This window comes from Meriones unguiculatus, chromosome 2, assembly GCF_030254825.1.
Source record: "Meriones unguiculatus strain TT.TT164.6M chromosome 2, Bangor_MerUng_6.1, whole genome shotgun sequence".
NCBI lineage: Eukaryota > Metazoa > Chordata > Mammalia > Rodentia > Muridae > Meriones > Meriones unguiculatus.
This window is the reverse complement of record NC_083350.1, coordinates 108169382-108457739: the sequence shown is the minus strand read 5'-3', so window position 1 is coordinate 108457739 and position 288358 is coordinate 108169382. Positions and strand designations below refer to the sequence as shown.

General features: G+C 36.8%; 4 protein-coding genes across 7 annotated transcripts; 2 read left to right on the top strand and 2 right to left on the bottom strand.

Moving 5' to 3' along the window:
* Positions 1-82022: 82022 nt before the first annotated feature.
* On the bottom strand, positions 82023-113668 carry C2H12orf50 (chromosome 2 C12orf50 homolog). 2 transcript variants are annotated; one of them, XM_021628746.2, is made up of 13 exons: positions 113631-113668; positions 111481-111600; positions 111023-111143; positions 102797-102955; positions 101638-101715; positions 101447-101557; positions 99302-99412; positions 93628-93732; positions 92156-92275; positions 90303-90407; positions 89837-90043; positions 87924-88016; positions 82023-82337 (listed from the first exon to the last, which is right to left on the bottom strand). In XM_021628746.2, the coding sequence occupies exons 2-13, from the start codon at positions 111490-111492 to the stop codon at positions 82312-82314; spliced, it is 1248 nt and encodes a 415-aa protein (XP_021484421.1). In that variant the 5' UTR covers positions 111493-111600; positions 113631-113668; the 3' UTR covers positions 82023-82311. The 2 variants fall into 2 exon arrangements, with proteins under 2 accessions (XP_021484421.1, XP_021484422.1); XM_021628747.2 differs by lacking the exon at positions 113631-113668 and having other exon boundaries at positions 82312-82337; positions 92156-92272; positions 111481-111492.
* Positions 113669-116770: 3102 nt separating this feature from the next.
* On the top strand, positions 116771-133130 carry Rlig1 (RNA 5'-phosphate and 3'-OH ligase 1). The gene is made up of 7 exons (XM_060377965.1): positions 116771-116995; positions 124138-124255; positions 126549-126644; positions 127263-127379; positions 128256-128453; positions 129715-129884; positions 131572-133130. Exons 1-7 carry the CDS (start codon positions 116906-116908, stop codon positions 131758-131760), a joined length of 978 nt encoding a protein of 325 aa, XP_060233948.1. The 5' UTR covers positions 116771-116905; the 3' UTR covers positions 131761-133130.
* On the bottom strand, positions 127451-232360 carry Cep290 (centrosomal protein 290). Of its 3 annotated transcripts, XM_060377963.1 has the most exons (55): positions 232102-232360; positions 231504-231633; positions 231281-231358; positions 230294-230363; positions 229477-229523; positions 227651-227794; positions 215576-215629; positions 214587-214739; positions 213450-213632; positions 212463-212552; positions 210110-210232; positions 208330-208453; positions 206086-206258; positions 203214-203376; positions 200876-200976; positions 200718-200805; positions 198954-199063; positions 198021-198779; positions 197723-197815; positions 197409-197493; positions 196810-196952; positions 196064-196228; positions 186395-186544; positions 184805-184920; positions 182437-182539; positions 182126-182356; positions 178840-179013; positions 174301-174412; positions 171365-171570; positions 170107-170258; positions 168534-168645; positions 167411-167866; positions 166238-166402; positions 165201-165308; positions 164833-164967; positions 163453-163719; positions 162743-162850; positions 161993-162192; positions 160684-160897; positions 159447-159584; positions 156228-156449; positions 155810-155932; positions 153923-154068; positions 153466-153621; positions 150111-150234; positions 146784-146918; positions 145299-145385; positions 143682-143846; positions 142843-142965; positions 141645-141817; positions 138032-138173; positions 136941-137014; positions 136124-136218; positions 133357-133436; positions 127451-132461 (listed from the first exon to the last, which is right to left on the bottom strand). In XM_060377963.1, the coding sequence occupies exons 2-55, from the start codon at positions 231603-231605 to the stop codon at positions 132237-132239; spliced, it is 8265 nt and encodes a 2754-aa protein (XP_060233946.1). In that variant the 5' UTR covers positions 231606-231633; positions 232102-232360; the 3' UTR covers positions 127451-132236. The 3 variants fall into 3 exon arrangements, with proteins under 3 accessions (XP_060233946.1, XP_060233944.1, XP_060233945.1); XM_060377961.1 differs by lacking the exons at positions 197723-197815; positions 198021-198779 and having other exon boundaries at positions 232102-232356; XM_060377962.1 differs by lacking the exons at positions 197723-197815; positions 198021-198779 and having other exon boundaries at positions 232170-232356.
* A 138-nt stretch (positions 232361-232498) lies between these two features.
* On the top strand, positions 232499-276963 carry Tmtc3 (transmembrane O-mannosyltransferase targeting cadherins 3). The gene is made up of 14 exons (XM_060377964.1): positions 232499-232677; positions 241828-242043; positions 243301-243519; positions 244997-245096; positions 247266-247381; positions 247841-248013; positions 252780-253032; positions 256505-256653; positions 260927-261047; positions 262936-263047; positions 267956-268059; positions 269086-269255; positions 270558-270784; positions 273136-276963. The coding sequence occupies exons 2-14, from the start codon at positions 241840-241842 to the stop codon at positions 273948-273950; spliced, it is 2763 nt and encodes a 920-aa protein (XP_060233947.1). The 5' UTR covers positions 232499-232677; positions 241828-241839; the 3' UTR covers positions 273951-276963.
* Positions 276964-288358: the final 11395 nt, after the last annotated feature.

Here is a 288358-nt window from a genome sequence, read left to right as displayed (position 1 = left end):
TTAGAAGCTGATGGAAAAAGGTTTTTATAGAATGCTGAGGCAGGAGATCCTTCATTAAAAATGACAATGCCAACACCTGTACGGTAACCAGATCTCTGGTTCCTATGCACAGTGCACAAAAACATCCTCCAAAGTTTAGCCGTCAGGGAAATGCAAGTCAAAACTACTTTGAAATTCTATCTTACACCTGTCAGAATGGCTATAACCAAGTGACAGGTCATGCTGATGAGGATGTAGAATAGGGGAAACACTCATCCACTGCCAGTGGGAGTGCAAACTCTTATACCCACTATAGAAGTTAACATACCAGATCCTCAGAAAGTTGGGAACTAACCTACCTCTATATCCAGCTATATCACTCTTGGTCATATACCCAAAGGACACTCTATCCTATCAAAAGGGCACTACCTAAGTCATTTTCATTGATTAAAGACTTCCTAGAATTCAATGAAAATGAAGGCACAACATACCCAAATTTATGGGACACAATGAAAGCAGTGCTCAGGGGAAAATGTATAGCACTAAGTGCCTGAAAGAAGAAATTCGTAACATCACATAAAAACAACTTAATGGCCCAACTGAAAACCCTAGAAAAAAAGAAGCACATACACCCAAGAGGAGCAGACGGCTGGAAATAATCAAACTCAGGGCTGAAATAAAACTATTCAAAGAATCAATGAAACAAAAAGCTGGTTCTTTGAGAAAATAAAAAAGATAGACAAACCCTTAGCCAAACTAACTAAAAAGCAGAGAGAATCTATCCAAATCAACAAAATCAGAGATGAAAAGGGTGACATAACTACAGACACTGAGGAAATTCAAACAATCATTAGGTCATACTACAAAAGCCTTTATGCCACAAAATTTGAAAACCTAAATGAAATGGACAATTTTCTTGATAGATTCCATCTTCCAACATTAAGTCAAGATCAGGTAGAAAAACTGAATAGCCCTATATCCCCTAAGGAAATTGAAGCAGTCATTCACAGTCTTCCCTCCAAAAAAAGCCCAGGGCCAGATGGTTTCAGCATGGAATTCTACCAGACCTTCAAAGAAGTGCTAACACCAATTCTCCTCAAATTATTCCACAAAATAGAAACAGAAGGTACATTACCAAACTCATTCTACGAAGCAACAGTCACCCTGATACCTAAACCACACAAAGACCCAACAAAAAAAGAGAACTTCAGACCTATCTCTCTTATGAACATTGATGCAAAAACACTCAATAAAATACTTGCAAACCGAATCCAAGAACACATCAAAGATATCATCCACCACGACCAAGTACGCTTCATCCCAGGCATGCAAGGGTGGTTCAACATACAGAAATCCATCAATGTAATCCACCACATAAACAAACTGAAAGAGAAAAACCACATGATCATCTCCTTAGATGCTGACAAAGCATTTGACAAAGTCCAACACCCATTCATGTTTAAAGTCTTGGAGAGATCAGGGATACAAGGCACACATCTAAACATAGTAAAGGCAATATACAGCAAGCCTATAGCCAACATCAAACTCAATGGAGAGAAACTTAAATCAATCCCAGTGAAATCAGGGACAAGACAAGGCTGCCCACTCTCTCCATACCTTTTCAATATAGTACTTGAAGTCCTAGCCAGAGCAATAAGACAACTAAAGGAGATCAAGGGGATACAAATCAGAAAGGAAGAGGTCAAGGTGTCACTATTCGCAGATGATATGATAGTATATATGAGCAACCCCAAAAATTCAACCAGAGAACTCCTCCAGCAGAAAAACACCTTCAGCAAAGTGGCAGGATACAAAATCAACTCAAAAAAATCAGAAGCCCTCCTGTATATCAAAGACAAAAGGTCCAAGAAAGAAATTAGAGAAACAACACACTTCACAATAGCCACTAATAACATAAAGTACCTTGGGATGACACTAACCAAGCAAGTGAATGACCTGTTTGAGAAAAACTTCAAATCTCTGAAGAAAGAAATTGAAGAAGATATCAGAAGATGGAAAGCTCTCCCATGCTCATGCATTGGTAGGATTAACATTGTGAAAATGGCCATCCTGCCAAAAGCAATCTACAGATTCAATGCAATTCCCATCAAAATACCAACTCAATTCTTTACAGACCTTGAAAAAAAGATTCTCAGTTTCATATGGAGAAACAAAAAACCCAGAATCTCCAAAACAATCCTTTACAACAACAGATCATCTGGAGGTATCTCCATCCCCAATCTCAAGTTGTACTACAGAGCAATAGTAATAAAAACTGCATGGTATTGGCATAAAAACAGAAAAGAGGATCAATGGAACCGCATAAAAGACCCAGAAATAAACCCACACACCTATGAATACTCGATTTTTGACAAAGAAGCCAAAACCATTCAATGGAAAAAAGATAGGATCTTCAACAAATGGTGCTGGTCCAACTGGATGTCCACATGCAGAAAACTGAAAATAGATCTATATTTATCACCCTGCACAAAACTAAAGTCCAAGTGGATCAAAGACCTCAGCATAAAACCAGATACTCTAAATCTCTTAGAAGAAAAAGTGGGGAACAGCCTAGAACTCATTGGCACAGGAGACAACTTCCTGAACAGAACACCAACAGCACAGGCTCTAAGAGCAACAATCAATAAATGGGACCTCATGAAACTGAAAAGCTTCTGTAAAGCAAAAGACACCGTCATCAAAACAAAACGACGGCCTACAGATTAGGAAAGAATCTTCACTAACCCTTTATCTGAGAGAGGACTAATATCCAGTATATACAAAGAACTAAAGAAGCTGAAAAACAGCAAACCAAGTAACCCAATTAAAAAATATAACAGAGCTAAACAGAGAATTCTCGACAGAGGAATATCGAATGGCAGAGAAACACTTAAAGAAATGTTCATCCTCATTAGCCATCAGGGAAATGCAAATCAAAACGACCCTGAGATGTCACCTTACACCCATCAGAATGGCCAAGATGAAAAACTCAAGTGACAACACATGCTGGAGAGGTTGTGGAGAAAGGGGAACCCTCCTCCACTGCTGGTGGGAATGTAAACTGGTACAACCACTCTGGAAAGCTATCTGGCGCTTTCTAAGACAATTAGGAATAGTGCTTCCTCAAGACCCAGCTATACCACTGCTAGGTATATACCCAAAGTTTGCTCAAGTACACAAAAGGGATACTTGCTCAACCATGTTTTTAGCAGCTTTATTTGTAATAGCCAGAACCTGCAAACAACCCAGATGTCCAACAAGGGAGGAATGGGTACAGAAATTGTGGTATTTTTACACAATGGGATACTACTCAGCAATCAAAAAGGAGGAAATCATGAAATTTGCAGGCAAATGGTGGGATCTAGAAAAGATCATTCTGAGTGAAATATCCCAGAAGGAAAAAGAAAAACACTGTATATACTCACTTATATAGACCTATAAGATATGATAAACATAATGAAATCTATACACCTAAAAAAGATAATCAAGACAGCGGACATGGGATAAGATGACCAATCCTCGTTTAGAAAGACAGATGGGATGTGCATTGAACATATGACAGGAGTCTACTGAGTGCATCTGAAAGACTCTAACTAGCAGTGTTTTCAAAGCAAAGACTCATGACCAAACCTTTGGCAGAGTACAGGGAATCCTAAGAAAGAAGGGGCATTAGTCTGATGGGGAAAGGATAGAAGCTCCACAAGGACTAAATATATCTGGGCACAGGGTCTTTTCTGAGACTGACATTCAACCAAGGACCATGTATGGATATAACCTGGAACCTCCACTCAGATGTAGCCTGTGGTAGCTCAGTAACCAATTGGTTTCCCAAAGTGAGGGGAACAAGGATTATTTCTAACAGGAACTCAATGACTGGCTTTTGGCCTCCCCACCCCCAAGGGAGGAGCAGTCCTGTTAGGCCACAGAGGAGGGCTTTGCAGCCAGTCCTGAAGATACCTGATAAAACAGGATCACATGAATGGGGAGGAGGTCCCCCCCTATCAGTGGACTTGAAAAGGGGCACGGTGGAGATGAGGGAGGAAGGGAGGGACTGGGAGGGAATGAGGGATCGGGACACGGCTGGGATACAGAGTGAATAAAATGTAAGTGATAAGAAAAAAATGAAATTAAATTAAAAAAATTTATTTAAAAAACAAAGTTGCTTCTATGGAAATGACCATTTAATTTTCCAATTTGAGAAACTATATGGTACCAACAGAATGTTTAGTTGAGAAGCCTAAATAGGAGTGGGAAGCATAAATTAATAACTAAAAAATTAGAATGAATAAACAACAAAATTAGAGGGAAATAAATAACAAATATTAAGGAATTATTCTGTCACATATATATGAAAGCTATCTTGAAGTACATATTTTAAAAGATTTTAGATTTATTAAAACAAAATAAAAATTCAAATCAGTATCTACATTTGTGGCATTTCTCTTTCTAGTATAGTATAGTATTTTGTAAAGAAGAATATTATTTTTTATTTTTTTTACACTTTATTCACTTTGTATCTCCCCATAAGCCCCTCCATCCTCCCGATCCCACCCTCCCTCCCCTCTTCTTTATGCATGCCCCTCACCAAGTCCACTGATAGGGGAGGTCCTCCTTTCCTTTCTTCTGATCTTAGTCTATCAGATCACATCCGGAGTGGCCGCATTGTCATCTTCTGTTGTCTGGTAAGACTGCTCTCTTCTCAGGGGGAGGTGATCAAAAAGCAGGCCTATCAGATTGTGTCGGAGATCATCCCTCTTCCCATTACTATGTAACCCACTTGGACACTGAACTGCCATGGGCTACATCTGTGCAGGGGTTCTAGGTTATCTCCATGCCTGGTACTTGGTTGGAGTATGGGTCTCTGGGAAGAGCCCTGTGTTCAAATCTTCTGGTTCTGTTGCTCTCCTTGTGGGGTTCCTGTCCTCTCCATAACCTACTATTTCCTACTTCTTACATAAGATTCTATGTACTCTGCCCAACAGTTGGCCTAAAAGTCTCAGTGTCTGCTTTGATAGTCTGCAGGGCAGAGCCTTTCAGAGGCCCTCTGTGGCAGGTTCCTAGGTTGTTTCCTGGTTTTCTTCTTCTTCTGATGTCCATCCTCTTTGCCTTTCAGGATAGGGATTGAGCGTTTTAGTCAGAGTCTTCTCTCTTGATTAGTTTCTTTAGATGTACAGATTTTAAGTTTATCCTATAAGTCTATATGAGTGAGTACATACAGTGTGTGTCTTTCTGCTTCTGGGACAGCTCACTCAGGATAATCCTTTCCAGGTCCCACCATTTACCTGAAAATTTCATAATTTCCTTATTTTTCATTGCAGAGTAATACTCCATTGTGCAGATGTACCACAATTTCTGCATCCATTCTTCCGTTGAGGGGCATTTGGGCTTTTTCCAGCTTCTGGCTATTACAAATAAGGCTGCTACAAACATGGTTGAGGAAATGTCCTTATTGTGTACTTGAGCCTCTTTTGGATATATGCCTAGGAGTGGTATGGCTGGATCTTGAGGAAGCACTATATGAAAAACTCAAGTGACAATACATGTTGGAGAGGTTGTGGAGAAAGGGGAACCCTCCTCCACTGCTGGTGGGAATATAAACTTGTACAGCCACTCTGGAAATCAATTTGGTGCTTTCTCAGACAACTAGGATGAATATTTTTTTATTAACATTAAAACCATTAATTGGACTAGCCTCTGGTAAATGACCCTAATGGCCCTCCCAAGAAGAGGGCCTGACCTCCTAGACCAGGATCATCCAGGAGAGCTCCTGGGGCCCAGTATCATCCAGCTTCTGGCCTGTAGCTTTGCCTGTCTTCCCAAGGAGGGATTCCAGGTCCCAGTGATACAGTGTTCTAATCTCTGGCCCATGTGATACCTGCCTTCCCTAGTAGGACTCCTGGACCTCAGCATCATCCAGAATCCAGCCTCCAGCCAACGGCTCTACCTGCCCTCCCATTGAGACCTGTCAGACCAGACCTCATTTTCATCCAGGTTAGACACACCCCACACACACACACCTATCTCCTGCCTGAGGGTCCAACTGGGACTCATCCAACGGAGGAGAGCTGTGGGCTATTCCTTGAGTTCCAGCCTCTGTCCCACGACAATATCTATCTTTCCAAAGAGAGCCCCATGCCCCAGGAACACCCTGCCTCCAGCCCAGGGCTCAACCTGCCTTCCTAAGAAGCCCAGCTGACACCAGAAACAACCAGCCAATACCACAGACAACCATATGGTTAAAGGCCATTGGTAAGACACAACCAAGAAGAGCCAGGGCAATATAGCACCACAAGAACCCACCTATCTTGTTACAAGTTCTGGATATCCTAACACAGCTGAAATATGAGAAAATTAACTTAAATCTATTCTTGGGAAGATGTTAGAGGCCTTTAAAGAGGAAACAAATAAATTCCTTAAAGGAATACAGGAAAATAGAATCAAACAGGAAAATAAAATAAATAAAGCAGTTCAAGACCTAAAAATGGAAATAGAAACAATAAATAAAACACAAGCTGAAGGAATCCTGGGGACAGAAACTTAAGGAAGAGAAAAAGAGTTACAAAGGGAAGCATCACCAACAGAATACAAGACATGGAGGAGAAAATCTCAGGCATAGAAGATACAATTAAAGAAATCAACACAATGGCCAAAGAAAATATTAAACCTAAAAAGATTCTCCAACCAAACATCCAAGAAATCATGGACACTATAAAAATATGAAACCTAAGAATGATATAAATAGAAGAAAGAAAAGATCTCATGAAATGGAAAAGCTTTTTTAAGGCAAAGGACACCTCAAGAGGACAAAACAACAGCCTACAAAATGGGAAAATATCTTAACCAACCTTACATCTGACAGGGGCCTAATATCCAAAATATATAAAGAACTCAAGGGATTAGTTACCAACAAACAAAATAACCCAATTTAAAAATTGGATACAGAGCTAACCAGAGAATTCTCAACAGAAGAATCTAGATTGGCAAAGAAGCACTTAAAGACATCTTCAATGTCCTTAGTCATCAAGGAAACAAAAGTCAAAATGACTCTGAGATTCCATCTTACATGTATCAGGGTGGCTAAGATAAAAAAAAAAATATTGACAGCACATGATAGCAAGGTTGTAGAGAAAGGGGAATACTCCCCAGTTGCTGGTGGGGTGCAAACTTGCACAACGACTTAGGAAATCAATCTGTCAGTTTCTCAGAAAATTGGGAATAATTCTACCTCAAAACTCAGCTATAACACTCCTGGGTATATACCCCCAAAATGCTCTGCCATACTTCAAGGACAGGTCCTCAACTATGTTCATAGTAGCTTTATTTGTTATAGCCAGAAACTAAAAACATCAAAGAATGGATAAAGAAAATGTGGTACATTTGCACAATAGAAAAAAAAATGGAACATCACTCAGCTATTAAAAACAAGAATATATTGACACTTTGTTGGACAATGTATGGAACTAAAAAATATCATCCTGAGTGACATAACTCAAATGCAAAAAGACACACATGGTATGTACTCACTTATAAGTGAATATTAGCCATAAAGCACAGAATAACCATGCTACAATTCACAGACCCAAAGAAACTAAGTAACAAGGAATCTAAGGAGGTCCCAAGAGAGCATTCTTGAACGTTACTCAGAAGAAGAAATAAAATAGGCATTGAAAGTGGATGGAGGTGTTCACCCCACAGGCAGTGAGAGGGAGTGCCCAAGGTCTGAGCCACCAGAAGCTAGTCCCAAGAATGTATCCACAGAAAGTGGGCTTGGGAGGCTGGCCGAGGCCTGAGGGGTTAGGAGAAGAAGGGAACCGGACAGGAGCCTTCCACAGGGGACCTCTGAAAGACTCTACCCATCAGGGTCTAGAAGCAAATGTTGAGATTCATAGTCAAACTTTGGGCAGAGTGCAGAGGATCTTTTTGAAGAAAGGGGAGATAGAAAGTCCTGGAGGGAGCAGGACCTCCACCAGAAGACCAACAAAGCCATAAATTCTGGGCCCAGGGGTCCCTGCAGAGACACATACTCTAACCAAGGACCATGCATGGAGAGGATCTAGATCTCCTGTTCAGATAAAGCCCATAGACTGTCTCTGACATGAACTCAGTGGCTGGGTCTTTGATCACCGCCCCCTGAGGGGGGATCAGCCTTACTAGGCCACAGAGGAAGACAATGCAGAGAGAGTCATGACGAGTTCTGACAGGTGAAGGTCAGATGGAAAGGGGGGAGGACCTCCCCTATCAGTGGACTGGGAGAGGGACATAGGGGAAAAGAGGGAGAGTAGATGGGACTGGGAGGAGATGGGAGAGGGAGCTACAGCAGGACTACAAAGTGAATAAATTGTAATTAAAAAAAGTGGATGGATGGAGGTACTTGGGTAGGAGATGGGATGGGGAGAGGAGCAGGGGTGGGGATCAGGAGTAAGGAGAATGAGGAACAGAGGGTCTGATGAGAGAGTGGAAAACAGTGGTAGGGGGCATCTCAGTAATTTACCAGAGAGCTGGCATAGGAGAGGACTTAGAAAACCTATGGGGGTCACCCTAGCTGAGACTGATAGGAGTGGAGGATATAAAACCTAAAGTAGCCACCTTCTGTAACCAGGCAGGACTTCCAGTGTAGGATTAAGAACACCAACCCACCCACAAAGCCTTCGACCTAAAATTTGTCCTGCCTACAAGATGTATAGGAACAAAGATGGTGCAAAGATTCAGAGAATGTCCAAGTAAAGACTGGCTCTACTTGAGACCCATCCCTTGGAAGAGAACCAATCTCTGACACTGTTATTCTGCTATGCTTGTAGACCGGAGCCTAGCATAACTCCTCTGAGAGGTTTCACCCAGCAGCTGATGGAAACAGATGCAGAGACCCACAGCCAAACATTAGACAGAGTTTGAGGAGTCACATGGAAGAGTTAGGGGAATAACTGAGGAAGCCTGAGTGGTCAAGGACTCCACAAGTAGATCTACAGTCAACTAATCTGGACCCGTGAGAGCTTACAGAGACTGAACCACCAAAGAGCATGCTTGAGCCCCCTGCACAGCTTGGTCTTCATGTGGCTCCCCCAACAACTGGAGCAGAGGCTCTCTCTGATTCTGATACTTCCCTTTGGATCCTGTTCCTTTAGATTATCTGGCCTCCAAAGGAAAGGATGCACCTAGTTCTGCAGTGATTTCATGTGCCAGAGTGGGTTGGTATCCATGGGGAACCTCCCCCTTCTCTGAACAGAAGGAGAGGGGAGAATGGGAGACAGAGGTGTGCAAGAGGAAGGAGTGGGAGGAGAGAGAAAGGGCTGCAATCAGGATATGTAAAGTAAATAAGTACATAAATTTACAAAGAAAACTATTAACTGCAAAAACTCTAAGAAAATTGCTATGCAAGTATAGGTGAGAAACAAAATGGCATAAATTACCCAAAAACAGATTTTAATGGTGTTAGAACACCATAAGCATAGCAACCTAAATCTGTCAGAGGAAGGAAAGACAGAAGAAATGTGCAATGAGCAGAATGTGAAAATTTATTTATCTCTTTGGTAGCTAAAATGTATGTTCAGGCAATATCACAAAAAATTAATTCCAAATCAATGAAAGTAATAACTAAAAATAAAATGTCTGAAATGAAACTTTAGGTAGTCTTTTTTAAAGTTTAAAGTTTATAGTTACCTATTTCTTTACTTTAGAAATTAATAAATATGTAAAGAGCTGTGACAAATAGCATTACGAATTCCTGTGTGCCCTTATCCAGTTTCAACTCATCCACCTTCTGCAACCTTTTGTGACATTGATAAGGCCAAGTTATGCAGGAGAAATTCAGCATATTTGATATGGAAATTTAGTGAAAGAAAGAAACTAAAATTCACATGCCATATTTTTTTCAGCTTTTGAAAAATTGATGGAGAAGACATGTTGTAAGAATTAGCTGCAGGAAAGTAATCATCTTGCTCTTCACATCCCACCTGAAACTCTACCAAAACACAGAATAAAAAATTATAGGCTCATCCATTAAATAAAAGCTGCAAATGTAAAATGCAAATGGAGAAAATATCTGTCAAATACAGTGCACCTGGGAGCAAATAGAGGGAAGATGTAACGTTCTGCACTTCAGAGGTGATTTATCAAGAACTAAAGGGCATCACTCTGAAAAGTCTGCCATGATTTCTTTTAGACTGGTAAGTGCCATGAGCAAAAGTCAGAGATCGGAAAAATAGACAGGACCCCTATGGGAACCAATTTCATATTATGGAATAGAAAAAGAACCCTTTTGCAAGTCATGCCATTTTAAAAGAAAATCAAGAAATAAGACTTATGAAGTAAAAGAGACAAAATAGATCGTAGAGGAGGACCTACTATTATCTCTTTACTAAAACAGTGCAATTCCTTACTGCATTTTAAATTCTTAACCTTATACTCAGATATAAGGGTAGCTATTACTTCTCATCAAAGAAGCTTTTCCTTGAGCTGGGTGTGGTGGTACACGCCTTTAGTCCCAGCATTTGGAAGACAGATACAGGCAAATTTACATGAGTTTGAGGCCAGGCTGGTCTACAAAGCAAGTTTCAGGACAGCCAAGGCTACACACAGAATCTCTGTCTCAAAAAACAAAAAGAATCAAACAAAAGAGAGAAAGTCACAACTGTAAAAATTGCAAAGAACAAACAGATTTTAGGGTACTAAGCTTCAACTGTTATGTCTGCAACATAAACCCTGAACCAAGGACTGAAGGAACATGGCACAAGAGCGGGGAGAAGGATTTTGACATTTAAAGGAAGAGGAAGTTTTCTGTGTTTGTGTCTCCAGCAACTGGCAGGGAAGCTACATCCATGATATCTCAATAATATGACAAGGACAATGCCGGCATACATGCAGGCATGAAAGCTGAAAAATCTCACAAGGCCCCATCCCTAGACAAAGCGCTACTGTCAATTAACCCTTGCTGAGAGAGGGAGAAGTATTCACTAGGTATGAACCCTATTATTAGAGAACCTAACCAAGGGGTCAGCCCTGTAAACATGAAGGCAAAGCAGGCAACAGTAAATGGACACAGCAGCCGATTTACAAAAGAATTTGAAAGAGGATAAGAGAAAGGATACAGACAGGGTCTTGGGGAGAAGTGGGCAAATAATATAATCTTATTTAATTATACAACTGAAAATTTAAAAAAGACAAAATAAGCATAATTTGCCTATTTTACATTTATTTTTATATTAATTACAGTTTATTTTCTTTGCATCCCAACTGTATCTTCCTCCCTCATTCTCTCCCTATCCCATCCTCCCTCCCTCATCTCCTCCCATGCCCCTCTCCAAGTCCACTGATAGGGGAGGTCATCCTCCCCTTCCATATGACCCTAGCTTATCTGGTCTTATCAGGACTGGCTGCATTGTCCTCCTCTGTGGCCTGGCAAGGCTGCGCCCCCCTCGGGGGGTGGGGGGAGAACGTGGTCAAAGAGCCAGCCACTGAGTTCATGTCACAGACAGTCCCTGTTTCTATTACTAGGGCACCCACTTGGATATTGCGGTGCCATGGGCTACATCTGAAGAGGGGTTCTAGGTTATATCCATGAATGGTATTTGGTTGGAGTATCAGTCTCAGAAAAGACCCCCGGGCCCAGATATTTTGATTCTGTTGCTCTCCTTGTAGAGCTCCTGTCCCCTCTAGGTCTTTCTCTCTCCCCCTTCTTTCATATGATTCCCTGCACTCTGCCCAAAGTTTAGCTATGAATCTCAGCATCTGCTTTGATACCCTGCAGGGTAGAGTCTTTCATGGGTCCTCTGTGGTAGGCTCCTGCCCTTTTACATGACTCAATATTTGGTAAGACAGAAAATTACCTTTAAAAAAACTATTAGAAACAAGATTTTAAAAATCAGTCAGGGAATATTAGCAAATCAAAATATAAAAGCCACAAATCTCTATCAGGCCTAACATGAACTAGAAAAGTTGATGGCTCAGTGGAATCGACAGAAGATTAAAACATGTGGACAGAAGCTTATTAATAATAGCTGGAGAGAAAAACTTTTAAATATTACTAAAGCCCATTAGAACAGTGATTCTCAACCTTTGAGTCTTGACCCCTTTGGGAGATGTATATAAGATAGACTGCGTATCACGTACTTACATTAGGATTCATGACAGTAGCAAAACTACAGGTATGAATTTCATATATGTACATAGTGTGCTTTGATCGAATCCATCCTCCAAACCTTCCCCTCTAATTACTCCTTTATCCCCTGCCCTTCTCTCCCCTTCCAGCTTCATGTGCTCTTTTCAAATTTTATTTTTTAAATAAACACTGAGTTCACTTAATGCTGCCTGTAGGTGCATGGCTATTAGACACCTGCTAGAAAAAAGCGGCCTTTCAGGGTTTGAGTCCCTCCAGAAAACGGACTCTTTCCTCCAGAAGCTATCAAGTCCAACTAGTGCTGGGACTTGAAGAGGCCCTTGCTCGTCCTTACTGAGGTTTTAGCTGCCTTGATCTTGTACAGATCCTGTGTGTGCAGTCACAGCCACTGTGGGTCCATGAGCACAATGGCCCAGACAACCTTTGTCACAAATACTTCTCTGTTTCTGATGCCTACTACCTTTGGCTCTTAAAAGCCTTCTGACCCCTATTCCACATTGATACTTGAATTTCAGAAGTGAGTAATCATAGTAGAAGATTAAGTATAGGGAGGAAAAATTTATGCTACAGGCTTCTGAAAACATCTTATGGAAACCTAGTACTGTAGGAAGCTTCAACATAGTATATCTGCGGCCATTAAAGTAACATGTTCTCTCTACTTTCACCTAAACAATCAACACAACCCCCAAACAAAAAGATAACAAAATTTTCACTTTGACCTAGTAAAATAAATGTTTTACAGTATATTAAAACAATACAGAGATATATAAAACAAACCCATACAATGCAAATCAATTAGAGTTCTTAACCCTAGTTCTCAAACAGCATGTAATAGTTACTTCAAATGTAGATTTACATGTAGATTAACATGATTTTTTTTTAATTTTGTAGGTCCTGGTCTAAAGCAAAAAGTTCATTTTTACAATAGGATCCACAGACTATGGTAACACAAGTAAAATATGGCTATTGTTGCCTTAACAAATCCTGAAAATGAAGTGGGAATTATATTTGCACTGTGAAATGTACTGTATGAAATCCTCTGTTTGCTGAAAATCCACAGCGGATGGGCCACACACTGAGTCACAGGGACCTGTTCCCACAGAAGAGCCCATTGTATCCTTTCTCAGAACTAAAACCAAAAGCTCAGAACTGCTCATCCACATCCACAGAAAACAATCACCCAATCTAATTAAACACTCTAGAAACCCACAAAATGTGACTTCAAAACGTTTTCTACTGAAGCGAAATTCAATGCTTTAGAAAAAAATAAGAGTAGACTACTGAAAATGTATTTTGAATTGATACAGATTAGCATATGAATAAATTTCCTGATTTGGATAAAATCAATAAATCTGGTAAGAGTCTCATTGAGATGACTTTAAAATATCTGAAGATGGTAAATAATTGCACACTTATGTTTTAAATTCAATCATTAGGCATCATGGATTTCTTTGTGTGTGATTCTCTAGTTTAATTAGGATTTTTCTCTGTTTTGTTTTTGAATAATAGACCAAATTTTTCCTCAAATCTGTTGACTATAGAAATATCCAGTGCCCAATTACACGTTAGTATTTGGGAAAATGCATACTGTTTAGAATTTACAGGGAAGTTTTTTTCCTGTTTCCTGTCCTGAACACAAAAGGAGCTTTTAGAAACAACATAGCAATCTAGTCTGTTCTTTCCTCTATGCAAAAGACAGTGGGGTTCCCTGGAAGAAAGAAGTGAAATGCGGCTTTAAAGCCTGGGAACACACAACTCCAAAGAGCTGCCAGAGCTCAGGAAGCAAAGCCGGCGTTGCCGCTCAGCAACCTGAAAACATAGGTCTCCCACCAGTCCAACTAGGAGAAAACACCCCATAAACCAATGACGTGACATCCAGAGCGGTGATCCTACATTGAAAAGTAAAGTTGTAAGTTTGGAGAGGCTTGCAGAACCCATATGTACACAAGATGGCCACAGAGATTGAGCAATTGGAATTATATTCAGTTGTAGCATTCTTTGCAACATTTTCTGCATTTTCAAACTTTTCCATGATCCCAGATTTATGCTTTATCGAACTCAGTGTTTGATTACATAGAACTGTAATATGTTAAACAAGGTTTATTTGCATTCTTATTGTGTCAAAAGGATAGTAAAAAGGAAATGGTAGATGGTCAGTATCCTTTAAAACGCAATTCAAAAGCAGCTTTAGAAATTCCGAAAGTATATGAAAGTTTAATTAGCAGTTTAATGTACAAAGTTCATTGTTAATCCCAGTAACAGACAGCAAAGTAAGACCAATGATCCATAAAATATTTTATTAAGTGCATATTTACCTGCTAATTGAACTTAATACTTCTGAAAAATAATGAATATTCTTTCAAGATATTATTGTAAAAGGCCCATTTTTAATCATGCTACATAAATTTTATAAATAACTATTTTGGTAGCTGAGCTTTATCTTTTATTTACCATCCAGATGCAGGGAAGAGAAAATTTAAAAAAAATCTAGGCTATATAAAAATATTGCTAACATAACATTTATTCTCCATGAAATAGCAATGCATGCACACTGCTGAAGAAATATTTCCATATAGCATGCATAAAAACTGTAGTTATTGATCCCTGAAGAGTTTCTATGCTGTAACACTTGCAGACTGGAAAAGCATTTCTATAACACTTCCTACATTATTACATTTTTCCTATTTTTTATATATTTTTCAGTTTACATCAGAATTACCACTTTTTCTATTACATATTATTAGCAACCACAATCAAAATTGTCAAATAATGTAGGTTAGTGGATATTATTTGCTTTTTTATGACAGGTAACACTTAAGAAAAACAAAAGAAGTTGAAAGTACATATGTGCATGCCCCTTTAATCATATGTGCATGTGTCTATGCAGGCATACATGTACACATATACATACATGTCTTTATTTCTAGATACACATATAAAGATTACACATTCAAGAAGTCACAAAGTTTCTGCTTGTAAAAGTGGCAAAAGAGTGAATGCTAGGTAGAGATAGGAGCAACTTCCAGTCAAGAGTTTACAAGGTAGAAAGCTTCAGGCAACAAAACCAAACCAAACAGTGGGTCTAAAATTTTATTTCTCTCTTTTTTTTCCAGTTCTTGATACATGTCTCTTAATATGTCCCCTTTGTCAGTAGTGTCATCTCTGTAGACATGAGTAAGGGGAAAAAAAAAAGTTCATGATCAATAAACTTAGGAAAAAACACATGATATATTGCTTTCTGTTAGAGTCACAATGTTTATTAGATATTGAGGGCCTCTGCGAAGACGTGTTCAATTTTTTAGAATCCTACACTACAGTGAAAACTTCTTAAAGGTTATACACAACAACATCTAGACAAATACACTGTGTAAACTCCAGATTTTGTCCTCACACCTTTTAAACAATTCATATCTGCCCTATAATACTGAATTATTGTCCAGTGCTTTTCTCTAACTCTTTTTTTTACCTTTTAGTTTTAGTTTGACATTTTATATGTATGAGTGTTTTGCCTGCATGCCGGATGCATACGGAGATCAGAGGAGGTCATCAAATTAACTGAAACTAGAGTTCAGGTGGTAGTGAGCCACCATGTGGATGCCAGGAATCAAACCCAGGTCTTCTGCAAGAACAGCAACTGCTCCCTCCTCTGAGCCTTCACTTCAGCGCTCTATGATTACTGTTCCTTGCAGCTGTATTTCCTATTCACCTACTTGGCATCACGCTTTCATTATTTCTCTTAGTTATTTACCAATCAGTAAATAAGATAAATAAGTTAATAATCAAGAGAAATAGCTTTAATATTTATCATTCATCTCCTCTTTGTTAGTGTTCACCTTTTCCAAACTCCAACATTTAGCAACCCTTGCTTTCATTTCAGTTATTCTATTCCTGGCTTTTTCACTTTGCAGACTCCTGTTGCACCTTCTACACACAGACACTTGGAGTCAGATGTATTCACTGCTTGTCATTTTTAGGTCCAGTTGTTTTCAGTGTCACAGGCTTTATATAATTGACTTCATACTTACTGTTCCCTAATTAAGCTCTAGGAAACAGGAAACATGGTTGTCCTTCAGTGTGTGTGTGTGTGTGTGTGTGTAGGTGTTGACACTTTTCACTTTCAGCAAATTTGATTCCTTTACCTTATAGAAGTTTCTCCTGGCACCTCTTCCATGTGTCAACTCATGAATGGCTCAATACTCAAATTCCCCCAACATTTAAAAACATGCCCATTTGTCTTCTTTTTTAAAAACACTTTGAGAATGCTGTACATGAAAAAAATAAAATTCTGTGTGTTTGTTTTATCTGTAATATTGTACTCATGAAGATGTAAAACAGCTATCAAGAGCCATTATCTTCAAAATTATGGTCATTATCATTGGGAGGTTGAAAAAATTGAGAATAGCATTAATACAAACAGCTGTGGTGAACATGTTTTGATCAAATTTATCCCATCCTCTCTTTTCTAGTTTCCAATTAATCCTACAACTTTTCTCTCCCAACCTCAAATGCTCTTTTTCTTTTTAAATTGGTGTCCTTTTTACTGTAAAATTCTCGGAATCCATCATGCATACACAAAGTGCAGACTCCTCCATTGTCAAAAGAATATTGAGTAAATGTATAGTACTGGTTAACAAAACTGTTCTTAAAAACTTTTTTAAACAGTTTATCAGATACAACTACCGATGTTTATATAACAGATTTTACTGTCAAATAAAGTAGTTTTCGTCTCTGACTGAATAGCAATTTGCTCATAGACATCTACTGATTCCAAAGAGGCCAATGTACGCAGAATGGGTAACTTAACAAACAAGCAAACACAGGCAAAACTATCCTAAGTCTTTTCGTGGACACAGAAACCTTATATCTGTTCATGCAAAGCATCAGATACACATCTAAATATGAATATAAATATAAACCATCAGCATTTAAATTATAATTATAAAACCATTGACCGTTTTATATTCTTTATTTCAAATAACAAATGAAATGTGATACAAGAACCAAGAAATTTTATCTACTAGAAAGTGTGAAACCATAATGTGGCATTTTAAATACTGAAGAACAATATAAGTTCAAAATTCTTCAAGAAATGCATCACTTCACTCAAAATATATTAAATATTTATTACAGACTGATAGGTTGATTCATTTGGGTAATCAATAATTAATCACTCTGAAAGCTTCAGATCCTTTATAAATATCAAAGACTTTTAATAATTACCTTACAAATCCTAAGCAGCTCAATGTCTACAAGCTTCATATTTCATGGGAAATGAATTCAAGTTAAAAGAATGAGTGTTTTAAGATGAATAAGCTAAGTCTCAAATTTCATATTTTGAAATGTTTTCTCTTACAAAATAGAGGTGTGTGGTGACAGGAAGGTAAAAATAACGCTCTCTCTAGGCATAGGAGGAGCATATCTATGGGCTAAAATGCCAACAGAGCGACCACTGCCAATTCTTCTGATCAAATGCTAACTATGCATCCAACACACAATTAGCCCTGGCTAAAGAGGAAGTAATGCACAGTTTGCAAATTATCACCTCAGCTGTTTGTATTAATGTTACTCCCAATTGTTTCAACCCTCCCATTGCAATAAATGTAATTTTGAAGATAATCATTATTGATGGCTATCTTATATCATCATTCTAGATGATAAACATATGCACAACTTGATTTTTATAGTAACTTTTTGATGGACTTCATTATTATAAATTCATACTATGTTGTAATAAATGGTATATCAAAATTCTATGATATTAAATACAAAATCTTATTATTGAAGATACAATTGAATAATTAAGTTGATCCTGAAAAAGTTTTAAGGAAGTAAGATGGATCATGATGCTCACGGTATCCATCATGGTCCCAAGTGTAGTTTAGCATCACCTGGTGACAGATGTCAACTTGGCATATCTTACTATGTCGGAAACTGTAGTTGGACTGGACTTCCAGCAGTAATCATCGGTTCTGGTGTCATTTTAATCAATCAATATGGAGTGATTAGGCTAGAATAGTCTAGGGACAAAGCAATTCATCTTCATTTGTTCCTCTTTCCAAAACACGTCATTCTTAATCCCACTTGCCTAGCCTTTTGTTCCTACCCAAATCTCCATCATGGCTACCCTACACATTTTGTGTGATGAATCAGATATAGTCAGAAGATAATAAAACACTAGTTGCATTATTTGTATTGTATTTTCAAAAGGAGAATGAAAGTAGGACTTACAGAGGTTAAATAGCAAGGTTAGAGAGAAGGCTTAGCAACTAAACAGTGTTTGCTGCATAATCACTAGGAACAGAAATAAGATGACGTCACCCACACAACAAGCCAGGTGTCCCACTAACGCCTGTAACCCAAGCTCTGAGGGATAAAATGCCTTCTTCTGGCCTCTGGAAGAAGTAACGAAAAGTTACATGCACCCTTACAAATGTGCATATATAGCCACACAGACACACACAATGTAATACATAAAACAATTTTAATAACATATTTAATTCTTTTTCAGGTTAAGGAAATTTATTATTAGTACTAGTATTATTTATTACAATTTATTCTTTGTATCTCGGCTGTAGCCCCCTCCCTCATCTCCCTGTCCCACCATCTCCCCTCTTCCCTACTTATGCCCCTTCCCTAGTCCACTGATAGGGGAGGTCCTCCTCCCTTACTATCTGACCCTAGCCTATCAGGATTGGCTTTATCCTCTTCCTCTGTGACCTACTAAGGCTACCTCCTGAGGAGGACGTGATCAAAGAGCAGGCAAACAAATCCATGCCACAGACTGCCCCGGCTCTCTTACTAGAGAACCGATATGGAGACTGAGCTTCCTATGGGCTACATCTGAGCAGGGCGTCTAGGTCCTCTCCATGCATGGTCCTCAGTTGATTTATTAGTATCTGCAGTCCCCCCACACACACACACACATCTGGGCCCAGAATTTTTTGGTTCTGTTGGTCTCCATGCAGAGCTCCTGTCCCCTCCAGGTCTTTCTATCTCCCCCTTCTTCTGTAAGATTCCCTGCATTCTGCCGAAGTTTTATTACAAGTCTCAGCATCTACTTTAATATTTTTGAGGGTAGAGTCTTTAAGAGGCTCTCTGTGGTAGGCTCCAGTCCTGTTCCCTGTCTTCTCCCACTTCTGGTGTCTATCCAGTTTGCTCTTCTGAATGAGGATTAAGCATCTCTCCTAGGATCCTCCTTGTTTAGCGTCTTTAGGACTATAGAGTTTAGTATGTTTATCTTGTGTTTCTTTATGCTTCTGGGTTACCTTACTCAGGATGCTCTTTTCTAGTTCCCACCATTTACCTGCAAATTTCATGATTTCCTTGTTTTTAATTGCTGAGTAGTATTCCATTGTGTAAATGTGCCACAATTTCTGTATCCATTCCTCCGCTGAGGGACATCTATGTCACTTCCAGATTTTGGCTATTATGAATAAAGCTGCTATGAACATAGTTGAGCAAATGACCTTGTAGTACAGTTGAGCATCTTTCAGATACATGCCCAGGAGTGGTATAGCTGGATCTTTATTTTTTTCTTTTTTGATTCTTCTTTGATGCATTTGTTATTTCCTCTGTTCAGCCTTCCAAAGACTTTGAAATTAATATACTGACTGACATATTACCTCTTAGTTTTTCATTCTTCAGCAAAATTGATTTTATTTTATTTTTTAATTTGATTTTATTTATATATTTATTTATTACAATTTATTCACTTTGTATCCCTGCTGTATCCCCTATCATCATCTCCTTCCAGCCCCACCCAGCCTCCTTCTTCTCTCCCCATTCCCTTTCCCTAGTCCCCATAGCTGGATCCTGAGGTATCACTATTTCTAATTGTCTGAAAAAGCACCAGATTTATTACCAAAATGGTTGTACAAGTTTACATTACCACCAGCAGTGGAGGAGGGTTCCCCTTTCTCCACATCCTCTCCAGCGTGTGTTGTCACTTGAGTTTTTGGTCTTAGCCATTCTGATGTGTATAAGGTGAAATCTCAGGGTCGTTTTGATCTGCATCTCCCTGATGACTAATGATGTTGAGCATTCTATATTCCTCTATTGAGGACTCTCTGTTTAACTTTGAACCCCAATTTTTAATTAGATTATTTGCTCTGTTGGTGTTTAAATTCTTAACTTTTTAATACATTTTGTATATTAGCCCTCTTTCAGATATAGGGCTGGTGAAGATCTTTTCCCAATCTGTAAACTGTTATTTTGTTCTGATGACAGTGTCCTTTGCTTTACAGAAGATTTTCAGTTTCATGAGGTCCCAGTAATTGATTGTTGCTCTTAGAGGCTGTGATGTTGGTGTTCTGCTCAGGAAGTTGTCTCCTGTGCCAACAAGTTCAAGGATCTTCCCCAATTTTTCTTCTATCAGATTTAGTGTGTCTGGTTTTATGTTGATGTCTTTGATCCACTTGTACTTTAGTTTTGTGCAGAGTGATAAATACAGATCTATTTGCATTTTTTACACAAAGACATCCAGTTAGACTACCATCATTTGTTGAAGATGCTTTCTTTTTTCCATTGCATGGTTTAGGCTTCTTTGTCAAATATCAAGTATCCTTAAGTGTGTGGGTTTATTTCTGAATCTTCAGTTCCATTCCACTGATCCACCATTCTATTTCTGTGCCAGTACTATGCCATTTCTTTTACAAGTTTTCCAGCTCTTCTTCCTTGATGTTCTTTGAGCCTTGGTGGTTGTGTAGATCTCTGTATTTTGAACAGTTGTGGCTTTCTGTAATGAACTCCATCTGCTGTAAAAATATATTTCCTTAATTAGGGGGTAATAGCTACATATTTTAAGGAGATAAAGATGACATTCTGAATGCAGTTAAGGATCATGATAGTTCGGGAAGCTGGCAGTGGTAGGTTCCACGAGGTTGCATGATTTCGTCAGTCATGAGTAGAGATGGCTGAGTATGCAGTGCCAGGCAGGAACTCCCTCAGACTGAGAGGGGCTTGAATCCAACTAGGAGGCTGTTGGTTTCTCACAGGATATGAGCGCCACTATTGTGCTTTTCAGATTACTTTGCTGTGCCGGCCATTGTTGGGGTTCCTGCATGTTGCAACTAGATAGAACTATTGATTACCAAGGAACTGTTAGAACTAGGTAGAGCTATCGGGTACAAGTAACTGCTCTTCCTTGGTAACTTGCCCAGTCCCTTCACAGAACATGAGGACTGATGCTCAGGGAAAAGACTTCTGGGTCAGATCCATAGCCGTTCCTCCAAGTCCTGAGGAAGAAGTACATGGTGTCTGCAGCAGCAGAATTTTACCTTTGGTCTCTACAGGGCACTAAGAGCAATGACAACAGTCTGTATTGTTTCTGTGATTTGTTCAGACTCGCCTGACAAACAATGCAGAAGTTGGTTTCTGATGCCTGACAATGGGATTTTTGTTAGGTAGTCGGCGGGGGGGGGGGGCAACAGTGACATGCCGAATGGCACAATTTTAATAAAAGTGCATATGAGTGCATGTAAATTTATGTATAAATATAGATTTTATGTAATTTAAATAATCATAAAATAATATAATTCCTTGTGGCTTTTTCAAATATCCTAAAATATTTTTGGAAATATTTAAAAAAACTGAAAAATAGAAGTTAAATGATTTTCCTCAAATTACTCAGGAAGTAAGTAGACATTAAGAATTAATTCCATAGAATAGAAATAGAGCTCTGGGTGTAACAGAAGTAAGTGAGCCAACCTAAAGAAACACAAAAATAGGCTAGGGTCAGAGGGAAGGGGAGGAGGACCTCCTTTTGCAGTGGACTGGGAGAGGGACACGGGTGGGGAAGAGGGAGAGTGGGATTGGGAGGGGAGGAGGCAGGGAGGTACAGGGGGAATACAAAGTGAATACATCAAAGCAAAGACTCGTGACCAAACCTTCGGCAGAGTACAGGGAATCATAAGAAAGAAGGGGAGTTAGTCTGATGGGGAAAGGATAGGAGCTCCACAAGGACCAAATATATCTGGGCACAGGGTCTTCTGAGACTGACATTCAACCAAGGACCATGTATGGATATAACCTAGAACCTCCACTCAGATGTAGCCTGTGGTAGCTCAGTAACCAATTGGTTTCCCAAAGTGAGGGGAACAAGGACTATTTCTAACAGGAACTCAATGACTGGCTCTTTGGTCTCCCCACCCCCCAAGGGAGGAGCAGTGCTGTTAGGCCACAGAGGAGGGCTTTGCAGCCAGTCCTGAAGATACCTGATAAAACAGGATCAGATGAATGGGGAGGAGGTCCCCCCTATCAGTGGACTTGGAAAGGGGCACGGTGGAGATGAGGGAGGGAGGGAGGGACTGGGAGGGAATGAGGGATAGGGACACGGCTGGGATACAGAATTAATAAAATGTAACTGATAAAAAAAATAAAAATATAAACCTGCATATATTTTTTATGAAAAAAATATATAAAAATAATTTAAAAAAATAATGAGTCTATGATAAGAGTTCAGCTGTTGTCTCCACATCCCATATCCTCACAAAGCATAAACCGGAGCTGAGAATATAGTAGCGTCACTCGCAAACAACACCTACCTCTGAAGCACACACCTGGCCTGGCCTTACATGTCTATTTCACCTGTTATTACAAACCACATTTCTTGGTAGCTCAGTATCCAAGTCGGTTTCCCTAATAATGGGAACAGGAACTATTTCTGACATGAACTCAATGACTGGCTCCTTTACCCCCCCTCCCAAGGGAGGAACAGCCTTGCTAGGCCACAGAGGAGGACATTGCAGCCAGTCCTAAAGATACCTGATAAGCTAGGGTCAGATGGAAGGGGAGGAGGTCCTCCCCTAGCAGTGGATTTGGAAAGGGACAGGGAGGAGATGAGGGAGGGATGGTGGAATTGGAAGGGAATGAGGGCGGCTATGGCTAGAATACAAAGTAAATAACCTGTGATTAATATTAAAAAATAAAAATTAATATATAAATAAAAAAGAAAAAAGGATGAAATTGTGAACTTCACACACACACACACACACAAATGCATTTCTTTGCTTCCAATCCCAATGAAAAAAGACAAATGCCTTCATCTCCCAAGTGCTAGTTATTCTATATCAGAAAGCAACAAGTATGAAAGTATAATCTTCCAGGAAGAATTTGTGTTACATCTCTTAGTTTTAATGTTTTGGGGTGATAATAGAGGCATAAAATAAGTGAGATAGTGATTATTCTAAGGAAGCTATAGAATAGAGACAAATAAATATGAATAAGCAAATAAAAGCAATATAGTGTGTAAAACTAAAGTTATTTCAGTTTGCTTATGTCATTCCATAATCAATGTGCCCCACAATCATCCTTATAACTTACAAATCTGATCTCAGAACTGTCCTGTCTAAACTTTCCCATGAATGCTGAATAAAACCCAAAGAAACCCAAAGTCAGTGATACCACCAAAGTGTCCTCTTAAAAGAAGCAACTTTGCTTGATATCTAATTACATCTTTACATTCTATACATTGTTTTTGTCCATCAGCCCAGCATACTTTATGTAGTAGAACATTGTTTTTATTATCCTGCTACAAGGATGGCAATAAACATCCTGGCTGGTTCCTTCTGTAACTTATTCCTTTTTTTTATATTTTTATTTTATTTTTTTCTTATCAGTTACATTTTATTAACTCTGTTTTCCAGCTGTATCCCGTTCCCTCATTCCCTCACAATCCCACCCTGCCTCCCTCATCTCCACCCTGCCCCTTTCCAAGTCCACTGATAAGGGGGGACCATTTCCCCATAGGTCCTTCTACTGCCATGATTTGAAAAAGCTTCCTTTGGCTACTCCATTTCTATGTACAGCTTTGCTCTCTCATGGTTCTTGTCATGATCTGAACATTTTGTTTATCTGTAACTCTCAGAGTCATTTCTATGAGGGCTGAAATCTTGTCTTTTCTCTTTTCTCTTCACTATTCTGGGACCCAGGAGGCAGGACAGATCCTAGCACATCACAGGTATGTTGATTAATTCTTACTGGAATGAATTAATCCAGCCCACAAAACAGACACAAAAGAAAAGTCTGGAATGCCCCCAAAGAATGCTGGAAATATTTCTGGAAAAGAACATCCCTTGCCTCTTAGGACACTTAGTCAAATTTCAGATGCTTCAGAAGGAAGTATGCTTACATGACTTCAGTGACCTCAAAATCTACATGCCTATATGACAAATTGCAATTTTTATTTAAATGTAATTTGACACTGAGGACAATAAGTCAAAAACAGTTTGGCAATTAGAAGTTTTAGTATATGTTCTCCTTAGCATATGTTCTTTGAACTCTTCTAAAACAGATTGACATTGAACTATTTTATTGTTTGTGTGCATTTGGTCTGTGTGTGTGTGTGTTACTGATGGTGAGGACTAAGCCCAGGGTGTCCTGGTTAGTTTCATGTCAACTTGACACAAACTAAAGCCGTCTGGGAGAAGAGACTCTCAATTTAAAAAACCGCCTCCATAAGTGGGTTCCCAAGTTAGGAGAGGAGGGGATGCCTCGGACAGGAACTCAGTTGCCTGCTCTTTGATCATGTGCCCCTGGAGATGTGGCCTTACCAGGCCACAGAGGAAGAGGAGGCAGGCAGGCCTGGAAAGACTTGATAAACTATGGACAGATGGCAGAAGAGAACTCCCCCTTTCAGTGGCCTAGGGGAAGGGGATGGTGAAGAGAGGGAGGACAGGTAGGACTGAGAGAAGTTGACTTAGTGGGCTTCAATCGGAATACATAATGAATAAATTGTGATTAAAATTAAAATAAAATAAAAAAGATGTGCCTCTAAGAAAGGCTTTTTTAAATCTGTGAATGATGGGAAAGGACCCAGTCCACTGTGGGGTGGACACTTCTGGCCTGGTGGTGCTGGGTTCTTGACCTCTACTCTTGCCTGACGCGTCTAAAACAAAAAGGGGGAACTGTAGAGAGCTGCGGAATGCTATGCCTTAAAGATGGAGCTGGTTTCCGCCTTCCACCTTCCCGATGGTGAGTGCTCTCTGTCACGAACAACTCCACATTTGGCTAAGGCCAAGGATCTGGCTTGCTTCCTTGTATGTGGACCTATCTGCATTGCCCACGTGGCACGCTGGGGTTGGCTACCCAGAGGCTATTTAAGCTGTGGGCTGGCTTTCCCCAGGGTCCGAGGATTGTTCAAGGTTCCTGAATAAACTGCATTGAGAAAAAAAATAAAAATAAAAAATATCTTAAAAATGCAAAAAAAAAAAAAAAAAGAAAAGAAAAAGAAATACCCATACATCCTGGCTAATAGAATGCAGTAATGTGGTAATTTTTGAAATGCACCCTAATTTTTTAAAATGACTTCTTTGCATGTAGGATGGGGAGAGAGGAACAGAGTAAAGAATTAAGAGTAAAAAGGCTGAAATTAATATTTTTCAATATTAATACTAATATAATAGTAATCATAGATGAGGGAGGGGTAAAGTTGAGAGGGGTAGGGGGAGGGGACTACAGTTGGGATACAAAGTGAATAAACTGTAATTAATATAAAAATAAAAATTTAATTAAAAAAAAAAGAAAGAAAGAAAGCAGGCCAAGCAAGCCGTGAGGAGGGAGCCAGTAAGAATCACCCCTCCGTGGCCTCTGCATCAGCTCCTGCCTCCAAATTCCCTTTTGGTTCAAATGTCTTCCTTGGTTACCTTCAGTGGACCGTGGTTGAGGATATATTAGGCAATTTCTCATCCTCAAGGAGCTTTGGTCACGGTGTTTCATCACAGCAATAGTAACACTAACTGAAACATAGGGTTTGGTATGTGCTAAGTATGTGACCTTTGGACATAACCCCGGGTTTCCAGTTATCACCCTGAAAGACATAAACCATAAGACTATTGTCTCAGTTTGCTGTGATCATGAACAAAAGCTATACGCCTCATCTTACCCTGTTGTAATTTCATTTCTATATCAGAACACCATTGTTCCCCGGTAAGTTGCATCTTGTCTCAGATCTCTAAACTATCACTATCATTTTGAGTTTTCATTTTATCATACATTCTGTCAGATATCTTGCCCAACTTTATGTTGGCCACAAACTTTAGTAGCAGAGTTTTTATCATGCTTCAAGCTATCGATTAAACTGGAGACGATTAATCAATGTTTCTTTATTACTTATCCCACTGGTCCAGCCCTATACTGGTCTCTGATATAACCACTGTATCTATTTTTCCACAGTGATAATAAAGGGACAGTTAACATAGTTTCACATACTATCAGTTTAAATCTTTCTAATGAGATTTTCTATTTTTTTTTCCTGGTAGAGGTTTTGTACTTGGATGAAAAGACAAAAGCAGACAATGTTCCCTTAAGACATGTTGCCTTAACATAGATGATGACCTATTTTAGCACTTGGAAAATGTATTACATATGTGTGATGATTAAAAATAAAACAACTGCATTTATACTCAAATATTTCTTTGTAAAAGTTGATCTTTTTCATTTAGATGGTAATTTTGAATCATTCACACATTTTCTCTGCAGACACATAAATACCAATTTTAGTAGTTTAAGGAAAGACAGGAAATGAATTCATTAAGTAATGTGTAGCTAATTAGCATTACTTTTATGAAAATTTGAAATGAATAACTGACTAAGAAAATATAGTTCACCAAAATTATTGATAAATAATGTAATGTCTAAAAAGGAAATTTTCTCACAGAACAATTTTTTTATTTTTATTTATTTAGTTTTAATTTTTAATTTTTAAATAATTTTATACATTCACTTGTATCCCAGCTGTAGCCCACTCCCTCTTTCCCTCTCATTTCTCCCCTCCCTCCCTCCTTCATCTCCTCCCTGCTGCCTTCCGAGTCCACTGAGAGGGGGTGTCCTCCTCTCCTTCCATCTGGTCCTAGTTTATCAGGTATCTTCAGGATGGTTGCAGTGTCCTTATCTGTGGGCTAGCAAGGCTGCAACTCCCTCAGGGGAGAGGGGAAGCTCATGAGTTCATGTCAGAAACAATTCCTATTCCCCTAAAATTATTAGGGAGAGGCTGGCAAGATCGTTCAGCAGGTAGAAGCATTTGAGTGCTTGATCAAACTTGTGTTTGATCCCAGATCCTACAAAATAGCAAGAGAGAGACACACATACCTGGAAACAAACACACATGAGCACGAGCATGTACACGGACACACACACATGACTAAATAAGTAATTAAGATAATGAAATTTTAATTTAAAAATGTTAAAACACAAGTTCCAGATGGACCAACTAAGCAAATTAAGATGTGACCTAATCTAGTCTAGGCCACAATAAAAAGAACATATTCTAACATTTTCTGATATGTAAGATAAATCAATTGGTTTATTTGTAGAAAGGATCATTAACAATAATTGGCAAGCTGGATGTGATTAAAATGTTAACAGAAATTATATGTGCCTATAGAGATAATCCTATAAAAGGGATAGTATAGTGCCAAGCACATCTTTTAAATTTTAAGAGCATTTGTCCCTTGTTTATAGTGTGTCCTAAGAGATGTGTCTGCTTATATGGTCCATGTTTCATGTTTTTATGCTGTTGTACTTAGGGAGAGGCAGGCTGAAGGAGCATGCCATATCAAATACATCTTCCTTGTTATGGCCTGGAATGTTGGATTGTCCTTACATTTTCTGTCAATATAGAGCACATCTCATAACTGCCCATAAAGTCAAAATAAGTGACAGATTGACTATTGCTATGAAGAGAATGACCAATTATAACCATCCTCCGATGGAGATGGAAGAATTGATACTACAACAACAACAACAAAAATAACAAAATAACAAAATCTACCACTTAAAAACCTGACACTTAAAAATGCATACAATTACATCACATGTGTGAACATGAAGACACTGTAGCCAGAGGCTTCTGAGAGTTACTGCCAAGTGGCATTTGTTCTAGGCTTCAAAGACATGCAGCAGCAGAAAAACCATCAATAACATTCATCTTAAAAAACGATCAAGTTTTTTTGCCTCTGAAAAATCATTTGACAGAAACTCAACACTTGCTTTTTACCTTTACAAGCATAAACCTCAATAAAACAAGAACTGATCGATAGTTCCTCACAGCGATGCAGCAAATGATGAAACTCTCTGGGAACTAAAAGTGATGCCATTCAAAGGCAGTTCTCCAATAATATGGCAATGTAACCTTCTACCCAAGATTAGTCAGTGCATGAATATAAATGAAAGCTAGATACATTTTTAAGTAAAAGGAAAGATAGACTGTCATTACCTGTAGCTATAATTATTAAGCCCCTGAAAACTTAAGAAAAGAAGTTATAAGCCAGGCACAGTGGCTCATAGCTAACCCTAGCACTCAGGCTGAGACAAGAGAATTTCCTACTAATACAAAGCTATATCAGACCACAGAGTGGGAGTCTGTTTCAAAATTCTACACAGAAATATATTTGTATATACTTATATATGTCTTATGTTTGTAAATGATATGTATACATGTATCCTCTATAAAAACAGAGAATTTATTTGGTAATGGTGTATTTAATTTCAATGGTGTATTTAATTCAATCTCAATAACAGAGAGCATTCATATCCAATTAATACAAATAACAAAATAAGAAAATCTGTCAATAAAGCAAATGCTAAAATTATAATAGAAAAATAATGCAATAATTGCTATGAAAGAACATAATAAGAAATGCATAAAATCTCCACATGGAAAACTGGAAGTTCACAAGCAGATTTAAGCAAATGATAAAGTTTTTCATGTTTCTTTTTAGGAAAATTTAAGCTCACAATAGCCATAGTTTTTCTTGAGTTTATAAATTTTATATAATCGCAATAAAAAGCACTCTCATGTTCTAGTGAAAATGTGTAATTTGAATTTACATAAAAAAGAATGAAAAAGCAAATGTGGTAAGAAAAATCTTAATAAAGGGGAGCAATCATGCAGGAGCCTTATTAGATACCAAAACTTGCCAGAAAGGCTCAACATTCAAAACAGTATGAAGGTTGACACCAGAAGTATGAACAGACTTTTAAAAAGCTAAAAATTTAGACAAGGTAAATTTTACTCCAAGTTATACTCATGTTTGTATACTCATGTTTGAGATGTAATTGAGCATTGCTGAAATTTTTTATATCATTTGGGGGAAAAAAAGGATAAACCTCAAATAGATCAAAGATAAAATAATATTAAAAAACATAAAATAGGTAAAGAACAGATAAACAAATTAACATTAAAACTTAAAAAAAAAAAGAAGAGGCAGGCAGTGCATTGTGCATTCCAGGGATTTTATGAACTGGAAAGAGCCTTTAGGTAAACAGGCACACAGACGAAAAAGGTCAGGTACAAGTACAAAAAAAAAAAAAAAAAAAAAAAAAAAAAAAAAAAAAAAAACAGAAGTAGAGAGAGATCAACAGGAGAAATTTTAATAATGACAGTCTGCCACTTCTATCTTCATATTCTCTCACAGAGAAAAAAAAAATCAGTAGTTTAAATTAGGCCAAAATTAGGTTCTAAAGAAAGTGAAACCTGCCTAGCGAAGGTTCTCTGTCTAACAGGACCTCATTGGTATTTCCACACTAGAATATATTCTTCTTAATGCTATATTCATGGGCAACACACCTTTGAAAAGTGGCACTACTTCTTGCATTATTTTCTGGCTTCTGCCATTTAGAAGCACAGTCTTCCTTGAATCCAGAAGAGAATCGTGGCATACATTGACCAATACAATTAACATAAAACTATAATTGTTTAAGTTCTTAAATTCCTGCTTTCATGTTTCATGGAATGCTTCTGTCATCGGGTCAGAAAGACCAGGCTTCAGAATATTTGAGGCTCCAAAAGTTGAGACTATGCATCTCAGCCAAGCAGTCAAGTGAACTCATATACTGGAGGGAACCCAGATGAGATCACGAGACTAAGACAGAGGTGAGTAATCGCTGTTAGCTGTCGCTGAATTTGAGGATGTTTATATCAAAAAGTGAATTTTACTACCACTCAGTAAGTCAGTTTCCTGAACTCCCAATAAAGTTTAAATTTGCCAACACAAAGCTTGCCCACAAATTCACCAGTTACTGTAATTGTGCGTACAATTATGAATACAGAGCAATATTTTCTAACTTCCTGTTTTAAATTATAATTATACTCTTCCACAGCCTCCTATACCCACTCCTGCTTTCATGGAGATAAGGATTTCCATGTTTTTTATTCATGGCTGTAAATTGAGCACCTTAAGTACCTGTAATAAAATGGGTATTCAATAAACATTTAAGCCAATTTGTGGATAAAATTGTGAAATGCAAGTACTAAACTATCAAAAACAGGAAATTCAGCTTTCTGAAAAATATAGACCATTTCAGTTCTATAAGGATGAATTATAATCATTGCATCTTTACAGGATTCAACAGGAAATAAAAGTAAATATGTAAATACTATATGCTGGTTTTATACGTTACTTAAACTCTGAATAAATTATGAAAAGTAATTATAAATGATATTAGCTTCAACAACATATTAGCCAGGTCCTTATTCATAAATATTTGGAGAAGGAAGTCGGGGAGAACTGGTGCTGTGATAACCTTACTGTGCCCAGGTGGGGGAAACATGTCCAAATCCAAAGAACAGGGAGTGCGCTATTTAAGAAGGTCCTGAATATAAAAAGCAGCAGGCAGGCTGGAAAATAAAAACATTAATTATCTCAATCAGGGAGGTCAATGGAGACTACATGGGAACACCAGAATTAGATGTAAGGCTACTGAGTAAGTTTCTAGACTTGCCAAAGACAGCTTGATAAGTGGCTAGTAAAGAATTACACACATATATACCACAGGCAAACCAAGGAGACCAACACCAGAAGGCCTGCTAACGCTCTCATGCCCGCCCATTCCTTCAGATGATTCATGGCTGCAGCAATCCATGATGATAATCCTGTGGCTAGTCCTACAGTGTGATGCAACCATGATCATTCAGGCCTTTACAGCCATTGAAGCAGGACATTCGCCCCAAGCATGGTTGGATACCATAAAAAGCTAAAATGTTACGCTCAGGATGGGAGGCTAAGCACTGCACTCAGGGTCAGCCGCTTTGGACCCAGAGAAGAGCATGTCTGATTGCATGCGGGTTGATGCCCCAGGTCCCGCCTCTGAGAAAAAGGTATCAGACGGGTCTGATGCTCTTTGGGTGGATGACACCTAAATGAACATTGGTACAAAGTCCCAATTTATTTCTAATATCAGAGATCAGACCTCTACTCTTGCCTGATGCATCTAAAACAAAAAGGGGGAACTGTAGAGAGCTGCGGAATGCTGTGCCTTAAAGATGGAGCTGGTTTCCGCCTTCCACCTTCCCGATGGTGAGTGCTCTCTGTCACGAACAATTCCACATTTGGCTAAGGCTGAGGATCTGGCTTGCTTCCATGTATGTGGACCTATCTGCATTGCCCACGTGGCACGCCTGGGTTGGCTACCCAGAGGCTATTTAAGCTGTGGGCTGGCTTTCCCCAGGGTCAGATGATTGTTCAAGGTTCCTGAATAAACTGCATTGAAAAAAAAAAAAGAATTAAAAAATAAACTAAACTTTTATACTGTAAAAAAAAAAAAAAAAGAAAAAGAAATAAATAAGTGCTTGTTAAAAAAACAAAAAGAATTACATACATAATAAGAAAGAGTGCAACATGCTGTTACTACCGTCACAGACAGCTATCAGAAGAACCAAACAGAAATGATTCTGAGAGTTTGTCAGAATGGACCTAGAGAGACAGAAAAGGACCAACTCCATTATGTATTTACGTTAATGTACGCACCACTTTCTTATTTTTATAAAGAATGTTAACAAAATTAATAAATGGAAACCAGTTGTGTGAAAAAATAAAAACAATATAATATTTATATTCGGAAAAGTGCAAAATTGTGGGACCATTGACTTTTGTAATAATTCATTGTGAATAATAAATCAGAATAAAGTAAAACTGAGTAAGTGATTTGCAAGCTAATAAAATTAAGTGGTGTTCAGTAATTAAGAAAATTAGAGAGTGTCACTCCACATCTGGCTAAAATTTATGGTGTTTGCTTGTGATAAGTCTGAGAAAATGCAGCAAGTCTCACACACAAAAAAATTCTAGCATCTTCTTAATTTTTTTTTCACTGTGGTCTTTCTCCAGTTCTGAGCATGTGCTTCTTAAAATATTTCACTTCAACTTTCTACAAACAGAAATTCAATCTCTTTGGAGACTATGAATTGGAGGTCAGGCAACAATCAGATCAATTTACTCCCAACTTTGAAGTACAAAAGATTTTTCTGGAAATTTAGAGGTAAAGTAATTTCTTCTACTGGATCTTATGATGTTCAATTGTCTTATGAACTTTAGAAGAGTCTGTGATCTTATTGTCCCTTCCTAAAGATTTCTCACTGACTTTACATTTAAGAGAAAGGACTTATATCCTGAAATTCTGCCAAGCTATGAATCTATTCAGCTTTTCCACAGGAAAAAAAATTTCAGTCTTTGAAAAAAAAATCACAGTAATTTTATTGAAATGAGAAAGGAATGGGAAATGAATATGAAGAGAGAAAAGAGAAAAATTGTTTTATCGCTAGTAAATCCAAAGACATTATCTAACATTAAAGAAATGATAAAACCGATGTTCTACTAAATGCAAACTGGTACCCAGGATTGGATCCTGGAACATGGACGTGAGTTGGGTGCTGGGGGAGATGATGTACTGGTGAAGTCATAATTTTAGTTAATAAACAAGCAAACTTGTTAAACTTGTTATTAAAGTGAAGTCAACTTCTCAATTTTGAAATTTAAGCTATGCTTATACAAAATGTTAGCAGCAGAGTAAATCAGGTAACGAGTATGTGGAAACTGAAGTGTCCTTTCCAATACCTGAGATGGAAGGAGTGAGGCTGGAATCACTCCTTGGATAAGGACTCCAAAAGGAGAATGTTTAGTGACTTGCCTACTGAAAGAAGCAGACGACACAAAGCCTCTCAGTTTAGCCAAGGTGTGCATCTATCTTCTTTACATGTACAGTAAGAACTAGAAAAAGCAATTAGATATAGTATATGCTTATAAATATATATTATCTATAGTATAAAGTGTATATAATATAAAATATTATATAATATGAGATATTATATAACATAAAATATTATATATAATATATTCATATATTCCTAAAGATGACAAAGATCATGAATCTATTTATTTTTCTATACTATAACCTTGATATTGAGAAAATGACAGGCATCCAAAAATTTTTACTTGGCAAGTATTGGGTTAATGGGAGTCAGCTAGCAAACCTAGCTAAATTAAATACTTTCTTGTTGATTTTTGCCTTTGTGTTCACGGTATGTGAAAAAAAAAAAGTTGCATATTTAAGTTACTAGGAGTGGCCTCTCTAAATGGAATTGGCAGTTTCTGATTCATGTGGTCATGTTATGAGGACAAATATATTTCTTTTTTAATTAATTAATTAATTAATTAGATTTAGTTATTCTCTTCACATCTCAATCTTAGCCCCATCCCTCATCCTCTTATCACCCTCTAGTGCCCCTCAAGAAAGAGGAGTCCTCCTCTCCACAATCACATCCCAGCACATCTGGTCACATCAGGACTGTGTACTTTCTCTTTCACAGTGTTCTGGCAAGGCAGCACCTCCGGGAGTAAGTGATGAAACAGCAGGCAACAGAGACCATGCCAGAAACAGACACATCCCCTTTGTAGGGAATCCACATGGAGGCTAAGCTGCCCACTGGGTTTCTTTTGTTTATTTATTACAATTTATTTGCTTTGTATACCAGCTGTAGCCCCTCCCTATTCCTCTCCCAATCCTACACTACCTCCCTCTTCTCCTCCCATGCCCTTCTCTCAGTCCACTGATAGAGGAGGTCCTCCTTCCCTTCCCTCTGACCCTTGCCTATCAGGTCTCATCAGGACTGGCATGTTCCCCCCTCAGGCAGAGATGATCAAAGAGCCAGCCACTGAGTTCATGTCAGAGACAGCCCCTGTGCCCCTTGGGAACCCACTTGGAGACTGAGCTGCCATGGGCTACATATGTGCAGGGGTTCTAGGTTATCTCCATGCATGGTTCTTGGTTGGAGTATCAGTCTCAGAAAAGACCCTGTGCCCAATTTTGTTGTTGTTGTTGTTGTTGTTCTGTTGTTCTCCTTGTAGAGCTCCTGTCCCTTCCACGTCTTTCATCGCCCCAACCCCCTTCTTTCATGAGTTTCCTGGCACCCTGCCCAAATTTTGGCTCTGAGTCTCAGCATCACAAAATTTGCAGGCAAATGGGAACTAGAAAAGATCATCCTGAATGAGGTATCCCAGAAACAGAAAGACACACATAGTATATACTCATTTACAAGTGGATATTAGACACACAATATAGGATAAATATACTAAGATCTGTACACCTAAAGAAACTAACCAAAAAGGAGGACCCTGGGTAAGATGATCATCCTCATTCAGAAAGGCAAATGAGATAGACATCAGAAGAGGGAGAAAAGGGGGAAGAGGAAAGGCCACCAAGAAGGCTTCTGAAAGACTCTATCCAGCAGTGTATCTAAGCCCATTGGGCTTCTATGTGTAGAGAGTCTAGTCTAGTCCATGCACGGTCCTTGGCTGGTGCTTCAGTATCTGCAAGCCCCTCTGGGCCCAGGTTAGTTGGAACTGTTGGTCTTCTTGTGGAGCAACTGTCCCCTCCAAGTCCTTCTATCCTTGTCCTTCCTCCTCCCCATTGTTTGGCTGTGACTCTCAGTTTCTTAGTCCATCAATTGCTTGGCAGAGCCTCTCAGAGGACAGCCATACTGGGCTTCCATCTGCAAACACTGTAGAGCATCACGAATAGTATCAGGTATTGGCTATCTCTCATAGAGTGGGTCTCAGGTTGGGCTAGACATGGGTTGCGCATTTCCTCAATCTCTGCTTTATCTTTATTCCTGTAAATCCTGTAAGTAGGGTAGATTCTGGGTAGAAGTTTTTGTGGGTGAGTTCTCCTAACTCCACCCGGAGTCCTGTTTGGTTAGAGGGTGGTCTTTCCAGTCTCCATGACCCCCAGCACAGGGGTCTCAGCTAGAGTCACTCCAATATCTCCCTAGAGGTCCAAACCTGTTGCAGGTTTCCAGCTTATCTAAGAGCTGACCTACCCCATGGTTTCTCCACAATTATTAATTAATCTCTATCAATACTAGGTGACTTTATCAAAGCTGTTAGTGATAGCAATAAACTTTGTTGCAGGTAAAAATTTCTCTGCAGTTCTTTAGTTTCTTTTTTCTCCCTGGACAGTAAGTATCCAGAACAGTCTATTTGGTTGTGATGTTGACTGTCCCCCAAAACATACCCTACAAAGGAAGGATGTGGAAGCTTTAAGAAGTAGAACTCAGTGGACAGTCTACAGGGCACTTGTGAATGTTCTCTTGAAGGAAGTCACTGGATCTCAGCCCTTTCTTACACGTGCTTCTGTGATCCATTTTTTCCAACATCTGTTCTTTACCATTGCCACCAGTCACCTCACCAGAAACTTGAAAGCATTGTTACTACCCAATCATGGACAGGAAGGAACCTGTTCAAATGTACAACAGAACAAGATGATTTTGCTATAGTGACAGGAAACTAATGAAGAGTCTGTGTGTCTTTAAAATAAAATCTCCCCCAGGAAATAAAGAAATAAAAGGTTTTTAATTATTAAAGTATTTGGCTTTGTAGTATACTAATATTTTATTACTTTAGGTTGAGTATTAACACATCTCTAAAAAATATGTATTCTTGTCATTACCAAAATTAAAATATCTGTCACTTGATTACTTTTGCTAGAAAACCAACTTTGGATTCTAGAGAATAATTTCTCTCTTATTATTAGACATATGAATACTTAAACATGCAACATTTAATTTAATATATACCTTTAGAAAAATAACAAAAAATATGTAGTTTTGCAACCATTGTAATGGTTTAATTATTCAGGTTTTTTAACAGTAGAATATATTTCAGCGAGATATTATTAAATAGTTTAAAGGAGTCTCATTTGGAAGGGAGACTTTCATCTTATAATTAAGTTTCCAGTTACCCAAATGTTAAATTAATAAAATGTTCATATCTTTGTCATATAATTAATCATGTAACTGATATTATAAAGTTCAGCATCTAATGCATTTATTTTTAAGTGATTTATTTTCTAATTGTACCATGAATTTATGATTACATACAATAAATTAAAACCATACATTTCTCACTGTAGAATGAGTATTCTCTTCAATTATTGGGTTTCTTTGTAGCAAATCCTTCATTATAACATTTATCTCCACTCTTTGTTTTACCTTATTGTTGTCTTTCAAAGTGATGCTTCAAGTGATATGAATGAATGTGCTGCTGTTGTTGGGTACTTCCAACCTTTGAAGCAAAAATATAACCAACACAGAGTTGTTGTTGTTGTTTTTTTTAACTCATTTTATAAGCATCTCTTTCCTTTTATCTGAGTAAAATGATATACTTTTCACATACAGTCTGCATCTCATAAAATACTTTCAGGCCATCATTTATATGCCACCTTTTTTTTTTTTTCCTATCTGTTTGGTTTTTTTATCAAGTAACAGAGTTGTTTTTATTTTTGGCCGCATCTTTGTCCACCAAAAACAATGCCTAAATACAATCAACTCCTAGTCTTTTGTAAATACAGTACAATAGTATAGCTCTACTCTCCCTCCCTAGGTAGCACATTTATATGCTTCACAGTTCAAAATGCAGAAACCACAGCAGAGTACATCCCATTTTCAGAAATCTGAAATTGTGTAATGTGGAGCCTAGGGACATGTACTGATCGCCATGGAGAAAAATGAGCGTGTCTAGATTGCCTAAGGAGTTAAGTGACTTCAGCATTGATAAAAGCCAAACGGCATAATCAAATGCAGGCTGCTTCCTTAAATAAGAATATGCTTCCCCTTTCAAATAAGAAGCCAAGGCTTAATACCAAATGCAGAATGTTTGTAAAGTACCTTGAAGAGCACAGTGGAGAAGGAGACTTCTGTGTGGATGACACTGTATTGGTTTGCTACGGCTGCCATAAAAATTATAACAAGTTGTAAGCCATACAATGCAGATATTTATTGTCATACTTCTAGAAGATAGAATTCTAAAATTAATATGTCTTCAGGCAAAATTTCCTCAAAGACCATTGAAAAGTCTGGTTCTCTCCCTATGTCAGTTTCTGGGTGTTGCCTGCAACCTGAGCTTTGTCCCTCCAACTTTTTCCACCAGTTGTATGATCATCTTCATTATAACTGTTTCTATTTCTCTGTATCTCTGTGTCAACTCCTAAGAGGACATTAATCATAAGACTTAGAGTTCATGTTAACCCAGTAAGACTCCGTCCCAATTTATATTTTCAATTTTACCCGTGAACATGTTATTTCCAAAGGACAGCATTGCTGACAGAGTTAAGACTTAAACATACCTACTTAGATGCTTTGAAGGACAGCAATATTACAAAGCTGTTACCAGAGAAATTGCAGCAAAGAAGACGGAAATGTAGCTAGCTATAAGACTTGTTCTCTTAAGAACATTCTCTACATGTTCGGTTTAATATGGCCATTTAAAGAAGAACTGCAAAGACCTGTTGAGCCACACATCTCTACACTGCACTGCGGCCAGGAGCCACCATTTAGAAGAGTTATACCACAAACAAGCCCTGAATGGCAGCAAATAAAGCTTTTGCCTCCATTTCTTTAATAGGTGTTCACGAACTAATATGAGAGAATTAGACTGAAAAATACTGCAGTGACGTTTCTAACAGGACAGTATTAATTCCATCCTGCTGCTGTCTTAGAAGAGCACAGACTTTGTGTTACTAAGCAACCCAGGCAACTATTCTATTTTTCTTTTTATTTATTTATTTCTTTTCTTTTTTCTTCTTTTTGAGAAGCACATGCTTTGATTTTGATGAAGGATGCCCAATTATTTCAATAATAAAAATGTAAATGTTTAAACTACGGGACTGCTCCAGGTGTTCAGTCATTAGTCATCTCTCATTTGGGCCCAAATAATTCAAGCGCATCTTCCCCACCTTATGTGCAACAACTTGTAATGCTAAGAGCTCCAACCTTCAGAGGGGAGAACTGGGAAAGCTTTAACTCAAATGATAGCACAAACTATACACCTTCTGTGGAAGTATACACTAGTGACTTTCTTTTTATTTCACTGTGAAAATGGAAGTACTCAGAAGAGAATTCCTCTAGTGTTTACCGTGAGACCACCATCTGTCCCTGTTTCCCTGTTTCTTCAGCATTCCAGACTATTGCAGGGGATGAATGATTCACGCTCCTCTCTAAAGCCAACTTTTCCACCTGTGTTGTGAATCACACCATGCTTTTATTACTTTGTAGTGGACAATTCTCTCTGTCTGTCTGTCTTTCTCTGTCTCTTTGTCTTCCTCCTTCTCTCCCCCCTCTCTCTGCAAAATTCATTAGAAGTAGACTCTCTGGTAGAATTTACTGTGACAATGGCCACTCTCAGCTGCTCCATCGTAGTATCAAATTCTCCAGTCCAATTACCTAAAATATAGCTCGACAATTGTTTAGACAGATTTGCAGCACAGGAAAAATTCTCATGTTGTATGCTAGTGACACAAAGTCCAGCATACTTTCATTGACAGCCAGGTTGAGCGATTTGCCATAGGGTATCAATTTGCTCCTGCAAGAGGTCAATCCTCTGATTGAACACCATCAAGCTTCCTTTTAGTTGAGCATTAATTCCTTTATGTACAACTAAGGCATGAGCTACATTGGCTAAATGATTATTCAGGGTCTGAGCAGTCTGCCCAGTATGACTCATGGCTAATGCCCTGGTGGTAGCTCCAACAGCCGTCAATGAGATGGTAGTAACAATGGTGGCTGTAGTTCCAAGATCCCTTTTCTGTCTGAAGAGAGTCATAGCGTGAGGGGCATCAATGGGCACAGGCACCCAGTGAGGCATGCGAGTAACCAGGGCATACCTAAATTTACTAGCATTCCAGCATTGGGCAAAAAAGCAAGTATCATTACCACAATTACTTGGCTCTATCTGGCTAATAATGAATAAAAATGGGGGATATAGACAAACAGGTGTGGGCTTATAGGAAATATTATGAGAAGCCTTAACCCCTCGTTGGAACATCCTGCGTCAGTTCTAGAACTAGCAGTGGTGGTGTCCGAGGTCTGAGTAGGTTCAGGAGACCATTGCCCCCAGGGGCGAGACGTGCTCCATGCCAATTGACTAACTCCATGTTTTCCTCCAATTTTGAAGGTCATTTAAGGTTCTTAAATTATTTTTTCCCTTTTTTCTTAAATTTTTCATCAATTACACTTTATTCATTCTGCATCCCCCCATAAGCTCCTCCCTCCTCCCCTCCCAATCCCACAGGATTATCAACATGGATTGCTGCAGCCATGAATCATCTGAAAGAATGGGCGGGCATGGGAGTGTTAGCAGGCCTTCTGGTGTTGGTCTCCTTGGTTTGCCTGTGGTATATATGCAAGATTAGAGTCTCACAACAGTGTGATGCAGCCATGATCATTCAGGCCTTTACAGCCATTGAAGCAGGACATTCGCCCCAAGCATGGTTGGATACCATAAAAAGCTAAAATGTTACGCTCAGGATGGGAGGCTAAGCACTGCACTCAGGGTCAGCCGCTTTGGACCCAGAGAAGAGCATGTCTAATTGCATGCGGGTTGATGCCCCAGGTCCCGCCTCTGAGAAAAAGGTATCAGACGGGTCTGATGCTCTTTGGGTGGATGACACCTAAATGAACATCTGTACAAAGTCCCAATTTATTTCTAATATCAGAGATCAGACCTCTACTCTTGCCTGATGCGTCTAAAACAAAAAGGGGGAACTGTAGAGAGCTGCGGAATGCTATGCCTTAAAGATGGAGCTGGTTTCCGCCTTCCACCTTCTGGATGGTGAGTGCTCTGTCACGAACAACTCCACATTTGGCTAAGGCCGAGGATCTGGCTTGCTTCCATGTATGTGGACCTATCTGCATTGCCCCCGTGGCACGCCTGGGTTGGCTACCCAGAGGCTATTTAAGCTGTGGGCTGGCTTTCCCCGGGGTCTGAGGATTGTTCAATGTTCCTGAATAAACTGCATTGAAAAAAAAAAAAAAAAAAAAAAAGAAGTAGACTCTCATTAAGGAGTCTCCTTCTCCTCTCTTCCTATTTCACTTGAAAGAGGATTTTATTTCCAAAACTCACTGGAAATGCATATTTTCAAAGCCAGAAAAGACTTCTACTATTCCAAGATTACTAACTGATGTTTGTTATCTTTTCTTGCACAGGTAACTGGACTGCTAAAGAGCAGCATCTAGGCTATGGTTCTATCTCAGTATAGTGAAATGAAGAAGTCTGGTAAAATGGCAGAGAATTTACAGCATGGGATGGAATGCAGAATGAAAAGCATGATTCAGCTGACCACTGCACTCCTACAACAGTGCCTGACCACCCAGTTTCTAAAAGGAAGCTCAAGTATAAAGGTGTGAGATGCGCTTAGAGGACTAAATATTCTGCACTTTGGGAACCCCTCTACATAAACTGAGACAACCCAAGAGACAAAAGTTCAAAACACCTTAAGGTTAGGCATTATAAAAGGGTGGTCAGAACAAGAAAAGACAAAAACAAAAACAAACAAAACAATACAGGCACCACCACAGGAGAGAAGAGCTAGATATGGAGACATGAGTAGAAGAAATAGCAGTATAGAATGCACAGTTCTGATTCCTCTGTAGAACTTGATGTCTGGAGAAAACTCTATTGGTAATTGTCAGGCCACAGAGAAAAACAATGCAGCCAATCTTGATGAGATCTTATAGGCTAGGGTCAGATGGAAGGGGAGGAGGACCTCCCCTATCAGTGGATTAGGGGAGGGGCATAGGGGGAGGATAGGGAGGGAGGGTGGGATTGAAAGGAGAAAAGGGAGGGGGCCACAGCTGGGATACAAAGTAAATAAATTGTAATAAACAATTTAAAAAATAATAAAAAAATAATAAATAATTTAAAAATAAATAAAAACTAATTTGGTGGTATTTCAAAATTAAAGAAAAAGAAAATACACAATAGAACCCCTATACAATAGCTAATATTAAAATGCAACAGAAACCATTGGCAAAATCAGTTCAAACAATTCCAGGTTGATATGAATACTTGACTGTTTTTTTTCCAGAAACTTTCAGTGTATGAATTATAAAGCTGGGGAGAGTGGAGAGTAGAGGAGTGGGGCAGAAGGAGAAAGGGCCTGTAAAGAGAAGAGAAACCATGGGCTGGGGCATCTCTGTGATGAACTGGAGACCTAAGACAGGGTAGGCTTCTGGGAAGATATGGGGTGACTCTAGCTGAGACTTCTAGGAGCAAGGGGTCATTGAGAGTGAAGAGGACACCCTCTAACTAGACAGGGCTCCTAGTGGAGACAGGGGAGCAACAATCCACCAACACTATCTTCAACACAAAATTTACCCTGCCTACAAGATGTACAGGGAAGAAGATAGAGCAGAGATTGAGGGAATGTCCAACCAATGCCTGGCCCAATCTGAGAGCCACCGCATGGGAGAGAGACAATTCCTGACACTATTAGCAATACTCTGCTATGCTCACAGACAGGAGCCTACTGTAGTTGTCCTCTGCAAGGCTCCACTCATAAATGGATTGAAACATATGTTGAGATTCACAGCCAAACATTGGGCAAAGTACAGGGAGTCTTGTAGAAAAGTGGGAGGAAGGATAGAAGGTTCTGAAGGGGACAGGGGCTTCACAAAAAAAAAAAAAAAGAGACCAACAGAGCCAACTAACCAGGGCTCAGAGGGCATTGCAAAAACCGAAGCACCCAACCAAGGACCATGCATGTACTAGACCTAGGCTCCCAACACAGATGTAGCCGAAGGATATCATGTGGGTTCCCTAGTAAGGGTGATGGTGGCTGTCTCTGACATGGACTCTATTGCCTGCTGTCTGATCATTTCCCCCTGGTGATTCTGCCATGCCAGACCACAGGGGTAAAGCGTGCACTCAGTCCTGATGTGACTTGATGAGCTGAGGAGGATTGGCCGGGGTGGGGAGGGAGAGGGGTGCGGAGGGAGGCTCTCCTTTCTTAGGAATAAGGGAAGGAGGGTGGGAAGTAAGGATGGGACTGGACGGAGAGGCAGAAGAGGCTATGATTTGAATGTAAAGTGACTACATTAATTAATTAATTAATTAATTAATTAATTAATTAAACAAACCATAAAAATAAGAAAGAAAAAAGAAAAGGAAGGAAGGAAGGAAGGAAGGAAGGAAGGAAGGAAGGAAGGAAGGAAGGAAGGAAGGAAGGAAGGAGGAAAGAAAGAAAGAAAGAAAGAAAGAAAGAAAGAAAGAAAGAAAGAAAGAAAGAAAGAAAGAAAACTTGTTACAGGCAACAGGACAGAAGCCTACCACAGAGGGCCCCTGAAAGACTCTATCCTGCAGGGTATCAAAGCAGATGCTGAGATTTATAGCCAAACTTTCGGCAGAGTGCAGGGAAACATATGAAAGAAGGGGGAGAGAGAGAGACCTACAGGGGACAGGAGCTACACAAGGAGAGCAACAGAGCCAAAGTATCTGGGCTCAGGGGTCTTTTCTGAGACTGATACTCCAACCAAGGACCATTCATGCATGGAGACAACCTAGAACCCCTGCATATATGTAGCCCATGGCAGCTCAATGTCAAAATGGGTTCCCTAGTAATGGGAACAGGGACTGTCTCTGACATGAACTCAGTGGCTGGCTCTTTGACCACCTCCCTGTAACAGGGAGCAGCCTTGCCAGGCCACAGAGGAAGACAATGCAGCCAGTCCTGATGACAACTGATAGACTAGGGACAGATGGAAGGGGAGGAGGACCTCCCTTATCATTTGTTTGGAGGAAGGGCATGGGAGGAGAAGAGGGATGGAGGATGGGAGTGGGAGGGGATGAGGGAAGGGCTACAGCTGGGATACAAAGTGAATAAACTCTAATTATTAAATAAATGAATAAATTTTAAAAACTTGTAAGTATGAGGTGTTCTCAGACTTTACATCAAAGTACACTGTAGTGGGAGTATGCCTACCATAAGCAAACATAAAACAGCAATACCATGATAGTATCCACCCAAAAATGATGTATTTACAACTAATTACCAGAAGAAAATGAGAAAAATGCATAGTGTGTAGCAGAAGACAGAGCATAGGAGTTCAATGCTCGACCCTGTCTTTCATCTCTAAAGAATGTCGTGTGAAGTTGTACCTCATTTAATAATATGAAGCTATAAATAAATTCTCCAGCGAGCCCTTTAAAGATTAAAATGCCCTTCATGATTTTACAGGATATCTTCATCTGGGCGCCACCAAAGCTCATGAGACTTTGGAAGGGAATAACCTACACTGCCGTGAGCACCTGGCAACGTTGGTGCAACGCCTTGAAAAGCCTCTGCCTTCCATCTCCAGCAGGAACTCCTCTCATAGGCGGGATTCAACATGAAGGATTCTTACTTCTGAGACTGTTTGCAGACACTCTGTGCATATCCACTGTCAATACTTGCCATATGACAATTGCTACAGAGAACTTGCTGTCTCAATGGTGAAAAGAATAAGAAGGAAAAACAAGCAAATCCGATTAAAGATTCTGCCTTGGGGAGGAGAAAAATCCTTGGGGAACATTGATTTGCAAGTAAAAAGAAGAGGAAAATAAAGAAAAAGAAATATTAAACCTGAAAACAGATGTGGGTCATTGTTTGCACATAAAAAGAACAACAAAAACAAAACAAAACAAAACAAAAACCCCTTTTTATAATAAAAAAAACCAACATCTTGAAGTTAAATGTCACCAGCAATGTAAATTCTTAGTTTCTTACATACAAGCCAAGTGTCCAGACCTCTCCTTACCATGAATTACATACTGAACTTTATGGCTTTTGCATGGTTCTAATATGCTTTTGATACCCAGTTGCATTTATATTTTAAAATATGTCTGAAGAGAAAGCAGGTAAATTACATTCTTCCATCTCTGAAACTGAATACAGATTTGGTGAAATATCTATTCTACATCAAAACAACTTTAAAATCAGTAACAACTGCCCATTGATAAAGGTACCTTTAGGGCTATGGCAGTACGGTACACACTGTATGGTTGAGAGAAGGGGAGTAAATGAAACAATGGCCTTTCCCACCCCCAATTTTCATTCTGTATTTCATATTCTAGTAGAGGTCCAGAGCCACTGGACCCTGTAAGGTGTCAGTCATTTTGTTGATTCAAAAACACTAAAATATTTTACTTCAAGAACAGCAGTCCCTTAATTAGAACAGCTCTTAGAAATGTGTGTATCTCTCCCATAATGTCTTCATTGAATAGGAAATCACTCCTTTCTAAGTGTTCTCAAGGGATTCCCAAAAGCTAATGTTTTACCAGTGATAAAAAAGTGCCTATACTAATATTTTGAAAATAGGTACTTAATAACACAGATTGTATAAGAGGAGGCTGACACATGATGACGCTGACAGTGAATTATATAAGAGTTACTCCTTCCAGGAAGCCCTGACAAGGCTCCTATGCCATGTGTCATGACAATGAATGTGGCTCTTGGAATATCCTCTAGAAAGTTCTCTGGATTTGTTTTTTGTCATTTGAAGAGAGCAATACAAAAGCTTCAGAGGAACCATGGAAAGGACTTTTCAGCTGCCTTTTTCTTTACCATGTTTAACATGACACTTCATAATTGTGTCAGTAAGCTAAATGGCAGTTGTGGGAATTAAGGAAAAATACCTATAGACTTTTAATAAATGACTAAGACTAAAATAATTCTTCAACATGTTTAAATAAATTGTGATGTGATGAGAGTTTGTATTTTTCCATCGTTTTCATCAATCAATGATGATAATGAATAAATGGGCATCTTATCAGCCATGACCTATTATCCCAGAATTAAAGTCTTCTTGACTACAGAAGCTTATTTCTAGGTTTTTTCCCCCAGTAACCGCAGTAGCAAGATTAAACAGTTTTTTGGGAAATTCTAAAATAGCAGAATAGCAAACTAAGCAAAACTGATAATCTAGAGCACACAATTGTTTCATAATACCCCCAAAATCTCTATTAGATGTTGCAAAACATAGTTCAACCTTTTAATAGTGTCAATTTCTTAAAGTAATATTTCTCTGTGATCTCCTCTGAAATTAAAAACAAAGTCAACCAAACAAACCTTACATGGTGCTGGAAAGATGGGTCAGTGGCTAAGGGCACCACTCTCACAGAGGACTTGAGTTCAGTCCACTGCATCCTCTTTGGGAAGATTACAATCATTTATGAATCCAGTTCCAACGATATCTGAAGCTTTTGGCTGCCATGGGGACCTGCACATACTCACACACAGAGTCATCACATGCATACACATAATTTAAAATGAGATCCCATACATAATGTTTTTAAGACTATAATGTGAACTCCTTAAAGGAAAGATTCATACCATCTCCATCATAAACTGACTTAAGCGTTATTCCTCCATTACTCTTAAATTCAATATTTTTTCTAGTTTTGAGGACACAGGCAGAATGCAAACTCTCTGACAAAATGTAGCATGAATGACCCCTAGTCCTGTTTCTGATAGAGTCTTGTTACCCACTGAAACCCACTGAAAGACAGACCTCTACTGTCTAATTTCTTGGTGTTCTTATCTTCCAAGTTCCCACTAGAATGACACGTTCAGCTCTGTTTCTAACATTCATGGGATTTTTCTTGACCAGTGTTCCAAATTCTCCTACAGAAGAGTTCAAAGGCATAAAAGTACTCATTAAAATGGCTTGATTTAAAAGCCTCTAAACTTGTCGGTAAAATGGAGCATGTAGTAGGAAGTCATTTGTCGTTACATTTGTACTGTTGAAAGGTAAGTGGATAATAAATATAGCAGGAAAAAAGACAGAAGTTATACTATGAAGTATTTTCAACTGTCAAGTAGAAACAAAGTGGCCAGCAAAAGGCAGGAGAGAAACACATGGGAAACTGATAATGAATGTTGTTCTGGAAGTGTATAGACTCACTAAGAAAGATTTACAAAAGTAACTGACATAATCAAATTGGTATTAGAGAAGGAGATGTAACTAAAAGGAAGGGAATGAATTTGAGCAGGGTCAAACTTATTACAGAGAGGTGAGTTAGAGTATGCAGCAATTATTCAACCTTCCTGATGGACACCTGTTACATTAGCCTTCTTTCACTGCACAGAAATATTGTCACAATTCTAATCGAATTAAATACCATTAAATACTACCATAAAGCAATAAATACCATTCATTCCATTTTTTGTTGGTTTAGAGTCTAAGATGACTTAGTCACTTCCAAGCCATTCTTGGCTCCCCAAAACTATCAAATTCCTTTGCAAGTTCAGGAATTTTAGGTCACTGTGTAAATTATCATGCAATAAATATGACTATCTAGTCCCTCAATGTACAGACATAGATGACAGAAGAAAATTCTATACTTTATATAGCGAGTAAGAAGATATTTTTAATTACGAGAGAGAGAGAGAGAGAGAGAGAGAGAAAGAAAGAAAGAAAGAAAGAAAGAAAGAAAGAAAGAAAGAAAGAAAGAAAGAAAAAGATAAAACCAAAATGACCTCATTTCCCAGAAGCACTAACAGGATACATTAGTCACAGTCTTGGCACTTGAGCCACACTAGAGCCCTGGAGGTTCACTTGCAAGTGGTTAAATCCAAGCATATTATTTCAACATGTCACAGTTATTTGGTATTTTAGGAAACAGATCACCAATTAGACTTAAGCAACCTAGCCAAAACCTGAAGAAGTTCTTCCAAATTATTTCCACCTTGACACATTGTTGTATGTCCTCACTTTCTCCTTTCCTATATATTTCCCAAGTGTGTTATTATTCAGTGAGATCAAACATTCCCTTCTATTCATTCACAGACACCTCAGAAGCTACTGCGATGTCCTAGGAAGTTAATAGGAATAAAGTGCAAATCGTTCATTATTTTCTCAGTTCTCAAAGTTCAAATTATCAAGTGTTGATCCCACATTAGATTGTAACATATCCCTCAAAAGTCATTCAGGTCAAGTGACATTTTAAATTAAATTTTGCAGGTTATTGTTAATGTATAAGAATGCAAATTGTTTTTTTTTCCATTGACATACACACTTCTTGAGGATGGAAATTTGAATTTTAAATGCATGCTTGATCACAAATGTGTTGCATCAAACATGCAAAACAAATTGGCCCACAAGAACACCACCCAGCAGGTGAGTTCAAAGTAGAGGCAGAGTGCTGCCTACCAGCATGTTGGCTCTACACAGAGCAGCTGCCACACAGCTTCCTGCTCACTTTCCTTATTAGAGCTGTTATTTTCTCCAACTCGCTGCTCCTTCAGGCAAGACACATGGACCAGAAAAAACAAGCACTGCTTTTAGTCAAAAGTATACACTTGGCTACAGAAAAACAATGGACATAGCTAACAAAATTATAACAATGGCTTCTATTGCTAACTATAACATCAATAATCATAGAATTATAATGACATATAAAAATAACTATTTCCCTGGAAAAGGGGAGGCAGTAAGTAATGGTATATTGAACAATTATATATTACCCTTGCTTTTTTTCATCCTCATTCTACAAAAAAATTAGAGCTCAGAAATATTCAAATATTTTTTAAAGTTTCTCACTCATAAGGGTCAGAAACAGAAGGTATTTTCTTTAAAGTTCTTAAAAGTACACAGGTGACCAGTTTTGTCCTTATAATATGAAAAAAATCAAAACAATAATCTGAATGAACTGTTTGAAATAAAGGGAAATTATTTGAAGGAAGCTGCATTTCAGACTTGGCTGCTAATGTCTGACTAATATTGTCCTAGGGAGATGGCAATGGAAATTACTCTCATCATATAGCTGCAGCATCTCATCCGAGAGCACTGGAAGGTGGGGTGTGTGCTCTGTAGCTATCTAGACTTTTCATATTCCTATAGTGATTTTTCTCTGCTAAATATCAGAGGTGATTATATTTCTCAGACTTTCAGATAATTTTGCTCTATTTATTTCATAACACCTTGCTTCCCTTTATTTTCACCCCTTGTACAGAGCATGATTTGCCTCCTCGTTGTCTCTGGAACAAAGAACATTGGCCAATGAAACTGGTGACCTCTGATGCAACATTAAAAGCTATAACACTAAGCTTCCCTCTGACCCGCCCCTTGCTTATCTTGAATTCTGGACACATAATCATGCCATTGCAAATATTGCCTGTGGGAAAGGAGAAAGCAGAGCCATTTGTGTGCTACACCAACTGACACACCAGATGACAGCTAACTGCATAACATTTAGGCCGATACAATAAACAGAAACCACATTGAGGCTTCCAGGCCCAGAGAATTACAAGCATATGGTTCACTATGCCTTTCTTAATCAAAGGAGCTTAGATTATTTTAGGTATTTTTATGTATCACATTCTACCCAGAGGATTACAGTGGTATAGAGCACAGATAAACACAAGACTCTCTACAATGCTTGGGAAACGGGCACATTGCTATGTAAAACTACTGCAACTTTAATTTTTCTTTCCACTCACTAATTAGTACCAGCATGCTTAAATAACTTGCAATAATACAGATTGTTTATGAAGGCAGTACCTTCCACATATCTACAGAACTCTGCTAATTTATCTCTCTCTATGTCACTCCTGGTTAGACAAAAGACTCACAGAACACTTGGCAAGTATTTTACTTATTATCATTTCTTTGGACTTGTCATTTCAGTGCCATCCACGAAACTTAGCAGAACTTCATTACAGGGATCTGCAAACCAATATTCTCAAATATAAACTGTGGCCTGGCCAAAATGTAGACAATATGGAAGACCGGACACTAGAGGTTAAACGGGTGGAACCAAGAAAGATTATCTAGTTCTCTCCTGTCCTTCCCTGGTTTTTGGTGAGTTTCCCAGCTTCTGGGGCCATCATGTCGACAAGATTCTTCACTCTAGCAGAGGCAGTCCGATTTTACAAGAGGAGGCTGAGAAGCTGGAGACACCGAAGGAGGCATGCTCCTTTCCCAGTCTCCCTATGCATCGCTTCTGAGATGATCATCTGCTTTATTCTCTTGGTCAGCCAATCACCCTCTCAATTCTCAAAGAAGATAGTAAATGTGTCCCATTCTCGTCTTTTTTAGCACCCTTAGAATTTTCTTCATTAGTTTCTTTCTTTTTTTATAATTAAGACACTAATTTATATATTTTTGTTTTCCAGATGGGTTAACTTTACACACTTTAAGCTAAATAAATCAGTAACGAAGCAGAATATATTACGTTTTATTTGGTTTTGTTTTGTTTATCAAAAGTGCCACAAAAGTTTATTTTTATGTTTATATTTTTCTTTTTTAATAATTTTTGTTTTTTTATATTAATCACAGGTTATTTACTTTGCATCACAGCCGTAGCGCCCTCCCTCACTCCCTCCCAATCTCACCCTTCCTCTCTCTCTCCCCACTGCCCCTTTCCAAGTCCACTGCTAGGTGAGATCCTCCTCTCCTTCCAGCTACCTTAGCCTATCAGGTATCTTCAGGACTGGCTGCAGTGTCCTCCTCTGTGGCCTAGCAAGGCTGCTCCTCCCTGAGGGGGGTTGAGGGGAGGTGAGAGAGCCAGACATTAAGTTCATGTCAGAAATAGTTTTAACACTATCTGTCCCCCACTAAAGATTTCTTTGTGTTAAGGAATTGCTCTCCTCATCTCTCCAGGCTCTGCTGCTACTTTGGAAGATGGTGGTGCCTCTAAAAGGAGAGGTATCTTACAATTTGTCACCATATATATATATATATATATATATATATATATATATATATATATGATATATATAATGACAAATATATATTATATATGTGTATGTATTATTAAACTGTTTAGTGTGTGGATCTTATATAATGGTTCAAAGCTTATAAATCCTAAATGTTTGAGGCTTTTATACAATTATTTGTTTCTTTAGAACATCATCCTGGGGGCAAATCAATATTCTATTAAAATCATGTATACATATACATACACACATATAAATGTATATTTATATATGTATATAGACATTTGAATGGAATGTCTGTACTCCAGCATCTTCCTCTTTCACTCTCCTTCCTGACCACCACAAGGTGAGCAACTTTATCAACTATGTATTCTTATCATACTGCTCATAGTTGCCAAAGCCAAGGTGCAGTGACCAGAAAGCAGACTGCACATTGAACTTTCCAGAGCCATGAGTCCAAACAAACCTTTTCTAAGTCTATTACCTCACGTGTTTGTCATAAGGATGCACTAACAATCTTCTTCAAAATTATGTCTGCACTCCTGCTCTGAGTTCAGACATGCCCGTCCTGAAGAACACACCGTCTTCAGAGAGCTTGAGGAATTTTATGAGAAACATGTATGAATAAAATCTACCAGGCTCCAAACATTACAAAGAATTTCAAGTTTCAACGAACTAGCCTAGAGCAGATGTGAGGTGTAAGCTATGGCTGAAGAGCTGCAGAACTAATTTCTCAGAGAGCCTTAATTGTGAACATTCAGGCCTTGTCATTAGATGGTGTTATAGTCCCGCCTTCACTAACTAAAGGGTTTTAAGGAAGGACTGTGATTTTTCTGTAGAGCTAACATATTTTCAAAGATGAATATCATAAGCTTGCCTAGGATGGGTTGCTTCTGGTTTGGACAGTGCTCAAAATGTTTGAATTGAGGAAAAAGGAATTGGTAGGGTTTGGGTGTAGTTCTTGATTTGTGTGTTACAGGCAACAGATTGAAAAAATTTAAAAAGGCTCCTCCTATAAAGTACAAAGAGAAGATTGTTCAAATAGTGACTAAATAACAGCTCTAATTCAAGGTGTCAGCAGGGAAGAAAATGTAAGTGTCAGCGAGAATGGTAAATTAAACTTCTGCAAAGGGAAAAGAAAAAAAACGTGGCCCAATAAACAACAACAACAAAAAAAAAAAACCCAAGAAACTCGTGAGAATTATATGAAGATCGCTGCAGTGTGGCCTTCTTAAAACGCCATTCTCCTGCGTGTGCCTGCTGCCATCATTAATATTGCAGGCTAAGAACAGATGCTGGGCCACCCTGAGAAGCCAGCAAAAGGTTGAAGGAAACTGAAGGGGTGGGGAATACAATAAAAGTTCAGAAGTGCTGGACTCATGAGGCTGTTTATTCTGTAGCAGTTTCATCCCAGAGCAAGCTGATCGCTTTTCTAATGCCTTAAATCAAGCAGCAGGTATCCGCAGCCTCAGAATAAGAAATCTTAGGCATTCGCCAACTTCTAGACTTGAAACATTGCAGACATGGAAGTGGAAGATTTCTCAGGGTGATTTCTCTCCCAGCATTTTCTTTTCTCTACCTTTATAACAGAAAAAAAATCTTGTCAGAAATCAAAATTCTGGTTCTGTTATATCCTATTGTGAATTTCACTGCCATCCTTCTGATGAAAAAAAAAATCAAGCCAGCTTTTATATTCTTGGTGTGCATTTCAGTGCAAACACATGTAAGAATTTCAGTTGTATTTACACTCTCTAAACCCTTCTTTATTGTTTTATTTTTATGAATAGAAGTATAAAATAGAGATTCAAGGTAAAAACTTAAAAGGATTATGGTCCTTTTATTTCTCTTGATAAATAGTAAATTTTAAGTGTTGTTGGCATTTCTTCAGGAGAAGTTTCCAGAAGAAAGTGCCCTGAACTCCAGATTTACACAGTCATAAAATTTCAGTATGAGAAGGAAGTATAAGGGTCACCTCGAGAAAAGAACAGAAAATATCCTTCCATAAAGAGTCAGGTAGTGAATACCATTGGCTTTAAGGGCCATACTCTTATTCTCACTACTAACTCCACCAGGGCAGTTTGAAAGAGCTGTATATAATATTGAAGTATGGCTGTTTTCCAATAAATTTTTACTTATAACTATAGGTAGTCTGGCAAGATTTGACCCAGTCTCTCCAGCCATGTTGGAAAGAAATAAAATGTAAAGAATTGTTAATGTAAGCACTAAAGGAAGAATCTGTTATTATTAATAATAATAAGGAATTATTCCTTATAATAATTAGGAATTATTAGGGTAATAAGGAATATAGATAAGGATAAGGAATTTAGAGGCTCCTCAAAAATTAAAAAAAAATTACTAAAAAGTCCCACCTTTCTACAACTGATTAAGTACTCAAGGTAAATGATATCAATATGCCTATGAGACATGTGTCCCATGTGGCTGACAGTGTTATTCAGAATAACCAAGATATGGAATTAAGTTTCCAGTAATGGATATATGGATAAAGAAATATGACTTTATGGAGAAAAGGAGTACTATTCACCCATTAAACCTCAAGCATATTTATTATGGCATTAAAGATCAAGAAAATAAATTTCCAATGATAGGGCAAAGATTTCCCTAGTATGTCAGATTTTTTTTGTATCCCACTGTATTTATTTATAGCTCTGCTGATATTAGAATTGATTCAAGATTTCCCCTAACATAGCATTAAAAGGTAGATTACCAAACAACATGACAAAACAGAATAAAAAGGGAATCCACAGGAGAAATTAGATAGGGAAGGGGGGTTGAGAGAAGTAAAGGGAAGGGAAACTGTGATCAAGATGTATGAGAGAAGAATCTATTTTCAATAAAAAAGAAAAGAAAAAGACAAAACAAAGTAGGTTACCACCCACTTGAGGTACTTCTGCCTCACCTCACCACATGCCTACCCTCTCTCCAAAGATCCAGGAGGACTTTCTAAAACTGGGGAGTGTTGAATCACACTTTCCTCCCTAGTCTGGGCGATGACACAGTATCTCTTTGTCTGCGGCCACCTTCATTGAGATCTGGCCTCCCCATCACACTCTTTACAGTATTTGGTTCCAGTCTGACTGGCTCATGCTTTCCCCGGGTCTGTCAGTATCTTTCTGAGCAATCTGAACAAAACTCTCTCTCTCTCTCTCTCTCTCTCTCTCTCTCTCTCTCTCTCTCTCTCTCTCTCAGCTGGCAAATATCCTAGATATCTGAGACTTCTATGCAATTGTTTGTTTCGTTGGAGCCTCATCCTGGGGCAAATCAGAATTCTAACAGGTGATTGTGCCTACTGGTTATAATGGACTGTAGATTCAGGAAGTTGAGATCTGGTGTCTAGCCCTCTTACACGGTATGTGCCTATTTTGTTGCATGTGCTAAAGGATTGCTGAAACAGTGTCTGCCGTATTGAACATTATGTTAGGATTCAATGAATTAATGCACTTGAAAAGCTTAAAATAATGCCTGGTAAATACAAGCTGAGCTGCACATTGATAGTGGTTAACACTGAAATGTGAGCCTTCTTGCCTGTCGGTGTCCTAGGAAAACCTCAGAATCATTGTTCTAAGACCCAAAATGATGAAACCCAATTAGCCAGAGCCAGTTAAAGATTTCAACACCAGGATTACCACTCCAAAATATATTAATGTGCATGAGAAACATACTGGAAGGAAAGATAGAATTATGTGAGGAGCCATCTCTGAACTGTAAGATTGTGAGTCATTTTAATTTTATTCTTCACATATTTTTAAATTTAAATAAGCAAGATAACTTTAGCTTATTTAAAATAATAAGCAAAACTTATATTTCAATTTAAATGAGAATTCAAATGAGGAAAACCATTATTATATACTATATACATTGTGTATAGTATAGGAGTTAAAAATCATAGTAAGAATTAATAGGAATTATCAATTCCTACTACAATTTTCTAGTCTATGTACTATATACAGTGTATATATAATATATAGTATGCTATATACTATATACTAAATACATTGTAATATACCATATAAATATAAGAATTCAGTTTATTTTATTAAGAGATTTTAAGGTTTTCTTAGGTTATATATTTTTTTAAAATGCAGAGGTTCATTTACATTCAATACATCGGAGAGAAAGCAAACAAAATTCCTGTTTCTGAAGGAACATCATAGACCACTGGTTGATTTGTGCCTGCTATTGAGAGAAAGCCCACAAATGTTGACTGCTTGTGCTAAAAAGATTTCAATGTCACAAAAGTTCATTGTAGATTTGTTATGATCATGGCATTGGCCTAGACATGTCATTATGCTAAAAATATTAGGGTAAAAAATTTGAAGATAGTCTCAAGTGTACTTATGCCTTTGTCCCTGTCCAATATTATCATTATTGTTACCATTCTTGCTTTCCACATTTTTTTTAATTGACTGGGATGTTGTGTTGTAAGGTAAATCTTTCCGAGAATACAAAGGCTCTTAAATCTAAAAGAAAGTCTTCATTTGTAGGCCACCTGGCTACACAGGGAACTTGGCCAAATCATGTAATCACAAGCCTTGCCATTCTTCACTTTACAGGCACAAAAACCATATCCTGATTGACACACTTCAATTAGTGAGAACTGTTAGCCATAAGTGGAGCTACAAAAGTCAAATGGCAGGGCTAGTGCTTTTACTGACTTTCACAGAACTACGGACTTTGATGGATTAGATCTTTGTTCTCATTTTGGCAGGTGTTGGGTTCTACATGCTTGGCTCTTAGGTCAGAATGGTGCTGAATGCTTTTAACATGGTCTCAGTTGTGATAATATTTGGGGACCTATTACAGCTATAAATTCTCTCTCTCTCTCTCTCTCTCTCTCTCTCTCTCATACACACACACACAGTTTGTTAAAGTTGTTGGAAAGATTGTGAAAACTTGGTTCTGTTCCCACACTTTACTGTTCAGCTTCAGCGTTCAGGGAACCCATCAATTATCCTCAGCAATGAGATGGTAAGTATGAAAAGAAGTACAGCAGAGTGCGTTAAGTATAATGATATTGTCTTTTCCTACTATAATTTTTTAAACTCTTCAAAGAACTTGTCTTTCTTGTGTTTCCACTTCATTTTTTCTCAGTAAGCTCTAGGTACCATGATGCTGGACTTTACAGCTGGGAATCTGTGGAAGGACCAATAGTTTTTTACTTGCTTGACTAACCTTCATACTACCTTTCTTTAAATTCATGCTACCAAAAGAAGTCAAAAAATCTCAAACAAGGTGGTTTAAGTGTAGCCAGAAGAGAAACTTCATTGACAGTAGAAACAAATCAAGTTAGAGAACACAATTTTGTACACAGAAACGCAAAGCTTAGGTAGGTCTTGATCTCATCCAGTCATCCCATTTGTTCTAATTACTCACTTGATTTGTGAACTCAGCAGTCTCAACTTGTCTTTAAGATGATGACACATGCTTGCAATCCCAGCATTAGCTATGGAAGGGGAGACAGGAGGATCCCTGGATCTTGCTGGAAGGCAAAGTCTAAACGAATCAGTCAGTCCCAGGTCACAGTGTGAGTCCTTGTCTCAACAAAACAAATAAAAAGGAAAGCAAATGGAATGACCCCTGAGATGGACCCTGGCATCAACACGTACATCCAATGCAAGTGCCTGCTAATATAAGAGCAGAGTGAACGTTGGTGGGAGGATGAGAGGAGGAGGAATATATTCATATTCTTCATGAGCAAAGAAAAAGGATCTGAAGCCCCAGGTAGTTTAAATCCAATGTCAGTGCAAACTGAATAAAAAACTATTTATAGGTTCAAAGGAGAGATTTTATATCTCTGGAACATCCTTGTACTGCTTAACTATCTCTAATGTCACTAAATATGGAGAGTCTATGATGACTGAGACCCGAGGTCTGAAAGGCATAGCTCCCTGAGGGATATCAGTTCAGGCATGTTTATTCTGGGTTGAAAGTGCAAATGGATGATTTTAGTTCTCATCACTGTATGAGGCACCAGCAAATCACTCTTAGATGCCTCCTTTGTTCTGGACCAGTGAAGTACATCTGACTCTGGAGGAAGGTCTTGGAGAAATGTACATGAGGTCCCAAACTCCTCCTTGTTTTATATAATTCTTTTGATGGCCTCATTCTCGTGATCAGGTAGCAAACATAAAAACAAGGTGAGATCTCTGTCCTACCAACACACTTTTGTAATCCACTCTTACATGTGAATGCAGAAATATTTCATAGTATATTTTACAGAAATTGTAGAAATAACAAACAAATTATTTCTTCTTTTCTATGTGAAGGATACTCTGAATAGACAAATGTCTTGACAGTGTCTGTAATCATGGCTGAGTCCTATCTTTTTAAAATTTATTTAGTTATTCACTTTATATCCAAATTGTAGCACCCTCCCTCTCTCCTCCCAGTCCTACCCCCTCTCCCTTTCTCTCTTTTTTTCTCCCCCCCATTCTCTCTCCTCTTCCCCTCAGAAAAGAAAAGCTTTCCCTCCCACTAACCTATCCCAGAACATCAAGTCACAGAAGGACTGAGCATATCTTCTTCCATGGTGGCCTGGCAAAGGCAGCCCCACCAGGAGGAAGTGATTGAAAGCATGCAACAGAGTCCTGGTGGGGTCCCACATGGAGACTAAGCTATCCATGAGTACATATGTGTAGGGAGCCTAGGTCCAGTACACGCATAGTCCTTAGCGTTTCAGTCTCCACTTCCTTCCCTACCCTCTCCCCACCCCCTGTGGACCCTGGTCAGTTGACTCTGTTGGTCTTCTTAGTGCAAGGGGTTGGCACTGTCCTATGCAGCAGGTCTCAAGTTGGGCCAGGCATTGGTTAGACATCCCTTCCATCTCTGCTCTATCTTTCTCTCTGGACATCTTGTAGGTAGGCAGGGTAAATTTTGAGTCAAAGTTTCTGTGGGTGAGTTGGTGTTTCCCTGCCTCCACTGGGAGTCCTGTCTAGTTTGAGGGTTGCCTCTTCAGTCTCCATCTTTACAAGAGGCACTATCCTAATTAGTGCAGCTGAGAGTAACAACAGGAAAACCCTCAAAATTCAATGGTTGATGAATGAGAAGCATATTTGTTTTTCTTGAAAGAATCCCTAAAAGATGAAGATTGGGGAGCAAGTTTTACATAATTAATTAAGGGCTCAGAATTAGAAAGGCCTTGCCCTGGAATTGTGTCTTCCATTTCATCAGGAGACTGATTCTGTCAGCCACAAAAAGAAAGGGAACATGAAGGAGCGGCTTAGCATAGTGTATGTGCCAGCCCTAGGAGTACATCCATCACTCTGGTGATGGCCTAGAGCTTGGTCACATGTCCTCACCTAACTGCAAAGGAAGCTATTAAATGTAGTTTAGCTTTATGTTGGAGAAAAAGAGAGAATGGATTTCCAAGGGCAGCTAAAAGTCTTTGCCATGGGCCCTAAAAATGGATTGCACATTTTTCTCAAGTTATAAGACAAATAATGAAACCATTAGAGAGGTCAGGCGAAGGGTTTCGACAAGTTTCTTTTACTTCTGTGCAAGATAGTATTAAGGCACAGACAAATGTTCCCTTCATTGACTTAGTCCTCTGCTGACTTAGCCTTCATCTGATTAAGAGGCTGATGAGGGTAAGCTCACCTCCACTCATATATATATATACACATTAGTGGTCATAGTCCACCCGTATTACCTGGCAGGTTCCTCCAAACTGAAGGTGTATTCTTTGTCCTTCCAGTGTCCAGCTCAGTCTTTTATAAATTGGTTGATTACTGCTGATAAGATTTAAGAACAACCTCTTTTTTAATGCTCAGAGCACTTAAAGGCAATGAGATATTTTTCCCTTTCTCTAAAGGAAAAGATAGAAACTACCAGTTAGCAGACATAAATTCTAAACACAGAAAGATGAGAAACTTAAAAAGAACATTTCTCATTACTGTTTTCTCCCTTTGTCATAACATGTAAAAATTATTCCTTCAGTGGGAACAGTATTGCAGCAGTAGCAAGTGTCTTGTTTTATTGCTGTTGCTGTGACAAACGCCCTGACAAAGAATAGTAGTTTTAAGGAGAAAGATTTTATTTGGCTTTCAAGTCCAGTTCCTCCAGTGAGGAAAAAAATCGAAGCTAGAACTCACGTATCTAGTCGCATCACATCTGCGGTCAAGAGTGGAGAGAGATGACTGCGCCGCGCGCCTGCGGCTTCTTCAGTTTCAGCTTCATCTAGCTTCTCTTGCCCCTGCCTGGTTCAGGGTACAGCCCGTGAGCTGGTGCCTGTGCGCAGTGGACTGGGTCGCCCTACATCAGTTAACAACCAGGGCAATCCCCACAGACATCCACAAGGGCAACTTGATTTAAATACTTTTTCAGTTGGCACTCTATTCTCAGGTTATCCTTGGTTGTGGCGAGTTGGCATTTAATTCTTTTTTTATGTATGTATCTTTTGTTTTCTTCCTTCCATCTTTCCTTCCTTCCATCCTTCCATCTTTCCTTCCTTCCATCCTTCCTTCCTTCCTTCCTTTCCTTTTTCTTTCTTCCTTCCTTCCTTCCTTCCTTCCTTCCTTCCTTCCTTCCTTCCTTTCTTTCTTTCTTTCTTCCTTCCTTTCTTTCTTTCTTTTCTTTTTCTTTCTTCCTTTCTTACTTTCTTTCTTACAATTTATTCACTTTGTATTCCCATTGCAGCCCCTCTCTCGTCTCCTCCCAGTCCTACCCACATTCCCTCTTCTCCCCATATACGCTTGCCTTAGTCTCCCAATGCGGGGAGGACTTCCTTCCCTTCTATATGACCCTAGCTTATCAGGTCTCATCAAAGCTGACTGCATCATCTTCCTCTGTGGCCTGACAAGGCTGCACCCCACTGGCAGAGGTAATCAAAGAGCTGGCCACTGAGTTCACATCAGAGACAGCCCCTGTACCCCTTCCTAGGGAACCCACTTGGAAACAGCAGCCTTGGGCAATTCTAATCAGCACAGGAGCTGGAGAGATGGTTCAGTGGCTCAGAGCCCATGCTGCTCTTGCAGATGCAAGTTTGGTTGCCACCATCATGACTGGTGGTTGACAACCACAAGTGACCCATGCTTCAAGGGATCTGGTCCCCTCTTCTGGCGTCCACGTTCACTGTATTCATAGTCAAAAACCTACACACAAATACACATATATGCAGACATTTTTTTTTAAATCTTAAACAATAAGCAGCACTATGACTATTTTTCAATGTTAAAAGTCGAGAAAAGGTAAAGACCCAAAGCTTCTCCACTGATGTGGAAGTTTTCCAAGGACCCTTTTGTCTAACAATTTCCTCTGAAGTGAAGTCATAAGACTAAGGAATTAAATGAAACTAACAAAGTCTGGAATCACTGACTCTTAAAGGATTCACGGAGCCTCTCTCAAAGATTACAAAGGCAATGTATCAGTTAAGTTTCTGTGCTGAAGGCTCTAAGAGCAACAATCAATAAATGGGACCTCATGAAACTGAAAAGTTTCTGTAAAGCAAAGGATACCGTCATCAAAACAAAACGACTGCCTACAGATTGGGAAAGAATCTTCACTAACCCTTTATCTGACAGAGGACTAATATCCAGTATATACAAAGAACTAAAGAAGCTGAAAAGCAGCAATCCAAGTAATCCAATTAAAAAATGGGGAACAGAGCTAAACAGAGAATTCTCGACAGAGGAATATCGAATGGCAGAAAAACACTTAAAGAAATGCTCATCCTCATTAGCCATCAGGGAAATGCAAATCAAAACGACCCTGAGATATCACCTTACACCCATCAGAATGGCCAAGATGAAAAACTCAAGCGATAACACATGCTGGAGAGGTTGTGGAGAAAGGGGAACCCTGCTCCACTGCTGGTGGGAATGTAAACTGGTACAACCACTCTGGAAAGCTATCTGGCGCTTTCTAAGACAAATAGGAATAGTGCTTCCTCCAGACCCAGCTATACCACTGCTAGGTATATACCCAAAGTTTGTTCAAGTACACAAAAAGGACACTTGCTCAACCATGTTTATAGCAGCTCTATTTGTAATAGCCAGAACCTGGAAACAACCCAGATGTCCATCAACGGTGGAATGGGTACAGAAATTGTGGTATTTTTATACAATGGAATACTACTCAGCAATCAAAAAGGAGGAAATCATGAAATTTGCAGGCAAATGGTGGGATCTAGAAAAGATCATTCTGAGTGAAATATCCCAGAAGGAGAAAGACAAACATGGGATATACTCACTTATATAGACCTCTAAGATAAACATAATGAAATCTATACACCTAAAAAAGATAATCAATTGAGCGGACATGGGGTAAGATGATCAATCCTCATTTAGAAAGACAGATGGGATGTGCATTGAACGTATGACAGGAGTCTACTGAGCGCATCTGAAAGACTCTAACTAGCAGTGTTTTCAAAGCAAAGACTCATGACCAAACCTTTGGCAGAGTACAGGGAATCATAAGAAAGAAGGGGAGTTAGTCTGATGGGGAAAGGATAGGAGCTGCACAAAGGACCAAATATATCTGGGCACAGGGTCTTTTCTGAGACTGACATTCAACCAAGGACCATGTATGGATATAACCTAGAACCTCCACTCAGATGTAGCCTGTGGTAGCTCAGTAACCAATTGGTTTCCCAAAGTGAGGGGAACAGGGACTATTTCTAACAGGAACTCGATGACTGGCTCTTTGGTCTCCCCACCCCCGAAGGGAGGAGCAGTCCTGTTAGGCCACAGAGGAGGGCTTTGCAGCCAGTCCTGAAGATACCTGATAAAACAGGATCAGATGAATGGGGAGGAGGTCCCCCCAATCAGTGGACTTGGAAAGGGGCACGGTGGAGATGAGGGAGGGAGGGAGGGAGGGACTGGGAGGGAATGAGGGATCGGGACACGGCTGGGATACAGAGTTAATAAAATGTAACTGATAAAAAAAAATAAAAAAAAAGTTTCTGTGCTGAGATAAAACATCACCATTCATACAAACTACAAAATAATAATAATAATTTATTTAGGCTTACAGCTCCAGGGGTTAAGGGCCCATCACGTCACCAAGAGGCACAACTGGAGCAGAAAACTGAGTTCACATCTTGAACAAGGGTGAAGCACAGAGGAAGAAGCAGTCGTACGTGACGCAAGGATTTTAATATCAAAGTCTACCCATCGTGGTATACTTCTTTAAACAAGGTTCATCATCTAAACCTGCCAAACACCACCAGCAACTGGGGACCAAGTGCTCAAATGTCTGTTATGATAGGGTTGGTATTTCCTATCAAACGACTGGAAGGAGTAAATAATTTGTGGGGAGAGGAGACACTCCAGCACGTAGGCTGTTCAAGGATTTCCAAGGGTGCAGCTTTTATGAGTCATCGCCCATGCTGCTTTTTTTGGTGCTGCAGCTACCTTTGAGCCAGCGATGATGTTCTTTCTGTAAGTGAACGCTCATTATTATTCTGTAAACTATCCCAACAAACTCACTGGTTCATTAAGCTAGACTTGGGTGAAATCATTTCTTTCGGCTGTTGAGGGGTCCTATCTGGAGCGAATAGATGTCTGTTAATGTCTCTCCAGAAAAAGACACACAACAGGCCACTAGGGTCATGTCCTGAAGTGTCTATCATAGCTCTAGATGGCTCCCTTTATACTATAATCTGTTAGTGTGGTTATGTAATGTGAGGCTTTCACATACCTCCTAAACTTCCAAAGAGCAGGGACCAGTTTGTTTTGACCTACTATTTAATTCCCAGTCCACAGAACTTGGCTGGGTAACAGAAACCCATTACATTTAGTAAGAAAATAGAAAGAAAAAAGAAATAATGGAGTTAAAATTTTATTACAAGCACATGTGCCTTTGTACTCCAGGTACTGTTGTGAGAGTTTTATCCATAGATGAAAAGGTTTGGATGGAGGAAAGGGAGGGGGAAGTGATATAATTCTATTATACTCTCAAAATTAAAGGGCAACAGAAACACATTTACAGCCCTCACTATTTGACTGAGGAAATGACACAGTAAATTCTATACAAGATAATGTCATTTTGTGAGTACCATGTTTGTAAACATTGTCAAAAAGCATTCCTTCAATTTCCGGCCAACTGGTGAACAGAGGATGACAGTGAAGTAAAAAATTAAAAAGTAGTCTCTCAGCCTCTCTGTGTCTCTTTCTACAATGCCCCTGCTGTTCACGTGTGTGTGTACGTGTGTGTATGTATGCGCGCACACACACGTCTTTCGATGCTTGTGTATATGTATTGCTTTATCCTATAATTCAATATCTCTACCAAACAGCATCCTTCAACTCTAAATGAAAGGTTTGTTAGCTCCTCATATATTTTATTTATATTTTCTAATAACAAAATATACTCACGGTTTTGTACAATCTTGTGTTCTTGTCCTCACTATAAAATGTAACTATCCCTTTTTCTGACACGCCCACACTTCTACTCGTTCTGCTTCCATTTTGCACTTGCTTTCTTCCCGACCCTATTTCTTTTCTCATTTTGTCTCTCACATCCTCGTCTATTCCCTGATGGAAAAAAGATTCTCACCCTATCTCAAGCATTCATGACTTGCTGGGATTTCCAGCTACAGCTGAATTTAGTAAGACCATGGGCAACAGTGTCACCTTTTTTGAAGAGGAGCATTCACCAAAGCTGTATCCTAGCCCTAGAGTTTAGATTTGCACTGGGGAACCTAGGCTGATCTCTTCTCTAATATAATGCAATTCATTGCTGCTAGCATGATTTCTGCCAAGGCATCAGGAGGAAAGCATGCCTTGGAGTGTCCCCTGGTTTATCCGTCTTTATACTTTTATTTTCAGATAGTGTAGAAGCCCCCAAGCTACATTATAGCTCCTCCGAATCCTTATGAAAACAAAATGTTCTTTTCTTTCTATAAAGTCTCTTAGATAAAAAGGTTATGCCTTGTGTATTTTCATTTCTGAAGACTCCTACTGCTAACATCAGTGAGGTAGAAATAAATGTGTCCAAACAAAATGTCTTACTGGAAAGGCTTTCTAGATTTGTGTGCTGTTTTTGTAACAGTGCTGACCTCTAGCGTTCAGAACACGGATATTTTCTTCAATCATGGCAACTTAAAATGAAATAAAATAAAAACTGGGACTCTCCAAAGAATGATGATATGAGTTAGGAACAGCAGAGCAACTGGAATATTCATGTAATTGTACGGTATGGCTGTGCTCAAAGAGGCAAAAGGGGAAGTTTTTAAGCAAAAATAAGAATCACATTAAACCTTTTGAAACAACAACACTGAGCATGATGATTAGTGAAAAGAGTGGAAAACAGTCTGAGGTTGAACAGATGGTTACAGACAAATGTTATAGACAGGTTGTGGCAAAAAGCATCGTGGAGGTCTCTCTTTAAATTTATAAGCCTGAAAGAGTCTTTTGTGATTATTCCTGTCAGGAAACCATATGCAAGAACAATTTCTTCCTTTGTATTCTCTTCCTTCTCTTGTTGTCAGGACTGATGTAGGCAACTCTGTTTTGATCCTGGTAGTTTTTGCCGTTCACATTTCAATATTATTGCCAACCTATCTTTGTGTGTTTTGCTCTCCTTTCCTCCCTCCTTCCTTTCCTCCCTCCTTCCTTCCCTTCCTCCTTCCTTCTTTCCCTCCTTCTTCCCTCCCTCTTTCTATTGTCTGCCTGCCCTGTCTGTGTGTATGTGTGTGTGTGTGTGTGTGTGTGTGTGTGCGTGTTCATGTGCACATGCATCAACTTCAGATGTTTTTCCTCAGATACTATTCAAGTTCACATTGTTTCTTGAGCCAGGGATTTTCTTCTCCCAGCATGGAACCATGGAGTAGGATAGTCCTGACAGGCCAGAAAGCCTTAACCATCCACTTCTCTCCTTCCCACCGGAATTACAAGCTTGTACTACCACATCAAGATTTTGTTGTTTTTGTTTGTTTGTTTGTTTGACTTTTAGGATTTTAGTGTTTCCTTGGGTTCAAACTCAGGTCCTTATGCTTTCATGGAAAGCACTAGGCTGTCTCCTCAGCCATGGTTTGAAGGACTTAAAACTGAAAACAGCTCTAAACCAATTCTATATTTTTCCAACAGTCTCTACTCTTTTTCTCTGCTCAGACTAAAACCCTTGTAATTAATCTTGAAGTCTTTCCTTCTCAATAATTCCACGAGGAAGTCAGTGGACTATATATAATCCTAAATGCACCAGAACTCAGCCATTTCTCAATCGTGCTACCACACTCTTGATCTGCACACCCTGTTTCTGGTTTTCAGCTTAGCTGGTCTTTCTGAGCCACAGTTCCCCTCCCACTTAGAGTGTGTTAGGCTCAGCAGTCACTCTAGTTCCTCAGAAATATGAAGTACATAGTAGCCTTCCTCCATGCAGACCTTTCAAATGCCTTCCATCCTCTCTCAGAAGACTAAGTAACTTCTAGAACTCGCCAGTCCATTTCATGCTCACCTGAGTCCATGTCACAGCCTACCTCACTCAGTCAGCACGACCTCTGATTGCCTTCTCAAGCAAACACACTGCCCAAGAAGGCCTCTACATTCCCAGGAGCATCTCTGATTTCGAGCAGATTTTGAACTGTCTCTGGCCTCTAACCTCCATTTTCTTAGAGTACTTACTTTAGAAAATTTGCCATTGTAAATGCTTTCCCGGCCCCTTTTAGATGTAAACGCTTCCGTGCCCAATTTACAAATCAAGGAAGGCTTTTTCAGTGACCCAGGAATAATCTCCTAGATGTACACTTTAAGGGAAATGGCAGCACACTTCTCCCAGTTTCTAGAAGAGGAGGAGCCTAACTTCCTCTTCCCCAGTTGTAACACTGCCTGAGGTAGGGAAGGCAGAGCTGTTTGTTTGTTTGTTTGTTTGTTTGTCAGAATAGCAGGTTCAGGGGGTCCTGCAATCCCTCACCCCAGATCTTCAAATGTGGTGGATGTAAATAAGTTTTTGATTGACCCTAAGTGTAAGATATGGGACTGATTCAGATTATCCACAGCAGCAAACTATCTGCCTCATGTGGGCTCTGAAAGGGGGATTTTTCCATCTGCAGATAGTTTAAATATGAGGGCTCTATAGATGGAATAAATGCCAGAGCCCAGAGAATGTTGGGGAGCTCTAAGAAAAGAGAATGCTGCTGGTGCTTCCCCCCACACACACCTGCTGCTACTGGTTGCTACAGTTGGATGAGAAGTTGGAGATATCCTAAAACAAAGATTGGGCTTGCCCTAAGGAACCCAACCACCTTAACCAGCAGGAATTAGCCTAAGAGAAATATGTCCCCTCTCCCCACTAACCTCCCTTCTTTCCTACCTGGTATTGGGGTATTAGAAGGAATTGGGGTAGAGAAGGGAGAAAGAGATAAAAGAAACATAAAGGAGAGTTTAAAAGTAACAGCATCCCTTTTGAATCTCAAGCCCTTTGTGGAGTTGAGTACAGCCTCTGTGTCATATTACTTACAAGAATCTTCCCCTCCTATAACCTTGTCCACAGGAATTTTTCTTTGACAATGCAAATGCTTCTGTTCCTTCAGTCTGTGTATATGAAATTTCCTCTTTCTTGTCATGGCTACCTCTAGTTGTCCCTAGGTGAATGAGGTGGTGAACGAGGAGGTGAAAGAGCCCAGTGAGCAAGCTTGTTTCCTACAAATGACTTTGTTCAAAGTCTCACTCACTCTATCAGTGAGTTCCCCTCTTTACATAAAATGGCAAACTGCTGCACCTCTACCCTCTTCTCCCTTATCGTTTTATCCTTCCCGGCTAAACTGAGCATTTTCTAACCTTACCATGCATTCTTCATTTTATAAGTTGCCTCAGCCATATTGTTTGTACCACAGCAACAGAAATGTGACTGACACATAAGTTGGTACCAGAATTGGCTTGGGATCCTTCTTCTAGGCCTGCAACTCATAGATTTGTTGGGTTTGTTGTTGTTGTTGTTGTTGTTGTTGTTGTTGTTGTTGTTTTATTGATGGCAGATGCTTTATTGGTGGGATGTTTACATTGGAAGAATCACAGTTTCAGCAAAACAAAAATTAATATTGAATTATGAAAATCTTTCTTTTGAAAAATGTTCAGAATTGATAAAATACATAGGATTTCTTCTTTTTTAATTAAACTTTTTAATTATTAATTACAGTTTATTTACTTTGTATCACAGCTCCTTCATTCCCTCCCTTCATTCACCTCCTCATTCCCTCCCAATCCTACTCTCCCTCTCTCATCTCCTCCCTGCCCCTCTCTAAGTCCACTTATAGGGGAGGTCCTCCTCCCTTTCCATCTGACTCTAACTTATCAGATCTCATCAGGACTGGCTGCAATGTCCTCCTCTGTGGCCCAACTAGGCTGCTCCTCCCACAGAGGGTAGGAAGGTCAAAGAGCCAGCCACTGAGTTCAGGCCAGAGACAGTCCTTGTTCCCCTTACTAGGGTACCCACTTGGATACTGAGCTGCCATGGGCTATGTCCCAGCAGGGGTTCTAGGTTATATCCATGCATATCTTTGGTTGGAGAATCAGTCTCAGACAACCCTTGTGCCCAGGTATATTTGGTCTTTATGGAGCTCCTGTCCTCTCAAGGTCTTACTAACTCCCTCTTCTTTCATATGATTCTCTTCACTCTGCCCAAAGTTTGGCCATTAGTCTCAGCATCTGCTTTGATACACTGCTAAGTAGAGTCTTTCAGAGGCCGTCTATGGTAGGCTTCTGTCCTGTTTCTTGTTTTCTCCTACTTTTAATGTCCATCCCATTTGTCTTTCTAAGTAAGGATTGATCATCTTACCCTGGTCTTCCTTCTTGTTTATCTTCTTTCTTTTTTTTATTAATTACACTTTATTAATTTTGTTCAATCCCCACCTGAAAGGCAAAGAGGATGACATCAGAAGAAGAAGAAAATAGGAAACAACCTAGAAACCTGCTACAGAGGGCCTCTGAAAGCCAGAAGAAGAAATCAGAAAACAAACTAGGAACATACCACAGAGGGACTCTGAAAGCCTCTGCCCTGCAGACTATCAAAGCAGATGCTGAGCCTGATGGCCAACTGTTGGGAAGAGTGAATGGAATTTTATGTAAGAAGTGGGAAATAGTAAGAGCTGGAGAGGACAGGAACTCCACAAGGAGAGCAACAGAACAAGAAAATTTGAACACAGGGAACTTCCCAGAGACTCATACTCCAACCAAGGACTATTCATGGAGATAACCTAGAACCCCTGCACAGATGTAGCCCATGGCAGGTCAGTGTCCAAGTGGGTTACCTAGTAATGGGAAGAGGGACTGCCTCTGACATAATCTGATTGGCCTGCTCTTTGATCACCTCCCCCTGAGGGGGAACAGCTCTACCAGGCCACAGAAGAGGACAATGCAGCCACTTTTGACGAGAACTGATAGACTAAGATCAGAAAGGAGAGGAGAACCTCCCCTGTCAGTGGACTTGGGGAGGCGCATGCATGCAGAAACGGGAGTGAGGATGGGATCGGGAGGGGAGGAGGAGGGGCGTATGGGGGGATACAAGATTTGTTGGTTTATTGTGACATCTTCAATTCCTCCATACCCCTTTCATTTTTGTTGTCGTATTCTTTGGGTGCTTTAATTTTTCTACTGTGTCTTCAAGTCATGGTAATCCATCTTCTACTCAATTCATTCTACTGGTAAGCCCATTCCCAGAGTTTTCCAATTAACATGCTAAATTTTTAAAGTCCATCTCCATTTCTACCTTGAGTTTTCTTCAGTATTTCTTCATTTACTGAAGTTACTATTCAAATCCTGGATTGTGCTTGTTTCATTCAGCCCTAATTTTACGTTTTCTTGGTCTTTGACCAGGAATTTATTCTTATCCTCTTTAAGTTCATCCAGCTTTTTACTCATGCACTTTTTAAACTGCTTCAATTGATGGATATTATTTACAATTGTTTTTAAATTATGTGCCTAGATTTTCATCTAGGTAATTCTCATTGGCAACCAATTTCTATAGCACTTTTGGGAGAAAATATTGTTTCTGATTTTGCAATGGGACTTGGGTGTGTTCTTTTATTTTATTGATTCTGTGTGTTTAATATGAAATTCTAGCCTGCCTTTGTTGAAGTTTGGCCCTGTTTTTCCTGTTGTCCAAAGTCGGTTAATTTCAGATCATATGGAAAGAGTATACAGATCAGCCCCTTCAAATGATCAGTACTGAGTTTTTAATGGGGTCCGGTGAGCCCAATCCTGTGGTACCTGAAAAGGTACACCAATGTAGCTCTCAGCTGAGTCTAGGGTCAGGAACAAGGCAGACTCCACAAGAAAGCCCTCAAATGAGTGGGCCTCCCAGCTGTGCCTGGGCATGGTTGTGATGGGTGAGAGACTGGGGCAGAATCAGCTGAGAGAACAAGCACATGTGGGTGACTGCTGGCTGAGTATAGGCATGGGGGGGCATGGCTTATAGGAGACTCTATAGCAGCGCATGCTAAAAACTAGAATAGGTGAATAGATTTTAAAACTGGTTTTGTCTTAGACTTAGAAATGGAGCTTAAAAAAAGAAAAAGCCACATAAGGAAACCCACACCTATATTTCAGCACCTCAAGGCCAGTTCAAGGGTGACCTACTCTACACTGAGAACCTCTAGCCACCCAGGGATATAATGTAAGCCCTTCTTTCCAAAGAAGTAAATAACAATAATGGAAATATTGAGTGCTCTTTTGGTTTCCTTAAATGACCAAATACTTAAGTTGATCACCATCCACTGCTTCCCATGCATTCCTGATTCTATCACTCTGCTGAAGAAATTCCAAAAAGAAATTTTAGTAGACGGACTTGTAAGTAAGAGGTAGTTCCTGTCATAAAATATACTGTTCAAGTAGGAAAGGAAACCATTGCAAATTAGAAATCAGCAAGTGATTGATGTAGGGTAACAATAAAAATGAATAACTAAAGAACTAATGACACTTATTTTATCTGGGAACTTAAGCTTCTTGTCAACCGGCTAATGTGGGAAAAGATGCACTTTGAAGAGCAAATTTTTCTGTGCTGTTCAAAAGATTCCTGACTCTCTGGATCCTATTCCCAACCAGACCTGATCTTCAGCTTTAAATTTCTATTTTTCCTTGCTGTGATCAGAGTTCAGCCTGTTTTCTCTCCTCTATTGCAAAGCCTCATCACAGTAGTCTCTGTCCCTACTGAAGGTGTCTTGCCTGAGTAACTCTTGCTTTACTGTTTCAACAGTATCAGAATTATTTTTTAACATCTTATCATACAGACATGTCTATAAAATAATACTGTGTTTGTTTCACTTTCACTGTGACCAAAATATCTGACAGAAACAACATGAGAGGAAGTATTCGTTTTGTTCATTATTTCAAAGATTTCTTTCTATTGCAGATGCAAAGCCACGGGGTAGCAGAAATGTTCATCTCATTACAACCAGGAAGCAGTGTAGAGACAGAAAAGGACTAGGTTAAAAAATATATCCTTCAAAGAAATACTCCCCAGTGACCAACTTCAACCATGTGTCACAGTTTCAGCACCTCCAAAGAGTCTACTCATGTTGGAACCCATCCGCAAAGAATATTTGCAATCTGATTGTCTCTGGCAATGTCTGCATAGGCACCCCAACAGGGGCTTTTTAATCTCCAAGTTCACAACCCAATCATTGAAAACCATATACTGTACTGCAGAGCAACACAGTGTGGTTAACAATCTTGTAGCTAGCTTCTAAAATGTTGCAATGTTATTTTCCCTTAACATAGATCTCTTCAAAATTACTTATCATAATAGTAATGAAACATGGAATCTGTAGTGTGATTACCAAGTGGCAGGTATAATTTCAACAGTTTTGCATGGGTAACTGTAAATTTATTACTGTAAATTACCTCCTGTAATTGTCCTCTCAGAGGCTTATTGCTTTTCTCTGCTAACCTAGGCCTGTCCTGGAAGCTTCTAGTCTCCATACAGTCTTATCTAGGCGTAGAGTGTTTCAGCCTCTGAGACTTACTGCTGAATAAGATTACTCTTTTTAGTTCTTTCTGAATGCTAGTGGGCTACTTTAAGTCAGCTGTTCTGGCTCAAACTCCTCTCCAGTCTGTCTGATTCAAACTGGCTTCTCTCGGCTTCTGACTGAATTGTTCTACTTGACCTCATACTAACTTTGGCAATATGTTCTAATCTTCTGGATTCTTCTCATTCTCTGGTTCCTTGTGTCTTTACCTGTGTCTAGCTTGTTCTCTGTCTGCAACCTGTCTTTGTACAACTGTCCCAGTAAAACTGCTCCATTCTCTCTCTCTCTGTGTGTGTGTGTGTGTATGTTTCTGTCTCTCTGTCTCTGTCTCTCTATCTCTGTCTGTGTGTGTGTGTGTGCCTTGCTCACTTAAGTTGCCTTTCTTTCCTCTCTGTTCTTGTGAGAGTTGGGCATAATCTATCTCTGATTCATTTTGTCAAATCATCCTCTGATTTGCCACCTTGTCTGCCCCTCGTCTAGACATCACTTTTAAACATGGGTTCTTCCTTCAACAACCTTATCTTCATTGTTAGGGATGAAAGGTGTGTACTAAGTGCATGTCTATATTCCAGCCAAAGCACACACACACCTAGAAGGCCTTTGGATATGATAAGAGCAGCCATGTTGCTGGATTAAAATTCCTCTACAGGTAATCATATTTATTCCTCTCAACTCTATGAGGTCATATTATTAAACAGGCTATTCTTTTCCAAAGTTCATATCACCACTTAGTGGTAGCATTATAATAATTTTGAACATCACAATAAATGACTGCATAAATTATCACAATCATTATTACCAAAACCCAACAATCAGTAATATATGAAAGGTATAATTATATGATTTTCTGTGACAAAATTCTGAAATTTGGACTTGTCTACAAAGAGAAACATCAATATCTACTCATAGCTGTTCAGTACATTTCTGATGTTAAAAATATGGCTGGTTTATGACTCTCCCTTACAACTAATAGTAAACTCAGTCATGTCTTGAGAGCAACTCCATAGCACTTTGAAGAGAAACTGCTGTCAACTACAGAGCCTCTTATACTTTGAAAGAACTGTATTAATTTAGGATCATGCAACTGAACATTGCAAAACATCAAAGTGAAATTGTGAACTCCTAGAACTGACACCATTCTGAAATGACAAAATTATATTCAGTAAAAAGATTCTAGATGACTAAGTCTCTCAAATCAAAAAGACTAAAGGATCAAAGGCAGCACTGATTAGCTGCTGACCCAAGCAAGTTAGTTAACAATTGTCAACTGTAATTAGCTCCTAAAATGGATGGGTAAAATTGAGATATATTTAAAGACTATTACAAGAGGGAGGTTTAGAATACACACACACACACACACACACACACACACACGTGTGTATATATATATATCTCACTTAAATTATTTCTCCCACTGAATAAGCACTCTAGACAAGTTTGCTAATACTATTGACATTGGCAGTCAATGAGGGAACATGATATAGTACATTTAAATCAAATAAGACTGTTGCTCCACACTCTGCCTCCTATTAGAGCATTGGCTATTATAGCATTACCAAATTTATTATAGTTCAGGTTTAGAAATATGAAGGCATGTTAATTACCTGATATAGTTGTGTGATGTGATTAATGTAATTCTTCTCAGGAAGAACTTTTTAATTTTCTGATGAGCTGTAATCTGCTCATTGTAGCTGAGTTTCCCTTCTATTTAATACTTTCTCTTAGGCCTTGAATGTTTGGCATCACACATCCTACGCAAGTGTACACACCACTGAGCTGTATCCCAGCCCTTGATTTTCCATTTGATTCAACAAGAATCAATAAGAACTAAACATTAAGAGTCTTTCCCTTTATAAATCTCCTACTATAGTGTAAAAACTGGTGAGAAACATAACACAAATTAAAAAAAAAACTGGCGAGAGACAACATGTTGAATAAAAGTTGGTTCATAATTGTCACTCCAAATGAATTAATTTGATCTATTAAAATTGTGTAATTAACCCCCTGCCCAAAAAATAAGCAGACATATTTTGGAGCAAGATATTGCCAGCACAGAAGAATCAGTGATGCGCATTTATTCCTGATTTGGGGATCAGTGACTTCACTTCAGTTTCTTTAAATTAGGAGTGTGCCTCTACCATAAGAATCAACTACCTTCAAGGGCTGGTTTTGCTACAGATAGGTTAAGCATTTACCAGAAAACTAGCACATCCTGGAAGGTAACAAGATCTGAATCTTGAGTTTTTCTGAAAGGAAATAAACACTAACATATCACATTAGGATATTATATACCGCCACAGTGCATTAACAGAGCACATTAAGATATTTTACAAAGGTAAGTTTACAATCATCCAGTTTAGTGTTAGTTTGAAGGTGATTCCAAAGCACACCCCTATATTTAAATAAAATTAGCTTTTTTTCAGTAAGGAGTAAACATAGCTCAGATCACCAGCCAATAAATATTTTTTACTTAATTTAAAACAGACACTTTGGATAAAACCATTTTGTTACTATTAAGAATTACTGAGGATGATGTTAGGCCATTTTATATTCTTTAAACATATTAGCCAAGTATGAAACAGAGGAAAAAAAGAATTTTCTGGGTGTCAAAATAAAGCAAATTTTAAATTATTTCCCCATGGAAAATCACATGAAAACCGTTTACTTGGCTACATGTAGAGTTACAGTGCCAGGGGCTAGAATTCTCTAGGGCTGCATGCCTACAGAGCATAAATTATTAAGTCAGAATTCTAAAAAGAAAAAATGAAAATGCATTTGGAATTCTGCCGCATGTGTTTTATTGTTTAACTTCTAGTAGTGTGCCCCACTGAATTATTTTTCTCTTACTATGCTTTAGAAATGCTTTCACTAAACTACTAGAAATGGATTTCTTCTGAATAAGAATGCAAGAAAGCAAAACACACATTTGCAGTTACCAGAGGATCTTATAGGAAAAAAAAAAATGAGTGTGAGAATTAACCATCTGTTGCTTAAAATCTTGAGATTACTTCTAACCCACGCTCCATCATAAATCCATAGTTCTTATATTTAATTGCTGTTTAATATCATGTGAATTAAATATTAGAGTGAGTCTGAAAAAGCAAAGTCACACTGGTCTATTATTAATCATTGTGTGGTGACAAGTCATCCACTATTTTTCATTAATGGGTACCATTTATTAAAAACCATATGACACAACTCTTTTTTTTTTTCAGAGAAGTAAGAGAGTTTACAGACAAATATGAGTGATCATGGCTCTGAGAAGAAATCTTTAGGTTTCCCCAAATTCCACATTCCAATGTGAAAGCAATTTCATGAAGTTTTTTTTTATAGTAATAGAACAAAGAAAAAGTCATAAATCAAGACAGTTTTCAAATACATTGGTGGAAACATTAATTAGTTACAGCAAAGCAGGGAAGTCCATTAGAGGCCTCAGGTGTTCTCTAACATTTCTTAACCTCTTGGTGGACTAAACTGGGTTTTGTTAACGTAGTCGAAAAAGTTTGTTAGTATCCATATGTTAGGTCCGACCCAGGGTTGAGCAAGCAATGGCTTTTCATAGGGCTAAAGGTTGTTCAAGATAAATTGTTATTAGACTCTGGAGTTATAACATCCCAACCCAGTCAATCACCTCTCACAGAGACAGCTTTTTTTTCAAGAAGTTCCTCATGTCTGCCAAGTATCACTTTTTGTTCAGAGGAGTTTGGGTAAGGGTATTAGATATCATCATGTCCAATATAGCTGGTATCACTGATTCTGGTATACATGATGTTGAGTAGTGGGCATCACTAAGAAGAAAGAAATAGCTAGCAAAGCCATTAAGAAAGAAACTCCTACCAAAATATCTGAACACAGGGGTCTTTCCTGAGACTGATATTCCAACCAAGGACTATGCTTGGAGATAACCTAAGACCCCTGCGTAGATGTAGCCCATGGCAGTTCAGTATCCAAGTGGGTTCCATTGTAATAGGAACAGGGACTGTCTCTGACATGAACTGATTGGCCTGCTCTTTAATTACCTCCCCCTGAGGGGGAAGCAGCATTACCAGGCCACAAAAGAACACAATACAGCCACTCCTGATGAGACCTAATTGACTAGGATCAGAAGTCCTCCCCTATCAATGGACTTGGGGAGGGGCATGCATGCAGAGGGTAGATGAAGGGAGGGATTGGGACAGGAGGAGGGTGGGAACCACAGGGGGAATACAATGTGAATAAAGTGCAATTAATAAAGAAAAGAAAAGAAAGAAACTCCTGAGAGCTTTGTTCATTTCCTCTATATTTGCTTTCATCTGTGTGGCAATTTCTTTGAGAGATTTGTTTGTTTCCTCTTTGTGTGTCTCAATAACTGGATTAGCATATCTTTGAAATCATTTTCCTGTGTTACTGATGAATTGGAGTATCCATTGATTTTGGAGGTTGCTGGTGAAGCCATAATGACCTGATTTTTGTTGGATGTGTTTTTTCGCCCACCTCTGGACATTTGGTTATCTGTAACCTTCACTGTTTGTTCCTAGATTCTGCAGTTCAGACTGGTACCGTCTTTCCCTGGCTGGAGAATTCTTCAAGAAGATGAGAGAGGTCCAGTGGTTTCAGTGTGTGCGCTAGTGTTTTAGCTGTACCTGTGGGAGGAAAGTCCGAGGGCACAGAAGGACAAATGCAGACAAGCCTGTGCACGTGCGTGTGCATCGAAGTGTGCCCTGAGGGACAGGGTGCTAGAGAATGTAGAGGCCTTCAGTGTGAGGGAGGGATGCTTTGCAGGCACTGAAGGGGTAGTAGGCGCTAAAGGTATCGAAAGCACTGGTGATGATTGTGGGTGCAAATTCCCTGAGTACGTCAGTGGCCTACAGACTGCTGGTATTCCTCTCTAATTGAGCTCCAGGAGTTATTTGCCTAAACTCCACTGGTAGATCCACAGAGCAGGGGCTTCAGTGTCCCCAGAAACCCTCTGTTTCCCACAGTGGATGCGTGGGTGGGAGGGATCTAATGTCTGGCTGCTAGCTTAGAAGCACCCTGGACCTGGGGCTCTGCAGGCACTTGAGGGTGCCCTCACTCTCTAGCAGGTCAAATCCTAAAGCACCAGGGTTCCTCCTGTTCTATACTGGCTGTTTTGGACTTGCTGAGTCAAATGTGGCAGGATGAGCTCAGTCAGCTCACAACCCAGATACCCATCAACAGAGGAATGGATACAGAAATTGTGGTACTTTTACACAATGGAATACTAGTCAGCAATTAAAAACAAGAAAATCATGACATTTGCAGGCAAATGGTGGGATCTAGAAAAGATCATCCTGAGCGAGGTATCCCAGAAGCAGAAAGACACACATGATCTTATAAGCGGGTACTAGACCTATAAGATAGGATAAACATACTAAAATCTGTACACATAAAGAGATAAACAAGAAAGAGGACCCTGGGTAAGATGATCAATCCTCACTTAGAAAGACAAACAGGGTGGACATTGGAAGTAGAAAAAACAAGTAACAGGACAGGAGCCTACCATAGAGGGCCTCTGAAAGACTCTACCTAACAGTGTATCAAAGCAGATGCTGAGACTCATAACCAAACCTTTGGCAGAGTGCAGGGAATCATATGAAAGAAGGGGGAGTTAGTATGGCCTGGAGAGGACAGGAGCTCCACAAGGACCAAATATATCAGGGCACAGAGGTCTTCTATAAGACTGTTTCTCTAACCAAGGACCATGTATGGATAGAACCTAGAACCTCTGCTTAGATGTAGCCCATGGTAGTTAGTATCCAAGTGGATTCCCTAGTAAGAGGAACAGGGACTATTTCTGACATGAACTCAATGACTGGCTCTTTGACATCCCTCCTCCCACGAAGGGAGGAGCAGCCTTGCTAGGCCACAGAGGACATTGCAGCCAGTCTTGAAGATACTACTGATAAACTAGGGTCAGATGGAAAGGGAGGAGGACCTCCCCTAGCAGTGGACTTGGAAAGGGGTAGGGAGGAGGAGGCTACAGATGGGATACAAAGTAAATAAACTGTGATTAATATAAAAATAAAAATTATATGAAAAAAGAAACTCCTGGATCATATTCAAATGATTAGCCAACATGATAGGTATCTGACCTTTTAAAATCTCCATCCTCCAAACCTAACAAAATTTATCTTTGAAAATACTAGGACTCATACTTAAAATTAAAATATTCAAGCACATTGACCTAATGGAGAAACATAACAAATAACACTTGCCTTTTCAGCAGCCAACATTAACATTAAAAAAACTATATATTCCCCTTTATTTGCAGTTACTTCTATTCCATGGACAATTTTACTTATGTTTGGAATACTTAAGAAAATTCATTATTTTCAAATTTTAGAGTTGTTTTTTTGTTCTTGTTGTTGTTCAGTTTGATCTCATGTGGGGTGCCTCTAGCTATAGCTACAGGAAGTGAGTAGGGACAATCCATCAGATATTTTTCACAAAAGTTTACCATTTATCAAAACCACCAGTTACAACACTTGATGTTTCACATATTATTTCTAATATGCAATACATTCTTATCAGAAAATTATTTTGCATAGCAATGAAATTGTTATTTAGAAAGAAGAAGTATTAGATCCAAGGTCAAAGAGCTAGCAAATAAAAAACCAAGGGGCCTCAAATAAGCCTTTCTGGCTGCAAGCTGCATGAGTTTACTGACTTTATTGGCGATTACCCAGCCAGACCACTAAGCTCCCTTAACTTGCTGCAAAGCCATGCTTTCCCTGGGGAGAACATAAGCATCATTTTGGAAAGAGACTCAGTTATCTGCACACACACACACAAACACACACACTGTGGAGGAAAGCAGCTCAAAACAGATGGGACTGGAACGAAGAGTTCTCCCTGTCTCCTAGGATGGTCTGTTTTATTCACCTCACAAATGGCACAAATTCTCCTTTTGCCTTTGTGCCAGGAGCAAACTAAATACTGTTTCTTTTATTTATTTTTTTCCAGGCAATAGAGACACCAACTTGTGACAAGATAATTACAAATCCAAAGAAACTGCAGACCTAGAACTTGCATTTCCAGGTCAAATCATAGCCGGTGGCAAAAATTATTTTCAAAGGGAAGGTTGTGTGCAGTGAGCTTTCTTTAAAGATAGCATCAATACATATAAAGACTAGAGTTAAAAACAAATTAGCTGGGCCCCCTGAGCGAACATAAGAAAATCTGGGCAAAGTAAAATGTTAACAGTTGTATTGTGATAAATTATGTATGTCCAGGAACATAGAATTAAAGAGAAAGAGAGAGAGAGAGAGAGAGAGAGAGAGAGAGAGAGAGTAATGAAAGCAACATCTTCAAAAGATATCTCAGAGACCAGTGCTAATATTTTCCCCTTTTTCGTTTTTTATTTTTAGTACCATCAGTTCCTTTATTATTATTAATTATAATTTATTCACTTTGTATCCCTACTGTGACCCCCTCCCTCATCTCCTTCCAATCCCACCTTCCCTCCCTCTTCTTCTCCTATGCCCCTCCCCTAGTCCACTGATAGGGGAGGACCTCCTCCCCTTCTATATCTAACCCTAGCTATCAGGACTCATCAGGACTGCCTGCATTGTCTTCCTCTGTGGTCTGGAAAGGCTAAGCCCCTCAGGGGGAGGTGATCAGAGTTCCTGACACAGAGTTCATATCAGAGACAATCCCTGCTCACTTTACTAGGGAACCCACTTGGAGACTGAGTCTATGGGCTACATATGAGCCAGGTTTTTAGGTCCTCTCCATGCATAGTCTTTGGTTGGGGTATCAGTCTCTGCAGGGTCACCGTGGCCCAGTTGTATATTTTGGCTCTATGTTTCCTTTTGGAGCTCCTGTCCCCTTCAGGTCTTATTTTCAAATGTGCTTTTATTTATTTGGTACGTTTATTTTACCAGGTTCTGTGTGGATTTAAAAGTAGAGCATGGTCATTGTATAAAACACAATGTTTCTGGCAAGTGTTTGTATTTCATGCTTTTTTCCCCTAAATGTAGTAATAATATATTAAATATTACCCAAAGCAAAAGAAGTGATGTATGTTAGTTTATTTTTCTTTTACTCAGAAAAAGGAAAGCACACTATAAGCTTCAGTTTATCAAAATCTTCTTCAGGGGTCCATTTCTAAATTTGCTCTGATTCAGTTACACATCCAACAAATAGCTTTTATATATTTTCATTTTGCTTGTTACATAAGTACTTGATTCATCTGTAAAGCTCATTTTTCAAGAATCCATTTGTCCTGTTCTTTAACGTGTCTCAAATATTATAGCAGTAACTATACTATCCAGTAACATATTAAAATTTAACTTTAGGTAGTCTGAACATCACTCGTGCCCTTCAGACCAAACCTATATTTTATACTTATTTGTCCCTAATGCCTTAAGCTATTCTGGACACTGAAATTTCATATTCACTTTTGAATAAGTTTGAGGTTTCCTGAGAAGAACCAGAAGACTTTCCATGCTATGGTATTGAAGAGTTCAGTCTAGAGATATTTAGCATCTTCGTTTTGATAAGACATAGACTACACAAATGCATGCGTTATGGACTAGATTGTGATATTTCAACACGTGCGCTGGGCACTGGTCAAATCGGGAACAACTTTCCAGAGTCAGATCTCTCCTTCAGTCATTTGGTCACCTGAAAGAATTTCGGTCAACAGGACTAGAACAAAGTGTCTTTCTTTATCTGATGAGTTAAGGTATGTTTGCCAGCTCTGGTCATTTCTTTACATTGAAATCTTTATGCACCACACTTCTATACTTTCATAACTTACATAATTGTGAGCTCTAATTGTCATTCTAAGCTGCAGGACACTAGAAATTATTTTTTTTTTCTATCTGGATTTTGGTTCCTTCTACCCAAAGTTGGTTCCTTTTACCCACTCTACCTCAAACCCCTATCCCATTAACAACTCCTAGTAGCTGCTATCCTGAATTGAGATCAGTATTTCTTGTTTATCTTCTTTAGGTATAGAGATTTTAATATGTTTATTGTATCTTATAGGTCTAGTACCTACTTATAAATGAGTATATACCATGTGTGTCTTTCTGCTCCTAGGATATTTCACTAGCTAAGGTCAGATGAAAGGGGAGGAGGACCTCCCCTATCAGTGGACTTGGAAGCAGGCAGTGAGGAGATGAGGGAGGGAGGATGGGATTGAGAGGGAAAAGGGGAGGTGGCTACAGCTGAGATATAAGTGAATGACCTGTGATTAAAATAATAATAATTAAAAATATTTGATCATTAGTAAAAAAAAAATAGGTCTAGTGTCCACTTATAAGTGAGTATATACCATGTGTGCCTTTCTGCTTCTGGGATACCTCACTCAGGATGATCTTTTCTAAATCCAACCATTTCCTTGCAAATTTCATGATTTCCTTGTTTTTAATTGTTGAGTAGTATTCCATTGTATAAGTTTACCACAATTTCTCTATCCATTCCTCCATTGAGGGACACTTGGGTTGTTTCTAGCTATTATGGCAGCCCCGAGGGGTTGGTAGCCTTGCCAGGCCACAGAGGAAGACAATGCAACCATTCTTAATGAGACCTAATAAGCTAGGGTCAGATGGAAGAGAAAGAGGGCCTCCCCTATCAGTAGACTTGGAAAGGAGCATGGGAGGAGATGAGAAAGGGAGGGTGGGATTGGGAAAGAATGAGAGAGGGAGCTATAGCTGGGATACCAAGTGAAAAATAAAAAAATAAAAATTTAATTAAAAAAGAGATTCTTTCTGTTCTAGGCTTGTTAAGAGTTAGCTGCATTCCATTAATTTGTTAAGTAGAACTTTGAACATCCATTTCCAAACAAAATAAAAATTTTATTATTTCAACCCTGATATATGGGTTATTTCGAAAATTGTAATATCCATCTATCAATCAGAGTATTTTTAGTCATGTATTGATTTTAACCAAATGAGACTTAAATTTGATTATATGAATGTTGTCTCCTCACCAGCTTCTAGTCATGAAGTTTTTCAGTTGAGCTGTTTCCTTCCATATTTGGCTCATCAATATACTTATCAGCATAGTTTTGTTTGCTTATTTTTTATTTTTAATATTAGTTACAGTTTATTTACTTTGTATCCCAGCTGTAGTCCATTCCCTCATTCCCTCCCAATCCCATCCTCCCTCCTTCATCTCATCCCTGCCCCTTTCCAAGTCCACTGATAGGGGAGGTCCTCCTCCCCTTCCATCTGACCCTAGCTTATCAGGTTTCTTCAGTAATGGCTGCAATGTCTTCCTCTGTGGCCTACCAAGGCTGCTCCTCCCTCAGGGTGGGGGTGGGGGTCAAAGAGCCAGCCATTTAGTTCATGTCAGAAATAGTCCCTGTTCCCCTTACTAGGAACCCACTTGGATACTGAGCTACCACGGGCTACATCAGATCATCTGTAGGTATCTTCATCCCCGATCTCAAGCTGTACTACAGAGCAATAGTAACAAAAACTGCATGGTATTGGCATAGAAACAGAAAGGTAGATCAATGGAACTGGATAGAAGACCCAGAAATAAATCCACACACCCATGAATACTTGATTTTTGACAAAGAAGTCAAAACCATTCAATAGAAAAAAGACAGCATCTTCAACAAATGGTGCTGGTCCAACTGGATGTCTACATGCAGAAAAATGAAACTAGATCCAATTTATCACCCTGCACAAAACTAAAGTCCAAGTAGATAAAAGACCTAAACATAAAACCAGATACACTAAATTGGTTAGAAGAAAAAGTGGGGAAGAGCTAGAACTCAGCAGTTTTCATTTTCATTTCATTTTCAGTTTCATTTTCAGCAGTTTTCATTTCTCTATGTTCTGCTCAAAAAGCAAAATAAATACACTCCTTATTTTTGCAAGTGAGTACAAGGATTACATTATAGCAGAATTAGACTCCATTACCCCACAAATGTTATATAAAATGTTGTCATGTAAAATATTGTTTTAAGTAAAATACTTTGAGAAATGACGCTTTCACCTATACATATTAAATGGCAACTCATAATTAGAAGAGTGTGAAAATCTAAGGTTAACCTAGTAAAAAAATATAAATGCTAGATTGCTTCATTAAAAATAAGCCTTATATTGATTTTATACTTGTTCTTTAAGATGAAAACTAAACATTCAAGTACTTGTTTTGGTCACACTGAAAATTAATAATTTTGAGTAAAATTTGAAAAATTAAATTAAAAAATTTATCACTCAAAATCCATGATTCTAAAATGAAAATAGATTAATAATAATGATAATAAAGCTTACAGGTGAGGCTTCACTTTGTTGTTTTGAGTTTTGTTGTTTTTTTTTTTTTTTTTTTCAATGCAGTTTATTCAGGAACATTGAACAATCCTCGGACCCCGGGGAAAGCCAGCCCACAGCTTAAATAGCCTCTGGGTAGCCAACCCAGGCGTGCCACGGGGGCAATGCAGATAGGTCCACATACATGGAAGCAAGCCAGATCCTCGGCCTTAGCCAAATGTGGAGTTGTTCGTGACAGAGAGCACTCACCATCGGGAAGGTGGAAGGCGGAAACCAGCTCCATCTTTAAGGCATAGCATTCCGCAGCTCTCTACAGTTCCCCCTTTTTGTTTTAGACGCATCAGGCAAGAGTAGAGGTCTGATCTCTGATATTAGAAATAAATTGGGACTTTGTACAGATGTTCATTTGAGATAGGGTTTCAGTGTGTGGCCCTGTCTAATATGGAACACATTCTGTAGACCAGGCTGACCTTCAACTCAGATACCTGCCTACCTCTGTCTCCCAAGTATGAGATTAAAGGCCTGCACCACAACTTGCCTGACCCCTCACTTGTGTCTGTACTTCTAGAATTACCGAGGCCCTTGGACTATATCAATTTACTATTTTTAAAAAGAACTTCCTTTGTTGCTTTATGATGATTTAAACTGTTTTGTTTTTGTTTTTGTGACAGGAAAATGTTTACTTTTCAGTTTTGAATGTAGCTCATCTCAGCAGACAGATTTTGTAGTTGCCAATTAAAAGATACTGTTCAGCAACTTCCCTGCATGATAAACCAGCTTTGTCTCTGTCTCCAGTGCGTCAAAGCAAGCATATTTACATTGAAATTCCTCCACGGTACTCATCTCCAACTGCAACCCTGTGACTTTGCTGAATTTTTGTATGTTTTATGACTTATTGCTGAGAAGCCTACCTGTATCTAGGAAAAGAAAGAAAAATGGAAAGAAATTATTTTCTGTAAAGACTATCACAAAGAGGAGAAATGAAAACACAGTTTCATTCCTCAGTCTGTACAATCTAACTTGCTCACTATTAAAGGATGATTTTAATCGTCAAACTTTGAAATTTTATTTAATGTTTGTGGTAATGTATTGACTGAATCTCAGACATACATAAATAAACAGGCAGCTGTTTGCAATTTGCATTTTATCGGTTTTGAAAGAGCACAATGTTCTTCCTTCGTCTTATTTTCAGAATTTGCATTTTATCGCCGTTGGCTACCCACTATATACTATGGAGTACTTGAGTATCGCATTCTTGGAATTTTCATTTTTGATTGTAAATCAGATGATTGCTGGCGCTTTTCTCTTTTCTCATTTTTCTCTTCTCTCAACCTCCGAGTTTACTTACTCCCATTTCTTCTTGGCTCTAATAATAAAATACACAAGACATTTAATTTTCTTTACATTTTGTCTGGGACATTGTTAATTCATACATATTTTTTAACTACCATGAGATCTAAAGGCAAAAAATAAAAATAAAACCAGGGTTAGTACTTTATTCTGTAAATTTTCAAAATGCTGTTCAAGCTTTCTCGGTTTCTTTTTCATGTTTTTTGACCATTGCATTTTTAGATGGATGGTTGGAGAAAGACTGAACTAATATTGCATTTAGAAGACACCCAGAAAGAATGGAATGAATATCCCATAATATGAAGATAGGCACCCCCATATTCATTCTGGTATATCCCTATCAGGATACACATGGGGCCACAGGGGAAGACTGACAAATGAGAATCTCCCAAGCACCTTTTGCTTGTGCCCCTGATTTTCATAGGCAGCCCTTTTCTCTTCTTTCCATGTACACCCATAGCATCCTGCAATCTTCCCAAAAGAATCCTCTGTCCCGTTTACACTTCTGTGGTCTTGGCTGTGACAGCCACACAGAAACAGGCAAGCGGCAGCTTGTGCTTTCTCTCTTTCCTCTAGCAATCCATCTGTCCACTGGGAAATGTCACAATGGCTGTTTTGAGCCCTAGCAAAGATATGTGTGGGAAAACCACAAGCTCATCTTTCTCTCTTCATTCAGAGGATGACAACAAAAACTAGAAAGGATGAATTTGGAAGCTACCAGTTTCCCAAAAGCATATAAGAAAACAAACTTCAGCTTCATAAAATACTTTAGATTCTCATTTTAGAAAGTATTATGTAATATGTGTATCTTAAATCTAAGTCCTCATTCTTCCTGAAGTAATAGATCTTTGTACTCAAATTCACTTGAATTCAATAATTTCTTAGTCATTCTGTTTCCATAATTCAGTCACATTTAAAGGTTTTTATTGAAGTATTTTTTGTTTTTCCTCCCCCCAGACTCTGTGCTGCTGTTACTAATTTCTGGGATGGGTCAAGGAAAACCATAGCTTACATGTGGCAGCCAAAGAGAGAATACATAATTTTGACAAACCTGATGCAGCTGAGTCTTGAGCCAGGTAACCTGCCTAGGGTTTCAAAGCATTAACATGCACCATAAACCCCTGGTCATGTTGTTAGGATGAGATTCTGCCACAGCAGATACATGTTGAGATTCCACATTTCTAATGAACTCCCAGGGGATGACATAACAGCTGATCCTCAGATTATACTTATGTGAACAAGTGTTTACTCCCTTGGGTGCTGGACTGGTTTTTACTTATATTTCTCTCAGGGGCCATCTTGTTTGAGATTAAAGCTAAGTACCACCCTCACCCCAGAAGAGTTCAACAATAAATGCATCTTTCTGAAGTTCACCCCATCAGCTGTACCCAGACTATGTTGGGAATTCACTCTCTGGTCTCTCTTTCTCAAGACTGTTCTGTCAACCTTCACAGGACTGAGTGATGCCCACCTATATCCCCCAAGGAAATAGAAGCAGTCATCAACAGTCTCCCTTCCAAAAAAAGCCGTGGGCCAGATGGATTCAGTGCAGAATTCTACCAGACCTTTAGAGAAGAGCTAACTCCAATTCTCTTCAAACTATTCCACAAAATAGAAACAGAAGGAACATTACCAAACTCATTCTATGAAGCCAGTTACCTTGATACCTAAACCACACAAAGACCAACAAAAAAAAGATAACTTCAGACCTGTCTCTCTTATGAACATTGATGCAAAAAAAACTCAATAAAATACTTGCAAACAGAATCCAAGAACACATCAAAAATATCATCCATCATGACCAAGTAGGCTTCATCCCAGGCATGCAAGAGTGGTTCAACATACAGAAATGCATAAATGTACTCCACCACATAAGCAAACTGAAGGAGACAAACCACGTGATCATCTCCTTAAATGCTGATAAAGCATTTGATAAAGTCCAACGACCATTCATGTATAAAGTCTTGGAGAGATCAGGGATACAAGGCACATACCTAAACATAGTAAAGGCAATATACAGCAAGCCTATAGCCAACATCAAACTCAATGGAGAGAAACTTAAATCAATCCCACTGAAATCAGGGACAAAACAAGGCTGTCCTCTCTCCATATCTCTTCAACATAGTACTTGAAGTCCTAGCTAAAGCAATAAAACAACTAAAGGAGATCAAGGGGATACAAATCGAAAAGGAAGAGGTCAAAGTGTCACTATTTCCAGATGATATGATAGTATACATGAGCGACCCCAAAAATTCTACCAGGGAACTCCTACAGCTGATAAAGACTTTCAGCAAAGTGGCAGGATACAAAAATCAACTCAAAAAAAAAAAATCAGAAGCCCTCCTCTATACCAAAGACAAAAGGGCTGAGAAAGAAATCAGGGAAACAATACCCTTCACAATAGCCACTAATAACAAAAAGTACCTTGGGGTGACTCTAACCATCAAGTGAAAGACCTGTTTAAAAAAAACTTTAAGTCTCTGAAGAAATAAATTGAAGAAGATATCAGAAAATGGAAAGATCTTCCGTGCTCAGATTGGTAGGATTAACATTGTGAAAATGGCCAGCTTACCAAAAGCAATCTATAGATTCAATGCAATTCCCATCAAAATACCAACTCAGTTCTTTACAGACCTTGAAAGAAAGATTCTCAGCTTCATATGGAGAAACATAAAACCCAGAATATCCTAAACGATCCTGTACAACAATAGATTACCAGGAGGTATATCCATCCCTGATCTCAAGCTGTCCTACAGAGCAATAGTAATAAAAACTGCATGATATTGGCATAGAAACAGAAAGGAGGATCAATGGAACTGAATAGAAGACCCAGAAATAAACCCACACACCTATGAATACTCGATATTTGACAAAGAAGCCAAATCCATTCAATGGAAAAAAGACAGCATCTTCAACAAATGGTGCTGGACCAACTGGATGTCTACATGCAGAAAAATGAAATAGATCCATATTTATCACCCTGCACAAAACTAAAGTCCAAGTGGATAAAAAAAACCTCAACATAAAACCAGATACTTCAAATCAGTTAGAAGAAAAAGTGGGGAAGAGCCTAGAACTCATTGGCACAGGAGACAATTTCCTGAACAGAACACCAACAGCACAGGCTCTAAGAGCAACAAACAATAAATGGGACCTCATGAAACTGAAAAGATTCTGTAAAGCAAAAGACACTGCCGTCAGAACAAAACGATAGCCTACAGACTGGGAAAGGATCTTCACCAACCCTATATCTGACAAAGGGTTGATATCCAAAATATATAAAGAACTAAAGAAGTTAAAAAGCAATAAATCAAGTAATCCAATTAAAAAATGGGGTACAGAGCTAAACAGAGAATTCTCTGTAAAGGAATATAGAATGGCAGAGAAACACTTAAAGAAATGCTCAATGTCATTAGACATCAGGGAGATGCAAATCAAAACGACCCTGAGATTTCACCTTACACCCATCAAAATAGCTAAAATCAAAAACTCAAATGACAACACATGCTGGAGAGGTTGTGGAGAAAGGGGAACCCTCCCCCATTGCTGGTGGGAATGTAAACTGGTACAACCACTTTGGAAATCAATCTGGCACTTTCTCTGACAATTAGGAATAGTGCTTCCTCAAGACCCAGCTATACCACTGCTAGGTATATACCCAAAGTTTGCTCAAGTACACAAAAGGGATACTTGCTCAACCATGTTTATAGCAGCTTTATTTGTAATAGCCAGAACCTGGAAACAACCCAGCTGTACCTCAACAGAGGAAAGGATACAGAAATTGTGGTATTTTTACACAGTGGAATACTACTCAGCAATTAAAAAGGAGGAAATCATGAAATTTGCAGGCAAATGGTGGGATCTTGAAAAGATCATTCTGAGTGAGGTATCCCAGAAGGAGAAAGACACACATGGTCCATACTCACTTATATAGACCTATAAGATATGATAAACATAATGAAATCTATACACCTAAAGAAGATAAACAAGAAAGAAGACCTTTCCTTCCCCCAGATACTCCTACAGCAGTTGTTTAAGTGCTTGGTTGGGGAAAAGGAAAGGAGCTCCTGGGGTCCAAAAGTAGCCACCCTGACAGTAGCAGGCAAAGAGTGCATCCTTGACATTCCAAATGCGACTCTCTCAGATGGAGCCATAGCAAGGCTTATAATTTAGAAATGCCCAGTTCCTTCAAGATTTTCATCATATCTTCAGTTTTCCTCTTCCCTTTCTCTCTTCCCTTTCAAATTAAGTTTGGTCACATATCACAATCCAGCCAAAGTTAAGAGAAAATGTGGTCAGTTAAATAATGCTGCATGAATATTCTCTTACAGCAGAATTTGGTTTGTAAGATTAGGGGAAATATGAAGCTGTCTCTACTACATAAATGTATACAGATTTGGGGTACTAACTCACGGCTCAATTCAAACAAGGTTTTAAAAAGTGTCACATAAGCTGTTTACTTGAGAAAAAGCAAAATATCTAGTGTTCATGTGAACCTTCTCGGGTCTCTGGTATAAGACCTTATGGATTTAGAATACTTTAAATTTTCTAAGATATTTATTTAGATACAAGTTCTCTATCTGAATTATTAGTAGTCTGAAGAGTAATTTGTATTGATTGAAACTATTTTCTAAATAAACTAAGACATCAGCCTGTTTAGCAAAAGACCCACCTATGGTCAGGACCCCTACAAATATCTAACCTGAGATTTCCAGTGTTTCTGTTCAGTGTTCAGTGAGCACAGTGTATAACAAGAGGGAGATATAATCACTTGATACCTCCTTAGAGATCGATTTCATGCACTGCTAACTCTTACTAGCCTATATCCATCTATGATAAATGCAGCAAGCATTAAGACATAGAAATCTTACCGCATCAATAGGTAAAGCTGAACACATCAATAGGTAAAGCTGAACACCAGGAAACAAAGGAACATTAACTTCCCACTAGGGAATGACTAACTCCCCAGCCTCATAAGTTCTTAAGTGATCTTGAAATTTTGTATTAATTTTAAATGTTTTAAAATATGTTTCTTTGGGAGAGGGCTACAGCTAAGATACAACGTAAATAAACTGTAATTAATATAAAAAATAAAAATTAAAAAAAATTTGTTTCTTTTTAAAAAAATTTTTTTAATTATTTACTTTATATCCAGATCGAAGTCCCTTCTCATCCGGGTCCCACCCTTCCTTCCTCTACCTTCTATCCTCTTCCCCTAGTCCTCAGAAAGGAGAAGCCCTCCTTTCTTACCAACTGACCACAGTCTATCAGGTCTCACCAGGACAGCTTGCATCCTCTATCTCTGTGACCTGGCAATGCCACCTATCCATAGGGAAGTGATCAAAGAGCAGACAACAAAGTCCATGTCAGAAACATCACTGGTTCCCCTTACTAGGAGAACTACATGGAGACTGAGCTGCCTATGGGCTACATCTCAGCAGGGGGCCTAAGTCATGTCCATGCATAGTCCTTGGTTGGTGCACGAGTTTCTGTACTCCCCATTTCCTCCCCGACTCTGGGCCCAGTAAAATCTGTTCTTGACAGAAGAACTTGTTAATTTTCAGGACTACATGGCACATTGAAGTTACCAGTGAATATTTACCTGGATATATCTTTTCAGTTTTTGAATAAGTTTTGGAAAAAGGAATTCTTCTTCTCCAGGCTGAACCATTATATGATGTTGACATATGTTTATCTGAGAAAATAAATAAGGAGACTGCTGCAAATATTGCTAAATGGAACAAGTATAGTCCAAAGACATTTCAAAGCTATAAACACCTCAGCAGTAAAAACTACACCTGTGTTTCCTCTACCATTTGATAAGTGGGACAACCAGAACACAAGCCCAGTTAAGTGATCAGTAAGCGTGGTTACAAATCTCTTAAAATACTGTTCATTTTCTCAAATAAGTTTTTATTCCATGAGGCTAATCTAGAAGACAGAACAGTTTATGGATACACTATTCCACTACCTTTTTTCTGTGACTTAAGATAATCTTTTACTAATATTTGGAGAGACTATGAAGTTGAAGAAGAGCACAGAGGGGCTTTGTGGGAAGACTTGGAGGGAGGAAGTGAAGGGAGAAATGATACAATTATATTATATTATCTCAATAAATAAAAATTAGCATTTCAGATAAGAAATAAACTACTTTGTAAGTATTTTTAATTTTATTTTAAAAACAATAAAGGGTTACATTTTCTTTTATAAATTATGCCTCCTGAAAACAATGACCATTGAAATAGTGGGCTTGATGCCCCAACAATCAGAATCGGTACTCACAGACACAGACACAGACACAGATACAGACACAGACACACACACACACACACACACACAGAAGTACACACACACAGAGAAGTACATACACACATAAACCCACATTTATAGACTAAGTCATCTATAAAGACATGCTTTTCCTGACTCACTAACATTGTTATATTTGTGTTCTCGGGTTATTACGACTCATCTATAGTTCTCCGAGTGTAGCATAATAATGCGAAGAATTTTCTTTTCGTGTTATTTTTGTGCATTGATATTTGCATGAACGAGGCACAGCAGTATCCAGTATAGTTGCTGGCGCATTCAGTCCACACATCTAGACACTGACAGCACACTGTGCTAGTTAGCATTGTAGTTTTCATAACCATCACAGTAGTACAGCTAAAATAGTACATAGAATAGCACAGTAATAAAATTACAACAGTTTCTTCTTACTGCATACTGGTTTGCTTACATATGCCTGTATGCCATTGTATCCTGAAGCAAATAAATAAAATGAAATAAGTACTTAAGTTGTCAAAGACAGACATAGAACCTTTTCCTATGTTTCCAAAAGTTCCTGACAATTGGAACTCATAAAACATTGTGAATACAAAGCTACAACGTGAATTATGGAGAACTGAATGGCATTTTGTTAAGTCGAGAGAACTGAAACCCGACTTCAAAAGCACAAAATTCATCTAAAGCAGGAAGAAAAAAAAAAGACTCTCCCCTGTGGCCTTGTACTTCCTGACATATGCCATGCCTTTGCCTATTATATGATGAAATGATTTAGAAGGGCATGGTGGGAGAGATGAGAGGTTGTCAGAAATATTGCAGTTAACCCTCACACTAACCCTTTCAGAAAGTAATCATGATGTCCTCAAGAAAAGCCTGGGTGGTAGTCTGACAGTAATAATTGAGCAGTGCACTTGGTGGAACAAGAAAATGTCAACCACGTAAAAATGATCCTCCCTAGTGAAATGAAACTACACAGGGCGAACAAAGTGCAGGGCATGGAGGCAAAGCTCCAGGGAGGCGTGGTGTCAACTCATCAGCACCCAGCATGTCCTTTACATCATGTGCACGACTGCTCATGGATGCAATCCTCCGGCTGGCATTGAAGAAGCTTCAATGATGGTAGTCCAGGAAGAGCAGCCAGAGGGAGGAAGTGAAGACTGGCTTTCCATAGTGGAAAACCTACACTAACGCAAAGTGCAGTCAAGACTGAACTACGCCAATAAAGAGCCTCACCTGGACAGAGGTGGAGTTTGGGTTCCTTGTTGACATCAGCTTTGTTGTGGGACCCACCACTCGTGGGCCTGCTTCGGGGAGGGGCATTCAGAGTCACAGTTCTTACTGCGTCTCTTTGAACATGCACATAGGAGGTGTTCTCAGCATTTCGGTTTCTATTGTGATGATGGTAACTCATCTTATGTTTGGAATTTGGGGCGTGTGCTGCTGCAAAACAAAGGAGTAGAGATGGGGGACAAAACAAGCTGGATTCACATTCATAAAAATAGGCTGCACAAAAGCATGCAGGAAAAAAAAATAGAAGACAATCCTAGCTAACGCATGACTCAATCCAGGAGAATTGGGTAACCTTTAAAGTAGACTTTAAGTTCTATGACAATGAATTGCTCCATGGAGTGGGAAATATTTGACATTTAATGTCTGTGAAAAATTAGAATTAGAAATACCAAACACTTGGATACCCTACCTCTCCGCATTCCAGAGCCAGGAAAGTTCTTTGGTTCATCATAAATCCATTTTCTTTTCTTCACACCTTTAAAATGAGGCTTCCTCACTGGCTGGACATCATTCACTTGGAGAAGATAAAAATTTGTAGTTTTTAAGAGATACTTTAATCTGAAAATTACTGAGGTGATAATTACATATCTGTGCATTCTCACATCAAGCAAAAGCATGTCACTCTAAAACTAGTTTTTAGAACAAAGAGAGAGTGGTTTTTAAGTGTCGAAGATTCCCCCTTGGAAATACAATAATGATAAAAAAAAAAAAAAAAACTTTGGTAAGTTACTTTCCTTTTAAAAAAAATCTTATTGTTCTCTCAAAGGAACGTGTGAACTCTTTAAAAGAACAGAAAAGTGCACTCCAATCATAATTACAAATCGCAGCATAATGCTATTTTAAGGTTGTAATTGTTATCCTCAAAATAAATCTTTTTGTACATTTTAAGCTCAAACTACTATTTCTTAATGCATTAGATTAATACATAAAGCACTTTTTTTGAATTTCACTTTATCCCTTTTTACAGTGTTACGGGGTTAGATGTACAGATAGTTTGGTTGAGTGAGACTGAATATTAGAAACTGTAAGTTTCCAGTCATATTCATCTCGCATTTTACAAGCATATATTCATGTCACAATTTCTACATGCATTTTTGGTTTTTCAAAACTTTCTAAGAAATATCTTTCAGAGATTTTTAAACCAATTTCATTCTGTTATCTACAAATGACTGCAAGGAAAATGACCATCAGGGTACAGATTACAGTTGCCCTCCACTAGTAAACTGATGCATCTATCTTTGCCTTAGCTTTAAGCTTAAGCTTTAAGCCCTCAGAATCTTTGCCCTCTCTCCACACATCATGTCCCATCTCCATCCCAAACTTCCCTATGAAAGATGTAAACATCTAAAGTTTTAACAAGTACCATTAACACTAGTTTCCTGGGGGAGTTTATTGTGGATCTCCTTCAGGGCCTCAGAACCAAGAACATTACAGGAATTCAGAAAATGAAACAAGTAAGAGGTGGAATGTGGTGGTTGGAATAGGAATGGACCGCACTGACTCCTCTGTTTGAATGCTTGGCCCATGGGGGGTGCCCTTATTAGGAGGTGTGGCCTTGTGGTAGTAGGTGTGGCCTTTTTGGAGGAAGTGTGTTACAGTTAGGGAGGGTGCTAAGGTCTTCTATGTTCAAGCCCCATCCAGTGTGGAGTCCATTCGTCTTCTGCTGCCTACCAATCAAGATTTAGAGCTCTGGGCTTCATCTCCAGTACCATGTCTGCCTGCCCAATGTCATGCTTCTCGCCATGATCATAATGGACTAAACCTCTGAAACTGTAAACCAGCCCCAATTAATTATTTTCCTTTGTAAGAATTGCCTTAGTCACGGTGTCTCTTCACACCAATGGAAATATTGGTGTGGAAACCCTAACTATGACGGGAAAGAAGAGAAAGAACCAAGCAGAAATCATCAAAGAAGTACCTGAAAGCACCATTGCCAAGAACAAGCCAAACCAAGAAAAATGGCCCACAACACTCACAAAGCTGCCAATATGTTCCATAACGGGCAAAATCCAACGTGCTGTGCTAGCAACTTCCTGCAGGGGCGGTTTACTATTACATTAATGTGCACCTTAAATGAGTGGATTCCTATGACCTGTACCGCAGTCTGTACTCTGGAGTTAAAAATTTTATTCATTTGCTCCTTAAAACTGCAGACTTTTCAAACCGGACTTTTTCCTTTCTCTTTCCTTTTCGAACTCTATTCCAAATAAGAAAAGCATACCCCTAATAAGACAAATGCAAGTGATAGTACTACTGTCTTACTTGAAGAGGGGTTCTCTCTGCAATTCATGCTGATATTCTCAGTAGCATTCAGTACATGTGTTGTAGGAACTAGGCGAGAAGTTAGGGGGTGCTTTGGATGAAGACTGTTTTTGCTTTCTTCTAAGGCAAATTGAAAGAATAAAATGCCAATATTAGTAAAAGAAACACTTCAAATGGGTTCACATTCTGTGTGTGTGTGTGTGTGTGTGTGTGTGGCATTTTCTAGAAGGCAAATTTTCTAATTGCCACACTATCTCTCAAGTACCAATGAAACAAACAAACAGAAACTAAACTATAGCTATCATTTCAACGCAAAATGGAGTAGTTATGTGCCAAATTTTTTAACATCTCTTAGAAAACCTTAAATAAATTGCATGCCTTGCAATATCAAGACACTCATTTGCTCTGTGCTTGGCAGAGGGACTATGCAATAAATTTTCCACAATCATGAGGATGTTCTAAATCTATGTTCTTTCACACAGTAGCCAGTAGCCACCTTTAATTAACTGACTATTTGGTGTGGGGGCTGGTGCAGTTGAAAAGCTGAATTTACAGCTTTATTAATTGCAGTTAAATGCAGACATCATGCATAGCCAGCCACTGGCCCTCAAAATAACTTAGCTGGGTTTTTTGTTTGTGTGTTTGTTTGTTTGTTTGTTTCCATGAATTTCATTGATGAAATAGGGATAAAAAATTAATTCCAAGTAGGAGACAGATTTACATATGAATTTCCATTCAATAACTTGACACAAATGTCTTTTCTACACTTCTACCAGAACACTCCAGCTGCAGACTGTTACAGTAGCACAAAGCTCTAGAGCAGATGATTTAGCTCTAGAGCACTGATTCTCAACCTGTGCTTCAAGACCCCCTTACGGGATGGAATGACCCTTCCACAGGAGTTGCATATCCAATGTTTACATTATGATTCATAACAGTAGCAAGATTACAGCTATGAAGTAGCAATGAAAGCAATTCATGGCTGGGGCCACCATGATATGAGGAGCTGCATTAAAGGGTCGCAGCCTTTGGAAGGTTGAGAACCAGCAATCTGGAGTTTTCACAGGTTGTTAGCAATTATTGTATAATGGGTATACCCTCACAAGAATGAATCTCTCCAGTGTTCATGAAGTGTTTCTAAGTAAATTCAGTCATTATGTTTTAAGTAGCAGAAAGGAAACTTGAAAGGTCCTGGTATTGCATTTAAGAAGGACAATAACTTTAGAGCTGGAAGACTCCTCTTTGTAATGTCATTTTGCAACAGACAGACTGTTCAGACTAGAACACAAGCTATCAAAGTTAAAACAATTAAGCACACAAGTAGTCCAGAGCCTTAGGGCTCTGGAGTCCTGTTCAGTACTTTTTGATATATTACCTTTCGGTTACATTTGGTTTTCATAACAGCTAAGACATATGCTTGACTTACCTACCGAAAATACAAATGGGTCAATTTTATAACAAGATTCAATTACCTTTGGCATTTGAACATTTTGAGGTAGTTTCTTTCTCTTCAGCTAATGCTTCACTTTCATCCACTCCAAGAAATATGATCCTCTGTGGAGCATAGCAGTCACCTCCTAGAATAAAATTTTACAGTCAGAGGCAGCAATAGCAAAAAGAGGCATATGAGTACCTTCCAATACAGGAATGATCTTTTTACAATATCTCTCATGTCTACGTTTGCTTAAACATGTCTCAGATTGTGCTATCCCTATACCACTACATATTCTACCAGAGATGCTCATGTTAATGCATGTGTATTAAAGTGTGTGTGTGTCTGTATATGCCCATGCTACACTTCACATGTAAAGATCAACATGTAAAGGGACAACATCAACTCTTGGTTTACATCATGATTTCTTGCTTGCTGCTACATTTGTCTCCAGCTCCCATCTTGCTTTAGAGACACTGAGATCAGGGACATGTGATATTGTTTATGAAGGTCCTGTGGATCCTCATTCTTACCTGCCAAACTATTTACCTACTGAGCCATCTCTTGAGCCCCTAGATAACCTCTCTTGGAAAATATTCAGTTGAGGATGTAGCTCAGAGGAGGACTTGCCTAGCGTGCACAAGGCTCTAGATCAATCTGAATCCTCACTGTGACAAAAGTAAGCCTTAAAAACATAGTTATGGAATAGCCTGTGGGAAAATCACACAAGATGTCTTCAGTGGTACAATAGTGGCATTTATATCTTGGGGATGATGAATCATCTAATTGATCCTAAGACATGTTTATAGAAGGGTATTCACTCCTGGTTGAATCATCTAATTGATCTTTTTTTTATTTTTTTTTATTTTTTTTATCAGTTACATTTTATTAACTCTGTATCCCAGCCATGTCCCGATCCCTCATTCCCTCCCAGTCCCTCCCTCCCTCCCTCATCTCCACCGTGCCCCTTTCCAAGTCCACTGATAGGGGGGACCTCCTCCCCATTCATCTGATCCTGTTTTATCAGGTATCTTCAGGACTGGCTGCAAAGCCCTCCTCTAAGACATGTTCATAGAAGGGTATTCACTCCTGGTCCTGAAAACCTAGCCAACCACCTGTGACTGGTGAAGCCATGGAACCAACTCCTTCTGTTTTTCTAAACCAGTATAGTTCCTAGCTGCATTCTAAAGACATATAATCATATTCAAATTAGTATGGCTCTCATCCTCGTCAAAGAAGCATCTCTTTACAGCAAACAGTGACCATTACCGAAGGCTACACTGGTCAGAATGCTCTGAGAACAACTGATGGTTGGTGCCCAGCCCCGGATACATCTCAAGCATAACCCCTACACCTAAGGCTCAAGGAACATCATGGGAAAGGGATGTAAACAATCAGAGGACGAACACATTTGCTGGCAGTATTTTCTATGTAAGGCAGTGAAAGTGCACGCAGGAAACATCAACAACATGGTTGCCTAAATAAGACCTGCACAATTGGCACATCAATACAGATGGTGGAAATCTCACATGGTTCCACCCCTCAAGGAAGTGCTATAGGTGGTTAATGGCTGCTGAGAGAGAAAGAGAGAGAGAGAGAGAGAGAGAGAGAGTCAGTATTCTGTAGAGATAAGACAATGATAGGTTATCTAACCCCAAGAGGTTGGCCCTACACAGGTATACATATGAACAACAGGACGGGAACTCTTCAGGTTGTATTTATACATCCATTCATGCATGCATACACGAAACATACATACATATATATATGTATGCATGCGTGCATACATACAAGCATGGTGTGTGTGTATAAACAATAATAATAAAAAATAAGTCATGAATTTGAATGGTAAGGGGATACAGTTGGATGGAGAGTGGGAGGATGGAAAATACAGTACTCACATAAAATTTTCAAAAATGTCTAAATAAAAATCACTAGTGGAATAAAAATTTAAGTAATAGTGATATAATAATAGCTGACACTTATAAAGCAGTTTTCTATGTGTCAGAACCTCTTTTGAGTATTTTAAATGACTTATCAAATTTTATTATCTCCATATAGTCATCCTCCTACTACAACTCTGACTACTATAATAAGCACACTTTTACTATAGTTTGCCACTAAAAACACATTACTGAATAATTTTGAAACATAATGAGAAAAATTTCAACTCTCACTAATTATTTTACATAAAGTTTTTGTCCACCTGAAGAAAAATAAATCTTACAAATCATTTGTGTTTTGAACCTAAATGTAAAGCAAAAAATAACTGTCTCTGTTTGCTATCTACTTAGAGTTGGGTCCTGTTGCCAACACACTGACTTTCAGAATCAGGAAATTTAGTAATCATGCCTCTATTCACCCGGTCATTACATGAATGTAAGTATGCAATCACATATTCTTCAGGTGTTTGTTGCTGAACATTTACCAGTCATTCTATTGATCATTTATGTACAGTAATTACTCCCTCTTCTGGCCTCATGAAGTTTATGTAAAACAAATGTTAAACATTGTAAAAGGAATTCTAATTTCTGCTTCATGAGCCATTCATTCATTGTGCTGAGATTTGGGCTGGCCTCATCTGTGCATGTCTTGTGCATGCAGTCTCTCTCTCTCTCTCTCTCTCTCTCTCTCTCTCTCTCTCTCTCTCTCTCTGTGTGTGTGTGTGTGTTTGTGTGTGTTCACACATGCACAATGGTGCTGTCACATCAGGCAAATACTGTTTTGCTATAGACATCCACTACTTCTGCCTTTCTCAATCTTTCTGCCTGATTTTACATGATGCTCACTGAGCCTTGGGTTGAGGGCAAGTACACAGATGTCACATTCAGAGCTGAGCACGCTACCATTTCTTATTTTTTCTCCCTGTCAATCATGTTTGAGTCTCTTATTAATGACCATCTACACATACACACACACATACACACACACACACACACACACACATCTCCATCTACTGAAACACACACACACACACACACACCAAAATAGCTGAGGAACTATTAGAAAGTGTTAGTTGCTGAGGAAGAGGGAGTCAGTTTTCTTCAGAAAGACTACCCATGCTCCAAAAGATAGACCGACAGCTGTGCATATATAAGGAGACTAAGTGAATTCAGTGCATTTTTAGAAAGGGCACATGAAGCCAAAGGAGGAACAAGTGATGCAGGCAAATGGAAAGGAACTGGAAATGAGTAAATGGGTTATCTTTGATCAAGACACATTATATGCATGTATGGGACCCTCAAACAATAAAAAGAATATCATCCAAAAAAAAAAAAAATGGCCTCAGAGTCCTGAGCACTAGGCAGAGATCTCAGCAGCCGCGTGCTGCTTAGGAGGAAAAATCTGGAGTGTAAGAGATCTTAATGACTCGCCCAAATAAACTCTCAGTTGAGGTATCCAGGAAGAAGAGCTGAATTTAAAGAGATGGATATACTGTATAAAGAATAAGAAAGCCAAGCTGCAGAACAAGCATACAATGCAGTAGAGCTGGCGCTGGTAGCATGGGTCCTGGAGAGCTGACCCCATGGCATGGCCACAGGGAGCGCTGGCCCCTCCCCTGACCTGGGCAAAATGGAAGAGCTGGTCCTGGTGGGGTAGGCACAGGAGAGCTAGTGAACCAACTCAGGCCCAGATCCAGGGCTTTGAAGGGGCTCACTTCAACACGCCATCTGTGAACTACTGGAGCATGTAAAGGGTGTGTGGTCCTTCAGGACCAAAGCTGCAGGATCTCCATGACACAGGGCAACAACAGTATATCTGAGAGGAGTCCCAGTGAGGAGCCAGTATTGATAGTGTAGCAGAAACCAGAGGCCTGGAGCCAGACCAATGACTCCCACCATTAACATTTGCAAGTAAAGCTGTTTGGGCAAGGGAGTTTATACTGTGGGACACACTGTGACAAACTGCAGCTTCCCTGGCGAGATGTTTATACATAACTGTTTTGTTTGGGGGAGGGGTTTCAAGGGAGAAGGGTGTATAGGTAGGGAAGGGGTACATGAATGAGATTGGGGTACATGGTGTGAAAATCACAAAGAATCAAAAAAAGTTAAGGAAAGAAAAGAGCACAAGGGAGTTGAGGACACCCACAAGCTAGAAATGATGCTCTTTGTCTCCAGCAGTTTTCACAAACACCATACAGAGCGGCAGGAATTTGAATTCTCAGCTTCCCACGTTACTCACTGAGACATGTCAAGGTTATAGGCTCAGCAGTCACATTTGTATGCTCGTTCAGAGATGAGCACAGGATGGGACTTCCAGGGGACAACACGGTGTAGTGCCGTCACTTTAATGCAAGGGAAGCTGCAAGGGATCTGAATCCTAATAGTGGCGCCTTTCTAGGCACAGCCTCAGCAGAGACAATGCCCTGAATGGTTTCCTCTCTAAAAATATAAGCAGTTTAATACTTGCTCATTCAGAGTTCATGCCATATTTACAGTTGTTGGAATCCTTTCTCTTTTTCTCTTCTCCTCTCTACCCCTTTTCTCTGTGTTCAGAAAGAAATGCATGCATATAGAGAAAATTGCTTTAAATAGGTACATGCAAAGGCATATGTGTACTGTCTTCTTATACATATTGATGTACACGTTTGAAAATTACGCAGCTAGTGCAACTTTCAACAACGTGACTATGTCTCATATAACTCATCTTAAATACTAAAATAAGATACCCAAACTAAAGGTGTCTAAAATGTATGTTTCCACTCAAATAACATTTAAAAATGCAAAAGTAAACTGGTGGAAGATATCAGAGTGTTGGTTATCAATGAGAGGGCACTTTTGCCTTAGCTAGGAAGAACCCTCTCTTAGTGAGTGATGATAAAAGGATAATTTTAATAGTTTGAGATATAACAGAACTGCTTGAAAAAAAGAAGACATCAAGTTATCCAATAAGTTCATGAAGATATGGATACATAGAGGGGTATAGATGTGGAATTTTCCCAAGCTATATACCTCAGAGTATCATGATTCATTAAATTCAAAGCTTAAGAACACATTAAAAACAATAAAACTAAAACATGATTTACATGTTTAAATTGAATATGGACCCACTTGATGTAATTATAAAATTCACCATTTTCCTCTAAGTTATTCTATTAACTCTTACAAAATTAAATTATCAACTTAATATGTGCTGCTCTCTCATATGCAGGCACCCTGGTTTCTAATTGAACAAACACCAACACGCACACATTCCTCCTCTCAGTCTTTTCCTTTTCCATATCAGGAAAAGGTGTCCACATCTCCAGAGCTGAGCATTTCTATCAGAGGATAGATGTTTTTCCCATAGGCTAATGGGCAGTAGACTTAAAATATTTAAGCTGGGATGAACAACAAGAATGTATGTCTTGGTGTAAATGACACATCGACGCCAATATTACTGCCTCAGCTCCGTCCAAGTGTGTGTTAACCACCTCTCTGTACTTGCTCCCGTGTTAGTATATTATTGTATGTGCTTAATATCCGAATTAGTTATAGCCTGGAGCCGGGCATGCATACATCCAGACCAGCTCTCTCATAACAGTGTAGAAGCTAGAATGCCCCATCTTGCACATGGAGTGTAAATTTTCTTAAGGCATTGGGTAGAGATACCAGCCTTTCATGACACCTTACTTTTTGATGTGTCTCCAAACCTTGCATCAAATGGGAAATAGAAAAAAAATAAGGATGAAACTTTAGTGCTGGAAATAACATCTTTGGAATCATCTAGCGCACCTCCATTTTCAAAAGCAGCAATGTCAGTCCTTGGTTTCCTATCCAATGATGTTTTCGCCTCTCCCGTCCTCTCATACAGGCTAAACTTTGTTGGAACTGTAAGACCATCCCCTAGAAATGGAAAGAAGTAAAAGGTCACTCCAGCAACCATTATACTATGAATAAGATTGTGATAGAATTCATGGTTGACAGGTAAGTAACTGAAACACTGATACGTTCACTCTTTGCATAATGACTTGATGAGCAATATATAAGCATATTGATTTCAAACTAATTTTGTAATTGACAAAAACAGTTTTTTCTTCTATTTGGATTGTTAACTAATCGGCAATTTGAGTTTTAAACAATCTTACACTACTGTGTGCGTCTAATAGGTTCAGTTCATTTGGTGTTGTGCTGTAAAGAATTTGCAGTATTTCTTTTGTTTCTATCTCTTCATGATTAATTTTTCAAACAATATTGCAATCATTATTGTACACAAAATTCTACTGATACTTAATAATTAAATTATTTTCATCTTTTTCTTTATTTGTATCCAGATAAATCTACTTTGAAAGTCAGCTATTGACTTTAGGATGAAAAGAGACATGGCAGCCTACAGCAGTGTGAGCTTCTGAATAGAATGATTTACCAAGAGAGGATAAATTCACTTTGTGACTCTCAGCAGCATAGTTGGTGAAATTTGTGGAGAAGACCCATAAACAGGATACATAACAATGTATCATAGGAAATTTCCTGACTTTGATACTTTTGCTACAGTTTTATAAGAACAAAGAGTATCATGTCCGTTCAGAAAACAGTAAGCGTCCTGTTCTTAATTACTCTAATGGTAAGTAAAAACCCAGATGTAGCAAAATATTAACAGTTGCCGTTAGTACACATCAGGGAATCTTAACCCGTAGGTTGCCACTCCTTTGGGATTCAATGTCCCTTTCACGGGGCTTGCCTAAGACCACCAGAAAACATAGATATTTACATTATGATTCATAACCGTAGCAAAATCACAGGTAGGAAGTCTCGACAAAATATTTCTATGGTCGGGGTCACCACACGTGGAACTATACTAAAGGGCCACAGCATTAGGAAGGTTGAGAACCTGGAGTACAAGAGTTAACTTTTTGAAGGTGATACCAGGCAGTTTTTACATGTGTACAGATATATGCATTATTTGCTTGATAATCTCACATTTTAAATCCTGATTGGTAACTTTGTCTTTTGTTTTTGTTTGCTTGCTTTAAGGGTTCTCCAGTGTGCTTCACCTTCCCATGGTCTATTGCTGCCACCTTCTGCCAGCCATTTGAAACAGCCTGCCACACACAGAGGCAGGGAGGTACAGGTGCCCTGTTCTATATCCTTCTAGTCATCCTCAGCTTTTCTCTCCTCTTTGCTCTGTTCTCTCTGCTAGCCCCTCTTTCTGGTTTCCTTCCCTCTTTCTTTCTGTCTTCCAGAGGTGCAGGGAGCAATTAAATTCACTTCTCCTGCTACAGTATGTACACATAAGCTCACTCTAAAGATGGGAAACCTAAATAAACTTACAGAGCCCATGGACCCTTCTTCAAGTGCCTGCTTCTCTATACACAATACAGAGGCTCTTTCTCTTGCATTTAAGGACAAGATGCTGACCAGAAACACTAAGACCTTCTTAAAGAAAATGCACCATGAAGGACAGAGCCTGGGACTTGTCCATCAAAATGGTCTTAAAATTGTCTGATACACAAAAGGCATTCATTTAACAGACAGACTGGTATTCTGGCATTGACATCATTTGGCCACCTCACTTTTGTCTACCCTGATCTGGGTTACCCTTTCCATTCAACATAAAACATTGAGTTCTATTTTACAGAAAGATTTACCGCTGAGACAGAAAGGCAAATTATTTACAGATTTCCTGTATGGTGTGTGAGAGTTACCTGTACCTGCGAAGCCTGTGCACTTGGTAGCTCCTCTGGAGAAAGATCATTACACTAATAGCAACCTTTCAGAGGAAATTTGGGTCATCCAGTAAAAAGCTTTTTCTCACTCTCAAACTAGATGTATTATTTAGCATTTAATCCTGCTCTAGGATACACTGCCCTGAATAATTCAGATTGTACTCACTAAGCATCTCCTACAGGTCACTGCGAACATTGCCATCTCGTTTCTTACCTTCTTGTAATTCACTGCCATTTTCCAAAGGCTTTTCTAACTCTTTTTCCACTGTAGGAACTATGCTTTTTGATGAGATGTCTGGTGGCGCATGGAATCTATAGTATTCACCTAAACTCCCGTGAGAAAAGAATGGTTAGCGTGTGGATCATATCAACCATTGGCAATTCCACAAATGTTTCCTTTCTTACCAGATTTATAACACATCTCCTTTATTGCTCTTTTCTCTTCAATTTCTTCAGGGGTCTTTGTCCATAAACTAGAAGCATCTATAGGATATATTTTTTAAAAATTAAATTGTCCCAAATCCAAATAATCTGAAAATTTATAAATCAGAAAGAAAAATCCCAAATATTGTTTTCATGGATAGATTGTTCTTCATCTAATGTTTGAAGTTTTTTTTAAGTACACTTAACAAGCTATGGGTAGATGGCAATGGACTCTGGGGTAGAGGACTCCCCTTTTAGTGGACTAGGGGAAGGGGATGGGGGAAGAAGGAGGGAGGAAATGGAATAGGGGGTTTCAATCAGGATACATAATGAATAAATTGTGAAGAAAAAATAATTTGGAGAAAAAATTACAAACTTTTATTTCAAAATGTTTCCATATTTAGTATTTGAAAGAGTCATTGAAGAGAAATGATATATTTTATGTTCTGTGTCCCAAAATGAGAAGCTGAAAGCACAGACTCCCTGAGATGGTGTGTGGAAGAGCATGTGGGCATGAGAGAGGTAGAAAATATACCTGGCCAAAAAAAAAAAAAAAAAAGAGTGAAGAGTTCTGTGCATTCTTAAGTACAGAAGTTATGGCAGTTGGTACCCACAAAAGATACATTCCAGGGCAGGAAAAAAAGCAAATTTGTTTTTCGAGGTGTTTAAATGGAGTTTATCTGACTGGCTCCACTGTGTGTGGTGATACGGGAAGCAACGGAAAGACCATGATGCAGAACATATGGATCTTACTCCTGTGCCTACTTCTCCAAGGAATGTTGGGGATGGTGTAGACGAAAATACTTCATAAATTAGCAGCTACTCTCTGCATCCTTAAAACTTGAAGGAGTAAATGTTACAAGAAATAGATGTGTGTACATCAGTACAGCACACAAGAGACAAAAGTACACAGCAGTTGTCTCTTTGAGGCTATCTGTAACCTCTGTAAGTACATGCACATTTTTAAACATAAGACATGTCTCCCAGCCACCACACCACAGAACCTTCCAGTCCAATATATAGACCTTCAACAAAATCTGGTCTATGTACTGCATCCTACGCCTCTGATAGTTGAGGAATACGTGGAAAATACTGTGGGTTTTTACATGTGTAATGCAATCCATGAAAAAAATGTACTAACCATTTTGTTCCTCTTCTTCCTCTTCCTCTTCTTCAAAGTTAGTTTTTAAAACTAATGGATGATGAATGGGTCGTGATACATTCTCCATGGGCTTCAGAGGCTCCTGACTCTGGGTTGGGGGTGGGTTTCCTTCCTGACTTTCTTTCTGTAAGGTGGTGTCTACAAAGAGAACACAAAGCTTTAGTCTATTCAGCCATTATTACAAATTTCATTCTGTGACCACCCATTCTTTTTGTTGATATTTTCTTATCTTTCTTGGTTTAAAAAGGCAGAAATGATCTCATGTCTTCTGGAGGTGATAGAACTGCTGTGCTCATGAACTCACAGTAGCTGTGGTTTCCTGAATAAGATGTGTTCAAAATCAAGCCAGTCACCATTCTATTATGGCATGGGTCAGAGTTCACAAGGCCACTTCCCTAACTGAGAAGCTATTGACAATTAATAGTTTTCAGAGGAGGAAAAATTACTAATTTACTTTTATAAGTGTGGGTCTCGGTAGATTGATCACCTTCCACAGTGAATGGCCACATACCCATGAGTATATGGACAATAGAAATTGGTCTTGATAGGTTATTTAAAAAGCAAACAGTGAGTAGAAAGGTGAGGAGTGGCTCTGAGAGGAATTAGAAATATTGGGTGATAAATATGATCAAGATGCATTTTATGAAAGTCTTAAAGAGTTAAAAATATATTTAAAAGAAAACAAAATATTGCAAACAACACAAAACAAAAGAAAGGGCTGGAGATTGCTCAGTGGTTACGAGCACTTGACTGCTCTTGCAGAGGACCTGGCTTCAATTCCCAGCACCCACATGGCCATATATCATTTACATGTCATCATGCAATTGGGCCCTGATTTGGGATGATCAAATTTACAGTAGTGTGAAGAGACGATCATCAAGCAGAAACTGTACTTTGAGCTCTGGATTTCAATGTTTTCTCAAGATGATAATATCCTTTAGATAGTGAATATGATGCTGAGCAGTGGCTGTGAGCACAGATATGAATCAGCAATGTAATAAAGAAGTAAAGGTCTCTATATACTGTATTGCTAAATCAGAGAGCTCTGATAGGTCGGGTGTATTAAATGCATTTTTCAGCTTATGATAGGCTAACTGGGATGTAACCCCAGGGTAACTGAAGAAATAGTAAGTGCAAATTGATGACAAGTATTGCTTTTAATTACAAAGTAGATCTGTGAGATGATAGTGGCTTTAATATCATGTGGTTTTGTTTTGAGACATACATCCCCATGTGTATGTATCAAGTTCACTACACACTGAGGTTGACCTTGAACTTCTCATCTGCCTTCCACCTCCTCCCAAATGCTAGGATTATAGGTATATGAAAGGAGATGAGATAGCAAGCATTCTACCAACTGAGATACATCCCAAGCCTTATACATTTTAACAATTACAAAAAATAACACTACAAGGCAGTGTTTACAATGGGATAGTAGATATGTCCAAAAGAACAAACGACCCGGTTCCTATAGGCTGGAGATGGAATTGAGTTTGCTAATCAGCTCACTTTAAAATTGGCAGAGTCCATGCTAGAATAAACTGAAATTAAATGCATGAGAGAGTGTGGTGGAAATTAACACTAATTGTGAACATGATTGCTTCTTCCATTTCTGAACTTCTGTCAAACAATCAATGACTTGATCACAAAAAATCTCTTGATCACACTTCTGTAATTCTGCAAGTCTGAAAACTGCAAATATTCTGATTTTTTGTTTTAAGTTCCATTTTAAATTGATTCTCTTGTCACATTTTTTACAATAAACAGCCAAGAATAACTGTAATGTAACTTGAGCACTTTGCCAAATAGCCTGTTTGCCACCTGAAGTTCACCCTTCCGTGGTCTTAATGAGGTCTTTGTGATGTTTCTTATTTGTGTCTCAGACTACACCAGATTGTCCTTAACCAGATGCTTCTTTCACACAAGTGACCCTGGCCACTTACGTGGTTTCTAAAATTGCCTCCTATAGGTCTTCATTTCTTCTGAGCCTCCCCTAGAAGAACCTTTACTATTTTATGCACAGAAAAACAAGCTTTTTCTCGCATTTAGTTTCAACAGTCTTTTCCCCTTCCACAGCTCATCTTAGCCATCCTGGCTAATTTACAATGGTAATGATAATGGTGGTAATATTGAGCAATAGGTATGAGGCTGATAAATTTTGGAAACAACCCCATGGCATAAACACTGTTGCTGTATCATACACATGAAGCAACTGTGCCCTAGAGAGTTGCCCAAGGTTACTTAGCAAGTGTGTGTGACAGGCTGAGATTTTAACCCAGTTTAAGCTGTAGCCAGTGATCCTTATCTTTGCTAATTCTACTTCCAATGTCTAGGTCTTCTCCTTCTGGAGCAACAGTAGCATATGGAAAGACAGTTCTGAGCCAAGAGCTGTTGAAGGAAAACCTGTGTCTGAGATCAGCCCTTAATCTCTTCCCCAAATTTCCAGTTTTTTTTTTTTTTCTTAAATCAAATCAAATAGGGTTTCTTTTCTAAAAGCCAGCTGTGGGCTGTAGCTGGCTCAGACCAGCATTTGAGGAATAAATGTTCAATTTTGAGGACTATGGATATGTATTACTATGCCCAGCTTAACTGGCACACCCCTGCAAAAAGAACCACACATGACTCATAATAAATCCACTTAGAGCATAGGCATGATATACAATGGTAAATCAGCTAATTGGACTTGTACCTCATCCTGGAAAGAGTACAGCTGGTGATTTAGATAACCTTCTGTGGTTCTATCTCACCTACTTTATATGTGCTATCTGGTAGGTCTCAATTCAGCAAGTGAACTCCCCCACCCCCAATTTCACTTGTTGTCTTTTTAAAGATCTAAGTTTTATCTTATCTTGGCCTGAGAGACATCATTGCATACAGATTATATAATGCTTTGCATTAACTAATATTTTCTTAGCTGTGTCATAACATTTGCACCTTGAATTTATAAGTAGTTATATGTACTTAATGAAAAACAGAAAGGTAGACATTTTCATAAATGTACTGTATGATACTAAGGTAAAAAGATTTAAGATTGTAGTTTTGACTGACATAGCATTTGGTAGACAGATGTTGCTAGAAACATTGTATGATTTATCAAGTCTATCAGGGATCAATTTATACCTTTTATTGTGTTCATTTCTTTCCAAAATGAATAGGTCATATGGTAGTTCAATACATATGTTTTTAAAAGCCTTTGATAGTATGTTTGGGACACAAAAGCTAATATGCTGAAATCTTGGACTTCAGTGTAGTGGCATGATATAGTGGAACTCTTCAGATTTGAAGCCAATAACAGGCAATAAGGTCACGAGGTTGCTACTGTCATGAATGGATTAATGCTCTCTCAGGTCTTCTGCGATTCACTGAGTTCTCAGGAGTGGATTGTTTGAACAAGAGGCTGGCATCTCCCCATGTGCCATTTCCTTCTACTTCTCTGCTACATTGTGTCGTAGCTTGGCATCTTCACAGGATGTCAGTACTGTGTTGTTTAGATCGTCCATCCACAAGAATCACATAACAGAATATCAAACACTCACACATATCTATTTTAGCATAGTATGGAGCCTCTGATACTTTGTAAACACCAAAGCAAAACAGACTAGGGCAACAGATTACTACTTAGAAGTTGCATCCTTTTTCTAGAGTATAGAACTGTCTGAGTAGAGGAAAACTTAACATTTTAAGCATTTTCAGCTTAAAATGAGTAACTAATATCTAAGATTGTCTAGGATATAATTTTAAGTGGTAATAATACCTGTCTGTCATTGTTAAATGTGTAGCATTGGTAAGTGAACAAACAAAAGTTCTTGGTCTCGTGGAGTTTTTATTCTACAAGGAAGCATTAGACAATGAACAATGTGCATAACAAACAAGTTACACTGCATCAGAGAAAGTGGGGGGGGTGTAGCAAACCAGAAACAGAGGAGGGCAAGGCAGACTGGAAGTGTATATAAAGGAGGTGGGACAGCAGCCTACATTTCAATTATGGTGCTAGCATAGACCTCATTAAAGGCAACATTGGAGCAAAGCTTTGAAGAAATAAAGCAGTTTGTCATAAAGATACTGAGAGAAAGGCACTTTGTGCAAAGCTACTAAAATGCTCTATGAGAGGCAGGTAGGGAAACATATGGTTGGGGCAGAATGAGAAGTACCTGAGTGCAGGTCGCTAACAGAGTCCATGATCAAATAACTCCCTGAATCTGAGCTCCTGTTAGGACTCTGACCTCTCTGGGTAAGATGAAAGGACACTGGAGGATTCTGAGTAGAGAATTAAAACCTGATTGATCATAAGACTGTAGGAGCTGTGCTTTGAGTAGACATGAACAGATAAAGCAGTGAAATCGGAAGCTGCTGTAACAATACAGTTATAAGGCAATAATGGTGGCTTGATCCATGTGGAGATCCATGCACAGGTGATGAGGAAGTCTGACTCTCATGTATCTGGATGGTAGAATTACGTTTCTGTATGGATTAGATAGGGGATACGACAGACATGTCAAAGAAGATTCTGATGACCTAAGCAGCTGCAATGATGGGCTTACCATCAAGATGAGTCAGAAACAGCTGTGGATGGAGCAGGTTTGAGAGAGTGTGGATAAAATCATGATGTTAGTCTTAAACCTTTAAGTGTGAAATGTTTGTTAGTCATAAAAGTCAAGACACAAAGTAAGAATTTAGGCATCTCATGGTGGTGGGGAGAAGTACTCCTGAGTTCAGGGAGCTAACAGAGTACATGATCAAATAACTCCCTGAATTTGAGTTCTTGTTAAGTCTGGAGTGGTTATATAAGCTTCCAAATCAATGGTGCATGAATTATTGAAACCACAAGCTCGGGAGAGATAAACTCAGTGATGGAAGACCATATCCTGTACAACCAAGGAGGACTGGAGTTCAGATCCTAGCACCCATGTGACTAGCTGGAGTCCTGTGGTGGCCTGAAACTCTAGTGTTGTGGGATCTGACATCTTCTTTGGGCTTCTACTAGTACACAAGTAGGCACACACTAACACACACATGTATATACACTCACAAATAAATGCACATGAATAATTAAACAAAACAAAATAGAAAAGAATTACTAGTTGGGGAAAAGAAGGGAGACAAAAGCAGTGAGAGGGACAAGACAGTAAAGAAGGGTAACTATGATCAAGATCCATTATGTACATGCATGGCAATATAAACAAACTCGTGTATAATTAACATGTGATGATAATTATTAAAATATAAAAATAAGACTGGATGGTATTACAAGACAGGGAGACAGAAAAAGGAGAGTCAACAACCTTCTCCTTGGATACTACCCATGAGGGGTAGTATCAGAAAGGTCAAGTCTGTGGGGACAGAATAATGACAGTGTGGAGAAATGAAATCTGCTAAGGGATTATATAAAAGGAGGAAGGGGTACCAAATGCGTCCACTTCTTCTAATGGCCCGAGTTACATAAGGACTCAGACTTGACTGTGTATTTAATAATCTGCATACAGTGAACAGAAATATGGAAGAATCATAATTATCAAAAAAGAGGAAGGAAGGAAGGAGGGAGGGAGGAAGGAAGGAAGGAAGGAAGGAAGGAAGGAAGGAACGAGAGACAGCATGAAAACCAAAGAATAAGGGATGGAGGAAGGAGGAAAACTGGGCATTATATTTACAGCAAGAATAAGCAAATTCTTTAAGAGTCACTGCAGTGAGAAGAAAAATAGCATGGAGTGGCTGCTTGTGAGAGAATGGATGGATAAAAACGTTATTTAATAACTAAGAGATAAATGTATATTTTTATGATGCAAGAAATGACTTGACAAGATTAAAAATAATTGTGTAGAAGTCACAGGAAGAGTGACTTTTGACTATTGAGTTAGTGTTCATTTAGTTACCAAGTGGGAAGATAAACTAGATAGAAATGGTAGTTCACTGTGGTAAGTGTAAAGAGGAGGCTAGTACAGATGCAAGGCAGGTGGGTAGAAGGAAATCTACAGAAAGTCTCTACTTGTTCTTTAAGTTCTTCAGGAAGATATGAGGGTCATCAGAGGAGATGTTGGAAGATGGAAAAGAAGGGAAGACAACACAAAATCATGTTCTAGAAGAATGGAGCTGTACCTGGGGGACTATCAGGTTCAGAGCATGACTGAAGCCAGCAGTATGAACTCATCTGAGGTCTGTAATTGTGAACATAAGCCACTCAGCCCAGTAATTTGTTTCTGTAGCCATGTAAAGTTTAACATATGCAGGCACAAAAGAGGTGGGGAATCATGTTCCAATATTACCGGCGGAAGAATAGTTTACTGCAGTGAGTAAATGGTAGCAGATTGGGATTTGTGTGAAAAATGTTGGTTGCCTGGGAAACTCGTGAGAAGATATTGCAGCACTAAGTGAATGGGGACTTAAAAGCATAGAGAGGCTACAGTGATGATAGGGTAACTATGTTCATATTGAAATTACCAATAATTAATAAAGCAGTACTAATATGGTGACAGTGATCTAGGAGTTGCATACTGTTGAAAATAAGATGAAAGGACATAGATGAACACAGGCAAAATCAACACCAAGAGACAAAATAATATAGATGACATCAGATTCATGTTGCATCGTATTAGAAAGAAGTGTCAAATAGTTTGTACTTGGCAGCAAGGACCAGGATAATCTATCATCTCATACTAAGGCTGGTGGGATTTGAGATTTGAGAGAGGGAGAATGGGGCTAACCAGCAGTGAAGAGTCCTATAGGAGGACTAGAGCCCTCAAGGAAAACAACTTCTTACATTAAAGTGTAAAGATGAGAGGAAAATTCAGAGAAGACAGAACTGTGTTGACAAAGGGAAACTGGAGATGAATGAAAACGAACAAAGGACAGGCAACTAACACTTTAGAGTCTCTTATGTTCATTGACATAAAAAAAGCGCCAGTATGAAATTAGCTCTATTCAAAATATAAAGCATGCATGTGAATGAGCCCATGTTGCATAGTGTGGGAAATTCTCTCTTGTCTTCCAGAAGAGCCAAGAAAATTTAAAGAAACTGAGCATTATAGGTCTACCCATCCCCTTAGTATCTTCTCATCTTGTGCTTGAATGTTTAGGGGAAGGGATTGGACCCAGTGCATGGATGTAGATTAAACCCTATCTAAGAGTTAAGGAGGCTGATGCCAATTATCAGGGTAATCCATAACACATGCTGGAAAACTTGAGACTTCCAGAAAGGCCAGATCTATTTAAAAAAATACAAGAACAATCCATCCAACCACAATACAGCACTTATCTCAGAGCTTATTTTAACAGTAGGAAGACCAATAATTGTCATTCACACAGGCATCCCATCCAGCTCTACCCTGAGAGGAGGCAATCATTGTTTTCTGGTAGTCTTAAGAGAGCTAGTGAAATCATTGGCCTTAAAATACCAGATAAAAATAATGTACTGGTAATGTTTTTCACTGGATAAAAATCATACTACTTGTAAACTTGTAAGGCCAAGTCAATCAATTACATCACTTCAGTACTTTCATTCCAATAAGTTACTGCTTAATTTTCATATCTTCATGTCCACCCCTATGCCTAGCATTATGTCTAAGCAACAAGTCTACTACACAATGTTATTATTATTATTGCTAATATTACTTTAATAATAATTATTATTATTATAATTTTAGGTGCAGGCATTGGAAAGCAATGCTGAGGAAGTTACGTTCCCCAGTCTCTGAGGAAGTTAAGTTCCCCAGAGGCTTACAGTCTAGTAAGGAAGAGAAACAATAATAAAAGTATTGCATGTGTGATGTGTATTATGAGGTCAAAAATTTCCCAAAGTATGTAATAAAAGGGCATAAATTGTAACTACCTGCTTATTGAGGTTATACAAAACTAATCTTTCAATTCCCAAGGGACTAATATTATATTCTTCACATATCTAGTATCATTCCATCAGAGAAATGATAAGGATTGTTATGCATCAGGAAAACCTTGAAGACACCAATTTCTCCAGAAAGGTTTCTTTAAATCTGAGGTCTTAGAATCTGTTTGAAGTCTCACCATGAAGCAGCATTAAAATATCACAGCAGAACAGACAAAACTGAGACACACACCCCAGAGCACGTCTTTGCTCTCTGTGCCCATGAGCGATTCCTGCATGTCCCAGTTCACCTTCTGCAAATGTGCCACTAGGCTGCTACTCCAAGACCAGACTATATACGTAGTATTGTATATCATTACAGATATACTCACTGCTACTTGGTGGCAAAAATAATCCATTGATATTTCGTGGTTTGCTGTGGTAAAAGATACAACTGATCTTCACACAACCAAGAGGTTGGGTTTCCCAGAAGCATGAAATGCTGCAGTTTTGCTGGGAAAAGGAAGTGGGGAGAAAAATACAATGTTTAAGTACTCACAATAAGTGCAACTTGTTACAACATAATGCAATGTGACAAGAAGAGCTTTAAATGGTGACTTACTATCTTATGATCATCTGTGGTTCCTACATTTTACAGCATCTAAGCTTTGCTATTTAAAGGATAAAAGTGTTCTTCCTTTTTATTTTCTACAAGTTTAGATTGAGCAAAGTGAAATACACTTAAAAGTTTTTTGGAGAAGGAAGGACTTTTTCTTCCCTATTTTGTTGTAAAACTTTAATTCAAGGATAGAAGGAAGGAAGGTTCTTTTCATGAAAATAATCATTTTACCTGCATTTCCATGTGTCTAAATCTGCAAAGTGGATCTAAACATTTTCTCTCTCTCCATAATGAGCACACAGTGTCACTGCCAAGGGCTTCTTCACAGTGTCGGAATCTGCACTGGGAACCCTAAGAAACAAACAAGACACAATATATTGTTAGTGTTTAATAACCATGTATTAACCATTATGTCTATGAAATTGGAATCATGAAAACATACACTATCAATGCAGAGCTGTAAAGACTAAATTGTAGCTACTCTCTTTAGTGAGAAAATGATAAGAAAAGGTAATGATCAAATAATACAACATACCATAAGTTAACTCGCCACAAGTTACTCTCAAAATGCTGCCCTTTGTATCCAGTTAGCCCACAGAATTCACTGAAAGCAAAGCAGTGAGAGTAGAGACTCCTTTGATTACAATGCAACAATAGGGAGGGTTTATTTCTCTTTCTGGAGAAAGCGTACAAGTATCTACGAAGTGCTAACCCCATTCTGCATGTGAAGATAGTCTCTACTAACCACTACATCAACAGTTTGTCTTCACAAGTCAAGAACATAAAACATGTATGTCATGTGTGATGTGAAAATTAGTTCAGATTTCACAGTATCACACAGTTGAGGTTCTACTTTCTGTGTCGATATCAACACAGCTTGTAGCAAATCCGCAGGAAGTGGTATTTTTATGTAATAACCAAAGTAGATGTAGATTATGTCAATGGTATACTATCACTTGATTTTTGAATTCTACATTCTTTTATGAATGTATCCACAGTTGGATAAACTGTTGCCCACTGTCTTGTATACAGGGAAATGGGAACAATAACAACATTCCATTGTATTCTTCCCTCTGACCTATACTGTCTTCTTCCTATGTTGTTCTTCATTTCTTTCCCTTATAAGAAGGAATTTGTACTCTCAAAGCACAGGCTAATGAGAAGAAAGTTTGAATTCAGGCAAACAAGTGAAGCATAGCTTCACTACTTGTCAACAGCTACTCATCTTTTGTTTGTTTCAACACTTTAAAAATAAAAGCACAGGATATTGTAATATACTGTGAGATGTCAGGTAAAGTATAATTGTTAGTTCTATCTAATCATTTCTTTGGAGATTATTATTCATCAATCACTTGGGGATAGACAGAAACAAAACTCTCTGACATTCTGGAAATAATAAAGTCTGTCATCGAAGATCTCTTTGAAAGGTAACATGACAAAAGTGGGTTTAGTTCTTAAGGCCATCAAGTTGACTCCAGGATTCTAGAAGAGCTGAAAGATGATTAACCAAAGAGAGCATCTTTTTTTTCTTTGTTCATTTGGGACATGAGCAACAAGACAGTTTCTACATTTATTTGGTTTCATGAACATCCGTTTATCACAATTCTATTTTCCCACTTAAGTTTACAAACTTCATGCCTTTGGTTGATTTGTTTGTTACACCCTATCTTCTTTTATGCTGTATTTAATTGTTGTATTCATACTTCTGACAGAAAAAAATGCAATAAGTGTTCATTAATTTCCAATAAGGAATCAGATATTACAATATTGATAGTAGCCTGAATTCTATAATTTTATTATTTATGACTGAAATCACATTCGCTAAATATGATATATTATAAATACCATTATATAGTGTATAGAATTAGGAATTTGAAGTCTGAATAAGAAATAACATATGCCAAAATGGTATATGAAAACTGGTATGAAGCTCACATATATAAAGAATAATTTTATACATATAATTTTAAATACCAGATTTCCTCACATAAATTCAGGATATCAAAAATAGATAGGCTTTTACATCAGAGTTAAGGTATCTTTTTATTGCCATCTCTTCCTTCATTCTACTAAAAAGCTTAAGCATGTGTACTGTAAATTGCACAATATTTACCTTTATGCATGTGGAATTAACAAAGAAATAGCAGTCATTCCCAACTTCTGCCATTTTCAATCTCTTGCTGCTAATCCAATGATTTTTTTTATAAATATGTACAAATTGCAGGAACGCAAATATAAGAACTATCAGTGTGTAAAAGGGGAAAAACTTGTTCTTTTCCACAGTCTTTCAGGCTATCAGTAGTATTCCTTTAAAACTGACCTCCTGTTGACAGTATATTACACAATAGATAATTCTTAAATAAATTTAAATTAGAAGATACCTTCTCTAGCTTTGCAGAAATGTTGAAAGTGGTTACTAGTAATCACACAAACTCAGACTTCCAGAATTTTCCTCATTATTACACAAGCCATTGTTTGCTCATCATAAATGACCTCACATGCAACTGTAGGCTACTTCACCTAGGTGCATATTTTCCTCATCCAATATATATCAAGTATACTAAAACAGTCATAAATTTAACACTGTCTTTTATCTTTCAGTGTTCTAATTAAAGGAGAAACACAAATTCATATTTTCAAAATTGAATTTGGTAAGTATTTCACAAGCAAGTAGCTATTTCTAGATGGGGTTTGGAAAAGGAACTAAGGTAAATATGCTGTCTATATTCTAAGGAAATAGATAATGACTTAATTATGTACCTGGTGCTATACATTGACTTTTGGATAACCATATACACATATCATTACACAGTAATAAATGTACAGGAAAATAAGGGGGAGTACCTATTCATCCAGTGGCTTTAATCCATTTCCATCCATCATAAACGAAGAATTATAGTCATCCAGTTACAGAGGACTCCAGCCTGCTTGAAAACTGGCAGAAATTTTTGAAGAATTTTAAACTCTCTGATTCCCAGAGCGAGACATCTCAGTGAGTTTTTAAGGTCTTCATCCTAGCACCTTTCCTATAAGAACCAGAACCTAGTGGAAATGAGGAATATCCATCCTAGGGCAGCCAGAATTTGGCTGGAGATGACTGAGCACACAGTATCAAAGCAAATTTTTTAAATTGCTGCAAGCTTTTAAATCTCAACTGATCAAGACAGCATGGATTTCTACTTTAAGTAAAATAGGGTCAACTGCCATGAATTTTTTGTATCCATAGTAAAGAGTAATAATCTAGGAAATGAAGCTAAATTTAGAAAAAAAAAGTTAGTTCACTTGTTACTGAAAGCAGGGAGGCAGTGTTAGAAGTAATGGGGCAGATAAAGATTTGGCAAAGCACTCGAAGTCATTGATGAATATGTAAACGTAAGCCTTGCCTTCTGATTTGCCCTTCTCTCTAGCTCTGCGAGAAACACCGCTAAAAAGTATCTTCAGGCAGCTCCAACCTATCTCCTCCCGATGGACTCCCTGATTAAGGGTGAAGTATCACAAGACTGCTTTCAAATACTGTTATCAAACACTATTATTTCTGAATTAAGTGATCTCACACAGGGAAAGAGCTGAAAAAAATGCTTTTACCTTTTGACAGCTGATGAGTAGCCCACATTCCAGTAGACATAGTAAAATCAGTTCAAAATCACAAAGGTATTATTAAAAAAAAAAATCCTTCATTGTGTAACATATTAGACGGGTACCTTCTGTTAGTCTTTAAAATATCCAGAACACTTCATTTTCCTATCACTTATTTTTCCTTTTTACTTTCACCTCACTTTTTTTTTTGACTCCCTGTATGAAAAGCAACAGAAAATTTGTTCGAAGACAGAGCCAAAATTCTGTATTTTCTTGACCAGTATAGATTCACACAGAGAGTTTCTTCTTGGTGTGTACTAGTTTAGTAACACACCAGACCAAAAAAAAAAAAAAAAAAAAAAAAAAAAAAAAAAAAGAAAAACATTCTTTCAGTTTATTATTATCCTGTAGTACCACTCTAAGTACAGTGGCCAGGAGCCCCTCTACAGCTCCGTATGGGAATCAGGTGAAGCTGATGGCTGCCATCCTTTAGAGAAGGGACACAGTTTTCAGCCATAACCTTCTCCTGTGATGTTCTTCTGCTGTGGACTCCTCTGTTTCTGTTGGAAGGCTTTCTCCAGGCATTGAAGAAACCAAAATATTGCTCCTGGTCCTTCCAGAGAGAGGCTTAGAGCAAGTGGAATGTTTTTGGAAGATTATCTTTTCTAAGAAATGGCAGAATGTTGGATCTAGAATATTCTGTGGCAGTTTGGGAAATGACAGTTGAGAGTTTTAAAGGTCATTTAATTGTCTGAGACGCACAAGACAAGCTGCTGCTTTGGATTCCTCTAGAGGCTCAAAGACAGTGCCAACACTTAATTTTAGAATAACAGTAAGTTTCTGGTTTCAGTAAAGAGCCAGAAACACACTGGTACACTCTCACCACCCCAGTCCTTCAGTGGCTTTTGTTTTGTATAAAATGTTTGTTTACCTACAAAAAAAAATAGGCACCAGAAGAGAAAGACTGTAAAACTACCAAGTTTTTCCTTCCTTCCTTCTGAATCTAGCAATCACAAAACTATGAACTTGTTTTTCAGAATATTTTATTCTTTGAGAGTCTCCTGATATATATATAAGTATATATAAGTATACTTATATATATACTTCCAAGTGAAAGTTATTTTTTTCCAAGAGCTGAAGTAAAATGCTAGGCAGTTGGATATGATGATAAAACATTAATAAAAATATAAATTGTAATAATAAAACAATTACAGAAATATAAATTGGTTTCTCCAATTACCTAAGATTTTAAGGTCAAAAATATGTCTACTACTAGAATATGTTTCTTATTCAAGCATTCTTTTTATTATTTCCATCTAATGTTATTTTAGATAGTAAGTGAAGCTATTTCAACTCAAGTCCTTTGATGCATTCCCAGGAAAAATTTGACAGTGTTGTTTGTTGATATTTCTATGGTTTGGATTTGTCTAAATTTAGTCTCACTGGAAAGGACACGGAGAACCAAATTATATACTATGTGGCAATTAATTAAAACAGAAACTAAAACAAAACAAAACAAAAAACAGTTGTTAAGTGTAATTTTTTGTTTCGTTGTTTTAATGTTTTTCCGGGGAATTCGGGTTTTCTATCTGAACATTAGGAAATGTTGGAAAATTCTTCCTGAATTTCTGCGGTTTCCACATTTCTTAAGAGAACAAGCAGGTAGGGGAGTTTCAGTAGGAACGCGCTAAACTGCAGCCTAAAGTGATTCGACTCATCACTTACAACTTGACATTAATTTCCGATAACATCGTAGTTACTTGGTCGCAGTCAAGTACGCAACTTTTTTTTTCTTTTCTTTCCTTTTTTTTTGTTTTTTGTTTTTGTTTTTGTTATCAAAACATAGGGAATCGCACGTGGAGGCGCAGGCTCTGTAGCCTCACAGCTGCACTACAACTCCCGGAATGCACCACGACTAGACGGTCGCTTCCGGTGGTGCGTCCCCGCCCCTGGATGGGGTGGGCCTTGCGGGTGCTGTTTGGATCGTGGGGCTGGACAGTGTAGCGTTCTCCCTGGCCGCTGCTGCACAACTTCCCACGCCCGGACCCGGCGCAGAGGAGACAGGTTGCTCGTGGGCACGATGAGCCGCCTGGGCTCGGTGCAGCGGAAGATGCCGTGCGTGTTTGTGACGGAAGTGAAAGCTGAACCCTCGGCCAAGCGGGAGCATCAGGTACCCGGCGGGGTGAGCTGCCAGACGGCTCCTCCAGCGCGGCTGGGAACCCCGGGAACCCCGCAGGTTTTACCTGGGAGGTTTGGACGAAGTTCCCATGTACCCCGACCTTCAGCTCTTTGGATTTTCTTAGTTTTAAGGAGTGTTGGGGGAGATTCCGTTTTAATTTTTTCCCCCTGATAAGGTGATTCAAACGTGATCTGGCAGGTCTAAAAACCTTTGTCGCACCTGGGTAATGAAGCATCACGGCAATCTAACTTGGACCGACTGTCGATCGAGAGCCTGGTGGGAAGGCATTGTTTACCTGTTGTGTCCCAGGAACCCATGGCAGTGGTGACAGCTAGCCTAACTAGGTCACACAGCTCACACCTCCTGTAATTTCGTGTAAATTCTAACTTTTGGGTTCCCATCCCAAGGTTTCCTAGTCGTCTTGTTTGCACATAGTGAGCCTTTAGTGAAAGCAAGTGTATTACTATATAGGTAGCTTCTGTCTGTGTGGTTCATTGATACTCAGGATCCGCGTGTGCATCTGAAATGAATTCCACTCTTTCAACACTACCACCGTACCACTGACCCCTCTGGTCTTTTCTTTTTTCTTTTTCTTTTTTACCTCATACCAAATAAGAGATTTCCATGTCGGATTTTCATACATAATTTTGGTTGTTACTTCTCCATCTCAACAGGCTTCACCGTCTTCCTGAGCTTGAAACCTCCCGCTCCGAGAATCCTTTACCTTTTTTTTTTTTTGTGCTGTATTATTCCCCCTCCTAAGAGCCTCATTTTTCTTTTCTCATGGGCCTGTTTATTGCCTTTTAGATTAAATGGCTTTTAACACACAGAAGCTCCAATACCTTTTAGTCACACTGCTAGGACTTGACACATGAATTAATATTTGTTGGATACAGTAAGGACCTCGAGTGTCTTTGTACCAGTTTTCCATCAACCTTGATTACCTTTTTACATTTAACATTCTTTTGTATTCCTTTCTACTGCAATCGTTATTACACTTAAAACTTCACGATGTTGTTTTTGTACTTCTTAATGGCTGTACCTGCCACCCAGGAGTGTCGCAGTATTTTTTCTTGTAAAGCCCCAAGACAGTTCTCAGTGTCTGTATTGCTGGCTATTTAGAACAGAGATAATAAATCCAAGTACCATGAAACATTGTCATCCTTGATAGTAGTTGATTTTAATCGTGATTCCCAGCTTTGTATATTTAGGGGAGGAAATAATTTTAAAAGTGCTGTGTACTAGAAGACAAAACAAAATAAAATAAAAAAGAAAACCCTCTGATCTCTTTGCAACTGAAACTATCTTATAGTAATGTTTGCAGCATAGTGTCCAAAAAATTATAATCTAATGTCTTTCATTAGGTGAGGGCAATTTATTTTAAAATCTCAATGTGGAGTTCTTGTTTGTGCAACATCCTGTCATTCCATGAACAAATCAAGAAGACTCATTAATGCTTTTCTTGGGCTATTCTGTTTGACTCACTTCTAGTGTTTTTCAGTAGATCCTAATAAAACTTGATGAGCTTAGCCTTCCCAGTCATTAGCTCTACCAAAAAATTGCATACCACCCAGTTGATCTTCATTGCCTATTTTTTTTTTTTTTCTTGAGTTTGCAGTAATAAAGTGTTTGGTCTCTGGTAAAGGATAAGTTCCTCTGCCCTTCAAAGTCTTGTGTTATCCTTTGACCATGTAACTAGCAAACCATGGTAGAGAATGATCTCCAGGGCAGTACAGTTTACAGTCATCAAAATCTCATTGGGGATAGTAATCCTCCTTGCAGTTTTGCAAATTTAAAGACACACACACACACACACACAAAGATACGCACGCACGTATGCACGCACCTGATATTAGACTAGCATTTTGCCACTGTTTGTTAGCATTATACTTCCTGGTACCCGTGTCATAAATGGACAACAGATTGATCTTAAACTAGTATATCATGGACCTTGGAGATGGCTTAGTTGGTACAGTTTGTGCTACACAGGCATGAGAACTGAGTTCTGATCTTCACCACCTACATGTCTGTAATGTCAGGGTTATAGAGAGCTGAGGTGCAGGAGAGCCCTAGAGCTTACCTTCCCAAACCACTAAGTTCTAAGAGAGAGGCCATCTTAGAAAGTAACGTGGATCATTGAGGACACCCAGTGACCCCTGGTTTCCACATGCACTCAAACAGGCATGAACTAACACATGTTCACACAAACATACATATATGTACCTCACACAAATTAGTAAATCAGTAACAAAATGACTATAGTATCCTAGCATAAACTTTTCTCAGAAGTAAAAATTATAGCTAAAAAGTTGTATAAATCTCAGAAATGGTCTTTTCTTCCATCCCCAATGCTTTACTTTCTTCTTGAGAGTAGCAAAGTCATGAATAAAATTTATAAACAGCTAATTGTGGGTAAATATGGAAGGAACAAGAAGTGAATGTTTGGAAAGCAAACAAAATTGAAAAGAAAGAGTAGGCAAGTGATTGTTGGTAGTTTTTAAGCATGAAAACTGGGAGGGATAGAAATAGAAAGCAAAGTCGGCCCCAGATGCTCAGTATGCATTGTGCAAAGAACAGACCTGGAGTAGCACTGCATCCCTAGGGTGTTTCAGTACAAGGATGGGCCACTTTGGTCGTCAGGGGTGGATTTACCATAAATGTGCTTGGAAGTCTCACAGGGGGTGCAATGACAGTGAGTGTCGATTCTTTAAAGTTGGCCTAATCCTGGAAAAAGCATTTCATAAAAAAGATTCCCGCACTTAGTTGAATGGGTAACCACAGAGATTCTTAGAGGAACAAGATAGTGAGACTTCAGAGAAAACTTAAAAAGTAAAAGACTTTCACAAGACTGCATAGGAATATCTGGTAAATGTGAGGAAAATTATTCTCCAAGAGAAGTTAAATATATAAGACTTGTTTTTATAAAGGCAGTTTTCCTTCTCGGAGATTTTAAACTAAGTACTTGAAAACCACAGTAGATGCAACTTTGTCATACTGTTAATGATAAGAAACTTCTGTTTTTGGCAGATGCTGTATTTTCTCAGAAGACTTGAGCTTTATAATTCAGCCAGATGTCTTTACCATTTTTTTTTCAATTTGGTATTACTTTTATTTAAATTTGTTTAAAATGATCTACAAATGTAAGATATTTTTAGAATAATAGTAGATATAATACCGTGTCCTTAAATTTTATATCCATTTAAAGATAAGCATGCCAATTAGATGATGTGATTCAGGTCTTAAATGGATAATGAACCTGGGGCTAGAGAGATGGCTCAGCACCTCAGAGCTCTTCCTGTTCTTACAGATAACTGGAGGGAGTTCAGTTCTCAGAACCCATGTTAGGTGGCTCACAAGCACCTGTGACTTTAGCTCTAGGGGATCTGCTGCTGCTCTGAACCCCATGGACATCTGCACATATGTGCACATACATGCACAAACATAGACACATGAAAAAATAATGAAACCAATTTTAAAATCCCAAATACATAGAATATATGTTTGATGATAATTTCTAGCGCATTTTTTTTTTCTACTAAGCTAATAACATATCTTTGTTAAAGGTATTTTCTTAGCTAGGTTTTTATTGCTGGGAAAAATAACATCATGATGAAAAGTAACTTGGAAAGGAAAGAGTTAATTTCAGTACTGCTGTCACCTGACAGTCCATCATCAAAGAAAGTCAGGGCAGGAACTCAAAGCCAGAGCTGGAAGCAGGTTGTCGCCAAAAAAGCTGAAAGGGGTTGGAGATCTGAAGAGCACTTTTGCATCAGACATAGAAATGCAGACTTTTGAGTTTGCCCTAGTGTGTTTCATTCTTGCGTTGGTGCAGTATTTTCTTGCAATTCTCTTTGTACTCCCTTTTGAAATGGTAATGTATATTATGTGTCACTGCATGGTTGAAGTATGTAATCTGCTCTTTGATTTTGATTTTACAGGAAGTTACAGTTAAGAGATTGCCATGAGTCTCAGAAGAGACTTCAAACTTGGGCTTTTAAGCAGTATTGAGACTTGATAGCTTGTGGAGACTTTTGAAATAGGATTGGATGCATTTTGTATTATGATATGGTTACAAGCTTATGGGGGCCAGGGAGTCAAATGAGGTGGTTTTTATAAGAATGGCCTCCCCCAGTATGCTCGTGCTTAGTCACTAGAGAGTGGCGGTAATTGAGAAGGATTAGGAAATATGCCTTTGTTAGAGTTGATGTGGCCTTTGCTGGAGGAAATTCGTCACTGGAGGTGGATGTGGAAGTTTCAAAAGGATACACCTGGCCCATTCTCTCTCTCTCGTCTTTCTGTGTCTGTCTGTCTGCCTGTGTGTGTGTGTGTGTATGTGTGTGTTTGTGTATGTCTTTCTCTCCTGGGGATCAGTATGTAACTTTCAACTCCTGCTCCAATGTCCTGAGCTGCGGTATGCTTCTGCCATGCTCCTGACACAATAATAAAGGACTAACCTCTTATGTGATAAACACACACACACAGAGACAGATTCAAAAGGAACGTTGTCAAGACTGATGGACAGTTCCATACTAGAGTTCTTGCGTTTCATATGATATGCCTTTTAAAGAACTATTAGTTTAACCTATAGAAAATATTCTGCTAGTTAAAAACAATGACAAATATATCACATGGAATTTCAGAGCCTAGTTGCTTTTAGAAGCAAGATAAATAGTTTACTGAAGCTACTACCCATTGGTATGGTCAGTTATATTCCTAGAGCATCTTTTAAATATTTTCAGTGTTTTAACTGATCATTTTCTATCAGAAAGACAGAATCCTCTATTTTGTGAATAATAGGCTGGTGAATACAATGACATACATGTGATGACTAGTTTTATATGAATTGGTACAAGCTGGAGTAATCTCCAAAGAGGAAACATCTATGGTGAAATAAGATTGGCCTATGAGAGCCTGAGATAGATCTTCTTGATTGATGATTGCTAAGTGATGCAGGGGAGGGCAGTTCACTATGGTGCCGTCCTTAGGGTGGTGGTCTTGGTCGCTATAAGAAAGCAGACTGAATAATCCATAATGCGCAAACTCGTAAGCAGAATTCCTTTATGTCTTTACCATTTAAAAGCAGAATTAAGGATAAACTGGCTCTGGGAATTAAGATCTCTGTTTGGTGGCTGGCAGGTGTGTGTGTGTGTGTGCATGTGTGTATGTACATACATGCGTGCTTGTGTATCTGATGGCCAGAGGTCTATTTCCTCAATTATGCTCCTTTTTCAAAATTTTTTTTTCATTTATTTGGTGTGTGTGTGTGTGTGTGTGTGTAGGGACACGTGGAAGTCAGAAGACAATTTTTATTTTTATTTTTTAATTTTTTTTTTCAGTCAGTTCTCTCCTTCTACCATCTTTGCCCCAAATCTTAAAAACTTAAGTTAGGCTTGATGGCAGACACCTATGTGCTGAGCCATCTCATTAGCTCCCACCTTGTTTTCAGACAGGGTCTCTCACTGGACCTACAGTTTACTGATTGGTTAGACTGAGTGGCCAGCACATGCCAAGAATCTTATGTATCCACCTCTGCCTTTTGTATGTCATGTCAGGCTTTTAACAATTTTTAAATACGGGTTTTGGGTTTGGGGAATCAGAACTCAAGTCCTTGTGCTTGCACAAGTCCTTTACCTACTTGAGGTATCTGCCTCGTTCCTTGTGATTGGTTTTGTATGTTAGCAACTTAAGTATCAAGCTTAGAGTCTCACACAGGCTTAGGGAAATACTTTTCCACTGAGCTACATCCCTGTGCCGTAAGGTGATTCTTAAATCTGTGATAGGAAGTTTTTATGCAGTTATCTAAGATCAACAGTTGATCAGAGATGACATGTTAAGAAAAGAGAAATGTAATGTTCTATCATGCAGTTGAGGAAATTCATAAGAAGGGTACATTCATGAAGCACTTTGACTTTTTAAATAACTTGTGAAATTTAGAAATTGCTATTTCTGTTTTAAGGGAAGGGATATTGAAAAGACTAGAATTATGCCAAAAGCTTCTTAGTGATATATATCTTTGTGACATCTTTATGATGAGATCATTGATGACTTCTTGTTTATACTTTTATATATTTTAACTTTACATGTTTTCTATGGTAAGCGTGTGGATTTCAGCTTTGCAAGAAAGTCTTTCAAAAACTTAAAATATGAGTCATCTTTATTGCCTCGTTTTCTGAAAATGTGACCTGAGACAGAGGACATCCCTAGACTCCTACTACAACTAAGCATGATTAAAACAAAGCATGATTAAAAAAAAAAAAAAAACAAAAACAAAAAAACCCAAAAAACTTTGTAAATATCTCATTATTGAACAGTAGACTTAATTTTGGAATGTGGCGAATTATGATTGGTGAATACATGTGTTGAACCAGCAGGAAAAACCCTGTGGAATTAAGGAAACGTGTGATCTACTTTACCTGTACTTAGTCCCGAACACACGTGCTGACTTGCATTCTTCAGACACAAGAATGTGCTGACTGTGCGCCTTTCCTCCCCACATAGCAAATCTCCTCAGAAGTTGTTCCTGCCACAGTGGACTCCATGTATCAGTCTTCTATCCTTTTCCTCTTTAGAACTCCTTGCTGTCATACTCCTCTCAAGTGTAAGTTTCACTAAAGCTGGGCACTTCTTTGTCCACCCTTCTCTGTATTATCAGTGTCAAGAACAATGCTTATGGTAGTGCATAATCACAAACAATAGGATTGTTCATTTTGAACCTGTGCTGAGGGTGCAACATAGCATAAGGCAGGGTTCCTGGTTTTGTTGTGGTGGATGAGAAGCATATAAATAGTAAACAGTCTGTGTGGAAGTTAAATTTTACTGAGAACACGCTAAAAAGAGTAGGTGAGCTGGTGTGGTAGGACAGGAGGGGAATCCCAGAACTAGAGGCTATAGGAAAAGATCATGAATTCTAGGTCAGTCTGAACTACAGAATGGGACATAGGCAGGCATTTTTTAAAACGTGCAAATAATTCAGGATACTGCATAGAATAAATTCCTTCAAATTTTCTTGCAGAGTGGAAAGGAGACAGAGCTTCAGAACTAATGAAATTAGGCACAATTCAGGTGAGCCTGTTCAATGAAGACCGAGGCTGTGTATCTCACGCGAGTTTGTTGTTGTTTTTCTCTCTTTTAAGCCATTTAAAGTTTTGGCAACTGAAACTCTAAGTGAAAAGGCGTTAGATGCAGATGTATACAATGCAGTTGCAACAGAAAAAGTGGATGGAACATGTTGCTATGTTACTAACTACAAAGGTAAAATACAACTATCATGTTTACTAAAAGTATTATCTTCATCATGTATACGTCTTGTAACACCTAAGATGGATATTTATCTTAACTCTTGAAAACTTAACTAAAGTAGTTGAATAATAAAAAATTACAGTCATTATATTTACTTTTCTTGGGGGATGAAAGATGTGTGCTTAACTTGATACCCATGAAAGGACAGGTAGCCTGATAAACAGGTCTTACATGGACCCTTATTTGCAGGGTAAGCCTTTCTGTGTCACTGATGAGGAAAGTGAGTCTCAGCCAGGTTCAGAATTTCTCAAAGACCATTCAGTTACTGAATGGCTGAACAGTAATGGAATCTGATTTTGTCCAGCTCTGAACCTTGCTCGCATTGCAGCATCCTAGTGCTATTTCCAGTGTTTTTATTACCATCGACCAGGTCTCTGATCAGTTACATCCTTTAAATAAAAGCCCGCATTGATAATACTAAGGGGAAAAGGTACACTGAAAAGAGAGAACTGTTGTTGGTAATTACTAATGGATGGTGAAATGAACTCTGTTCCCGTCACAAGAATGTAAATGAATGAGCTAGATACATTCCGTGGTGTCGAGGAATGTTCTCAAATGCACTTTAAACTTTTTTCAATTGTGATAAGTAAGATACACATAAAATTTGCTGTCGTAATGTACTTTAAAATGGTGTGTAACTCAGTGCATTAAGGACATTTACATGGTTGTAGTATCACCACCATTCACCTCCTGAATATTACATCTTCTAGAACTAAAACTGCCTGTAGGCACTCCCTCGCCCACTTCCCCTCTCTAGAGCCCATCCCAGGCCTCTTATCCCATTCCACTTTGTCTCTCTTAATTTGACTCTTTGTGGCTGGCTCACTCCTAGTCCATATTGGATGATATCAGATCACATACATTTGTATGATTGCTTAATATATACATATCACATCTTGTTCAGTTCAGGCACTGATGGGCATGTGGGTTGCTCCAACTTTGAAGCCATTGTGGATAACGCAACTAATAATGCTAAATTAGTCTCCTGAAGTACTACCTTCAGGTTTTGGGGTATGAACCTATATGTGGGATTAATGGATCATATGTTAATTCTCATTTAAAAAATTTGAGTACCCATCATTCATTTTCCATAATGGTTACACTAGAAGTTCTTGCTTCTAGATACTCAGTTTTTCCATATTCTTTCTAGGACGACGACTACTATTACTACTACTGTTGTTGTTATTATTGGTGATAGGAGCCATCCTAATGAGATGAGTGAAATGCATTTTTGTATGTTTACAAGTAAAAACAAAAAGTCCATTCAACCAGAAACTGTAATTTTAATATAGTTCTTTATCTTATGTGTATGGATAGCAAGTAATAGTATTGTAATAATAACTAAATTTATGAACCTCTGATCTACATATTTAGTATTTATTGGGCTCTTAGGTTAATATGTGTGATGTGCATGATGAGAAAAATTAAGTGTTTGGAGGTTTTATGTTCAAGAATGCTCACAGAACCAAAGATGAGAAATGGATAAATACATAATAAAATAAGGATATCAGAAGTAAGACTGTCACAGAACAGCAGGTGTGGAGCTGCCAGGGGCAATCGGTATTTTGTTCTGTTTTATAGCCGCAGCAGGATACATTTCTCTCAGAGTAGGAACCACTAATGTGCTCAGGTAACACTTCAGAATCAGGAACTTGGAGTCTTAGTTGGGGAATTTTCTGGTTTTCTTTGTCACACGAGGATCTTCCAAGCTAAGTAGTAAGCAGGGGCAAAAGCAAGCTATCCAGGATTCTCAGTGAAACCTGTGTCACTGTTAGCAATAAGGAGTACTGGCACAGTGCCCTCAGACTCCTCACACCTGGGCTTACAAAGCCACCCCCTTCGTCAGTGTGCCTAAAGACTTGGCCATGTCAGGCGGGTCGGCTTGATGCTGTGTCTGCCAGAATTAACCCCACAGTGCAGTGTAACGTTCAGGGGAGCGTGTGAACACAAACACCTGGTTCTACTCTCACTTGGAGAATTTAGGAAGGGACATGGGATATTCTGATAGGAGGGTCATGCATTTTTCTCACTCCTCATTAAACAGGAAGTGCAGCCTTTCACACACTGGAATCATGACCCAGTGCTGTGCATCTCTGATTGTGTGGTTCCTTTGTCTTTCAGGGCTGTTGGTTTTCTTACAGAGAAGACTCTTTTTTTAAAAAAAAAAAAAACAAAAAACACTGAAATGTCTTTGAAGATGAATTTTGTTTCCTCTTGAATTTTTCTCTTATTGCTACATTTTTAGGTAAGCCCTATCTTTGGGCTCGACTGGATAGAAAACCTAACAAGCAAGCTGAGAAAAGATTTAAAAAATTTCTACATTCCAAAGAAAGGTCAAAAGGTTAGTGGGTTTTTAATTTTTCAGATTAAAAATTTGAAATTTGTGGCTTATTGCTATGGTTCTTCTGTGTTTAACCATCTTGAATTTCCATCCTGACATGTGTATTTTGTGAATAAAAAAAATTGACAGCACCCTGACAGTCAGGTGGGCAGACAGGGATACACAGACACACACAGACATACACACACGAGTACTAAAAAAACCAATCTATTTTATTTAAATATACAGTATTATATGTTATTTGATTTGTATATTTTTCTAAGTCATGTTATGAATGAGAATAATTTTTATTATTGCACTGATCACTATATATTACATATGCATTTATTACCTACCTATACTCACTTTTATCCATATATAGTACTATGTAGCAAGTTCATTAAAACTCATAAATCCCCACAGAATACTGGCTACTTTAAACTTGTGTGTATAAGTTGCAGTATATTGAAGGCTGAATATTTACAGTGTTGGTTCCCTAACTTGGAATGTAGTCATGTGCAGTGATAATAGAGGACCTGTCACACCTGAGAGTGATGTTGTATTTGCTACTTCCACTTCGTCTGCTTCATATTTCACGTCTTAAAGCAACAGCATCAAGTGTTTAACTACTCTTTGTAGAGTTTCTTTGGAACACCGAGGAAGATTTCAAGCCTGTCCCAGAATCCTGGATACCAGCAAAGGAAATAGAAAAACAGAACGGGAAGCCAATACCTGATGAAAACGGACACATTCCTGGTATCATATAGTCTCCCAAATGTGTTTTGTGTTTAGTATAAGAAACAAACAAAAAAAGATCCAATCCAAAATTTGTTTTAATCTAGATCTTCATTTTATTTTTACAGTACAAAATTTCTAAATCAAGTTTATTGACAAGTGTAACAGTTTATATTAAAAATGTAGGAAAGGATGGCCTTTCAGGTTTTAATTTTTCTAAAGAATGAACATAATTTTATGAGATTTTGGTCAGAGTGGCTTGTTTCTTCATTTGTAGCAAGATTTCCATATTGAAGGAGCTTATTCTAGCAATAAAAGTAAATACAGTAACACCAAACAGAAAATCAATAAATTGTTCAGCATGATTGGAACAATAGTGTAAACTGTGGAGCACCTAATGTATCTATTTGTTGTCTTTGACACTGTAAGAGTGCTAGAAAGAAAACTCACTATTATTATTATTATTATTTTTATGTGAAAGAGGTTTATTGCATGGAGATGGAGAGAGAGAGAGAAACATGGTGGGGGGAGGGGAGAGAAAGCAAGAGACTCACTTTATTAAATGAGAAAAGTTTTGACAATACCAGGTAGTTAGAAAAGTTAAAATAAATTAAAAAAATTATTGCTCAGTATAGTGTTCAGTTGCTCCTGAACCAAGATGATTTTTTGAAGAATGTTTAATTCATGTTACTAACCAACAGGATAAACAAACAAATGAATCCTTTGTGATTATCAAGAAAAACAGTAAAATTGTTAACTTTCCCACTGATTTTAAGTGTCTGTATGGTAGAGAGTCTAGAAATTAAGAAATATTTATAACCAAAAAATAAAAAAGTAAAAAGCCTGTATCTTTTAATAGAACCAATGTGATGAGAATCATTTTTTCTTCAATAACAGGTTGGGTGCCAGTAGAAAAGAGCAGCAAGCAATACTGCTGGCACTCATCTGTAGTGGATTATGAATCTGGGATTGCCCTGGTACTAAGGCACCATGCTGATGACCCTGCACTTTTGGAAATTAGTGCTGTGCCTCTGTCAGAGCTTTTAGAACAAACCCTGGAACTGATAGGAACAAATATCAATGGAAACCCATACGGTAAGGGAAGGTGTTTTATAAAGAGATGTCCTACTATCAGATTGAGAAACATAATGTGGAGGTAACAAATGCATTTTGCATTTGTGTCCATTTCCTAGAGCACATCCGTTTCTGAAAATCTTATGTTCATGGAAAAAGTGATACATGGCTAATCATTTTGATTTATTACTGCAAATGCTGGCATTATCCTATTATCCTTCCCTGCGCATGAAAAGTAATTACTGAGCTGCAGCTTTTCTTATAAGTTTAACAATTTTAGGTAAATTAGTTGAGTGAAAATACACTGTTCCTTGTTAGGTCATTAACAAACACAGGGTAGAGTAAAAATTGGCAACAGATACTGTATAAACCATCAGAACATGTACCATAATGAATTGAGTAAATCAGTGGCATTCTGGGGTAAAAACTGAAAGGAGAATCATAAAATAGAATAAAGACACTAAAACTGTAATAACAATTCTAAAGAGATCAAAAGCAGATTGAAGGTGTCAGAAGGTGGCAGCCCAGTCCATAAGAGTTTGGTCCCTAACGCCCCATTAAAAGCCGGGCACAGTGGTGCATGTCTCTAGGCCAGGAGCTAGAGGTGTAGGTAGGAAGCTCTCTGTGCCTCACAGAGAAGACAGTGAATCACGGAGCTTCAAGTACACTGAAACACCCTTTTTCAAAATAGAAGGTGAAAGCAAGTGAATATATTCAGTGTTGTGTATGACAAGCACACACCTATATTCCACAGAACTGTATGTAAACCCAAAGTTCAGTAGGCTTGATTGATGAGTAGTGAGATACAGGATCAAAGATGATATTAGGTAAACTGAATAAAAGCGGAATGTAGCTAATGATATAACACATACTAACAATTTTTTTTTTTGTAAAACATGTTTGCTAGCCAATATTTTAAACTTTATTAACTATATCTTTGAAATGGGCTATCAGTAAAACTTAAGAATAAATAAGGCTGCATCCCATTGAAACTGTTTACAAATAGGTGTCTGTCTGGACTTGGTCTACACGTCAGTGTGCTGGCTCCCCACGTAAATAGTACATGAACATGGAATTTAGAGTTGTTTTTTAAAAGAAGTCCCACACTTGAGTAGAAAAGGACTTAATGTACTGGGATTATTCTGTACAGGAAATCAAAAAACCTTTTTGTTAACATTATTCCTGAATGTTTAGACATTTATACATTTGGGGAAACACATTTTATCAGTCTTTCTGAAAAGAATATAATTGAAAATTTTTAATGGCAAGTTTTATCATTTAGGACTAGGAAGCAAAAAATACCCATTACATTGTCTTACACCACATGGAGCATTCCAAGTCAGAAATCTGCCTACACTGAAACATGATGACCTGCTGTCCTGGTTTGAAGACTGCAGAGAGGGTAAAATTGAAGGGATTGTATGGCATTGCGGTGATGGCTGTTTAATTAAGGTAATGACAGAAACAGCTTAAATTGGATTTTGTTCTTAAAGATGTAACACTCAGATTCTCTGTACAGATTGCATTAAATCTGGCATGCAGTTAGTATAATTCCATTAAATTTCATGTGCCATCATTCTTACAGGCTAAAACAGAGTCAGTTTTATGGAAAGTGTCAGACTGATCCACAGTCGGTGTTGGGTTGGGCATTGGCTAGTCCAGCTGTGCTTCAGAGTTCATTTGCTGACATGTCACCTTCCTTGGGCTTCATGTAGCATATGGAGTTCCCCGAGACATGCGGAGCCTAGTTTAACCCCAAACCAAGTTATTAGAGAATCTGCGTGGCAGTATACACAGAATGAATTATCTTATACTTTGCCCTTTCCCCTGATTCATGTCTGATTATGCAATAAATATGCAATTTATTTTGTTCCGAACTGAATCTTATGACATCGAACTCCACATTATCCACTGAAATTAGAAACCTTTATTCATTGTTTTTAAGTCCACTTCCCATTACTTCATACATCTAGTTATTTAGTTCTTTAAAAGTCTAACCTACTGAATCTCTCTGTTCTTTACACACAACTAGGTAATAATTTTATTTTATGCCAATATTCTTTCTTGAATTATTACTACATTACCTTCTCTAAAACACTCTTCTTTTACTTCTACCTGGATCATGTTCATTCTTCACAAATGACTGACATTATCACTTCCTGCATAATGCTGTTGAGGTATGATAAGATTTGCCATGATACAGTCCTTTTAACTTCCCATAACTGCTTTCCATTACCATTTGTGAAAACATATACTGTCTGATTGTTGTGTGACTATATAGTTCTAGAAAGATATGCACAAATATTGATTTACCAGAAATAAACAACTGAGGCCAAGTTGAAGTTAGTGTTGGGGTTACTTATAGGAATATGGGTAGGGAACTTCTTACAAGGAGACCCAAAGGCTACAGGATCAGTAGGAATCCCTCCCTAGCTTGAGTGAAGACTCAAAATACCAGCATCCTGGGGACTCCCTGTGTGTTTTTGCAGGCAGCTTCCAGCTCCCTGGGTGGGGGTAGAATCTTCTCTCCAGCTGTTGTTAGTGCTCATGGAACCCTGCAGGTAGTTTTGGGAATCTCCAAAGTTTTAGGGAACTTCCTGAGATTAGTGACATATGTTTACTTCCTGAGTCTTTAAAAAGGGAGCTCTAGAGAGGATGTTTTCATGTGGAGGAAATAGCTACACAACAATGTCTTAACCAACTGTCATCCCAGACTACCCAACCATTCTGCCACAAATATTCTCCTTGGCAACTCTAGAGCCTGGCTCACATTTGTGCTGTTTTTTGTTTGTTTGTTTTTTGTTTTGTTTTTTTCCAAAACCCTGTGTTCACCAACAGACTCTATTTTCATTAAATTTTGGAGGAGCCCCTGATTATGCTATTGGCAATTTTCAGGTACTGGCAGAATTATTAAAACAATTTCTCTGCTGGCAGAATTATCAAAACAATTTCTCTGCCTTCAGGAAGCTCATATTCTAATGGGGAAGACACACAGCACTATGTCAAAATAACAGCTATGACATTTAATTAAACTAAGAATAGGAAAAGGTAGACCCTCCCATTGTACCTGGGAGGTACCATGTATTTACAAGTAAGTTATTTCCAGACTAACGCTAACACCATTTTTTCTCCTTTACAGGTCCATCGCCACCATCTTGGTCTATGCTGGCCACTTGCTGATACTTACATGAATTCCAAGCCAGTTGTTATTAACATGAACCTGAACAAATATGACTATGCCTTTGATAATGAGTGCTTGTTTAGTCGGTTTTCAAAAATAGATAAACAGAAATTTGCTAGGCTCAAAGATATAATACTTGATGTATAAAATGGGAATATAGTTAGGATTATTCTGATTTTCCAATATTGAACAGACTGACATGTTTACAGAGGTTAAAAGCTTCAATTTAATTTTGCTAGCTATTTGGAAAAACATATGTCATAAATTCTAAACACTTATGTGTCTAGGTATTTATAGAAATCATAGTTAGGATTTGACTATCTTGATACAATAAGTATAAAATAATCACAATAGTAAAATTATTACAAGTTTACCTTTATGCTTTTAGAAATTTTAAGACATGAAAATAGGAATATTTATCATAGCTCATTATGCACTTGTATGGTCATAAATTATTGAAATCTTCAAAAATATATTTTCTACCAAATTAAAACTAAATATTTTATTTTTAAGCAAAAATACAATATTTTGAGATGTGAATTCTCTAGTTCATAGACTGCTTGATTTCCAGCTAAAACTTTTTGTCATAAAAGTTTTAAATCTACAGTTAAATGAGGCCTTTACTAAATAGGGAAACTGGTAGGACTTTCTCCATCTTCTGACTGTTGAGAAGCAGCAATGGAGCTCGGTAATTCAAATCCAAACTGTTCAGAAAGTTTTTGTAGCTTCTCTTCTAATAGAATATTTTTTTTTACTTCTTCCTTATAATTGTACTTCAGGTCTTCAATTTCTTCAAAAAATGAAGGATCAAAATTTTCCAGTTCTTTCTTCAGTTTAATAATTTCCTCCTGAAAGTTATATATAGGAAAACATGTTTTTGGTTTGAAATTTAGGACATTTGACTACTAACATGAACAATCAAATAACAGTGAAATATAAAGCAAAATATTTAATATGTTTGTTAATAAAATTCCTTTGTATCATATGAGTAATGTACCAACTGACATCTTGCACTAAATTTTAAAATCAAATCTTTCTCTAAACTGCATCAGATAGTCTCAGGCAAGCAAAAGGGACTTCGCTTTTCACAACATTGAAGCTATTATCTTAAGAGTTTTCAGTATTTTGAAGCTATTATCTTAAGAGTTTTCAGTATTTTCTTTAAAGTTCTGATTTTTGTAATCTTCTATATATAATATTTATGATCATGGAAACTCTGGGACTTGCAGAAGTTAAGCACCTGGTGAAGATTCGGAATGTGCGTGCTAATGGCTTGTTCACACTACCCAGTGATGAGCAGCCAGTGCTCACTACCAGACTTGTGTTTCTCGAGTCTTAACGTAGAGACAGACCAAAAGTGTTTTAAGGGAAAGATCCCTGAAAATAATTTCAAAAAGTTCTTAGAAAGCACTTTTCTCAACTTTTCCAAACATGACCCACAAATTAAGAAAATAAAAAAACTGTTAAGAGGCACATTTGTTAACCTTTTAAAAATAAATTTGTTCTCTAGTCCTTTCTATTTGTCTGCTGTTTGTTTTTGTTTTGTTTTGTTTTGTTTTTCCGTTGCTAGCTACTATTCAATGAGTCAAGCAATATATTTAGTAATGTTAAGGTAAATGTGATGTAAATCCATGAATTTTTAACTACATACTTAAGGATGGTCCAAATAATAAAAAATGGTTTCTCAAAGCTATTTTCACAAAATACTGACCATGCTAAAGTTTAGGTATAAATAAGAATTACCTTCAACTGTTGCTTTTCTAGGTCTGACTTTCTGAGCTGTGTCTCCAGGTCATTTATCTTTTCCTTTAGTTGATCAGAATCTGCCAAAATAGTCATGAAAATTATTTTTCTTTACTATGAATGAGTTAAAAATAGAGGGTTATTTCAGAATAGACAGGAAACTTATGAAGCTGAGAGTCTGGAATCATCTGGCCCTTTGTGGCAGGAACACTTCTTAGGCATACTGTATGCTACCACAAGGAGGTATGGTCATCACACAGCAAACAAACTGAGGGGTAGCTGCTAGGTATTAGAAATGTGGGTTATTCTTTTTCACGAGAGAAATTCTTTTGAGAGAAAAATCTTGCAACCAGTAAATTTGTTAGATAATAAATACATAAGCAAAGGACTAAAATGGTAAGCTGGTCATTTATGCCCTCACCCCTAATAGCTTTGTCTGTGGCATGTAGGGTTTTTTGTACTCTGTGCAGCACTTCTAAGACAAGTGTGTGTGTGGCGCAGATGAAAGAGAGTAGTCCTGATGGTCTGGTAGGAAATCAACTGTTTAATGAGGAAATAAAAGCAAATTTTCATGATAAGGACAGGTGTGTAGTAGTGCTTTGGGTGGTCTTCTATAATTCAGAGACAACAAACAAGTCATAAAAAAAAAAGCCTTCTCTTTTCTTGTTATGTACACATACACATTAGTCTGAATATTCCACATTTGAAGACAAGATCCAATATTTGCTTTCCTGAGACTGGCCTACTATACTGATCAAGTGTAGTTACATTTTCAAATATATATATATTTTACAAATATAATTTTACAGCTTAATAAATCTCTCCCCTATATATATGTATGTGGCACATTTTGTCAGTGCATTTGCTGATGAACACAGGGTGATTCTATAACCTGGCTACTGCAAATAGTAACCAAATAAACATGTATGCATATATTTGTTATGTTGTGCATAGTTCAGTGAGCTCTTTATTTGTTATACACACTGATGGTGAAATAATGCATCAAGAAATTATGTGTAACATATTCTGAAAGTTATTTAAAATGTCCTCATCTTAAAATGCTTATTTGGGAACCTCCAAAAAGGTTGGTTTTGTAGCAGAGTACTCTAAAATGTGACAGCTTTCTTTCCTCCCTTTACTTAGGACATAAACGATATAACAGCTTGGGTTTAGACAAAGTAGAAAACTCGCCTAATGTCAACAGAATTACCAGATCTTTGGTACTGTGCTAAGAGTACACCAAGCTATCTCCTCACAGTCACACATCAATTCCAGATAGTTGAATGCTGTTTTTATTTATCAAGAAGCACAGTAGTACAGTGGTTAAGACCTGGCATGATGGCATGATAAGTTCTCAACTTTCATCAAATTAATGCTTAACTTTCCTATGCCACTTCCTAGTTATCCTGATCTTGAGGATATGTTATTAATCATTTATCAAATGTAAAATAAAACAATATTGATCCTATGGCATTCTAAGAAGAAAGTAAAGATTTTTGTAAAGCCCTTAGCATGGTGCCTGATACAAATTATATCACACATTAATACAAAGTAGTATCAGGACTCAACAGTAGCTCTATGAAATAGTTTAATATCATTCAGATATATAAATTGATATAATCCCGTAGGGAAGAACATGACCCTTCCTCAAACTATCAGATAATGGTAAGGTTAGGTTAGGAGGTACAGTACGGTTATGCCAGAAGCTTTGGAACTATGCTAAACATGGACCCAGGAGTCAACTGTTCACTGGTATCCATTCACTATCTTACTATGGAATTATTAAAGACACGAGTGAAGTACACATCTTAAAAGATCTCTGTAGCAAAAGGAAGTAAGATAAGCTAGAATATAGTGTGTTCCAGAAAAAAAAAAAAATACAAAACTCACTGTATGTAAAAAGTCTGTTGTCTTTGTAAAAGTTATCTCTTGTAAACTTGGTAAAAACGTCCATAAACATAAACATACATAGTCAAATTGTCATCTTAAATTCTATAAACAATTGATCCTGATTATATTTTCTTTAGTTTTAAGAGAAAATATTCAGAAGTCTTAAGCAACTTTCCTGAGGTTGCCCCATTAAAAGTGTCAGAGCTAGGATTCAAACTCCACCTGGCTAAAGCTGTACTCCTCCCTAGATCACCTCTGTATGAACAAGAATACCAAGCACCACCTTGTTATTCATAGGGTGGGAATATGGGAGACTATTTAAAATTGTCACTGTGCCTGTATGCAAAAGTGTTATGAATTAATTTGGGGAATTATAAATATACTGCGATGAACAGTTATATTTGCAAATACAGATTTGCAAATAATGAAGATCAACTATATTCTGTATATGTACACACATACAAAATGTTTTGTCTGTAATGTTTTTATACAGGGGAATGACTGCTAACTTCTGAATATGAATGAAAGTGAATCAAAGATGCATTAAAAAAATAACATTAAGACAACAATTAGCAGCCTTCATAGTGACTGCAGGAACTATACTTAGAAACTGGAAGCGAATGACAGCACTGAGTAGCATACCATGATTAAGTCTGTAACACCTAGGTGGATCACAGGGAGAGAAACTTAGGCCACTTAGTATTCTAAGCAATTCAAAGTGCTAAACTAGAACATTTTCATAGCCTGAGAGGAATGGCTCTGAATATTCCTATTAGGTATTTGATACTAGAGAAAAAACTGAACAGAAACAAACACAAAAGCAAGCCCTAACTTAAAACAACTTGGGAAAGCCAACAAGCCTTATGGAGTACATTACCAGGTGTGCTGCTTTCAGCCTCAGTTTGGTCCTTGTTAACTTCTATCTGATGGATTAATTCTGCCTTTTCTTTATCCAGCCGACTATTGGCTAATCTAGAATACAATGATAGCACGTTAGAAAAAATAAACATTCTGTAAAGTACATAAGCATTTCATATAAACTAGTGGTAAACAGCTCTGATGGTGTATGCTGGTGGGATATGCTGAATAGATGGCAGCAGGATCATCAAGGTAATTTGCAATTCCCAAACAACATAAAAACTAAATTTTTACTATGATAAGTCCTATATTATATTTTCAAGAGTAGTTTTCTTACAATGAAAAGAGGCTGCAAAAACTCCCAGAAGCATAGAATTCATTGTTTCTCTTTCATTACGATTTGCTTCTAGAATGATAAGGCTTAATTCTATGCTGCTACAAAAAGTTGAACTAGTTTACAATCTGGAAATATTAGTACTGGAATCCTCTCCCTTTCTGTTTCCAGACACAGTATATATATTAGAAGGATGACATGACACTAAACTTTGAAGAACCCTAGTCTTTAGGTGTAGCAAGTATTGCTATATAAAGTAATTTTCTAAAAACAAATGGTAAGATGGTTCAGGGGATAAGGGTGTATGCTGTGAAGCTCATGTCCTGATTTAAGTTTTTGGAATGAGAGAACCAAGTCTTGCAAGTTGTCCCCTGACCTTCCTTTGCACATGGCATGCACACCCTCCCCAACATGTACACACATACATACACTCTCTCACATACACACTCACACACATACATGCACGCATGATGTTAAAAAAATTTAAGTCAAACATATGTACCTAAGAAGCTGGAGTTCCCGTACAAGCTCTTGCTCTGTCTCAACACCTTCAGGAACATTTTTGAGGATCTCAATCTTTAAGCACAATGGAAAATTAGAAGATAAAACTTTCAACATGGAAATAAGAGGTTTTAAAAAGAACGTTTAGTAAAGTGTAAGATTTGGAAGCATGAAAAACACTGGATAGTGTTCTAGCATCAGTTTCTTAAGCAACTCACTATTGCATGGCTAGGCATGTCCCCTAGGTCATGAGGAACCAGCATATGGAGTAGCTGGAATCTCTTACAAAGTCGTTACACTTTTACTTAGAGAAGAAAGCACTGATACTGTGACAGGATGAGAATAGGATGTCACACATTAGCATAGGGAGAAAGGCTATCCAGAAAGGAATCTATGGAGGACAGGGTGCTTATATAGGATCTCTGAAGACCATTTAAGCAAAGTTCATGAGTCAGGTATAAGAATATTGGGAATAATGACTGGTGTTCTAGACAGCAAGCAGGTATAAAGATAGGAAGCTTAAACCAGTTTCAGTTGTTCAAAGGTTTAAAAGGGTTAGTGTTAGGAAAACCATTAGACAATGCAAAGGTTTACCCTTGTACATAGATACAGACAATGAAGAGAGCTGTATTACAGTTTCATTCCAGTGTGATGGGGAGCCATTAGAAGAATCTCAGAATGGAACTACTATAATTTGCAATATGCTTTACAGGATTATTGACAACTGTAGAGAATAAACTAGTAGTGTAGAAAACATGAAATGATGCAATCAGAAGCCCAGGGACCAATGAGAAAATTACTGCAGTCATTCAGTATGAGATAATGGCTTCCAGCCTGAATGGTAGTCAGATTTGGGATATATTTTAAAAATACACTTGCCATAATTAATATGAAAAGGGTGTGGAGAACAAGAGAATGAAGACAGTTATGATCTTGCTTGTGACTTAGATAAGTGAGTGAAAGTAAGTACCATTCACTGGATGAGTTTCCAAGGGGAGACATTAGTCAGGAGTTCATTTTTTTCACCTGCAGGCAATTCGGGGATTGTCCATATGTATTACATTGTTTTATCATTTAAGGACTATTACATGCCTGTTGTTCAAGATCTTCAGTGTATTTCTTAGCTTTCTGTTCTCTCTCCGTTGCTTCTCTTACAAGCTGTTTAAGGTCAGTGATACTTTGATTCTTTTTGGCAATATCACTTTCAAACTCTTTTATCTTGCTATCATACATCCTAAAACATGAAGGAAAATTATTATGGGTATTATATGCAATTTATAGCATTAATTTAAAAATTCAGCCTAAATCACAGTAAAATATACATGGCAACATTATAGCACTTCTTTTTGTCAAACCTTTGGCTATGTAGTTAGCTTAAAAGATGGGGTTAAGGGATAAGCACCCTAATTAACATGATAATTAAAATAGAAAATTAGAGTGATCCTGTGGAGCCTTAGATCAGAGGTGGGGATTGAATTTGGCAACTGTAAAACTTTTAGGTTGTTATCTTACTTCATGCATAAGAAAAATACCTATTTCATCAGACTACAAAACTCTTTCCTTGCTTCTAGTACCTTTCTCTACCCCAGGAGCTCTTTAGTAGAAAAACCCCAAAGGGGCAGTGCAGGTAGAGCAAGTTGTTCAAAAGCATGAATGAGACAAACAGTGCATGCTGTGGAAAGTATGAAGCAACATAGATTTGTGACTAGTAATGAAATGATAAATGGCCTAAAGAAATCAAATCGAGAAATTTTTAAAAATTTGACCCAAGTAGTTTTACTAAAGGTACATACTTCCAGGAAGACAGTGTTTACTGTATTCAAACGTTTCCATAAGAGAATATGTAATATCTAATTTAAAAGGGAAGGTATTGACTTAGAAAAAGTATCTGATAATGACAGCATAAGGAAGAGCAAGTTATGATTACCTAAATACTTAAATCTTAGATGGCCCTTAACACACAGATTAGAAGGGCATTCTTACTTGACAAGATATACCAAAGCGTAATATGAACTACCACAGCTCATTCCTCTACTTCATTTCTTTGTTAAAATGCCACTGTGGGGATCTGAATGAGAATGCCAAGCCAAACCCCACTCCCAGACCCATATACGTGAATGCTTGGTCTCCAGAAAGTAGAATTCTGAAAGGATTAGAAAGATTAGGAGTTGTGGTCTTGTTGGAGGAAGTATGTCACTGGGGATGAACCTGAGGTATCAAAAACCCTTGCTAGGCCAGTCTTGCTAGGTCTGCTGCCCAGATCATGTTCCTGCCATGGTAATGTACTAAACCTCTGAAACTGTAAGCAAGACCCCAGTTAAATGTTTGTTTGTTTTTTTTTTTTTTTTAAAAAGCAAAAAAATACAAATAAAGAATTGGACATGGTGTCTCTTCACAGCAATAGAACAATGACTAAGAAAGCCACCTAAGAATAAAGATCTTCTTGATCAAATTACCCCATCTAAATAGCCCATACATTAACCTGGCTCTTTTTAGAGGTCAATACAGTTGGGACATTTGAAAGGTACGGCAGAGTTAGAGGTCAGCCTTGGATAAACAGCAAGAGTGTCTTAAAAACAAGTTGGGCATATTGGAGATGTTGCCAATGTGCAGTTCTCAGAACAAGAACTCACAAGTGATTTAACATATAAAAGCCAACTTCAATTAAGGTTAAATAGTGCCATCAACAACTGTTGTCTTAAAACTGAGTAGTCTTTTCATGCCTGCAAGTAATCATTTTTGTTACCTCACAGAGCAACAGAAAAATAAGGGTAGGGTCTATCATCTCCACTGTTAAAAATATCTTGACCTACAAAGGGATATAATTTATGAAATGTCACAGTGAAAAGCAGATCTTTGTAAGTGATGGAAACTGGCTCTTGAAGAAACCTAAGCTGAACTTTTAAGAAACAATCTAAGCACACTGTGGCAGCAGAGGATGAGTGCATATTTGTGGGAAAAGTAAATCTCAAAGTCACTCACCATATGTGACAACGTAAGAAAAGAGTGACTCCAAAACTTAACTGACAGCTACTGGCTTAAAGCCACAGGGTCCAAGATGACACTTTTTTTCTCCCCTTCACACAATTACAGTTGTTATTTCATCTGAACTTTATCATTCTGACAGAACTCTTGTTTCCCAACTGTAGAAAGGAAAGCGAGAGCTACAGGGAGGAGTATTAACGCTAACTACTCTAAGGAGTGTTAGGATATAGGAAGAAAAGGGATTCTTCTCCAGGATTACAGCCAGTCAAACTGACTGCTCTCAATTATGCCTACATAGCTTTTCTTTTCACTTTAAAATTGGCTGAGAAGATGTGCCAGTGTGGGATTCGTAACCATGAGGGCCTTCCCTTCTCTGAGAAGAAGGAGAGAGGGCAGGGGAAAATAAGGATGAGACAGGGAGGAAATGGGCCTGCGATCAGGCTGTAAAGTAATTAAATAAATAAATGGAAAAATTAATGCTAATGAGGTTAAAACAAAAGAAAACAAAAACCCAATATTGACAGAGGCAAGAAAATCCAAGGCAATTCAAGGCCCATGGTGGAACTAGCTCTCGTGCTACAGCTCACTTTTTAAAAAAATAAATTTATTTTATTTTTACTTTTTATTATTAGTTTATTCATTTTGTATCCCAGCTGTAGCCCCCTCCTTCATCTCCTCCCAATTCCACCCTCCCTCATTTCCTCCCATGCCCCTCTCCAAGTCCATTGATAGGGGAGGTCCTCCTCCCCTTCCATTTGACCCTAGACTATCAGATCTCATCAGGACTGGCTGCAGTGTCTTCTGTGGCCTGGTAAGGCTGCTCCCTACTCAAGGGGAGGTGATCAAAGAGCCAGCCACTGAGTTCATGTCAGAGACAGTCCTTGTTCCCATTACTAGGGAACCCACTTGGACACTGAGCTGCCATGGGCTACATCTATACAGGGGTTCTAGGTTATCTCCATGCATGGTCCATGGCTGGATTATCAGTCTCAGAAAAGACCACAGGGCTTGTTTGGCTTTGTTGCTCTCCTTGTGGAGCTCTTGTCCCCTCCAAGTCTTTCTACCTCCCCCTTCTTTCATAAGATTCCCTGCACTCTGCCCAAAGTTTGGTTATGTACCTCAGCATCTTTTTCGTTGGTGTGACAGACATAGTGTTCAGAGGATGGGAAAAAATACAGCAGAAAATTTTTAATTACTTTACAGCCACAAGTAGAGGCCAATAAGATACTAACATTGCTGCTATATTCATCTACTGGGCTCTCTGTAAAGAAAGTTGCTCAGTATACAAATAAAAGCAACACAGCTCATTCTAGATGCAGTATAAAACAGCCCAATAGCTTAGGACATATTTGTGGCAGAAATAAATGAACACAATCTGGAAGTTTGAAGTTGTAGCTTCAGCAACAGCATCCAGAAGTTGGGAAGCATCAGCCCTGGCCCAAGGCTGACAGCAATTTCATGATGCACACCTAGCTGCAGGAAATTAGCTCAACCTCAGCTCTGCTGTATTCTATAGCTGCCAATAAGACTAGCTAGCCAAACTAGCTAAGAAACTGAGTTTTGGTAATCCTAGGACAGAATGAAAAGTCACTGGTAAGCCACCAAACTGTTCATGAGGAACTAACTAGGTTATAAAGCATATGGTCATCTTTGAAGTCAATGATGCTAGAGTTAGAACTGATTTTAACTTTGAAAAAAGTTTGAAACTATCTGATCCTACCTTGTAAGCACAATTGACTTCCAGCTCTTGCTGTCAGCACCTTCCAGCTGGGGACCTCTGCTTTCTACAAACTGTAATCTCTTCCCAGTCTCTTCTAGTTGGGCTGCCATCTTGTCATTGACCAGTTCGAGGTTGTTCTTAGCTATCCGCAGTTTCTCAGAAACCTCCATTTCCTATCAGTAAAGGCTTATTAATACATAATGACAAGCATAATACTGTTCTCATAGATGTCAGGTATTTAAAATTACCACTATAGGCTGGAAAATAAAAAAACAAGCTGGAGCTATATTGTCTTAAAACTGAAAAATGTTTTCCTATAAAACAGCAATCTATTTGTAGTAATTAACACAAAAGATCAATTAAATGAAGACAGAAATATATGTAGCATTATTATCTAAAGTATCTAGTAGATACTCTAAGTTTGTTGTTTGTTTCTCATAAAAATGTTCAGAATGAGATAATATGTCACACCTTGAAAGATGCTTTGTTTTGACTCTGTAATACTTAAAGGGACTCCTGGCTATTATCATGTAAGTGACAGATTATTTCCAGTAATGAACATTAAGGTTCAAGACAGTACAGATTCTGGCTTCACAGTACAATCACTTATTCTTTTAAAAGTTTTTAGAAGTATAATTTCAATCCATTCACTATGTAATGGATGTTAAAAATACTACCTCTTTGTCATGAGGAATTGTTTTATTTTTTTAAATAGAAAGGAATCTTATTGTTTAACATTGTTCTAATTCATATGCATAGTAACTCATTTAAATTTCTCAAGCTCTGTGAGACACATAATATGTGTTTGTGTTTCTTTTTTGAGATGGTTCCCGATGTAGCCCGTGCCTGTATTTTCTTCCAGCCTCGGTACTGGGATTGTATGCATTCAATTCCATGCCCAGCTAAGAGACAGGTGTATTTACTATTCTCAATTTCATTTATGAGAAATTGGGGGAACTTAAGAGACATTTTCCAGCTTGGAACAATTTCCCAATAAGTAACAGACCTAAGAATTGAAACTAGTGAGGAGTTTCTTCATTATATCACCTTAATTCTACATTTTCATATAAATGTACCTCTTGATGAAAGTATAATTCTTAAATTATCTTAATATGTACTGTGAACTGACACTGCCATCAAGGATCTATCCATATACATTTTGCCGGGATTTGTCACTTAATGTAAATAAACGTCTTACTTTCTTAAGATCTTTCCGCAGCCGTTCATTTTCGGCAACAATTTTCTCAGTGCCTTTGTTCTTGGATTCATACTGCATACTTAAGTGACGTCCAAAGTGAGATTTAAGCTTTTCTAATTCAGCCTGGTAATCAATAAAGCAACATAGTCTCAAAACAATAAAAGATCAATAAAAGATGATTATATATAACCATATACACAAGCAACATTAAATGGACTTAAGTTACATAGTTACTATGTACATAGTTACATAGTTATGCATATTTACATGTAACAATAATAAAGAAAAGGAGGTCATGGATTTGAGAGGAAATAAGGTAAGGAGGCATGAGAGATGAAGGAGGAAAGGAAAATTTAAATGAAGTAATTATATTTTAATTCTTTTAAATGTTAAAAAATATTATTTAAACTCACAAATCTTAAAATCAAGGTAGGTAGTTGTAGATATTCTATTTGATATGATTACAATTAAAGATTTGCCCAAACTAGTTGCTTATAAACAAAGTGCCTATCCAACCTTAGCTATATGTTAAAATGAGTTTAAGATTAAAAGGAAATATAAGAAACCTCACAAAATCCGTACTTTAGAAATAAAATCCTGAAGAGACATACATCATTACTCTATCTGAACAATTGGTTCAGAAACAGCAGAGAAAACCGAACAGAGCCACTCTGTAGCTCCCTTAGATTTCTTGCTAACAAATCTGTTCTGTGTAAAATAAAAGCTCATCCATTAAGAACCTTTAGTATAGTGGTGAGTTTACTTAACATTTTCCTTAAAAAAACAAAGCAAATTAAAATAGTAAAATATTCATATAAAATGATCACATAAAAATTAACCTTTAATTTTCCATTTTCTTCTTCAATATTAGCCATTTTTTCACTAGTCAGTATTCCTGATGCTTTTTTTAATTGTTCATTTTCTCTTTGGACTTTCTCAACTACTTTCTTCATCAATCCAATTGTTTTTTCTAGCTCTGGGATTGTCTTCCCACTTCTACCAGACTACAAAAGAATATACAAATTATTAACATTTAATATCTTAGAGACAATGATGTACTAATGCCAAAACATGTCTAATATTGTACTCTTCTTTAATAATTGCTCATATTTGAGTCTAAAGATTGTGTTAATTCATTATAGTTCTGAAGTATGTGAGACAGGAATTGTAATCTCACTTTATATAAAATAAAACCAGGGATTAAATGTATTTATATTCCTGAAATCATACACTTAGTAATGGCTTAAACACTCTATGATGTACGATCTAGTTAAGTAAATAGAGAGTCTGTTTAGTGAGGGTTCTTTCTAGTGTAGAAAGAACCTTTGGGGTTCAAACAACAGTTTCAATGGGGTCACACAAGACCATCTGAAAACACAGATTTATATGACAGTACATAACAGCGGCAAAATTATAGTTATGAAGTAGCAACTAAATTAATTTTAAGTTTGGGGTTATCACATGAAGAACTATATTAAAGGGCCACAGGATTAGGAAGGTTGAGAACCACTGCTGTAGTACACAGAAATTTTCTTTACACAGAATAAAATCACAAAAGTGAAACTGTGTTTAAATAAAGACAATTTTCTCTAGCTTTGGCTTGGAAATCTAATTTCTGATAATATATGACCTAATGAAAACATCAACAGAGATAATTCACAGGTTATTTATTTAGTTAATTTCAACAGCTGAGTAAATTAAAAAGCTTAACTCAGTTCTGGACGTGACAGGACTGCTGCACTCCTTAGGTCACAGTAGCTTTGGTTGCCCACACAAACCCAGCAGATCAAGCCAGCTAATATTCTAGCATGGAAAGGGAAGGGGTCATGAAGTTCTACTAAACCTAGGAGCTTTGAAAACTGGTGTGTTCCAAAAGAGGAGAATCAGTGTTTCTTTGAGTGTGGCTCCTGGTAGGTCAACCATGCATCAGTGGATGATGGCACATCCAGAAGTACATGGACGGCATAAACTGGAGTCTATGGGTTGTTAACTTAAAAATAATAAAGTATACAAAGCTGGAGGGTTAGAGAAAAGAGAACATCCTGGGGAAAAGGGAGGAAATAGAGTGGATATGATCACAATAAACTATATGAAACTTTTGAAGAAAAAATATTAAAATTTTAGTTAGCATTCATAAAACAATGAAAAATACTAAAAATAAATGTTTATATAAATTTGTAATATATGCCTATACATATAAAATATGCAATATTCTTTATAATTTTTGTTTCTTAAAAAGACAGTATATGCATATTTTGCACATATATTTTTTTCATATTTTCACAGTAAACAGTTAAGTAATTTCTATTAATTATTATATAGTATTTACAAAGAATACATCATTTGTGTCACAGTATCATTACATGAATGAATCTTTGTATGAATGTTTCAACTTATACCATTCAACAATACAAAATCAACCTTTGGCACTAGCTTCCTTAGGAAAATAAACTCACCCCTCTAACCTGACCAAGTTTTCGTTCGACTTCCATTTTTCCTTTCTTAAGAAAGTCACACATCTCCTTCAGATCTCTTACTTGATTCTAAAACATAAAAGAAAACAACAACAATCTGTAATAACCATATAATTGCTCTTGAAAAAGAGGAGCAAAATTATCTGAATTAACAATTCTACTATAGAACCAAAGTCAACAGTGGTGTTTTTAAATAAATTTTGACAGAAAACGTGCACTGTCTAGTTTTTTGTCAGCTTGACACAAACTGGAGTAACCTGAGAGGGAAGAAGGAACCTAAGTTGAGAAAATGCCTCCATATTATCAGGTTGTAGTCCTGTGGTGTCTTTTCTTGATTTAAGATTGGCATGGAAGATTCTAGCTCACTGTGGGTGGTCTCATCCTGGGCAGGTACTCCTGAGTTGTATAAGAAAGCAGGCTGAGAGAGTCCTGAAGAACAAGCCTGTAAACAGCTTTCCCCCTTGGTCTCTGCATTAGCTCCTGCCTCCAGGTTCTTGCCATGATTTCCCTTGAGTGGCAGTAATGTAGAAGTCTAAAAGGAAAGAAATCCTTTCTTCTCCAAGTTGTTATCACAATGTTTAAGACAGTAATAGAAACCCTAACCAAGACAACATGTTAGAGTATTATGCATATAAACATTTAATAAATATTTATCAAATATTGACTTAATAAATTATGAAAATTAGGCTTCCAACCCTGATTTTACTGTCTCATAATGCACAAATAAAGATTTTTTTATTTCTCTGATATACAGAAAAAAAATGAAGTCATTGTACTGGTTTACTCAGTACAAATCAGGATGAGAAAAGCAGGAAGCTTATTTGTATCACCAACAGTGGAAATGACAGAATGCTAACAATCTTAATTTGAGAATAAGACTGAAACCATTAGTTAGCCAAGGGAAAAGCTATCACCATAATAGGGTAAGATATAGAAAATCAAAGATAGCATATATGAACATCAGAAGTAGTACTTGTAAAGAAACAAATTTTAGTTATAATTACTAATTTTAGTTATAATTACTAATGAAATAGAAGAAATATCTTCTTACCTTGGAACACCTGAAATTGATACTTACACTGTCTAGAATTCTTAGTGTCAGTATGACCCACCAGCCAGCCCTTCCTACGCAAAACCCTCTCATTCTAAACCAGACCTCTCCTTCCCTTTTTACCAATCAAGCTTTCCTGTTCCTGTGACACTTCAGCTAAGCTATTACACACTTAACTTCTTTGCTTGTTGATTGGCAATCTTCCTCACTGGAAGATAAGTTTAATTAATGCTTGACTTTTAATGACTGCTTTCTCTAGTACCTATAAACATTTGATATAAAGTGGAGACTCAATAAATGTCTCTTAAATGAGGAAATGCATATAACATCACAAAGATATCTAATGAATATGCACTTATATATAAGTAAATTCATGTGTTTGGTAAATTCAGGCATTACAATAAAATTATGTTTACCTTTAGTCTTGGCAAATCTTTATTTGCTTGTTCAAGTTGAAATTTCAGCTCAATATTTTCAGATGACAACTTCAAGTTTTCCTTTTGAAGTTCTTGTTCTTTTTGACAATGATCATCTGAGTCTATTTCTGAAGTCTGGAAAGTGAAATTTAGAATATGTTCAACACTAAACAAAAGCCACAAAGACATATGAATAAGGAAACACTGTCAAAAGTGAAATTTAAAAAAGGAATGTGGAGAAAATGGCAAGTATTACATAAAACTAAAACCAAGTAAGATAGGTTATAAACCCCCAGGAAAATTAAAACAGAAAGCAAAATCAAGTATTGCTCAAGAATGTATCCATATAGTGCCTTCACAGATATTCCCATGTTTAAGCTATTATATGCTAGGTTTGTTTTTTTTTTTTAGTCAAAATAAAGGTTATCAAATTCTGAAGGATGAAATTGTTCCTCCTCCACTCCCTAATTTGTAACTCATAGCATCACAGAATGTGACCTTATTTACTTTATAGAAATAATCAGGGTAAAAGGAGGTCATAGGGTCAACTCTGATTTAGGAAGATCAATTCCTATGCAAGAAGAAAATCAAGGAATTTGGGTAGAGACATGTATTGCAGGAAGATATTAACAAACTTTATTTATACTATGCTTCTTCTAAGTAAAGAAATATAAGCAGATTTTCTTGGATTAAATGTAGGAAACACAGACACCTACGTGTCAAGCCTCGGAATGGATCTTTCCCTCAAAGTCTTCAGAAGACAATAAAACTGAAGTAGCTTGCCTTTGTAATTCAAATTCCAGGACTGTAAGACAACAGAATTCTGCTTGTTTAAGCCACATCTGGAGACTATTGTTTCTTAGTATCCAAAGGAAAGTGGCTTCAGAACACTACCCCTCAACTTCTTTAATTCCACTAAATAAAGTAGCATGGTATGTGTACACAGCTTAAGTATATTTTCCATATACTTTAAATCATTTTAAGGTTGCTTATATCTACAATGTATAAGCAATATAAATAGCTATTATACTGCTATATTATGGAATAAAGAATATATTGTGTACAGAATAAAAAGCAAACAAGAAAGTCTGTATACATTCACTACAGACCTACTTTTCCCCCAAATATTTTCTATTGTTGGTTGAAACTTACAGACTTAGCAACGTAAAGGGCTGCACTCTACCTCTGGCAAACTAACACAAGAACTATAAAATAGCCACCTCAATTTCTTCTTCCAGAGGCATTTAGTATTTAATGAGATACACTTATCAATTCTGTCCTCTGAAATACATTGAACACTGTATTTGTATTTTTCATGGCATAAATCTACCCTGGGTTACTATTTATGCTTATTTTATTTTTTATTTTTAATTTTATGTGCTTTGAAAGTGAAAATTTTAAAATGACTCTGAGTAGGCTAGAACATTAGCTATGTTTTAGGACGAATATAAAATATGTGTAGTCATCAGCAGGGTTTTGGTTGTTTCCCACCATCACTCTACTAGCTCAATGAGCTATCAAGTCAGTAGCTTACTAGATATTCTGTTTAAAATAATATTATATAAATAGATCATTTATACATTCCTTATAACATTTCAAGTTATTAAAATTATACGTACTTCCAATACATAGTTGAAGTAAAAAAACACATTTTCTTAGATCAAACATAAAAGAGAAATAAGAAGGACACAAATTTAAAGGCATTCTGGATAGACCTTTGATTCTGATGAGACTTGTACAGAATACTGGCAAGAAGTCAGCATTGATTCTAATTTTTTATTTACAGGATACATATGTATACATGCAATGGCAAAAAATAAAACAATTTTTTTTTTTTGTTGTGGAGGGTATAAGCCACAAAAAGTAGCATAGCCCAAGCATGTATTCACACTCTTCTACTATTACTTTACTACAAATCTTTACTAAATCTTGACAATTAAAAAGCTGACAACGTTTGTATCTTAGATGATTTTTAAGGTCTCCATCAGAAATGGGAATATTTAAATATTTCTATACTCCTTTTTTTCTTCCTGAAATTTGTCTCTTCTATCTCTGGCATTGATATTTGATCTGACTAATGATAGCATACAACTGCTTCATTACAGTAATTAGTATGATATCATTCATATGTTATATGATTTGCAGAAAACAGAAAATCTGATGGTTTTAAAAAATCTGAAAACAGAAAAACAGAAAATCTGATGACACCATTTTAACATTTCTCATTGAATTATCAATGTAATTGCTACATAATAGATTTGCAACTTTTTCTTGTTATTTTCTGAAAATAAATCTAAATATAATTCTGTAAATTGTCGAAATTTCTAGAAAACCATTCATTAATAGATCTTTCTGTTTTTACAAATCTTATGTTTTTGGTAAATTGTTAAAATGTGTGTAGTATATTACCTTTCATAAGCAAATTCAGCTAGTAACGAAATAAAGGATGGCAGTGTAGTCAAATGAGGGCATTTTTCAGGATTGATTCATCAGTTTCCTATCTGGACCATGCAGCATCCTCAATACTCTGGTGTGCTAATCAGCATGGTGGCTACATCATGGTCCTCCTCAGCAGGTCTACTCTGACCAATGTTATATGACCGACATTTTTGGCTACATACTGCTTTTCTTTTGTAATTTTTACAAGCCTTTTTCTTGATCGCATTTTTATGTTTCTGATTTTAATTTTTACAAAATTATTAATTTCTTTACCTTTAGGAGCTGATATATTTTCATAATTGAAGTTAAAAATCTGTAAAGCTGAGTTAAATTTTATTTATTATTAGGTATGTTTCCATACTTAACTCAGCAAGATCTACAACATTTCTGCAATACCACAGAATATTTGTAGATATAGAATGATGTACTTCATCAGGGACATTTTTTTCCTCAGTGTTTAATTCTGAGTATGGTAATGTGGCATTTTGTCTGTTTGTGTCTTGGTTTTGCTTGTACTTTTTTGCTGTTGTATTTTGATGAAAAGCATCAAATATTCCTATATTTGTGAGCTCTAATATAAAAGGGGAAACTACATGGACCAGAGGAGAAACGAGCATAAAGGCAACCTGCTAGTCATTACTTAAAATGTAATGGTCCTGCACAGCAGCATCTCTAACTGGAACTGGAACTGCTTGGAGTTTTTGCAATGAAAGCTTAGATAATTCTGAAGGAGTTAAGATTAACCATGGTCATGATTCAGCATTAGCTAGAAAAGGAGAAAGTGAATGTGCTGCGTCAACATCAATGAGGACGATCTAATGTGCTCTCCAGATGAAGAATCTAATTTCACTTATACACATTTAACACTGAGGAAAGATGGATACTTACCAAGGACTGAGAATATGCATCCTTTGAAAGTTGCTTTTCTAAAGTACGAAGTTTTTCTTGAAGGTATTTATTTTGTAAATGTAAGTCTTCAACAACAGAATCTCGTGGAAGAGCTTGGTGGGTCCTATGAACAATAATCAGACTATTATGAAAACCTCACTTTAAAAAAAATATGTTATTATATAAAAAAAATAAATATAGTGTGTATATAATTCTGTAACTTAAATTTTTTTACAAATTTCTAAAGTTCAAATTTAATAAATTAGAACATCATAATTTATATTAAAAAATAATCCCTTACTATCAGGCATCCACCAAAGGCTTCTTTAACCAACAGCTGGAGTGCATTCTGATTGATAGAAACACATTAACATTTTTAAAGTACATGCATTTGTTTATACGGAATCATGTAAATGAGCTAAAATACCCACTATTTAAAAGAGATTACAGCATAACTGCATACCATCAATTTCATTCACAAAAGGCTCAAAGATTCAACAAGGCTCTAGCGGTTTTGTTTTGTTTTTTTTGTACCTCACATTTTATTCTTATTCAGTGAAAATATGTTACAGTAGTGTTACAATAGTGTCTGGAATATCACGGGTTCATAAAAAAAATTATTGGATTCCCCCTGGAGCACGCCCAGCTCCCCTGAGCTGCATGCTGTCTTTCCCAAACTACATAGTCCGGCCACTGCTCACTGTTACTGCTCCGCCAGCCTTTGCCAGGCCTGCTACACTGGGAACGTCCAGGTTAGACACCTTTCCCTATCCCCTGTCTGACAGATCCCCTGGGGCAAACCCAGGTGCCCTGAGCTGCTGTCCAGTACCCCATCCCCCAACTCCATTTCAGGCCACCCTTCTACAAGTTCACCAGGCCTGATACAGCAGGAACATCCAAGTCAGATCCCTTTCTCCATCCTCCCCAAGACCATGACCCTTTCCTGGAGCAAGCTCAGCTGCCCTGAGCTGCATGCTGTGTCACCTCCCCCACCTCTTTGAGATCCATTGTCCAGTCACCTCTCCACCAGCCTTTACACAGAGGCATGAACAGCAAAGATTTCTAAAGTATAATGTGATATATGTATGGTAAGTATACATGTAATATATGTAAAATATTTTTGCCCAAGACTCTCCCAAAATATATTCTTGAATTTTCAGGTGAACAGTGCAGATTTGCAATGATATTTTTCGATAAAGAAGGGTAAATAAGCAGATTTTAGAATTTGACAGAGACTATTAGCATGCCTGTAAGTAATTAAAATATAGTCTCAGTCCAGCATCTTGTCCTATTATCCCTCATCATTTGGTGTTCATATAGACTGCACACATAATTCAGTAAATGGTTGCATATCAAATCCAAACCTAACAGACTAGCTGCAAGACACACCACACTCTGGCCCAAGCAAACCTATGGAACCTTATTGTCCAAGACTCTCTACATTTAATGAATAAATGAATACCTAATGTGAAAACATGAAAATTCACTTGTCTTGATTTCTTCACTAGGAACATGTCTATATCATATCCTTCCTCTTGTTAACATATGTATTTGATTAATAAAATTCAGATATTCAAGCTTCTTGATTTTAGAGAAAAGACAAGATGAATAAATCTCGTGACATTTTGAGTTATATCAATGTATTCACATTAGGAAAATAAGAAACCTTAAAGGTATGGGAAGTTTCAAAAAATTAAAATGATTTCAGTAAAATCTTCACAGGTTAACAGAATTTTTGTTTGTAGCACATGTTTAGATGCAGAAAAAGAAGAAAAGGAAAGCTCCATGGCTGAATGCCAGATTATAGCTGTCAAGAAAAAAAATCTCCTTAATCACACTATTCCTTAAAGAAATACCAAAAGATAAAGGTTGAAAGGAAGTAAATTTAAAAGCAACTGTAATTTAGAATTCTAGAAGAACTGATAGAAGTTGGTGAGAATGCTTATCTAAAAACATTCTCTTCCTATGTTCACACCACTGGATTCACACTGACATCCTTTACAAACATTAACTGAAGGTACTATTCTGAGAAACAAAAATTTATAAAACACCCCAAAATAGATACATCAAACTAAGAATCTCTGCATCACAAAAATGACAACCTACAAAGAGAGAGAAAGTGTGTGGAAACAAAGTTAAAGAAGAAGGGAGACATGAACAGACATTTCTCAAAAGGCTTGCATAGGAAACCAGTATGTAAAAAATCTAGGAGTAATTTTGAGTGCTTTAACTTCATGGAAGTGATAAGTGCCTACCTTGATTAGAACTTTACATGATGTATCATTTGAAACATCACAGGCAACTCATTGTATAATTTAATGTGTCATGTTTTATTTAAAAAAGCACTAACAGTAATTTATAATTTTTAAGGAAAAAGAAGTATCATAAATTTATGAAAAATAAATATTTTACATGTATGTTTAAAGGTCCTGGAAGAACTGAATCAAATAGAAAATTTTATATAGTAGTACGTATTATTGTGGCATGATTTTAACTTAGTCTGACCATGGCTCTACAGAAGACATACATAGATTTTTAAAGAGAAGTGAAGGTAAATAAATCTCAAAGACTTTCCTAAGATATACATGAATATTGTGATAGTTGGGGGATTTTCCCACCTGGAATACAATCTCATCTCTGTCAAATATAAGGGCCAACCACTTAGAACTTTGAAAAGCAAACCCATTCAAAGTGGGACAGTAGTGGAAGTATCAGGCAACAAGAAGGCAAAATTTACCCTTTCCTTATCATTGGCCTGAACACAGGACTTGAACCCTGAAGGTGGCCATCAGCATTGAGGAGAGTTCCAGAAAGGCCTTGTATTTATGGCTTGATAAGGAAGGGAATGGCTGAGATCCTTTCTGAGGGAGTTTTAGTTTAACAGTGAAATTTAAACTCACTAAACAAAGGCTGCACTCCCTCTTCCCTAAGTCATCTCATATCTCAGCCCATGGTGGCTGTGCGGAGCTGATGGGAACCCAAAGCACACACCTTTTTAAAAGAGGAAGCCATCCTCCCCAGTTGTTGAGTGAGGATAGCAAAAATCCCTCTGTTCCTCCTTTGTGCCTGTGTGGAGCCAGCTCAGGTGCGTCCTCAGGACTAAGGTGTACAACATAAAGGTTTAACTAAAGCCTAGTTCTATCCAAAGCAGCAATGTCAAGAGTCACTGGACGCATCATACAGCTAAAGGCAGCTGCAAAGAGGGGCCATATAGAGTCGCTACGACCTAGAGCTGCATATGCACGAGAAAAGATAATCGAGAAAACCCATACTTGAAGCAATACATTCATATTTTCATATGTACAAGCCAAGCCATTCTTCCAACAAGATAATATAATTCCATGCACTTAATTACCTCATGTATAATATGTCATTTTCTAAGTCCAGATTTCTCTTTTTTAACTCTTCCAACTCTTTTTCTGACTCCAAAGCTCGTACTCCTAAAACATGATCAACAGTCATGCCTGTTGTTTTTAGTTTCTTCTGCAAAGTAAGTTTCTCTTTATCAGCTCTGTAGAATTTAATAAAGAATACAAAATACAACTGCAATTTTTATTGTTTGGTTTATTAAGCTGCAGCTTAGTCATTATCGTACTGACATGCAGTAAGCGCACCATTTTGTACTTGGCATGAACTTAGTTGAAAATGTTAGATAATTCATTCTTACTTGTTAAAATATATTACACCACATCTTAAAGACAATAAAATGTGAGTAATAGTAATCTAAACAAGCACTTGTCATTTATCATACACTACATAATTTCAAGATAAAAATTTACATATTATTAGTTTTTCAATGAAATTTAACTCACTTGGCAAAAAGCTCCTTTAAAGTACTGAGCTGTTTTGTCAGACTGTGGACTTCTCCTTCTTTCTCTTTTAATCTGTTGCGCATTCCCTCTACTTTGGTTTGCCATTTTTTTCCTTCCTCCCACCTAATTAATTCTTCTCTAGCACTCTGTAAACAGTAACAAATGTGTTATAAAAATATAAGTCAGCATTTTTTTAAATCTCGTTTTAAATACTTAACATTTTAAACCATACAAGATAATATATATAGTTAATTTTGTTACATAAATTCTGGAATCTTTAGGTATGTCAAACTATTAGGAACAGTAGGCTTTACTCATTACTTGACAGATAAGAGTTTCAGAGAAGATTCTAATGCGAAGTTAAGTGAAAATTCCAGTACATGATGTACTGAAGTAAGCTTCTGAAGTATAAGTCTACGTGAATGACCAACTCAATCTTGTTTCCGCATGACAATTTCCTGCTAATGTAACTTACTCTATCTAAATGCACATTACTTTACTCCCCAATATGTATTTATTTAGTGCTGCCCATGTGCCAGCTACTAGTCTACATACAAAGAGCACAAAGCATGTGTAAGCCAGATAAAAGGGTGTAAGTTAGAAAATCTTACAATTTTGATTTGTTGAACGAACTTGGAAAAAAGATATAAATTTAGGGAGTAAGTTAATTAGTGATAAGTGCTATTAAAAAACAGAAAAGACAGAATCTAGGGTCTTACTGGAGTAAATTATCAGGTAATAGTGATGGTATTGTTATGGTCGCTAGTATTATAATAAAATGATCAAAAGAAAGCTGTCTGATGCACAATAATCCCTTGTTCTGAACAAGTCCTGCTGGACAATTGTATAATTAAATTTATTTATTAATTTAATTGTACAATTAAAAATTCTGTTCACAATTTTATACACTAACAATTTACCTCCATGTTAACATATTAACACCAAAATTTTTTAACTTTTCCCTATACAATGAATTTAATAAAACTATAATTGCCTTTTAAAAATAAAGGCTAGACATTATCTTTCTGAAAATTATACTAACATTTGCTTATCATTTTGGAAATCAAATTACTAGTAGCAATACCATTTACATTATACAAACTGCCATTAGAACACATTTTTACAGGGTATGCATCAGAATCTAATATCTGAGGCTCGCAATTCACATTAATACTACATAAGGTACAAAAACATGATTACCTTATTCTTCTAGTATAGATCATACACATGCTGATAAAAAATAATACTTATATTGACTTTAAATTTCATTTAGAATAATATAGAAGATATTACGAAACATCATGTTTATTATATATGGGGATTTCATGTCTTAAAAGGCTGGGAGGTGTGGTTTGAAGTCAAATCCAAACAATCTCCTCTAATATTAGAGAACATTCAATACGCTTTTTTCCAAATTAATTTCTAACCTTATTTATTCAAATCAGCTACTAATATCCTTTTAAAAACAAAATATTTCTTGATGGATAATTTATTGGTCTTTATTTAATGTAAAGAATAATCTGACTTCTGGAAATAGAAATACTAGTTTGGAGAATGAGGTGTGTATATGAATAATTCAGCAGGATGGAATAGAATCCTTCATAGATTCATAGAGACTGAACGAGGTGATGAGAAGATGGGAGAAATTATGAACTCACAGGCTACACAGGTGGTAAAGACGTACTAATGGCACTCCAATATCATGAAGTGACATGAAGGTACACTAAAGGTGTGTCTTCAAGTGGAGTGTAACTTTCTAAACAACAGAATCCTGTCTTTATATCTCAACTTTATATAGTACCATATACAGAATACATGAGGCCCTCAAACCATTATCAATACAGGCGTCACTTAGTTTAAAACTATTAATGAGTATACTTCTCATACCTTTTCCTTCACAGGCTTTATGTCTATGTCATCCATCTTTCTTTCCAATTGGCTTTCAAGTTTTTTAACTTTTTTCTGAAGTTCATCGATTAAACTTTGCTTATTGTCTATCAGAGGTTTGCTCTAAAAACATTAAGATGACCAATAAATATCAAAGGACACATTAAATATTCCAATTCTAGAAATTTTGGAAGTCTACCATTAATCATGTTTTCTACATGATACTGAGTATCAGTACATGGAAGCTACTACTGTGCTTTATAACATGTCCCACTGTACACAGGAAATAGAACAGAGGCCACTCAATAGTTATTCAAATAACTGGAGACAGTAGTTTTAGTACATATTATGAAATGAGTGAGAAACATGACTTACACAATACACACCAACCACACGACCTGAATAAATACAACATTACCTGCAAACCACTGGACAGTCTTTTAATTTGCCTTCTCAGCTCGTCATTTTCTTGATCAATTCCATCTTTCTCTCTAAGAATTTTATTATAAGCTTTTTGCTTCTTTTGCAGTTCATTATTTAAATCATTTAAGTTATTGGCTAGTGAATTTTCTTTGTTTTTACTTGTTTTAAGAGCTTCTTTCAATTTGAAAAGATTTTCATTTAAATCTTCAATTTGTGACTAATAAGAGATAAAAATGTTATTCACAAACCTTCCTCATTATTAATAAAGCAACAGAAAACTGAAGTAATACTATTAATATGTATTAGAAACACCATTCCAATATAAATTTCTAAGTGTAGCATACAAGGAAAAACTACGAAGTGCAATATTTTCCCCATTCATGTCAAATGAAACAAATTCACTAGGAAAATAACAACAACAGCAAAAAGACAAAGACAAAGAAAACAAAAAATATTCCACTCTAGGTGAATTAAGAAAAGCAACATTCAGAGAAGGTTTTAAATATTATGAAATGTGAGATTAGCATGACAAAATCTCTGACTTCAAATACTTTGTACTTGTAAAAACAAGACATGGAAAGATAGTGTGAGAGAGCAGATTCTGCATTTAACCAGAAATTCTGAATTTTTCTGAACAAAGACAATGGCAGAAACTTAATGACAGATGTTATGGCTTATTCAACTAAGTGTAAATGTTTTATGAAAAGAAATTACTAAGGTCAAATGGTATTATTAGTAATATTAATCATTATTATAATGTGTTTAAAAGAAAATTATAACATCTCAGAGAAAGTTTCAAAACAAGGATTTGAAAAGATACAAAATTCAAGAACATTTGAGAAGAAGAGGGAATTATAATTCCATCAGTAAATGACTACAACCTTTTATATATTCATTTAATTAACAGGGTTTTATTATTCACATGACAGTAAGACGAACGGATGTCTACATGTGGAAGAATGCACACCCACACAAACCAGTGTCCAAGTGGATCAGAGACTTTGACATGAATCTGGATACACTAAATCTGATAGAAGAGAAAGTGGGGAATAACCTTAAATGCACTGTCATAGAAGACAGCTTCCTGAATAGAACACCAACAGCTCAGGCACTAAGATCAACAATTAATAAGTAGGACCTCAGAGGAAGATGATATAACCAGCCCTAATGAGACCTGATAGGCTAGGGTCAGACAGAAGGGGAGGAGGTCCTCCCCTATCAGTGGGCTAGGGAAGGGACATAGGGGGAGAAGAGGGAAGGTGTGTGGGACTGGGAGAGGATGAGTGAGAGGGCTACAGCCAAAATACAAAGTGAATAAATTTTAATAAACAAATAAATAAAAAAATTTAAAACGGGAATTCATGAAACTAAAAAGCTTCTGTAAGGCAAAAACACCATCAAAAAGACAAAATGACGGCCTATAGTATGGAAAAGGATATTCACCAACCCTATATCTGACAGAGGGCTGATATCTAAAATATATAAAGAACTTGGGAACAACACATCAACAAACCATATAACCCAATATAAAAAAAATGGGGTATGTGTCTAAACAGAGACTGCTCAACAGAGGAATTTCTAATGGCTGAGAAGTCCCTAGACAATGGAAACTCCTGGGAATCTATGAGGATAACCATAGCTAAGACTCCTAGCAATGGGGGATATGGACCTTGAAATGGCCATCTTCAGTAATCAGAAGGACTTCCAATGGAGGGTAGGGACACCAACCTAGCCACAAAACCTTGGCCCCAAAATTTGTCCTGCCTACAAGCGGTGCAGGGGTAAAGACAGAGCAGAAAATGAGGGAAAGGCTAACCAATGACTGGCTTAGCTTGAGACCCATGCCATGAGAGAGAACTCACCACTGATACAATTAATGATATTCTGCTATGCTTTCAGACAGAAGGCTAGCTTAAGGCAAGTTTCACCCAGCAACTGATGGAAACACATGCAGAGACCCACAACCAGACTTTAGGTGGAGCTTGGGTAATTTTGTGGATATGTGGCCGAAAGGATTGAAGGAGCCAGAGGGGTCAGAAAACCAACAGAATCAACTAATCTGGGCTCACAGTGATTGAACCACCAAACAGAGAGCATGCATGGAAAGGACCTAGGCGCCCTACCCATATGTAATAGATGTGGACCTGGGTCTTCATGTGGGACGCCTAACAGCAGGAGCAGGGGCTGTCTTTGACTGTTGCCTGCCTCTGAATCTCTTTCCCTCAACTGTGTGCCTTGTCTAGCCATAACAGGAGAAGATGCCCCTAGTCCCACTGCAACTTGATACGCCAAGGATGGTTGATATACACGAGAGGCCTTCCCTTTTCTTAGGAGAAAGACCGGCTAGAGGATAGGAGCCAGGGAAGGTGAGATAGAGGGGCTTGGTGGAGAGGGAGAAGGGGAAGCTGCGATTCAAACAGAAAGCAAAGAAACAATCTCTAAAATAAAGTGTAAGCTAACTTTTAAAAATTAGTGAAAATCTACTTCCTAAACTAGTTAATGATCATAAAAGGCATATAAAGAATCAAAAGTAAATAAAAGTTTTAAAAATAGATTAATTTTTTTTCATTTTACCACAATATACTACATGAATTTTTCCATAAATTTGTAGGGCAAAAGAGAAATTGCAAGTTATTATGAAACATATGTTTAAGAAAAAAGTTTCAATCACTAAGCTTAATGGTCAGATGAGAAAATAATAAAGTATGTTTGTAAAAATAATTTCATGGAAGAAAAGGCTCAAGAGCCAGGTAGCTCTATAGATAAAAAGCCTTACAAACAGTAATTAATTGTATCAGCTGCAGAAGAAGCTGCAGACATTTGGTGTAAGTAGTATTTGCAATATTTCTGTCTTCTCATTTGGCTGTGAACCTGAAACTATTCCAACAAAACAGCCTTAAAGGAATCCTGAGGGCTGGAGGTTTAGCTCAGCAGCGGGGCATTTGCCTATGTTGGACCTAAATCCTGGAAATGCTTAAGATGTACTGAAAAACGCTTGAAAATTTTCTAAATAAAATGTTTCTTAAAGGAGTCCTGTTATTAAGTGTCATAGTGGCTTATCTTTTCAAACTTAAGATGATAGTCAATAGGAGTAACATAAAGATATACACTATTTAAATCTGTGTATGTATCTGTCTAATTGGCCAACAATTCAGTACAAGTTCTCTGAATTGATCAGGCATTCGGCCATAGCAACACATGTGCTGCTGCTCACCTTGAGCTCTCTAGTATGTCGCTCAACAACCTGTTGAACATTGAGATTTGCCTCTTTTTGAGAAGTGACAGCAATAATGCGTTCTTCAGCTGCTGCTGTCATTTCTGCCCGAAGTTCCAAAAGGGCTCGACTAAGTGCCTAAAAAGTACAATATACAAAAATTTTTAGTGGAAAACTAACATTTTATATGAACAAATAGAATACAAAATGGACAGTATTACTTTCTATTACTTTCCGGTTAGATGAAAAAACCTAAGTGATTTTATGTATGGTGCTGTAGTCCTTGTCTATACTCTCAGCACCAAGGTGGCTGAGGCAAAAGATTACAGCAAACCTGAGGACCACTTAGACCCAGTGAGTTCTAGGTCAGCCTGGTTACACAGTGATACCTGTCTCAACACAGAAATGAAGGAAGATTTACAAAAGGAATGTGGTTAATTAAACATAACCCACAAATTCCTCAACTTTTTCAAATGAATTTCCTTTGTAGTTTTACTCAGTTCTTCACAAATTGACAGTTCAAAACCCTGACAATTATTTTCAGAACAAAGCATTAAGTCAAGCAATTCATATTAGAAAAAGAAAACATGTTTTGTTTGAAAATTTCCAAGTTTATATATCAGAAATAATTCATTTAGCAAATAATAATAATAATAAACAAAGAAAAAAAGAAAAAAAAAAGCAACTATCCCTCCATGTGAAATTTATTGACTTTAGGTAGATGAGTAATGTTTTAAAGTCATTGTTTAAAATCTTTGTCCATAAAGTTCTGAAGCTAAGGTGGGGAAAATGTAGCATCTTCTAACCCATTTTCCAAGTCTGTGATAAATAAAAAACAAAGCAAAACTAATATATCATATTAAACCTATTGACCAGCTTTCACACAGAGGCTGCGGACAACTTCTTCCTTTTTACCACCATATCACCCCTAATCCCCCAAATTGTTCAAAACTGTCTCAGCAAGAAACATGAAACCCCAACAGAAGATGAGAAAATAATAAAGTTAAGATTTCTTTTCCTTCTTTACAGATACTTAACAATTCACCATCATAAAAAGATAAATTACATCATATCTATATTTTAAAATAGCATGACTACATTGCAGAGCCATGGAAAGACTTGCTCTATGCATCAGCGTTAGATAATGCTCACTTTCACTTTAACAGCTCTCAGGGCTTTTTTCTGATCTGCACACCTAACTTCAGGCCATTATCTTCAGTGGCCACCAGCCTCTTACCTTCTGTTGCTTCTCTTTCAGGGCTAGTTGGCTTTTTAGCCTGTCCACTAAATTCCTCATTGTGGTTGTTGGGGCTCTCGAGTTTGCTTCTTTCTGAGCTTGGAGTTCTGACTTTAAACTCTGGTAATCTGTTTGTGCTTGGGCAAGAGCATGCCTTAAGTCTTCTGCTTCTGCTTTCACTCTCTTCACTTCACTCACATGGTTTTCCTGGAGCCTGAGATAAACAAGCATATGTAGTTACTGGACTAAGTATTGCAAATAATACCTTGACTGAAAAAAAAAAATACAAAAAAAACAAAACCAACTTTATAAAGGTATAAAGTCATGACCACAGTACCTTATATGTTGAAAGACTATACATGAAAATTATTTTATAAGATATTTCCTGCACTTAAGAATGAGATGCAAAAGCCTAAGCAATTTTCATATGCCACAGTGGTTCATGCCTATGACCTCAGCACTGAAGCAGCTGAGGCAGAAGATTATGGTGAACCTGATGACAGCTTATATGTCCAGTGAGTTCTAGACCATCCTGAGTTAGAGACATGTCTCAACAAAGAAATGAAAACATATCATAAAAAATATAATTTTCTAATCTGGAATATGACATAAGATTAATATATAAAGATTAATTCTCCTGTATATTCAATAGGAGAAAAACAAGACAAAAGCAAAAACTACATACTATTTTCAAAAGAAAAACAATCTCAAGTAGCAGCTACTTACATATCCACAAATATGTGGTAACTTTTTGAAAGGTATCCTGGGTACAAGAGTAAACAATCCATGTTCTAATAGCCCAACAGAAAAGGAATAGAATTGTAAGTGGGCCAACATTCTTAATTTCATCAGATATAAAATGAGGCCCAGAAAGAAGGGTCTATGATTAGAAACTGAATAATTTTTCCACATTCCCCCTCCTCATAAATTTATAATTTTCAAGTTACTTTTGTACCAAGGGGACTTCATCTAACCACTCTAAAAGAGCCAAGTAAATAATGCCATTTCATTTACAAAGAACAAAGCAGACAGTGGAAGTGCTTAAAAATAAGATTCTAGAGAAGAAAATAAATTGGCTTTTGGGTAAGACTGAGTAGTTATAAACTGTGATTTTCCCCGGTCAACTCAGTCATGCTATGGAGCCTTCCAAGTGCCCTACTTGTACTGTAAAGCAATGAATCCAGGTAGTCCTGAGGACAAAACGGGATGACACACATCAAGATTTTAGGAGAGAGCTCACACAGCAGATATAGGCTTCATCATAGCATAACCACCATTGGATTATTTAAAAAAGGTTTTTAAGAGTTACCGTAATTTGGTATTTTCAAATTCTTTAACTTTTAACTCAGTGATTTCTTTCTGTCTTTCCAAATCTTTTGATACTTTCTTTAGTTTGTTCAAAAGTGAGGACAGAGAGTCATCTTGTTCTGCTACTGTCTGTTCCATCTCAGCCAGACGAATGAAATGTTTGTTGGTAGGTACTGGAGCAGGAGACTGCTTTATTAAATCCTATGAGATATGCACATATTAGTGATGGGTAAGTACAATCTGAGACTATGACTAATCCTATAATTTTCTTTATGAATCAATGACATCTAAATGTTAAGAGGAAAAGAAGGCTAGGGAAGACGGGCTATAGATTGTACTACTTTTAGCTAGTGTCTAAGTACAGTTCAGGGTTCTGAAATAGGAGGTGAGACACAAGGAACCCAATGCTGTGAGTTAAAAGAAGTACATAAAGAACAGAATCATCAAAAGGAGGCAAGCAGAAGGTTAATTCAAAAGACAGAAAATAAATTTGAGAGGACTCATACCATGGCAGGCTTTGAGTCCATGGTAAAGGAATATAAAGATGACTCCATGAGCAGTGACAATAACTGAAGGACTGGGATTTAGAAAAATGATCATGTTGTCATGATCAGAACTGGACTGGTTTTCAGATTATTTTGGCAACAAAAAGGTGGTGTGTGTTCTACTGTGAGACATGAAGAAAGGTAACTTTTAAATTGTGTGTTATCAAATCTTAACAAAGAACAGAACAGAGTTCTCAGATCCTTACCTGGGCTGTCTGCTTGAATTTATTGAGTGAATTATCGGCCTGTAGTTCTAATTTATGATGAAGAACATGAAGGTCTTCCTCATGTTTCTTAACAATTTCTCTTTGCTCCTGTTTCATAGAAAGTTGAAGCTGTTCTGTAAGCTATGGCTGGAATAGATTCATATTCTAAAAGATCTTAGTTAAGATCTCTAAACTTCTAAAACTTCAAAACAGGAAACTATAATCTCTGTAGGCTTTCGTGTATTGGATCATTCTACATCTCTGCTAGTATGTGCTCATACTGACCACTCAAGCATTACATTACAATTTATTTTTAACATTAGAATAACACAAATCCATCACCCTTAACTTATTTGGAGGAACATTTTAAAATACTGAATACCTCTCCCACTGTTCTAAAAAATGAGATCTCCACAGATAACCCCTGTGGTAGCATCATTTACTTTAATGTTTCAATTAATGAATCAAAAATTCACCTGACTTTTCCAAAACCATCCAGCTTCACCAATGAATATCTTCATTGGAGATATTCCTATTTAACTCAGTCCACAAGAAAACGACATATCTGCGAGTTTTACTGACAATCTGTAATCCAATCATGTGAAAGCAACAATTTCTAAATAGAATCATCTGAAAGCAGAAAATAAACTACCATTTTAAGAAAAAAAAAAAAATCTAGCATTTGAGTGAAAAACAACATAACAAAATACCTCTCTGGCTTTTTCCAGAAGATGCTGGTATTTCTTCAAAACTTCTTCCTTTTGATTTAATCTGGCCTGCATGTTAGCTATAGTTTGCTGGGCAATTTTCATTGTGTGATGAGATTTTGGCTCCAGCTCTTTACTATCTAACTCAGCTATAAGTTTCTCTCGATCAGCTGTGGTAGGCAATCGAAGCCTCAGTTCATTGATTACTTTGTCTCTTGACAGAATATTTTGCTCAGCCAACCGTAAAGACGATTCTTTTTCTTTTAGTTTCTGTAGAAAAGTCACAATAATTTATTACAGTACAGTTTGTCCTTTAAAATACTTCATATAAATTTTACTCAAGAGTACTTACAAGCAAAAAAGCAGTTTCACTTTATTCTTCACATATTTATAATTGCCATTTAGCAATAAAATTCTATTTATTATACTTTCATGTGATAGTACATTTATTTGCATATACATTTTACTTTACTTAAAAGATTATCACTTCTTAAAAACTTTGTTATGTTAAACACAAAATGTAATAAGTTAACTTTACTTATATATTATAGTTTAGAACTAGAAGTGAGTGGTGGTACTGAAATCAGAAAATGAAATTAAATCATCCCTTTGATGTCATAAAAAACTAACACAGAGGGTTTACTTGAGTGTAGAGCTGGGATTTCAGTGGCACAGGTCAATGAGTTAGTGCTTTGCTGCTGGAAGTTTACCGTACCAAAGTGGAGAAGAAGTTTTAATCTTCCGTAAGATTAAGGCAGGTATTTTAAAGCAAGTGTTTTAGTGGTAACTCATATAAACCAAAAATTTTAAATTAATTTTTATGAATTGTTAAAGAGGCAAAATTTTACACAATAAATTCTTAACCATACTTACAATTAATATGTTTAGATACTTAAATTTGAAAAATATTAAGGATTTATTATTTTATGAATAATTTAATGATCTGATTTGACCAACTATTAATCAAATTCAATACCATTTGCTTTAACTTTATTTACTCACAAAATGAACAAACTATTTAAAATATGTATAACAAATAGTGCAAAATAAATTATAAAAATAAGTAGCAATGAAAGCATCAGTTAAGGGAAAGGTAATATATTGCTCATAAAGCAACAATGAAACACCTATTTTACCTTCGATGCTCACTTTTACTGTTTAGTATGCCTCAAAGTAGAATGTAATAAACACATGAATGGTAAATTGAAATTAACTATGTGCCTATTCATCATTAGCTATTAGAAATAGTGTATAACAATAGAAAAAAAGGGGATTAGCAAAATATACCAATTTAAACTTTATTACTACTAGCAAATATTATTTAGAAAATTCTATAAGCGTACCCAATAATATACTAATCAAAATGCAAATTATTTCAATTACCTCTTCAAGTGATTTGCAAGTTGCTTGTGTTTTAAGAATTGTTCGAATATTCTCCTTAATTTTTCTCAGAGCCATCTCAAGTTGGTTTGGAAGGGGCAAGCTGGGGTCTGGCATTGATCCTGTAGCTTCTTCAAACTTTTGAGAAATAATATACTTTAAAAATAGCCGTGCAATACTGAGAAAACAATATGACTCTTTTAAATGTATTAAAAAAAATCATAGACTAACTTTTATTTATCTTTCAACAAAGACACTCATGACATTTCACATAAAGCACACATCATAAGTTAAACAGATATCTAATTCATAGACTATTTTGGTTAATGCTTTATGCCATGCTCCAAAGCAGCAAACATAGCCATTTATACCTTTTGTGCAGCACTGAGTATTTCATTCTGCTGACGGTCAAAAATGTCTAGTTGGCGTTCCAGCTCAACTTCTCTTTGATCCCAAGCCATTTGTCTTTCTTCATGAAACTAAAAGAAAAAAAAATAATAAAAAAAAACACCACCAACCAACATTAATTGTGTTAAGCACATACACAGCAACAATGAGCATTTAACAGACATATATATATTTTCTTAATTAACCTTCAGCTTCTGCTGTCACTGCTATCACTCTTATTTTATGGGGAAAAAAATGCAAAGTTAGAAGGTCAAGCAACTTGCCTGGGAACCGAGAGGTAGGCATGTATGAAGTCAGAATTTCAGTCTAGTCATGTATCTATTCATCCATCAATTCCAAAGATGTAAATGACACATATTTGTCAAACACTATTTGGGGCAGTGCAAGTATAGCAATAAATAAAGTGTAGTCCCTGTCACCAAGGAACTTACATCCCAGGAAGTAGGAAGCAGGTAATAAAAAATAAATATGTAAGATACCAGAGGATGAAATACTCTCTATATAGGAAACCTTGATGGCACAATTTACTATTCATTACTAAGGAGCCTTTAATTCACTGGTAAGGAAATGTAAAGACCTTAAGGTAGTAAAAAGTATAAACACAGTATCTAGGTTACGAGAGAGAGGAAAACTCTAAGCACGGGGAAAGAAGTCTCTGTGGTGTGTGTTTTATGAGTATCACTGCTCTAAAAGCATCTATTTTTTCAACCCCATGCTGTGTTCTAAATCAGCAGTGACATTAAGGAGAAACTTAGCTGAAGAAGTAAAGTAACTAATATCAAAAAAGAAAGTAACCTACCAACTAAGTTTGCCAAGGTAGTGTTATTTTAAGCTTAGAACTTCTGTTACAACTAAGTAAATTTGCATGTTTGTAGAAAGAGGTTATTTTGCTATTCAATATAATGGACAATATATTTAATCATTTTATCACAATAATACAGTTAAAATGCAATGATTTGATATGTAAAGCCTTAGAAAGAACAGAAATAGAAAATGAAACCTTGCTCTGCTGAACAATTTCTTCCTCTAGACTGTTGATTGTATGCTCATATTCAGAGATGATATTATTCAAATATTTGATTTCTTCTTTATCCTTGACTAGTTCTCTATTTAGCCTAAGTTCTTGAAGGCGAAGTTCTTCTATTTTCACATGCCAATTGAGTACCTAAATTATATATAAATATAAATGCTACATACCTCATCATGATTTTAACTGAAATTAATGACAAAGTTATTTAGAATTTCCACAGCTTTTTCTAAAGTATGTACAATATAGAATAAATCATTCTCCAAACTATATTCAAATTAATAAACTAGTATTAGTAATATTTGCTTTCATTTTTTATTTACTATCACTTTATTACTGTAGTCATTTTATTTACACATTGGTTTTCAAAAATGAAAACCCTACCCTATCCTTTTCTAAATGATGTAGCTACTGGTCATTTCCTCATGCTCCAGTGGACAACTTCAAACCCATGCTGTTATGAATGGTGCTGGGTTAGGGTTAGTGGGTCACAAACTGAGAACAAAAACATGAAACACAGGGCAGAGGGAATCAATTGGAGGATGTGGTGAGGAAAGAGGAGGATACAATAGAAAGATGAGTGTGACCAGAATGTAGTGTGTGTGTGTGTGTGTGTGTGTGTGAAATTGTCAATGGATACATTTTCAGAAATCTACCCAAGAAATGAAAAATTTTTTTAAAAGTAAATTGTATTTATTTATTCTCTGTATTTCCAGTACAGAGAATAGGATTTAAATGAAAGATAGTTATTTACCATCTAATTCTTCCCAAATTCTGATTGTTGAAGTCTATGAAAAGTTTAAGTTATGCAAGAAATATACAAGTAAAAACAAAGAAAAACAAATAATTCAAACAGAAAATATTTGTGCAGAGTAGACATCAATAATTTAATAACTAAAAATTTATTATACTTAGTATTTCCTTAATATATGTTTGGACTTTTCTAGAATGTTTAAAATTCTGTGCTATTACCACAAAAAGTGATTTGATAAGGAACCTTGCTTAGGAGCTTCCAATGTATAAAAACTAAGCTGATTACAACTAGTATTTTATTTTAGATGCACACTGAACATTTTCACATGGCTACATATAAAGAGAAATATTAATATATAACAAGGGAATACTAAATTTCACATGAAATTTTACCTTTTGGGCTCCCCTGGCATCCTTTAAAGTACTTATCAATTCTTCTAAGCCTTTTAATTTTAATTCCATCTCCAATGTTTTGTTTTCCATATTTCTGTGTTCTTGTTGAGAATTTTTCATTTCTTGCATTATCTTAAGTTTGTCATTTTGCAACTGAATCATTGTTTTAGAGAACTTTTCCTGCTGAGCCAATGGTAAAGCACCACTGAACTGTCTTCGTAGAGACTGAATGGTTTGGCGCAGGTGTTTTGCTCTGTTTCTACCTTCCAAACGAGCATAGTAGAGAGCCTGCTCTTTTTCATCCAGTTTCTGCTCTAAGCGCAAATTGTAGGCCTCCATCTTCTGGAGTTTAGACGTAACTGACTCCAACTTACCAAGGGCAGTGGCCTCACTAATTTGAAGAGAGACAACATGTTGGTGCAATTTGGCAATTAGTGCCTTTTCATCAGATTGTGCCTAACAGTAAAAGAAATACATATTTATAATAAATTTCAGGGTTTTGTTAATAAATGTCATGGGTTCAATGTCACAGTTTACTAATTAAAATTTAAAACACTGTGGCACATAAGAATTTTTTTTAAACAATCTAATTTTACTTTAACACAATAGCTACCAACTATATATCCAGAATGAAAAATACTTAAATTTCTAATTAAATGATAGTTGGAATAGTAGTGTTTTGCTTTTAATTCACAGATAACAGCACAACTCTTATATATACAATTAGTATCTTTTAATCCTCTAAAAACTACAGAACATGTGGATATTTGAAAAATGACAAATATATACATAGAAAATATAGAGAAAAGAGTCATTAACTACTCCTCTTTAGTATGTTAAAGATTCATTAATTACTTTTCCTTAGTATGTTAAAGACTGATTAAATACTTGTCCTTAGTGTGTTAAAGATTCAGTAATTACTCCATCTCAGTGTGTTAACTGACCAGCAGCCGTGAAATGCATCGATAGGGATTTCAAATAAAAGAGGTTTTCTAAATCCCCAGCTAACAGGAACAGCTACTATGGCCACAGCTAACTTCTGGCTAGCATGCTACTCTCGTGCCAGTATCTACGAAGAGCCTAGACAAAAGGAGGCTAAGCAGAGGGCTGACACTGTGTGCACCTGGTAGTCCAGCAGCTGCATTCTCAGGGAGGCCACTTCCTTTTCCCTGGACTGTTGTTGCGAATTCAAAAAATCAGCTTGTCTTTTGGCAATATCAGAAATCTCTCTCAGTCTAGAAAGGGATAAAATATTTAAGCAAAAATTCAGTAAATACCAACAGCCCTAACTTTGAGATACTTTTCTAGAGAGCAATTGGTTTTTTGCTTCTCTCCTTTGAACTATTTCCTGAAACCTAATTACATAAGTGATCAAACTTCTGTCTCTTAAAAACATCCCCTACTCTGAGAAGTCCATAACCTGTGGTATAGAATAACACACATTTTAAAAAGTAACAGATGGCATTTTCCAATTCCAGGTGGTCAGAGAACACTTGCTCCCACACATTTTTCCTAAGATACTTTTATTATATTTTAGAAATGGCAGGCCAATGTAAATAGGTTAACCTGTTACCACTGCACAGTTAAGAATCAATGTAAAACTCCTCACTATGGAAGTTATGTGCTTCATACACAGAACTTTATATTTGTAAATTACGTTATATGTAGAAAATGTGATTAGTTTATTAAAATTTACAAATTAGCTGAAATACACAAACACATATAAATACACATACACAAAAATTAGGCATTTACACAAATTTCTTTATGATTTCTATGATAACAAAGCCAAATGACAAAGTCTTTTATTTTGGGTAGAATAATTTGAACTAAGTGGAACATATACATTAGGTTTCCTCATATTGACTGGATGGCCTCTATACTTGGTGGCTAATAAAATTTAATAAAATGAATAATTATAAATTAGTCATCTTACAAGATAAGGTTTATGAGAAAAAAAGGAACAAGTAAGTCATAATGGAAGAGTTAACAAATGACTGATTTCCCCAAAAAGACTCACAGGGTTCTAAAGGAATGGCTACAATTTTATGTGTAAATCCCACACACATACAAAATTCCAATAGTTATTTGTGCTTTGCAAATTAACTCAAAGCCCCTCATGATTACCCTCTGAAGCAGCACCTGACTAGAAAAGTGAGTATATAGCATCTACCCATCACATATATTCTTAAGTAGCTGGGCAACTTTCTACAGCAAATGAAAAAAACCAAAAATCTCACTGTTAGTAAGCAATAATTCGTGAGTTAATATGTCTAACATTTCGCATAATGCCTACCACATTGCTAGGTCCTAAAAAGTGTAAATTAAATCAAAATATAAATTATGTATTTATATCAACCTTATAAAAAGATAAAATTCTTTTTAAAGTGAATAAACTAAACCTTAAGTGACCCTTGTGCTTCCATCTCTACTTTCCCCCAAAACAGGCAATATGAGTAAGATGTGGACCCTACATAATTTTGTTCCAACTTAAGTGCCTCCTAGAGTTGTATCCCTACACTTGGGGGAAAAAAAATTCCTCTTCATTGTTATGTCATCTGGTTAAAAACTAACCCAGATATTAATCCTCTTCTTAAAAAGAAAATGAGTATGGCTATTGCTCTATATATTTCTAATTGAGTTTCTTAAATACAAATCAAATAGACATAATCATGATTTAATTTTTTTGCACTTACTTAGACACTTCAACTTTGAGTTCCACTTCATTCTTCTCTAATTCTAGAATTCGTTGTCTATCCGCATCGCTTACTGCCTTGCTGACACTATCAGCTAACTCATCTCTCAATGTCTGCTCCACCTTTTGTGCATCCAAGTTGATTTTGGTAAGCTATGGAAAAAGTAACAACAACAAAGTACTCCCAAGGACTATTTTATTTTACTTATTTCTACTTTCCCTTATGCTGGGAACAGAAGACAGGCCTGTGCAAACTAAGCCTATCAATGAACTACAGCCCAGCCTAGATACAAACCTTCTACACTCCTGAGTACTCTAGTCTTCTTTACTTTCCCCAAGTTCAGACACAGGTACAAAGTAGTAAGAACAGAGTAAAAAAAGAATCAAGAGCAAATTATAAAAATGTTGTAGTAATATCCAATGCCATTATAAGTTATTTATTTTAGGCAATCGCTATTTAAGAATTTTTGAAGTATAAAGTACTTAAAAATAAATGTAAGTGAGTTAACAAAATGTTACACATTTTACAAAATTATTTTAATATTTATTAATCTTTAGTAGGTTAAATTAAAAATGATACTTATGTGTTAGAAAATATTTCAGCATAAGTAAGCACCTGCAAGGTATAGTTGAATCATAGGTTTTTGAGTATGTACAGTCTGCTTAATACTGACCACATTAAAAATCTTTACTAACCTCCTATTAAAGCTTTTGAAAACAGAGATTTTTAACTATTTTATCTCTTATTATAGTCTTAGCTCTCAAACAAGTTCTGGAGTATAACACAGAATGAGCATTTTTTTAAAGAAAGGATGAGATTGAAAGACAATTTGCTTTTCAAAGAAACAATATCCTCTGTTCATTAAAAACAATGCCATGACATAGGCAAGAAAAATAAGTGATATATTTTTAAGATTTATTTATTTATTATTTATACAGTATTCAGCTTGCATATGTGCCTATAGGCAAGAAGAGGACACAAGATCTCATTATAGATGGTTATGAACCATCATGTGGTTCCTGGGAGTTGAACGCAGAACTCCTGAAAGAACAGCCAATTTTCTTAACCTCTGAGCCATCTCACCAGCCCCAAAATAAGTTTTTTAATCTAAAGGACTTTAGATTTTAAAATAACCATCTGTGTATCCATTACATGAAATGCTGAATGTATATGCTACCTTAGCGATACAAAGTTCTTCAAAATAATCCAATAGTACTAATTCTTACTGTCTAGTTACATAATAAAAATCATATCAAACCTCAGTGAACTTGGTTTCCAATTCAAAGTTACGTTCTTCCATGTGTTTTAATGAAGTCCTTAAGTGCTCATACATTTTCTGACAGTGTTCAGCCCTCTGCCTTTCATTTAATTCCTTCATCTCCAACACAGTGATTTTTTTTGAAATAGAAACAATGTCACTATTTGTTATTGATTTCCTTGCCTTATCCATGTTTGATTCATTTCCTATATGCAATAGAACAATACACAAAAGGTAATTCAGGAGAGGTACAAAAAACAGTACAGTTCTATGAGTAAGAATGACTTTTTAAAATTAAGACATATCTGTATTCTACTCTTTATTTACAGACCTTGAAAGAACAATTCTCAATTTCAGATAGAAAAATAAAAAACCCAGAATAGCTAAAATAACCCTGTACAAGAAAAGATCTTCTGGAGGATTCTCCATCCCTGATCTCAAGCTGTACTACAGTGCAACAATAATAAAAATGACATGGTACTGGCATAGAAACAGACTGGTAGGTCAATGTAATCGAATTGAAGACTGAGAAATAAATCCATAACACTATGGATACTTGATTGTTGACAAAGAAACCAAAACCAAACAATGGAAGAGAGAGAGAGAGAGAGAGAGAGAGAGAGAGAGAGAGAGAGAGAAGAGAGAGAGAGAGAGAATCTTCAATAAATAGTGCTAGTCTAATTGGATGTCTACATGTAAAAAAATGCAAATAGATCCATATCTGGCTCCCTGCACAAAACTAAAGTCCAAGTGGATCAAAGACCTCAACATAAAACAACACACACTAAATCAGTTAGAAGAAAAAGTGGGAAAGAGCCTGGAACTCACTGGCACAGGAGATAACTTCCTGAACAGAATACCAACAGCACAGGCTCTAAGATCAACAATCAATAAACAGGACCTCATGAACCTGAAAAGCTTCTGTAAAGCAAAGGATATCGTTAACAGAAAAAAACCACAGCCTACAGACTAGAAAAAGACCTTTACCAACCCTACATCTGACAGAGGGCTAATATCCAAGATATATAAAGAACTCAAGAAGTTAAACAACAAGAAAGCAAGGAATCCAATTAAAAAATGAGGTACAGAGCTAAACAGAATTCTCAACAGAGGAATATCGAATGGCAGAGAAACACTTGAAATGTTCAATGTCCCTATTCTTTCAGGAAATGCAGATCAAAACGACTCTGAGTTTTAACCTTACACCCATCAGAATGGATAAGATCAAAAACTCAAATAACACTTGCTGGAGATGTCTGGAGAAAGGGGAACCCTCCTGCCTTGCTGGTAGGAATGTAAACTTGTACAACCATTTTGGAAATCAATCTGGCACTTTCTCATAAAATTAGGAATAGTGCTACCCCAAGATCCAGCTCTACCAGTCCTGGGCCTATATCCAAAAGATACTCAACCATACAACATGGACATTTGCTCAGCCATGCTCATAGCAGCTCTATTCATAATATCCAGAAGCTCAAAACAACCTTGATGTCCCTCAGTTGAGGAATGGATACAGAAATTGTGGTACATTTACACAATGGAATACTACTTGGCTATTAAAAACAAGGAAATCATGAAATTTGCAGGCAAATGGATGGAACTAAAAAAGACCATCTTGAGTGAGGTAACCCAGAAACACATGGTATATACTAACTTTTAAGTGGATATTAGCCATATAATACAGGATAAACATACTAAAATCTATAGTCCTAAAGAAGATAAACAAGAAGGAGGACCCTAGGGAAGATGCTTAATCATCATTCAGAAGGGTAAACAGGATAGACATTGGAAATAGGAGAAGACAGGGAACAGGACAGGAGCCTTCTACAGAGGGCCTCTGAAAGACTCAACCCATCAGGGTATTTAAGCAGATGCTGAGACCCATAGCCAAACTTTGAGCCAAGTAAAGGGAATCTTATGGAAGAAGTTGGAGAAAGAAAGACCTGGAGGAACAGGAGCTCCACAAGGAGACCAACAGACAGACAGACACACACACACACACATATATATAAACCTGGGCCCATAGGGTCCTGCAGAGACTGGTAAATCAAACAAGGACCATGCATGGAGAGGACCCAGACTCCCTGCTCAGATGTAGCCCATAAGCAACTCAGTCTCCATGTGGTAAGGGGGAGGGAGGGTGGGACTGGGAAGAGATGAAGGTAGGGGCTACAGCCCAGATACAAAGTGATTACATTGTAAATAATAACAATAATAATAAAAAAAAAATTAAAAAAAATTTACAAATCATGAGCATTATTTTGGGCATTGTATACGTTTAATATCAAATACTATCATTGTAATTTTATATTCAATAATATAATTACAAAACGAGGAAGTTGATCTTTGTAGCATTTTAAATAATGGCAAAATAAAAACTAGTACTACAATCATAATAACTCAAATAACAGAATACTGTACAAATTTTTATAAGGATGATTAAAATGTGTGAATGCCTCGAATTTCTACTAAACTGATGAATTTTTGACAAATATTGTTTATTATTTAAAGTACATAAAATTTACGACAATATTCAAATATATGAATATAGGCAATACAAATTCTCAAATTTCCTTTGATATTTATGGTGGGTGATCTTTGACTTTTAAGGTATCAAATCAAATACAACCCATAAACTTTGCAGTCAGAAAAACATGCATTTCAAAATAATTCAAAATAACTAGCGTTTAGTTATGAATTTATAACATATAACCTTAACAGTAAAAAAAACCTCATATGAGAACTATAAAGCAGAAACCCAGGATGTGACTCAGCATATGTGTACTAAACTAAGCTGTAGGATACAGTTCATCTTTCTATATCAATATCTAAATTTCTATGTCCCTGAGTTCTGCTATAGCAAAGGAATTTTCAGTAAGAAATTAAGCACTGTTAGATACTAAAATACTTGATATTACCAGTGTTGTAAGACTCACCTAATTTAGTTTCTTGTTCCCAGGCTTGTTCAATGGTATGGAGTTTTTCCTTTGTAATTTCCAGTTCTTTACTGATAGCCTCCATCTGTTCTTTTAATGATGCATTTTCACACTGAATAAAAGACAGATATTATTGATGAACTATACTATGATGAGGATGAGAACCACAGAAATGACACTGCCTTGACTTTATGCATTATCTCTTAAAATTCACAATCTACTTTTTAATTTAAAAATCTAAAATTAACTGAAATTAACTAGGTATACAATATTTTTTTCACAAATTGTAATTTCTCATATAGCATATAAACATATACACACACACACATGCACGCACACATGTACATGGGGTAGGGGAGAAGGGAGACAGAAAGAAAGAAACAGATAATAATGAAACTCTTGTATATAATTCATGTGGTTCTAGAATTCCAAGCATTAATTTTTACCACTAAAGATAGCTACTCATTTTATCCAACAAGGAATATTGAGGGGCTCCATAACATCACAAACTAAGCGCTTACTTGTCTCATTCACATAAGCACCTAAGTGCACATTCATAACCCATCATCTGCGACAGGTGCAACATGTTAACAGTAATTTAAAAAACCCCATACTTCTCAGGCTTCTCCATTTATGTTCTATGTATATGGGTGTGTGGTAGAAGTTGCAGAATGGGGACATGACAAAGGATGAGCAATGAGCAGATAAATGAAAAACTCCTTCAGAAACTTCCAGACCTAGGAAGCAAATATACATGGTATAGAACTGGGGGTGTGTGGGAGCAGGCATATCTATGTATGAGCAGAATTGATGTTAAAACCTAAAATGTGAGAAGAAATGAGTCTTGACAATCAGTCAACCATGAAAAGACCTAATGTTCAGCAAACTCAGATGCTCTAAAACAGTGGTTCTCAACCTGTGGATCGGAACCTCTGTAGGAGTTGAAGCAGCCTTTCACAGGAGTCACATAAGACCATCAAAACCCACAGATGGTTATATAATAACTCATAAGAATAGTAAAATTACAGTTATGAGGTCGGACCACAATGTGAGGAACTTATTAAAGGTTTGCAGCATTAGAAAGGTTGAGAACCACCACTCTAAAAGCAGAAGAGTTTGAAAGATCAGAGAAGCAAAACAAGGCTCAATTAGGAAAAGACTAAATGTCATAAGACCTCATCAGCAATAAGCAAAGAGCCTACCATGATTTTTTAATTTAGGTACTGTGTGTCTCAACGAAGGGTTATTAAGTAAGTGGACCTGTGAGCATGTCTGTGGGAGCTTATTTTAATTATGTTTATTAATATGGGATGACATAATCCACTGTGGGTGCAAACACTACGTCAGAGGGGGTTTCTGATCTGTGTAAGAGATTTTTAGTATGTTTGTCCTGTCTTACAGGTCTAGTATCCACTTATAAGTGAGTATATACCATGTGTTTGTCTTTCTGTTCCTGAGATACCTCACTCAGGATGGTCTTTTCTAGGTCCCACCATTTGCTTGCAAATTTCATGATTTCCTTATTTTTAATTGCTGAGTAGTATTCCATTGTGTAAATGTACCACAGTTTCTGTATCCATTCCTCAGTTGATGGACATCTGGGTTGTTTCCAGGTTCTGACTATTACAAATAAAACTGCTATAAACATTGTTGAGCAAATGTACTTGTTGTATACTTGTGCATCTTCTGGATATACGCCTAGGAGTTGTATAGCTAGATCTTGCGGTAGCATTATTCCTAATTATCAGAGAAAGCGCCAGATTGATTTCCAAAGTGGTTGTACAAGTTTACATTCCTACCAGCAATGGAGGAGGGTTCCCCTTTCTCCACAACCTCTCCAGCATGTGTTGTCACTTGAGATTTTGATCTTAGCCATTCTGATGGGTGTAAGGTGAAAATTCAAGGTTGTTTTGATTTGCATCTCCCTGATGACTAAGGACATTGAGCAGTTCTTTAAGTATTTCCCTGCCATTCTATATTTCTCTACCAAGAATTCTCTGTTTAGTTCCATACCCAATTTTTTAAATGGATTGCTTGATTTGGGGGGGAGGGGGGTGCAAGTATTTTATTGAGTATTTTTGCATCAATGTTCATAAGAAAGATAGGTCTGAAGTTCTCTTTCTTTTGTTGGGTCTTTGTGCAGTTTAGGTATCAAGGTGACTTGGTTTAGTAATGACTGAGTTTAGTAATGTTCCTTCTGTTTCTATTTTGTTGAATAGTTTGAAGAGTATTAGCGTTAGCTCTTTTTTGAAGGACTGGTAGAATTCTGCACTGAAACCATCTGGCCCAGGGCTCTTATAGCATGGGAGACTTTTGATGACAGCTACTATTTCCTTAGGGGATATAGGACTATTTGCCTGATCTTGATTCAGCTTTGGTAAATGAAATCTATCAAGAAAATTGTCCATTTCATTTACATTTTAAATTTCATTGCATATAGGCTTTTGAAGTTGGACCTAATGATTCTTTGAATTTCCTCAGTGTCTGTTGTTATATCTCACTTTTCATTTCTGATTTTGTTGACATGGATAGTGTCCCTCTGCCTTCTAGTTATTTTGGCTAAGGGTTTGTCTATATTGTTGATTTTCTCAAACAACCAGCTCTTGGTTTTGTTGATTCCTTGAATTGTCCTTCATTTCTAATTTCTTGATTTCATCCCTGAGTTTGATTATTTCCAGCTGTCTATTCTTCTTAGGTGAGTCTGCTTCTTTTTCTAGTGCTGTCAGATATGCCATTAAGTTGCTTGTATGAGATGTTGCAATTATATTTATGAATGCACTTAGTTCTAAGAACTTTCCTCTTAGCACTGCTTTCATTGTATCCCACAAGTTTGGCTAAGTTTTACCATAATTTTCATTGAATTTTAGGAAGTCTTTAATTTCATTCTTTATTTCCTCCCTGACCCAGCTGTCCTTGAGTAGGAAATTGTTCAATGTGTGTAGGCTTTTTGCTATTTCTGTTATTGTTGAAGTCTAATAATAGTGTACATAAGTGACCCCCAAAATTCTACCAGAGAACTCCATTTGATAAACACCTTCAGCGAAGTGGCTGGTTACAAAATTAACTCAAAAAAATCTGAAGCCCTCCTATATACAAAAGACAAAAGGGCTGAGAAAAAAATTAGGGAAAGAAAACCCTTCACAACAGCCACAAATAATAGAAAGTACCTTGGTGTGAGTCTAACCAAGCAACTGAAAGACCTGTATGAAAAAAAGTTCAAGTCTCTGAAGAAAGAAATTGAAGTCATGGATCAGTAGGATCAACATAATGAAAATGGACATCCTATCCAAAGCAATCTACAGATTTAATGCAATTCCCATCAAAATACCAACACAATTCTTTACAGACCTTGAAAGAACAATTCTCAATTTCATATAGAAAAAAAAAAAAAAAACAGAATAGCTTAAAAAATCTGTACAATAAAAGATCTTCTGGAGGTATTTCCATCCCTGATCTCAAACTGTGTCATAGAGCAATAGTAATAGAAATGGCATGGTACTGGCACAGAAACAAACTGTTGGATCAATGGATTCAAATCAAAGACCCAGAAATAAATCCACATACCTACAGATACTTGATTTTTGACAAAGAAGCCAAAACCAAACAATGGAAAAAAAGAGCATTTTCAACAAATGGTGCTAGTCTAACTGGATGTCTACATGTTGAAAAGTGCAAATAGATCCATATTTATCACACTGCACAAAACTAATGTCAAATTGGATCAAAGACCTCAACATAAAAAGAGACACACTAAATCTGTTAGCAGAAAAAGTGGGAAAGAGCCATTGTGCCTTCCTTGTGGACGCAATGCTTTGAGATCCTGCTACATTGAATTCCCTACCATGATAGACACTACCATGAACCTGTGAGTCTGAGCAAACCGTTTTTTTAAGTTGCTTTGGTTGGAGTATTTTATTATAAAAAGAGAAAGAAACTTACATAATTAGTCCAAAGATCTGAAATACTTGCTAGGTAAGTGCTTTTACAAACTAAGCCAACATCTTCATTCCCACCCTGATTTTTACTATGTCTATAACACACACACACACACACACACACACACACACACACACAAATGGAGAACTAGAGATCAGATCCAGTGTTAAGGAAATACCATTCATAATGTATTCACAGTCAAATAAATCCATCATAAGAAATAGAATCTAGGGACTGTGAGAGAAAGGTCCAAAAAGAAAGGAATGGGCACTTAATAGCATTTCCCTTTAACTGCAATATCCCATTTTGCCATAAAAGAAGGTTGGCTCAGCTAAATCATACAACAAGAGATGTAAGAGGATGACCTAGCTAAAGTCATCATTAAGTCATTTGTAATTATACATAGTCAGTATGCTACATATTGGTATATGTGTTGATACCCAGGACAAACCACAATTGGTTATACCTATTTTCTTATCTCCACAACAATTACATGAATAGAAACCAATTTTAATCATTGAAAATAAGCAAAATTCCTATAGACCCTAGGAAAAGGATACCCTTAAAGTAAAATAAGAAGGTGTAAAGATCACATACACCTACCTCTAAGTGTTCTAAGTTACTTGTTCTTTGAACAAGCATGTTATCTTTCTGCAACATGTCCCTATACTTAGTGGTCAGTTCATTGTACTGTTTGTTGGCTAGCTCTAGTTCAGACAAAGAAACGCTATTATCCACAACTTTCTGGAGAGCTGCAATTTTGAAGTTGGCCATTTCCTGCAAAAAAACAAATAAACTGAGATAAATTTGTACATTTTTTTCTAGTAAAACATAATTTTTAAAGGAGACAGCTCAGTTGTAACCAAAATAATTTTAAAGACATTTGAAAATATATATTGTTCAGGTATTCTTTCATATAAAAGATATTTAGAAAATTTTATTAAAAATTTAAATGACTTTTACAAGTTGTCACAGTAAACTGAAGTACATTTAATTTGGGAAAGTATAATAAACAGAAATCATCTTTGAATGTCTTTTCTAAGATTTAGAAGATTAAAATCAATTAAACATTTGGCAGTTTAAGTGACAAAATTAGCATGAACTAACAATACCTTTAAATTGTAGCTATATCTGCTTTCTTGAAGTGACACAAACTCGTTTTTAGGTTCCTGTTACTGAATAATTAAAATATCTAAATAGCTTTGTTGTAGTGAGGTTATTTATTTCCTGTGTTTTCTTGACAGTAGTTAGTTTTCTTGGGTTGTATTTTTCCTTCTAGCATCTTCTGTAATGCTGGATTTGTGGGTAGGTATTGTTGAAATTTGTTTTTGTCGTTAAATATCTTGTTTTCTCCATTTATGATGACTGAGATTTTTGCTGGGTATAGTAGCCTGGGCTGACATTTGTGTTCTCTTAGGGTCTGCATGATGTCTGTCCAGGCCCTTCTGTCTTTCATAGCCTCTGTTGAAAAATCAGGTGTGGTTCTGATGGGTTTGCCATTTTATGTATTTTATATTACTTGGCCTTTTTCCCTTGCAGCTTTTAGTACTTGTTCTTTGTTCTGTATACTTACTATTTTGATTATTATGTGGTGGGAGGATTTTCTTTTCTGGTCTAATTTAGCAGGTGTTCTGTAGGCCTCTTGTATGCGTATAGGCCTCTCCTTTAAATTGGGGAAATTTTCTTCTATGATTTTGTTGAAAATATTTTCTGGGCCTTAGAGACGGGAATCTTCTTTTTCCTCTATTCCTATTATTCTTAGGTTTTATCTTTTTATGCTGTCTTATATTTCTTGGATGGTTTGTGTCAGGAATTTTTCAGATTTATTACTTTCTTTGACAGATACATCAATTTCTTCCATTGTATCTTCCACACCTGAGATTCTTTCTTTCATCATTTGTAGTCTGTTGGTTATGCTTACCTCTGTAGTTCCTGTTTTCTTTCCTAGGTTCTCCCTTTCCATGATTTCCTCCGTTTATGTTTTCTTTAATTTTTCCAATTCTATCTTCAGATCTTGAACCATTTTGTTGATTTCCTCCACCTGTCTGACTCTATTTTCCTTCAATTCCTTCACCTGTTTCTTTTATTTCTTTAAGTGACTTAATCATTTCCACTCTGAATAAATAGCATAAAACTAAGAAAATTTCTATGTCTCAGGTGGCCGTAAATCATGTCTGAATAGAACGAGCTCCCAGGGGAAGGTGCAGGCAAGTGTGAATGGGCAGTTACTCCAGCTTCTGTACCAGTTGCAGAAGAGCTATCTGCAGGGTATTCTGTCACCTGGGTAGCAGGGCAGGCACAACAGCTAGACATTTCACACTATATCTTTTCAAAACATAAATATTTTATATTTTCCAACTCACTTTTAAATATCCTAATATTGAAAGCAAAAAAAAATTATCATTTTAAATTACTAGAATGTTATTTTTTGCCAATGCATGCTCAGTGAGATAGAGTCCAAGGAACATAAGAACTATAAAGAAATTTTAGGATATATTAAAAAATATTGGAACGCGGTTATTTTTAATTAATATATGATGATACCTGATAAAATAATTACTTTAAGCTGTCAGTTTTCTGTGCAAAATAATGAAGAACATAAAACTACAAAGTTAAATATGAACTCCTATTCTAAAAACATTCATTATATCCCCTATGTTGTCCAAGGCAAGCGACTAGCAGCAATGACATCCCAAAAGCAATGACATTATATAATCAGTTCTGGGTATGTAAATATTTTCCCCTCTAAAAGGAAACAGGGCTCCTTAAAGAATTGGATTACTTTATATCTGAGTAGAAGCAATGTGTAAGTTAGGTCTAGAAAAATAAATCAAGCTAAGTTCAAAAGCCAATGGATCCTTGCTAAAATAACTAAGAGACATATCAAAAGCCTCCTAATGGATAAAATGGAAAATTATCAATTGAGTAAAATGTGCTTACTATTTAAAAGTCTGTGAATCTCTCATGATAACCAAAGAAGAGCCTTATAAGGAAACAAATGAATCATCGCAGAAATAAAGCGCACACACCTGCCTTCTGTATCTGGTGTTGAAAAAGAGAGATCAAAACACCCATGCTGCCCTCACAGTGGGAAATACACTTCAAGAGGACCAGATGACCTGTATAATGATGAAATGTGCTCTCCTTCCAAAAGAATGTAAAAGCACTAAGAATATGAGAAAATCATGAACACCCATACCAGGCACCTACATGAGTGCCAAAATTATTAGAAAAAAGTAGAAAATAATCCTTTATTTACATCATGCTAAAATTGTACCAGTTAACTGCTTAAAAAGAAAGGGTATCAGTAAAAAATGATGCAATTCCCCACAAAATACCATCCAAACAAACATGCTATCTTTTGAACTAACATAGATTATTAGTTAAGACATATTCTTGCTAAGCCTGTTTAAATTGAATCAAACCAAGGCCTTAGAACTAAACTTGGTAAAATGAAAATAAAAATAGATCAATTAAATATTCTGCAGAGAGAAAAGCAAAACAAAGTGAAGTAGATTGCTGCATTCAGCATTTAGGACATATAACTGTCAAATACAATAAATGCATTATTCATGATCAAATTCTAGAACTAAAGAAGACTTACTACTGTCTGCAATTAAGAAACAGAAATATTGTCAATGTTTTCACTAATATTCACTAACATTGTTACAGTTTTGTAAACAAAAGCTTTCTATTGTAGAGAAGTACACTAAAAATATTTAGTAGAGAAATGTCTACAGTTTAAGTGTTCCAACAAAAAAATTAGATGAATGAATTACAGCAAATGTCAGTAAACATGAACCATTAATCCTGGTGATATATGTACATGATTCTTATTACCCTCAGAATCAAAAGTTCCTGAGGAAGTAAAAAAAAAAATCAGAAATACCTTAAATCTTTGCAAATTTCCAATTTTTTCAGTAACTTCAGCTTCCATTGATATTAACTCATTCTTGTATTTCCCATTTTCTTTTCTAAGCTGCCGTTCCATTTCCACTAAGGTTGTATACTGCCGTATGAGGGACTTTTCATTCACTTGCAAAACAGTGATTTTCCTATTGTTTTCTGAAAGTATTTTCTTCATTTCATTCGAATCCACCTGCAGAGCACTGAGCAAATTCTGAACAAAATCATACTGACATTACTGAGTGAATCAAGGTATCCTCGTTTGTACCTGGCAGAATGATGTTCAAGGCTTACATTGTACTCTTTTACTTTCACAGCATCTTGTTGAACTTGATCCTCAAGTTTTCTCTTCTCCTCTTTTAGCGTCTCAGATTCTGTTTTCCAAATATCCTTTTCACTATAATAAATTCAATAACAATGAAAAAGACAATAAGGTAAATAGAATAAAATGTTTTACCACAAAAAGGATGCATTTAGATTCTTGAAGCTTTAAAAACAAGCTTTAAGCTTGTTTTTCTTAGAACAAAAGACATTTACCATTTGATATGCAAAAAATTAAATTTCACTCAACGTTTTCAATAAATTAAAGGTAGTATTGCAATTTTATGAAATTTTCTTTTATCTGGCCTATCACTTTAAAATATTTACAACATAATACCCAAATCCTTATGCAGACATGAAATATACATAGCAAGCCTACAATATTTTATGTCAAAAAAGGAAATAGAAAAAACAGAAAATGACAAGCTTTAAAGCTTCATTAGAAAAAGGTTCTTTGACCCTCTGCTCGGATGTAGTCCATGCTCCATAGGGGTTTTCTAGTAAGGGGAGCATGGACAATCTCTCCTGATGAGACTTGATAGGCTAGGGTCAGACAGTAGGGGAGGAGAACCTCCTGTATCAGTGGACTAGAGGAGGGACATGCAGGAGAAGAGAGTGGAAAGGTGACACCTTGGAGGAGATGGGGGAGGGAACTACAGTCAGGATAAAAAGTGAATAAACTGTAATAAATAATAATAAATTTACAGAAAAAAGAAAATCATTGTTTGAAAGGTCATTCAAACACTAAAGGTTTCATATCAAAATGACATAAGAGCCAGCTTTATAGTGTACTCAATGGATTAGGTTGACTTGTTAAAAGAAAAAAATGTGTATGTATGTGTGCGACGTCAATTGAGTAACTATTCAATTAGTATATTGATTTTATAAACAAATTATTGTAAAGCAAAAAGGATTTAGATTATAAATATTGTTAACATTCCAACCAAATTCTGAAAAAATATCAAATCTCAAAATTCTGGCCTATGTCTTAAATACGAGCAATGTATATGCATAAAATGTTTAGAATGCGAACATTAGGAATTACTGCAGTTAGTGAAAACTGATTTTTCTCTTTACTAGTGGATATCAAATGCAAACAGCTTCTTGGTTAGGAATGGGACCCTATGTCCACTTCCTTTTTGTTGTTGTTTTTAAAGAGGGAGAGAAAGAACAAAAAACATAAATTTTGGTGGGTAGGAATGAGTATGTGTCTTGAAGGATATGGAAGAGGAGAAACATGATCAAAATATATTGTATGAGAAGTATTTTTAAACAAGCAAACAAAACCTTTAGATTTAATAGAAGGTATGTAAAGGACTGAAATAAAAGGAGTAGGTTCAAGAAATCTATTGAACTACACTATGACTTCAGTATGTTATTATGTGCTTGAAAATTTGTTAAACAGTAGGTAATTGTATTTGTACCATAAAACAATGAGAGGAATAATAAACATACTAAACAGGTTAATTTATCTATTCTATTTTCACACAAATCAAAATCCCTTTGGATACATAAACAAGAATAAGTTTACTTATCAATTAAAAGAAATCTAAACCATTTTTAAAGGCATATAAGTCATTGTTGCTTACTGAAAAGGCATTCAAATTATGGATGACATGGGCCAATTTTACTGGCATCATTACTTTTGCCACCAAATGGTTTTCTTTCAACATATGATTTAATTTTGATTAGATATGTGAAGACATGTTACTCTTCTTTAATGAACATGAATCTAAGTTCTATGAATGCCTGGAAACATTTTATAACCATAATAGTAGATAAGAAAAATCCATACAAATTTATCCATCCTCTGCCTCTAGATTTCCTGTCAATCAGATATTACCATAAGTATTCAGAATCACCTTTGGTTATGAAGTATAATTCCTACTAATACTATGGTTGAACTGATGAGAGAAACATGAGAAGGTATGTTAGCTCCCATTTGTACAGTGATGACAGTGATGAATGTTGTTACCAATAGCTAATATTTATATTGTCCAGTTGTGTTATGCACTAGCTTGAATGTTTTCATGTAAGTTCACTTAGACTGCATTACAACCCTATTAGGGAATGGAAGTACTATCATAGAATTTCACAGGAAGAAACTAAGATACAGACAACAAAGGCAAAGCAACTTACTCAATGCCTCACACCTACCAAATGTTGGAATCTGGCTAAACTCTGTCAATCCCAGAAACAAAGAGGGTGAAGATCAATAAACTAGTTTAGAAACATGTTGAAACATGTTCTTGACAGTGGTTATATAGAGGAGGATCAATACTCTGCTTTGTGACTGTCAGTACAATATAACAACTTTATAAAGTTTTCAAAACATAAATACCTTAGATATTCTTTATATAATAAACTTTGTTGATGACGAATTACTGCAAATTTTCTGTTATAATCTTCAAGAGAATCTTCTAAATGCTTTAACTTCTTTTCTTTATTGTCTAGTTCCTAAAATTTGGTTTATAAATAAGAATTTAAATAGCATTATACTATATTTTGAATCCAAAGGTACACATTCAGATTCCAAAATGATTTTTGAAATTCCATTATTTTCAACATTTCAATATAAAGTACAAAGAATGAGGCAATACAAAGTTCTATGAAACAAGTAAAATTATTCTTTTCAAATATGGTAGCTTCAGTAAGCACACAAACTAGCAGATACAGAATTCACCTTAAGCAAAAATGCTTATCAGACAGAACAGCTAAATACTCAACTCCGGTTACTTAGCCATGGACTGTTTTGACAATATACACTTCTGTGCCTCCACTAAAATTAGCCCATTTCTTTTGAAATATGGTAAGGCTGTAACTTTTACACTAATTTATTTATTGGCTTGCACGCACATGCATATGCACTGTACATGTGGAAGTCAGGCAAAAACTCGCAGAGTCTATTCTCTCCTTCCACCACGTGGCCCAAGTAACTGAAGACAAACAGGTCGTCAGGGCTGGCACGAAGTGCTTTTACACACTGAGCAATCTTGCTGGTCCCTATCGGTTTTAATAAAAATAAAAATCATGAATCTTAGCTCAAGCATGACAATACCGTGTTGACATTATTTGTTGATGGTATCCCAACAATGTATTAAAATAAATCATTAATATTTTCCTGTATCTAAGAATAGTGACATAAGATGCATTTTTAAGAAATGTTTTGATATGTTGTTGAACTCACCCTTACCTGACTTGGGTAGCATACAAATTCAAATGGAAACAAGATTAATGTCATGCCCAAATATTTAAAAAAATGATGAATATAACTCAAGTATCACACCAATGGACAATCTAGCAGTCAGAGGCAGTGATACTTATAATCACAAATTTATTTGTGATTTTGAGTAGTTTTATTTTAAGTACAATTATAGGGCCTGAAATGTTAGAGATTTTAAGCTTCAAAGAAAAATCTGAAAAGTACTTCATCAAGCTTTTTTTTAATCCATTTCTGTAGCTGGCAAGCAATAAAGCAAGCACGGGTAAAGTTATTTAATAGAGTACCCTTCCTAATTCGCAGTGGATCTAACAATCTATACAGGAAAAGGCGAAAGGCAAATTTACATGCAAGCTTTTCTTGTGATTAACACAAAAAGAGACAATTTTAATAACAGCACCGAGAAATTTATCATTTCATTCTCTTATTTTTCTAAGCAGCAATAAATAAAATACTTATTTATATGATGCTACTTTATATTAATTGCTTATAATTCTACATATCATCTATCGCAAATGAGTAACACACAAATGAGCAAAATGCATGAACATACTTTACAGGCAGGTAAATGGAATAAATAAAAATAGTCCAGCTGACTCACAATCTACTAATAAAATAATTTTTTATTTTGAGAATTCAAAGGACTTTATAGACTAAATTAAGAAACATACTATCAAAAATGTCTGTCATTAACACATAAATGTTCAGTACCTGCAAAAGATGTACTAAATATTCATTCTGAGAATTGATGATATAGGCACTAGATGGTGCCATCCCATCAGGTAAGTCTACACCTTTATAAACTACATTGGATCCTGCAGATTGACGTAGAAGGTCAGTTTCTTTCTCAAGATGTTCAATCTGGAAACAATCCAGGAATGATAATCACATTTCAGAAAACTACAAGGCAGCAAGTTATACTTCATGCTTTCTTTATTGCATATCTTTTTAAATAGATGGGAACGACTTAACAAGAATTAATTAAATTGGAGGGGCAAGATGGCGGCGCCGGGAGGACTCTCATTCTGAGCAGCAGCACAGCAGGATCAGCACAGTGAACAGCAATCAGAACTCTCGGCCATAAAACACAGTCATTGTGTTTCCCAGGTGAGAGGATACCCCACGGTGGGGGATTCAATCAGCTTTTAACTCACCCGGCTAAACCGCGGAAGAGATCCCGGTTCCGCCAGACGCTTGGCTGCCGGCCGCCAGCCCCAGCCCCAGCCCAGAGCCACAAGCCAGTGTCTCTGGTCACGGTCCCAGACTGAACCTTGGGCACCACACTATCAGAGACTGGAATTTTCAGTCGAGAGATAACCCCAGGGTACAGGAAACGATTGGGACCGGCCTTAGGTCACCCAGACATCCCCTGGAAAAGACTCGGGCGGGTTCCACGGGCACCCCAGGAGCCAGCCCGGAGCCAGAGCCGAAGACCCAGGTTCCGGCACAGAGCCCTGCCTGCCTGCGCGCCTGATTCGCCGCCAGAGATAGAAACGGCGGGTCTGATCTCAGAGCACTCAGCTCACCCCCAACCTGAAAAGGTCCCCGGAAAATTACCCAGCTTAGGGAGCCACTCAGACTCCCAAAAGCCACAAAGGCAGACACAGGCAGTTTCTGCGCACCAGACAGCTGGCAGAGACTGAGCCGCCATCACACAGCTGTGCTCCAGACACAGGCAAATTTCTGTGGCCAGCCAGCTGGCGGACACTGAGCAGTGTGCACCAGGGCAAAAAAAGACACTAGGAGTCCATGTCTCCAGAGAATCCACGGGGAAGGAAGGAAACTGTACTGATCTAAATCACCCAATCCTTCCCTAGAAAAAGTCTAGTAGTCTAGTAGGGCCGAGGCGCCAGCACTCAGCTGTGCTCCAGACACAAGCACAAACAGTTGAGGCGCGCCTGATGTCCAACTGGGTCACAGCAGCTGATCATTAAATTTGCAACAAGAAACCCAGAAACAGGGCAGCTGCCCTCAGGACTTCCCTGGGTGAGAGGAGAACCCTCTCGACTAACAAAGACCACAGTTACCACTCAGGTCTATATCCCTGAGGTGAGCAACTCCTGAAAAAACACCAGCCATCCAGGGACTATACCCAAAAAGCTGAGAAGACATCCTTCAGGAAAATCCAGCTTTCTGCAAAGGGGATTCTCTCCACCACAGGATCCCCAGGAACCACCAGAAAATAACCCCAAACTCCTAAGATAACACAATGGGTAGAGGCCAGCGTAAAAGCTCAAGCAACAAAAGACAGAGCAATATGGCATCTCCAGAACCCAGTTACCCAGGGGCAAGTAGCCCTGGACACCCCACCATAACTGAAATCCAAGAAGATGACCTAACAAGTATGCTCATGAAGATGATAACAGAGGAAACAAATAAGATTCGTAAAGACATAGAGGAAGATAAACTCAAACAGAATATTGCCATCCGTAAAGAAATAGAGGAAGCTGCAGCCAAACAGTTTATGGCCTTTAGAAAGGAAATGCTTAAAACACTGAATGAAATGAAAGAAACAGAGTTGAAGGAACTAAAAGAAAAACAGGAAAGTACAATCAGACAGGTGAAGGAAGTAAACAAAACAACTCAAGACCTGAAGATAGAATTGGGAAAATTAAAGAAAACACAAATGGAAGAAATAATGGAAAGGAAGAATCTAGGGAAGAAAACAGGAACTACAGAGGTAAGCATAACCAACAGACTACAAGAGATGGAAGAAAGAATCTCAGGTGTAGAAGATACAATGGAAGAAATCGATGTATCTGTCAAAGAAAATGTTAAATCTGAAAAATTCCTGACACAGACCGTCCAAGAAATGCAAGACAATATGAAAAGACAAAACCTAAGAATAATAGGTATAGAGGAAAAAGAAGACTCCCTTCTCCAAGGCCCAGAAAATATTTTCAACAAAATCATTGAAGAAAATTTCCCCAAGCTAAAGGAGAGGCCAATTAGAATACATGAGGCCTACAGAACACCCAGCAAATTTGACCAGAAAAGAAAATCCTCCCGCCACATAATAATCAAAACAGTAAGTATACAGAACAAAGAAAAAATACTAAAAGCTGCAAGGGAAAAAGGCCAAGTAACATATAATGGCAAACCCATTAGAATCACACCTGACTTTTCAACAGAGACTATGAAAGCCAGAAGGGCCTGGACAGATATCATGCAGACCCTAAGAGAACACAGATGTCAGCCCAGGCTACTATACCCAGCAAAACTCTCAGTCCTCATAGATGGAGAAAACAAGATATTCAATGACAAAAACAAATTTCAACAATACCTACAAACAAATCCAGCATTACAGAAGACACTGGAAGGGAAAATACAACCCAAGAAAGCTAGCTACATTCAAGAAAACACAGGAAATAAATAACCTCACTTCAGTAAAACAAAAAGCAACCAAGCACACAACCTGATGACCACAGCCAACATCAAAATCAAGAGATCTAACAGCCACTGGTCATTAATCTCTCTCAACATCAATGGACTCAACTCTCCAATAAAAAGACACAGATTAACAGAATGGATACGTAAACAAAACCCAGCAATCTGTTGCATACAAGAAACACACCTAAGACACAAAGATAGACATTACCTGAGGGTAAAGGGTTGGAAGACGACTTTCCAAGCAAACGGACCCAAGAAGCAAGCAGGAGTAGCCATTCTAATATCTGATAAAATAGACTTTCAACCAAAATTAATCAAAAGAGATAGGGAAGGATACTTCATACTCATCAAGGGAAAATTCCACCAGGAAGACATCACAATCCTGAACATATATGCCCCAAATACAAGGGCACCCACATTTGTGAAAGAAACATTGATAAAATTTAAAGCACATATAGATCCACACACATTAATAGTGGGAGACTTCAACACTCCACTCTCAACAAAGGACAGGTCAACCAAACAGAAATTAAACAAAGAAACAATGTCTCTGACAGAGGTCATGAATCAAATGGACCTAACAGACATTTACAGAACTTTACACCCAAACACAAAAGAATTTACCTTCTTCTCAGCACCTCATGGAACCTTCTCCAAAATAGACCACATAGTGGGTCACAAAGCAAGCCTCAACAAATACAAGAAGATTGAAATAATCCCATGTATCTTGTCTGATCACCATGGAATAAAGCTGGACCTCAACAATAACAGAAATAACAAAAAGCCTACACACACATGGAAACTGAACAACTTGTTACTAAATGACAGCTGGGTCAGGGAAGAAATAAAGAAAGAAATTAAAGTCTTTCTAGAAATCAATGAAAATGAAGACACAACATACCCGAACTTGTGGGACACAATGAAAGCAGTGCTAAGAGGAAAGTTCATAGCACTAAGTGCCTTCAAGAAGAAATTCGAGACATCTCATTCAAGCACCCTAATGGCTCACTTAAAAACCCTAGAAAAAGAAGAAGCAGACACACCAAGAAGGAGTAGACGGCTGGAAATAATCAAACTCAGGGCTGAAATCAATCAATTGGAAACAAATAAAACAATTCAAAGAATCAATGAAACCAAGAGCTGGTTCTTTGAGAAAATCAACAAGATCGACAAACCCTTAGCCAGGCTAACTAAAAGGCAGAGAGACACCACCCAAATCAACAAAATCAGAAATGAAAAGGGGGATATAACTACAGACACTGAGGAAATCCAAACAATCATTAGGACTTACTTCAAAAGTCTATATGCCACAAAATTTGAAAATCTAAATGAAATGGACAATTTTCTTGATCGATTTGACTTACCAAAGCTGAACCAGGACCAGGTAAATCAACTAAATAGACCTATATCCCCCAAAGAAATAGAAGCGGTCATCAAAAGTCTCCCATCCAAAAAAAGCCCAGGACCAGATGGCTTCAGCGCAGAATTCTACCAGACCTTCAAAGAAGAGCTAACACCAATTCTCTTCAAACTATTCCACAAAATAGAAACAGAAGGAATATTACCAAATTCATTCTATGAAGCCACAGTCACCTTGGTACCTAAACCTCACAAAGACTCAACAAAGAAAGAGAATTTCCGGCCAATCTCCCTTATGAACATTGATGCAAAAATACTTAATAAAATACTTGCAAACCGAATCCAAGAACACATCAAAGATATTATCCACTATGACCAAGTAGGCTTCATCCCAGGTATGCAGGGGTGGTTCAATATACGGAAATCCATCAATGTGATCCACCATATTAACAAACTGAAAGAAAAAACCACATGATAATCTCCCTAGATGCTGAAAAAGCCTTTGACAAAATTCAACATCCATTCATGTTCAAAGTATTGGAGAGATCAGGGATACAAGGCACATATCTAAACATAGTAAAGGCGATATACAGCAAGCTTATAGCCAACATCAAACGGAATGGAGAGAAACTTAAAGCAATCCCACTGAAATCAGGGACAAGACAAGGCTGCCCACTCTCTCCATATCTCTTCAACATAGTGTTGGAAGTCCTTGCTAGAGCAATAAGACAGTTGAAGGAGATCAAGGGGATACAAATTGGAAAGGAAGAAGTCAAATTATCACTATTTGCAGATGATATGATAGTATACGTGAGTGACCCCAAAAACTCTACCAGGGAACTCCTACAGCTGATAAACACCTTCAGCAAAGTGGCAGGATACAAAATTAACTCAAAAAAATCAGTAGCCCTCCTGTATACAAAAGACAAAAGGGCTGAGAAAGAAATTAAGGAAACAACACTCTTCACAATAGCCACAAATGACATAAGGTACCTCGGAGTAACCCTAACCAAGGAAGTCAAAGACTTGTATGAAAAAAATTTCAAATCTCTGAAGAAAGAATTAGAAGAAGATATGAGAAGATGGAAAGATCTCCCATGCTCATGGCTTGGTAGGATTAACATAGTAAAAATGGCCATCTTACCAAAAGCAATCTACAGATTCAATGCAATGCCCATCAAATTACCAACACAATTCTTTACAGACCTGGAAAGGAAAATTCTCAACTTCATATGGAATAACAAGAAACCCAGAATTGCTAAAACAATCCTCTACAATAAAAGATCTTCCGGAGGTATCTCCATCCCTGATCTTAAGTTGTACTATAGAGCAACAGTTTTAAAAACTGCATGGTACTGGCATAGAAATAGAATGGTGGATCAATGGAACCGAACAGAGGACCCAGAAATAAACCCACACACTTATGGACACCTGATCTTTGACAAAGACGCCAAAACCATACAATGGAAAAAAGATAGCATCTTCAACAAATGGTGCTGGTCTAACTGGATGTCTACATGTAGAAAAATGAAAATAGATCCATACTTGTCACCCTGCACAAAACTGAAGTCCAAGTGGATCAAAGACCTCAACATAAAACCAGACACATTAAATCGGCTTGAAAAAAAAGTGGGAAATACCCTAGAACTCATTGGTACAGGGGGAAACTTCCTGAACAGAACACCAACAGCACAGGCTCTAAGAGCAACAACCAATAAATGGGACCTCATGAAACTGAAAAGCTTCTGTAAAGCAAAGGACACCGTCATCAAAACAAAGCGACCACCTACAAATTGGGAAAGAATCTTCACCAACCCTTTATCTGACAGAGGACTCATATCCAGTATATATAAAGAACTAAAGAAGCTGAAAAGCAGCAAACCAAGTAATCCACTTAAAAAATGGGGAACAGAGCTAAACAGAGAATTCTCTGTAGAGGAATACCGAATGGCAGAGAAGCACTTAAAGAAATGCTCAACCTCATTAGCCATTAGGGAAATGCAAATCAAAACAACCCTGAGATTTCACCTTACACCCATGAGAATGGCCAAAATCAAAAACTCAAGTGACAACACATGCTGGAGAGGTTGTGGAGAAAGGGGAACCCTTCTCCACTGCTGGTGGGAATGTAAACTTGTACAACCACTCTGGAAATCAATCTGGCGCTTTCTCAGACAACTAGGAATAGCGCTTCCTCAAGATCCAGCCATACCACTCCTGGGCATATATCCAAAAGAGGCTCAAGTACACAAAAAGGACATTTGCTCAACCATGTTTGTAGCAGCTTTATTTGTAATAGCCAGAAGCTGGAAACAACCCAGATGCCCCTCAACTGAAGAATGGATGCAGAAATTGTGGTACATCTACACAATGGAATATTACTCAGCAATGAAAAATAAGGAAATCATGAAATTTGCAGGTAAATGGTGGGATCTGGAAAGGATCATCCTGAGTGAGTTGTCTCAGAAGCAAAAAGACACACATGGTATATACTCACTCATATAGACATACAACATAGGACAAACCCACTAAAACCTGTGCATCTAAAGAAACTAAGCAAGAGAGAGGACCCTAACTAAAACGTCCAAACCCCATCCAGAAAGGCAAAGAGGATGGACATCAGAAGAAGAAGAAAACAGGAAACAACCTAGGAACCTGCCACAGAGGGCCTCTGAAAGCCTCTGCCCTTCAGACTATCAAAGCAGATGCTGAGCCTGATGGGCAACTGTTGGGCAGAGTGAACGGAATTTTAGGTAAGAACTGGGAAATAGTAAGAGCTGGAGAGGACAGGGTCTCCACAAGGAGAGCAACAGAACAAGAAAATTTGAACATAGGGAACTTCCCAGAGACTCATACTCCAACCAAGGACTATTCATGGAGATAACCTAGAACCCCTGCACAGATGTAGCCCAGGGCAGTTCAGAGTCCAATTGGGTTACATAGTAATGTGAAGAGGGACTGCCTCTGACATAATCTGATTGGCCTGCTATTTGATCACCTCCCTCTGGGGGGGAGCAGCCTTACCAGGCCATAGTAGAGGACAATGCAGCCACTTTTGATGTGAACTGACAGACTAAGATCAGAAAGGAGAGGAGAACCTCCCCTATTAGTGGACTTGGGGAGTGGCATGCAAGCAGAGGGAGGAGGGAGGGTGGGATTGGGATGGGAGGAGGGAGGGGCTTATGGGGGGATGCAGAATGAATAAAGTGTAATTGATGAAAAATTTAAGAAAAAAGGGAAAAAAGTAATTTAAGAACCTTAAATGACTTTCAAAATTGGAGGAAAACATGGAGTTAGTCAATTGGCATGGAGCACGTCTCGCCCCTGGGGGCAATGGTCTCCTGAACCTACTCAGACCTCGGACACCACCACTGCTAGTTCTAGAACTGACGCAGGATGTTCCAACGAGGGGTTAAGGCTTCTCATAATATTTCCTATAAGCCCACACCTGTTTGTCTATATCCCCCATTTTTATTCATTATTAGCCAGATAGAGCCAAGTAATTGTGGTAATGATACTTGCTTTTTTGCCCAATGCTGGAATGCTAGTAAAGATAGGTATGCCCTGGTTACTCGCATGCCTCACTGGGTGCCTATGCCCATTGATGCCCCTCACGCTATGACTCTCTTCAGACAGAAAAGGGATCTTGGAACTACAGCCACCATTGTTACTACCATCTCATTGACGGCTGTTGGAGCTACCACCAGGGCATTAGCCATGAGTCATACTGGGCAGACTGCTCAGACCCTGAATAATCATTTAGCCAATGTAGCTCATGCCTTAGTTGTACATAAAGGAATTAATGCTCAACTAAAAGGAAGCTTGATGGTGTTCAATCAGAGGATTGACCTCTTGCAGGAGCAAATTGATACCCTATGGCAAATCGCTCAACCTGGCTGTCAATGAAAGTATGCTGGACTTTGTGTCACTAGCATACAACATGAGAATTTTTCCTGCGCTGCAAATCTGTCTAAACAATTGTCGAGCTATATTTTAGGTAATTGGACTGGAGAATTCGATACTACGATGGAGCAGCTGAGAGTGGCCATTGTTACAGTAAATTCTACCGGAGTGGACGCAGGACTAGCCACAGGATTATCATCATGGATTGCTGCAGCCATGAATCATCTGAAGGAATGGGCGGGCATGGGAGAGTTAGCAGGCCTTCTGGTGTTGGTCTCCTTGGTTTGCCTGTGGTATATATGCAAGATTAGAGTCTCACAACAGTGTGATGCAGCCATGATCATTCAGGCCTTTACAGCCATTGAAGCAGGACATTCTCCCCAAGCATGGTTGGATACCATAAAAAGCTAAAATGATACGCTCAGGATGCGAGGCTAAGCACTGCACTCAGGGTCAGCCGCTTTGGACCCAGAGAAGAGCATGTCTGATTGCATGCGGGTTGATGCCCCAGGTCCCGCCTCTGAGAAAAAGGTATCGGACGGTCTGATGCTCTTTGGGTGGATGACACCTAAATGAACATCTGTACAAAGTCCCAATTTATTTCTAATATCAGAGATCAGACCTCTACTCTTGCCTGATGCGTCTAAAACAAAAAGGGGGAACTGTAGAGAGCTGCGGAATGCTATGCCTTAAAGATGGAGCTGGTTTCCGCCTTCCACCTTCCCGATGGTGAGTGCTCTCTGTCACGAACAACTCCACATTTGGCTAAGGCCGAGGATCTGGCTTGCTTCCATGTATGTGGACCTATCTGCATTGCCCCCGTGGCACGCCTGGGTTGGCTACCCAGAGGCTATTTAAGCTGTGGGCTGGCTTTCCCCGGGGTCCGAGGATTGTTCAATGTTCCTGAATAAACTGCATTGAAAAAAAAAATAAAAAAAAAAAAAAAAAAGAATTAATTAAATTAAACTTTAATTTTTTACTAAGAAATGCCTAAAACAAGCTTTAGAGCTCTTAGGTTCTCCAGTATAGTAAAAGGAACTTATTTTTCCACATAACTTCTTACGAATCTTCAAAAAACAATGAGTAGAGAGTGAGAGACTTTGGGAAGTATAGCTGAAACAGAGCTCAAGGATCATGTGGAAGAGCGGCAGAAAGATTGAGGATGACTCTAAGGATACTGTGTTTTTCAGACTCAACAGGGCATGTGCATATATGAACTCACGAAGACAGTTGTGACAGCACACAAAATATCAGCACAAGATCAAGCCTGGCAAAATCCCAGCCCAGAGGAGAGGATGTAGTCACAAAATTCCACCCCTAACCAAAAAGCTATTTGTAATTGGTCACTGCCCAGAAAGGAAAAACTCAGTTTTCGTTAGTGGAGAGACATTGTGTATATCTACCACACTGCAGGGCAAGCACCATGCTCACTAGATGGCTGGCTATCACAAATCAGAGTCCGTGGGTTTTGTTTGAGGAAAAAAATAACAAGAAGTATGGTTGTTAAGAAAAATCTGAGAAGAGAGTTTGTGGGTAAGATATGATAAAATATACTATATGAAATTATCAAAGAATAAATCAAAACATTTTTCAAAATCTCCAAAAGGAAAAAAAAAGTGGTTTAAAAGTTGAAAGATCTCAAAGGACATTTTCCCCTCTTTAAAAAAGTTTTCTATTGAACATACTATCACAGGCTTAATATTTTCTGAAATTTAATAAAACTCTTACCTTTAAGTTTGCTTTTACCAACTGCTGTGAATAATTTATAGCCTCTTTCCGAGACTCTGTGAGTTCTTGCCTTAATTCTTCATTCCTTCCTGTAAGTTGATCAACTTGGGCTTTCAAATGCAAACTGGGATCAAAGATTCCTTCTGCATTCTTTGATTCCATAGCCTGGTATATTTATAATATATATTACAAATGCAAAAAAAAATAGTAAAATCACAGTTAAGAAACATATGCCTTTAAATAATTTATCATCTTTCCATACTCCCTGCCATGTCTAATAAAAAAGGTTATTTACATTTCTTATGAAATAATATTTATAAAATTTAAGTTTAGCCTATGTTACTATACATAGTGGTTGCTCCATTAAAATAAATAGCATTTAGTAAATATTAATAGATTAGAAAAGTAGAAAACAACTAGATAGTCATAAGAGGATCAGCATTTAAATATAAACCAGCTTCATGTTAGCTGAGCGAGTAACTTAGATTCCTTTCCTCCTCACTTCCTCACTTCAGCATCTATAAAGTAGAAACACTAGTTCTGAAAGCCTATGGTTGCAATATGATGAGGTGCAGCTGACACCTGCTGCCTATACTCTCCTGCCATAACAGGCTTCTCCTGGATTGTATAATTCATCCCTTTTCTTAAGTTGCTTTTTAACTGGGTATTTTATCACAGCTTCAAAAATAAAACCAATACAGAAGATGGGGTGGCTGAAGGCAGATAGCAATATAGAAACAACTTACATTAACCAGTCTTTCAAGACTTGGGATGATTAAAGATGTTTCACTTCCTTTCACACCAGGATCCTTCGGCATGTCCTTAATAGCTTGCAAAATTTCTTTCATACCTTCTTCAAGTTGCTTATTTTCTTCAACTAATTCTTTCACTGTAATTATACTTGTTTTTACATTGAATGAACAGATCTTTTCTACAACTTATATTATTTTATGTACATGACAGATATTTCAAATGGAAAAAATTTGGAGAACAAAAATGTAAATAAATATTCAACTATAAATTGAACACGAATATCTGAATTAAACACTATACTTATTTTAGTGATGTGAATATGTGTATGTGTTTATATATATACATATATATTGCATAGCTTTATCATATTAAAAATCTTTAAATATTTATAACTTCACCTTTATTTGTGCATATATGTGACACACATTTTTATCAAAAACTGGACATAATTAATATTCTAGACATTACAAACAGCAATGTAACCTACAAAGATAAGTAACAGGGACTGAGCTATGTATTAACATCCCATAGGTTTAAATTTTTTAGAACATGGAAAATAGATATAGAAAAGGACGATATAATAGTGACTTACATTTATTCTGAAATTTAGCAATCACTGTCTTACTTCTTTCTAAATCTTTATCCTTTTCAATTAGTTCTCTTGAAAGAAATTCATTCTGAACAAAGAGAATAAAAACATTTTATAAAAATCACATAATAAATAGGTTTAAAGTTAAAGCAATGCTTTACCAATTCAAGCTAAACACAACAGAAAACAAGGTACAGAATTACAAAGTCCAAAGGACAAAACAGAAATGGTCTTATTCCTCCTGCATTCCCCCATGACAGTTTTCTGTCCTTAGTACCAACTACATCATTGTCGTTAATGGTCTGTCGTTACACTACCTGTTCTGCCTGGCTTCTCTCACGGTCAACCTTTATTTCTGCATTTCTACTCTGCTTTTCTTGAATCGGTAAATCCTGTGCTATGATTTCATTCTAAAGAAACATTTAATATATTAATCAGGGAAGTCAACAAGTTAAAAGCAAATATACTGCAATTATAGATTTTTAAGAAGTACAGATCTGTTATAAACTAGTGTTAACTTGTAAATAAAAAGAATTCTTATAGGAATTGTTTACAGAACTCCGGTAAAAAATAATAAAACAGGAATTACATGAATATATTTGGAAGAAAGCTCACCTGAGATCTAAGGAATACTAGCTCTCTCTGTAGCTGCTCTATGAGATTTTCAAGGGGATCTATCTGAGATGATTTGCATTGTGAATTAACAGGCACAGGATCTGAAAGATTAACTTGGATCTTACTTTTCAGCATCTCAGTTTGTGAGGGTGATTCACTTTGCCTTCTATCATCTTTCAAACTGAGATCAGCACACTTTACTTGAGAATGGACCTGTTCATCTTCTGATGTTACTTTATCCATCTCATGGTCATACGATTGTTGAGAAAACACTGCAGAGTTCTGCCTGTATGATAATTTCTGCATTAACTCTGAAGCTGTTGGTGATGTTTGAAAAGACGAACTGCTTTTCTGTAAGAGCCTGGATTTCTCTATAGCTTGATGGTTTCCTGACCCTCTCTTCAGACAGTCATCAGAGAAAGAGCATAAGTACTCACTTAGTTCTTCATTGCTCTCCTTACTGAAGCTACTGACTAATGATTCTAGATTTCTCAAAGATTGAAGACATGGTGCTTTAAAAATCTCCCTTATTGTAATAGCTTCTGGAGTTGCTTTATCATCTTTTACTTGCATAAATGAGGAACATCTAGTTAAAGAGACAATAGGATCCACTCCACTTTCTACACTATGATGAATTCCAGAAAGCATTCTCGATAATGATCGTATGGTCTTATTTTCCTCTGTCTCATTTCGATCTGATCGCAGAACACTGAATGACGGTCTCCTATGCAGCAGCTCTATTTTAGCTGAACTCTTAATCTGTATTCAAAGTAAATAATGTCTCATTAATAAATCTTCAGACCACAAAGCTATTTAAGTAAGTAAAAATGATTTAACAATCTAAGGTAGAGGAGGTACTAAATGACATTAAGTGAAAAAAAATGAACTGCTAGCATTTTTCTGTATTCTTTTTGTCAGAGCATTACTAGTTACCTTTGATTGTGTTTCATTCATATTTTTGAGGCTCATGAAACTTAGTTTTCTTTCCCCTATTTTATCTTCCTGAGAAAAGTTTTCAGTTAGGCTCAGGTCAATGGTTAATCCTACAATATGAAAGAATTAACAAATAAGAAACACCAACAAAAATAATTCTTTTATTCCAAAGCAAAAAATAAAGTTTTATTCAAGGTTTTTTTGTTTTTGTTTTTTTTTTTTTTAAGTTTTATTCATTTATTTTGTATACAGCATTTTGCCTACTTGTTCATCTGCATGCTTGAAGAAGGAGAGGTTCAGGGTTCTTAAAATCTTTGATCAAGAAGTAGCCAACAAAACTCTCTGATCTAGCTTATTTTCAGAGACTAATTTTAATTGTATCATGTTTTTATCATTTTAGTCCATGTTAATTTAAAAGCACCCATTAAGTAATAAAGCATTTTAAAACTTATAAAAAAGTTTAAAAGCCTTATTTTTATTTTAATATATATCTTTTACTTTATTTTTGTGATGCTAGGACTTACACAGGCTCTGTGCAAGCCAGACAAATGTTCCAATATTAGAGTTATACCTAAGCCTCACAGAACATTGCAGAAAAATGAGCAGAAATATTGTAAGAGCCAGAGGACCAGGAAGCCTATGAAAAAAATTGAGTCTTATGTATATGACAGGGAAGTTACACCCATTAAATTGCAACAGTATAGCTGCTTAAACAAAACCTGAAATAGTACAATACCAGTTAGTATCTTAACATGGATAGGAAAAATCACATAGGTTCTCAACACAAGATGAACAGCTAGAGGAAATTAAAATCTGCTGACAGAGGGAGAACGATCTTCTCCTTAGATAAGTCCTCTGTCTAGGATGCCAGTGCCAAGTGGTCAGCACTAAACACAAACATATAAGCACAACACTAAATGGGATTTCGTAGGTGGCATTTATATTTTTATCTGCACATACACACACACACAAGCTGGGAACGGGGTGAGACATGGAAGAAGAGGAGAGAAAAGAATGTAAAAATATTTTAACTTTTAAAATGTGTGCAATGCTCTTTCACAACACCCAAATTTAGTTCCCAGTACCCACACCAAGCAGCTCACAACCACATGTAACTCCAGCTCCAGGGAATCCAATGTTTGTTTTGTTTTGTTTTGTTTTGTTTTGTTTTTCTGGCTTCCATAGGCACTGACATACATGAAGCAAGCAAGCAAATCTATACCAAAATAAAATTTAAATTTAAAAAAGTTAAAGAAACCCTCTCTATATGCTCTCAAAAATGAACTGTAGTGGCTGTTATAAAAATTAGTCTGTTTTTCTAAAAGTAAAGTAACAAACAAATGAATGTCAATTTAAGTTTAATGAAAAATATTAACCAAATAAAAAATTTTCAGTGTATAGCATTTAAAACAAAATACCATTCTAAGCATGGAAATACAATATTATAAAAATTACTATTTTCAGACGATTAGTCAAAACAAAATGGAGCTATCTAAAAATCAACAGCCTGTACACTGAATTTTCCAGAAGTCCATAATTCTAATACTTGCTTTACTTTTCTTTCACTTCTAATTTTTAACTGTTGTAGATTCAGAATCATACCCAAATATACCCAGTTTCCTCTTCTTCAAGATACTGTTTTCTCATAGTACTTGGACCACATGGAGGACAACAGAGCAAAATCATCCTCAACATAGAGAAAACCCCAGATCTAGATACGTGTTTTCCAAATGGCTCTTACAAGCATGAAAGAAGAGGGAATACCTGAGGCTGCATTCCTTTTTCCTCTTTCTTGAGCCATTTGACGAATTTTTCTTTTCAAGTCAAGTCGTTCTTCCTCTAGACTCTCAATCTGCAAAGCATGAATTATTAGTAGATCGCCTTAGTTTAGACAAGAAAATAGTAAACTGAGCATCACTTGCCTCTTTCAAGAGAATCTGGTTTTCAGCTCTGTACTGGTACTGTTTTAAGCGTTTACTGTTTCTAAATTCAGTTAAATCAATCATTGTCTTGGGTTCAAGGCCTGAAATAGAAAGCAAACGATCACAAACTTAAAAACTTGCAAATAAATGACAAAATCTTAACAGAATGCCAAGTAATGAATAATATTCATTATCATCATTCAAAACATAAAGACTTCTTGTACAAGAATTTCCAAACAGTTACACTACAAAGAAAGTTAAATGTTAACAAATTGTGAAAACCTTGACAAACATATATGGGGGATGGTGCAAAAGTACTACAATTCATTAGTTAAGAACCCTAGCTAAGCAAGAAGGAGGACCCTGGGTAAGATGAGCAATCCTCACTCAAAAAGGCAAACAGGATGGACACTGGAAAAGGGAGAGAACAATTAAGAGGACAGGAGCCTACCACAGAGGGCCTCTGAAAGACTCTACCCAGCAGTGTATCAAAGCAGATACTGAGACTCATAACCAAACCTTGGGCAGGGTGCAGGGAATCTTATGAAAGAAGGGGGAGATAGAAAGACCTGGAGGGGACAGGAGCTCCACAGGGAGAACAATAGAACCAAAAAATCTGGCACAGGGATTTTTCTGAGACTGATACTCCAAACAAGGACCATTCATCCATCAAGATAACCTAGAACCCCTGCACAGATGTAGCCCATGGTAGCTCAGTGTCCAAGTGGGTTCCCTAGTAATGAGAACAGGGACTGTCTCTGACATGCACTCATTGGCTGACTCTTTGATCATTCTCCCCTGAGTTGGCAGCAGCCTTACCAGGCCACCGAGGAAGAAAATGCAGTCAGTCCTGATGAGACCTGATAGGCGAGGGTCAGAGGGGAAGAGAAGGTGGACCTCCCCTATCAGTGGACTTGGGGATGGGTATGAGAGGAGATGAGGGAGGAAGGGTGGAATTGGGAGGGGACAAGAGAGGGGGCTACAGCTGAGATACAAAGTGAATAAACTGCAATAAATAAAGAAATAAAAATTAAAGAAAAAATTTTAAAAAATAACCGTTGTCATGAAGTAAATATGGGTTGAAGCAGGTTCAATGTCCACTTTAAACTTGTATCTTAGATACAGACATGAAATTTATTGATTGATTGATTATTTTAGTCTGGCAGGAATACAATAAGATCAGGCTAAATATAATGCTTAGAGCAATGCTTCTAAGACAGCCATCATTATTAATACTAATGATGTTATTAGTTAAATCCTCTCAGCTAACCTGTCTCCTAATCTGTCTCCATCACATTTTCTGATTACTAAAACTAGGAAGTGAAAAGCAGGTGTCAAGACAGTCTAAATAGTTGTAAACTAGACTTTGGTAATAAAGGCTAAACTTGTTAAAGACAGAAAACATAGTGTTTGTGACCACTTTCTAGATAACCAGAAGTTATCCAGTGAACCGACTAGTCATTAATCAAAAATCTAACTTGATTTAAGTATAATCTTAAATCCTATTTAGATATGTTTTAAAAATAAGTAATTAATATAAAGCATTTAATTTTCTTTTAGAAAAAAAATTTATAGATTGTCAGTTTACAGAAGCATTAATTGATTTTCAGCAAGTATAAGAAAATTACTAATCATAGTCATTTTAAAGAAGCAAATTAGATTGTTTACTTTAGTTATAACTTACCATGTAAACTAGTAGGATGAAGTAATTCACCACTTATTTTAAATTCCCAAGTTATATTTGAAAATTACATCTTAGACTAAATAAAACTCTTAAAAATATTCAAGTAAAATGTAAGCAGTGTATTTATAAGTATTTATATGTCCTTAAAAGGTTTACAAAGTACTTTTAACTGGCCTCATCTAAAACAAAATCAGTTTGTAAACTAATAATCATACAGATGTTTCTTGTTTCAAAAAAAGTTGACTCCTTGTATGTAGCATAATCCAATGCACTTTCACTTTTCAATAAGCAGTTCTTACTGAAGATATACTAGGCCAACGAAAGCCAAGTTCCTCATCAACTTTTCCAACACAAGGGCCCCAAACCCACTTCTGTAGGAGTTACTTCCACTTTTGTTTACGTGTTTCTACAGAAACATTTATTTGGGGGAAAAATACCCTCCAACTACTTAGAAGTAAATCAACAAACCTAAAGTAAAGGCAAGAGGCAAATCACAGGAGAAGAAGGGAGAACACGCATGCAGAACGTGTAGACTTTGGTTTGAGGAATATGGGTGCTTCCCTTACAAACGCAAAACCAAACCAAAAGAAAACTTGAAAATTAGGGTTGAGGAAAAAGACACGTCTTAAAAAAAAAAACAAAAGAAAACCTTACCAGCCCGCTCTCTAAGGGCTTCATTTTCATCAAGGACATCATTAATCTTCATCTCAAGTTTATTGATTTCCTTGGTCAACACTTCAATTTCTCCATCTCTTATTTTAATTTGGGCTTTACAGTTCTTTATTTCAATAACAGCATCTTCTAAGCCATATACTCCCTGAAAAATATCCATCTAACTTAAATAACATAATTTTTTTAACAAATAATAAAGCATTAATTTACTTTTCTTTTAAAGTTGATGGGTAAACTTAACTACACCTGTATTTTATATGGCAGATTTATTTTATCCGATACATAAAAATAAAAGTAGTACATACTAATGGTCTATTTCGCTGTACGCCTATAAAGCAAGTCTACTAAGGAACGTAGAATGTGAACATCTGACGCTTAGGCACTGTGAATCAGAATATTACATATGAAACACTGAGTACATAGCGATAAACATCAAGTACACATATAAAACATAGGGTTACAATCGGCCACAGCAATCAAAATGTATACCTAATTTCCTAACAAACCACATTTTAAATTCTGAAAAGTCCAAGTAGATTCAGTTGATAGATATAGGAAGCACCAAAGCCATCCCCATTACAAATGCATCAAGCATGTCAGTATCCCACATCCACACTGGCACATAGGACACAGATACAAAGGACTAATCCTGCTACCTGCCAGAGCTGCTTATCTGAAGAGAACATTTCATCAAAAGGTTTGGAAGGGAGGTTAATACAGAAAGAGGATGAAGGAAGGTAAAATAACAAAAATGATATCTGGAGGGAACAGGAGCTCTACAAGAAGAGCAACAGAACCAAAAAATTTGGGCACAGGGGTCTTTTCTGAGACTTATACTCCAAACAAGAACCATGCATGGAGATAACCTAGAACCCCTGCACAGATGTAGCCCATGGCAGCTCATTGTCCAAGAAGGGTCTCCAATAATAGGAACAGATACCATCTCTGACTTGAACTCATGGGCTCGCTCTTTAATCACCTCCACCTGAGGGGGGAGCAGCCTTACCCAGTCCACAGAGGAAGACAATGAAGCCAGTGCTGATGATACCTGATAGTCTAGGATCAGATGGAAGGGGAGGAGGACCTTCCCTATCATGGGACTGAGGGAGGGGCATAGGAGAAGAAGAGGGAAAGAGGATAGACTTGGGAGGGGAAGGGAGAGGGGGCTACAGCTGGGATACAAAGTGAATAAATGGTAATTAATATGAAAATATAAAAATTTTAAAAAGTGAAAAAAAATAACAGAAATAATAAAAAAAAAGATGTCTGAAAAAGCCGTAAGCAATCATACTATCAACTGTTTATCTAAAAACAAAAGCAGCGACCCCGTATCAAATGTAATTCTGTGTATAAACACACACATGGTTTAAAGAACCTTTCCTTATCTGTGCTGACAATGCTCCCTCCAAGAGCCAAAGATCACCTAACAAAAACTCTGCCCAGACAAGAGCTGCTTTCTTTTGAGTTGTAGGTCAAGGCTGACTAAGAGACTCTCAAAACAGACAGCTCATTGCTATTGTTTTGGTTGCCCCCAAGAGGTAGAAAGTAAATCCCAATTACTAAAAACACCATGAATTTCAGAAACAGGGCCTAGAGACCCCGATTTGGAACAGATTTTTAAGTCTCTTTCCTGAGGACTAGCTTTCACAGTACCAGAAGGCATCACAAAAGCTTACAAAGGTGGAAAAGCAACTACCGACCCTACCCACCTCTGTGGTTATGAAACTCAATGACCAGAATGGTTCCGTAATCCTAAGGGAAACTACTCAGTGCTAATGACATCATGGTTACTGTAGAGCTCACAACTACCACAGTATAATCTAAGCATCTGTACTTAAGAGAAGCATAATCCTTTCTCTTTGCAGGAGGAGTTTATTACTGACAACCAAAACCAAACAAAATGCAGAGTTGTGGAGGCCAGTAAGGCTCAGGGATAATTGCAGAAGAGGGAGCAGAAAGATATTAAGAGTCAGATAATAAGGGATATTGCTATGAGATTTATCTCCTGGCAAATATCAGAAGCTGTGCCATAAACTCTCAACAACATGACTGCCTAAAACATGAGCTAAACAGGGACGACAACAAAAGATATGCCGGAGTAAAGAGGTAAGTCCATGAGGCCTCAGCCCTACACAAAGAACTCCACAAACAAAGGCAATTAATAAATGCTGAGCAGGAAAAACAATCTTCTCCAGTGAAAAACACAATTGGTTATCCAATACCCAATAAATACATACAAGTCATTATACAGGCTGAGCAAGTTATATTTAAGACTTTATATATGTATATATATAACATATATGTATATATAATATATAAATATATAACATATAAAAATATATTATATATACATATTTAAATAAACATATATATGTAACATATACATACATGTATATGTACATATATACATGTATATATATGTAATATATTTTATACTAATATATGTCTATGTAAATATGTATATTTACATATACACATGTATATATGTAATATATAGGCATATATGATATGTAAAATATATATTATATATTATATATATGCATATATGCATGTAACAATAATAAAAAAGAAGCAATGAGAGTAAGGAAGAGTATGTGCAGAGGGTTTGTAGGGAAATAGAAGGAAAAAATTATGAAATTATAATCTCAAACATAAAAGAAAAATAATAAAAATAAACTTTTACTCTTTTAAAAAGAAAAAAAATTCTCTTGGATAAATAAAATGCTTGAAAGTTTGAATAGTTTAAAACCAAGAGAGATACAGAATACTTTCTACATGGAACACAAAAAAAGACACAAAACAACCTGGGTGTCAAGAATAATTTTAGTCTCTTTGACAAGATAAAAATACTTACAGATTCATAATCTTTTAATCTCTTCAGAGCCTCAACCAATTCTTTATCCTTTTCCCTAGCATCAGCCTCAGCCAGTTCTGCAGTTTTCTCGGCCTCTTTTGTTTTCTCTTCTAAAATTTGTACTTTTGAGTGAATTTTCATATAATGAGTCTGTTGAAAAACGTCTGAAGTACCTACAACATGAAAAAAGAAACCATGAACTAAATTAAGTATTCTTTCCTATTAATCAGTTGTTCCCAAACAGGGAAAGAAGTGGTATGGCACAAAAGCTTCTTACGACTTAGGTCTTATATTTGTAAAACCAAAGTACTGCTTTGGTTTTATTAATAAAACCAAATTAAAAGTAGAGCTGAGTACAATTACTCTAACTAGAAGAATATGGGTTATAAAAAAGGCTGTAAAAGCCCACTTTACAAAAGATGCATTACTGTGACAAAGAAACTTGGTGGTAATAATAATCAACTTTTTTTTTTTTAATCACTATTCACGGTAAAATAGATTTTCCAGCTGGAAATATGGCCAGCCTAAAGCTCCAGAATTCTCTCCTCTGCTTCACCAATAGAGTCTGACCATTAATCTACAAAAATTAATTATTTCTTCTAAACTTAAAAACTTTTTAGCCTTTCTTTCTCCCCAGACTACTTCATTTTTCATCCTTTTGCAGAAAAAAAAAATTCCTAAAAAATTTCCTATATTTCTTTCTTTTCTCTGTTTTTGTTTTTTGTTGTTGTTGTTTGCTTTTGTTTTGTTTTCCTTGGATTGAAACATTACTTGATGATCATTTTCAGTGCCTTGAACTACCACACCAGGAATAAACAGCTTATTTCTCCTAGATGATGATATCACGTGGTTGTCAGGACTATACATTCTTATGGTGTTCCATCTCTGCACATTCATTTTAGTCTTCTTTGATTCTTTTGTTTCATCCCATCAGCTTCCAAATTAGAAGCAGTCTCAGAGATCCATTTTGAGTTATTTTATAACCTATACTCCTTCCCTTGATGACCTCAACTAGTCTTGTCACTTCAAACTGAATTTTTGTAGAGATTGCCCCCAAACTTTTATCTTTAGCCTAAACTGTGTTCAAGAACGTTAGAATCCATATGCAGGTATCTACTTAAGACCTTCAGCTGGTCACCTAACAGACATCTCAAATTTTGCATTTCAAACAGTACCTCACCATCTCTAACCCTGCCCTACTCACAGTAAAAGGACTAATGAGTATCTCTCACATCCTCCATCTAGCTCCACTTCTATTTCCTTCAAAATACAGCTAAGATGGACCACAGTTAATGCCACTGTTAGTGTGACACCCTGTCTACTAGGTTATTTCCACAGCACTTTAGTGGCTCTCCCTGTTTCCTACCTACAACTGCTATAGTCTATTGCAGACTTAGCCTAGGTAAGACAAAAGCATTCCCATCTCTTTTACCTAAAATAAAAAATCAAAGTCTTTACAATAAACCATAAGACTTAATGGCAGGGGTTTTAGCATTCTTTTTGATCTTTTGGTCTGCTATTTTTAGTAGCTCTTCCAGCTACCAACATTTACCTAATTGACTCCTTTCACACAAGTGATTTTTGAACACACTCCCACTGGTTTCAATCATACTGCTTACTCCTCCTCTACTTCCGTTAAGATTTTGTTCAATTATGTCCAAGGAGGCTTTTGCTTCACTGTCAAGATTACAATTTGTACATCACTGCCTGTGCTTTTTTATCTTCAGCACTTACTATGTACCCATTAATTTATTGTGAATTATCCGAACTACTACACCTAAGTATACTTTAATGATAAAGTTTTATAGAAATACTGGTATTTCAAACACTTAAATTAAGAGGATTTGGTGTGATAGACAAAATAGTATGACTTAGAGAATAGAATAAGAGATTTTTGTAGAATTATTTCAAATGCCAACACACAAAATTACCTCTGAAAATAATTGACAACAGTTAACATACTCACAGTTAAAGCACCTTTGTTAACTATAAAAGATGTAAAATAAAGACAATCTATTTCCAATCTCTGAGTAATTTTCAGCATGAGGGAGATGATAGAAAAGCATACATTACAAGTTTAAACGCTAGAAACACAAACTGTAATTAATATTTTGCATACTTATTTTTAAAAATTTATAATTTAAAAAATACTTCAGTAGCATAACACAATTTTATTTTTATAAAAACAATCTTTTGAAACACAATGATATATGAAAGTCATTTACTTAAAAAACATTAAATTACCTTTGTCTTTTTGAAGTTCATTTTTCAAATCTTCAATAACAAATGTATTTTTTTCCATTTCTTTTGTATACTGTTCTACTTGTTCAGTAAGCATCTTAATTTGACTGTCTCGTTCCTGGATACCCTATAAAATATTTTGAAATATCAATTAAATATTCATTAACATGAACACAGATATTTTTTAATAAGAGAATATATTTCCTTGTGGCCAAACTGTTTCTTTTAAACAGCTGAAAAGTTGTTTAAATAAATAAAAATTACATTTATTTATTTGTGTGTGTGTGTGAGAGAGAGAGAGAGAGAGTGTGTGTGTGTGTGCATGGGTCTGTGTATATGTGTGTGTATGTAGGTGTGTAGAGGTTAGGTGACATATTGTAAAAGTTAGTTCTGATTTTCCATCACATGAGTTCCAGGAACGAAACTGAGGTTGTCAGATATGATATCAAGTGCCTTTACCCACCTGGCCATCTACCAGAGCCAGGAAACTAAGTTTCTTTTTTGTTTTGGGGGTGCGGGGGGAGGAAAGGGTTTATTTGACTTATAATTCCACATCATTGTTCATCATTGAATGAAGTCAAGCAGGAACTCAAACAAGGCAGCAACCTGGAGGCAGGAGCTGATGTGGAGGCCATGGAGGGGTGCTGCTCATTGGCTTGCTCTTTATCTTATTCAGCCTGGTATCTTACAGAACTCAGGACCATCAGCTCAGGGGCAGAACCATCAACAATGGGCTGGACCCTCCCACATCAATCACTAATTAAGAAAATGCCCTACAGGTTTGCCTAAAGCCCTGCCTTATGGAGGCATTTTTTTAGTTGAAGCTCCCTCCTCTCTGATGATGTCACACTGACATAAAATGGACCTCTAACCTCTTGTTAATCTGACATACAAACACATAGCTTTTTAATTAGAACCTTTCCTTTCTCATGTATCCCCAAGATGGCATGTTAATAGTAATATCAGAATATAAGACATAACTTAAAAAAAATCCCAGTCTTTACAAATTCAATCACTTCAAAAGTCCAGTCTTTTAAAAATATCTAAGTTTCTTATATATTCCTCAAAATGCACTATACAATTGTTATCATGCTAATATGTAAAGGTGGAAAAAATATATTCTAGAACACCTCAATATTTATAGATTTTATAACTTCGGACATAGTATTTTTCCTCATCACCCACTGACTCTTGTATTTATTATTTTATATGTCTGTATTCTGTGCTCTTTTTTTCATCCAATTTAGCTCATAAGCCTTTTGCACTCCATTGAGAAACAACTTCCTCATCGTTGTTCTCATTCCTCAGCTATATCTCAAATTATATTCTATCTTTAGCACTTTAACTGGAAAGAACATACATAAGAGAATTCCAGTTTTGTTTGCTTGTTTATTTTCCTGAATGAGTTTGTTTCACTAAAAGCAAACCTTTAGGTGTCACACACAGTATTATCACACTCTGTTTACTTAGTTTAGGCATAAGCTATACAATAATAAACATTAATAAGAAGGTAGAAGGGTATTTTAAAATTTACAGGTTTTTAATAATTGTAGACTGGCAATACATAGTAATAATATAAAATGTAAAATAATTATATTCTGAAGTATAACTCTCACTCTGCACTTGATTCTAATTTTGCCTCCCCCCATTTGGGAATGTATGAGAATCTTCAAAGTTTGTTACATACTCAGTAATGGAAGCCACCAATTAGACACCCTAATAAACAGAAGAGCTTGGATTTTAACATATTTTCTTGGCATTTCAAATCTTTAGTAGGGTTTACCTGTTTCAGAGCCATAATGTTACTTTTATCAGCATCAAGTTGGGCATTTTTAAGTTTCTCTCTCAGATTATGCAACATTTGCTGGTATTCAATGATTTCATCATCTTTAGATGACAAAATTAACTATAAACAAAATAAGATCTGTTATAAAAAGGAAAATTAACAAACCACTCTTTATTGATATTTAAATACCCATAGTACATTTAAAACAATACAAAAAGTAAAATTCTTTTTTTTTTTCCCAGTGTATGGTGTAGAGTGTCTTTGTGTATATGTGTGTGTGAAGGACAGGGGTAGATGTGTGGTAGCTTTCTCTTGAGTTAGGGACTTCCACTGAACTTATGTCTTACAAGTTAACTAGACTGACTAGCCAGTGAGCTTTAGGAATCTGACTGCCTGCATACCCCCATGCTTTAACAAGGTGTTAGGGATCCAAATTTTGGGTATCATACTGTCACACATTTACTATATTGACAACATCTCCCCAATCAGAAAATAAAATTTGTTTAATTTAAAAAATGTCAGTAACTACAAGCACTATATATACAGTTTGGAATTCATAATTCAATCCTTAAAGAAAACTCTCTGGGTGTCAGACCTCACTTCTAAATGAAAAGTTATATAAATGCAAAGTGTTTAATACAAGTAAACATTAAACATTAAAATGTCATAGAAAAGTGTAAAATACCTTCAATAAATGAAAGGGTATTTTGTGTTCTTAGCTACAGGGGCCAAAAAATCATAAAGATGTTTATTAAAATCATAAAAAATTATTTGTAAGAGTCTAAATAACAAGACAAAAATACTGAGAAAAGGTTTTAGATATTTAGACATGCAACAGTTGAAAGCGTATGTAGCTAGAAAACAGCTCAAGCAAATGAAAAAAGGGGAGTACAGAAATACTCAAATTCAACACAAATTTTATGTAGTAAAAGTATATCAGTATTAAGTATGAGAAGGATGAACTATTCAATAAACATTGCTTGAATAAAAGTCATTGTGCTGCACCATTACTGTTTTTATATACATGCTTCAAATATTTAAAATAAATATAAAACCAGAAGATATTAAGTGAAAAAAGTTTTCCTTTTGTTTTTCCTTTTTCAAAGTGTATTAGCTGATTTATTTATTGGTGTATTATTTATTTCTTTATTTGTATTTCCTTGTTTATCTGGAGATACTGTCTCCCTTCTCAGAAGTCTACACTGGGGCTTGAATTCAGGACCCTCCATGTTCTGAATAATAGGATTAGGCAGATTCCCTCCAACATAGCAATATCAGGAATCTCTAATTATAATGAAAGTTCAAAAGCCATTAGAATATAACAAGCTTAATTATGCAATATAAAAAAAAGCACTTCATATCAAAAATTATGAGAATCAAAAGGTAAATAACAGACTAGAGGGATGTATTTGCAATTTAGGTCACAATCATACTTATAGCAATTGATTTTACCAAAATATTTCTATATCTGCAATATAATATATATCTAAAACTTCTCATTAAAACACTGCTTTCAAAGGAAAAACTGGGAACTTTCTAGGGGACTAATTCATTATATGTACAAAACTTAAATAATTAAATGCGATTCAAACAACTATTTTTTTTTCCAAAGGTTGAAAATTACATTCTACAGTTGAAAAAAATCTGGCTTGTTACTTGTTGCTGTAAGGAACTGAAAAGCAGTCATGTTTAGTCATTCATGGACTGTCTGTTGCTGTTTACAAGGGAAACAGCAGCCTGGTGGTTACAATATTGACAGGATAGCTAAAACATTAACTTTCTCTAGCTTCACAAATTAACTGATCCTTTCATGATGCATTCAGCTTCATCCCCATCACAACTACATTTGTTTAAATAGATTATATGGAAAGGTCAGATAATCTATTTCTAACTGTAAACAATTTCTAACTGACAACAAGGTCTATGTGGGCATGACCAGAAGTGGAGACACCAGAAGTGACAGGTTTTACCCTAAGAATTACTAATTCAGTCATCTCAGTTCATTCACAAATAGCAATCATCATAAGCCTAGCTTCTTGGAAGGGATTGGATCTGGAATTAGGTGAGATTGAAACTTAGAAATCAGGCACAGAAAGGGGGTACTCTGAAAAGGCTTCCAAATGATTTATTAAAATCTTTTTCCTAATTTTATTCCTGATTAATCTTACCTTGAAAGTGCTTGTTAATAAATGAGCTCAAGGACTACATATAGACGTTTTAAAGCTTTTATAGCCAGGACATGTAATAAACTTAACAAAAATGTTATTATCTGATGTAAATCTTTAAGAATCAAAATTGAAGTTAAATCAAAATACAAAATGAGAAAAAGTTCTATCAATTGAAAAAGTACCTTCCATTCTTCTACTTTTGCATTGACAGCCATCATGACGGGATCATCCTCTTCATCCTTTGCTTTCAGAAGATCTGTGAGCTCTCGCACCTAAGAGTAGCAATTAGTTCGCAGCATAGTGCAAACCAGTGAAGTTTAGTGTTATTACATACGCAATTTATTTATACACTAATATATGCTTGCAGATACATTATATTACATACGTGTTTTATTACTGGTATAGTCTTATAGATAAAGGTGACATTTAATGGCTGTCCTAAATGAAACTTTAAAATCTGAAACACTTCAAATTGGACACTTTTTATGCTGCCTCAAGAGCAATATTTTATATCACATTTCCTGTGCTATATTTTAGTCAAAAGACAGGTATATAAATACTATATTCATCATATACATTTCAGAGGCATATGAAGCACACATGAATCTAGTGTTTAGACCTTTAATTTATCCTTAAGATAGCTCATGCATATACGTAATCTATATTACTTCCAAAATCTAAAAAAAATTCACAATCTAAAACATTTTTGATGACATTTCGGATAAATTACATACTGTGGTATAATTATTTTATTAGTAGACAATCATATTTTTAAACATTATAATACTTCTAAAACACGTTTACCCCATATAAATAAGAAACAAATATTGATCTTGGATATATTCTCAGTTTTTTAAGAAGTAAAATTAAATATTGTAGCCACTAGATTTTTTAAAAATCTGCATAGCCCTAAAATTATTTATAGCAGTTCTATCTACACTCACTCGAGCATTTTTACATTTCTCAAATAGCAAGAATTGCAGGTGCATGTGAGACAATTAAAGAGCCCTTGTGGACAACTATTATGAGGATGACAACATATTACTATATTAAGATAAACAACAAAATCAACATCCTAGAAAATTAAACTATTTCTAGTTTCAAATGCACAGCAATGAAATCACATGAAGCTTATGAGAACAAGGCTTGGTTTCAATAGTAACTCTTACTTGAAGTCGATAGTGCTCATTCTCTTTTTTAATCTGGTCCATAATGCTATCTGTTTGATGCACAATGGCTTTCATCCTGTTATATTCATCAGTCATCTTCTCCATTTCCTGTACAGACTCTTCTAGGTTTTTCCTCATTTCTTGGTTCTGAACTTCAATTTTCTCATTAGCTTCTGTTAAGGTCTAAAAATGTTAAATATACTATTGCTTTAAAATAGTTTTACAAGAATCTTAAATTTATACTAAACTGTAATTAAATAGAGCCATAAGGTCTTCTAGAGAAAAAAAAAAAGATTCGTCATAGACCATTAATACCATGACATTGGCCAATTAAGGCAAATTTCAATTGTTCTTGGTGCCCAAGATAGACAAATATAAAGAGTAAATAAATAATTGAAAACTTAAAGAAACAATTTGTTTTTTGTTTTAATAGAACATGGTATAGCCAGAGAGATGTGTCAGTGACTAAAATATTTGCAGTGTGAACATGCAAATGCATATAAAGTCAGATAGAGCATAGTTCATCTTTATTCCCAGTGCTCCTACTATAAGATGGGAGAGAGAAAACAGGTGAATCACTGGAATTGTGAGCTAGACAGCTGGAATACAGAGAGGTGAACAACAGAGGGATCCTACCTCAAACGAGGCAGAAGCTGACAACAAATACCAGAGGCTATCCTCTGATCTCATCCCACATGCTGGCACCTACTCACACATACAAATTCACAGACAGCATTATACATACACTAAACAAAACACCTAAAACACTCAGTGGCTGGCTCTTTGATCACCTCCTCCTGATGGGGGAGCAGCTTTACCAGGCCACAGAGGAAGATAATACAGCCAGTCCTGATGAGACCTGATAGACTATGGTCAGATGGAAGGGGAGGAAGACCTCCCCTATCATTGGACTTGGGGAGGGGCATGGGAGGAGATGAGGGAGAGAGGGAGAGTCCACTTGGGAGGGGATAAGGGAGGGGCTACATCTGAGATATAAAGTGAATAAACTGTAATTTATAAAAAATACACAGTGGCAAATACATAATCAAAAAACAACAAAGAGGGATAAATAGTAGATTACCAGCCTGGTAATAAAGTTTCTAAAACCATTGTTCTGAACTGACTTACTCATTTTACCTGAATTTCATCCAGATATTGAACAAGTTCATAGTTCTTTTTAGACAGCTGTGATCGGTAGTCACTATCCTCTCCTCTCCTTGACAAAAGGGACTCTTTTTGTGAATCTATTTGTTTCTGGTAGTCCACAATGTCCTGACGAAGCTGTTCATTCTGAGGTTAGAGCAGGTTAGAGCAAACACAGTAGTCGTCCATTAATAACACATTCCAGAACCAAACAGGAAAAAACAACAGGACAACACTACTGAGAAGGACAAAATTCTACCTGTTAACTAGCTCTCCCAGAGCATCTCTCTAACTCCCAGTGTTCCACTACCCTTACAGCCTCACCTTTTTCTTTAGACGTTTGTTCTTCAGGAAGGGACAGGAAAAGGATAGTTAGAAATGAAAAAAGGCAACACAAATTAAACTAACATTTATAAATCAAGGGAAACAAGAAAAAAGAACATTTTAGGACAACTGAATATATTATTTAAATTAGCCAAAATAAATAAAATTATAAGGAACTAAAAAAAGAACATTTTAACTAGGTTAAAAAAAGTTAAACAAGAGGACACAGTAGGAGAGACTATGAGGAAGAACAGGGATGAAAAAATTTTATGATCATATTTTAATTAAAATATTTTTGTTATCAAATATAAAATTATTATTTAATGCATAAAAGTAATAATACAACTTATAAAGATTTTATGAGTAACAAAATTACGAGAATGCTGAACAAACAGCTGTGAGAAAAGACATCGACTCAACTGCTCAATTAGTAAGATGGCTATGTAACAGGAAGCAAGATTTACCACACGGATCTATGGGAGGGGTGAAATACCTAATGGCTTAATATTTTGGTTGACTTTGGAATTCCCTGAGCAAGGTCATCATAAAACAAGCCAGTATAACTACCATCAGTTATACAGATTACAATCTACTAAGTAAACATTTTAAACAAGTAAGTCTTCGTTAAACCACCACAAAACTGGAAAGTCTCTACTAACCTCTCTTCTTAACTTGCTGTTTTCATTTTCTGCCTCCTCATTTCGAAGAGCCAACTAAAACAGTAAAATAAATAAATGAATAAGATGATGAAACTCAAAAGTAATTCAATTTTAATCCCATATTTAGCTTGTTGATTTTAATTCTAAATCCTTTCCAATAGAGAACATTTAACTACTAAAGACTAGTAAACACTTCATAAAGAATAAAGAATAAAGAAAATATTTTTTTTAATTTTATTTTTTCTTATCATTTACATTTTATTAACTTTGTATCCCAGGTGTATCCCGCTCCCTTGTTCCCTCCCAATCCCACCCTCCCTCATCTCCACCGTACCCCTTTCCAAGTCCACTGATGGGGGGGGCCTCCTCCCCATTCATCTGATCCTGTTTTATCAGGTATCTTCAGGACTGGCTGCAAAACCTTCCTCTGTGGCCTAACAGGACTATTCCTCCCTTGGGGGGTGGGAGGTCAAAGAGCCAGCCATTGAGTTCTGTTAGAAATAGTCCTTATTCCCCTCACTATGGGAAACCAATTGGTTACTGAGCTACCATGGGCTACATCTGAGCAGAGGTTCTAGGTTATATCCATACATGGTCCTTGGTTGAATGTCAGTCTCAGAAAAGACCCTGTGCCCAGATATATTTGGTCCTTGTTTTACCACCTTGAGTCTGGTGCCTTAGATCACTTGGCCATCCTGACACCCATCCTCACTTAGAAAGACAAATGGGATGGACATTGGATGTAGGAGCAAACAAGTTAACAGGACAGGAGCCTACCACAGAGGGCCTCTGAAGGACTCTACCTAGCAGTGTATCAAAGCAGATATTAAGACTCATAACCAAACCTCTGGCAGAATGCAGGGAACCAAAAAAAAAAAAGGGGGGGGGGTGGAGTTAAAATGACCTGGAGAGGACAGGAGTTCCACAAGGACCAAATATATCTGGGCACAGGGGTCTTTTATGGGACTGTTTCTCCAAACAAGGATCATGTATGGATGCAACCTAGAGCCCCTGCTCAGATGTAGCCCTTGGTATCTCAGTATCCAAGTGGGTACCCTAATAAGGGGAACAGGGACTGTTTCTGACATGAACTCTATGGCGGGCTCCCAACCCCAGGGAGAAGCAGCCTTGCTAGGCCACAGAGGACTTTGCAGCCAGTCCTGAAGACACCTGATAAACCAGTATCATATGGAAGGGGAGAAGGTTCTCCCTTTTCAGTGGACTTGGAAAGGGGCAGGGAGGAGATGAGGGTGAGAAGGTGGGATTGGGAGGGAAAGAGGGAGTGGGATACAGCAGGGATACAAAGTTAACAAACTATAACTAATATTAAAAAAATAAAAATTAAAAAAGGAAAATATTTTACAGGAAATTTAAAAAGTACCATAAATATTCAATTTTAAAGATTTAAAGAACAACAACAACAACAAAAAAAACCTATATATACTAAAGCAAACTAAAGGCTAAAAATGACAAAAATTTAAAAGTTATATTACTCAATCTCCTAAAATCTGTTTTAGATCATTCTACCTTTCCTTTATGCCAAGGAAAAAAAAAAATCACTCTTTGCACTTTATAAACTCTCAATATATAACAAATGGCAGATAAATAATTAACAATCTGAAATCAGATTGGCCTAGGTTTGATTATAATTCCTACTTTAGTATGAAAAAGCTATTTACTATCTCTTAAATCATTTCATCTGTTTTGTTGACATGAGGATGTAAAGTTCTTAGCATGATGCTCAACAAACAGAACAGCAAAAAATACTAAATGTTGTTTTTGTAACCTAAAACAGTTCATTTGTGGCAGTTTCCTTTTTCTTCTGGGCAGAAAAAATATTATAATCAATATGATGCTTTTTTATTACCTATATTCCATAAGACATCCTTTTCACGGTCTTTTATTTTTCTGTTTTCTGTCTTATTAAAGAAAAACTCCAAACATGAATATATGCAACAAACTTATAAGCAAACCTATAAGGAGGCATATGATGGTTCTTTAGACACTAGGGGGCAGCAGCTAGGAAACAGAAGACACCATTAGGTCAGTAGAGGAAATTTGATTATAGAACACTACTAAATCAATATTACATTTCCTGAACATCATAATTCTATTTTGGCTGTATAAGTGAAAACTTACTTTTGGAGACCTATTTAAGTGTAATGTATTATTATGTCTAAAAGTAAGTCTCAAATGGCTCAACAAAAGCAAAATGAGAGATGAAAAACTATATGTACAAAAGAATAACAGAAATATTAATTGATGAATACACATGAGGAGAATATGACTATTATTGGTTTTTTGACAATATTTATAAAATTATATTTTCTAAAATAAAACATTTAAAGAAAGTTCTTAGTAACATCCAAAGCAAATGTAAATTTTAAGAGTTTTGATAGGGATTAAAATAATGACTATTATTATTATCTGGTGTAGTATGAATTTTACAATTTTTATTTCTTTAAAAACACAAAAATATTATGGAAATACGTTTTCATTTTAATCCCAGGTGTGGGGATACGGGACTGCTTCACAGTAGGTGGCTATGATATGCTTTGTGCAGGCCTGATTTTGCCAGCTGCAGATAGCTTCTGTGAATGTGAGACATTTGGAATTCTGGGAACTTTTCAGAGAATATACATATGCTAGGGCCCTAAGAGGCAGGGTTGCTGTTGCTGCTGTTGTTGGCTGGTTGGTGGTCAGATGCTGTCGGTTGTGATTTGTTAAGTAGTCTTGGCACAAAGAAATGAGAAATAAGAAATTAGATATCCTGAAGAAGATCAAATTTGTCCCAAGGAACTTGACACCCCTAATCAGCAGGTAGTAGTCTAACAATAACGCTGCCCTCTTTCTTTCCTATCTATCCTTTATTTTATTTTTTTTCCTAACTAGTGTTACGAGGTTCATAAGGGTGGAAGAGAGAAAAAGGAACACACAAAATAGCAAACACTGGTTACAATCTGGTACTATCTGTCCAATCATATTCTAAACTGGAAAATTAAGAATTTAATACTCAAGAATTCAATGTTATTCTACAATGTTATTGGCTTCTCAAACTCTGCACTCTTGATGTCTTTCTTTCAGAATATCTTCATTATTTTATTAAATATTTGCCAGAGATACATTGTAAGATCATTGTTCTAGCTTCATTAATAGCTGTACTGAAGACCAATACACTCTCATGATTTGTCCAGTGTCTACTGTGAATACGAGATTCAAACATTTCTTCTTTGAGTATGTCCACAAAAAACTCAAATTTAACTGTACAATACTGAAACAATAATGTTCAAACTCTAAACTATTTAGTGTTCGAAACATGCCCATACCACAAAATAGACAGACTCTCCATTACTCTCCCTCATCAACCACCACACGCAGTTACATCTCTTTCTATCAAGCGTGTGTCTGTCTTCTAATCCCGTCAGTTATTGCCTTAGTTAGGCCACCATTAGAACTTGTCAGAATTATTACAAACGCTTCCTTACTGACTCTGACCCTCTCCAGTCCACTTTCCACAAATGAGTAAGCTTTAAAAGGACTGATCTGGCCTATCCTTGTCTTCAAACATTCTGTTTTGGTTCTTTAAAAGAATTCCTTAGGACTTGGCCTTTCCCAGGAGTTCTAGAGAATTAAGGCTGAGAAGGTATACAGATTTTAGTATGTTTATTCTATATTATTTGTTTAATATCCACTTATAAGTGAGTATATACTATGTGTGTCTTTCTGTTTCTGGGGTACCTCACTAAGGATGATCATTCCCACTATTTGCCTGCTAATTTCATGATTTCCTTATTTTTAATTGCTGAGTAGTATTCCATTGTGTAAATGTGCCACAATTTCTGTATCCATTCCTCAGCTGATGGACATCTGGTATGTTTCCAGATTCTGGCTATTATGAATAAAGCTCCTATGAACATGATTGCGTATATATGTCCTTGTTGTATACATGAGCATATTTTGGATATATGCCTAGGAGTGGTATAGCTGGATCTTGAGGTAGTACTATGAAGCTAAGCAAGAAGGACGACTCTGGGTAAGATGACCAGTCCTCATTCAGAAAGGCAAATGGGATGAACATCAAAGAGGAAGAAACCAGGGAACAGGAGAGGAGCCACCATAGAGGGCCTCTGAAAGACTCTACCCAGCAGGATATCAAAACAGATGCTGAGACTCATAGTCAAACTTTGGGCAGAGTGCAGGAAATCTTATGAAAGAACAGGGAGATAGAAAGACCTAGAGGGGACAGGAGCTCTATAGGGAGAGCAACAGAACCAAAAAACCTGGGCCCAGGGTTCTTTTCTGAGACTGATACTCCAATCAAGGACCATGCATGAAGATAACCTAGAACCCCTGCACAGATGTAGCCCATGGCAGATCAATCTCCAAGTGGGTCACCTATTAAGGGGAACAGGGACTATCCCTGACTTGAACTCAGTGGCTCTCACTTTGATCACCTCCCCCTGAAGGAGAAGCAAGCAGCCTTACCAGGACATACAGGAAGACAATGCAGCCAGCCTTGATGAGACCTAACAGGCTAGGATCAGATGGAAGTGAGAAGGACCTCTCCTATCAATAGACTAGAGGAGGTGCAAGGGAGAAGATGAGGGAAGGAGGGCAAGATTGGGAGGGGATGAGGGAGTGGGCTACAGCTGGGATACAAAGTGAAAAAAATGTAATAAATAAAAATTCATTCATTCATTTTTTTAAAAAGCTGGGAAGGCAGGGTAGGAGAGTGGTTGACAGCACATTCTTGAGTGGGACTCAATATTCAAATCCTCACTATCATTTCTTTGCTGCAACAATGGGCACTTGCTTAATTCCTTGTTTATCCCTTCATTTCTACCATATTAGAAATGATTTCACTCTCACATATGTTAAGTAAAAATAAGGAATGATAAACTAATGCATAGAAAGTATGTGACAAATGATAAAAACTCTACCTGATCTATATTTCAAGTGAGTAATTGAATATTTCTTACCTGTAGCCTTAGTGAATGATGCGCCTTCTATCCATAGTGTTCTATTCTTTGACAATGTATACATTTTAATCTCTATAGCCATACTTAATTCTACTTCCAGATTCAGTTTATGCATTAAATGTTGAACATCCAGACTGTTTTAAATATCCCTCCATGGCATATTTCAACATAGTCTTATATTGTGATGCTCCTGCAAAGTTCTATCTTATCTGATGCTATATTTATCATAAATTGTGACTATATCTCAGAACTGAAAACTATGTACTACAAAGCAAAGTTTTGGTTGTGCTGTAATAATGACTGTTAAAAAATGTTTTTCAAAACAAATAAACCCAGAAAACATGCTGGAGTAGCTATCCTAATATCTAAAAAAATGGACTTTCAACCAAAATTAATCAAAAAAGATGAGGAGGGGCACTATATTCTCATCAAAGGAAAAATCTACCAAGAGGACATCACAATTCTGAACATCTATACCCCAAATACAAGAGCACTTACATTCATAAAGGAAACATTACTAAAGCTTAAATCACAAATCGATCCCAACACCTTATTAGTGGGAGAGTTTAACACCCCACTCTCACCAAAGGACAGATCATCTAGACAGAAGCCAAATAGAGAAATAAAGGCACTTACAGAGGCCCTAATTCAAATGAACCTAATAGATGTCTACAGAACTTTTCACCCAAACTTAAAAGAGTATACCTTCTTTTCAGCACCTCATGGAACCTTCTCCAAAATAGACCATATAGTTAGTCACAATGCAAGCCTCAACAGATACAAGAGGATCGAAATAATCCCCTGTATTCTATCTGACCATCATGGACATCAAAAACAATGAAATTAGAAAAAAGCCTACAAGCACATGGAGACTGAACAACTTGCTGCTCAATGATAGCTGGGTTAAGGAAGAAATAAAGAAATTAAAGACTTCCTAGAATTCAATGAAAATGAAGGTACAACATACCCAAATTTATGAGACACAATGAAAGCAGTGCTCAGAGGAAAATTCATAGCACTAAGTGCCTTCAAGAAGAAATTTGTAACAACTCACACAAACAATTTAATTGCCCAACTGAAAGCCCTAGGGGGAAAAAAAAGAAGCAGATACACCCAAGAGGAGCAGAAGGCTGGAAATAATAAAACTCAGGGCAAAAATCAATCTATTAGAAACAAAACTATTCAAAGAAACAATGAAAGCAAGAGTTGGTTTCTTTGTGAAAGGGGCAGGGAGAAGATGAGGTAGGGAGGGTAGGATTGGGAGGGAAGGCAGGAGGGGGCTACGGCTGGGATACAAAGTAAATAACCTTAGATTAATATAAAAATAAATAAATTAAAAAAATTAAATAAAAAAAAAAGAGAAAATCAACAAGACAGACAAACCCTTTGCCAAGTAAAAGGCAGAAAAACTATCCAAATCAGCAAAATCAGAAATGAAAAGGGGGACTTAACTACAGAAACTGAGGAAATCCAAACAATCATTAGGTCATATCACAAAAGCCTATATGCTGAGTAGTATTTGTGTAAAAATACCACAATTTCTGTATCCATTCCTCCGTTGATGGACATCTGGATTGTTTCCAGGTTCTGGCTATTACAAATAAAGCTGCTACAAACATGGTTGAGCAAATGTCCTTACTGTGTACTTGAGCAAATTTTGGGTATATGTGTAGCAGTGGTATAGCTGGGTCTTGAGGAAGCACTATTCCTAATTGTCTGAGAAAGCGCGAGATTGACTTCCAAAGTGGTTGTACCAGTTTACATTCCCACCAGCAATGGAGGAGGGTTCCCCATACTACTCAGTAATCAAAAAAGAAGAAATCATGAAACTTGCAGGCAAATGGTGGGATCTAGTAAAGATCATTCTGAGTGAAGTATCCCGAAGGAGAAAGACAAACATGGAATATACTCGCTTATATAGACATAAAAGATGTGATAAACATAATGAAATCTATACACCTAAAGAAGATAATCAAGAAAGTGGACACAGGGTATGATGATCAATCCTCATTTACAAAGACAAATGGATATGCATTGAACATATGACAGGAGTCCACCACAGAAGGCATCTGAAAGACTCCACCTAGCAGTTTTTCAAAGTAGATACTAAGACTCATAACCAAACCTTTGGAAGAGTGCAGGGAATCATATGAAAGAAGGGGAGTTTGATATGGAAAGGATAGGAGCTCCACAAGGACCAAACATATCTTGGCACAGGGTCTTTTCTGAGATGGACACTCAACCAAAGACCATGAGTGGATAAAACCTAGAACCTCTGCTTGGTTGTGACCCGTGATAGCTCAGTAATCAATTGGTTTTCCATAGTAAGGGGAACAAGGACTATTTCTAATAGGAACAGGAGCTCTTTGACCTCCCCACCCCACAAGGGAGGAGCAGTACAGTTAGGCCACAGAGGAGGACTTTGCAGCCAGTCCTGAAAATACCTGACAAAACGGAGTCATATGAAAGGGGAGGAGGTCCTCCCCTATCAGTGGACTTGGAAAGGGGCAGGGAGGAGATGAGGGAGGGAGGGTGGGATTGGGGAGGGAATGAGGGAGTGGGATACAGCTGAGATACAGAATTAACAAAATGTAACTAATAAGAAAAATAAAATTAAAAAAAAATTTTAAAAAAGCCTATATGCTACAAAATTTGAAAATCTAAACGAAATAGACAATTTTCTTGATAGATTACATCTACCGAAATTAAGTCAACTTCAGGTAGAAAGATTGAATAGCCCTATATCCCCCAAGGAAATTGAAGCAGTCATCAACAGTCTTCCTTCCAAAAAAAGCCCTGGGCCAGATGGTTTCAGAGCAGAATTCTATCAGACCTTCAAAGAAGTGCTAATTCCAATTCTCTTTAAACTGTTTCACAAAATAGAAACAAAAGGAACTTTACCAAACTCATTCTATGAAGCCACAGTCTCCTTGATATTAAAAAACACAAAAAAAGAGAACTTCAGATTTATCTCTCTTATGAATATTGATGCAAAAATACTCAATAAAATACCTGCACACCGAATCCAAGAAAACATAAAAGATATCATTCACCATGACCAAGTAGGCTTCATCCCAGGCATACAATTTCAATATATGGAAATCCATCAATGTAATCCACCATATAAACAAACTGAAGGAGAAAAATCACATGATCATCTCCTTAGATGCCGAAAAAGCATTTGACAAAGTCCAACATCCATTCATGTTTAAAGTTTTGGAGATATCAGTAATACAAGGCACATACCTAAACATAGTAAAGGCAATATACTGCAAGCCTATAGCCAACATCAAACTCAATGGAGAGAAACTTAAATCATCCCACTGAAATAAGGAATAAGGCAAGGCTGCCCACTCTCTCCATATCTATTCAACATAGTACTTGAAGTCCTAGCTAGAGCAATAAGACAAGTAAAGGAGATCAAGGGGGATATAAATCGGAAAGGAAGAGGTCAAAGTTTCACTGTTCACAGATGATATGATAGTATACCTGAGTGACCCCAAAAATTCAACCAGAGAACTCCTTCAGCTGATAAACACCTTCAGCAAAGTGGCTGGATAAAAAAATCAGAAGCCCTCCTGTATACCAAAGAAAAAGGGCCAAGAAAGAAATCAGGGAAACAACACCCTTCACAATAGCCACTAATAACATAAAGTACCTTGCTGTGACACTAACCAAGCAGGTGAAAGACCTATTTGAAAAAAACTTCAAGTCTCTGAAAAAAGAAATTGAAGAAGATATCAGAAGATGGAAAAATCTCCCATGCTCATCAATCGGTAGGATTAACATAGTGAAAATGGCCATCCTGCCAAAAGCAATCAACAGATTCAATGCAGTTCCCATCAAAATACCAATATAATTCTTTACAGACCTTGAAAGAAAAATTCTCAACTTGGAGAAACAAAAAAACCAGAATTTCCAAAACAATCCTGTTCAACAACAGATCGTCTGGAGGTATCTCCATCCCTGATCTCAAGCTGTACTACAGAGTAATAGTAATAAAAGCAGCATGGTACTGGCATAGAAGCAGAAAGGAGGATCAATGGAACCGAATAGAAGACCCAGAAATAAACCCAAACACCTATGAATACTTGATTTTCCACAAAGAATCCAAAACCATTCAATGGAAAAAAGACAGCATCTTCAACAAATGGTGCTGGTCCATCTAGATGTCTACATGCAGAAAAATGAAAATAGATCCATATTTATCACCCTGAACAAAACTAAAGTCCAAGTGGATCAAAGACCTCAACATAAAACCAGATACACTAAATCAGTTAGAAGAAAAAGTGGAGAAGAGCCTTGTACTCAATGGCACAGGAGACAACTTCCTAATCAGGACACCAACAGCACAGGCTCTAAGAGCAACAATTGATAAATGGGACCTTATGAAACTGAAAAGCTTCTGTAAAGAAAAAAGACATTGTTATCAGAACAAAATGACAGCCTACAGACTGAGAAAGGATCTTCACCAACCCTATATCTGACAGAGGGCTGCTTTCCAGAATATATAAAGAAATAAAGAAATTAAACAGCAATAAATCAAGCAATCCAATTAAAAAAATGGGTATGGAGCTAAACAGAAAATTCTCTGTAGAGGAATATAGAATGTCAGAAAACACATAAAGAGATGCTCAATGTCTTTAGCCATCAGAGAGATGCAAATCAAAATGACCCTGAGATTTCACCTTACATCCATCAGAATGGCAAAGGTTAAAAACTCAAGTGACAACACATGCTAGAGAGGTTGTGGAGAAAGGGGAACCCTCCTCCATTCCTGGTGGGAATGTAAACTTGTACAACCACTTTGGAAATCAATCTGGCACTTTCTCAGACAATTAGGAATAGCACTTCCTCAAGATCCAGCTATACAACTCTTAGGCATATATCCAAAAGATGCTCAAGTACACAATAAGGGGACATTTGCTCAACCATGTTTGTACTAGCTTTATTTGTAATAACCAGGAACTGGAAACAACCCAGATGTCCAGCAATGGAGGAATGGTACAGAAATTATGGTACTCTTACACAATGGAATACTACTCAGCAATTAAAAACACAGAAATAATGAAATTTGCAGACAAATGGTGGGATCTAGAAAAGATCATCCTGAGTGAGGTATCCCAGGAGCAGAAAAACACACATGGTATATATTCACTCATATAGACATATAAGATAGGATAAACATACTAAAATATGTGTACCTAAAGAAGATAAACAAGAAAGAGGACCCGGGGTAAGATGATCAATCCTCCCTTAGAAAAACAAATGGGATGGATATGGGAAGTAAGAGAAAACAAGTAACAGGACAGGAGCCTACCGAAAGAAAGAGTCCCTCTGCAGTAGACTGCTGTCATACGTCCAATGCACATCCCATTTGTCTTCCTGAGTGAGGATTGACCAACTTACCCCGTGTCTGCTTTCTTGTTTATCTTATTTAGGTGTATAGACTTCATTATGTTTATTATATCATGTAGGTCTATATAAGCGAGTATATACCATGTTTGTCGTTCTCCTTCTGGGATACTTCACTCAGAATGATCTTTTCTAGATTCCACCATTTGCCTGCAAATTTCATGATTTCTACCGTAGAAGGCATCTGAAAGACTCTAACTAGCAGTGTTTCAAAACAGATGCTAAGACTCATAACCAAATCTTCGGCAGAAGGGGAGTTAGTATGATATGGAAAGGATAGGAGTTCCACAAGGACCAAATATATCTGGACACAGGGGTCTTTTCTGAGACTGACACTCCACCAAGGACCATGTATGGATATAACCGAGAACCTTTGCTCGGATGAAGCCCGTGGTAGCTCAGTAACCAACTGGTTTCCCATAATAAGGGAAACAGGGACTATTTCTGACAGGAACTCAATGGTAGGCTCTTTGACCTCTCCACCTCCCCAGGGAGGAGCAGTCCTGCTAGGTCACAGAGGAGGACTTTGCAGCCAGTCCTGAAGATACCTGATAAAACAGGGTCAGATGAAAGGGGAGGAGGTCCTCCCCAATCAGTGGACTTGGAAAGGAGCAGGAAGAAGATGAGGGAAGGAGGGTGGGATTGGGAGGGAATAAAGGAGCAGGATACAGCTGGAATACAGAATTAATAAAATATAACTAATAATAAAAAAAATGCAATTTTTTTTTTAAAAAAAAGAAAGACTCTACCTAGCAGTGTGTCAAAGCAGATGCGGAGACTCATAATCAAAACTTCAGCAGAGTGCAGGGACTCATATGATAAAAGGGGGAGGTAATATGACCAGGAGAGGACAGGAGCTCCACAAGGACAAAAATATCAGGATACGAGGGTCCTCTATGAGAGTGTTTCCCCAACCAAGGACCATGTATGGATATTACCTAGAACCCCTGCTTGGATGTAGCCCATGGTAGTTCAGTATCCAAGTGGGTTTTCCCTAGTAAGGGGAACAGGGACTATTCCTGACATGAACTCGATGACTGGCTCCTTTACTTCCCCCACCCCACACACACCTGATAAGCTAGGGTCAGATGGCAGGGGAGGAGGACCTCCCCTAGCAATGGACTTGGACAGGGGCAGGGAGGAGATGAGGGAGGGGCTACGGCTGGGATACAAAGTAAATAACCTGTGATTGAAATTTAAAAAATAAAGAGTAATAAAAAAATAATGATGATGGTTATAAAGGTGAAAAAAGGGATTTATACCATAGCAGCTGAAGAAGTACATGGCCATATATTCATGTTTCCAATTCTACCACACCAAAATTCATTAATTCATATGTAAATCACCAAACTAAATCGACAGTAAGAAAAATCACTTGCTTATTTATGAACATGAAATTCATTTTTTCATACTAATGTTCAAGACCTAAGTAAATTTTATGTAATGTCCTCAGAAAACAATGCCAGAAAATTAAAGAATTACTTTCCAAGTCACATAATTAGAAGTAGGTAATCCATTATATTTTTAAAATGTGATGACAAAATGAACACTGCTTCAAAAATTAGGTAGATGTCTATTATTCCTCAACTCTAACATATAAACAAGAACTGATCTAAGGTAACTATTAACCATGAAGGATTATGTTAAACAATAAAGATTCACTAAGATAAATGTGTCTTACTTGTTCGTTAACTTTCTTTTCTTTATCCAATTCTTTTTCCATATCTTCTAATTCTCTATCTTTTTGTTCCAACTGCTTTTCAAGTTGACGAATTTCATCACGCAAAAAACGAGTATCACGTCCACCTGCAGACTGCTGAGCCATCTAAAAGTCATAAGCCAAGAATTAATTCTTCCAAATATAAGTAATTCCTTTTTACTTGAAGGTTCAAATGAATCAAGAAATATATACTCATAGATTTTTCAGTATACTTGAAAGTCAGCTATTTAAAAGCATAAGCATGTAAACATAATTAAAAAGAACTTAACGTTTTTTAGGGAGGAGGAGAGGCTCCAGAACGACTTGTGGGAGGGGAGAATACGATCACAAGGTATGTAAATTTAAAATTGTTCTGGATAATAAAAAGATAATTATAAAAACAAACCTGAAGTTATTTAGGCTTTCATTTGCAAGTTATCAATACATGAGCTCACTAACATCCATCAAAAGTCGAACACAAGCTGTTACTGTCACTAAGCATAGTTACAGTCTAAAATGCAACTATGAAGGCTGCTCCAGAGTCTTAAGACACCTAAAACTCTTTTGGTGCTCTTGTTCTTACTTTTCTCTGAAACCACAGACTAGTTAGAACAGATGATAATTTGTAGTATAGCAGCCATATTTTCTGTAGTGCCCATCCTTGCTAGTGTGGAAGTCACATGTACACTTGAATTGTTTTAACAAGAATAAATGCAAAACACTATGACTGACTACTACTATAAGAAAGCCAGGACAGGAACCCTTTAAAACTTTCCAGACATTTGATTCATTTTACTTCATATTCCTTTCAAATGGACCATGGTTGCCTCATGTGAACATTTTCCATATTTCTGGTACTTTCCTCTTACTCAAACGTTTTTCAATACTCACTGGTTCAAGAAGGTTCTCACTGTGCTCTCTAAAAGCATCTTACAAGCTACATATTCAACATCTGAGCTGTTGCTTTTAACTAAACCCTTCTTTTTTTCCTCACAAAGCTGCAAATAGGTTATTTTAGGGTCCTGATTCCCTGGGAACTTTTTCAACAGGGAGTTGTTCATTTCTTTTAGGATCATGAAAAGAAGTCAGTATTTCCCTAGGATTCTTCCACCCTGCAACCTCCAAGCTACCCATCATGTCACTCTTCTACCATCCTCGATATCTTCACTTGTTTTGAATTTACAAGACTTTTTCCCAGAAGCTAGAAATGCAGTAGAAAATGCAAAATAACTCAGCCAAGTGCACAGAGTTAATCAAGTCAGAACAGTGAGGACTACAACTCCAGTCTGACTCCACAGACTAGATCTTCAGTCCTTTCTCTACTATATTTCAACGTTTATCTGACTCTTAGATTTTGGCCATACTCTCTTCTATTCTTAATTCTTATAGATTATCTCATTCCCATTCTCTCAACTTCTAAGAACTAAACTCACAGGCATGTGTTCTATACATATCTCCTTTCCCCTAGTTCCTCCTTTCAAAGACTAATCCTTTTGCACTACATACCTTCTTGGCTTTTTGGAATCTCAGTGTATTTAGTTCTCACATTCCATCACCTCAATTACTACTAAACTTTCTATATACTTTTCTAGAGTGACAGCTCCATTCAGAAATTATTTTATTTCTGAAGCATATTTATTTATATGCTTAATTCTTAGAAAACACATCACAAAAACACATTCTGTATAATGAGTAACCTCTTCATCACAATATTTGTGTTTTTCAAACTAGCAATAAGAAAATTTGAAAATAATTTAAGATAACACAATTAATAACAATTATACTCAAGGAAATACAAAAGGACATACCTCCAGTTCATTTTCTAGTTTCATTACTTTTGTCTTTAATTGATTTTCTATTAAAAAAAAACACAAATGTTTCAATTGGTTACATTTCCTGTAATCAGATTTTAAGTGAATTTCAGTAAAAATAGCACAATTCTCTGTAAAAGATTCCATCCACTTATAAGAAAGTAATAATCGTATACTAAATCAAAGGACTAGGCATTCTAGAAATGTCTTCATGGAGAGAGCAGAGGAAGACCTGAGTGGGTGAAGTCCTGAGTCAGTGTGTGCTACTGACACAGGCAAAGCCATGTCAGGAACTCCAAAGCCTCAGACCTATGGCAAATGGAAAAGCCTTTCCTGGGTTAGGCTCAGAGAAATGGCCTTCTCTACAAGTCTGCGTGTGGAGGTTGACAGCCTATGCAGAAAAGGTCTACCACAGCTTTCTTCCCCCTTATGTTTATAGTCCGCTACAGATACTGCTACTGAGATTAGCTTAATCTGCCTCCTTGTTCAACTGAGTACCAGAAACCCTGCCTCGTTTATTTGTATGCAGTCACCTGACTTCACATTCAGCTATGCCATGACTCCACCTCTCAGTTCAATTATATATAATAAAGACACCGAGCTTCTGGGGTGCTGCAGTTTCTCCATCAGAGAGCCCAGTCCACCCGAACCCAGCTTTTCTGTGTTTCTGTGTTTTCTTCATCACCTTTGTCACATCTGCATGGATGAGCATCTTTCAATATGAATTGAATATGTATTTTATAGACTATGATAAATTTTGCACTGCCTAATAAATAACAAAAGCACAGTAGTTTTTTTTCCCCAAGACATTTACCAAATTTTGCTTGTTCTTCTCCAGCCTTTTCAACTTCTTCCAAAGCTAGCTCTACTTCTTGAGCTTTCATCTACATTAAAATGAGAGGGGGAAAGCTATATTATTTACACTGTAACATAAACAGGGAAAATACAAATTGTGTTCCATTTGCTATCTCCGTCATTAGTCTGAGACTTGCACACAGAAAATTAGACTTGCACACAGAAAGACAGTCAGTAAATATTTGTTGAATAAATACTCATAAATTCTATAATGCAAGGACTTTGAACCACCTTTGATTTTTCCCTTTAAACTTTTTATACATAATTTTAAATGCTTTTCAGTATCTTTTTTTTTCTATTGAAGTTGTCATTATTCTGGTACATAATTTTATGTCAACTCCTTCTTACTACTGAAGTTAATCAGCTCCAGTCCCCTTCAATCTGTACTATACAACACATCTAATTTTGCCTTCATAAGCACATTTCTGTATCTATACCAATTATGATTCAAAAACCTTTATTTGCTTCAAAACTGCTGATAACAAAAATAGACCCCCAAACACGTGAACAGTATATCACAAACTACTGACCTAAAATCTGTTTGTCTACAGCCTACAATAAATTTTCTATGTATATTTACCCTAATGAAAAACAATAAGTATATATCCTATCTCAGTATTTATTTATGAGGATCTAGAATCCTCTTACCATTTTATCATTAGTTTCTAGGGGAGACATTCTGTGATTTTATTTGAAGCTCTAGTTATATTTCTTTATGTTATTATTAAAAATACTTTTTTTTCCTACTTTTTTCCTACACACTTTTTTAAGATAGGAACGAGATTTGCTATGCATAGTACACCCCACACTCTTTAAATCTAAACTTAAAGAGCTCATCTTTGAGGGGTATCTTAGGAATTCCAAATACTTCCATAAAGAATACTTTATATAGGAATCCATTCTTACATTTCCTTTACTGTTAGCTAAATATCTCCTGTATACAAACCTTCATTAGCGACTGAGTAATTCTGAATAGATGTATCATGTTTTCTTGATCTTCATCTTTTAGTTCATTTACTTCCACCTAATAAGGAAATTTAAAAACGGACCATTTCATACCACGTACATAAAATAAGAGCACTCATCTAGCAGTAGCATTCAAGTATTTCAGTAACCAATTTCAATTAATCATATTATAAATATGTGTTTACAAATTATTTATTAAGCACCTTGGATAAGGAAATCAATAAATTATCTGCCAACTCTTCTTGACGTGGCAGGTCATCTGGATCAACTTTGATTAATTCTTTCCAATTTATATTAGGTGGCATCTTGAATTCTTTCACTGTCTTTCAGCTCCTACAACAAAGCAGGTGGATTTTAGCATTTTTCAAGGAAAATGGCATTGCAGTATTTACGTTATCGTTCTAGCTCCCCAGGTATTGGCAAAGAGCTATGGCTCCTGAAAAGCAAAACTGATGCATAGACTGTAAACTGCCTTGAGAATTAGTTCGCCTGGGGGAGACTATCCGACAACGTACACGCTAAATTATTATCTCTTAGCTAAGACGGAGCTAGGACCCGAGTCCCCTCTTCCACGTCCCCAGCCATCAATGATGTTACCAACTCCCAGGATGCTTGGAAGTTTGAAAATGCCCTCCGATTCTGAACGAGAGGATTTTTAAAGTGCGCAGATAAAGACCGAACCGAATCAAGCGTGCGAGGGCACTGCGGACAGGACAGAAGGGCTGAGTAGGTAGGCGGTCCCTTGGGATTATGAACCTGTGACCGACACTAAGCTGCTCTGGCTCACCAGGATCCACCCACCTAAACCAAGCCTTGCAACCAGCGGCAGTCTTTCATCTACAGCGACCACCTCCGGGTTCGGCCATCACCTGGGCCTCCCAGTTCCCTGTGCGGTCCTCGCGCTCTCAAGCTCCCGCCAACTCTTCCTGAACACGCCAAAGCGGCGGCGGCTGCTAGGCGACACGACTCCCCGCCCAGCCAGCCAATGCCGGAACTAGGCCCCAGATGCTAGGGGCAACTACATTTCACGACCTTGTGAGGAGCTTTACGGCTATATTTCCCCTCCGTGGCCTTATGATTATGGATGAGGGAGAAGGCGTGACACGAAGACTCCACATCCCAGAGTGCAGTTTGGCTTTGCAGCTTTGCATCCTGGGATTCGTAGTCTTCGAGAGCGCAGCGAGTTCCCGGCGTGCAGTGCGCGAAGCTGCGGCCGCCCGGGAGCAGCTGGAGAAGGATCGGGAGGCGGGAGGAGCGGCACCTCGGCAGCCCCGGAGCCCGAGCGTGTGGACTATGACAGTGTTTTCTGCAGCGTTCTCCTCCGGCCCACTGTCCTAGAGGCTTCCCTGAACCATCCCCTAGCAGACCCGCCCTCAGGTGAGGTCGGGGGGCGGGGGGTCAAGCAGCGGCCGGGAGGAGCTCAGGGAGCACAGCACGTACGATAGGGAGCGCGGCGCTGAAGGGCCAGCGGGTCTTGCAAAGGTGGAGTAGACTCCTCCCACTGCTCAGGTGTGTGCTGGGACTCCCAGTTAGTGATTTCAGTGAGAAGAGACTAAGCAAAAGTTTCCAGCTTCCTTATTATCTGGCAAAGTGGAACGCCACCCCCAACACACACACACCCATGTTTCATGGTCAGGGTTGAGTGAAGCATCAAGGTGGATCTCTGGTCCCCTGCAGCAGCTTGTGGATTGTAGTGATTAATAGGTCTCAACCTATTAAGTGTGGAGTGAAGGCCAAAAAAAGGGGAGGCGAGTGCGTGTCTAGACCTGCAGGAGAGATAGGAGAAGGCCGTGCCAAGCTCAGGCATTTTTGCTGTCATTTGCTGGGTACCAAGGGGCTCCTCGGTGAAAGCGCCTTCTCGTGTGCTTAACGTTTAATACAGGCAACTTTTGCCCATTCCTAAGTTACCTTTGGTAACTGTAGGCTTCTGTTTGAAACTGTGTCTCATTTGTAACTATATGTGATGTATATATATATCATATATAGCAATCTACAGAAAAACTGTAGATACTTAAAATTTCCTTTTGAAAAGATTTCTGTACTGGGTGGTCGAGAAAAACAAGAAATAATTAAAATGTATTGGTATTTGAAACATTTTAAAGACATCAGATTTGTAAGACTGATTATCGTGTCTGCTTTTTCCAAATACTGGTCAACTTGTGAATTATTCTAGGTAGAGGTACAACAAAATGAATGCTTACATTGTCCTTACTCTCCATTTAAGAGGTTGGAGCTTGGAGAGCCTAAAGACTGTCTCTCATTTAGTGAGGTGCACACATCATTTAGGCACTCCAGAAACTAGTATTTTTGAAATGGACACCAGTCTTAACTGTTTTAAATTTTAATATTTATTTTTATTGTATTTTACACATCTTAATTTTATAACTTCATTTACTCAAAAAAAAATAAATTATTTGTTATGTTCGTTTTGTCAAAAAATATTAAGACATGAAACCAGTATTTATTGAACACGTATAGTAATATGTTAACTGGTATAATATAGTAAGAATTTGTGGGTGGTGGTGACACCTTTAATCCCAGCTCTTGGGAGACAAAGGCAGGTGGATCTCTGTGGGTTTGGGTTTGAGGGCAGCCTAGTCTACAGAGGGAGTTCCAAGACAGCTGAGGCTATAAAGAGAAATCCTGTCTCAAACCCCATTCCCCCCCCCAAAAAAAAATGTTTTTAATCCCAGCACCTTAGTATTTTCTCTTGATCTTTATTACACACTTTTATTTCTTACTCATCTACTAGTGTTCTTTTTGTTGTTTTTCTACCCGTTTTCTTTCTTGTTTATATTTGTAATATCTTCGAGAGTTCATATTCTGCTAATAAGTTTTATTCTTTTCAGACATGAGAATAAGTTAAGAGAAGTAGTTAACTAATGCCTGACAAAGCTGCAATTGTCGATCTCAGTGCCAATCATAACTAACATGTAATCTTTCTCTTAAGTTCCATTCTCTAATTTATCTTAACAGCATTTTTGAGCTAATGCGCTATGATTGACAACGCAAAACATTATTTTGTGAGCTAGGTTTTTATATATTGTACTTAACTGTGAATCAGAACATTTAACTGAGATTGTTTCTGCAACTTGCTATATAATTTTAAAATGGCTAAGATAGTTTTTCACTGGAGTTTCTTCATTTTTCAAATCTTTCCAAGAGCCAGCTTTATGTGACAGTTCTGTAAATTGCCTTGTTGCAGGAGAACCTGCCTGGACTTGTGTTTCAAATAACCTGGGCCTGTGTGGACAGTTTTATCTAACCAAAATCATCTTGTAAGAAAACCTTGCCTTTCGTAATTGTTGCCTCGGCTCTCTGGACTTAAATTCATTACCTGTCTTTTGCTGACTTCTCAAGAAACTTGCTGCTCTAGTTTCTAAAATAATCCATTGCCATAATTAATTTATTAAACAATGTATAGTAGAGGTGTTTTTTAAGATTTTTTTTTCCCCAGAAGGAACATCATGTTCAGGGAGAGGAATGCATGTGCAAGCAGGTACTTGTCTCTCCTTAGCATGAGGAGGCTAGAAGGAAAAGTATTATTCCATGTAAATACAGACTTTGCATACAGAAGGTCTATAGAACTTAAAAGATGGTAATGAATAGAGGAGGCTGTAGAGAAGGTCTGAATGACTATGTTGATTTCCCAGGAAACAGACCGGAAAGACTTCCCTTGGCTCATGTTCCCCAGAGTCATCTCTGTCTTACAGCTTTGTCATTATACAGGTTACTCAGATTATTAACCTGAGAAACAATATAATTTTGTTGAAGGAATTGAAGTTATATCTATAATCATGAATAACTTTTGGTCACAGTTGGATTTTGTGTATGTATATGCTAAGATCTCCCCACCCCTTTTTTTTTCTTTTTTTTTTTTTTCTAAGCAAGCAAGTTGGGCATCCCATTTGCTTATGCTACATACATGTGTATGTATGCTAATGCCTCCAGTGAATTTTGCCTAGTAGGAAATACTGTGTAGGCACTTTTTCACCAACTCTACCCTGCAGGAGACCTTGAATAAAGCCACAGCTGCACTCAGGACCTGTACTAGGACTAATTCTACCTTTCATGGTATACACCTTTGGGAAGTCTTTAAACCCTCTTAGCTAGCCCCTGCATTTATTCTGAGTACCACGTAATCATTTTTTTTTGTTTGTTTTACATAATGGGAAAGATAGAAATAATGGTGCATCACTATAATCCCAGACAGGAATTGAAGCAGAAGGGCCCTTAGTTAAATAGACTTGGTAGACTTGGCTTCATAATAAGATCTTTTAACACACAAACAAAACATATTATATGATAACTACACACTCTATTACTGTCCTGCTTTCCCTGACCTTGGGGGATTTTGTTCTTCAGAGAACCCACAAACAGCCATGAGAGTCTGAATATAGTGGTCAAGTAAGCAGCTTTTGTTCTTGTCTCTTTATTCCTTCTTAACATTAGCGTTAGCAACAAAACAACAATGTGTTTAGCAAGTATATGAGGTACTGTATCTACATGAAGGGGGGCATATTATATCCCTCATATTTGCAGTAAGCCTAAGCCTAGGGAAGAGGACAATTCAAAATCAAGTTCAGAGTTTTGATGATCATTTTAGAACTGAGCATTATAATTACCAAATTGACCTTCTGTAGCCTAAAAGTACCGTAATTTTTAAATCTGACTGGATCTATTTGACTTTATTAAACTAACACAGTAGTCTTTAATATTTAGAACCTAAAATTTTTACTTTGTTTATCATAAAAGGTCGTTTAAAAAAATACCAACTCACAAGGACTAAGCTTTTTAATCCACAAAATTTAAAACTTATGGATAGTCTTTCTTGGAGCCTACCCTACTCTTAGGAGTTCTTTCTCACTTTTTCTGAATAAATCTGTTTTCTAAAATAAAAAAAAAAAGAAAAATACATGAATGTGGGAACTGGCTTTATTGGGAGGGGAAATAGCTAAGAGGGCTGGAAGGGAGACAGTGAAGGTCAGAGTAATTAAAATGTATATAGGAAAGTGGAAGACAACAAAATTAACAAAAGGCACCCATAAAAAGAAAAACCCTGGTTAAATAATTTAAAACCGCATTTATAATTTGAATATATTCGTCTTTAATAAGTACTTAAATGAGAGGGGTATTTTAAATCAAACATTGGCAATATAATTATCTGTCATTTAAGGATGGAGATATATTCCTAAAAGTGTATCATTAAACCAATGTCATTATGTGATCATTCTGGAATGTATTTACACGGACTATAATAGCTAACTCACTAGGCTATTTAATCCTAAACGTTATTCTGTTGATTGTAATGCTATGTGTTGTATGGAAACCTCACTAATTTTCATAGAGCAAGTAAATTAAACTCAAAACTAGCAACTCTCAGGTTTTTATAATTCAAAAAAATTAGTTAACTTAATATATTACATTGCACATTATCACGAATACTCAATTTTAAGTTATAGTAGGAAACTTTCATATCAATTTCCAATATTCCAGATTGTTTTCTATTACTTAAATGTTTGTGTTATTAAAGCCTTTAACCAAAGGCTTTTTATGAGAGAGGTTTTCAACCTTATATAACACCTTTTTTTGACCTACCTCATAATGAACACCTGAATTGCTTTCCTGATTTACAAGTTGTTTGTGTGTAGATAAGTGTCTATATACAATTTACATAGCACTGGTTCTTCCTTGCACTTTGTTTAAATGGATTGGGTATTATATCTTCTTAGCATCATTATTCAAAAACTTTCTGACATGCTATGGTTGGCGTTTTGTGTATTTCATTTGTCACTGCTTTATACTGTTTTCTAACTTTGGTAAGAAATGTCTCTCAGAGCTTTGTGTGCTGAGTAAGTATAGTATTCGGAGGAACAGCTTTTCAGAAGTTGTTGTATCATGAGTTCAATAACATAAGCTATCTGTTCATAAAGGAGTGGCCTGTTGAGAGATAGTGAAAATCGCTGGGTGGAGCCTGATAGGAGATTTAGGTCTTCAACAGTATGTATTTGCATTTGAAGAATTTGACCTGCCCCTTCATCCATTCTTTGTCTCCCTCTTCTCTGTTCTTTCCTGACATCAGCTTAGCAACTTTCTTCCTTGATGCCTTTTAGCCATGTAGTCCTCCCATGCCACAGGGCTACTGCAGTGAAACTAGCTATGCATTCAATGAACATTCTGAAACCATGAGCTAAACAAAGCCTTTTTCCCTCGAGTTGTGTTCTTAGATATTTGACTACCACATACTATATTCTCTTCTCCAATTTCCCTGTGTTTACTAGTATACACTATTTAGTGTATTACTAATTGGCTGACAGTGATAAACATCTTAAAACTTTTAAAAACTTTAAAACTTTTCCATTCTACTTTTCCATGAAAGTAATTTACATTTATGAGTGAAGAATTTCACATTGGAAATCATTTTCTCATAGAAATTTGTATGGAAGCACTGATCCTTTTTGTGTTTTGTTGGAGTGTTTATTCTAAATTGCACCATTATTGAAAAAAAAATTTGAATCCTGGTTTGTGGTATGAAACCTGTTTTATATTTATAAGCCTTTAGAATCCTCTCTGTTTCCAATGTTGTGAAATTGGAGAAAACAATCTGCCCCATTAGAGAGGAGAGCTGGAGGGTCTTAGCATAATGTAGACAAACTTCTTCAACCCTCATTTACAATATGACATTTTCTTGTCACTGTGTAGCCTATGTAAGAGACCTTGTGTCTCACTACTGTAGAAAAGAACTCTCCAGGCTTTGCTTAGAAGTAGGAGGAGTGGGAGAGGGGTTAGACTTGAACCAGTTCATCTGTTCCTAGTCTTGTTTCCTAAAATCTTTATAATCAGCTGTTGGAAGGGGTGCTTCAGCTTCTCTTTCAGCTTAGAAACCACTTTCCAGTGATCCATTTAGTGACTTACTAATCCTTTCACTCTTCCAGCTTCCAGAATTTGGTATGGCCTCTACAGTAGTCCTTATACTTATATCTTTCCCCAAATAAAAGTAGGTCATATTCTGTTGTCCAGTTTGGCAAGAAGTGAAGAAAATGTTAGTTGAATTCATTCTTTTTATTTGAACCACTGTCAGCTTTTTTTTTTTTTTTTTTTTTTTTTTTTTTGCTGAGGGGGGGTATAAACTAACTGGACGATGCAATTCCATACCCTTCAGAGATGAGAACTCGCTCCTCCTGTCAAGATGAAGCTTTAAATAATTTTTCTTTTACTTGAAAACTCTTTCCTAAAGGGTGCAGCTATGTCCCTTCTGCTTTATTGTTTGGAATTTTGTTTTCTTTCAGTGTAATGCATTTTATGATTATAGAAATACTTCTTGTGTTTTCACATATTGCATATCTCATGTTTAGTTGAAATATATCCCTTAAACTCTACATTGAATTTTAAATCTGTACCCATGTTAGCTATTTGATTGCTAACTGAGATTTTTATTTTCTTTCTCATTCCTTTTCATATGGTCAGAAGGAGATAAGTCAGATCTTAAATCTCTGACTCTGAATCACTGCTTTAACAACATGCCACAAACATAATTTGAGTGAAATTTATCTTCTTACCAATTTGAAAATCAAAAATGCAGAATGATTTCTAACAAGATAAAATCAGTGTCAGTAGTTGTTTTAGACTCACTAATAAAGAATCCGGATTTATTTTATTTATTCATCCCTTTTCCAACATAGCGGGCAGAAATCATATCCTTCACGCCTTCAGTTTGTCTGCCTCTTTCTTTCACTCCTAAGGACTTTGCTGTTGTATTGGGCCTACTCAGGTGATTTTTCTAGTAAAGCCTTCATACCTTTAAAGTCACTTGTTGTCAAAACAACATATTCAGAAATTTGGTATTTTAGATATTAACAACTATTATGAACTATTAATCTGCATTTTAAAAGTGATAATGTCATAACTCAATGATCTAGTCATACTGCCCAGAACAGAAAATGGCCAGCTTTGTTTAGTTTTGTTTTATAAAATTTTTCAGTCTGTTCTGTGGCTGATTTTCTTTCTCTGTATTTTCCAGTTATTATAGCTCTTTCTTTGCACCATTACCCTAACTCGGTATTTCCTAAAGCAGTGCCTCTTGTGTTGTGTTCTTACTCAAGGATTATTGTCTATGACGCTTAGATTCTAAACTAAAAGCCTTCAGTGTAGTGGGCAAAAGAAAAATGATTTACATCCAGGTCATAAATTCATATATCCAAAAGGCCAAATTGGGGCTGGAGAGACAGCTCAGAGGTTAAGAGCATTGGCTGCTCTTCCAGACGACCTGAGTTCAATCCCCAGAAACTATATGGTGGCTCACAACAATCTATAATGTGATCGGATGCCCTCTTCTAGCATGCAAGTGTACGTAAAATAAATAAATAGCTAAAAAAAAGAAAAAGTAAAACAAAAGACCAAATCACATAAATAAGATAGTAAGAAATATTAGGATTTGGTAATTGCCAGTATACACAGACTGAAAAAACTCAAGAAATACTTTTACAACGCTTTTGACGAAACTAAACAAATTTACAGAAGCTCTGATTTAGATTGTTTTTTTGATATATTATTGTTCTTTTATTTTTTATTTTTAATTAAAATACAATTTTTCTTTTCTTCCATTTATACCCTCCAACCTTCTATGTCCTCTAACTCTAACCCTTTTCATGTTCTCCCTTACTCCTCTCATAATCATAGCCTCTGTCTTTGATTGTTATTTTTTCAATATCTTTTTCCTAACTGCTGCAATTGGTAATGCTATCTCTTTATTTTTTTAATTAGCAAATGCATAGAGTAGGAAAATAGCTCAGTAGTAGAGTCCTTGCTTATTATGTGGTAGGCCTAGTACCACCTCAAAGTAAAACAAAACCCATAACCACAATAATGACAAATCCCTTTATACAGGTGAGTACATGTTCTCTTCAGTTACCTCATTTCTTCTATGAAGTCATTTTTTTTTTCCTGAGATTTCACTTTACACCTATCGAATGGCTAAGATTAAAACTTCAAGTGACAACACAGCTGAGGTTGTGTTGAGAAAGGTTGTAGAGAAAGGGGAACCCTCCTTCTTTGCTAGTGGGAATGTAAACTTGTACAACCACTTTGGCAATCAATCTGGCACTTTCTCAGACAATTAGGAATAGCGCTTCCTCAAGATCCAGCTATAATACTCCTAGACATATAGCCAAAAGATGCTCAAATACACAACAAGGACATTTGCTCAGTCATGTTCATAGCAGCTTTATTCGTAATACCCAGAACTTGGAAACAACCCAGATGTCCATCAACGGAGGAATGGATAAAGAAATTGTGGTACATTTACACAATGGAATACTACTCAGCAATTAAAAACAAGGAAATCATGGAATTTGCAGGCAAATGGTGAGACCTAGGAAAGATCATCCTGAGTGAGGTATCCCAGAAGCAGAAAGACACACATGGTATATACTCACTTATATAGACCTATAAAATAAAATAAACATACTGAAATCTATACACCTAAAGAAGATAAACAAGAAAGAAGACCCGGGGTAAGATGATCAATCCTCACTTAGACGAATAGGATGGATATTGGATGTAGGAGAAAACAAGTAACAGGATAGGAGCCTACCACTAAGGGCCTCTGAAAGACTCTACCTAGCAGTGTATCAAAGCAGATGCTGAGACTCATGGCCAAACTTTGGGCAAAGTGCAGGGAATCATATGAAAGAGAGAGAGTTAGTAAGACCACAAGGACCAAATATATCTGGGCACAGGGACTTGTCTGAGATTGATTCTCCAACCAAGGACCATACATGGATATAACCTAGAACCCCTGCATGGACGTAGCCCATGGCAGCTCAGTATCCAAATGGGTACCCTAGTAAGGGGAACAGGGACTGTCTCTGGCATGAACTCTGTGGCTAGCCCTTTGACCTCCCCACCCCCTGTGGAAGGAGCAGCCTATCTAGGCCACAGAAGAAGATTGCAGCTAGTACTGATAAGACCTGATAAACTAGGGTCGGAAGAAAGAGTAGGAGGATCTTCCCTATCAGTGGACTTAGAGAGAGACAGGGAAGAGAGGAGGGAGGGTGGGGTTGGAAGGGAATGAGGGAAGGGGCTACAGCTGGGATACAAAGGAAATAAACTGTAATTAATATAAAAAATAAAAATTTAATTTAAAAAAAGATTGTTTTTTTAAAATATATAAAGTATTGAAATAAGAGCTCCATTAGCCTTGGAAATCTCATGCTCAGTGTTAGTTTCTTCTACAAGATGCAGCGTGTGTCTGCTTCTCAGCCTAACCAGTGACAGTTGATGGGATTTATACTATCTAGTTAGCAAGACACATGTACAAAGATTAAGTATATAAAAAAATAATAATTTGCTTTAGGAATATGGAATTAATCAGTGAATTCTTCTTTAAAAGTAGGTGGTATTTAAGCTGATACTTTCTCTGGAAGCATTAATGCGCAGTTTTTATTCTAAATATTATTTAACACTAAACTTGTAATTATTTGGAAGAAAATATTGGTTATTTAATTGTTATCTTACATGTTTTTCCAGCTTGGCTTATCAATGCTCGAAGGAGAGATGGCTGATATTAACTTCAAAGAAGTGACTTTAATAGTCAGTGTGGTCGCTGCTTGCTACTGGAACAGTCTGTTCTGTGGGTTTGTATTTGATGATGTTTCAGCAATATTGGATAATAAAGACCTGCATCCATCTACGCCTCTAAAAACTTTATTTCAGAATGACTTCTGGGGAACTCCTATGTCGGAGGTAAAAAATTACTTTTTTATATAAAACATAGGTTATAATAAAAATTAAACAAGCTATAGGTGTAATTTATTTACCACTAACAAAAACAAATGTAGTTCAATACTCATCACTTAAGTCAACATATTTAGATAGATATTTAATTGCTAACTAACAAGTTTTTGGGTTTTGTTTGTTTGTTTTTCTGAGGACAGGATTTCTCTGTGTAGCCTTGGCTCTCTTGAAACTTGCTCTGTAGACCAGGCTGGCCTCAAACTCACAAAGATTCACCTGTCTCTACCTCCCCAAGTGCTGGGATTACAGTTGTTCGCCACCAGTACTTTAATGATAGCCAACACAACCTCAAGTGAATTCTTGGTCATTCGTTATAGGGGGAATACAAATATTGAGAGCTTTAAAAAACTCAATTTCCAGATTTTTTTTCATATGTTTGAAAAAGAATAATTACATTCCCCTTAAAAACAAATGCAGCTTTGAATGTTTATGTGTCCTACAAGTCCCTCATCTTAGAACCAGAATTTGTTTCACTGGTAATATACCTTGACTGACTTTCCTGAAAATAATATCTATATGTGAGAATATCTGTGTGAAGGGAGGGCAACAAGTCTCTTTCTTGGTACTTTTCTTTTTCTTTTCTGTGAATCAGGCAACAAAATTGACTTAAGTTTAATGATTTAAGTTAAATTTAAATAAAATTTAATGATTAAAACCTGGTAAATTCAATCTAAGTAGCTTAGATTTTAAAGATAAGTACATATTGTCTACTTCTCAATAAATACATATTGCAGTAAGAAAATGTTTACTTAAAATTATTTTCAAGGTCAGTGTTAACTTACTTATGATTAAACCCTTTCAGCTTGGGTCCTAGAGCCTGGATTCTGTATTATAATTAGCTATGTGGAATAAACTACAGCTTTTAGTGGTAAAACATTTCCCTGACATTTAAAAATGAATGATACCTTGAGGATAAATAAATGAATGCATTTATCTACAGTGCCTGTCAAGCCACTTTTGAGTAAACTGTTTTGAAATTTAATATGTAATACTCAGTCCAGCCTGTTTCTCGGTCATCATTTGTGACATGCCCCCATTCCCCCAATCTAAAATCTTTTCATGCTTCAATCTGTCTAATAATAAGCACAGTTGTTTTGTTTGTGTAACTGATTATCTTTGATTATCTTTATAATCAAAGCAATGACTACTTCTTGTAGCCAGAAGATCCAAGGTATTTTAATAATCACTGGTTGTTTTTCCTTCTAGGAGAGAAGCCACAAGTCATACAGGCCCTTAACAGTATTGACATTTCGCTTAAACTATCTACTTAGTGAACTCAAACCAATGTCCTATCACCTTCTGAATACAGTTTTCCATGCCATTGTTAGTGTGATATTTCTTAAAGTCTGCACACTTTTTCTGGACAAGAGGAGCAGTGTGATTGCCGCTCTGCTTTTTGCAGTGCACCCAATCCATACGGAAGCAGTAAGTAAAACCATACAACGATTTTTAAATCTTAAGCATTTAAGTACTTCTAATTTAGTACACTCTTAATATTTCCCATGCAAAAAGTCCATCTTACCTTTTTATAAAAATTTTTAATTTAAAATGGTTTCTGAAAAAAAAATGTTCATTCATGAATGTGTGTATAAAGTGATCACATCACCAGCATGCACACTTGAATTATATCCCCTATGCCCATGTGAAAAGCCAAGTGTGGTAGCAGACACCTGTAATCCCACAGTGTGGAAATGAAGTCAGGAGGATCTCTTGCTTGATCTACTTGATACCTGAGCTTTGGGTTTATTGAGAAAACCTTTCTCCAAAAAGCAATGTAGAGGGGCTGGAAAGATGGTTCCTAGTTTAACAGCAGTTGCTGCCTTTGCAGCAAATCCAGGTTCCGTTCTCACCAGCCACATGGCAGCTTAAACCTTCAGTAATTCCAGTTCAGAATGTGTAGCACCCTCCTTTGGCCACTTAAAGAACTAGGCATAAACAGTGCAGTTTATACATGTGCGCATTTGTACACATAAAATAAAAATAAATCTTTAAAAAAAAAGAAACTGCAGAGTAATGGAAGAAGACATCCAACATTGACCTCTGACAACAGACGTGCTCTTATGCACACATGTGCTGATGAGCTACACAGAGAAAACTTTTATATATATTGATTTCATGTATATTGTGTATAACATCTCTTACTGTCATTATGTTATTATTGAAAACACATAGTTCTTCTTCCTATGAAGATACATATATATCCAAACCAATTTTTTCTTGGACACATTGACACTCTAAAAATGCCTTCCATGGGAGAACTAAGAATACTGTATTTAATTGCTTTCTTAAAAGCCTCCTAAGCATAAAGTTTGTATTTTGCAGAATGACTAAATCTCTCTTGCTATTCTGGAATCGTGGTATCTAGCCATGTTTTCCAATCATGTATAAAAGAGATAAATTGCTTTAAGTTCTATATTCTGTTACATTGCTTTATAAGGCAAGCATTGGGAGTTTTGTATTCTTTTAATTAAAATAGCTTTTGAAATATCTTCTTTAGTTTGCAGATCAGCAAATTTATAGCTTCATATTTTTAAAAATACCCATGTCAAGAAAATAATGTAGGGATACTTAGTTTTATAAAGAAATTATCTAGCTTTTATAATTACATAAGATGTTATAATTATATAAAAGTTGGTAAATTGGTATTATCACATGAATATGAACATATGAGATAAATATATGAAAGTAACTAATATTGTTGCAAAGTTTAATGACATGTTTGCAATAATCTCTGATAGATTTTCATTTATGATCGATACCTAAGTTCACCACATGAGGGTGCTAATATGTTAAAAAACAAAATCCACCCTTGAAAAATTTAGGTTTTAGATTTTAAACTGTTATTATTACACGTAATATGTTTTCAGACTACAATATAATGACCTGTTCTTTCATTTTCTAGGTAACAGGTGTTGTAGGAAGAGCTGAACTCTTGTCATCTGTCTTTTTTCTAGCTGCATTTTTGTCATATACTAAATCAAAAGGACCAGATAATTCTATAGGTAAATATCTACTTAACTTTCTTTTACTGTAGTTATGAAACTTGGTCAAATAAGTGTATTGTTTTAAGTGTTTCTTAATTAAGATAACACTTGGGGTTTGCTTTTATTGTTCTGCTTTAGCATGTAACTGACATCTTAACATTGTCAGTACTTTTTTAAAAAGTTATGTAATTTTTATTTTCTCACTGCTCAGTAGATCCTGTTGTCTATAATCAAATTTTATATGATCAAATAGCCTAAAAATCTAAGTTTCAAGGTCAGTGTTTCATTTATTATCTTCTATACAACAAAATGCAATTACCAGTTCTTCAGTGTGTGTGTGTGTGCGTGTGTGTTATAGGCACACACTTGTGACTGTAAAGAAAATCTCTAGTATTGTTCTTCACTTTCTACCCTGAGACTTGTTCACTACTGTAGCTAGGCCAAGAGCTTCTGGGAACTTTGTTGTCTCTCTCCACTTTGCTGTAGTAGCAAAGGGATCGCATCCGTGCAGCCTGCCTGACGTTAGGTGGATTCCAAGGATTTCAGCTTCGGCCCTCTTGCTGTGCAGCAAGTGTGTTACCCTCTCAGCCATTGCCTAGCCCTTCAACTGGCTTTGATGAGCACTTGCTAGTGGCCCGTGGTGTTGCCTAGGTAACATTAGAAGCTTGCTAGAATTTAACATTAACTATGTCTCATCATAGTTAAATAGTTATTGTCTACCATATACCTTACTCTAAAATTGATCTTATACATTAGTATACCTTTTTTCCCTCAAGAGTACGGGTGCAGTGGACAGAAAGAAAGGCTTTGTATTTGGTCTTAACATATACATGGTTAATGTGAAACTCCCAAGGGTTTTCCTGCTTTCTTTTGGTGGTAGCTTCTTAGTGTGGAATACTGAGGTCCTGTTCATATGAATATTTTATATCTCTAATTGAACTAATGGGAACTAGAAATACAGCTTAGCTGGTTAAAGTACTTACTGAGCATTTTCAGATCCCTGAGTTTGGTCCCCTGCATCTCATAAAACTGAACACAGTGGCATACACTTGCAATCCCAGAATGTGGGAAGTGGAGGCAAGACCAGAAGTTCAAGGTCATCCTGAGTTTGATGGTGTAGTGAGTTGGAGGCCAACATGACATCCTGTCTCAAAAAAAAAAAAAGAAATTAACACATAAAACATTTATAAAGTACAAAATGATAGAGCAATGCATGCATTCATAAAGTAATACAATTAAAGATATCTGTCTTCTCAAATATAACTACTTTGTGGAAAGTTTTCAAAATTCCTTATATGTTTTTGAAACATAGTACACAGTTATTATGAATACCTACCCTACTAGATAGGATCACATCCAAACACTTACTGCTGTCTAGCTGTAACATAGTACTTAATCAACCATCCTCCGTCCTTTGTTTCCTTCCTCATTCCCAGACTCTCGAGACCATCGCTATATTCAGAACTTCTAAGAAACCAACTGTTTTAGAGTCCTCATATAACAAAGATGTAACACTTGGCCATATAGTGATTTCCACTTTCATCTATATTCTTAGAAATCTAAGGTTTAATTTGTATATTTAAATAGTGTTTGATTGTCTATGTAAACATTTTCTTGACGCCTCACCAGGTGACAGTAGACTTACACAGTCCCTTTGCTGCTGTGAGTGGTGACACAGTAAACAGGTGAATGTGCTATCTCCTGGACACATTGGTTCCATTTCCTGTTAGTCAGGAGTAGGGTTGCTGAGTTAAAATGGTAATCCTGTTACTAAGCTTTAAAGAACTTGTATACCGCTTTCTTCACATTCTACTACCAACTCTAGAAGTGATCCCTTTCTCCTATGTTCTTGCTAGTACATACATAATTTCAGATATTTGTCTTCACTTCTGGGTGATTGTTCAATATTTAACATGTTTGGCCCCGTTAATTTATCCAAATTTACCTTTAAAGTTAGTATTAGCATAGATAATTGTATCTTCATAAAATTCTGTAGTTTAAATTATGCACCTTGATATTTTGCTTTGACAATATAGTTTAAAAATACACAATTTAATATATCATAAAATATAAGGTATTGGTCAGCAAGAAATAAGAAAAAAACATCGTTTCAAGAATACTTAAAGTATACTTTTGATATATTATAAAATTGTGTATAGATTTATTTTTTCTATTCTTAAATTGTAGTGTGGACCCCGATTGCATTGACAGTGCTTTTAGTGGCTGTAGCAACACTGTGTAAAGAACAAGGAATAACGGTTGTCGGGATTTGTTGTATATATGAAGTATTTGTGGCCCAGGGGGTAAGGAAAAATGCAAATTTCCATTTCTCTTTGTCATAGCTAAGACAGATTTTAATAACCTTATGCTCTACGTAAATGTCATACATGTAGACTTACATAACAGAGAAGTCTAAACTCTGCTTATCTGAAACACTCTGCTTTTTATAATGAAAGCAAAATGTATAGGAAACAAGTGGGTATTGTTCTCTCACCCACCAAAAAGTAATAAAAATGTTGTGACACCTTCGTGTTTTAAGGACCAGAATCTTTAGATAGTTTGTGGAAGTTCCAGTGATGCCCTTAACAGTCCAGCTCAGTATTTGCCATAGTTATTAAGATTGGCTTCGTTCTTTATCAGTTCCACCAATTGTGCTACATTATTTTACAGTTATTCTTTCTTTCTAATTGTATGGTTAGAACTACTGCATTATTGTAAATGTGTATTGGTATATGTTACTAACGCTGTTTTTTTTTTTTTAGTATACTTTGCCATTATTATGTACAATTGCTGGACAGTTTCTCCGTGGAAAGGGTAGTATTCCCTTTCCAATGCTGCAGACGTTAATAAAACTCATTGTCTTGATGTTCAGTACGTTATTACTTGTCGTGATTAGAGTACAAGTTATCCAGTCCCAACTTCCAGTGTTTACAAGGTATGAAAATCTTCCTTTTAGCTCTCTCTGTTCTGTTTTTGACTTAAGATTTTCTTTTTTTTTTTTGCCAGTTTTTTAAAATTTATTTTTTTAAATTACCGTTAATTCACTTTGTATCCCAGCTGTAGCTCCCTCCCTCTTTCTCTCCTAATTCTACCCTCTCCCTCAGTCATCATGTTTCAGAAGGTCGTTAGTTTATATGTAATTTTCAACAGCTTTACTAACATATCAGTACATCTTAAAAGCTACATACAAATGCTGATTATAAATAAGCATATGGATTATGTCTAGTACATAAGTTTACAGTTACGCATGAACCCCCCACAGCACAAACCTCTTGTGTCTGTTTTATCAAGTAATACTGAAAGAGAAATGTTCAAGCCTCTGGCTAGACTTGTAAATCTGTTTGTTTCTTCTTAACGGTTCTGGTAGTTTTTAATTGATGTGTTTTTGAAGCTCTGATATTAAACATTTAAGACTGTTTTGTCATCTTGATGGATTAATCTCTATTGCTGTAAAATGGTCTTTTTAAAATCCCTAGTAATTATTTGCTCAGAAATTAACTGTTTTCTCTTAATGTAGTCTGTCCAGCTATCTTTTTTGGTGTGACATAATATATATTTTTTTCTAGTATTTTATTGTTTATCTACCTCTCTGTCTTAAAAAAGAGGATTTCTTGATAGAGTATATATAATAGAGTATATATAATTCTTTTTTGTCTTTTCTAGATCCTCTAAATTAGGTGTTTTGCCGATTCACTTTTAATACAATAATTGGTATATGTGATATAAATCTACAGTATTATGATTTTCTCTTTGTCCTACCTATTCTCTATGTCTGTATTCTAAAGAACCCACCTATGTGCAAGTTGCATACGGCTTCTGGGGTATATATTTTTGCTTGGAATGGTTATCTTTGGAAGAATTTAAAATACATTTTCATATTAAGTTATGGAATTATTTTTAGTACTTTTTATTCCATTATTATATCAATGTTTTCATATTGTGCCGTATTATTTTTCCATAAAGTATTTTTTGACAGGTTCTAGTGTATCAGCAACCAATTTCTTCAATGTTTATTTCTAAAAATATTTTTATTCTTTATTTTACTTGTGCTTTTGAAAAAATACTTTTTCTAAGTAGAAAATATTAGCTGCTTTAAAGTTGCTTTATTATCATCAGACATGCAGTGCTTTTATAGGCTGTCTCATAATTTTAAGAATTAATATATTTGTTTCATTTTGGTTTTAGCTATGCTCTGCAGCACAAATGTGCAAGAGACATGCCTTTCTTATGTTTCCCGCATTTCTGCATGTTTTGTGTTTCGTGGTGTCTGATTGTACATTCTATTGTGTATGGGTTTGTTTTTTTGTTGTTGTTTTCGTTTTGCTGTAAATTTTTTTGTCGTGTCTTATACTTATTCTCCAATTTCTGCATGGATCCAAAGCATTAAGAATACTTTGATCTATTCCCACAAATATTCTTGCAGTTTGTTCTGGGTTATATTACTGTTATTTAAAGTTGTGTTATCTTTTCATTTTTGCCTTTAAATTTTATTTGTGGAACCACAGTAAGCCCTAGAATAAGAATGATTTTTGTTTTACAAGTCCTTTCTGAGAACTCTATTATAGAACGAAACTATAAAAATTTCTACCCAACTGCCATGTACTATCCGCCAGACACTTTTTATTAGTAGATTATATTTCGAGATATTCTTTTCTGGCTGTTAGTTTCACTCTAACAGCTACGGCAAATAACTGCAAACTAGATGACCTCAAACAACATCCCACTCCTAGCTTCTGGTAGTTGCTGCTATTCTTTGGCATTCCTTAATTTGTAGCTTCCTCATACAAGTTTGCTCCATTTTAGTATAGCCTTGCCTGTATGTTGGTTTGTCATTGGATACAGTGCCCACTCTAGTGTTTCTAGCATAAAAAAATTAATGTCTGCATTTCATGGTTGCCTGCTGTAATGTTAACTTTTTCTCACTCTTTTGTGGTTAAAATGAATTTATAATATTCCCCTACAAATTTTAAGAAACTGGGATTATGTGAAATAATTGATGGGAAAATTTTTAAAGAAAAATAAAACCACCAACATAGTGACTTTGTCGTCCATAATACTGTTACAAGTTCTAGCTGGAAACAAACATTATTCAGATTCATAATGTACTATAATCATGAATTAGAAAAACTTCAGATTATTATCTAAGATTGAACAATTGTTGTATTTTCCTGTAATCATTCTCTGCATTTTGTTTTAAATTTAATAAATAATTTCACCTTCTCTTTTACATGAATCTGTTCACACTCAGCTAAACTCATTTATGTTAAAAATAGATTAAATTACATTTTCCTTCCTCTTAGTTTCAAAGCTTTGTTCTGTTTATCATTATGAAAAATTCTGTGTACATGTGTTATGTGAGTGTGTGTTTGGTGTGTATTGCATATAAATGAATTTTTCAAAATAAAAGCCCTGAGAAATTGATTTTAATATGTTTTTGTTTCTGTAAGCATTAATTTTTAAGTCAAGTATTCTAATTAAGCTGTTAATTTTAAAAATGAACAATGTTTCCTCTAAACAGAAAGAACTTCAAATTCAGTTCTGCTTTTCTTAGAGTTCAAGCTCTGACTCTATAAAGACATGTCACTTTCCATATATAATCAACTATAAAAGTTCTGAATGATAGTGTGTGTTCAAGCAATATGACTTTTTCTAAACCATTTGATACTTTTCAAAATAGATCAAGTCAAACAGAATAGAGTTTGGTGCTTAATTCACTTATTCATTTTACAACAACTGACTGCATTCTTAAGGACCTTATGTAAATCTAGTCATTTCTTTTAGTATTTGGATTAAAAACCAAATATTTAATTTTGTAATGTTCTTATTTTTCAATATTTTACTTAATTTGCTGAAAAGTAGATTTAGTAATTAAATCTATAATATATCATAATTTGGAGAAAACTAAATATGAAATGTTAGTACTTACTAAGAGAAAAATGAGGACACAAAATGCTGAGTGTGCTTACATGCTAACTACTTTGCACTAGAAATTTGATTTTCAGTTTTGTTTCAAACTAGAAGAAAGCTCTAAGTGTTGTAGCTTTGTATATAGAAAGAACAAAGACAAAGGTTTACTAGTAACCATAGTTTATTACCATTTAGCTCTAAACTTTGATTCTTTTTTTTATAATTATTTTTATTTTTATTAATTACAGTTCATTCGCTTTGTATCCCCCCTGTACCTCCCTCCTCTTCCCCTCCCAATCCCACCCTCCCTCTTCCCCACCCCTGTCCCTCTACCAGTCCACTGATAAGGGAGGTCCTCCTCCCCCCTTTTTTTTAATTAATTACAGTTTATTCACTTTGTATCCCAGCTGTAGCCTCCTTCCTCAGCCCCTCCCAATCCCACCTTCCCTCCCACATTTCCTCCCATGCCCCTCCCTAATTCCACTGATAGGGGAGGTCCTCCTCCCCTTCCATCTGATGCTAGCCTATCAGGTCTCATCAGGACTGGCTGCGTTGTACTCCTCTGTGACCTGGCAAGGCTGCTCCCCTCTCAGGGGAAGGTGATCAAAGAGCCAGCCACTGAGTTCATGTCAAAGACAGTCCCTCTTTCTGTTGCTGGGGACCCTGATTCTTAGAGGACTTTGACTCTTTGATAACCTTTGATTCCTATAGGACACTATTGCTAGATATTTTGGAAGCTTCCATACAGGTAAATCTTATGACACTTAATTTGAAGGTCATGATTTAATGAAAGTACTTCTACAGACCATCATAATGTTATATTTATGCCTGGGTCATTGTACTAATTACTGAAAAGTGCTGACCTATTTTCTCTTCTAGCAGTTCTCCATACTCTTTCTTTTACCTAGATATTTCATTAGGTTGGGCAGTTTGATTTAGATTTTGAATTAGGTAGCAAGATTCTGAAGTACCTATATATGTTTTTTAATTATTTTTACTATATGTGTGTATGTGCCACATGTGTACAGGTATGAACAGAGACCAAAAGAACATGTTAGATGCTCTGGACTGGGAGTTACAGGCAGTGGCAGGCTGCCCAGTGTGGGTGCGGACAACCCAACTTAGGTCTCTACAAGAGCAGCTAGTGCTCATAACTGCTGAGCCCAGTATATTTATTCTTTGTTTAACAATTTTGCACATAAAGTAATTTATTTTTATCTTTAACACATAAAATTTTTATTTAAAAGGTGGGATTTGGTACTGCCGAGCCTGCTCAGTGGGTAAAGGCACTTGCTACCAAAACTGAACCATTGATCAAATCTCAGAAACCTATATGATGGAAAGAAAACAGTCCTGCAAGCTGTCCTCTGACTTGCCCACGTGTGTTAAGGTCATGCACAAGCTCCTCATTCATTTTCACTTTCCCTTTCTTTTTCCCCTTTAATCCTCCCCCATAATTAAAAACATTTTTTATATCAACAACGTTTAAAATTGGAGCTGTTGTACTATGCTCCACATAGTACTGTTTATGTTTGCTGTTTATGTAGTATATAGTACTCTTTATGTAGTACATAGTAATTGACATACTTAAAAAATTTGGACAGGTGGATCATGAGTTCCACCTGTTCATCAGGATAGCATGAGTGATACAAGCAGTGACCCTGTCTCAAAACCCAGTGGTTGAGATCCACTCTAGTAGAATGCTGACCTGCTATTCAGTGTTACGGTTGCAGTCCTCAACACTGGGGAAAAACAAAAGTTTTCTTTAAATACCTTTTTGTTGTTGTTATGCAGGTTTGATAATCCAGCTGCTGTAAGCCCAACTCCTACACGACAGCTAACTTTTAACTACCTTCTTCCTGTGAACGCTTGGCTCCTGTTGAATCCTTCAGAGCTTTGCTGTGATTGGACCATGGGAACAATACCACTGATAGAGTCATTTCTAGATATTCGAAATCTTGCCACATTTGCTTTCTTTTGCTTTCTGGGGGCTTTGGGAATATTCAGTCTCCGATACCCTGGTGATTCCTCAAAGACTGTTCTAATGGTAAGAAATCTTAGTTTTTCAATAATGTCACATTGTATTGGTTACAAGTGACATCTTTAAATATCCAGTATATGCTTCTAGAGGTATATTTCTTTATTTATCATTCCTATTTTATGAACCTGTGTTATATTATTCTTATATTAACAATTAACTAATAATGTAATTAATTTATAGGTATATTTTAGCATACACATTCAGCTATGTAAAACAGAAGTCAATATTTTTTCTAACTTGATAAAAACAAATATAAATACATCCCTTTGTCACTGATTTTCTTTACATTTTTTACTCTTTTCTAACTGGGTTACAGCATTTGAAAAAAATGATTATATTGTATCCTTGTTTCCCTGGCATTGTGAATGAATAGTGTCATGTGATATGCAGCTAAAAGCACTATAGGTTTTAAGTTTTGTTAACAAGATTTTATTTGTGTGTGGTTTGTTTCAGTCTTGTTTGTTGTATGTTTGTCTTTTGTTTTTTAAAATTTTTTCTTCAGCCTTTACTTTGTGAGAATTCTTTTTTAATTGTTGAAAGTAACATTTTCCTCAGCATTTAATGAATGGTAGAAAGTATTTTAATGTTTTACAAATATATCATTTATGACTAGCACCAACAGATTAACATATCTGTTCAGTATAAAATTGTGATTGCAGCCTATTTACCTGATAGCATTTGAAGCACTAGGATGAATTATAAGTCCTTGTTTCCAGAGTGAGCAGCTTACGAAATTTGCAACAAATGGCTAAGATGTAGAAAAAAATTTTGAAAGATTGCAGAGTATAGGAAAAAAATCTGTTTTCTTTTGTACTTTAACATGCGAGTTTGTATCTTTAAAACATCCTGCTTGAGTTCTTGAACAACACTTTGAAGTTCAGAAGAAATGCTTAGGCCACACTTAGAATTTCTTTACTCTCCTGGTACTAATTGAAACCAGAGGGTAGATAAGGTGCATATAGGGGGAGGGAGTGAGGGGTAGAAGAAGCCTTTCTCAAGTAGGCTTTTGCTGGTTCTCCATAGGCTACTGTCTAATACCGTTCAAGTTGCATAGACGTTAACTTCGATTAAGGACGCTATGGAGTTCTTAGTGTTAATTCTCTTCTAGAAAAGAGTTAATGTAGCTGAATAGTGTAAAAGAAGCTTACGCTCATTTCCTAAAGAACTCCCATATGTAGATACTTCATGGATAAAAAAAAAACTGGGTAGGAGACAGACTCAAAAAAAAAAAAAGAGTAAATGTTTTAGGAAAGAGTGAGTAACTGACACTAAAAGGCATTGTTAAAACATAAAAGTGAGATCTCTTTAAAACTGTTGGATTTGATGAAATATCACTGGAGCCTAAGGAGTTAAGCCTGTCAGGGAATCCACGAACTCCTGAACAGTCTTAGAAATTGATGTGAAGCTAATGACCCTGCATTTATGACAATATTAATTCTGTCAGCCATCATACTTTTTCAAGGAGTCCATTGTTGCTTAAGTAGATTCACACAAAATAGATAAATGATAGCATATATTTACCTTTAAAGTGTGCTAAAAGGACAGTTGAATAAGGAAAGATAGGATCCAAGTTTGGCAAATTAAAAAATATATAGATAGATAGGTAGGTAGGTAGATAGATTTAAAAAATAACAGCAGTGAAAGAAACATGGGTTTACATAAGTTATGTGCTGTTTCATATGTGTGAAAAGGAAAGATTATGCCCTTGAATGTAGCAGTGTTTTACCTGTACTGTAAGTCATGCTAATTCTTTTAAAATGTTGAATTTTTTTGAGGATATCAAAAAGCAGGGCAAGAAGTAGTACTCAAGGACAGATTCCATCTTATATATCTATCAAGATATTTAATATTTATCAACAACATAATGTAAGTAGTAATTAGTCCATATTTTCGTTTATAAGGAAGTGTTCTCAAGAAGATTGAATAGTTTTTATTACAATAGAATTTAAAATTTATCTTAAGCTGCAGGGTCAGAGCCACCAGCCACCAGTCCCAGGGCCCTACAGAGACTGATGAATCAAAGGACCATTCATGGAGAAGATTTTTACAACCTGCTCAGATGTAGCCCATGGGCAGCTCAGTCTCCTTGTGGGTTCCCTAGTCAGGGGAGAAGGGCCAGTCACTGGCATGAACTTGGTTGCCTGCTCTTTGATCACCTTTCCTTACTGAGGTGGCCTTACTAGGCCACTGAGAAAGATGATCCAGACAGTCCTGATGAGACCTGATAGGCACTAGGGTCAGATAGTAGGGGAGGAGGACCTCCCCTATCAGTGAACTAGGGGAGGGACATAAAGGGGGAAGAGGGAGGAAGGATGGGACCGGGTGGAAATGAGGGAGAGCAGCTACAGCAGGGATTCAAAGTGAAGAAACTGTAATAAATAATAATAATAAAGTTAATAAAAATCATAAATTCTTGGCTCTTGGCACTGATAGACCTTTTCTTTTTTTTTTTTAATTTTTTATGTCTGGGTGTTTGGCCACCCTCTATTTCTGTATACCATGCCTGTGTGCCTGGTGCTTACAGGAGCCAGAGCAGGATTCCCTGAGACTGGCATTACAGACAGTTGTGATGTGATATGACGGTACTGGGAACTAATCTCAGGTCCTCTTGAAAAACAAGTGCTTTTCACTGCTTAACAGTCACACCAGCCTCTAATGTCCCTCCTAAAAAGACCATACATTATTAAGAGAAGAAAACTATAGGTTACTCACAGTTACTTAGATGGCCATACATTTATTATTACTTCATTAATTAGGATTTCAAAGTCATTAATCATAAAAGACAGAGCTGATAGTCTTTAGCTGACTGGTCATTTTCCTTCCTTAATTTAGTCATTAATCTATAATCGATTTGAATGGGTACTATTAATTACTTAAAATTTCTTTTGACAGTTAAATTATTATTTTTTGAATGAGCGTCAAATTTCAGGCTATCCATATTTAAATAACTTTACATCTAGCTGATGGTTTGTTAATCGTGCATCTCTAGGAAGTGAGAAGGAAAAATACCCTTACTGGTTCATGTTTTGTTTTTATAAAAACTATTGAAATTTCCAACACATAAATGATGTGATACATATTCGTGTCTATTTCATTAATGAAGTATAATAAGAAGAGACAGTCTTTTCTCCAAAAGAATATTGCTAAAAGTTGCATTCCTCACAGAAAGTTAAGTAATGCTAATTGAAGACATGTTTTTCATGTCTTCAATGGGATTTAATTTTAAATAATGACTCATAAAGTCTATTGGCAATCTAACAAAGTATATTTTAGAACTAAAAAAAACAAGAACTTCTTACCCTGTTTGTGTTCATCCTGATGTTTATTACTGCCCTTGCGTTTCCTTTATGTTCATTCTTTATGATAGTATCTAAAATATTCTGCAGTCATGTTTACTCAAAGTAAATTATAAAAGCTTGGGTTATTTGTCACCTTTGTGTTTCTTTAATTTAATGTGCTATCTTCGTTTTCATTCTAGGCACTCTGTTTAATGGCATTGCCATTTATTCCTGCATCAAACCTTTTCTTTCCTGTTGGATTTGTTGTTGCTGAGAGAGTGCTGTATGTTCCTAGCATGGGGTTCTGCATTTTAGTAGCCCATGGATGGCAAAAAATTTCAAACAAAAGGTGAATTAAATGCTAGTTTTGTTTATGGTTATTAAATTTATAGTTAAATACATTAAAATTTAAAGTGTTAGCATTTTAGTCTGTGTGTAGTTTAGTTTTATAAGCCTTTCTTTTAGTCTTTTCATCTGTATAACTGGTCAAGTTAGAAAAGCTTTTTACTGCCTACTCATTGTGTGTTCTCTCTATATAATTTATGTTACAACCCAACACAACAAACTTAGTCATACTCAAGTAAAAACAGTGCTAATATTATTAAAATAAGCACAGAATACCATTTCCATTTTCATACGCAGTGACTAAGATATAGTCATCCTATCACAATGAGCCATACTGAGTTATTAGCATAAATAAAATGCGTTTAGCAAACATTCATAATTACCTTATCACCATCTTCATTATAAAATAATACAAGGTCCTTTTTGCTTTAACAGTTAAGGAGCAATATGTTTAGAAACTGTCATAATCATAGGAGTTATGTACATTTACTATATCAATATAGTTGTCAAGCAAATTTGTAATAGTCAAATAATATAATACTAAATTTCAGTTTATATTTGACTTCTTTTTTTACAACTGACTTCTTTCTGCGTCACTCATAACTAATCTCTTAACAAGTTGTCTCCTTTTACATCAAGTCAATGCTTTATTTGAAAACTATTTCCATAATTTCTATAAACATCTCCCACCAAATTATGTCATATAAATTCTATCTCAGAATCTTCTTACTATATCCACTCTTAGAATATTCCCATTTTTTCTACATTTTATTCTGGCTTCTTTTGACACACATGTACTCACCAGATTATCTTATTTACTTTCACAGTTTTCATCAACATCTACAAAACTTTGTTTTAATTTCTACCCATGTATTTAGTTTTGATCACCACCAATTTTTAGGCCCTACTCTGTGCCAAGAATTATTTATGATAGACATTTAGAATTATTTTTCCATGTAATCTTAACACACATAGCCTCCTTTGCAGATGTGAAACAGGAAGCTCATACAAGCTACCTGAGTTGCCCGAGATCACACAGATAGTAAACAGAAATGCTGATTACAATTCACATCCAATTCTGCCACAGAGATATTATCTGATCCATATATCCTGTTCTACATAGGTGGGTCTGTCAAAATAAGATCTTGAACCATGTTAGAGATACAAAACACAGAACATTAACACTGAGATAATAGATTATTGACCTAGTCATCCTGCTATAAGTGAAGTAGATGTCAACAGTTGTGTGATTTGAAGTGATCTGAAGTTGTGTGATTTGCATCAGTTTTACAGGTTTTTCTCTTTTTTTTTAATAACAATTCTGACATTGAATAATCAGTAAAATGATTCAAAGAGTAGGAGAGGGTATGGTATAATTTGTAAGCAAAAACATTTTTAAGGTCTTAGAGGTGGGATTGACCTTTTCTAAACTCAGTTATAATGTGTAAATAATGACACAAGAACACTAACTACAAAAATTGACAGTTCAAACTTTTTAGCAAATTTTTAAATCACTGATTATTAAATTCAGCTTTAGAAATAGTGGTTAATGCATTAGAATATGGAGTTAACTTTCTGTATCTTTGAGTTCATGAATACAGGGCTACAAATCAAATATATTAGAAAAAAATGCATTTGTAATGAAATATGTAGACTTTTTAACATATCATTGTCCCTTAACAGTAAAGTCTTAAATCTTGCTTAGTTGTTATGTATTGCTAAATAAAATATCTGGGGGAGTTGTATAGGTTCTATACAAATGTTTCCATTCTTTTTTTTTTCATTTTTTTAAAAATGTATTTATATTTTTATAAATTATAGTATGTCAGCATCCAGCTAGACCAGCACCTTTTGTTGAAGATGCTGTCTCTTTTTTCATTGTATGGTTTTGGCTTGTCAGAAATCAAGTTTCCATAGGTGTGTGGGTTCATTTCTGGATCTTCTACTTGATTCCATTGATCCACCATTCTGTTTCTGTGCTATTACCATGCAGTTTTTATTACTATTGCTTCGTAGTACAACCTGAGATCAGGGATGATCTTTTGTTGTGCAGCATTGTTTTAGCAATTCTGGGATTCTTCTTTTTTCATATGAAATTGAGAATTTTTCTTTCAAGGTCTGTAAAAAGTTGTGTTGGTATTTTGATGGGAATTGCATCGAATCTGTAGATTGCTTTTGGCAGGATGCCCATTTTCACAATGTTAATCCTATGATCCATGAGCATGGGAGATCTTTCCATCTTCTGATATCTTCTTCACTTTCTTTCTTCAGAGACTTGGAAGTTTTTTTCAAACAGGTCTTTCACATGCTTGGTTAGAGTCACACCAAGGTACTTTATGTTATTAGTGGCTATTGTGAAGGGTGTTATTTCCCTTGTTTCTCTCTTAGCAGTTTTGCCTTTGGTATACAGGAGGGCTTCTGAATTTTTGAGTTACTTTTGTATCCAGCCACTTTGCTGAAGTGTTTATCAGCTGAAGGAGTTTTCTGGTTGAATTTTTGGGGTTACTTGTGTACTATCATGTCATCTGCAAATAGTGATACTTTGACTTCTTCCTTTGTTTTGTATCCCCCTTGATATCCTTTACTTGTCTTATTGCTCTAGCTAGGACTTCACATGTTTACATTCTTAGATGAGGGTCTTAAGCAGCTTCAGACTTTCTGTCCTATGGGAATTTTGTAATATAGTTACAAAACCCAAAGAATGAATAAGATACAAATGAAGTCTCAATTGGTAGTTCATCTTCATGTTATTTAATATTGGGGTCTTCTCTAAACATGTAAAATCATTAGAATGAATTAAAAAAATAATTTGGAAATAGTTAAGATTTTTGTTACCTCTTCTAAGCTAAAATGCTTTTGGTGATGATAGTATTTTTTTTATATTAATTACTTTGTATCCCATCTGTAGCCCCTTTCCTCATTCCCTCCCAATCCCACCCTCTTTCCCTCATCTCCTCCCTGCCCCTCTCTAAGTCCACTGGTAGGGGAAGTTCTCCTCCTCTTCCATCTGACCCTAGATTATCAGGTCTCCCTAGGACTGGCTGCAATATCTTCCTCTGTGGCCTAGCTAGGCTGCTTCTCCCACATGGGTTGGAGAGGTCAAAGAGCTAACCACAGAGTTCATGCCAGAGACAGTCCCTGTTCTCCTTACTAGGGTACCCAATTGGACAATGAGCTGCCATGGGCTACGTCCAAGCAGGGGTTCTAGGTTATATCTATGCATAGTCCTTGGTTGGAGACTCAGTCTCAGAAAAGACCCCTGTGCCAGACATATTTGGTCCTAGTGGCACTCACATCCTCTCCAGGTCTTACTAACTCCCTCTTTCATATGATTCTCAGCACTCTGCCCAAAGTTTGGCCAAGTCTCAGTATCTGCTTTGATACACTGCTAGGTAGAGTCTTTCAGAGGCCCTCTGTGATAGGCTCCTATCCTGCTTCTCGTTTTCTCCTACTTCCACCTTCCATCCCACTTGTCTTTTATAAGTAAGGATTGATCATCTTACCCCGGGTCCTCCTTCTTGTTTAGCTTCTTTAGGTGTACAGATTTTAGTATGTTTATCCTATCTTATAGGTCTAGTATCCACTTATAAATGAGTATATACCATGTGTGTCATTCTGCTTGAGGGATACCTCACTCAGGATGATCTTTTCTAGGTCCCACCATTTGCCTGCAAATTTCATGATTTCCTTGTTTTTATTTGCTGAGTAGTATTCCATTGTGTAAAAGTACCACAATTTCTATATCCATTCCTCCATTGAGGGACATCTGGATTGTTTCCAAGTTCTGGCTATTACAATAAAGCTGCTACAAACATGGTTAAGCAAATGTCCTTGTTGTGTACTTGAGCATCTTTTGGATATATGCCTAGGAGTTGGTATGGCAGGATCTTGAGGAAGCACTATTCCTAATTGTCTGAAAAAGTGCCAGATTGATTTCCAAAGTTTACATTCCCACCAGCAATGGAGGAGGGTTCCTCTTTTCTCCACAACCTCTCCAGCATGTGTTGTCACTTGAGTTTTTGATCTTAGCCATTCTGATGGGTGTAAGGTGAAATCTCAGGGTTATTTTAATTTGCATCTTCCTGATGGCCAAGGACGTTGAACATTTCTTTAAGTGTTTCTCTGCCATTGTGCATTCCATTCCTCTACAGTGAATTCTCTGTTTAGCTCCATACCCCATTTTTTAATTGGATTGTTTGATTTGTTGCTTTTTAACTTATTTAGTTTTTTATATATTCTGGATATTTTTAAATTTTTATTTTTATTTTTTTCAACAGTGTACTGAAAAAGCTCTCTTGGGTTTGTCTCTCCATGGTGATACTGACCCATGCCTTGAAAACACTCCATAGAAATTGGGACTGGGAGTCTGAATATACATTGTTTATGTCAGCCTTAAAGGTAAAGTATTACTGTTCAGAAGACAGGAATATGTGATATTGCAAAACTTATTATTCCACCTTTAGGGAGACATTTAGCTCCATTTTAGTCAAGAAACAGTACATTGTTTTTATATAGTACATAACAACCAAACTTCATAAGTACTACTTGATTATATGTCCAAAAGATATATAAATAGTTTTGTATTATACTAAATGTACTTGAAAATCATATGGTTAAATACTTAAGTATAAAACTGTATCTTCTTAGTTTTTAGAGTGCACATTTTTTTAATCTTTCAATATGTTAGCAGCAAGATAAGTCATATAGGATATGACATCTTATAGTTAAATAGTAGCTTAGTTGTTGTTAATGGTACATAAAATCATGAGTTTTATAATCAGTGCATCATTTATTCAGTGAGATGAAATCCACAACAAAAATGTCCCCCCACTGTGTGAAGAAGTATCATTGGTTCAACACTGTTAGGAATGATGCTGGTAAGCAGAGGATTATTTTTTTTTTTCAATGCAGTTTATTCAGGAACCTTGAACAATCATCTGACGCAGAGGATTATTTTTAAAAGATACACACACACATATATATACTTTTTTAAAGTTATCAATAGAATTTTTTCCAAACACTCTCTCTCCCATCCTTTACAAATCTCTAAACTAAATTTTTGACTACTTTTTTTTTTTTAATTATGTATATCTGCAGAAATCTGTATCTGAATGTGTATATGTGAATTCAGGTGCTCACTGAGGTGTTGGATTCCCCCGAAGCTGGAGTTTAACACAGCTATCATCTGCCTGATATGTGTGCTAGGAACCAAACAGGTCCTGTGAGACCAGTCTGCTTTATACTGCTAACCCATTCCTCCAGCTCTCCTTTTTACTACTTCTTTATTTCCCATTACTTAGCTTTAGAATTTTCTGCTTCACTCCAGAAACCAATGGAATATCTTTTTTAGCGTCTTATATACTTTATATAAGTTATCTTTACACTTAAGATTGGATGGCCACACAGCTTTACTTCCCTCGTAGCTCTGTTGATAAGTGAAGCATCACCACCATGCTATTAATCCATATTTTTATATGTTAATGGTTTCCCATAATTATTAGGAATGTTGCTTGCCTGTATTCTCAGAACACTGATTAAAACCTACAGTTCCAATCACGATAGCTCCACTTTTGGCTATATATTGTATTCTACCCATCTGTGAATTCTCCACACACAGATGAATTTCACAACCTCAATCTCAGCATTTCCAGTTTCCTAGTAAACTACATATGTAGATTTAAATACGTCCCATCTAAAAATAAGGCATCAATACAGTCTCTTAAGTATATTCTCTTATCTCTGTACCTCTCTCATAAACACAGTACAAATACTACAGCAATAGTTTTCAAACAGGATTGTACTCTAATCAGATAAAACTTTGGGAACATTTCTGATACATAAGTGAATTCAAACTGTTGTGGCTTTATAGTATGTTAAAACCACAGTATGTTAAAGCAGTGGTTCTCGGCCTATGGGTTGCAACCCCTTTCTGGGTAAAATGACCCTTTCACAGGGGTTGTCTAAGACCATTGTAAAACACATATTTACATTATGATTCAGAACAATAGCAAAGTTACAGTTATGAAGTAGCAATGAAAATAATTATATGGTTGGGGTCACCATAACATAAGGAACTGTGTTAAGGGTCACAGCATTAGGAATGTTGAGAATCGCTGTGTTAGAGGAAAGGCAGAGTACATAGGCTGTTGTCTCATTTCTAGGAATATTTCCATAAAATATCCCATTCCTAATAGTTTACGAAACAAATATGTGAACTGTAAATTTTTGGATATTTGTTTGTTTGTTTTTCTGATTGTAGCTCATTCTGTTTTTATATGTGTTTTAGGTGAATAAAAACAATGCAAAATTGTGGAACAATGTGGGTCATGCTCTGGAGAATGAGAAGAACTTTGAGAGAGCTTTGAAATACTTCTTACAGGCGACCCATGTTCAGCCAGGTAAGCAGTGTTCATTAATAAGTTGAAGACTAGCTCATCTTCTACTGCTTTACTAACACTGTAGTTGTTAAATGGCACTATATCCATTAGAAGAATGAGGGGTGCAGGGTTTATTAAACTGAGTTCCAGGTTATTGAAGACATCATAGAACAAAATTTAAAAGCTATGATGCTAGGCAAAAGGAGAATGAGTGAATGAGAGTTTCTTTTAGGTGGGAAAAAGTCATATTTCAAGCATATACAGTATAGTTGAGAAAAGTAATAGTGCAGCTGTGGGGAGATAGACAGGATCTGCTACACGGGCTACAATACTTTTAGGACCTGGAATAAATTATAGCAACAAAGAAGACACAATGTGTAGACAATGCATAGGAGGTGGGTGAATAATATGGAGTAACCTGAAGTTGCCTTCTGTTTGCTTCTGTTTCCTCAGTGAAAGAGTAAAATCACCAGTAGAGAGTAAAGGAAAGGACAGTTGGAGATGTGTGAACAAGAAAGAATGCAAAATGGTCATGTAAGACAGTGCTTCATAAACTTCAATGTGCATAGAAATCTAGAGATCTTATTCTAGTGTGTATTCTGATACAGATTTAGATATAACGTGAAATTGTACATTTCTAGTAAGCTCTCATGATATATCCACATGAAGCAAAGCTAAACAGCTAGAAAAATATACAGTTGCCAATCGTTGTTAGCTCCCTGAATTAATACCTGAAAATTAAATCAATTGATATAGTTAAATATTTTTCTCCTCCTACTTTCCAGCTACTGTAATGAATTATTCTGTTAATAAAGATTAGAATGTTTTTCAGATGTGTTTTACTAAAGAAAAGACCAAGCAGTCAATTATAATAACAGTGTTTATACTCTAATATGATTCAAAAGGGATAAGAAAAGAGACAAGGTCAGTAGATACATCTGAAGAAATGTTGGTGTCTGAATAACTAGAATAGCAGTATTTTTCCGTAGAGTGCTCCTGACATTTCAAGTATGCAGAATTATTTACCAAAAGTTGTATGCAGCTACCAGTATCACCAGATGTCATCACTCTATTCTATTTAAAGAGAAGTAGAATGATTCCCATATTTTAACTATCCCACAAACAATGCAGGGGTGGACACTGTCTCAGTTTTCCCTACTTAGTAAAATTATGGTCTTTGAACTAAATGTTAAGGTAAGAAAGAAGTGAAATTTATTGAAAGAAAGAACATCCAGGCCACAGTGTTAAAAAATAGCATGCATATGCCAGGTGTAGCAGCACACTCCTTTAATTCCAGCACTTGGAATGCAATGCATCTCTGAGTTCGAAGCCAACATGGTCTACATAGTAAGTTCTACAACAGCCAGGGCTGTATGGAGAGACCCTGTTTGGAGAAAGAAGAAAAATTTATACATACGTACATTGCTGGAATTAAAGAATTTTGACAGTTGTAATGTTAGAGCCCAAAAGATCCAGGAGTATGAGCCAAATAAATGCTGGTCACTTTAACATAGATGTGAATAGATAGTTTAAGGGTCATCGGAGTTGAGTAATTTCTAAAAAGCACTGAGAATTATAATTAAAAACTACTCTTCCTCCAAGACCAGTGTTGTGCAGAATAAGAAACCCTCATAGTCACCACACTAAGAGGGACAGAGTAACTGTCATTAAGACAAAGCAAATTTCAATTAGAAAAGGGTGAAAAAAAAGTTATAGAAGTGTAACTGATTCTATTCTGTCTCCATTAACTTTTCATGTTTTGCTTGGAGCATGGGGGTGTGTCCTATGTTTCTTCTTTGATTTATGTATCTTTGTGAGGGTAAAATGTATTTTCCTCTTTCATCTGTCTTCTACCTTAACATACTTTTGTTGTCTGCACTAGTCTTTTACATCCAGCCTCATGGCCTTTCTTCCAAGCATCCTCCTTTCTAGCTAAGTAAATACACTTTGTTTGTAGGCCTCTTGCATTTTCTTTCTTACCTGTCCTGTGAGATACATGTGGACTTATTTCTTGTGTTACTGTTTCTAATCTAAGTCTTAGTTTGCTTGAAGTACTGGTTTATTTAAAACGTGGAGCTTCCTGCTGGCAACTTAAACATCTTACTCATGTTTTACATTTGCATCATCTCATTGGTCCTAGACACAAGCAAATTCATTAAATGTAATGATTCTAATTTACTTCTTTTTAGGTTCTTAGATTGTCATTCTAGGATTTTTATCATTTTTAAAAAGTTTTATTGCATTGTGTGTGTGTGTGGTCTGTGCTTGTGGCAATCGGAGGACAATTAAGAGAATCAGTCCTCTCCTTCAGTCTTGTGGGTCCAAAGGAATAAATTCAGGTTGCCAGGCTTGGCACCTTTATGAATGAGCCATCATGCCAGCTCAAATTATCACTTTTATATCACACACTGAATCTCAAACCTGCTCACTTTTAACTCTCTCACTTCTGTTGTTGAAGTAGTGATTTCTGTCTCAGCATTTTTGTAAAGCCTAAATCAAGTGCATGTGTGATGTGTCATTATGAGTGATCAGTTTTCCTTGTGTAAGCGGTGTATCACAGAATGTTGCCTGAGTAATGCCCCTTCAGTTTTCACATATATCTTTTTAAGCATACATCCTATATCTAGCCTAAATATGACTTCAAAGGTAAATTTTAATAAGTCATAGGCTAGGAAGCTAGATAGCATCCTTATAATTTCTTTAGCTTAAGGCACACAAACTTGGAAACCCTGAATATAGCATTCGTAGTGTGCTTTTTGACTTAAGCTATATAGCCATGCTCCTAGGGTCACTTGGCAGGTAGAATAGTGTGATATTTCTAGATATTACATATGATATGGTGACATGATATTAATAGATACTGCAGAAAGTAACAGAATGACAGAATCTTGTATAGGTTTAGCAATAGATTAGGGGCTTGGGCTATGTGGGAGAGCTGTGCAGAGTGTGCAAGGCTATTTACTGTTGAAGTTTCCTGGATGACAATCATTTAAGATTTTCTTTGACTGTGCCACATGTGCCTAATTTCTGTTTGGAAAGAATGCTCCTAGGCAAGTAGAAGGATATCTTAATACTCTTGTCTCTGATTGCTTTTTTACTTCAGTAATAAAAATAGGAATAAATTTCTTTCTTTAGGATCCTCAGTGTCTTTGATTAACCAACTCAAAATATACCAAAGAAATATATCTGCTATAAGGTACAGAAGATACTTAAAAATTACTTATAAATACACACAAAATGTACTAGTGTGTGTTCATGTCTTCTAAAATTATAATTAAAACATGAAAATATAAAGCATAGAGTTTAGAACTAATGGCTAGAGAACGGCTCTCGAGGAACTATCATTTGGCAGAGAATAAAATGACATTGAATTACTTGTAAGTATAAATAATTGAAGATAATTTTGAGGAACACTGTCTGTGCAAAGAATAGCAAAAAGAAGCAACCTTTGAAAATCTAAACGGTTTTATGTATTTGTACCCATAAGACCATTCCCACCAAGGTTATGAAAATATCCATCTGTGTCCCAAGTCTTTCTCTCCCTTTATAATTCTTCCCACCCTTTCCCCCAAATAAAACAGATCTGCTTTCAGTTAATATATGTGTCTTCGCTTTTTCTAAAACTGTGTGTAGACAGAATCACCCTCTATGGACTCATGTTTTTTTCTGGATTTCTTGCTGTGGATAATTATTTTGATACTCATCAATGTTGTTCACAAATTTAAATTAAAAAAAAAAAAGAAAAACAAAACCTTCATGTGGCTGAGTCACACTTTTTCATGTGGATATACCACTTTGTCCAGCCATTTATCTACTCATGAACTGTTGGATCATTTGCAGTTCAGCATTATTAGAAGCAAAATTGTTAGGGACATTCATTTCTCAAAATGAAGTCCTCTGACAGTTTTTATGCAGTGCACTCAGTTGAAACATAAAGAACATCATATAGCAAGATCTTAGGACTGTTGCTCTCCTCCTAGGGGAATGCCCAAGGTATATATGCTTGGCCCCTATATGTCCTGGGAGTTGCACTCAGAGAACTACTATTCCACAATTACAAAAGCATCGGTGTTGCAGGCAAGTAGTAATCATAATTGGAATTCTGTCGTGTCTGTTAGATATTGATGTTGAGTAAAACCTGTCTGGTTTTAGGTCTTCCTTCCTTTCATCTTTATTTCAAACCTTTGAAACAATTATTAGTGTTATATCTTTTTTAACTATTATATAATTAACCCTCATCCTTTTTAAAGATGCATATTTCTTCTCCCACTAAATAAATTTACTGTGTATTTTATTTTCCTTATCAGGAAATGAGATACAAATTCTTGATCTTGACATTCAGATCTTAACATAACCATAACAGATCTTTAAATAAATGGTGTAAGAATGAATTATGATTTAAGACAGTTACCACACTTCTTATGTCAACCCACCAACCTAACATTCCACTCTGATCACATTTGCAAAATTTTCTCTTAATCACAAGTTTTTCCATTTCTTAGCTGTAATTCTACCATGGTGCATATTTGTTTGTTAAATCCGTGTCCTAATTACAGAACTTACCATAGTCATTTCACCTGTAGAGTTGAGCTGTATATTTGTAATAAATTCTAGAGTTATGAGATTAAGGAGACAGAAACAAACTGTATATGGTAGAGTAAAAATGTAGTAAAGAAATCCATTGCCTTTATCTCTCTTGCCCTAAACCTTCAAAGATGCACTCAGCATTTCCCGTCTTGTGTGCCCTGCACGCAGTGTTCCTCCAGTCATGGCAGTGCACGCTACAAGTTGTTTGAGAAGAACTTCACAGAAAGAGAGGGACAGTCCTCTTGCTCTTGGTCTCTTGCTGGTTTCTGAGAGCTGCCTTCTCAATACTTACAATGAATAATGCCCAGGATATTTGCCAATAAATGTTCTGTTTTGTTTTAGATGACATCGGTGCCCACATGAATGTCGGAAGAACTTACAAAAATTTAAACAGAACTAAAGAAGCTGAAGAATCTTATATGTTGGCCAAGTCACTAATGCCTCAGGTACGATGCCTTTTTTTATTTACTGTGTCATGTCCATACAAACGAATTTGCTTACTCCACTGATATAAATATACCCCCCACTCTTTCGTTCCTGGTTAAACATAATTTCTTGTTCAACTGATTTTTTTAATTACTTGTATTGTTCACATGTAAATGCTGAATCTTAGGACATAAATGTCTGATATTGATAATGAATTATCATAAATCACTGAATGAAGAAAATTTTATTTATTTACTTCAAAGAGTACATTCAAAAGTAGTCCTATCAGAGAAATTGAAACAAGCGGTAAAGCAATAGGCACACCACTGCTGGTCTGTTGTACTGATCGGTTGTTGCAGTGATGTAGGTGTAAGGGCATTAGATATATAGTACCAAAGATCTCTATTTATATTATGTGTAATACTTAACTTGAATTATTAAATATAGCATTTTATTTTCCAACTTCACTAAACAAGATTTTAGCATGACACTGAAATAGAACTAGCTGCCCTACTATTGCAGCCAGGAGGTAAATAACTTTCTTTACAGAATTACAGTTAATAAAGTGTACAATTGGACTGAAATGAAATCTAATTGTGTTGTAGAATATGAGACCTTGACCTCTAAAAGTTCTGGTTTATCTAACTGACTACAAAGATAAGTGTAAAACAGGAGCCAGAAATAATTCATAGCTGGCATGAATGAAAACAATATATGTCTTTCAGTGTCAAAAATTATATTTATATTTCAGATGTTTGTAAGTGCTTGCTTGTGTGTCTGTGTGTGTTTTATTTGACAGGCTCTCAATGTAGACAAGCTGGCCTCTAACTCACAGGACTCCATCTGCCTCTCTAGTGCTCGGATTAAAGGCACGTGCAACCATGCTTGCTTGCTTTTCATTTTTATGATTTATTTTGTTATATTAGTAAAACTCAACAAAACCGTAGGTTCTGTGTTTCTTGAAATAAGCCACTAGGAAAACTAACTTGTTACTTTTATTTGCTACTATACTATCAAATACACAAACATGTTTTTCTCCTAAACAGATTATTCCTGGTAAGAAATATGCAGCCAGAATTGCCCCTAATCACCTGAATGTTTATATCAATCTGGCCAACCTCATCCGAGCAAATGAGTCCCGCCTGGAGGAAGCAGATCAGCTATACCGACAGGCAATAAGCATGAGGCCAGACTTCAAGCAGGCGTACATTAGCAGGTATCATAGTTCACTTTAGAAGTTACCACTGTAGCATTGAAGCTGTATCTGCATGTGTTTTTCAACTAAGTTACCATTACAGATAGTAGACTGACAGGCGAACTTGAGTAATTTAAAATTGACAAAAAAATCATTACAATAGCTGAAGGAGGTTTATATGAAAGAGTTCTAGAAGTAGCTCCGTTTTAGTTCCATTTTGTCTTGTAAACAATATTAGTCAATTTCAATCAGTGTCTTTCTGTCTCTGCCACCTTTCCACAAAATAGACTTCTTGTTTGACAGGAAAGAAAAAAAAATTGTCTGACATCACATTAATATTTTTGTATATTCTCATGAAAATGTTACCACTTTTACACTTAAGGGATATTGAATGTTAAACTATATTTTATATACTAAACATGAAGCTCATCATAATTTTAACTTTCTCTGAGAAAAAATGTATTCTGAATTTAACTTTCTGGGATTAAAAAAATTTATTCCTAAACTGTGTATTGTATTTTTCCCTCATCCAGGAGTCACTGTGTCATACATTATTCCATAAGACTGTCAGTAAACTCTGCCTTAAAATAATAACTGTGGTCTCATGCCTAGACGTTGCTGTATTTATCTTAGTAAAATTAACTTCACTCATTTTAAGCAAAATAACTTTTTTAAAGTTCTCAAACTCCAAAATGGAACTAGAAAGATAGACAATGATAGACAACTTTTTTTTCTGTTGTGTTCCTGAAAGCTACCTGCAGGTGGCACAAGTGCTCTCCTAACTAACCATTTGGAAATTCCATTTATTTATCTAGCCATTCATTCGTTTACTTACTTGCTTACTTTTACTTTGAATGGTCATTCTATAACAATACTTTGAAGGAGACTTTGAAGCTAATATATGTTCAGACTCCAAATTTCTAAAGTCTCTGCGAACCAGCACAGTAAGACTTACATCAGATTTAAAGGCCAGAAATTCCCAATAACAATCTTATCTTTTTCAAGTGCGCCAATGTTATCATCTGATGTACTGATCTGCCGCTGTAATTAGCTGCTGTGTCTCCCAGCAGTCTAGTTGTCTTCTTGTAAGATTTATCCATGAGCCCATTTCCTCTGTCACCCTTTTTTGATTATTCCTCCACATTTACCATCCAAAGTTGCATAAGGACTTTTCTTCTATAATATCTGAAGGTATATTCAATTAGATTTGCTGAAATGTAGTTCAGATTTGAGGCTAGTTTCACAGACTTTTTTAGTCTAAAATGGTATTTCTAAAGAAGCATAGTAAGACTGTAATGTAACCTTTCTATTTGTTTCACACAGGGGAGAGTTGCTTTTAAAAATGAATAAACCTCTGAAAGCAAAGGAAGCATATCTTAAAGCACTAGAGCTGGACAGAAATAATGCAGATCTGTGGTATAACTTGGCAATTGTCTATATTGAACTTAAAGAACCAAATGAAGCCCTGAAGAACTTTAATCGGGCTTTGGAACTAAACCCCAAACATAAGCTAGCACTGTTCAATTCTGCTATTTTAATGCAAGAATCAGGTAAGTTTCCTGAAAACATGTCTCTGTTTAATCAATTTGAAAATTGCAAAACCCATAACAAATATCTTATAGACAGGTTGTTTACACCAGAACATTGTACATTGTATTATAAGTTGTACATTGGACAACTTATAATAAGAATATTTAAAATACTGGACATTAAGTTCTTTCAAGTGACACAAAGAGACATATGTGGCAGTGTTGCTTGTTCATTTTTCTACCGTGTGTTAACCAGCTTTTCAGGTACTCTCTCAACTAGACCCTAACTAGTATACAGTCATTTTTGTGGTTTTTGTTTACCAAGACACGTTTTCTCTGTATAACCGTGGCTGTCCTGGACTCACTTTGTAGACCAAGCTGGCCTCGAACTCAGAAATCTGCCTGCCTTTGCTTCCCAAAGTGCTGGGATTATAGGTGTGCACCACCATACCTGGCTCTACAATATCATTTTATTTATATAAACATAATAAAACTACTTGTATAGTAAATATAAAGTCCAAATAGTTAAAAAAAAAATGTGAAAAAATATTTGCAACTATGCTTAAGGATCCCAGAGCATAGTTTACCATAACATACAAGAAAATTCTCTGTGTATCTATATATATTTAGTTTTAAAATATCATTGTAATTTCTCGTATTTTGTATAACTTAGTAAATTAAGATCAATCACAATAAATACATGTTTTTAAGCCATATTTTATATATGAATACTTTCCTTCACAAGACAGCATAAATGATTTGCAGTGTTAATTTTTAGCTTGAAAACATCTTTATATATTCTACATATGGATTGAATTTGTATCTTCAAAATTTTACAGAAGTTAAAGAACCATAAAATTAGAAATATTTTGTAGCTTAAGTGGACCTTATGTTCCCAAATCTTCTATTTAAAAGGCTAGCTAACTAGGCCAAAAAGGCCTACTGAGTACCCCAAATACATATAGGTACTAGATAGTAACTCACCTAAGAGCCTATTGATTTATTTTCAGGTTTTTCTTATTGATCATACATAAAGCAATATAAAGAGACATTTATGTTTTATATTCAAGAAATACAAACTTGAAAACTAGTATTTTTTGTAATCTTAATAATTATGAAAAATGCTCATTATCCAACCCACATTCTCATCTAAATGTATGATGATATGGCACTTACCCATAATCCCAGTACTCAGGGAGGCAGAGGCAGGTGGATCTATGTGAGTTCGAGGCGTCAGCCTCATTTACTAAGAGTCTATCTCGAAAAACAACAACAACAACAAAAATTCTATTATTTATTACAGTTTATTCACTTTGTATCCCAGCTGTAGCCCCCTCCCTCATCTCCTCCCAGTCCCACCCTCCTTCCCTCTTCTCTCTCTATGCCCCTCCCCAAGTCCACAGATAGGGGAGGTCCTCCTCCCCTTCTGTCTGACCCCAGTCTGTCAGGTCTACTTAGGCCTGGCTGTATTGTCTTCCTCTGTGGCCTGGCAGTTTTATACTTAATAGTGTATTTTTGTCATGAAACTTCCTAAATGTTCTTAGCTGTCATACAAAAAAAAAAAAAAAAAAAAAGTCTGACTTGGATCTTCATAGTTTTTGTAATACTTGCTGAGCTTTTATGTATGTACTCACATATGTTAGGTTGACCCACAAATATTGTGTTTTCTGGCTGTGAAAAGTGTGTTCTTAATTGTTATTGAAAGCCAGAAACACCCAGCTAACAGAATATGTAAATGTTACTTCCTCACCTTCCATGGGGAAGGACTTCCTGGCAGACAGAGACACAAATGGAGATGCTGCCAGAAATGGATGGACATGGAAGGGAAACTGTGTGGTAGCTGGAAAGCTGGCAGTGAAAACCACAAGGAGGGACACAATGCCAGAGAAGTTAAGTTAGTAGCTAGCTGAGAGACTGCCCCAGCTAAGAGGCCAACAGTTTTAAACTATATTAATGTTCTGTGTCTTAATAAAACCTCATGCAGCATCTGCAAAAGCCTGAGAGAAATTTGCCCAGAGAAATTAGAGTACTTGTTTGGTTTATAAACACAAAATACTAACAGAACTGTGATTGAATACACATCTATCGAAATCCTGTGTCTTATCCTCTTACCTATTCTTCCTCTCTCATGCCCTATAAGATGCCAAACTAAAGAAATTTCTTTGTGCCTGAAGTACTGATTGAAAAGGAAATGAACTTACAATTTGAGTGTTTCATGCACTTTGTTTTCCCTATGAAGAAATAGGTATTTGTTTTCTACTTTTTATTTAGGTACAGGAATAAGTTGCTTTGCTGCTGTAGTTTGTAATATAAGAAAACACCTGAAAAGGATTCATTGATAATTTATTACCTTTACATAAAATTATTTTTAGGTGAAGTTAAACTCAGACCTGAAGCTAGAAAACGGCTTCTAAACTACATTAATGAAGAGCCACAAGATGCTAATGGCTATTTCAATTTGGGCATGCTAGCCATGGATGACAAAAAGGATTCTGAAGCTGAGATTTGGATGAAGAAAGCCATCAAATTACAACCTGACTTCAGAAGTGCTTTGTTTAACCTGGCGCTCCTGTATTCACAAACTGCTAAGGAGTTAAAGGCATTACCAATTTTAGAAGAGCTGCTCAGATACTATCCTGACCATACCAAGGGTCTCATTTTAAAAGGAGATATTCTGATGAACCAAAAGAAGGATATACCTGGAGCCAAAAAGTGTTTTGAAAAGATCCTAGAAATGGATCCAAGCAATGTGCAAGGAAAGCATAATCTTTGTGTTGTATACTTTGAAGAGAAGGATTTACTAAAAGCTGAAAGATGCCTGGTTGAAACATTGGCGTTAGCACCTCATGAAGAATATATTCAACGCCATTTGAGTATAGTCAGGGATAAAATTTCCTCTTCTGGTATTGTGGAACAGCCACTGTCCCCAGTTGATAAGACTTCAGGTATAGAAAAAAGAGATGAAATCCCTTCTGAGGATGTAAAAGAAACCAGAAGTGCATCCAGACCGACACAAACCATAAAAACAAATGATCATGAAAACTTGAAATCCAACAAGCAATCAATAAAAAATGCAGACAAAGAGGCCCCCCATAAAACAACAAAAGACATTAAAGAAATTGAAAAGAAAAGAGTTGCTGCTTTGAAAAGGCTGGAAGAGATTGAGCGTATTTTAAATGGAGAATAATACTATTCTGTAATATGTAACAGTATCAAAGACCTTCAGTCTATATCATGTGTTTGCATGTACTAGAAACTAAAAAATGTTAAGAATATATATTGGTTTTTAGAAACTGCATAAGATCCTCTATATAGGATCAAACAAGATTTTCATTGAAGACCTATCTGCTCCAAAATATATGTTGTATAAGATAGGGCACACATTTTAATTCGGTTGACTATAGGAGAAATCTCAAATTCCAGGTGACAAACTTGAACCTTTATTATAAAAGGAAAAAGTTGGAATTCTTTGAAGGGAGTGCGGGAGTTGGCAGATCTGTCTACTAATCAAAATTGAAATATTATGTGGTGTCAAGGATGAACCGTTGGAGATAAATCCAGTATGTACTGGGTTTGTGAATTCATTTATTAGCTCTTTTCTCATTTTCTGTACCACTTCAGATCCTGCAGTGGATTGCTATTCATTGAAGACATTCTTTTTCCTTCAGTAATTCTTCTTGTAGACCATGGGACATTGTACTACAAATGCATACTGTTATATTATGTGTTTTTTGATTGACGTTTAGAATGAATGGTAGAAGAAACATTTTAAAGTAAATCATGAGATATTAGCTTAGGAGTTCATTCACATAACTGCGTACTTATACTTCACTCTAAACTGTAATCATTAAGCAGGTAAAATTTTCTCCATATAGACGCCTTGTGGTGCTAATACTGTTTTTTCTCTTTTTTTACACTGAGTATTCTGACATGAGCTACATAATCATGACTACTCATTGACTTTTGCTCCCCAGAGTGTTCTCTTTCTTGACATATCATCATACTGAAACGTCCTAGACATTCTTACCTTACACTTTAAAGTAATTAAAGTATAGTCATCTCTTTCATCGTAGTCTCTCTGGTCTTAACTTAAAATCCGTTTTCTGTTTCCAAAAGCATGCATTAATTATTCTTAGATGCCTAAACCACTATGGTCAGTTTTGTTTAACTGAAGGCAAAACAATGTGACATTTATTTTTAAACACTAAATTCTTGATGTGTTATGGTCTATAGTTTATTAAGTATTTATTTTAACTACTGATCTTTCATCAGAATTTTAAACTTTTAGTTTAAATTGTTAGTTCCCTTGAGTTAACTAATCTCTAATTATATATGTCTTAGAAACCATGCTTCTGTAATGTTTTCTAAGAAATCTTGTATAAATAGGTCACAAGAAACATGTTCTGCCTTAAAGACCCATTCCTTTTAGTTTCCCAGAAGATCTGACATAGATTTTTTTTTTTAAGATAATTTAACTCCAGCACTGATGCCAGTGGGTTTTAGTTCTTGACCCAGGAGATTTTGTTAAACATCAAAGCAATATTTTCGTTTCAGTTCTTAGAGTATAGCTTTGTGACTTCAGATATGAAGTGAAGAATACCTCATATATTATGACTTGAAAATGAAGTTGTTGTTCTGTCTATGTAGGTTTTGCTTGTAATCACTACAGTTAAAATTCTAAATGGAGGACAGTTCAGTAAGCAAAGTCAAAGGAAACCTTTTACAACAGCAAACATAATAAAAGTTTGAGAACTATTTTATTAAATTTATATAGCTAGTCAAGTGATAAGGATAAATATTAATATTATCCAATAATTTTTATATAAAATTCTTTTATTAGCACTCATAAGAATGTCTGTCACAAAGAAAGTACTCATACTTGAATTTTAATTTATTCAGATCAAATCCATCTTGAGTAGCAATTATTAATTATTACCAATCAATGAAGCCCAATCTAATTTTATAGGAAAATTTGGAAGCATTCTCACCCATCCCATAACAATGAAATATAATTTCTAGGAAATTGACCATACTTCAGTTTTTCCAAAACTTCTTTGAGTGATTCTGTTTTGTAGTTAAGAGTTAAGGCTACTGCTCTAAATTCATTCAGGAAAGTTTCTTGATTTCTCTTGTGTTGACTTTGTAAATTAGTGATACAACCCAAATAAGTTTTGATGGCTTAAATCTCACTAAATAATATGTTCTAAGTAATATTTATTCCATGAAAATAGAAATAGTAAGTTTTATCAAGCTTTCTTATGCTCAAATTAATGTTTCTTACATGCATGAAGTTTTATTGAAGCTATTCAAATGAGAATGATATCTTCCCCCCAACCCCCCAGCTGCCTCAGAGTTGTGGGAATATTAGCATTTTTAAGCCCAATTACCTATCCTGTGGTTTAGTGCTTTGGATATCTGAATTAAAAAACAAACAAAAACAAAAGAAACAAGACAGAGCTTTGACAATCTTCAAGGAACTGTGTTATGTTTTTCTTCACTACACAGAAAGTGGAGTTAAATTCTGAATGCTCCTATTGTTGTTTTTGTTTCTGTTTAACATTTGAAATTAGGAATTTTCTCATTTTTCTACTGAGTAGCCCCACCCACCAACCCCGTCTTGGAGGCTAGGCCTTACAGTGCTGCCCAAACAGGTCCTGAACTCAAAATATCAAGTGATCCTACTCCAGCACCCTGTGTGACTGGAGTACTGGCGTCCACAGCCTTGTCCAGCCCCAGTGTGTGGTTTTCTGAAGTCAGTGACTTAGAGAATAAAATAGCTAAGTATATCACTTTTTAACCATTTTGTGTTTACTCTTCCTTATTTGGTATGTGAAGTACACAATTCTAATAAAACCTCATTGTCTTTTCTTTACATCTGAGTTTTCAATTTCATGTTATAGAATGCTTCTTCAAAGATGCTTTAATGAACACTATTAAGATTATATAGATTTGTATGTCAGTTTATACTTCAAAAATCCATATATTTGTCATATTTATTTTTTTATTTGCATGACCAAATGATATTTAAAATGAGCCCCTTCCCCCAAATGTCTGATAATTGATAAAACTTTTCTCTCCAACCCACATTAAGGGTTCATTAAAAAGTAGTTTTAAAATGTATGCATTTTATATTACTATGCTGTTTGTGTATCACATTTCTAAATATTCATTATTAAATTGTTACTTTTTAAAACTTTAAACCTGATTGCCTTTTAATGTTAAATGAAATGCAAAACTTTGTATATAATAGGTCTGCCTACAGAAAGAAAGGAATGAGCTGGCATGTAATTTTGTTAGAAGTGAACTGTGAAAAGCATACATTATAGTTCCTAATAACGACATACTTTTAACTATTGGTGAAAGAACCCAAAATAAGAAAATAAAAAGGCTAAACTCAAGCTTGGACTTTTATATACTTCTGTATCTGTCCAGGTTCAAATCCATGTATAGGGAATCCATATATTGTTAATAAAAAGCAGAGAGGGAAGATGCTAGCCACTTTCTTGCCACTAAGAACAATAAGAGTCACAAAGATTAGAATCCAGGTGGGAGAAGAGGTCTTAGAAGAGCTAATTTTGGGTACAGTTTTTCTTTGGAGCATTCGTGAGAATATATAGGATATATATTTGACTCATTCTGTGAAGAGGAAACCTGCTGCTAGGACAAACTGCTGAACAAAGCCCCAATGCCATAAACATCTTCTGCTACCAAGTGCCAAGAATGGGATATGTCTAATTGATTTGTTGATGAAAAGGGATTCATGAAAGCCCCCAGACAACCCAGGCTATTGCAAAGGCTAATAGTTGCTGTTCACAAACTAATGGTAAGGCTGAAGACAACACCTATACAGCTCATTGAACATGGAGAAATCAAGCAGGTGCCTAACTAAACCTTTCACCCTCACTGACTATTCTTTATGGTACTGGAAGGTATTTTGTATGCTACTAGAAAAGAAAGGTTAAAAACCAATCCAACTAAGAATGCTCCACTCTACGCTGGTGACCTGCCTGCATATGCTGGTGTAATAATGGCACAAACATGGGAGTAACCAATACCTTTCTGACTTAAAACCATCCCAACTGAGAATACTCCAATCTACAAAGGTGACCTGCGTGCATATGCTGGTGCAATTATGGCATAAACCTGGGAATAAGCAAATAATATCTTAATGAATTTAAAGCCCACTCAAGCCTGACGTTCCTTGGGTAACCAAGAACCTAAGACCAGATAGGCCGTGGGAATAGCAGAAAATCAAACACTATGGTTCTGCTAAAGGTTCATAACAATAAAAATGACTCCTAACGACATTCTGCTATATCCGTAGATAAGTGTTTCACTCAGCCATCATCTAGAAGCTGCCTCCTGTGGTAGATGGGAACTAATAAAGAGACCCATCATTGGACAATGTGCAGAAAGTGAGAAACAGGAACACTCAGTCCTAAGTGAGAAGTCTTCATCAATTTCCTCTCTCAAAGGCTCAGGGAACTATGAAAGAGAGGGAGAAAGGCTGTAAAAGACACAGTAAGACATTGAACATTTCTTTAAGTGTTTCTTTGCCATTCGATATTTCTCTGTTGAGAAATCTCTGTTTAGTTTTGTACCCATTTTTTAATTACTTGGTTTGTTGGTGTTTAACTTCTTGAGTTCATTTTATATTCTGGATATTATCCCTCTGTCAGAAGTAGGTTTGGTGAAGATCTTTTCCCAGTCTGTAGGCTATTGTTCTGTTGACAGTGTCCTTTGCTTTGGAGAAGCATTTCAGTTTCATGAGGTCCCATTTACTGATTGTTGATATTAGAGCCTGTGCTGTTGGTGTTCTGTTCAGGAAGTTATCTCCTGTGCAAATGAATTCAAAGTTCTTCCCCACTTTTTCTTCTAAGAGATTTAGTGTGTCTAGTCTTATGTTGAGGTCTTTGATCCACTTGGACTTTAGTTTTGTGCAGGGAGACAGATAATGGATCTATCTGTATTTTTCTACATGTAGACATCCAGTTAGACCAGCATCATTTGTTGAAGATGCTATATTTTTTATACATTGTATGTTTTTGACTTTTTTGTCAAAAATCAAGTATCCATAGGTGTGTGGGTTTACTTCTGGGTCTTTGATTCCATTGATCCACCGGTCTTTCTATGTCAGTATCATGCCATTTCTATTACTATTACTATCTCCGCAGTACAGCTTGAGATCAGGGATGGAGATACCTCCAGATGATCTGTTATTGTAAGGATTGTTTTAGCAATTCTGTTTTTTTTTTTTTTTTTCTATTTTTTTTTCCATATGAAATTGAGGCTTGTTCTTTCAAGGTCTGTACTGAATTGTGTTGGTATTTTAACGGGAATTGCATTGAATCTGTAGATTGCTTTTGGTAGAATGGGCCATTTTCACTATGTTAATCCTGATTTATGAGCATGGGAGATATTTCCATCTTCTGATATCTTCTTCCGTTTCTTTCTTCAAAGACTTAAAGTTTTTTTTTTTTTTTTCATACAGGTCTTTCACTTGCTTGATTAAAGTCACACCAAGGTATTTTATGTTATTTGTGGCTATTGTAAAGGGAGCTGTTTCCCTAATTTTTTTTCTCAGCCCTTTTGGTTTTTTTGTATACAGGAGGGCTTCTGATTTTTTTTAAAGTTAATTTTGTATCCAGCCACTTTGCTGAAGGTGTTTATCAACTGAAGGAGTTCTCTGGTAGAATTTTTGAGGTCACTCATATAATGGGAAATGCAAATCAAAACAACCCTGAGATTACACCTTATACCCATCAGACTGTCGAAGATCAAAAAATTAAGTGACAACACATGTTAGAGAGGATGTGGAGAAAGGGGAACACTCCTCCATTGCTGGTGGGAATGTAAACTAGTAAAATGATTTGAAAATCAATCTGGCGCTTTCTCAGAAAATTAGGAATAGTGCTTCCTCAAGACCCAGCTATACACTCCTATGCATATATATCCAGAAGATGCTCAACCATACAGCAAGGAATTTTGCTCAGCTGTGTTTATAGCAGCTTTATTAGTAATAGCCAGAATCTGGAAACAACCTAGATGTCATTCAGTGGAGGAATGGATACAGAAATTGTGGTACATTTACACAATGGAATACTACTCAGCAATTAAAAACAAGGAAATCATGAAATTTGCAGGCAAATGGATGGAACTAGAAAAGATTATCTTGAGTGAAGTAACCCAGAAGCAGAAAGACACACATGGTATGTACTCATAAGTGGAAGTTAGCCAAATAATATAGGATGAACATACTAAAATATTCCTAAAGAGGCTAAACAAGGACAACCCTAGGGAAGAGGCTTAATCCTCATTCAGAAGGGCAAACAGAATAGACATCAGAAGTGGGAGAAGACAGAGAACAGGACAGGAGCCTTGCACAGAGGTCCTCTGAAAGACTACACAGCAGGGTATCGAAGCAGATGACACTCATAGCCAAACTTTGGGCAGAGTGCAGGGAATCGTATGGAAGAAGGGGGAGATAGAAAGACATGGAGGGGACAGGAGCTTCTCAAGGAGACCAACAGAGCCAAAAAATTTGGGCCCAGGTGCTCCTGTAGAGACTGATGCATCAACCAAGGACTACGAATGAAGAGGATATAGAACCCCTGCTCAGAGGTAGCCTCTGGCCAGGTCAGTCTCCATGTGGGTCAAGAACTTGTTTGCCTGCTCTTTGATCACCTCCCCCTGGTGAGGTGGCCTTACTAAGCCATAGATAAAGAGGATCCAGACAGTCCTGATGAAATCTGATAGGCTAGGGTCAGATAATAGAGATGGAAGACCTCCCCTATCAGAGGACTATGGAAAAGGTATGGGAGGTTGGGGGAGGGAGGTTAGGACTGGAGGAGATGAGAAAAGGAGCTATAGCCAGGATACAAAGTGAATAAATTGTAATTATTTATTACAGTGCCAGCAGAGGTCCAAACCTGATGGGTTCACAGCGTGGAGAAGTGGACCTGAGCCCTCATCCCTAACCAAGGAGCTGTGTGCTTCTTGACAGCTGCTTGCTAAGGAAAAATCTGTTTTCTCCAATGGCATCTCACTGAGTTTATAAACTACTTAAAGTCAGGCCTCATGTCCAGCAGTAGATGGTTAACACAAAACAAACTCCATGACATTTTTGTAAATTTTTTTCTCTTATATTGCTTTTTTTTGGGGGGGTGGTATTTTTTATCTTGCTGGTGTTCGTATGTTTTCTGATTTTGTATCTTTATGGGTTTTAGTTTTGCATATTTTCTGTGCATTTTCTTGCTGTGAAGTTTTTTGCATTTTTTTTAAATTATGGTTTGCTTGTTTTATTTACTTGTTCATAAAGAAAGAGTGAGAAAGAAAACTAAAGGCATGGAGTATGATGCCTTGGAGAAGTGGAGAGGTTCTGGAAGGAGATGAGTGAGGGGAAACTGATCAGAATATATTGTATGAAGAAAATAATTACTATTAAAAATAAAAATTTGCTTCAGTCATAAAGGCAAAATAAATTATTTTAGAGAATTTACCGTCAGAATATCCATCATATAGAAATTAATGAACACAGTTTTTTTTTTAAAGTTTTGTTCTATATGTATGTTTTCCCTACATGTACATAAATATAACCTGTGTCCCTGGTGCCCTAAATGCCTAAAGAGGTCATCATATCTCTACAAGTGGAGTTAGAGATAGTTGTGACTCTCCATGTGGGTGCTAGGAACCAAATCTAGATCCTTTGCAAATGCAGGAGGTGACCTTAACTGTGGAAACATGCATCCTGGATGTAATTCTTAAGAATAAAAGAAAATGACATTTATAGGAGTGTAGATCCAGAGGAAGACATGAAGGATGTACATAAGTCAATATAAAATAATTCTGCCTGTTATAAAAGAAATGTAGTCTGATTACATAGGTTAGAAATGTATTTTATGTGTAGTTAAAAAACTCACAATCATCTGAGAAAGAAATTAAAGTACTGTGGGTTTCTGTTTTCCATGAAGTGGTAAGTAAAGTCAGGGTAGCTCACTAAAAATATTAAAAGAAAGAGTTATACATAAAATACATTACATACATATATGAATTTAATAGGGTAATAAAATATTTAAAGTGTTGTCTCTACATAGTAACAATGAACTGAAAAACGGCAATAGTGTCAAACATCCATTGAAAAAGTATAACAAAACGTGTACAAGACCACTGTCCAGAAAACACTAAACATGGAAATAGGAATGGCTCAGCAGGTAAAGTGCTTATTCCTCAGTCATGAAGCCTGAGTTCACATCCCCAGCATCCATGCAAACAATTGGTTGTGGCAACACATCCTTGTAATCTTAGCATTCGAGAAAAGAGTAGTGCATTCTTAGAGGCTCCCAGACAATCCGTGAACACCAAATTCAATTAGAGAGCCTGTCTCAAAAATAATTAATTATTTTTAATTTAATTAAAAAAAATAAAGCAGTGTAAGAAAACACCTGATATAGAACTGTAACCTACACACACACACACACACACATTCATGCATGCATCACATATACAGAACTATAAACATTGCTAGAAGACAGATGAATTAATAAACACATCACATGTACATGTGGTGTCACTACAACAACATTTAAGAGCACTTACAATAAAATGCATTCATCTTCACTGCTGGTGGGAGAGAAAATTAATAGCAAGCCCTTTGAAACTCCATTTGGCAAAATGTAATTAAGTCAAATATGTATGTATCACTTAATTGATAAATAGGTTTTACCAAAGCCTCAATGAGCTGTGATTCCCAGTACTCTCAGCCTTGCACAGCACTCCCCACAACCTCAACAGAGTACAGTGCTGGTAGGTGATATGTATGATTGATCAGATAAAACTGTGACTGTTGCCTTGCAGCAGACACCCATCATTAGGGGTTTAAATAAAGCAAGTTCTCAGTCATTGAAGCTCGTAAAATCTGAAACATAGGAAGACAATGCTCTTGTCAGCACTAAGAATAACAGGGTACTCTTTAATTCCAGGAATTCTTTCAGAGAATGACCACCTAGACTGTTTTCATATTGGTGCATGTGTGTTTCTATGTAGCTCATGGAGTGAGAGTATTCAACTCAATCAATAAACTATCTGTAATAGGCCACAGCTGCTTATCTGTTTCAGAAACCTGTTGAATTTAACAAATTATCTTTCTAAAACTATTGTATCTTTATATTTTTTATTCAAATAGTTGTTTGCTAGTTACATTGGCAGCCATTAATTCTATATAGTGTAAGTATTTTCCTTACTTGATATGCACATCTAAAACAATGGAATCATTTCCAGTCTCAAAATAATAAAGTTGAAACTGAAGAGGTTAAATAAAAGGGCCAATAATATAGCTCAATGCAAATTTAAAATGTAAAGTTAGATGTATCCAACTATGAGGTCTATTCATCCCAATAATGTGTGTTCCCTTTGATTATAATGAGTCTAAATTACATGATAAATTTATGTTGGGCTAAGCTCTTGTCATAATTACTTCATAATATAGAAATGGACATAAAAATGAAAAACATTTAAAGATATACCTTAAATTAAATGTGTGATCCCAAAATCATGCTAGAGAATGTAAGTATGCTGACCTTTATGGACAGAAAGTCGCTAGAGAAAGCCATCTTATAGTCATTTTTCATGTGAACATTTGGGAGAGTAATACATGGAACTGCAAAGATTGTTTACACTATTCTCTTTCTTTAAGGCTACAGTTTAATCAAGTAATATCAATGTGTCTCCAGTAGAACCCTAGTGTACATCAAATATGCACGAAAATGTGTTTCACTAAAAACAGCAATGTCCACCGTACACTCAGATAATGAAGTGAAAACACCCTAAATGCTAACTCATTTAAACCTCATAATGTTCAGTAAGTCCCCACTTATGTTGGGGATTTATTCCACTTTGCCAGATGGAGGACATAAGGCCTGGGGTGCTCAGCATTTACCCAGATGCATATCACTTCAAGTCAATGAACTGTGTTGGTGAAATTCTCAAGATGGATACAATTAGATTATGAATAATAATTTGTGGGGTTTTTTTCCAGTTAGTTCCATATTTCTTTAATACGGTGATATATGGAAGCCTAAAATCTCTTTTAAAATTTTCATATCTAGTTCCTTAATCTGTGGTTATAATATCTGTGTTGTTATTAATATCACTTTATATCATCAATGGGTCCTTACAATGTGACTAATAAGTATCTTGAGATTAGAAGACTGTCTAAATAGTCCCACTTCAATCACAAGGGGCTTTGTAACATTACCTAATAGCTACTTGTGGCTTGGGCTAAAATGCATCTGTTGACATGCTGCCTGGACACTGATGTGTTTCTCCCACTAGCACCATTTGTCCTGTGAATCATTGGAAGTATTGAAGTAGATGATTCAGTCTTCAATGAATGCTTTTATTCCACTTATGGAACTCTTGAGTAGCTACTGAGTGTGTGCAGTCATGAAACACTTTGCTTCTGACCATCCTCTACTGGACATTTGCTGTGGTTCTGAACAACAGTGGGCGTAAGATCCTAGCAGAGTTCATCTGGGACACAATGCTGATGGAACTCAAATAGGGAGCCACTCTCAAAGCAGTTCTTGGCATGCTTACATGAAAAACTATGATAGCATGTTGTAGCTGGACTACAAGAATATTTGCAAGGCACGCAGCATGATGGGTGGTGATGAGAGAGCTACTTCCAAGCAGATGGAGGAAAAAAAATGCTGTCTCTCTGGTGGTACAAGCAGTATAAAACTTCCTAGGTCTGTTCTTCCTGCCTACCATAAGGAATACTGGAGTGTCCTAAATTTACATTTAGGACAGATAATGAGGAGAATAAAGATATAATTTTTTTTTAATTGACAGCTTCAAACTAAAAAAAATTAAAGTATACTGATACACATATGTTTTGTTTTATTTTGTTTTGTGTCATGGTCTCTATCTATAGACCTGGCTGGTCTAGAACTCACTATGTAGAACAGGCTGGTCTCAAAGATATGGGGATCCACTAGCCTCCGCTCACACATGCTGGGATTAAAATGTATGACACCACACCTGGCTACATACACAATTGTATAAATAAAAATATATGTATATTTATTTTACCTTCATTTTCTGGAGAAACATCTATTTATCCTATATAGAGCACCACCAATAGGCCAAAAAAATAAATCCATCCAAGTGCAGCTTGGTGAACTTATACATTGATTCCTGACCCAGAGACAGTTATATCATAAAAAAAAAAAAAAAAAAAAATCCCAGCATAGGTGACAACTCACAAAAGTAGTGTCACTGGAGTCTGTTGGGTAATTTATAAGCAGCAGCATAGTGCATCCCACAGTATCTGTTAAAATACTGTGAACCCTGCAAAACAGAATAACTTACTGAGGAACCTGGGAAAGCTTTCGAGTCTAGTGACCCCTGTAATTCCCATGAGATCTCTAGAATGTCCAGGTCCTGGCAAGGAATGATAATAGACCCAGTGTCATGAGGATCTCATGGGTGACCACATCTGTATACTCACAGTAGCTCTGGTTCACGGCAGCAATGGTCAAATCCAACCCAGCAAAAGAGCCACAAAGCAAAAGATGCAAGACAGTCAACTAAACAGCATTCACAATGTTGAAAATAAAAAGTGATTGGTAAAGATCATTTCCCATTCTGTAGCTCCCATTTATTCCTACTGATGGTGTCCTTTGCTTTACAGAAGCTTTTCAGTTTCATGAGGTCCCATTGATTAGTTGTTCTCAGTGCCAGAGCTGTGGTTCAGGAAGTTATCTCTTGTATCAATGCATTCCAGGCTATTCCCCACTTTGTCTTCTACTAGATTGAGTGTATCCAGTGTTATGTTGAGGTCTTTGATCCACTTGGATTTTAGTTTTGTGCAGGGTGATAAATATGGATCTATTGGCATTTTTCTACATGCAGACATCTCGTTAGACCAGCACCATTTGTTAAAGATGCTGTCTTTTTTTCCATCGTATGGCTTTGGTTTCTTTGTCAAATATTAAGTATCTGTAGGTGTGTGGGTTTATTTCTGGGCCTATAACTCCATTTCATTGATCAACCTTTCTGTTTTTTATGCCAGTACCATCCATTTTTATTACTATTGCTCTAGAATACAACTTGAAACCAGGGATGGAGATACCTCCAGAAGTTCTTTTATTGTAGAGGATTTGTTTTAGCTATCCTGTTTTGTTTTTTGTTTTTTGTTTTTGTTTTTTTTTTTTTTTTACTTTTTCGATATGAAGTTGAGTATTGCTTTTTCGAGGTCTATAAAGAATGGTTTTAGAATTTTGATGGAAATTTCATTGAATCCATAGATTGCTTTTGGTAAGATGGCCATTATTTTTCTATGTTAATCCTACCAATCCATGAGCATGGAAGATCTTTCTATCTTCTGATATCATTCAATTTCTTTCTTCAGAGACTTGAAGTTCTATATTCAACAAAGGGTTAATCTCCAAGATATATAAAGAACTCAAGAAATTAAACACCAACAAATTAAATAACCCAGTTAAAAATTGGATGCAGAACTAGGCAGAGACTTTTCAATAGAGGAATCTCTAAGCCAAGAAACACTTAAAGAAATGTTCAACTTTCGTAGTCATCAAGGAAATAAAAATCAAATGAGTCTGAGATTCCATCTTACACCTGTCAAAGGGCTAAGATCAAAATCTCAAATGTCAGAACATGCTGGTGAGGATGTGGAGGAAAGTGAACACTAAACCACTTTGGAAATCAATCCGGTGGTTTCTCTGAAAACTGGAAATAGTTCTACCTCAAGACCCAGCTATACCACTCCTGGGCATATACCCAAAAGATGCTCCACCATACCACAAGAACATTTGTTCAACTATGTCCATAGCAGTCTTATTCATAATAATTCAAAACTGGAAACAACCTAGATGTCCCTCACCTGAAGAATAGATTTAAAAAAAAAAATGTGGTGCATTTATACAATGGAATACTACTCAGCTATTAAAAACAAGGACATCATGAAATTTGCAAGCAAATAGATGGAACTAGAAAATATCATCCCAAGTGAGGTAACCCAGACCCAGAAAGATACACATGGTATATAGTCATTTATAAGTGGATGTTAGCCATAAAGTACAGAATAACCATGCTACTATCCACAGACCCAAAGACTCAGAAGGAGGGGAAATAAAATAGACATCTCAGGTAGATGGAGGGAGAGAACTGGGTAAGAAATGGGGTAGGGAAGGTGGAGATCAGGTGTGGGGAGAAGAGCCAGAGAGAAAGCTGGGAGAGAAAATGGAAATCGGTAGGGGTCATCTCTATGGAGTGGGGAGATTCCCAGGAGTCTATGAGGGTGGCTAAAACTGAGAATCCTAGTATCAGGGGATCTGAAGCCTGAAGTCGTCACCTCTTACAGCCCGAGGTGACACCAACCTACCCACAAAAATCTGTCCTGCCTACACAAAGTGAAGGGATAAAGATGGAGCAGAGATTGAGAGAATGCCCAACCAATGGGAGAGATCCAATCCCTAAAATGACATTATTAATGATGCTTTGCTATGCTTGCAAACAGGAGCCTAGCATAATTGTCTTCTGAGAAGCTTCATCAGTATCTGATGAAAACAAATGCAGTAACCCACAGCCTAACAATAGGTGGAGCTCAGGGAGTCTTGGAAGAGTCAGGGGAAGGGTGGGGGAGCAAGAGGGGTCAAGGACACTGCAAGAAGACCTGCAGAATAAACCAACCTTGGCCTATCAGCCACCAAACAAAGAGCATGCATCGCTGGACCTAGGCCCCTACACACATGAAGCAGATATCCAGCTAGTTCTTCATGATCGTCTTCTAACAGTTGGAGCGGGGGCTGTCTCCAACTCTGTTGCCTGCCTTTGGGTCCCTTTCCCATAGCTGATCTGCTTTGTCTGGCCTCAGTTGAGAGAGCCTGCACGTAGTTCTGCTGTGACTTGATATGCCAGGATGGGTTGGTACCCATGAAGGGCCTCCCCTTCTCTGACAAAAAGGAGTGTGAAAAGGGGGGAGGAGGGTGTAAAGGTGGAACTGGGAAGAAAGAAGGGAGTGGGCTGCAATCAGCCTGTAAAGTGAATATTAAATTAATAAGAAAAGAAAATAGAGAATGATGTAAGTTTACAATATTATGAGTATATTGCTGGGAGAAATGAGTTGATTTTTCCCAGTGTATGCATATATTTAATCATATAATCACTAAGTCTATGTATATATCATGTATATATTTACATTTATTACAATTCATGGAAAAAGTATTATTTTTTTTAGACATGTTTCCTGGTGCTGTTCTCAACTAATTCAATTACTAATGATTTTTAGTTTTCAATTCACTTCTCATTATTATTTTATTGTCTAAAATATGAATAAATATTCCTTTCTAAGGATCAAAGAAGAATTAGAAGAAAAACACACCATTCACCAAAGAATAAAATTATACTCACCCCCACTGCAAATCTCCAAAGCCCTGTCTAAGAAAATTCTGTCTCATTTTTACTTATCTATAAAAATATAAAAGCCTTATTTTGGCTAATAAAGTCAGTTCACATCTGGTATTACATACTAAATTGACATCATTATTTCTACATCCCATGGGTCTTCTGGGTATT

Bases quoted from the DNA above. Each gene is read 5' to 3' on its own strand.
- C2H12orf50 (XM_021628746.2), bottom strand. The intron at 101,716-102,796 runs GTTAGTACATTT...TATATCCTATAG, and splicing joins GGAAGAAGAGGAACAAAATG to ATGCTTCTAGTTTATGGACA. The intron at 90,044-90,302 runs GTAGGGTATCCA...TTTGTTTTGCAG, and splicing joins TGGCTCTGGAATGCGGAGAG to CAGCACACGCCCCAAATTCC.
- Rlig1 (XM_060377965.1), top strand. From the start codon at position 116,906: ATGAGCCGCCTGGGCTCGGTGCAGCGGAAGATGCCGTGCGTGTTTGTG. The intron at 128,454-129,714 runs GTAAGGGAAGGT...TTTATCATTTAG, and splicing joins TATCAATGGAAACCCATACG to GACTAGGAAGCAAAAAATAC. The intron at 129,885-131,571 runs GTAATGACAGAA...TCTCCTTTACAG, and splicing joins GTGATGGCTGTTTAATTAAG to GTCCATCGCCACCATCTTGG.
- Cep290 (XM_060377963.1), bottom strand. From the start codon at position 231,605: ATGCCACCTAATATAAATTGGAAAGAATTAATCAAAGTTGATCCAGAT. The intron at 206,259-208,329 runs GTAATTTAATGT...TTCATGTTGTAG, and splicing joins TGAACTTCAAAAAGACAAAG to GTACTTCAGACGTTTTTCAA. The intron at 141,818-142,842 runs GTAAGACGTTTA...CTTTACTGATAG, and splicing joins TGCGGAAAGATCTTAAGAAA to GAAATGGAGGTTTCTGAGAA.
- Tmtc3 (XM_060377964.1), top strand. From the start codon at position 241,840: ATGCTCGAAGGAGAGATGGCTGATATTAACTTCAAAGAAGTGACTTTA. The intron at 256,654-260,926 runs GTGAATTAAATG...TTTTTTCAACAG, and splicing joins CAAAAAATTTCAAACAAAAG to TGTACTGAAAAAGCTCTCTT. The intron at 270,785-273,135 runs GTAAGTTTCCTG...AATTATTTTTAG, and splicing joins TATTTTAATGCAAGAATCAG to GTGAAGTTAAACTCAGACCT.